General features: G+C 38.8%; 4 protein-coding genes and 2 pseudogenes across 7 annotated transcripts; 3 read left to right on the top strand and 3 right to left on the bottom strand.

Annotated features, from left to right (window-relative positions):
- Positions 1-65632: 65632 nt before the first annotated feature.
- Positions 65633-66589, bottom strand: LOC101413690 (olfactory receptor 5B21). Its single transcript, XM_004466837.4, has one exon. It carries the CDS (start codon positions 66587-66589, stop codon positions 65633-65635), a length of 957 nt encoding a protein of 318 aa, XP_004466894.3.
- A 31307-nt stretch (positions 66590-97896) lies between these two features.
- LPXN (leupaxin) lies at positions 97897-156047 on the bottom strand. Of its 4 annotated transcripts, XM_058305397.2 has the most exons (10): positions 151847-151931; positions 151338-151421; positions 138782-138939; positions 133796-133842; positions 129880-129979; positions 125909-126076; positions 124817-124990; positions 124613-124694; positions 98654-98802; positions 97897-98315 (listed from the first exon to the last, which is right to left on the bottom strand). In XM_058305397.2, exons 2-10 carry the CDS (start codon positions 151348-151350, stop codon positions 98046-98048), a joined length of 1161 nt encoding a protein of 386 aa, XP_058161380.1. In that variant the 5' UTR covers positions 151351-151421; positions 151847-151931; the 3' UTR covers positions 97897-98045. The 4 variants fall into 4 exon arrangements, with proteins under 4 accessions (XP_058161380.1, XP_071074102.1, XP_004466886.2 ...); XM_071218001.1 differs by lacking the exon at positions 151847-151931 and having other exon boundaries at positions 151338-151473; XM_004466829.5 differs by lacking the exons at positions 133796-133842; positions 151338-151421; positions 151847-151931 and adding an exon at positions 155925-156047.
- Positions 156048-156117: 70 nt separating this feature from the next.
- Positions 156118-212942, top strand: ZFP91 (ZFP91 zinc finger protein, atypical E3 ubiquitin ligase). The gene is made up of 11 exons (XM_004466833.4): positions 156118-157241; positions 161237-161265; positions 202123-202335; positions 202633-202669; positions 203335-203436; positions 203976-204110; positions 204621-204671; positions 205691-205769; positions 206554-206668; positions 208735-208834; positions 209156-212942. Exons 1-11 carry the CDS (start codon positions 156892-156894, stop codon positions 209664-209666), a joined length of 1722 nt encoding a protein of 573 aa, XP_004466890.2. The 5' UTR covers positions 156118-156891; the 3' UTR covers positions 209667-212942.
- Positions 196467-197177, bottom strand: LOC139439743 (uncharacterized protein C6orf62 homolog pseudogene; annotated as a pseudogene).
- Positions 212943-214525: 1583 nt separating the features above from the next.
- CNTF (ciliary neurotrophic factor) lies at positions 214526-220396 on the top strand. The gene is made up of 2 exons (XM_004466834.4): positions 214526-214784; positions 216038-220396. Exons 1-2 carry the CDS (start codon positions 214671-214673, stop codon positions 216524-216526), a joined length of 603 nt encoding a protein of 200 aa, XP_004466891.1. The 5' UTR covers positions 214526-214670; the 3' UTR covers positions 216527-220396.
- A 37194-nt stretch (positions 220397-257590) lies between these two features.
- LOC101414135 (transmembrane protein 268 pseudogene) lies at positions 257591-265971 on the top strand (annotated as a pseudogene).
- The last annotated feature ends 22387 nt before the right edge of the window (positions 265972-288358 follow it).

Genomic DNA, 288358 nt, shown 5'->3' with positions numbered 1-288358 from the left:
CCTTGAATAATATGATGAAAGAACTAGACCTAAAAGACATTTATAGAGCATTACATCCCCAAAGAGAAAGATACACATTCTTTTCAAGTACTCATGGATAATTTATGGATAGACCATATGTAAGATCACAAGACAGGCCTCAATATTTTTTAAAAGACTGAAATTATACCAAGCACTTTCTCTAATTACAATGGCACAAAGCTGGAAATCAATAACAGAGAAAAAGGGGAAATTCACAAATATATATGAGATTAAACAACACACTCAAATAATCAATGGATCAAAGAAGAAATTGCAAGAGAAATTAGTAAATATCTCGTGATGAATGTGAACAAGAAGACCTATTGGATTGAGTGAAAGCAGTTCTGAGAGGGAAATTTATAGCCCTCAATGTTTACATTAAAAAGAAGAAAGATGGAGCAGATATAGCTCAGAGTTGAGCACATGCTTCCCATGTACAAGGACATGGGTTCAATACCTGGAACCCCCTAAAAATAATAAATAGAAGAAGAAAGAGCTATAGTTGAAGACCTAATTGCACACTTGGAGGAACTACAAAAGCAACATCAACCTAATCCAAAACCAAGCCAAAGTGAAGAAATAATAAAGATCAGAGCATAAATAAATGGATTCCTCAACAAAATGTTTGCTAACAAAATCCAAAAACACGTTAAAAGAATTATACACCATGATCAAGTGGGTTTTATCCCAGGGATGCAAGGGTAGTTCAACAGAGAAAACAATTAGTGTAATAAATCATATTAATAAATTAAAGAAGAAAAACAATGTGATCATCCCAATTAACTCAGAAAAGGCATTTGACAAAATAGGCATCCTTTCTTGACAAAAACACACCAAAAACAGGAATAGAAGGAAAGATGCTTATGGAAAACACACATCTAACATTGTACTCAAGAGTGAAAGACTTAAAACCTTCCCACTAAGATAAGGAACAAATCAAGGGTGCCTACTATCACCAATGTTATTTAACATTGTGCTAGAAGTTCTAACTAGAACAATTAGGTTAGACAAAAGAATAAAAGGCACCCAAATAGGAAAGGAAGAAGTAAAACTTTAGCTATTTACTGAAGATATGATCCCATATCTAGTAAAACAAAAACACAAAAAACACAAGAAAGGTACTAGAGGAGGCATGGCAATATGGCATTGGAGTTAAGTCATCTACATCATCTCTCCTACAAAAAATGGCTGAGTGGGGACAAAATCCTGCCTGAGTGAGCTGTTTTGGGAACCCGCAAAACAGGTGGCTTCTAGACATCTATCTGGAGAGAGCATGACAAAAAGAGTGATTGCTCAAGGTAAAACCACAGATTTTTGATGCTTCTGCTCAAAGCTGTGGGAAGGCTAAGCCCTTGCCTTAGGGCAGAAAGCTATGGCATTCTACAAACCCTGCTGGACACATGGCAGTGTTCCCTGAACACTGTATTCCCCAAATCCATGTTCCCAGAACCCTGCATTCCCTGAATCCAGCACTCCCCAAACCCCAAACCCTGACATTCCCTGAGCCTGCTGGTCTTAGACAAACTCTGAGATTGGGAGGGTTCTGGTGAAGGAAGCAGACAGGTCTGAGGAGTGTGGGTTCAATTGTCTAAACCCCCCTCCATTTTGAGCTTTGAGGCGCATACCAGCTGGCTTGAGGATAAACTAGGAAGAAGTGAGAGGCAAATATGCTAAGGCAACCTAATTTACCTAAATGCCCTGGGATAGGGAAAATTGGTGTGGGAGAAGGTGGATTCAGGCAGTTAACTAGTCCTGTGGAGGGGAACAGTAGGAAGTGCTTGGTAGGCTTCCAAGATCATATTTATGGTTCCTAGCAAGGTGAGGGTGCTCTCTCAAAGAGACTGAGAGTCATTATTTTCTGTGGTAACTTAGTTCACCAGGGTCCCATTTGAATCTTGGAGGGGAACGCTCACACAGGCTTCTTGCTGCCCTGGGAGAGAGGGAAGTGAGGAATGGAGAAAAGGGGAAGTAGAGAATTCTAATCAGTTTATTCAATTGCAAAAAGAACACTTCCTTGAGGTCCTGTCTGGTTTCTGTGGGTTTTCTTTTTTTTTTGGTTTTGTTTTCTTGTCTTGCCTTCCACTTTATCCCCCATCCCCTTTTTTTCTTTTGTTCTATTGGGTACTGCTGGTAGTGTTTCTTATTGCTGTGCTTCTTTGTCCTCAATTTCTGCTTTTCTGTGTCTACTGATTTTGACTACCAATGCTATCTCCTTTCCTTCCTACATCTTTCTGTCTTCCACCTTCTGCTATTACTCTTATGTTCCACCTCTCTTTGTTTAGCCTGAATTTTTCTGGCTTTTTATTTCTAACACTTCTATTTGGCTCTCTATCATTCATTAACACTTTATATTATTGTCCTTTCTCTTCTATTTCCCTCTCTCCTGATCATGCTGGCCTTTTAATCCATACTATATTCTGCTTCATATTGTTTCCCATCTCATTACAGATACCCCACTTTTTTATTCCTGTAACTCTATGCAGCTTACATGAGTTTAATATTCATTCTCCTAGATCTTATAAGGTTCTTTTGCTAAGATTTACTATCAATACTACTATTATATTCTTTCTTTTCTTTCCCTGGCCCTAATCTTTTTCCTTCAAGGGAACTTAGACAACAACAAGGGAATAGAATAAGAAGAACAAAATGTCAAAGAGAAAACTTAACACACACAAAAATCAGCACCTAAATAAAATCCAAGACTAGAGGGAGAAGCTAATTTACTGAACAAACCCACCAAAATAAAATGATAACCGGACAGCAACAAAATATTACAAATCATACCAATAAACAGGAAGACATGGCCCAATCCAATGAAAAAACTGAAAACCAAGAGGAGGAACAGAACATCAAACAACTATTCAAAGCTCTCCAAACAAATATTGTGGGCCAATTTAATGAAGTGAAGGAAGAGATTAGGGATATTAAGAAAATGCTTGGAGAGTGTAGCAGTTTGATTTGGTTATGAATTCCAGAAATAGATATTGGATTATGTTTGTAATCTGGTCTGTACATGGGCATGATTAAGTTATGATTAGGGCTTTGATTGGGCCATGTCATTAGGGCATTGAGTTCCTGCCCTTTAGTGGGTGGGAACTTACATATAAAAGCCATGGCAAAGGACAGAGTTGAGGGGTATTGAATTTGGAGCTTTGATGTTGGAGTTTGATGCTGAAGCCTTAAACCAGAGCCCAGGGAAGTAAGCTCATAGAGGAAAAAGAAGCCAACCCCAGGAAGAGGGGAACCCTGAGCCCAGGAAGAAGCAAGCCCTGGGAAGAAAGGAACCTTGGACCCAGAGAGAAGCAAGACCCTGGAAGGGAGGAAAACAGGAAGCCTGAGCCCTTGCAGCTGTTGGAAGCCATCTTGCTCCAACACATGGCAAAAGACTTTGGTGGGAGAAATAACTTATGCTTTATGGCCTGGTAACTGTGAGCTTCTATCCCAAATAAATACCCTTTATGAAAACCAGCCAATTTCTGGTATTTTGCATTAGCACCCCTTTGGCTAACTAATACAGAGAGCATACAGAAGAAATTGTAAACATACACAAAAAGATAACAGATGCAATGGTGATGAATGGCACAATTCAAGAAATCAAAAATATACTCTCTGCAAATAACAGCAGATTTGATAAGGCAGAGGAAAGAATTAATGATGTGGAAGACAGTAAATCTGAAATCAAACAGATCATAGAATTGACAAATCCCAAAAGTCCTACCCCAAGACATATAATTGTCAAATTATTCATTGCTCAAGACAAGGAGAAAATACTGAAGGCAGCAAAAGAAAAGAGAATAAGATAAAGCGCAGATTTCTCATCTGAAACCATGGAGGCAAGAAGGCAGTCATATGACATAGTCAAGATATTAATAGAAAAATTTTCCAGCCAAGAATACTCTATCCAGCAACGCTGGCATTCAAAAATGATGGAGAGTTCAACATATTCACAGATAAACAGAAACTAAGAGAGTAAGCCAATAAGAAAACTACCCTTCAAGAAATACTAAAGGGAGTTCTGAAGGAGGAAAGAAAAAAACAGGAGAGACAGTTGGAGGAGAGGGTAAGAACAACAAAAAGACAAAAAGAGAAATAAAAACAACACATGACATACACAAATCCAAAGAAAATATGGCTAATATAAGTAATTCCTTGAGAGGAATAACACTGAATGTCAATGGATGAAACTCACCTGTCAAGAGACACAGATTAGCAGAATGGATAAAGAAATATGACCCATCTATATGCTGTCTACTAGAAGCCCACCTTAGACCCAGGGATTCAAGGAGGTTGAAAGTGAATGGAAGGAAAACAATCTTGCAAGCAAACAACAAACAAAAAATGGGCAGAAGTACTAATACTAATATCAGACAAAAGAGACTTTAAATGCAAAACTATTGTGAGAGACAAAGATGGACACTACATATTAGTAAAAGGGACACTATTTCAAGAAGAAAGAACAATCATGAACATTTATGTACCTAATCAAGGTATATCAAAATGTCTGAAGCAAACACTGGAAAAACTGAGTGGGGAAATAGATGCCTCTACAATTATACTGGGATACTATAATACACCTTTATCATCATTACACAGAGAATCTCAACAGAGAATCAAAAAAGAAACAAAGACTTTGAATAATATATTAGAGGATCTAGACCTAATAGACATATACAGAAAAATACACCCAAATACAGCAGAAATGTCCATTCTTTGCAAGTGCACATGGATCATTCTCCAAGATAGACCACATGCAAGGCCACACAGAAAGTTTCAATGAATTCAGAAAGATTGAAATCATACAAAATAATTTATCTGACCACAGTGAAATGAAGCTGGAAATCTGCAAGGGCCAGAAAACCATATTAGGCATGAATACAGGGAGGTTAAGAAACACATTCTTAGACAAACAGTGGGTCAAGGAGGAAATATCAAAAGATCAGTAACTACCTTGAAACTAATGAAAACAACAACACAACATATCAAAACTTATGGGACACAGCAAAAGCTGCACTGAGAGGGAAATTCATACAATATAAAATGAGAAAAGAGCTAAAACCGAACACCTAACTGCACACTTGGAGGAATTACTGAAAATACAACAAACTAATCCCAAAGAAAGAAGAAAGAAAGAAATAAAAAGATCAGAGCAGAACTAAATGAAATAGAAAATAAGAGCACACTTTGAAAAAATAAAACAAAGAGCTGGTTCTTTGAGAAGAAAATAAAATTGACAAACCCTTAGCTAGACTAAGAAAAAAAGAGAGAAGATGCAAATACACAAAGTAAGAAATAAGAAAGCAGATATCACCACAGACCTAAGAAAATAGAGACTATCAGAAGAGGATACTTTGAAAAACTATATGCCAACAGAAGGACAATTTAGAAGAAACGGACAAATTCCTAGAAACACATAAGCAGCCAACATTGATGAAAGAAGAAATTAATGATCTCAACAAACCAAACATAAGTAAAGAGGTAGAGTCAGTATTTTACAACTTCCCAAATGAAGCGGACTTGGCCCAGTGGATAGGGTGTCCGTCTACCACATGGGAGGTCCACGGTTCAAACCTTGGGCCTCCTTGACCCATGTGGAGCTGACCCACATGCAGTGCTGATGCACGCAAGGAGTGCCATGCCATGCAGGGGTGCCCTGCATAGGGGAGCCCCATGTGCAAGGAGTGCACCCCATAAGGAGAGCCACCCAGCGCAAAAGAAATTTCAGCCTGCCCAAGAATGATGCCGCACACATGGAGAGCTGATGCAGTAAGATGATGCAACAAAAAGAGACACAGTTTCCCATGTTGTTGACAACAGCAGAAGCGGACAAAAAAAACCATGCAGCAAATGGACACAGAGAACAGACAACTGGGGTGGGGGGAGGAAGGGGAGAGAAATAAAATAAATCTTTAAAAAAAACAACCAACTAACAAGAGCCCCAGGCCACATGGCTTCACAGGTGAATTATACCAAACATTCCAGAAAGAACTAACACCAATCTTGCATAAACTCTTTCAAAAAAATTGAAATAGAAGGAATATTGCCTAACTTATTCTATGATGCCAGCATTACCCTAATACCAAAGACAAACAAAAACACCACAAGAAAGCAAAATTACAGACCAATCTCTCCAATGAAACTAGAAGCTAAATTCCTCAACAAAATACTTGCTAATCATATTAAACAATACATCAAATAAATTATGCACCATGATGAACTGGGTGTCAACCCTGTTATTCAAGGATGGTTTAAACTGAAAAAATCAATCAATGTAATACACCACCACAACGGATCAATGGAAAAGAAGCACATGATCATGTCCATAGATGCAGAAAAAACATGTGACATATTACAGCACCCTTTCCTGATAAAAATACTGCAAAAGATAGGAATAGAAGGAAACTTTCTGAACATGATAAAGGGTATAATAAAAAACCCATAGCTAACATTATTTACAATGGTGAAATTCTAAAATCTTTCCTTCTAAGATCAGGAACAAGACAAAATGCCCACTATCACCCCTCCTATGTAACATTCTGTTAGAATTACTTGCTCAAGCACTGAAACAAGAACCAGATATAAAAGGCATCCAAACTGGAAAGGAAGAAGTCAAAAACTTCACTACTTGCAAATGACATGATCCTATACATAAAAAGTCCTGAGAAACCTACAACAAAGCTTCTAGCACTTATAAACGAGTTCAGTAAAGTTGCATGTTATAAAATCAATGCACAAAAGTCAGTAGCATTTCTGTACAACAATAATGAGCAATCTGAGGAGGAAATCAAGGGAAAAAAACACATACCTAGTAATAAATTAAACTAAAGATGTAAAAGACTTATACACAGAAAACTACACAGCAGTGTTAAAGGAAATCAAAGAAAACTTAAATAAATGGAAGAATATTCTCTGTTCATGGATAGGAAGAATAAATATCATCAAAAGGTCTATCCCACTGAAAGTGATTTTTTACAGATTTATTGCAAACCCAATAAAAATCAACACAGCATATTTTAATGTCCTAGAACAACTAACTATGAAATTTATTTGGAAGGGGAAGAGGCCCCGAAAAGCCAAAGACATATTGAAAAAGAAAAATGAAATTGGAATCAACACAGCATATTTTAATGTCCTAGAACAACTAACTATGAAATTTATTTGGAAGGGGAAGAGGCCCCGAAAAGCCAAAGACATATTGAAAAAGAAAAATGAAATTGGAGTAATCACACTCCCTGACTTTAAAACAGACTACAACACTATAGCGGTTAAACATCATGGTATTGACACAAGGATAGACTACTGATGACCAAAAGAACCAAATTGAGCATTTGGATATAGATCTTTGCATATACAGTCATGTGATATTTGACAAGGCCAACAAGCCCACTCAACTGGGAGAGAATGGCCTCCCCAATAAATGGTGCTTGGAGAATTGGATATCCATGTGCAAAAGAATGAGAGAGGATTATCATCTCTCTCACACCTTCTACAAAAATCAACTCAAGATGGATCAAAAAGCTAAATATAAAATCCAAGACCATAAAGACCTTGGAAGACAGTGTAGGGAAGCATCTACAGGACTTTGTAGTAGGAAATGGCTTCATGAATTTTACACCCAAAGCATGAGCAGTGAAAGAAAAAATAGATAAATGTGACCTCCTCAAATTAAAGTCTTTTGTACCTCAAAGGAGTTTATCAAGAAAGTGAAAAGAGTGTATACAATTGGAGAAAATATTTGGTAACCATATATTTGATAGGAGTCTAATACCCAATATATATAAAGAAATCCTATATCTCCAAAATAAAAAGACAAACAAAACATTCAAAAAATGGGCAAGAGATTTGAACACACACTTCTCCAAAGAAGAAATACAAAAAAGTCGACGACGAGCTCCTGGGCCGCATCGTTCTCAAGCTGTTTGCAAACAAAGTTCCAAAGACAGCAGAAAATTTCTGTACCCTGAGCACTGGGGAGAAAGGATTTGGTTATAAGTGTTCCTGCTTTCACAGAATTATTCTGGGGTTTATGTGCTGGGGTGGTGACTTCACACGCCATAATGGCACTGGTGGCAAGTCCATATACGGGGAGAAGTTTGATGATGTGAATTTCATCCTGAAGCACACAGGACCTGGCATCTTGTCCATGGCCAATGCTGGACCCAACACAAATGGTTCCCAGTTTTTCATCTGACTGCTAAGACTGAGTGGTTGGATGGCAAGCACGTAGTCTTCAGCAAGGTGAAAGAGGGCATGAATGTTGTGGAAGCCATGGAGTGCCTTGGGTCCAGGAATGGCAAGACCAGCAAGATCACCATTGCTGACTGTGGACAAGTCCAATTTGATTTGGCTATCTCTGAGATCCTGCTGAGATGTGTATAAGTGTGACTCCTCTGACGACCTCCTGACAAATTTTGAAGTCTTTTAGTCATATAAACTCATTGTCTTTTATTTAAGGTCCTTTTCTAGTTGCATGACCAGCTGGTGCTTGGTAGTAATCCCTCAGCAACAGGAATCATGTCCCACACTGGGGGGAAGGTAATGCATTTACGTGCTGAGTTTGGCTTAGAGAGTGGCCACATTTAAGCAACACAGAAGTTCTCAGGAGATAACTACTAGGCACCCTGCATCTCTAGGCAAAGTAGAAACTTCAAACTCACAGGCTCATAAGCATAGTCATCAGTACCAAGGACTCATCATTTGACCATTCTTCTTTGGTCTTTGCCCTTGTACCTGGGGGATTGTTGCTGCTCCATTGGGGAGTGCAACAGAGTTTCCTGGAATGGGAACACAGCACACCCTCTGTGATACTCTACCCTCTATGTCAATACTCAATGAACATCTAAACATATCTATATAACTTGTATGCATGCCCTGGAGAACTCTCTCCCACCCATGCATACCCTATCAATGACATCTCCCATCAGTGCTCCTCCCCTGCCACAGTTGAACCCCTCTGTGATGCAAAACTTCTTCAAAATTAAGTCTGATATATTGCCAAATTCAATTAATAAGAAAATGAAATAGTAATGATGGGTTTAAAGATTAGAAATAGAATACATAATAATTTAGAAAAACTAAAATAAAGTTAAAATAAATTGGGGCATTAAAAATGAAAAGTATAAATTATTTTGACATTTTGTGTTTCATCACTGCAATCAGTGTTGCCCTATATGTACAGTGGCAAGGCAATCTCTTCCATTTCTTCCTCAGTGTCTACAATATCTTTTTTTTTTTTTATTATGTCTTCAAAAAAGTTTTAGGTCACAGTAAAGTCCTATATAGAATATAGGGAACTCCCATATACTCAACATCAAACCCTTTCCCTCCTTCCCCAGCAATGATCTGTTTACATGTGGATGTTATATTTGCTGCAATTGATGGACAGATATTGAAATAAATCTACCAACCATGGTTCCATTATGGTTTACATTATGGTTTACATTTTAGACTTACAATTTTATAAATTTTGGTTGCATTATGATTTACATTATGGTTTACATTTAAGACTATACACCTTTATAAATTTTGTTGATATTTAAAATGGCCTGTATCTGTCATTGCAGGATCATGCAGAACTCTTCCATTGACCCACAGTTACCCCCTCTTCCAACTACTCTATTCCTCTCTCCCCCTTCCCCTTAGGGCCCACAGTGACAATCAAGCTTCACTGCTTGAAGGACAAGATTCATAGATACTTGGAACAATGCTGAGGGCTTGACACATTAGTCTGACACCCCCCATTGGGAGCCACCCATGCTCTTGAGAGATAAACACCCCTCTGTTTGAGAACACCAGACTTTTTCAGTTCGGGGGCATAACACCTTCCTGCTCATTGCATGGGTCTCCATTCATTGATACAACACACTATGACATGTTGATCACTCACACACTCCTGAAGAGCCTGCCCCAGGTGCATCCTGTGCCAGATGCCACCCATCAAACTCTTTAAACCAGCAACCCTTCTTTATTACTTTTCTAAAGAGTTTTCTCAACATTATAGTTTCAACCACATACCCAACAAGCTCCTGTGTTCCCTTGCTCCCTCCCAAAACAACCACCACTCCTTTGACCATCTGACCCATCCTCCTAACCCAGGCTGCACTCAAGCATGCAATACCCAGCCCAATAGTGTCCCCATGCCCCCGTCTTATCCCTTTACTGCACAACTACTTATCTCCACTTTATCATAGATTTTGCCTATGTGGGCATTGGCTCACAACCTTCCTCTCCACCCCTATTTCCTGTAAGCCTCTCTTCCAATCTCTAGCTCTCTGAGACAGCTTGATTTGCTTAATTCATATTAGAGAGGTCCTTCAATACCTGGCTTGCTTCACTCAACCTAAAGTCCTCAAGATTCATCCACGTTATCCCATGTGTTAGTACGGTATTCCTTCTTACAGCTGAGTAGTATTCCACTGTATGTATATACCATATTTTTTTATCCATTCATCTGTTGATGGGCATTTGGGTTGATTCCCACTTTTGGTAATCATGAATAATGCTGCTATGACCATTGGTGTGTATATATTGGTGTGTGTCCCTGTTTTCAGTTCTTCTGGGTATATAACCCAGCAGTGGAATTGCTGGGTCATATGGCAAATCTATAGGTAGTTTTTTAAGGAACTGCAAAACTGTCCTCCACAATGGCTGGATCCTTCTACATTCCCACCAGCAGTGGATGAGGGTTCCCATTCCTTCACATCCTCTCCAATACTTGTAGTCCTCTGTTGTTGTTTTTTTAATAGCCATCAGTCTAATGGGTGTAAGAAGGTGTATCATAATCTTTAAACCTATCATTACAATTTCATTTTCCTATTAATTGAATTTGGCAATATATTAGTCTTCATTTTTAAGAAGTTTTGAGCCACTGAGGCAGGGAGAGAACACTGGTGTCAGGTGTTATTGATGGGGCACACATGGTTAGAAGGGGGTTCTCCAGGGCATGTATATAAGGTATATAAAATTGTTCAAATATTCATTGGTTATTTTCATAGTAGTTAGAATTATAAATGACAAATGAGGGAGTGCTGAGTTCCTAAGGGGAGCTCTGTCACATTCCACAATGGGACAGCAACAATTCCCCAAGTGCAAGAGCAAAGACCAGTGAAGACAGATGGTCCAATAATGAGCCCTTGACACTAATGACTATGTTTATGAGGCTGTGTGCCTGAAATTTCAATCAACTAGGCCTGGAGTTCCAGGGTGCCTAAGAGTTACCTCCTGAGAGCCTCCATGTTGCTCAAATGTGTCCACTCTCTAAGCCAAACTCAGCATGTAAATGCATTACTTTCCCCCCAGTGTGGGACATGACTCCCAGGGATGAACCTCTATGGCACCAAGGGATTACTAGCAATCACTAACTGGTAATGCAACTAGAAAAGAACCTTGAATAAAAGGGGGAAATGGTAAAGACAAATGAGTTCATATGGCTGAGAGTCTTTAAAAAGAGTTGGGAGGTCATCAGAGGGGTCACGCTTATGTGCATCTCAGCTGGATCTGAGAGAGAGCCAAACTAGATACAACCCCAGGGAGTGGTGTTCCTGAAGGCAATGGAGACTACCAGGCCCTATGGTCCTAACAGATGACTCTGGAGTTCAGTGCCTTGTCATTGAGCCCTACTTTGGAATTTGTGTTCCTGTGTGTGATGGGGTTGGACTCACATGTGATCTTTCTACACATGTCTCTTCCATCACTTTTACTGAACCTGTGGTTGGTGCTCTGGTTGGTGCATACTCAGGAGACTTGAATCTCTGGATGGCCATGTGCCAGCTGGGCCCTGAGCCTCAGCATAATTGCAACTTGTACTCTCCAGTTCATTGGACATACACAGGTCAGCTAACAAGAAGGTGAAGATGGTCAACCACCACACCTGGGAACTGAGAGTGCCTACAACTGCAAGTTGGAGAATCACATCCATCAACCATGTCAGATCTAACTCCCTTCTTGCTATAAAGGTGGAGTGGACATCACCATCCAGGGTCCACAGGATGGAGGAATAAAATATAGATTAGAGTAGACCAACTGGTATTCTACTATAGAACTATTATGACTAGTAATGGAAGAAACTGTAGCATTGATGTGGAGAAAGTGGCCATGGTAGTTACTTCCAGCAGGGAGAGGGAAGAAGAGATGTGATCTGGGGGCATTTTTGGGACTTGGAGTTGTCCCAAATGATATTGCAGAGACAGATTCTGGACATTATATATCCTACCATAACCCACTGAATGCACTGGGGAAGAGTGTAAACTACAATGTAAACTGTTATGCATGTGGTGCAGCAGTGCTCCAAAATGTATTCACCAATGGCAATGAATGTGCCACAATGATGAAAGAGGTTGTTCATGTGGGAGAAGGGAGGGGTGGGGTGTATGGTATATGGAAGCCTCTTATATTTTTTCATGTAACATTTTTTGTGATCTGTGTATCTTCAACAAAATTCAGTTAAAATAAAGGTTTAAAAAAGGATGGTTTCTCATCATTTCTCTAATAGCTGGTGATATTGAGCATCTTTTCATGTGCTTTTTGTTGTTGTTGTTGTTGTTATTGTTGTTGTTTAAGTTATTTTTTTCATAATCATAAATTTAACTCTGCAATCCAGCTACACCTGGAAGGAAGGGGAGGATGACTGGAACCCAAAGAACTGCAGCAACAGCACAAAGATGATAGGATACTGAGAGCAGCCCAGGAGTGGTAGGCACTCTCCTGAGCTACAGAAGGAATGGTCTGGTGGTTAAAACAGGAAGAGGGAAAAAGAAGTGTGATATGGGGGCATTTTGGGGACTTGGATTTGTCCTGAATGATATTACAGGGACAGATGCAGGACATTTTATATCCTGCCATAACCCACTGAATGGACTGGGGGGAGAGTATAAACTACAACATAAACTATAATCCATTGTAGCTGTGCTCCAAGATGTACTCACCAAATGCAATGACTATACCACACTAATTAAAGATGTTGTCATTGTGGGAGGAGTGGGCAGTGTGGGGAGTGGGGTATATGCAAACCTCTTATATTTTTTATTGTAACATTTTGTGTGATTTATGTGTCTTTAAAAAAAGGCAATACAAAATAATTTTTAATCAAATTTCCATGCCAGGTTAAAACAAAAAGAGCACAATTGGAAATTATCAATAACAAGAAATTCCTGCATTGTTTCATAAATTTGCTTTGTTACTTAAATATTATAAATAACAGTCATAGAGCATTTTCTGTTTTGGAAATAGTAATTCTTAAGTCATAATATTTTCAAATCTGAATAAAATGTGTATTTATTGCCATAAATCTAACAGAATATTTGAGAACATTAAAAATATTAGAGAATTTAACTGATTCCTAAGAATAAATTTAATAAATATTATATACTCACTTCAAAAAGAAACAGGAAAGGTGCTAGAACTAATAGGTGAGTTCAGTAATGTAGCAGGATACAAGATTAATACACAAAAATCAGTAGCATTTTGGAAGCAGATGTAGCTCAAGCAGTTGAGTACCCACCTCCTCCATGGGAGGTCCCAGGTTTGGTTCCCAGGGCTTCCCATAGGAAAGAAAGCAGACAAAGAGCAAAAGCAATGAGCAAAAACAATGAGCAAGACAAAGAGCAGAAAACTAGCAAAAACAAACAACCAGGCAGTGGATGTGCCTCAAGCATTGAGGGAAGGAGTGGGGGGAGGTGGGGTGGACTGTCCATGGAACTGGGGGAGAGTTGGGGGAGCAAACAGGTGAACACTGGGGATTTGCAGGTACATAGTTGAAACTTCAACATTAGGAGTGTTCTTTTGACAATATGTCAGGGGAGGGTTACTGGTTTAGGGTGTTGAATGTGGGGTGCATTTGGGACAGGATGCACCTGGGGTAGACTTTTAGGGAGTGAGTGAATGTTCATCTTGTCAGTGTGTTGTATCAGTGAGTGGAGACCCACATAATGAGCCAGAAGGCATTAATTCCCATCCTGGGGAGTACTGCTGCATTCTCAGATTGAGTGGTAGGTGTCTCTTTAGAACATAAGCCGTACCCAATAGGGGAGGAAGATCAATAGGTCAAGCCCTCAGTGTTGTTGCAAGTAGTTATGAATCTAGTTCTTCAAGGAGTGAAGCTTGGTGGTTGCCACAGGTCCCAAGGAAATGGGGAAGAGATATAGAATAGATGGAACATGGGGCATTTTGGGGGTAATGGAAGTGTTCTACATGATCTTGCAATGATGCATACAGGCCAAGTTAAATTTCGTAAAATGTATGGTCCAAAAGGTAAACCATAATATAAATCATTGACCATGGTTAGTAGAAATGTTTTAATACATCTTTGTAATAAATGTACCATCCACTTGTACAATGTTTTTAATAGGAGAAAGGGGAAAAGGGGGAATATGTTGGGTATTTGAGAATCCCCTATATTCTTTACATGACTTTTCTGTAACTTAAAGCTTCTTTGAAGAGAAAATGAAAAAAAAAGATAAGACACTGGGGTAATAATCAGGAGAAAATGTCACTGTACATTCAAGAAAAAAGATCTTACAGTGATGAAAGACATAATGTCAAAAATTTTACTTTTATATTTTAAATTATTCTAATTTTTAAAATTTTTGTATTTTATTTGTTATTTTAAAAACTATCATTACCATTTCATTTTCTTACTAATTGTATTTGGTTATTTTCTTAGCTTCATTTTTTTAAGGAAATTTTAGATCACAGAAGGGTTACAACTGTGGCAGGGGAGGACCAATGAGTGGGGTGTCAGTGATGGGGTGATGGGGGGGTGCATGGGAGGAGGTCCACTTGGGACATACCTATAAGGCATATAAATGCTTTCAAGTGTTCATGGGGTATTGTCATGGTGGGTTGAGATTCATGCTATAACCAGAAGAATATTGAATTGCCATCCTGGGGTGCTCTGCCACATTCTCTAATGGAACAGCAAGAGTCCCCCGAGTAGAGAGGTAGTAACTAGTGAAGGAGGAAGGACTATTGATGAGCCCCTGATATTGATGACTGTACTTACAAACCTTTACTTTTGAAATTAACACAGCTTAGTATTACAGGGTGCCTAAGAGTTACTTCCTGAAAGCCTCCTTGTTGCTCAAATGTGGACTTTCTCTAAGCTGAACTCAGCATATAAATGCATTACCTTCCCCCCAGCATGGGACACGATTCCTGAGGATGAGCATCCTTGGCTCTGAGGGAATACTACCAAGCACCAATTAGCAATGCAACTGGAAAAAGACGTTGACCAAAAAGCAGAAAGTTTAAAGATAAATTTGTTTTTATGGCTAAGAGACCTCAAAGTGAGTTGGGAGATTATTCCAGAGGTTACACTCATGCATGTATCAGCAGGATCGCATTGACTGCCAAAGTAGCTATTGCCTCAAATAGCAGAGCCATCCAGATGCTATAGGCAGGGCATACAGATCAGGAGTTTGGTGCCCTGTCATTGGGCCCTACTTGGAAAATTATGCTCTCCTGTGTGACAGAGTTAGACTTGGTGTGGTTTCCCTACACATGGCTCTTCTGGCCCTTCTATTTGAACTTATAGTTAGTACTAGAGTTAATAGGTGTATGTTCAAGAGACTTAAATCTCTGAGCTGTCCATGTGCCAAATGGACCCCGAATCTCAACAGAGTTGCAACACCTATTTCCAGATCATTGGATTCACCCAGAACAACTAACAAGGAGATGATAATGGAGGATGACCATCCCAAGAAACAGAGAGAGTATGCAACTTCAAGCAAGAGAGTCCCATCCATTTACTCCATGGAATCTAAGCCCACCTTGCAATTAGAGGTGGAATGGGCATCACTGTCCCAGAATCTTCAGGAATGGTGAATGAATGACGGACTAGAGTAGACTTACTGGTACCCTAGTATAGACTTACCGTGACTCTAACAATAGAAGAACTTTTATCATGAATGTGGAGGTTCTGAGGGGAGGGAGAGGGAAAAACAAGTGTAATATGGGGACTTGGGACTTGGGACAGATACAAGCCATTATATAACTTGTCATAATTCACAAAATTGTTTGGAGTAGTGTCAATTACAATGTAAACTATAATCCACATTTAGTGACAATGCTCCAGAATGTTTTCACCAATTGTAACAAATGTACCACACTAATGAAGGATATTGTTAATGGGAGAAAATGTGAGAGAGGTAGAGAACATATATAACATTTATGTAATTTATGTATCCTTTAAAAAATATTTTTAAAAATTAGCAAGGAGATGATATAGCTTAAGCAGTTAAGTGCCTGCCTTGCACATGGGAAGTTCTTGGTACAGTTCCCAGAGCCACGTAAATGAACAAAAGGAAAAAAAAAAAAACCCAGACAAGAAGCAACAATGAGCAAAATCAACTAGCAGACAAGAGCACAAACACCAGGCAGAAAATATAAGGAGCAAAAACAAGGATCAAACAGAGGGAGCCATCACAGGGGTTAAAAACAGTAGCGTTTCTATACACTACTGATAAGCACTCTGAAGATGAAGTCAGAAAAAAAAAATCCATTTATAATAGAGACTAAAAGAATAAAATATTTAAGAATAAACTTAACCAAGGATATAAAGGACTTGTGTTCAGAAAACCACAAAACATTATTAAAAGAAGACCTAAATAAATGGAAGGACATTCCATGTTCATGGATTGGAATACTAAATATCTTTAAGATGTCATTTCTAGCCAAACTGATTGACAGATTCAAAGCAATCCCAATAAAAATTCCAACAGCCTTTTTTTGCAGGGAAAAAAAAAACAATTATCAAATTAATTTGTCAAGCAAATTTATTTCTTAGGGTAAGGATCCCCAAATAGCCAAAATTGTCTTAAAAAGAACAAAGCTGTAGGACTGTCACTTCCTGACTTTAAAGCATATTACTTAGCTACTATGGTAAACATATCATGGTACTGTCATAAAGATAGAGGTATTGATCAATAGAACACAGAAATAGACCTTTATATCTACACTCAAGTGATTTTTGACAAGGCAGTCAAGCCCACCCAACTGTGCCAGAACAGTCTGTTCAACAAATAGTACTGGGAGAACCAGATATCCATATTCAAAAGAAACAAAGAGGCCCTGTATCTCATATACAAAAATTAACTCAAAATGAATTGAGGACCTAAATATAAAATCTACAATCCTGAAACCCCTAGAAGAAAATGTAGGGAAACATCTTTAAGATCTTGTGATAGATGGTAGTTTCTTAAACCTTACATTAAAAGCATGAGAAATGAAAGACAAAAATAAATAAATGGGGCCTCCTCAAAATTGAATACTTCTGTTCTTCAAAAATCTTTGTCAAGAAAGTAAAAAGGCAGCCTACTCAATAGGAGAAAATATTTGGAAATCACATGTATCAGTCAGGGTTCTCTAGAGAAACAGAATCAACAAGATATATCTGTCAATAGTATGCCATTCTATTAGAGTCTCTCATGCAGCCATGAGGATGAACAAGTCCAGGATCCATAGGCAGGCTGCAACCAGAGGCTGCAATGAAAGTCTAATGAAGGTTCTTGATGAGGTCTGGGAGAGGCAGGCTGTCCAAAGACAAGCTGGGAAATTCTCTCTCAGTGCTGGAATCACTTCCCCTTTTAAGGGATTCAACTGATTGGGTTAAGCACCACTCATTGCTGATGGAAATCTCCCTGATAGATGTAATTATAAACATCTATCTCTGATTTACCACTGCAATAAAATCAATGGTGACTAAAGGCCATAAATGGCATTGTGTTACATTTAGCCCAGTGCTTGCTTGATTGAACAACTGGGCACAATTACCTGGCCGAGTTAATACAATAGGCTAACCATTACAGTCCACCTCTTGTCAACTTGGCAACCATACAAATAACCTTAAACCATACTTAGTCTGTAAGTAAAAACAATAACAGACATGCATATATAGATATTTCTGCCTAACAGTGTTCAACTCTCCTGTGTACAACTGGAAGCACATTAATTCCATACAGAATAGGGCACAAGTTTTTTGGTAGTAGTCACTCTCAAACTTGACATCCTCAAATATTATGGCCTGAAATGGACAAAACTTGTTATATGATAAGGAAAAAGTCTGGGGAAGAAGACAAAGAAACTCGTTTTTTGTACATATACAATCATCATCATAATGAAACAAGAAAGACAGATTCATAATATTATAGTCCTCATTTCTGTAACTGGTCATGTGGTCAAAGTTCACATTTATCACTACTTTCTTCCACTAGCCATTCCATGTTTCCATTACCCTCAACAAGCAATTCCATGGTTCTTTGCTGGGTGGGGTGACCCAAACTTTCATTACTGAAGATTCTGGGCCATTGTTAGTCTTGCATGGATTGGGTTGTTGCAATTTTAACAATTGACTTTAATCATAGGACATGGCAGTACTAGCAGGTGCCCTAGAGGATCTCCTGTACTCAAGGCAAACTCTTCTTTACCCCCATTATGTAGATGCAGTCCTATTTCCCTTGATAGTCAGGATGAATCACCCCAGCCAGTACAGCAATTCCCTTCTTCGACTGTTGGTTCAGAGGTAAGAGGAGTCCAAAGTAGCCAAGTGGCAGTTTTAGCTTCCAGTTCAATGGAATCATTGTTGTGCTCCCTGGTGAAAGCATGCCTCCTTTTGAGACTAAAACCTGTAGACAGCAGAGTTTGAAGTTGCAGGGACAGGAAGCAAAAATGTTACTAGGGGTAATAGTGAGTGGTACCACTCCCATTTCTACCCCTTGATTCCTGGACCCATGATCCTGGTTATGGGAGAAACAGCACCATAGAGAAGATGTTGATTTAGAGCATACACAGCCTCCTGGAGCACAGTGCTCCAGCCCTGCAAGGTATTGCCACTTAGTTGGCACCACAATTGAGTCCTCAAAAGGCCATTCCACCGTTCTATCAATCCAACTACTTCAGGGTGATGGGGAACATGGTAAGGCCAGTGAATTCCATGGGTATGTCCCCATTCCTGCACATCATTTGCTGTGAAATGGGTTCCTTGATTGGAAGCAATGCTGTGTGGAATGCCAAAGTGGTAGATAAGACATTCGATAAGCCTACAGATGGTAGTTTTGGAAGAAGCATTGCATGCAGGGAATGTAAATCCATAACCAGAGTGTGTCTATTCCAGTTAAAACAAATTGGCCCCTTCCATGGTACAAGTGGTCCAATACAGTCAACCTGCCACCAGCTAGCAGGCTGGTCACCTTGAGGTGGCTGAGTATGGGTCTCTGCTGTTGGCAGATTGGGCACTCAGCAGTGACTGTAGCCAAGTCAGCCTTGGTAAGGGGAAGTCCATGTTGCTGAGCCCATGCATAATCTCCATCCCTACTTCCATGGCTACTTTGTTCATGAGCCCGCTGGACAATGACAGGAGTGGCTGGGGAAAGAAGATGAGCATTAGGCACAGAGTGCATCATCCTATCCACTTGATTATTAACATCTTCCTCTGCTGAAATCACCCTCTGGTGATCATTCATTGGGACACAAATGTTTTATGTTTTTTTGACCACTCAAAAAGTCAATCCACACACCTCTTCCCCAGACCTCTTTGTAATGAATTTTCCAATCATGTTCTTTCCAAGTCCCTGACTATCCAGCCAAGCCATTAGCATGCCTATGAATCAGTGTACAAATGCACTTCTGGCCATTTCTTCTTCCAAGCAAAATGAACAACCAAGTGCACTTCTCAAAGTTCTGCCTCCTGGGAGGATTTGCACTTACTGTACTTCAGGGATGTCCCAGAAAGGGGCTGCAGTGCTGCAGCTTCAACTTTCAGGTGATACCTGCATATCATGCATAATCATCTGTAAACCAGGCCCAAATTTTCTCTTCATCTGTCAAATGATTGTAAGGGACTCCACAAGAGGCCAAAGCTGTGAGCTGGGAAAGAGAACATGGCAGGGGAGGTGACCATGTGCATTTGGGCATGTAATTTATTTGTGCCTTCAACCTGCTCAAGCCCTATCTTCTATATACCACTTCCACTTCATTATGGAGTGCTGCTGTGCATGCCCACCTTTATGGTTTGGTGGATCAGACAATACCCAGTTCCTGATAGGCAACTCAGGTCTCATGGTAACTTGATGGGCCGTGGTTAATCCTTCAGTCTCTACTAAGGCCCGGTAGCAGGTCAAAAGCTGTTTCTCAAAAAGAGGAGTAGTTTTCTAAAGAGGATGGCAGGACTTTGCTCCAAAACCCAAAGGGTCTGGGTTGTGATTCTCCTATAGGGGCCTACCGAAGCTCCAGACAGCATCTCTATTTGACACAAAAACTTCCACCATTGGATCTGCTGGTTCATAAGGCCCCAGTGGTAGTACACCTTGCACAGCAGCCTGGACCTGACACACAGCCTCTTCTGGTTCCAATCCCAATCAAAACTAGTAACTTTTCTGGTCACCCAAAAAAATGGGCTCAGTAGTACACCCAAATGAAGAATGTGTTGTCTCCAAAATCCAAAAAGATCAACTAAGAGCTGTGCCTCTTTTTTAGTCATAGGAGAAGCCAGATGCAACAGCTTATCCTTCACTTTAGAAGAGATAACTCAACATGCCCTGCACCACTGGACACTTAGAAATTTACTGGGGTGGAATGACCTTTTTTTTAGTTGGATTTAACTCCCATCCTCTCTCACACAAATGCCTTACTAATAAGTCTAGAGTTTTTGCTACTTATTGCTCACTAGATCCTATCAACATGATATCATCAACATAATGGACCAGTGTGATGTCTTGTGGGAGAGAGAGGTGATCAAGATCCCTGCAGACAATAATATGACATAGGGCTGGAGAGTTGTTTTACCCCTGAGGCAGGACAGTGAACGTTTACTCCTGGCCTTGCCAGCTGAAAGCAAACTGTTTCTGGTGATCCTTACTAAGAGCAATTGAGAAAAAAGCATTTGCCAAATCAAAAGCTGCATAGCAGGTACCAGGGGACGTGTTGATTTGCTCAAGCAATGATACTACATCTGGGACAGCAGCTGCAATTCGAGTCACCACCTGGTTAAGTTTATAATAATCTACTGTCATCCTCCAGGATCCATCTGTTTTCTGTACAGGCCAAGTAGGAGAGTTGAATGGGGATGTGGTAGGAATCACCACCCCTGCATCCTTCAAATTCTTGATGGTGGCACTAATTTTTGCAATTCCTCCCAGAATCCAGTATTACTTTTGGTTTACTATGTTGCTAGGTAGTGGCAGTTCTAATGGCTTCCACTTGGGCTTTCCAATCGTAAGAGAGTTACTCCACAAGTCAGTGATCCAATGTGGAGATTCTTCCAGTTACTGAGTATTTCTGTTCCAATTATGCATGGTGGAACTGGGGAAATAATCACAGAATGGGCCCGGGGACCCACAGGACTAACCGTGAGATGGACCTGAGCTAAAACTTCATTTATTACCTGACCTCCATGAGCCCCCACTCTGACTGGTAGGCCACAGTGACATTTTGGATCTCCTCAAATTAATGTCTTTTCTGAGCCAGTGTCTAATAATCTTTGAAATGTCTGATCATTTCCTTTTCCCCAATGCACAGTTACTCTGGTAAAGGCCATAGATGGGAGGAAGAATGACAGTATAAATTTTGGGCTATTTAATAGGATCCTTCCCCCAAGAGACCCAGCCTCCTCCTCATTCAAGAGGCTCTGGGTCTGTAAACTGCCTCAAATCTGGGAAATGATTAAGGGGCCGTAATTCTTTATGTCTGTAATTTGAGTTAGGGTTTCATTCCCTTGACCCAGAACTCTTTTTTTATACAGATCCAGAAGAAATTTAGTAGACTGCCCATCTAATTCACTTCTACATACCCCATGATGTATTAGCCAATGCAATAACTCTACATGACTCAGACTATTTTGAGTGCTTTTTTGAATCTGCCTTTCATTGCAGTAGGCATACCCACCTTGACTTTGATGATTAACTGCCCTACCTGACTTTTACCAGACTGACATCCAATCATCCTCAAAATGCTTAATAATTCTAATTTCATCATAGCCCTTCCTACAGTAATATTGGACTACAGAGAAGAGAAACCACAGAGCTCTTCAGGAAAGATGGAGGAGTTAGTCTTACAAATTAATTCCTGACAGTCCTGGTTAAAGGTGTGTTCTCTGGACATTCCTGGGGTGGGTGGGCAGCTCTCAAATGGTAAATCCATTCTAGCATTCCAATCTCCCTAAGCCTTTGAATTCCCTCTTCTACTGTATACAAGGGTAAATCAGGCATCTCAACCTCAGACATGCTAGGCCATCTTTTGGACCATGTTTCAATCAACCACCCAAACAAACTGTTAGAGCCCTCTCCAACCCCTCAAGCTACAGCATTGAATCCAGAATTTCTGCTTGGTGGGCGCATATCAATAAATTCAACCTAGTCCAACTTTATATTCCTTTCACCATTATCCCAAACCCTTAGTATCCATTTCCACACATATTCCCCTGATTTCTGTATATATAAGGTGGAAAACTAATGCAGTTCTTTCTGAGTACACCTTACTTCATGGGTCATACTTTGTATTTCATCTTTGGGGGCTTGTTGTGATTTTAGTCTAGTAATAGGTCTTCAAAACAAGAGAGATGGTGGGGTGGGTAAGGAGAAGGATTAGAAAGGCTTTGCAAGCTACTGTCCTCATGGCTTTCCCTTGCATTTTCTTCTGGTTAGACAGGGTTAATTTCTTCAGGCAGGGGTTGGGAGGCAGTTTCCTCAGGGCAGACTGGAGTCTTGGCTGTGCCTGCTGGAGTTTGGCTGGTATGTGCCTCAGGGCTGGGAGGAGTTCCAGACTCCCTGGGGCTGGCACCTGGCTGGGCAGAAAGGTTTCAATGTGACTGGTACCCTCATCAGCACTGGAAGTTGTTTCAGACTCCCTGAGTCAGGCTAGAAGCTGGATGATACAAGGTGGACAAGGTGTGGCTTGGACAGGGCAGGCCTTGGCAGGCTTATCTGGTAAAGTCTCAGCAGAATTCAGGATTCCAATGTCTCCTGCAATATCATCATCACTCATATGTCTGCATGCCTCTTCTCTGGATTCCACTCTTTTCCAATCAATGCCTTCACTTTAACTGCAGAAACCCTGTGAGGTTGAGATTTTAATTTCCTTTGTAACTCTGCTGCTTGTACAATGAGAGTATGAGTTTAGTTCTCAGATATTTTGAGCCTGTGGCTAAAGGAGATAAGATTTTCTTTAAGAGCACACACAGAAACTTTTGCATCATACATTCAGTGTTTAAATTTCAAATTCGAAGCCTTTAATTCATCTTTCTTTTGTAACAGTATTCAGAGTATCTAGGAGGAACGAGCCAACATCATTGTAACATTTGTCTCCACAAAATTCTGTTAAGGTGTTGAAAACACTCTCACCCAGATCCTTGCTTCTTATAAGCATGGAAGTAAGGGAATCCAGTGATGCTATTTTGTGTATCTCAATTGCCAACTCATGCCATGGATGGTTAGCAGCCTCTTCATTATTGGAAAGGTAGTCATCAGTACCCTTGAGAACAATTTGGGTAGAGAGACAACTATAAAACTCCCAGAACCACCTCAGGCACCCTATGTTTAATACTCTGTTCTTCAAGGACCACTCCTGGTACCAAGCTGTGTTAGTCAGTGTTCTCTAGGGAAACAGAATCAACAAGAGATATCTGTCAATAATATGCCATTCTATAACAGTCTCTCATGCAGCCATGAGGATGCACAAGTCCAGTTTCTGCAGGCAGACCACAACTAGGGGCTGTAATGAAATTCCAATGAAATTTCTTGACGAGTCCTGGGAGATGTTGGCTGTCCAAAACAAGCTGGGAAATTCTCTTTTAATGCTGGAATTACTTCCCCTCTTAAGGCGTTCAACTGATTAAGCATCACTCATTGCTGATGGCAATCTCCCTGATTGATGTAATTGTAATCAGCTATCTATGATTTACCACTGCAGTAAAGTCAATGGTGACTAAAGTCCATAAATGCCATTGTATTACAGTTAGCCCAGTGCATGCTTGACCAAACAACTGGGCACAATTACCTGGCCAAGTTGACACAATAGCCTAACCATCATGCCACATATCCAATAATGGCTTGATAGCCATGTTATACAAGGAGATCATACAACTCAGTGATAAGAAGAAAATCAACCCAACTTAAAAATGGGCAAAAGGCTTCATTCAGTAGGCAGTTTTTCAAAGAGGTCAAAAAGCACGTGACAAAATGTTCAATATCACAAGCTATTGTGGAAATGCAGATCAAAACTACAATTTGATATCATTTCACACCTTATAGAATGGCTTACATAAATTAAAAAAAAACAGAAAACTACAACTGCTGGAGAGGATGTGGAGAAATAGGAACACTCCAATGCTGGTGGGAATGTAGAATGGTACAGACTCTGTGAAAGAGCTGTTCTTTGGTACCTCAAGTAGCTGAATATAGAACTACTGTATGTTCCAGCAATCCCTTACTAGGAATATATTCAGAAGTACCGAAACAAAGGATGTGAACTTGCATTTGCACACACCAATGTTCACAGTGGCATTTTTCACAATTGCTAAAATTTGGAAATAACCAAATGTCCATTAACCAATGAATGGATAAACAAAATGTGGTATATACATACAATGGAATACAATTTAGCTGTAAGATAAAATGAAATCGAGATGGATGAACCTTAAGGACATATTGAGTGAAATAATTGACACAAAAAAAGACAAATATTGTACGGTCTCACTAATATGAACTAAATTTGGTGAGTAAACTCATAGTGGTAAACTCTAGAGCATAGGTTACTATAATATAGAATGTGGGTTGAGAATAGGAACTGATGCCAATGTATGTAGAAATTTTAAAAAGGTTTATTGTAAAAGTGTAGAAATGAATAGAGTTGATAGTAACACATTATGATGAGTATAACTAATGCTATTATTTATAAATGTGACTATGCCTTAAAGGAATTATCTGTGGATGTAAATGTCAATTAAAGGAAGATAGAGGATAATCTAGGGACTGTAACAGTGATTTCAGTGATGGATGAAGATTGTGGTTATTAGCATAAATATAAGAATATTCTTTTACAAATTGTTAAGAATATGATGAAAACTAGGAAAATTAAAACTAATGTAACTTAAGGACATTAGTGAACAGTAATATTATAATATTTTTGCAGCAATGGTAAAGAAGATATTATATCAATTATAAGGTCAACAATAGGGACCATTAGGGAGTGTGGGATTTTTCTTTCATAGTAATGAAAACCTTCTAAAATTGACTGAGGTGATGACTGCACTACTCTGTGATGAAAATGAGAGCCACTGAGTGTACAGTTTGAATGGATGGTACACAGCTGGGGACTGTATAACATAGTGAATCCTGTGGTAGAAGATGGACTGTGGTTGACAGAAGAAATATGAGAACATTCTCTCATGAACTATAACAAATATGTAATTCTAATAAGTTAATAATAAGTGTTAATAATAAGGTAGGTTGGGGAAAATACACCAAATGTAAGATATGAGTTATAGTTAGTAGTAATATTTTGACAACTCTTTCAGAGTTTGTAACAAATGCTTCACAACAATTCAATGTGGTGGTGGTAGATGATGTTTTGGTACCCTTTATGATGATATGCATATTTGTTTTGTTCACAATTTTCACTGTATACTCATTGTTTATGTATGTTCATATATGAATGATATACTTCAATAAAATATTTGTTAAAAGTCACTGGACAGGGAAAAGGATGTGACTCAACTGACTGGGCTCCTGTCTACCATATGGGAGGCCCTGGGTTCACATCCTGGGGCCTCCTTGTGAAGGCAAGATGGCCCACACCCACAGAGCTGATGCAGCAAAATGACACAACAAAGGGAGACAAGCAGACACAGAAGAATGTGCAGCAAATGAACACAGAGACCAGACAGCAAGCAAATGGCAAGGGAGGCATATATAAATAAAAAATAAATCTTAAAAAAAAAGTCACTGGACAGACTAAATAACTGCCCCAATGGAAAGATTTAATATGTAATCTAGAAAAGACAAATTACACAGTAAATACAATTGTGGTTATTCTTATTAAAAAGAGAAGAAGATTTAGTTACAGGATCTATATACAATGATCTTAGCTAGTTTATGAATACAAAGTATTCTAAGGCTAGAAATCTGACCCACAAGGTAGTAAAAAAAAAAAAAAATCAGTGATTATAATAGTGTAGTTGTAAACATGCTTACCCTGCCACTGCGTACAACTGTAGAAGCTAAATATATAATTTTTCAAACAGTGAACTATGACTTGAGGAGTCACAGCACTAATTAGAAGATAAAAGGGGGAAAAAGAAGATAAAAGGATTGATAGAAGAGAAAGCTCTTCATTTCATAAGCATATTATTTATTAATTATATTATTATTGAAAATGTGAATTCAATGCATGGCTTGAATAAACTAGTAAAGAGCTCTGTAGAAAAGAGCCAGGCTAAAATTGGAGAGAATCAGGGATAAAAAATAGAAAAGAGCATAAGAGACATACAGCATGTTGTAAAGGTCTTTCATACATGTGTTGGAGACTAACAAAGAAAACAGAGAAATAATATGGCAGGAAAAATATTTAAAGAGACACTTGCCAAGATTTTTCCAAAACAAACAAAATATGTCATTATTATGTGGGGTTTCTTCAAGAAACTCTATAAACACCATTTGAGATATCACAAGTAAAAACACAACCAAGGCCATCAAAGCAATACTAATGAAAACAAAAATCAAAAAGAGAATGTTAAATGCAGTGAGAATAAACATTATTTTCCAAAGAACAGCAATGAGATAGCTAATTTCTCAACAGAAGTGACAGAATTAAGAATAGAATTAAAAGATGATTTAAAGTATTAAAAACTAATACTAACAACCTAGGATTTTATAAAGAGATATTTCAATTTAAAACAGAAAGCAAAAATATTTCAAATAAAAATTGAGAAATAGATCTACACTGAAAGACAACATGAAGTGGCTCTGTCAGCAAAGTAAAAATGATACTGGAATGCAATAATGTAGAAAGGAAGGAAAAGGACTTGAGTTAACAAGAGGGTAAATATAATAGAATATTCTTTCTTAGGTCAATATTGCAAAACTTTGGGGATTTTAAATATATGTAGAAATAGAACAAAAATGAGAATACAATAAACATTTCAGAAATGGAGCTTTGCGTGTAGGCAAATTTAATTTGGATAAACCATTGATTATCAGTGAGGAAAAGAAATAATATTCATGAAATGGTGTTGAGAAAATTGTTTATCCTTGTGGAAGACAATTAAATTAGATCCCTACCTCACATAATTAACCAAAGACAATTCCAGGGGGTGTAAAAGCTTAAATGCAAAAACAACAACAATAAACAACTAAGCTTTAAAACCTTTAGAAGAAAATTTAGAAGAAAATCTTTATGTCCTAAGACAGGGAAGGCCTTCTTAAATGGACACCAAAAAAAAGCATTCAAGAAAAAAGAAAAAGAAAGTTTGATAAATTCACTTATATTCAATTTAGTGTTTTTTTGTTCCTCAAAGAATGAGCTAAAAAAAAAACAACCCTACATCCTAATAGGAAATATTTGCAACACACAATCATAATAGGATGGCATCCAGGAATATAAAGCACTACAAATTAATTAGAAAAATATAATGGAAAAAATAGCAAAGGAATATGAATAGCTGTCTCCTAAAAAAGAAAAGATAAATCATGATAAATCTGAAAAGATACTTATTAATAATAAGGAAAATGCAAAATGAAACTATTTTATACCTATTAGATTGGTGAAATATATGTCTGATGATATCAACTGCTGGTTTATGTACAAAGCAGCAATAACTTTTCATATACTGCTTATGGACATGTATATTTTTAAAAGCAATTGGAAAAACAAATAGGCATTATTTTAAGGTTGAACATGCTAACACTCTCTGACTCAGAAATTTCCTCCAAAGCATGTACCTTTGAAAAAAACTTACATGTGTATATACCAGGGACATGCAGAGTATTGTTATATGACCAAAAATTTTATAAGGAAACTCTCTTAAGAATTAAATTGCATCCCTCAAAAGAATATGCTGAAGTTCTACTTCCTGGTACCTCAGAATGTGACCTATTTAGAAATAGGGTCATTAAAAATGGAATTAGGCAAGTTAAAATAAGGCCATACTGGAGTAGAGTGGGCCCTTAATTCAATATAGCTGATGTCCTTATAAGAGGAATTTTGGATATAAATAGAAAGAGAAGGGTAGAATGCCATCTAATGGCTGAGGTTTAGATTGCCAACAAGCTTCTTCCCAGAAGCTGGGAAAGAGGCATGGAATCTCATCCCTGCAGATTTCAGAGGAAGCATAGCTATGCCAACACCTCGATTTCTGACTTCTAACCTTCAGAACTGTAAGACAATAAATTTCTGTTTTTCAGTCCATCTGGTATATGGTACTTTGTTGTAGCTGCCCTAGGAAACTAAAAGAAATCCAAACAATTCATTGTGTGATTTCACAATTCATTCACTCAATGGAATATTGCACAAAAGTATAAATGAATAAAAGATAGGGAGAAGCATCAACATATTTGACTCCAAATATATACTGTTATGTGGAAAAAGAAAAATTGTAGAATAATACATAGCATCAGACTCCATTTATATAAAATTTAGAAACAAATGAAACTAATAATTTCATTATGAAATACATGCACACGTGGCAAACATAATTAAAAACTAGGGACTACATTATCTTTTTTAATATAATACCTTTATTGAGATATAATTCACATACCATACAATTCACCCATTTGAAGGGTATAATAAAATAGTTTTTACTATATTCACAGATTCATGAAACCCTCAACCCAATCAGTTTTAGAACATTTTTTATCACCCCTATAAAACCCATATCCTTTACCAGTCATTGCCATACCCAGACCCCCAGCCAAATTCCAGACAACAACTGCTCTACTTTCTGTCTCTATAAATTTGCCTGTTCTGGACATTTTCTGTAAATGGAATTGTGCAATATGTGCCTTTGACCAGGTTTCCTTCGCTTAGTATGTTTTCAAGGTTCATACATGTTATAGCCTGAATCAGTATTCATTTATTTTCATTGCTGATTAATATTCTACTGTATGGTTACACCACATTTTATTCATCCATTCATTTGAGCATTTCAACTTTTGGATCATGAATAATGCTGCTATGATCATTCATGCATAAAGTTTTGCATGAATATATGGTTTTATTTTTCTTGGATGAAACTGCTCTATGACTGAGACAGTTGAATTATGTGGTAACTCCATGTTTAACTATTTGAAGAAATGCCATACTGTTTTCCAAATAAGCTGCACCATTTTATATTCTTACCAGGTGTATGAAAGTTTTCAAATTTCACCAAAACATGTCATCTGTTTTTTGATCATTACTAACCTAGTGGATGTAAACTGGTACCTCACAGTGATTTCAATTCCATGATGGCTAATGATTTTAAGCCTTTCTAAATGTGATAATTGGTCATTCTTATATCTTTCTTGGAGAAATAAATATCTATTTGAATCTTTTGCCTATTTTACTTTAGTTTATTTCTCTTTTAATTATCCAATTGTAAGAGTTTATTATACATTCTATATATCAGTCCCTTAAGGGATATATAATTTTCAAATAATTTTCCCTATTCTGTTGTTTATCTCTTCTACCTGAACTCTTGAAAACAATAAAAACAATATATATATATTTCACATGGAGAAGATATGGGAAAGATGAATTTAACTTTTTGTAGGTGCTTCATCATAAACCTAGGGAAAATTTTGCCTTCTCAACAACCTTCTTGAATTCATTTTTGACCTCCTTGTTCCTCAGGCTGTAGATCAGAGTTCTCAGCATGGGGATGACCATCGCATAGAAAATCAATGCCATTTTGTCCATCCATTTTGTTAGTTTGGAAGTTGGCTGTAAATACATGAAAATACCTGTTCCATAGAAGATGGAGACTGCAGTGAGGTGGAAAAGGCCTTCTGGCATCTTTTGTATGAGTGCATCCTCAGAATGGTGATAAATGTAAATGGGTAGGAGAGTAAAATAATAGAATTGAAAAAAGAGCATTGACATTCACTAAAAGTAATAAAATCATCCCACTGATACAGCATTCATAGCATGAGAGAGCCAGAAGAGGAGAAGCGTCACAGAAAAAGTAATTGACCACACTGAACCAATACAAAGAGGGACTGAACAAGTCCCAGGTGAGAATGGAAGTATTCAGGTAATCATAGGATTCTGTGGCCAGACAAGTACATACACCTCTAGTCATGGTGGTGATGTATAAAGGACTTTACTGCATAGTGGTAATAAACATTTAGCTGGAAATTTTCCACAATGATAAAGCTTACAAAGAAGAACTGGGTGGCATAAGAATTGAAGAAAATAATTTTGTCTGCTTTGAGGAACCCTGACATAATCTTGGGAGTGACATCATCATGCACTACCTTTGTGGGGGCAGAAAGACTATTTAATGTCTTTGATGGGGAAGTCCATATAAGCCTGAAAAAGTTCTGTGGGTAAGGGTTCTGATGAGTTAAAGTATTTAGGAGGCTACATCAAATAAAACCTCCAAAAACACTAACTGTTGCTCCAACAGATATAGTTGCCACTTGGTCTCCTATATCTTCATTTCAAATATTCCAGCGGTTTATTGATTGCCCTAAGGTGGTTAAATATCTTTGTTTTATTTGGTTGGAGCCATTCCTTTTTTAATGGCACCTAAAGAAATAATAATTCCTCTTAATGTTAACTCTTACTAAGCAGTGCATATCTATCCTGAAATATTTTTTATGTTCTGGGCATGGATCAAGAAACCCTAGGTTGAAAGCAGCAGAACAATTTTGTCTGCAATGGGGCTTTCCTGAACATCTTTTGTACAGTGGTTCTAATTTCCCAATGACTTCCCAAGACCTCTTTTGGGCTTAGAAAGCACTTTCCACAGGATCCTGCTATTCTCTATCTGAACTGTTAATGTTTTCTGTTCAAAAAGTTGAGATATGACAAACATCTACAAAATAAAGATATTTCACTTAAAGTTTTTACCATTAGAAACAACTTTTTCATGGTTTTCATATACAAAAATTATGCTGTTAAGTGCAACTATGCCATTCCTTAATCCAACATAAAATTATCACAAAACTTTTGGAGATGAAAATAAGGTTTTAGGACAAAAATTCAAGCAGCAAAAGTCTGATGACTCCCTGTCCCAAAATCATCTCTGGGATGCTAGAGAAATGATAGGGAGATTGATACAACTTAGAACCTAATATGGACACTCTATGGAACTCCTGGTGAGATAAAAGATAATTTGAAGAGAGAAGGGATGGGGAATGGTGGTCTAGAAAAGCTGAGATCCAAGTGACATGGTCAGACAATAAACACCTGTTCATCTTCAATGATCTACTGAGACATAACTTCAAATGCCTCATCACTATAGCCATGGACAAAACATAGCACCGGATCAGAACCAATGGGTGGCAACAAGGACTGAAAAAGGGTAGAGAGGTATATGTAGGTAGCACTGGAACCTTCTGAGAGTAAGTAACAGATAAAAATTAGTGAATCCCGGCTGGCTTGCCTTTGAGCATTTCCTCCATCCCAAGAAAAATAGATTAGGAAATTGCAAAAGAGAGAAACAAATACTAGAAAAGAGTTACTTAGAGTTTCTTTGAAAAGTCGAAACACCTGATGGAAGGGAAGAAGGGTAAGGTGAGTGCTTTAAATTGTGCCCTGAATAGTAGCATGGGGACCCCTCATTCTGACAACCATATATACAAAAGATACTTCCTAAGTTGGAGAAGGAGCTGGGACCCTGCTAGGTCTTAGAATGTGGTTCCTCATAGAGCTTGGATTATGATTCCTCTCTTGAGATATACAATATAAATTGTGGTAGCTGATAGTTGATAAGGGAAGATGAACTCAAAAGGGAACATAAAGATTTACCTGAGAGGTGCAAGTACTGTTTTTTAAAAGATAAAGAAAAAATTTCTTTTAAAAGGAATGAACATTTAATAGGCCAGAACAAAATAAAAATTTAAATTAGGCATAATAAATACCTAACAAGAGAAAGGCATAATATCGGAAACCAGAAATAACAAAAATATTTTTAAAAAATGAATCCCTTAAAGATATGTATGGAAATCAAAAGAGTTAAAATAAAGATCTCAACAAGAAGTGGATTAGAGGAATGAAAAACCAAAAAGTAAAGGAGTGAACAGAAATATCTGATAAAGTAAAGCTCCCAGGAGGGATCAGAAAAGGATAAATAATAGAACGTTTAAAAAAAAATGATCTTGGGAAGCAGACTTGGCCCAGTGGTTACGGCGTCCATCTACCATATGGGAGATCCGTGGTTCAAACCCTGGGCCTCCTTGACCCATGTGGAGATGGCCCATGCGTAGTGCTAATGCATGCAAGAAGTGCCGTGCCATGCAGGGGTGTCCCCCACATAGGGGAGCCCCACGCATAAGGAGTGCACCCCATAAGGAGAGCCGCCCAGCATGAAAGAAAGTGCAGCCTGCCTAAGAATGGTGCTGCCTACACAGAGAGGTGCCACAACAAGATGATGCAACAAAAAGAAACACAGATTCACATGTTGCTGACAACAACAGAAGTGGACAAAGAAGAAGATGCAGCAAATAGACACAGAGAACAGACAACCAGGGTGGTGGAGGGAGGGGAGAGAAATAAATAAATAAATAAATCTTAAAAAAATGATCTGTAGGATAGAATTAGAAATCTCAACTATAATTAAACTGTGGGTTTATGAGAATAGCAATGGTGTTTGGGCAAGAGGGAGATTAGAGTTGCTCAGAAAATCACATGCATGAGCAGGGCTGTGCCCATGATGAGGAAATACTTAAATAGACCTTAATCTCTTACCTTTGGCTGACCTTGAGGCTCTGCACAAGCAGAAAGTGGTATCTTAAGCAGACTTAAAAATACCAGAGTTTCACTGAAGACATGCCCTATCATACACACACAAAGCCCCTCCACAAAGGTTGGGGTACTTATTAGTTGATGGTCTTTAAGGATAACTGTCCAATCACTAGCTGGCCTTTAACCAAACAAAGCAGAAACTTCAGTGGCTGCTCATGACAAAGAAAACATCTTTTACATAATTAGTCCAGGAAAGTCACTAAATAAAGAGTAACAGCAAACTCTTGTCTTTTTTTCCAGAGTTATTGGAAATGTCCAGTTTCAAACAAAAATGTGTGATATGTGCAAAGATATGGGTAACTATAACCGATACTCAAGAAAAATATAATTCAATAGAAATTGACCCTGTGGAAGCTCAGATTAGGAACTTACTAGACAAATACTTTAAATCAAATATTCCAAATATGTTCAAATAACAAAGGCAATCATGTCTAAGAATTAAAGGAAAGTACAAGAATAAGAATAATGTATCACCAAATAGATGATGTTAATAAAAAGACATAAATTATTTAAAGAGACCAAATAGAAATTCTGGAGTAAAAAAGTACAACGATTGAAATGAAAATTTTACTACAGAGACTCAACAGTACATTTGAGCTAACAGAAGAATGAATCAGCAAATATGAATATAGGTCAATTGAGCTTATCCAGTATGAAGAGCAGAAAGAAAAAAAACGAAGAAAACTGAACAGAGTGTGAATGGTCTGCGACATACCACCAAGCATACCAGTACAAACAAAATTGGACTACTAGATGGAGAGGAAAGAAAGGAGCAGAAAGAATATTTTGAGAAATAATGGTGGAAATTTTTCTAAATTTGAAAAAAAACATTCCAAGAACTTAAAGCAGAGTATACTCAAATATGTTCACCACAAGACACAGGATATCCAAACTGTCAAAAGACAAAGGCAAAGAGATAATCTTAAAATAACAAGAGAAAAGCAATGCATGCTATACAAAGTATTCTCAAGTTTAGTAACTGATCTTTTCATCAGAAACCATTGTGGTCAGAAGGTAGTTGGATGACAAATTAAAAAGTAAGAGAAAAAGACTGCCAATAATGAATTCTACATCCAGTTTCTGCAAAACCATTTTTCAAAAACTAAAAATGAATTGACATCCCTAGATAAACACTGACTTATTCTAATACCACACAAGATGGACTTTGACACATTTTTTTTACAAGAAATAAAGAGGGGACGTTTATAAAAATAAAAGCTCAACCCCTCAAGAAGACATAACAGCTATAAACATATATGCACCTAACAACAACAACAAAAAAAGCCAAAATACAAGCAGTAAAATCTGTCAGAATTGAAGGTATGAATAGACAACTCAACAATAATAAATAGATTGTGACTTCAATACCCCACTTTCAATAATGAATAGAACAAGTAGGCAGAAGAGCAACAATTGAAGACTTGAACAACACTATATGTCAACATTAACTAAAATTTATGCTTGGAACACTCTAGCCTGCAAAAGAAAATTACATTTTCTTCTCAGGTGCACATGAAGCATTCTCTTGGATCAGTCATATGTTAAAACATAAAACAAGCTCAATAAATTTATATTAATACTATTAAAATCATACAAATCATGTTTTTCACCCATAATGTAATTAAATTAAAAGGAAAAAAAACTAAATGAATTTGGGAATAATACAAAAATGTAGAAATTAAACAATGCACTCCTAAATAACAAGTCTAAGAAGGTAACATAAGAAATATTAGAAAATACTTCGATATGAACAAAAAAAAAAAAAACCCAGCATGTCAAAAATTATGAGATGCAGCTAATGTAGTTCTTGGAGGGATATTTATAGCTGCAAACCACCTATATTTAAAAAGAAGATATTTCAGATCAAACCTAACCTTCTACCTTAAGATGCTGGAAAAACAGGAACAGACTAAACCTAAGAAAGGAAATGATAGGGAATGGTGAAAAGCAGAGTGAAAATTAATGAAATAGGGAATATAAAAGCAATTGAGAAAAACAACAAAACCACCAAATGGGACTTTGAAAACGTCAACACACAGACAAGCCATTAACCAAACTGACCAAGAAAAAAAAAAAAAAAAAAAAGAATATTCAAACTGGTAAAATCAGGAATGAAAGAAAGGACATTACTACCAAGCTTACAGAAATTAAACATGAGTACAAGGGAATTGTGTGAAATGTATTGATAACTTAGATAAACTGGGAAGATGCCTAAAAAGACATAAGCTACTGAAACTGACTCAATAAGCCAAGAATAGACCTATAACAAATCAAGAGATGGAATTATTAATTTTTTAAAGTTTCAAACAAAGAAAATCTTAGTACTAGATGACTTTGCTGGTGAATTCTACCAAACTTCTAAAAGAAGAACTATATTATAACTAAGCCTTACCAAACTCTTCCAAAAAATAGAAGAGGTAGGAACACTTCCCAACTCCTTCAGACACCAGTATTAGCCTAATATAAGTCAGACAAAAATATCAAAAGAAAATAAAATTAAAGACCAATATGCCTAATCAACATAGAGGCAAAAATTGTAAAAAATATATTAGCAAAATAAATCCATCGACATATAAAAAGAATTATACAGAGTGTTAAGTAGGATTTATCCCAAAGACACAATAATGGTTTGAAAACTGAAAATCAATCAGTGTAATTGATACACCATATTAGTAGAAAAAAATAACAAACCTCTATGATCATCTCAATAGATAGAGAAAACACATTTGAAAAGATCCAACATGCTTTTCTGGTTTTAAAGAAAAAGACTCAATAAACCAAAAATAGAAGGAAATTTCCTCAACCTGATAAATGCATCTATGAAAAACTCACAGGTAGCATGCTTAATGGTGAAAGAGTGAATGGTAGCCCCCCCAGGTTCATTAGTATGCTAGACAAAGTTATTCATTTTCACCACTTCTATTCAACATTATATGAGAAATTCTAGCTAAGATAATCAGACAAATAAAAGAAATAAAAGGCATCCAGAAGGGAAAGGAAGAAGTAGAACTATACAGGGCTGATTTGTCTTGTACATAGAAAATCCTAAGAATACACACACACACTCACATGCACGCAATATTAGAATGAATACAAAAATTCATATAGGTTTCAGGATACAAGATGACTATATAAAAAGCAAATGTATTTCTATAACCTAACAATTAACAATCTGAAAATAAAATTGATATTTCATTTATAATGACATCAGAATAATAAAATAATTAAGAATAAATTTAACAAAATAGTTATGAGATGTACCCTGAGGACTACATAGAATTGTTGAAAGAAACTTTAAAAGATACAAACAAATTGAAAATGTTGGATAATAGTGGATCCAAAACCTTAATACTTTTAAGAAGATAAGATTCCCTAAATTGATCTAGAGATCCAACACAATCCCTATTAAAATACAGCTGGTTTCTTGGCAGAAATTGACAAGCTACTCTTAAAATTCATACCAAATGCAAGGAACCCAGAATAGCTAAAACTACATTGAAAAAAAAGTGGAAAGTTGAGGACTCACACATTCTGATTTCAAAATTTAAAACAAAGCAATGGTATCAAGATAATGCAAAACTGGCACAAGATTAGACATACAGAACAATGGAATAAATATGAGAACCCAGAAAATAAGTCCATATTCAACAGATTTTTAAACACTTTTTAAAATTAAAGTTAATAGATCACAAAGAACATTACATTAAAAAACATAAGAGGTTCCCATATAACCCACTCCCCACCCCCACCCCATCATTTTTGTGAATTGTATTTTTTGAAGATATATACATCTCAAAAAATGTTACATTAAAAAACATAAGAGGTTCCCATACATCCTCCACCTCCCCACCCCACTCGTCCCACACCAACAACTTCCCCCAGCACTGTGGCACACTCATTGCACTCAGTGAATATATTTTGGAGCACTGCTGCACCACATGGATAATAGTTTACCCTGTAGTTCACACTCTCCCCCAGTACATTCAGTGGTTATGGCAGGATATATAAAGTCCAGCATCTGACCCTGTAATATCATTTAGGACAATTCAGAGTTCCAAAAATGCCCCCACATCACATATTGACATGGGTGCCAACACAATTCAATGAGGAAAAGAATAGTTTTATCAACAAATGGTGCTAGGAAAACTGGATATTCCCAATGCAAAAGAAAGAAATGGAACCCTATCTCATATCAAATTTTAAAATTAACTCAAAATGGACAGTTGAACTAAAATAAGAGCAAACTCTTAGAAGAAAATATAGGAGTATATCTTTGTGACCTCGGGTTAGACAAATATTTCTAAAATATAGCACCAAAGGCATAAATAAAAGAAAAATTGAGAAATTGGATCTTATAATAATTTAAAAGTTTTTTGCAACTTGCTGAGCAAACTATGAAAAAGAATGAAATCTATAGCATACCTTTTTGAAAATTTAAAGCACACACGTATTAGCCTGTGCACCTGAAATAAGAACCAGTCCTAGAGCTGCAGGGTACCTAAGAGTTACCTCCTGAGAGCCTCCGTGTTGCTCAAATGTGGCCAGTCTCAAAGCCAAACTCAGCATGTAAATGGTTGCCTTCCCCTCTGCGTGGGACATGACTCCCAGGGATGAGCCTCCCTGGTGCCAAGGGATTACTACCAAGTGCCAGCTGATGATGTAACTAGAAAATGACCTTGAATAAAAGGGTCAACTTGGACCAGCAGAATATCTCAATCTACATATAATACCAAGAATTAAAAATGCTTTTTGACCTGAATCAAGGGGGAAATGGAAAGGACAAAAGAGTTTATATGGCTATGAGTCTCCAAAAAGAGCCGGGAGGTTATCAGAGGGGTTGCCCTTATGCACACCTCAGCAGAGTCCCAGAGACAGATAAAGTAGATCAACCCCAGGTATTGGTTCTTCTGAGGGCTACAGAGACCCACAGGTTCTATGGTAATGGCAGATGGAGTTCAGTGCCATGTCAGATGGCCCTACTTTGGACTTTGTGTTTCTTTGTGATGGAGCTGGACTCAGATGTGATCTTTGTTCACAAGCATCTCCCGTTACTTTTACCAGAACTGTAGTTGGTGCTGGGGTTTAATATATACCCAGGGGACCTGAAACTCTGGACTGACCATGTGATAGCCAGACCCTGAGCCTCAACAGACTTCAGCTCCTACACTCTGGTTTATTAGGCTTATCCCACTCTGCTAACATGGAGTTGAAGAAGGTCAACCACCACACCAGGGAGCCAAGAGTGCCTACAACTGAAAACAGGAGGATTGCATCCAGCATCCATGTGGTATCTAAGGCCCCTCTTGATATAGATGTGGAGTGGACACAACCATTCCAAGGTCCACAGGATGGAGGAATAGAGTATGGATTAGAGTGGACTTACTGATATTCTATTCATGAACTATTGTGATTAGTAATCGAAGAAAATGTGGCATTGGTGTGGAGAAAGTGGCCATGGTGGCTGCTGGGGTAGGGAGTGGGAGGAAGAGATGAGATGTGGGGGCATTTTTGGGACTTGGAGTTGTCCTGGGTGATGCTGCAGGAATAGTTACCGGACATTGTATGTCCTCTCATGGCCCACTGAGTGGACTGTAGGAGAGTGTGGCTATGATGTGGACCACTGACCATGAGGTGCAGTGGTGCTCAGAGATGTATTCACCAAATGCAATGAATGTCTCATAATGATAGTGGAGATTGTAGTTATGGGGGGAGGAGTAGGGTGTGAGGGGTGGGGGGTATATGGGGACCTCATATTTTTTGAATGTAATATTAAAAAAATAAAGACCAAAAAAAGCACTAAATCTTTATCAAGGAAATTTTGTATATATCTAAGTATATTAGAGTTAATTCCTTTGTGGATAAGGAAATGGGAGTGAGTTGCAGGTTGAAATTAAGTGGATAAAGTAGTCAAACAATAGGAGAAAAAGCCTTGCAGAGACCAACAAAGAGAGAGTGCTATGAACTGAGGAATATGATTAGCTCATCTCTATGGACTTACATTCCCCATCCATGCAAAAGTGGAGGCCTCTTTTGAAGATTGCCTCCTGTTTTAGTTTGCCAGGTTATCAGAAATGGATTGGCTTTTCAAGTGGGATTTATCAGGTTGTAAGCTTATAGTTTTGAGGCTGAGAAAAATGTCCAAATGAAGGCATCATCAGGTGATGCTTTCTCCCCAAAGATCAGCTGCTGGGAATCCTGGACACCTCTCTCATATGGCAAGGCACATGGCAGTGTCTGCTGGTCCTCCTTTCTCTTCCAGGTTTTGTTACTTTCAGCTTCTGGCTTCCTCTGGTTTTCCCTCTACCACTGTGGCTTTCTTTCTCTCTGCATTCAGCCCATTGATAAAGGACTCCAGTAAGCAGATCAAGACCCACCCTGGGTCATGCACTACTGAGGTAATCTAATCAAAAGGTCACACCTACAATAGGTTCACATCCACAGAAATGCATTAGCTTTGAAGGCATGATTTTTCTGAGGTTCATAAAAGCCTCAAACACCCATACCTTCCCAATCCTTCTCAATCCTAGTGTTTCCTATTAGGAATTCTTCCCCTCTACTTCCTTAAGAGCAAATTGCTTGGTTTTCCATATATATGACTTTTTCCTATCATGGATAAGTACCGCAAGGGCAGGAACCATTTCTGCTTCATTGCTGAATTGTCATTACCTAGAACCCTGCCTATCATAAAAGGAAAACAAATTTCTGATATTTACCATCAGAAGTTGTCCACTGCATACTTTCATACAGCTGTGTTTGACATCCAGTACATTAGTACCCATACCACATAATTCTTTGATTAAAAAAAGTATTCTCTAAAAAAATATAGATGGGATGAATTATAGAATATAGTTCAGATAGGAGAAAATGACTTAGTCTCATTTTTCCTCCAATGAAACTGTCATCCCACAATTAATCAGATAGTATACATCAGAGAAATACCTCAACACAGCTTCCACCCAGACAGACAGCCATGAAATTCCACTGAATGAAGTGTTTCCCTGCCACTGAGATGAAAATCCAGTAGCAAATTCTGGTGGGGTTCCCTTCATCTCTCAAACTTTTTTTTTTAAATTTAGGGTTTGTTTCTAATCCAAAAATATGTCAACAGAAACAGCCAGAAATACATGTCTTGGAATACAATAGTCAAAAAAAGGGCAACAGGCAAAGTAAATGCTCCAAAAACTTTACCTAAGAATTGTTCGTGTCTTAACTGGCAGGTGGAAGCATTCATTCATCCCAATACTAACTGAACGTCTTCATCCAGGCTAGATGGTAGAGATGGAAAAATAAATTGGACAGATTCCTGACCTCAAGGAGCTTATACTCTTGACTGGCAACAACCATTCAGAAGAAATGGAATATAGTTTTCAAAGAATCCAAGCTTCAAAATCAGACAGACAAAAGTTTGAATGCTAGCTAGATCTGCCTATATAAGTTGTTTAACATTTAATTTAACCTCCTTTAAATTTTAGTTTCCACATTATATAAGAGTAATCACAGCATCAACTTTACAGGGCACTTGTGAAAGTTAAATAAACAAAAATCATGAAGCACCAAAACTGATGCCTGAGCAAAGTCAGTTCTTGGCATATGTGAGACCCTTTTTTACACCCCGTCTCCCATGCTCTATTACATTGCTTGCTGCAGATCTGGAAAATTAAAATAAATTGTATTTTGATTCCACTAACCTCAGTAAGCTCCATCTATATTCAAAATTTCACTTTATCGAGATCCTACCTAGCACTGTGGCTGGCCTATTCCTGCTCCTGTTCCTTAGGCTATGAATTAGAAGATATGGTATGGGGAAGACTAGGGAAGAGAGCATTGGCATAAGTTTGTCTGTATCCATGGACACGGCATCTGAGCTGTGAGGGCATAAAGAAGATAGTTCTACCAAAGATGGACACACTGTGAGAAAGTACACTGTAGCAGTTTGATATTATTGATGAATTCCAAAAAGAAATATTGGATTATGTTTGTAAACTGATCTTTTTCTCTGGGCATATTACATTATATTGGATTAATAGGTTTACTTGATTAAGTAATTATGTAAACCTCTTGTGCCAGTAGGGCATTGAGTCCCCACCATTTGATGGATGGGGACTGACAGATAAAAGGCAGGGCAAAGGACAGAGTTAGTGGCTTTTGATGTTGGAGTTTTGATGTTGGAGTCTGATGCTGAAACCTTCAGCTGGAGCACTAGGATGTAAGCACACAGAGAAAAGAGAAGCAAGCCCCAGGAAGGGCAGAACCCAGGAAGTCTGAACCATTGCAGACATTGGCAGCCATCTTGCACCAACACGTGAAAATAGATTTTGGTGAGGGAAATAACTTATGCTTTATGGCCTGCTATCTGTAAGCTCCTACCCCAAATAAATATGCTTTATAAAAACCAACCAATTTCTGGTATTTTGCATCAGCAACTCTTTGGCTGACTAAAACAGAGCTTAGTACCAGGAGTGGTTCTTGAGGAACAGTCTTAAACATAGGATGTCTGAGGTGGTTCTGGGAGTTTTGCAACTGGCTCTCTACTCTAATTGGACTTGAGAACTGATGACTCCCTTTCCAATAAGGAAGAGGCTGCTAACAGTACATGGTATTAGTTGGCAATCAAGATATGCAAAATATCATCACTGGATTCCCTTACTTCCATGCTTATAAGAAGCAAGGATCTGGGTGAGAGTGTTTTCAACATTTTAACAGAGTTTTGTGGAGTCAAATGGGATAATGATGTTGATTGGTTCCTCCTAGATACTCTGGATACTGTTACAAAAGAAAGAGATTAGTTAAAGCCTTTAAATTTGAAACTTTAACACTGCATGACTGATGCAAAAATTTCTATGTGTGCTCTGAAAGAAAATCTTATCTCCTATAGCCACAGGCTTGAAATATCTGAGAACCAAACTCAGACTTTCATTGTACAAGTAGCACAGTTACAAAGGAAACTAAAATCTCAACCCCGCAGGGTTTCTGCAGTTAAAGTGAAGGCATTGATTGGAAAAGAGTGGAATTCAGAGAAGTGGGATGGAGACATATGGGATGATGGTAATATTGGTGGTGACATTGGAACCCTGAATTCTGCTGAGATTTTACCAGATAAGCCTGCAATGAACTGCCCTGTCCATACCACATCTTGTCATCACTGTTTCATCCAGCCTCCAGCCTTTGCCAGGGAGTCTGAAACAACTTCCAGCTCTGAGGTGGGTACCAGCCAGACTGAAACCTGCCCTGCCCAGCCTCTGGCCTGCCCCAGGGAGTCTGGACCTCCTCCCAGTCCTGAGGCACATACCAGCCAAAATCCAGCATGCACTGCCAAGCCTCCAGCCTGCCCTGAAGAAACTGCCTTCCAACCCCTGCCTGAAGAGATTAACCCTGTCTCACCAGATGAAAAAGCAAGGAAATGCCTTGAGGTCAGTGGCTTGCAAGGCCTTTCTAATCCTTCTCCTTACTCACCCCCAGCACCTCTCCTGTCTTTGAGACCTATTACAAGACTAAAATCACAACACGCTCCCAAAGGTGAAATATAAAGTGTGACCCATGAGGAAGTAAGGTATACTTAGAAAGAACTGCATGAGTTTTTCACCTTATGTAGACAGAAATCAGGGGAATATGTGTAGGAATGGATACTAAGGGTATAGGATAATGGTTGAAAGAATATAAAGTGTGATCAGGATGAATTTATTGATATGGGCTCACTAAGCAGAAATTCTGGATTCAGCACTGCAGCTCAAGGGGTTGGAGAGGGCTCTAACACTTTGTTTGGGTGGTTGACTGAAACAAAGATCAAAAGATGGCTTAGCATGTCTGAGGTTGAGATGCCTGATCTGCCCTTGTATACAGTAGAAGAGGGAATTCAAAGGCTTAGGGAGATTGGAACGCTAGAATGGATTTACCACTTGAGAGCTGCCCACCCACCCCAGGAATGTCCAGAGGACACACCTTTAACCAGGACTATCAGGAATTAATTTGTAAGACTAACTCTGTCTTTCCTAAAGAGCTTTGAGTTTGCTCTTCTCTGTAGTCCAGACATTACTTTAGGGAGGGCTGTGAAGGAACTAGAATTCTTAAACATTATGGGGATGATTGGATGTCTGTCTGGTAAAAGTGAAGTATCTACAGTTAATCACCAACATCAAGGTGGGTGTGGCTGGCAATGAAAGGCAGATTCCAAAAAGCACTCAAAATAGTCTGAATCATGTAGAGTTATGGCATTCACTAATACATCATGGGGTACCTAGCAATGAAATAGATGAGCACTCACCTAATTTCTTCTGAATCTGTATTAACAGAAGAGGTCTAGGTTGAGTGAACAAAATCATAACAAAAGTTATAGATGCAGAGAATCACAGCACCTTATCAAGTCCCAGGCTTGAGACAGTTTACAGACCCAGAGCCCCTTGAGTGAGGAGGAGGCAAGGTCTCATTGGGGAAGGATCCTGTTAAACTGCAAAAATTATACTGTTAATCTTCCTCCCACCTTTCCCCAAGGATATTTATGGCCTTTTACCAGAGTAACAGCATTGGGGAAAAGGAAATGATCAGATATTTTGGAGATTATTAAACACGTCCTAAGAAGTGACATTAATTCCAAGAGACCTAAAACATTGCTGTGGCCCACCAGTCAGAGTAGGGGCTTAGGAACGTCAGGTGATTAATGGAATTTTAGATCAGGTCCATCTCACAGTTGGTTCAGTGGGTCCCCAGACCCATTCTGTGCTTATTTCCCAAGGTCCAGAATGCATTATTGGAATAGACATACTCGGTAACAGGCGGAATCCCCGCATTGGATCCCTGACTTGTGGAGAGGCTATTATGGTTTGAAAGACAAAGTGGAAGACACTAGATCTGTCCTTACCTAGCAAAATAGTAAACCAAGAACAATTTTGGAATTCTGGAGGGATTGCAGAAAATAGTACCACCATCAAGGATTTGAAGGATACAGGGGTGGTGATTCCTACCGCATCCCAATTCAACTCTCCATTTTTGGCCTGTACAGATAACAGATGGATCCTGGAGGATGACAGTAGATTATTGTAAACTTAACCAGGTGGTGACTCGAATTGCAGCTGCTGTCCCAGATGTAGTATCATTGCTTGAGCAAATCAACACGTCCCCTGGTACCTGCTATGCAGCTTTTGATTTGGCAAATGCTTTTTTCTCAATTGCTCTTAGTAAGGACCACCAGAAACAGTTTGCTTTCAGCTGGCAAGGCCAGGAGTAAACGTTCACTGTCCTGCCTCAGGGGTAAAACAACTCTCCAGCCCTATGTCATATTATTGTCTGCAGGGATCTTGATCACCTCTCCCTCCCACAAGGTATCACACCGGTCCATTATGTTGATGATATCATGTTGATAGGACCTAGTGAGCAATAAGTAGCAAAAACTCTAGACTTATTAGTAAGGCATTTGTGTGAGAGAGTATGGGAGATAAATCCAACTAAAATACAAGGTCATTACACTCCAGTAAATTTCTAGGTATCCAGTGGTGTGGAGCATGTCGAGATATCCCTTCTAAGGTGAAGGATTGCATCTGGCTTCTCCTATGACTAAAAAAGAGGCACAACACTTGGTTGATCTTTTTGGATTTTGGAGACAACACATTCCTCATTTGGGTGTACTACTGAGCCCATTTTTTGGGTGACCAGAAAAGTTACTAGTTTTGATTGGGATTGGAACCAGAAGAGGCTGTGTGTCAGGTCCAGGCTGCTGTGCAAGGTATACTACCACTGGGGCCTTATGAACCAGCAGATCCAATGGTGGAAGTTTTTGTGTCAAATAGAGATGCTGTCTGGAGCCTTTGGTAGGCCCCTGTAGGAGAATCACAACCCAGACCCTTTGGGTTTTGGAGCAAAGTCCTGCCATCCTCTTTAGAAAATGACTCCTCTTTCTGAGAAACAACTTTTGGCCTGCTACTGGGCCTTAGTAGAAACTGAAGGATTAACCATGGCCCATCAAGTTACCATGAGACCTGAGTTGCCTATCATAAGCTAGGTATTGTCTGACCCACCAAATCATAAAGTTGGACATGCACAGTAGCACTCCATAATGAAGTGGAAGTGGTATACATGAGACAGGGCTTGAGTGGGTCTTGAAGGCACAAGTTGGTTACATGAGGACATAACCCAAATGGCCATGGTCACCACTTTACCATGGTACCTTCTCTTTCCCAGCCCACAGCTTTGACCTCTTGGGGAGTCCCTTATAATCAGGTGGCTTAAGAAGAGAAAACTTTGGCCTGTTTTTTATATGGTTCTGCACGATATGCACGTACCACCAGAAAGTGGACAGCTGCAGAACTGCAACCCCTTTCTGGGACATCCCGGAAGGACAATGGTGAGAGTAAATCCTCCCAGTGGGCAGAACCTTGAGCAGTGCACCTGGTAGTTCATTTTGCTTGGAAGAAGAAATGACCAGAGGTGCATTTGTACACTGATTCATGGGCTGTTGCCATTGGTTTGGCTGGATGATCAAGGAATTAAAAGGAACATGATTGGAAAATTGGTGACAAACAGGTATGTGGATAGACCTTTCTGAGTGAGCAAAAAAAATGAAAATATTTGTGTCCCACATGAGTGCTCACCAGGGTGACTTCAGAGGAGAAAGATTTTAATTAAAAAGTGGATAAGATGACCCACTCTGTGGCTTAAGTCTGAGCCTCTTTCCCAAGCCTCTTTCCCAATGACTCCTGTCATTTCACAATGGGCTCATGAACAAAGTGGCCATGGATGTAGGGATGGAGGTTATGCATGGGCTCAGCAACATGGACTTCCCTTTACCAAAAGGCTGAGTGCCCAGTCTTCCAGCAGCAGAGACCCACACTCAGCCACTGATATGGCACCATTTCTTGAGGTGACCAGCCTGCCTCCTGGTGGCAAGTTGACTATATTGGAGGACTTCCAACATGGAAGAGGCAGTGATTTGTTTTAACTGGAATAGACACATACTCTGGATATGGGCTTGCATTTCTTGCAATGCTTCTTCCAAAACTGCCATTCCTGGACCTACCGAATGCTTATCTGCAGCCATGGCATTCTACAAAATATTGCTTCCAATCAAGGAACCCATTTCACAGCAAATGATGTGTGGGAATGGGCACATGCCCATGAAATTCACTGGCTTTACCATGTTCCCCATTACCCTGAAGCAGCTGGATTGACAGAACAGTGGAATGACCTTTTGAAGACTCAATTATGGTGCAATATCTGGCAGGGCTGGGGCAATGTTCTCCAGGAGGCTGTGTATGCTCTATATCAGCATCTTCTTATGGTGCTATTTCTCTCATAACCAGGATCCATGGGTCCAAAAATCAAGAGGTGGAAATTGGAGTGGCACCACTCACTATTACCCCTAGTGAGCCACTAGGAAAATTTTCGCTTCCTGTCCCTGCAACTTCAAACTCTGCTGGTCTACAGGTTTTAGTCCCAAAAGAAGAAGTGCTGTCACCAGGGACACAACAATAATTCCATTGAACTGGAAGCTAAAACTGCCACCTGGCCACTTTGGGCTCCTCTTACCTCTGAATCAACTGTCAAAGAAGGTAATTACTGTACTCTCTAGGGTGTTTGATCCTGACTATCAAGGGGAAATAGGACTGCATCTACGTAATGGGGGTAAAGAAGAGTGCCTGGAATACAGGAGAATCTCTAGGGCATCTTCTAATACTGCCATGCACTAAGATTAAAGCCAATGGAAAATTGCAACAACCCAATCCATGTAGGACTAACAATGGCCCAGAATCTTCAAGAATGAAAGTTTGGGTCACCCTACAGGCAAAAAACCATGGCCAGCTGAAGTGCAAACATGGAATGGGTAGTGATAGAGGGTAGTGTAAATATGTTCTTCAATAATGTGACCGGTTACAGAAATGAGTACTGTAATGGTCATGAGTCTTTCTTCATTGTTTCACTATGATTTTGATTGTATATGTACACAAAAGGAATTTCTTTGTCTTCTTCCCAAACTTTTCCCTTATCTTATAACAAGTTGTATCAGTTTCATGTCATAATATTTGAGAATGTCAAGTTTAAGAGTGAATATTACCCAAGAACTTGCACCCTATTCTGTATGGAAGTAATGTGTTTCCAGTTGTATGCAGGAGAGTTGAACATTGTTAGGCAGAAATATATGCATATGCATGTCTGTTTTTTTTTTTTACTTACAGACTAAGTATGGTTTAATGTGTATGGTTGCCAACAAGTGGTGGACTGTTCTGGTTAGGCTAATGTGTCAACTCAGTCAGGTAATTGTGCCCAGTTGTTTGGTCAAGGAAGCACTGGGCTATCTGTAATACAATGGCATTTATGGACTTTAGTTACCATTGACTTTACTGCAGTGGTAAATCATAGGTAGCTGATTACAATTACATCAATCAGGGAGATTGCCATCAGCAATGAGTGACACTTTATCCAATCAGTTGAATGCCTTAAAAGGGGAAGTGATTCCATCATTGAGAGAGAATTTCCCAGCTCATCTTTGGACAGCCAGCATCTCCCAGAACTCATCAAAAACCTTCATTGGGTTTTCGTTGGAGCCCCTAGTTGCAGGCCTACAGCCTGAAACCCAGACTTGTGCATCCCCATGGTCACATGAGTGACTCTTATAAATCTGCATACTATTGACAGTTATCTCTTGTTGATTCTGTTTCCCTAGAGAACCCTGACTAATACATATGCCCAGGTAGAATTGTCCTGATATTATTTTACCTGGGGGAATAATGAAGAGAGCAATGAATCTAAGCACGTACATGATCATGATACTCAGGATGCTAAGACAGCCATTAAAACCCACCAGAAAGATTATGACTAATTCATGAATACAGATGTCAGATCATAAGACAGGTAATTTGGAGAATGGGAGTGTTCTAGAAACATTATGAACCATATTGAACTTACAGAAGGAGAAGAGGCTAAAGTTATTTCCTGTGTGTAGTTTAGAAAACCATAGTTACATGACCCAACAAGCTTCAAGTGATAAAGTAATTAAGTGACTTCTACAGTTTCAGTTCATAGGTCATTTAGATCAAAAGAAAACAATTTAATAACAAATACCCTGTGTGGCAGTTTGGTATTGTTTATGCATTCCAAACATAGATACTGGATTGTGTTTGTAAACTGGTCTGTTCCTCTGGGCATGTTAGACTGTACTAAATTCAGAGTTTTAACTTTTACTTGATTAAATTATAATTAGGGCTTTGATTCAAGCATCTCAGTAGGATGTTGAATCTCTACCCACCTTGGTGGGTGGGGGCTCTCAAGGAAAATGATATGGCAGAGGGAGAATTTTAGTTTTGATGCTGGAGCCCTAGGAAGTAAATATACAGAAGCAGATATGCAGGAAGGGAGAGTGCTCTATTGACTCGAGAGGCTGTGAGAAGAGAGATGAGCTTGATAGTCTACAGCTGACCTTGTAGAGAAAACAGAGCAGTTGAGCCCAGAAAAAAATGGGCCTGAGGAGAAAGATGAGCCTTATGCCAGCCTACAGTTGAGATTGTAAGAAGCTGGGACCATAGACCCTTAAGAGGACAGAGGAAGGCTGAACCCTCATAGACATCACCTGCTATCTTGCATCAACACGTGGCAAATGAGTAAATACTACTTGTGGTACCTTGAGTGGGACTCTTTAGGGCCTTCTATCACAAATAAATGCCCTTTATAAGAGCTAAAAGATTTCTGGTACTTTGAATCAGCACCCTTTGGCTGATGAATACACCCTCTAAATAAAAATTTGAACAAAATGCTTTTGCCATTGTCTTCTAGGAGGAACCCAGTCACCATCTGAATATAAAAATGTTACTGAAGGAAAGTATATGGGCATGGCATGAAAAGATCCAAGAGGATCAACACAGTCACCCTTAGATTTTCAAACATGGTATTAAAATAAAGCATTTTCTGGAATCTGTTACTCCCCCAAAGAAGAGCTCAAGTCCTCTGTGCTGTTCTCCATGGAAGTCCTTTGGGAATTGTGTGACTGCTCTACAACTGAGTGCAAGGAACAAGAATTGTTAACAGATAGGAGATTGTGATGAGTTCCCTTGAGTATAAACAACCTGCATTTCCACACCCCATTTATGGTTGATAAAAGAGCAACACTTTCTTCAGTATTTCTAGTAATTAATATCTAAGCTTTCCCAAAATATAATAATACATGAATATTAATATATAAATTGATAAATGCACATTGACTCTAAACAAAGGCTTGACAGCACACTAAGCAGTGCCCTAGGACTGATATATATCAATTATTCAACAAAACAAGGTTAATCAACTGTAATACCAAAGCAACAGCAATGGCAGGAAATAAGAGTCTGTACTTCAAAGATCACCTTGGCATCTTATTTGAAATTTAGGCCTCTCCAGGATACAAAGATCATTAGTGCCTTCTTCAGAGGCAAAGTGAGAGTGTCCTCTATTTTGCCTCCATTTAGCAATCATAAATAGGGAATCCATATGTGTATAGAAAGGCTAGAAGGAAGAGAAAAATGAGTGAATGAAAGGGGAGAAATAATAGCTATGTTTACTCAGTAAATATGCCAGGCAGTGTTCCAAGCATTGTACATGCATTTCCTCACTGATTTCTCTCCATGTGCTGGTCTGGAAGAATCATTAATTATCCTCATTTTATGGAGGAAGATACAATTCAGAGTGGTTAAGATACTTGTTCAAGATTGCACAGTTGGTCTGGAATTGAACTCATAACTACAAAATGACTTAATCATCTCACTGTACAAAAGCAGCTTTAGAGAAGCTATTTTTGCAAACAAGTCTGCAATTCTTATACAACAAAATCAAATGATTGGGGATGAGGGCGATACACCAAAGGTAAGACATACACTATAATTAGCAGTAATACTTTGATGATGCTCTTTCATAATTTGTTAAAAATGTTCACTACAATACAAAGTATTTGTGGTTGGGTGATGTATGGGAGCACTGTATTAGTTATCCCTGTTTTGTTAAGTTCACAACTTTTACTATATACTTATTGTTTATGTATGTTCATGTATGAATGATATAATTCAATAAATTATTTTTTAAATGATGAGGTTGGTATTCAGAACTTCCAACTCCCTATAGGCAAACAAAAATATTAGTATTCTCCCTGTGCTCCAAGCAGACAAATGTTATTTACCTATGGCTCTTAATGATCCAAAGGGTGAGTGAGTCTTTTGAATAGTGAGCTATTTCTAAGTTTGACTCTACCACTTTTGAACTCTATTACTATGTACATGCAATTTAGCCTACCTGAACTTCAATTTTTCATTTGTGAATTTGGGATGATCAGCCCTACATCAAAGGATTTTTGGATGGATGAAGTGTGGAAACATATTTCATAGCACATGATAAATATATAATAAAAAACTGATCATTATTATTAAGTATGTAATGTATTTTGCCTTATTATTAATTTTACATGCCATCAGCTGCATCTAAAACCTTTAAAATTATAAAGTAAAAATTTTAAAAATAAGGAATTCACAAATGGATTTCCATTTCAGAGGTAATTTTCTCTTATGTTTTAAAAAACCATCAAATGATAAAAACATTTATCCTATGATATAAATCACATACCAATGAACAATCTTTTAGTTACCATCTGGGTAAATTACCTATGATATGAAGAACTTCAAATAGAGTTATTTGTCATGCAGCAATGATAATAGATCTCTTAATTAATTTGTGATTCCTCATGATTCCAGCTCTTTCACTGTTCTCAACCTTTACTTTTTTCCTAAGTGTTCTCATCCATTCCCAAGGCTCAATTATAATTTCCAACTCCCAAACTTAAATAGCTAGCTCTGACTCCCCTCTGGTCTCTACATTTGTATATCCCATTCTTCTTTAGCATCTCTAATTAGATGACTTTTATAATATATACATTTCAAACTTAAAATGATCAGAAGCAAAATACATTGCACCTCTGCCCCCCCAAATCTGGGTTTCCATGAATCTTCTTTTTCTTGGTATATAGTGCCATCCTAACTCAGCCATTTCACTAGATGAAAACTTGGGCACCATGATGGATTCTTCTTTTTTCTTCATCCTTCTCATTTAATCCACTGGCAAGTACTGTTAGTTTAAACTAAAAACACATATTCTGAATCTATCCACTTTCTCTTCATTTCTATTGCCATCTTTGTCCACTATCATCTTCTATCATTCCAACTATTTTAATAACCACCTAATTCATCTCCCCACTTCCCCATTTGTCCCCTCTAATTTATTCTCCACAATATCCAGAGTGATCTTTTTACAGTGTAAATCCAATGGCTGCCCCGCTGATTAGAAATACTCTATGTTAGTCAGAATCATGGCAGATAACAAATGAAACATTCACAGGATTATCTGAAAAGTTTAATGACGGGACTATATCTAGGAGGAGCGGGTAGGGTAAAGGGATGGGGAAGCACTCCCAAACTAGCAACAAGAAGCCTTTGCCACCCTACGCCTGAAGGGACAAGGAGAAAGTGTGTCATTATTGTAATCTGGGCCTAGCTGTATACATGGAATTGGAGGTTCATTGCCTCAGCTGTGACCTTTCATAGAGGAATACAGCTGCTACCACAACCTCCCAACAAGGAGAAATTGGTTTTGGGGGATAGGGAGATAAAATGCCCCAATTTTTTTCTCCCATACTCAGATCTCTGGATTATGCCTCTTAATACCTGAACACAATCAGAAGCAAGAAAACAAGGGAACCCAACTAATGCACTCCCTATAACTCAGACACCCTTTTCTTCTGCAGGGCAGAGAATGAATCTGAATGAAATAAAGAATAACCTGCACAGTCTGCCATTTGCTCCCTCAGCAATATATTTGTCTTCATTGAAGGAAAAACTTAAAAAAGCATGTCCCCAACATAAGAGAAACACAAAGTCCCATAAAACCACTTTATCCTCGTGAGTTGATGTCAGTTCAGTCACAGTCCCACCTAGAACTCAAAATCCAATGTTGGTGCTCTTCATATTTAGTAGCAATGGGGAAAAGGTGGGGAAAAAACTAACACACAAACCATTGCTGCTGTAGTAACTGTTTCTGCATCCAGTCACAAGGCCTGTGGAGATAAGCACAGCTTTCCTGCTGCACCCATTCCTTGTTGCCCTCACCCTCTACAAGCACCTTGAATGGTTGAGCTTTTTACCAGAGTGGGGGACTCAAACCTTCATTCTCACAGGATTCAAATCCTTCCCAGTCCTGTCTTTCTTGGATTGCTGCAGACTTCTATAAACTATTATTAATATACATGAAAGTGCTAAAAGACATTTAAGGAAATCCCCTAAGTTTTAGATATAGTTCAAACTATCTCATTTTGTAGCAGCAATTCAGTTTAATAATCAGAATTAATCATCCAGGCTAGTGTAGTGACCCCCTCATTTGCCTGTTGGGTCAATGGCATAAGGGGTCCAAAATTAACAGGAGGAAGTATCAGTTTCCAACTTAATGGAAATATGTATGTATTCCTTAGAGGAAGTATTCCTCCCTTGGGCACAAGGACCTCCAAATCCACATATCCTCAAATTGCAAGAACAGAAAGTGAAAAAAAAAATCCTTTCTCTGTCTCCCTCTCTCCCTTTCTCTCTCTGTCTCACTGTCTCTCTCATTTGGGTAGGCTGGAAAGAGGAGAGATGGGGAAGAAACTGAAACTTGTAAGAAAAGACTCCAGGAGCAGGTGACAGAACAGCAGAATGCCTCCTAAATCAGAAGAGAGTAACTTCAGGTTACACGGCTCTTGTTAAGACCACCTTTGGGTGTGCCCAAACTGTAGACACACCTTTAAGACACATCTGACCTAAGGAGATAATGCACACAAAGATGGGTATGATTCACGTAGCTAAATAGTGATTCAGATAAAAATAATTTAGAAAAAGACCAAGTAAATTACTTTGTTTTATTTCAGTATTTTTTCTAAGAAAAACATAAAACTAAAATAAATGGTATTGCTTTCCATTTGCTCCTCACCAATGACTCATGGTTATCTGTGAGATGAGTGTGGTTGAGAAGGTTTTTCTGCTATAGACTGCTCTTGTTCTCCATTGTCTCTTCTATGAAATGAAGATGATAATGATAATACAATATTCATAATTATAGCTAATGTTTACTGAGTTTTACTAAGAGGGAGGCACTAGACTGGAAGAATTATGCCATTTATCCTACAATCCCCACTTTACAGATGGGGGTTCTGATTCTTAGCCCAGTTTAGCAATTTCTCCAGAGTTGCATCACCAGTAAATGGTAAAACCAAGATTCAAAACTTGGCATTCTGATTTCAAAAGCTGCACCCTTTACTACCATTATAAAGTACCTCCTGAATAAATAAGATAATGCATATAATAGCAAGCACTCAATATATGAAAGCAATAATTATTACTTTGTCTAAATACTGCTTTTGTGCATTCCACACATTCTTATCCCATGCTAGTCTGCACTTGGATACTTCTTTCTTATGTCAGAATTTATTTCAGCCTTTGCAAACTTTTTTTTCCCACTTTGCTGATATGAAATCTCAAAATTCATTTAAAGAATAAGACTTTTCAATTCAGGAAACTTAACATCTTTCCATTTTGCTCCACAAAATTCAAGCCTCTGGATGGAGGTCTCTTATCCTCTATGCACTCATGTGTTCATCAAATTCTGAAAGGAAGTTCATGATGGGAAAAAAAAGGTTAAAAACCATGGTTCTGGTTATTATGACTCAAACATGGCTTTTCTATCTCGAGTTTGGCACCTTTCTCTCAATTCTGAGCTTTCTGAGTTCATTGCCAAATGCCACCTAGAGATTTTTTTTTCTGTCAAAGCCTGCAGAACACTAATGTGGAGCACCTTACTACAATAGCACAACATGGGAACACAGGTTCAAGGCATGACAGAAACTTCCAGCAATTGATCCCTTTATTACACAGAATAGAGTCCAGAAGGGGCACATCTCCTTGTCACTTACTGTGGTGGTTTGAGAACATACGTACCCCAGAAAATCATGTTCTTAAAGCTGGTCCGTTCCTGTGGATATGAACCTATTGTGAGCGGGACCTTTTGATTAGGTTCCTTCAGTTAAGGCATGGCCCAGGGTGGGTCTTAATCCTCTTACTAGAGTGCTTTATAAATGGGATGAATGTGGAGAAAAAGACAGGGAGAGAAAGACACAGAAGCTGAGAGGGAAAACTATGGAAGCCAGAAACAGAAAGCAATGAAACCTGGAAGAGAAGGGAAAGACCAGCAGAAGCTGCCATGTACCCTGCCATGTGACAGAGGAACCCAGGATCACCAGCAACTGGTCTTCAGAGAGAAAGTACCACCTGATGATGCTTTGATTTGGACATTTTCATGGCCTCAGGACTGTAAGCTTATAAGCTAATAAATCCCATAGTAAAAGTTAACTCATTTTTGGTATATTGCATTTTGACAGCCTAGTTTGGTACAGAGTCCAAAAGGGTAGAGGAATAAGTCCCATCACCACCAGTCTCCTGGGGAGGCTGAAAATTGCTCCAGGTATGTGCCTTAGATGGCATCTTTGTGTGCTGGAGAAGAGGGACTAATCTATTCTGTTTGAGTGTGGGTCTTTACTACCTAGGGGTGGGGGATGGCTACTGAGAATTCCTGTTCTGATAAGCATTTTTGGCTGCTTGTTTCTGGGTTTAAAGTCTGGCATTAGACTTAACATTTCCCCCAGATTGTGGAAGGGCATACAATAGAAAAGGAAGCACAGGTAGCAGAAGGCCAAAGGATAGCCACTTAGTATATGTTTGTGACTTCCCCAGAGAAGGATGTAGGGGTAGGTAAGGTCTTAGAGGTGGCCACTTAAGAAATGTCTACCTCTCTAGCAACTACTACTATTCTGTGAGTCCCAAATATGATTCTCTATTGTCAAAAAATTAAAAACATTTTGAAATAATACTTAAAACATCCCCATCCTGGAGAGTCAACAACTTATTAGCCTATTAAAGGCTCTGAGAAGTACTGCAGTAAAGAGAGCTGTTTAACTTCTCTGCTCATAGAAATTTTAAAAAGGTGTAGCCCTTTTAACTCTCCACAGAATTTGTTGGGAAAGAAATCCAAACAAACTTCAATTTGGACAGAAGCACATAATCCATAAAACTGCCTCCAAAGTGTCCCCTGGGAGCAATGTGTCTCAGAGTTCTACTCTTTTGAACATTTCTTGCCAACTTTCAGGAGTCTCTCTTTTATAATTTGTCCATTTGCATGATTCTCTTTTACTTATGGATATATTTTTATCTTATTTGCCTTTAGAAGGACAGAAAAATGCCTGAAATGTAATCATTATTAATAATTACTTGTTTTATAAATGAATGATTCTGAACTTTTTTGTTTGTTTCATTGATGGTGTTGACTGGAGAAATCAATCATCCCAGTTTGCCTGGAGAACTGAGGGGTTTCCTGCAATGTGGGGTTTTACATGCCAAAATCAGAAAGTCCTGGACAAATCAGGACAAGTTGTTCACCCTGGGTGCTGGTGCCTTTTGTTTGGTCAGTTTTTGGTTTTAGTTATCCTGTTTTATGCATTTTTTCTGTGTGTCTGGAACTGAGCTTAACATGTATCATGGATTAACTTATTAAAGTCTCATGATGACACCAGGAAATAGATATTATTTTATCTTCATTTCACAGAAGAGGAAATGAGGACTCACAGAATTTCCTGCACTGCCCAACAATACACAGCTTTACCCCAACTCTCTGACTCCAGTGGCTATACCCTTAAATATGTCACTCTGCTGACTTCCAAAATGAATTCTGCAGGTACAGCAAAGAGCATAAGATCATGAAATTCATCTTTGAAAATAAGAGCTCAGTAATTCATGTGGAAAATAACATGGACAAGGATAATCCACTCCCTGTAGGGTGAGATAGAGACAGGGAAAGAAAGAAACCTGGAAAGTCATCCTCTTGACATTAATCCAAGAGGCCAGTGGATTTGAATATGAATTTTTAATGTGTTATATGCAGGCCAAGCAAGCAGAAAGCTATTTTCAGCTCTGAGTTATAAAATATAATCACATGGGCAAGTGGCCTCTGTTTTTTTTTCTGTTTTATATTTGATGAGGAGTTTTCTGATCTAAGCGAGAATACCATTCCACTGACTATATCTGGAAAAGCAGCTGAAGTCCTGTGGATTCTGACCATGATGAGCAGGAGTGCTACCTGGTGTTCTGGAGGAGGGTCTGGGATCTAACCTCATCACTACCATTCTCTACTTATGTGACTTGAGATCCACTTAAGGGTTTTGCGCCTCAGTTTCCTCATCTGAAAAATAATAGAAGTTGGGGAGGTCAGAGTATAGGGGATGACTTGTAGAGCCAGCAAACAGAATGGGTTATAATCCTGACTCCAGCACTCAGCAACTGCATTTGGTCCTCAGTTTTACCAACTGCAAAATGGGACATTTATTTGCTATCTCACATTTTGGTTGTGAATCTTAAAATGAGTGTACATTAAAATGTAGAACATGTGGCATTCATTCACTTGGTAAGAATCATTGAGCACCTGCTATGTGTCAGGGATTAAGGTAGGTGTTGGAGACATAAAGATTTGGATGGTAAGAGTGCCCATCCTCAAAGAGTTTATGGTCTAGTAGAAAACAGTGACACTTCTCCAAATGTTTGACCTTACAAAAGTTGCTCCACATCTCTGAGCCTTGATTTTATCAACTATAAAGCTAGGGTAACAGCATTTAACTCCCAGGGCAGTTGTAAGAAACAAAAAAGGTGACAGTGCTAGTGGCAGTTCCAAGCACAAAGGAGACCCTCAGGAAATATTTGGTGGCAGGGATGGTCTCTAATGCTCTATATATCTCTAAGAAATGCAAATATCATGCTCACTAACCACATGACCACTGTACTCCAGGATTTTATTTGTTAGCCACACAAATCAAAATCCTGAAGAAGGTATAACAAGTTTATTTGGTCATCAGAAGTATTGTGGGTTTGACAGTGAATGGTTTCTGGGAAGCAGACTTTGACACTAAGATGAGCATGCAAGCAGTTCACAGGGGAGTGTTCTCAGGAAAAGCAACGAGGAAGAGATGGTAGCAGGACTGGACAGGCTGGAGAAGTTGGAGCCGAGGCAGCACTTAGGAGTTGTCTCAAGGGAACAAGAGAAGGGGCCAGGGCCAGTTTTGAATGCATTTTACCTGGGGGAGGAGCCATAACCTTGGGCAAGGTGGCTCCGTTCAGCTGAAGGTAATTCACAAGGAGAGCTCAAATGCAATCTCTTAGCAGTCAACCCTCCTGGAAGCTGGGGGATGAGCTCCTCCTGAGGGCACCCACTGTAGGAGACATTGTTAGTAACACAGGAGATGCTCAGAATTGAAGAAGAGAAATGTGAAGAGTGAACAAGCAGGGCTCTAAAGAAAAGTAGGCTGGCTAGCTCACAGGGAGGTGAAGAAGGTCAATCACCACACCAGGTAGCCAAGAGTGCCTACAACTGCAAGCAGGAGAATTGCATCCATCATCCATGTGGAATCTAAGCTCCCTCTTGATATAGAGGGGGAGTGGACATAACCATCCCAGGCACCAAAGGATGGAGGAATAGAGTATGGATTAAAGTGGACTTTTACTGATATTCTACTATGGAACTATTTTCATTAGTAATGGAAGAAATTGTAGCATTGATGTGAAGAAAGTGGCCACGATAGCTGCCGAGGGTAGGGAGAGGGAAGAAGAGATATGATGTGGAGGCATTTTCAGGACTTGGAGTTGTCCTGGAATGTACTGCAGGGACAGATGCTGGATGTTGTATGTCCTGCCATGGCCCACTGGGTGGACTGGGGGACAGTGTAAACTACAATGTAAACCACTATCCATGTGGTACAGCAGTGCTCCAAAATGTATTCACCAAATAAAATGAATATGCCACGAAGATGAAAGAGGTTGTTGATATGGGAGGAGTGGTGTGAGGGGTGGGGGGTATATGGGGACCTCATATTTTTTTAATGTAATATTTTAAAAAAAGGAGAAAAAATAAAAGAAAGAGAGAGAGAGAGAGAGGAAGGAAGAAAAGCGGTTGCTTTAATTAACTTGTAATGCAACACATTGGCTCCTGGACACAACTTTCTCTCCAGCTCTAGCCAGGCCCACGTTTCACCCAAATGGACTATTATCTAAGGAGAGAACCAGTAATTTGTTTGTAGGGACAGAAGATGGCTCTCTTCAGAAACCTCAAGAGAGAAGCAAACTAAGTAGGAACCCAGAAGCACAAAATGGGTTGTAGCTACAGGGCTGCGGGGTCTGCAGCAGTGGAATTTATCATGAAGTCTGGCACTGCTGCTTCCTGGACACCAGAGTCTGGACCTGAGACTTTCAGAGGCCATTTCCACTCCCCTGACCTCAATTTCCTGGACTATAACTTGCAGCAGTGGAACAAAAATAGCCCTCCAGACTCAGCCTTATGTACCAATCATTCCAAATCTTTATTACCATTGCTAGCAAGAAAAAATTATTAAAAATGGATAGTTTGGGGGAAGCTGCTGTGGCTTAAGCAATTAAGCTCCCGTTTGCCATACAGAAAACCCAGGTTTGATCCCTGGGACCTCCTGGTAAAAAAGAAAAATAAAGCCATCACAGTGCAGTGAAGTGCGGCACCAAAAAGACAATGATGCAACCAGATAGGGGGGAAAAAAAGGACAGCTTGGGGTTCAGGTTTTGTGGCAGTGCTTTTTCTGCATTTTTCATTTTCCTACCAATTTGCTGGTTGAAATGATATGGACATGTCTTGTATTATTGAGAGTTTCTCTTCTCTTTAACATGTTATATTTCTACTCTATTTCTCAAATTTCTTGAGGGTGGAGATTTGTCTCTTGCTTACTATACTGTCCCAGGCAGAGTATCTCTCGCAAGTTAGAGATATCAGTTGTTTTATCACAGAATTCAACTCTGACTAACTTAAGGAAAAAGAGGGAGAGTAGTTAAAAGATATCAAGGAGCTCTCAGAATTAGAGAAGTTTGGCAAAATCAGGAACTAGGGGGATTTTAGAGAATTAATGAACAATAGAAGCAGAAGCAAAGCAACCATCACTTAGCTGAATGGTTTGACCAGAATCACACCATGGGGGAAAATGAGCTCTACATCCTCATACTGCCCTTGCTTCATTTGCTTTAAATTCAAATTTGACAAAGTGATAATTTTTGATTGGAAAAACTTTGAAATCATGCAGCCCCTCTTTGTACCTGGAACAGGAAAGGAAAGTTTTCCTTGACTTGATTTCCATAAACCCGTCAGGCACAGGGAATTCTCCTCCCACCAACACAATGCGGATGAATAATTCTCCAAGGAAATCAGAATTCTGGACAGATGAAAATTGCCAATGTCTGATACAACAGGTACCTAAATAACTCTTTAAGTGGATATGTGCTGACATGTAAAATGCTGGACAATTTGCCTGATGTAAACAAATGATTTACCTTAACATATGGGCATGAGCAAAACTATACTGAATGCTCTCCTGCAGTAGCTGGGATTCTGTCTTTAACCTTGACATTTGCATGTCATCTATACTTCTCTTGGTAGAATTTGATTTTATAGTTCAAACCTTAAAGAAATGTTATCCACAAGTGGGCACCAATATACTACTCAAAGCTTATTTTTTCACTACTTTCCTTCATAAGCATTACACTTTGGCCAAACAGAACATTCTTTGCTGAACACATCAATATTCACTTCTTTCTGGTTTTATTTCATGTATCTTTCTTGCCCAGAACAAATGCTATCTTCTTCAATTCCCCTCTCTGGGATCTATACTTCCCCTATGCTATTATAGCATTTTAAATGTATCTTTCCTTATGGTCCTTATCATTTTCTACACAGAATCAGAGCTACTTATGTGTAGGCCTTAACTTCTCTTTTGTCTGTACTATAAACTTGAATTTATGAGCTCTGTTGGATATATCCTTCCCAAAATAGTTGTATTGCAAAATATAACATATATATAGAAAAGTATGTAAGAGAAGTTTATGTAAAATTTTTGAATATAGGAGCTATGTTTGATTTACTTCTTAAAAATATTTTTACTATGATGGGACTATAAATTGGCACAACTACTTTGGGAAACAGCATCACAGTACTTGGTAAACTTGAATATATATAAACTATGGCTTAGCAATTCAGTTCCAGGTATGTATACCTTAAAGAACTGAATGCATATGTGCACTGAGATACATGCACCAAAATATTTACAACAGCATTTTCCATCATTAACCCAAACTGGAGATAAGCCAAATAAATGTGAATAATTGGGTGGGTAATTAAATTTTGAAAATAATTAATTGGATGGATAACTAAATTTTGAATTTTTCTATTGAGTTGTCTATCTTTCATTGATTTGTAGGAGGCTTTTTAATATAAATGAATACACATAAACTTTTTGTTGATTAAATATGCTACAAATACACCCCGCCCCCCAACATGCACATATCTTGTGAAATAATCACAGACCAACACTTGATGAATCTTATATTATGAACAGGGTTCTTGGACTTACATCAAGATAGCTGAGTGGTGGGGGGATCATACAGAAATTTCTCTATAAAAAATGTGATTTCTATAGGGAACAATTGTTCTCAGAGACCCAAGCCATACAGTTTGATGGGAACAAGTCCTAATTGCCTACAGAAGTAATGGACTGCAGAGTTGGTGGTTCACCTAGCTCTAATCTGAGTAGTCTATTTTTCTTACAGGTTTCTGCTAACATGCCATATTCAGTCTCATCTCCATACCTGGTTCAGGAATATCCCTCTTGGTTTGGAACTCCCCATTTGGCTCTGTTTATATCATTACTGACACCAATAATATTGCAAGCAATCAGGTAGCAATTTTGAAAATGCTTTCCTACCTATTAACTCATTTGATTCTCCCAACACCCTTGAAAATAGCTGGTGCTATTATGTCCACTTTGATGATAATGAAATTGGCGTAGAGACAAATGGTTTGAACCAGTGATATAGCTGGTAAGTGGTAGAGTTTGGGCTAGAAGTTAAGTCTCCTACCTTGGAATTCAGAGTCTGGCTCAAGTCCTACCTATTCCATGGTATCCACCCTGTCCACAGATTTCTTTCTCATCCCTGAAGAATTCTAATAATTATGCTCTATACTAGTAACTAGACAATGGCCACAAATGCCTTGAATTATCAACCATCTGGAAGTGTGTGCCTTGTTCCTCTGCACTATTTGGGAGCTCATGAAAGGAACAACCATGTGGCCTACTATAGTCCTTACACTGCACCTTTTTGCATGTTGTGTCCAGTAAACAGTGGCTAGGTGCTTAGCTCTCTCTATGGACTGCAGCATCCAAAGGCAGCCAGCTCCAAATAAATGTACACTGATCCATCCATGCTCCTTGGAGTATAGGCAAAATTCCTACAAACAAAGTTATTAGGGAAATGGATGTGGCTCAAGTGATAAGGGTTCCACCTACCATATGGGAGGACCCAGGTTTGATCCCTGGGACCTCCTGGTGAAAAAGAAGAGAGAAAGCATGCCTGTGCAGTGAGCCAAGTGCCCACATGAATGTCCATGTGGTGAGCCAGTGCTTGTGCGGCAAGCCAGTGTTCATGCAAGTGAGTCACACAGCAAGATGATGATGCAACAAAAGAGAGACAAAGGGGAAAGTCACAATGAAGTGCAGCAGAAACCAGGAACTGAGGTGGCACAATTGACAAAATCTCTCTTCACATCAGAGGTCCCCAGGATCTAATCCCTCTGTATCCTAGAGGAGAAAGATGAGAAGACAAAAAAAAAGAGAAATAGATACAGAAGATCACACAGTGAATGGACATAGACAGGAAAACACAGCAGAGAGGGGGCAGGAGCAGGTTTGGGGAAAAAAAATCTTAAAAAAAGAAAAACAAACCCAAAATTATTGAATGCTGATTCATAAATTCACAATGCATGACTTCAGTCACTATATATGTAGGAGTCTTTGCTTTGTTGAACTAGGAACCACATCTTACAATCTTATGTTTGTTTGTATTTTCCAAGTATCTTCCACTTGGTGGGTGCACATCATGAAAGACTGTAAGTTATTCATATGTCAAATAAGTTCTTCATTGCAATTTACTAAAACATGAGGCTGATTTTATTTTCTCCAAGCATTGGGCAGGAAAATCAAAGATTCAGGTCCAAATCTAGGCTCCTCTTTTAAAAAGTAGGCAGGTAAATTAACCTGCCCAGGCTTCTATTTCCTCATCTGCAAGATTGAAGCACAGTAACTTCTCTCATGGTGCACAAATGAAGACAAAAATGTAAAAATGTCCTTTGGCATCTTGAGAACTTTATATAATGAATAAGATCCAAGATTTGGTTCTCTGGGAGTTTGAGCAAGTTAAACTGTGGGAATCAGAGCTTTTAACTGTAAAATGAGAGGGTGGGTTTAGATTATTTTTTAAGGGCTCTTCAAGGATTAAAGATTCCATGACTGCAATTCTAACTTCAGTTGTCAAGGACTCCTAATATTTTAATTTTCCTTTCCATAAACATAAAGCTAAACAAAATAATCTAATGCACAAAGGGGTGCATCCTAGTTAGAATAACTCAATCATGAATCCTTTGTCCAAAGAATAATCTAACTTGATATGAATAATTGCCCTAATTTATGTGTTCTCACATTCTAATTTGGACATTCCAGGTAGAAAGTCTTCCCATGCCTTTATTGCGCTGACATAAACTGCAGGCCTTACTCACAGTGTCTTTCATCTTTCAGAGCATTCCTGCATGGAGAGGGTGGGTGTTGATAATAACCAAATGAACATTAAATCTCTTTGATAAATTTCCCATGTGGAGGTGAAAAGCTCCCAGCAGTAATGTGTGCTCTGTAAATTGATATCTTGCTGGTGACAAGTTGTCTCCTTCTGAGTAGATTCTGTAAATGAATAGCTGTGTAATGTCAGCCTGTAGTGGGTCTGCTATACAGCCAGGAGCTTGGAGGACAAAGAAGCTAAACAATGGATGAAAATAAAGGTTTAGTCTTGGATGGGGTGGAGAGTGTGACGGAGCCAAAAGTGGCAAGTACAAGAATAGTGAAATGAAAGACTAGTTCAGGACTCCCAACTGTTTTCCATATGTATTCATTTTGATGGGCACCATCACATCCTTTATTTCACAGTTTATCCTCTACTTTAGGTTCAGAGAGATTATATGACTTTCCTGAGGTCATACAACTGATAAAAAAGAGTAAGGGCTGATTCAGCTCTTGATTACTAGAACTAACTAGTGCTCTGTTATACCCATTTGCAATCACATGTAGTAAGAGAGTTGACTTCATCAGAAAATAGAAATATATAGACATTAGAACTTTCACTCTTTGCAGATTCACACTTGTCTCCCTAAACTGGGGTATAAAGGCAGAAAGAGACACACCCAGAAACACATCTTACTATGTACTCTGGAAGTTATGATATACAAATATTAGACTTAATTTTTTATGGGGAACTTTGGCATAGTGATGAGGAAAATTCGTGCTTGGGCTGAGAATAGAAAGGGGTTGAGAAAAAAAGGAAAACAAAAAGGGAGAGGAGAAGGAAAAAAGAGGAAGTAGAGAGGAGAAGCAGAAAGAGGAGAAAAACAAGAAGTCAATTCATTATGCCAAATAGAAAAAAGGCTGAGCTAAGACTGGAATGCGCTCAATGTTTCCCAAACTCATCTCTGAATCTTAGTGCCCTGGAGTGCTATACTTCTTTAAGTCACTGAGAAGGACTCCTAGGTAGTGGATCTGGACCTTTGAAGGCTGTTGTTTTGTGTGTGTTGCTGGATGAACCTATCTGCTAAAGAGGGGGGAAGGCAGGAGGATAGATAAGGCAGGTTGCCAGGTCTTGGGTCTGGAAGAGCACCTGATCTCTTGAGGTAATGACAGCACATGTGTTAGAGAACGTGTTTCCTACGTTAAGCGTCATTCAGAAACTCCCGCTTTGCTCCTCTCTCCACAAGACTCATATCAACTCTTCTCAGAGACTGTCCTATACGTAACAGAGTTTCATAATCTCAAAACTAATTTGACCTTTTAAGCCACCTGATTTAGCCTACCAAGATTTCCAGTTTTCACATTTAATGTAAAAACTGATTTTTTTGAGACCTTGAAATCGTGAACTATTTGGTGACTTTTATTAATATAGCTATAAACACCATCAAGAAGTTGATACATGTGAAACAAACTTAATCACCACTCTCTTCCCACATGACACACACATCTGTTCACACCATCTAGCACATGAAACAAAGCCTAAAGGTGGACTTGCTTTGTGGATCATCATGCCATTCTTATCTTAAGAAGCAAATTTCCAGTCAGGCTTTTTATTCTTGTAGCATCTAATTACAGAATATCTGAATGCAATAAGGACTCAGAGTGAACTGAATTATTGAAAAAGAAAAAGCAAAGAGGACACAGAAAGCCATTTTGTATATTTATAATAGATTTACCAAACTTAAGGGTATTGAGAAATGCAAGCATTTAATTCAGAAGACAAATATCCCCTTTCATAACCCTTCGAAAAATTGTTTTCTGTTTTTCCTCCAAACCTTCTGAACTTTTGGTAATTGTGTTAAAGGCCAAAGGCATAGAATGGGGTGCAGGATCTCTAAAGAAGACATGTTTATTCAGGTTAAAGTTTAAGCAATTGACTTTCTGAAATTTCTACATACTTCTGTATACAAGGTGGTTTATTCTTTTCTAACAAAGTTGCCTGAGCAGTTGAGCAGAAGGAGGTCGAGAGTACAGAGGTGCATGACCAGTGAGTGAGGATGGGAGTGAGGCAGGGTGGGAAGGTTGGAAGGAATGAATGCCAGGATACCAGATTCTTGGTCCAGTTCTCTGTCCTTTAAATTATAGCCTTATCTGAGACATTATTAAAAATATTGAGGGAAGCGGACTTGGCCCAGTGGTTAGGGCGTCCATCTACCACATGGGAGGTCCATGGTTCAAACCTCCGGCTTCCTTGACCCATGTGGAGCTGGCCCACATGCAGTGCTAATGCATGCAAGGAGTGCCACACCACGAAGGGGTGTCCCCGCTTAGGGGAGCCCCATGTGTAAGGAGTGCCCCCCATAAGGAGAGCTACCCAGCACGAAAGAAAGTTCAGCCTGCCCAGGAATGGTGCCACACATGGAGAGTTGACACAAGATGATGCAACAAAAAGAAACACAGATTACCATGCCGCTGACAACAACAGAGACGGACAAAGAAGAACATGTAGCAAGTAGGCACAGAGAACAGATAACTGGGCAGGGGGGAAGGGGAGAAAATTGTTTTGATTTAATTAATTAATAAAAAAATAAAAATATTGAAACATCCTTTGTCAGCATTAGAAACTTTTAACTTGCAAGCCCATGAACCAAAGAAATGGAAAACGTAATATCTGTATAATCCAATTGAAAAATATTTTACAATGAATAATGTAATAATGAACAAATTTAATAGTGAATGGAAGTTTCTTACAATTGCAACTGGGAAGAAGGGAACACAGTATATTCAGTTATATACTTCAATCTTCTGTTTTAAACTGCATCATGAAACTAACGATGTACCATGTCCTTGATCACTATGTATCAAATTATCTTCCTGAGTGAGACATTTCTTTATATGACTTCTTCTTCTAGTAGGAGTAAGCACTGTTCTTGGGGAAGGTAGAGCTAAAATCTGCCAAGCCTCAAAGGTAACAATGGTATTTAGGGCTGAGAAAAGATCTATCCTTTAGTTACGTGCCCACTCCATACTTAAAGATGGGGGATGATATTTGTTGAATCTTTTCCAGACAGCACTTTTCACTTCTTTGTTCCTAAGGCTGTAGATCAAAGGATTTAGCATGGGAATCACCACAGTGTAAAACACAGATGTTATTTTGTCTGTATCCAGGGACTGGCTAGAACTGGGCTGTAGGTACATGAAGATGATTGTGCCATAGAAGATGGACACGGCAGTGAGATGGGAAGCACAAGTGGAGAAGGCTTTCTGCTGTCCTTTGGCAGAATGCATCCTTTGAATGGCGATGAATATGAAGAGGTAAGATATAAGGATGACCAGGAGGGTGGAAAGGACATTGAAGCCCACGACAAAGAAGACAACCAACCTGCTGATGCGTGTGTTGGAGCATGAGAGAGCCAGGAGTGGAGGTATGTCACAGAAAAAATGATGAATCTCATTAGAACCACAGAAGGATAGTCTGAAGGTGCCTGCTGTGTGGATAGAGGCATTGAGAAAGCCACAGACGTAGGAGCCAATGGTCAGGAGGGCACACACACCTGTTGTCATGGTGGTGGTGTAATGAAGAGGCCTACATACTGCTGCATGGCGGTCATAGGCCATGGAGGCCAGGAGGTAGCACTCGACAGTGGCAAAACCCACAAAGAAGAAGAACTGAGCAGCACATCCATTGTAGGAGATGACCTTGTTCCCTGACTGCAATGCAGCCACCATCTTGGGAGCTACAGCTGATGAGTAACCCAGATCTACAAAGGAGAGGTGACTGAGGAAGAAGTACATTGGGGTATGGAGGTGGGAGTCTGAGCGGATGATCAGCATCATGCCCCCATTCCCAGCCAGAGTTATGAGGTAGATGAACAAAATTGCCAGGAATAGGGGAACCTGAAGATTTGGGTCATCTGTTAATCCCAAAAGGATGAACTCTGTCACTTTTGTGCTGTTTTCCATTGAAGGCAACTTGAATTTGCCTGAAGTGATTAAAAAGAGGAGTGAATGAAAGTCAGGTGAACGCTCGAGGGGATAATGGGATGACATAAAAATAGAAAGTTAATATATGTTGAGAATGCACTTTTGTAAATCACATGCTAGAACCTTCTGTTACATTGTATCATTTAATCCTGTGAGGTAGATTTAATTTTTTTAATTAAAAAAAATCAGAATGGGAAAAATATTAATAAGAAGTATAAATCCCTCATTCTGTCCCTTCCCCATTCTACTGCCGAGAATTTTGCTTCAGTAGAGATTTCCTGACATTTTATGTGCACTATAATTAAGTAGCATTGAGAGAAATCATAATAATAAGTTACTATATGCCAGGCACTGCTCCAATGGCTTTACTTGTAGTAAACTCATTTAATCCTCGCACCAACTATATTGAGCTGATTCTATTATTTTGCTCATTTTACATAAGGAAAAACTATACATACATTATAAAAATATTTTATATGATTTAAAACACGAAAATAATGGCTTTTCATCTTTTACTTTAAGTTAGTTCCAATTAGCAGTGTATTTTACACCTGGTCTCCTTCTCATGGCTACTATCTTCTCCTAAAATCTAGTAGCTCTTACATGGGAACTGGAAAGCTATTATTATTTTAAAATAGTAACAGTTCAATGATTATTTCCCAAAGTCACATAACTGGTGAGTGTCGGAGGTAAAATTTAACCCTGGTCTGTCTGATGCTAATTCCAAAGATCTTAACTACAACTCTTAGTATCTTTATCAGTTTATCCTTCAACAGTGGTTCACCTGAAAGGGGCAGGACATATGTATATTAACCTCCTATCAGAAGCATTTGCTGTTGATCTTGGTTATAATTAAGTCTTCCTTTCTCTGTACTCTCAAAGCACTGGAGTGTTGATTACCACACAATTAGTTTGGCAACCACCCAGCTCCCTTACCAGCTCTAAGTCCCTTGGAACAATAAATGTCTTTATCCTCTGGCCCGCCCAGCCTACCGGGTCACCTTGCACACATAAATAAATATTTATTGTATTGAACAGAATATCAGTTGCAAACCTTAAAAAAAATTTTCTTGCCATTTAACTCCACAGCAAAACAACCTATTGTTCTCTTGTCTAACCGGATCCATACTTCCTGCAAAAATATTAGCTTAGACTTGTGGAATGAAAACTATTCAGAAACAACAGTGAATTTGGGGGCAGACAGGGCAAGAGAAAGGTTGGTATCTTAATTTTAGAGCACTTCTCTTCTGTTTGTTTTTCTCAGCCTGAGGTCTTCACAGATTTTGACTGTTCTTGGTAGTGGAATGGGTGAGACCAGGCTCAGAAAAGGGCAGCAAGAGAAAGTGTGGGGAGAAAAAGAAAAAGGAGAAACAAGGGACTAATTCAGTTCCACTTGACCTTGACTTACCCTGGAAAGCAAGTGCAGTGATCAGGTTAGTGAAGAGCCCTTTTTTGTTCACAAAAAGTAGGGAACAGCTCAGCTTCTCCTGCTTGGACAACCATTATCATGTAGCTAGCACAGTCAACTGGTAATACTCCAGTCCCTCATTTCCATTTTTTTCACCTTTTTGAACAATCAATAGAGAACATCTTTGTAGATGTCAAGGTTCTCTTTTTCCCTGGGATAAACCCTTAGAATTTCCTATTTTTCAGACTTTTATTTACTTATCAATAGACTCTCATCCAGTAATGCACTAATTATCTCACAACCAGCAGTGACATGTATTCTCTAATTTTCAGACATGGTATCCTGTAGTCTATAATGGGTAGTTTTCTGATTGTTATATATCAGAAAGCTGAGGCACATGATGGTCTTCAGAGTCACACAACTACTTAATTACAAAATCTGTACAATGCTTTTGAGTAGGGTTTTTTTTTAAATATAAAGATTTATTTATTTATTTCTACTCCCACCCCTGCCATTGTCTGCTCTCTGTCCATTTGCTGTGTGTTCTTCTGTATCCAGAAGAACATTCTCATCAGGTGGCACCAGGAATCTGTGTCTCTTTTGTTGCATCATATTGCTGCTTCAACTCTCCATGTGTGCAGCACCACTCCTGGGCAGACTGCTCTTTCATACAGGGTGGCTCTCCTTGCACAGGGGGCACCCCTGCATGGGATGGTACTCCTTGCACATGGCAGCACTGAGCATGGGCCAGCTCACCACACCTGGGTATGAACCCTGGACCTCCTATATGGTAGGCAGGAGCTTAATCAGTTGAACCACATCCACTTCCCAATGAGAAGGGTTTTTCAACCTTGGAATTATTGACATTATGGGTCATACTTCTCTTTTTTGCAGGGGACAGTTCTCTGAGAATGTTGGGCATTATCTCTAACCTCGGCCCATTAGATGCCAAAAACAAAACCCTTCCCCAGATGTGACCCTGACAAAAATGTTTCCAGATACTGCCAAATGTTCCCTGGGGAGGGAATAACATTGCCCCAGCTGACAAACACTGTTCCAGAGTTTGTAAAATTCTTTTTGCATGCATTTCTTCATTTAACTACCAATAATTCTGTTAGTTATATGGAGATATTATGTAAAATATACAGTCCTCATATTGAACCATTCCAGACTTCCATCTTCATCCATCAGCAATTAGTACTCAAGGTACTTTCTATATTTCTAGATGGGCAAATCTTTCCATTATACATTGCAGGCACAGTTTACAAATGTGAAGGGAAATATGAAGTCAGTGAGGAGAGAAAAGGCTTCTTTTACCCAACCATCCCTAAAGGTTTACAAGGTGCAAATCCAAATCCTACTGTATGTCCTTTCATCCAGGTCCTGAAAGACCAAGTTTTTCCTACAGAGTCTTGAGAAGGGAAAACTTTTTAAATACCTAAAGGTACTATTAATAGATTGTTTTTCTTAATAAAAATGAGAGTATGTTGAAAGTCAAAGCATTAAAATTTAAGGGATTATTGTTGCTATAAAGATTAAAAAGAGGAGTCCAAACCACTAAGACAGATAGTCTAAAAAGAAGTCTTATCAAAAATTGCTTCTAAAGGAGTTTGAAGAATCATCCTATCACACACCAAAGAAGACACTCAATACAAAAACAATTAGACTAAGTTCTGTGAAGAAAGAGAAAAAGTCTGTTTCGTTCACGTGTTTTGTGTATCTTTACCCATTACCTAGACCAGGGCCATGCACAGAGTAGACTCCTAAATAATTGTTGAACAAATAAATGGACTTGAAGATCAGCAGCTAAGTTGGAGTACTAGATTTAATGCTTACTAGCTTTGATACTGTAAGCAAGTCAACTTCCCTCTATCAACAGAAGACTAAATAAGAAAAAATATGGAAAATCCAGCCCCTGGGCAGGCTATGATAGGGGTCAATACAAGTTAATTTTTTTATCTTTGTTAGACTGTTGATCATTAGAAATTGGCACGGACCCAAAATTACCTGTGGAAGGCTCTTCTATCCCTCTACTTTTTATGAGATATGGCAGAGAGATTAGAAAAAGGAAATTAAGGAATTAAGAGTCATTTTTTATACTTACTTCTGAGTTCTTTTCTCCTAGACAAATCCATTATTTCTACCCACAGTGGGAAAAATGCTACTTTAAAGAAGGTCAGGAAAAACATACCTGTGTCATTGGGGATTATGAAATCTCAGTTCAGCCTCTCATACCAGACTTTTTGATGTCTTAAAAAGAAAAGGAAAGCTATTTAGTCTTGGAGAACCTCTGATTTCAAGTAGTAAAAGATTTCCTGAGGCTATGTAATAAAAGTATAAAAGCAGTTCAGCTGCTGTTCCCTTTTGCTTCAGACCCTAAGTGAATCATACTAAACTGTATGAGAGGGCTGGAATCAGGTAGGAGCTGGCATCTACGTAGATTTAGGATCCCCTGGAGAGAGGTTCCCTAAAGTCACAACCCCAATCCAAGCCTCAGCAACACAAGCAATCAAAACACCACATTCCTGAGGGAACCAAAACATTATTGTTGTATGGAGAAGACTTAATGTCTCTTTAGATTGCAAGTTCTTCGCATCACAAACTAAATTTATTGATGAGCAAGGTCCATCAAAAGTGTTTTAAAAGATGCTCAGGGGTTCAACTACTGAACCACTTCCTGCTCAGCCCAAGGAAGACCTCCCTTGATTATTGGGAATTATTGTCTTCTCTAAAACAAAGTGGAGAGGGAAGCGGATGGAGCTCAAATGATTGAGTGCTGTTTTCCTATGTAGGAGGTCCCCTATTAGATCCCCATGTACCTCCAAATAAAGGAAAGAAAGAAAAAAACCAACTCGGGTGAGCAGGTGTAGTTCAGTGATCATTGGTTGAGTTCTGGCTTCTCACAAGACCAGAACCATAAGTTCCAAGTGGCTTTCTGGACAAAAACACTTTTAAGAAATTTTTTCCAATTATTTTGGTTTACTTTTAGCATGAAGCCTACAGGAAGCAAAGGACTCTATCCAGTTCAGGCCCTACTGAATGGACACAAATATTGGGTGCTTCCTGTGTTTCAGGCCCCTTGTTATTTCAGTTAATAGTCACACAACTCTATGAGGATTTTAGAGGTATGAAAACTTCAGTATACACCTAAACTAAGCATATCTTAATTTCTAGTAATATTTTCAAAAAAAGGGAACTAGAGCTCCTTCGAAAATGGCTGATTCTAGAGGTCTGGGGCAGGAAATAAATAAGATGAGCCTGGAGCATTTTGTAGCATCATGGGGGGATATCAAAGGGACACAGGAACCAGCTAAAAGAGAGCCCAATGTCCAAAGCTGGAACAATTTGAGCAATAAAATAAATTAGGATTGGATTATAACCCATAGTATAAAATGAATATCCTTGAGTCTAAACTCATATAAATGAAGGATTGAATTTTTAAAAAATGAAGGAGAAAAGACAACTCTTCCATGCAAAATAATTTCCTATAATTTATGTAACTACTCCACCCACAAGGAGATAGAGCATAACACCCCTCCTTCAGTGTGGGCTGCTCACAGTCATGGTGACATTATTCTAAAGAGGACAATATGGAAAGCAAGAAAAGAGAGTAACTTTACAGGGAAGAAACCTGACAAACACTATCTCATCAATGATATATCACGTAGATAATATGTACCCTTGATATGATGTGATGAGAATGAACTTTACCTCTGTGAACTTCTTCCCCCAAACCCATAAACCCAGTCTAATCATGAAGAAAACATCAGGCAAATTCCAAATAAGAGACATTTTACAAAATAGCTGACAAGCACCCTTCAAAACCAAGGAAAGTCTAAGAAAGAAACTATAAGAGTCCAAAGAGGCCTAAGAAGACATGACAACTGAATGTGATGTGGTATCTTGGATGGAGTAGTGGAAGACAAAATGGGCATGAGGTGAAAAATAAGGAAATCCGAACTTAGTGTAGAAGTTAATTAATAATCATATATCAATATTGGTCCATCAATTTTGAAAAATGTACCATAGTAGTGTACAATATAGTGTGAGGTATACGGGAACTCTGTACTCTTTGCAATTTTTCTGTAAATCTAAAACTTTTCTAAAATTAAAAGCTTATTTTTAAAACTTTCATATAGAGACACTTGTCCAAGATCACACAGCTTATATGTAACAGAGCAAGAATTTGAACCAAGTCTGTCCTACCCAGAATCTATATACTTATACTTTGCCCTACTGCTCCTTTTTAGGAATCAATATGGAAGGGCAAGGATGCACTCAACATATAGAAAAAGGGTCCTGCTTCTTGCTTCTCAAAAGTGCTTGGTGGTGCTCCTAAGGGTGATGGAGACACCCAGCTCCTACCATCATGAGACATTGCTCTGGATTTCAGTGTTTTGCCAGTGGGCTCTACATTGGAATTTGTGCTTCTGAGTGTGATGGAACTGGACTCAGATGTGGCCTTTCTACACATTCCTCTTCTGTCACTTTTACGAACCTGTGGTTGGTGCTGGGGTTGGTGTAGGCTCAGGAGACTTGAATCGTTGGACCATCCATGTGCCAGCTGGGCCCTGAGCCTCAGCAGAGTTGCAACAACTACTCTTCAGTTCGTTGCACTTACCCAGGTCAGCTAACAGGGAGGTGAGGATGGTCAGCCACCACACAAGGAAACCAAGAGAATCTATAGCTGCAAGCAGGAGAATCCCATCCATCAGCCATGTGGTATCTAAGCCGCCTCTTGATTTAGATGTGGAGTGGACATCACCATCCCAGGGTCCTGAGGATGGAGGAATAAAATATGGAATAGAGTAGCCTTACTGGTATTCTACTATAGAATGATTGTGACTCTGGCAATGGAAGAAATTATATCATTGATGTGGAGACAGTGGCTACGGGAGTTGCCAAAGGCAGGGAGAGGGGAAAAAGAGGTATGATATGTAGAAATTTTTGGAACTTGGATTTGTCCTCAATGATATTGCAGGGACAGATGCAGGACATTATATATCCTGCCATAACCCACTGAATGGACTGGGAGAGAGGATAAATTATAACATAAGCTAAAATCCATGTTGTGTAGCAATGCTCCAAAATGTACTCATCAAATGCAATGAATGTACCACACTAATGAAAGAAGTTGTCGATGTGGGAGGAGTGGGGGATATGGGGAATTAAGTATATGGAAACCTCTTATAAGTTTAAATGAACATTTTATGTGATTCATGTATCTTTTTTAAAAAAGTTGTAAATAAATAAATAAATACATAATTTTTAAAAAATGCTTGGTGAATAAATATTTATGTTCCTGAATCAGCAGTATTAAAGGTGAAGCATATTTACCTATTGTTTCTTTTCTCTCATGAAAATATTTTCATGGAAAAATTCCCTGTTTAAATAAATTAAATTTTTTTATAAAGCAGGAATAAGAACTTGTAGGTTCAACACTCCAACAACTGAGACCATCTAACCTAAATAGCTGGTTCCATAAAGTAATTTAATACTCTACTTTATCAATATTCAATATTCTTAAAGATGAAACAGTTTAAAATAAAGTCCTTTAGCATGGTAAAGTAAATGGGCCTGGGTTTTGGCAAGTGACAAGCCCAGAATCTGCTGCTAACTGAATGAATAATTTAGATAAATTATCAATCTCGCAAATCTTATCAGTTCCTTATGGTACTGATGGTATATATTCTCTTTCTTTTCTCTCTCAAAGACCCTTAATTCCTGGGAAAATGCTTCCTCTTTTGATCCCTATGGTTCCTTCACTGGTCTCCTCACAATTGCAGTTCAGGTCCTCGCCGCCAAATAGTTACACCTTGCAGTTTTAGAAAAATAAAGGCTAACAAAAAGGCTTATTCTGACTTTCAGATTAGTTCAAGGATTAGTACAAGTTGCTGTCCATTCATCCTCTAGTTAATGCTGCCACCTGGAGGACATTTCACGTTTTTCCTATGATGAGCCACGTGTTCCAGAAAGGCGCTGAGGTATTAAAAATTCCCAGTGGACTTCTGCAGCACTGACCAGTAAATTCTAGAAGAAAAATGATTTGGAATTACAGGAAGAATCAAGAAATTATCAGTCTGTCTGAAAATTTAATTTCATGGACACATTGGCTGTTCACATCTTTTAGGAATTTAGAAAGACCCCTGACATACACGAGGCATCATACCCCAGAGATGAAGGGTATTAGAGCCAGCTGCCTCTGCTGAAATTTCAACTCTCTCTCCTAGTGCCTGGAAGGTTCATACATGTCGCTTTGCCCTCTCTGTTCCCCTCTTTCTCACCATGGGATTGTTGTTAATTAAATATAGATCTGGAACACTTACAGTAGTACTTAATATACAAAACTCTGAATAAACATTAGCTATTGTAAACTTCTAATGGGTCAAGGATTAAACTGAGAGCATGGAAGAGAGGTGACCTGCCTAAAGCCACGAAACTGATTAGTAGCATAATTGAAACACATGTCTTCAAGTTTCCTGAAGTTTTTTCTATCCATCAATTTCTGCAGGATTTCTTGAACCTCTCTCTGTTGACTCCTCAGCCTCACCCAGGCATTTGCACTCTCTGTGGATGACGTCTGCAACTCCTTGCCTATGACCTGGTTCATATCATGCTAACCTCTTCATTTTCCTTGCCTGAGTCTCTCCATTTCATCCATCCTATCTTCTGCCTTCTTTTCTCACAACCCTTTATTCCCAGACTGTCCCCTCCATCTTACTGTTGATACTTCCTCTGCTTACTTTTGTGAGTCCTTAAATAGCAATTGTTCTCTCTCCCTTATACCCTGGAATTCACCATCTTCAAAACTCTTATACCATTTATTTACAAGCATGCCCCCAAATTCTCTAAAATCTTTCCCCCAGCTTACTGCTGTGCTGTACCAATATCTCTTCTTCCTTCTACCACCAAAATTATCAAGAGTGAGCTACATCATCTCACATTCTCTCCTCAGTCTGCTGCACTCTAACTTCAACTATGTCTACCTCATTCTATAGAAACAGTATTCATATAGGTTGCTCCAGGCCCAGCTTCACAAAATGTGCCACCAGTCACACAGGGCCCTGCACTCAGATTGATCTCATGCTCTGTGGTCATCTTCAAATTCTTTTTTATTTTTTTTTTATTTTTTATTTTTTATACTTTTTTATTGACTTTGTAATAATATTACATTAAAAATATATATGTGAGGTCCCATTCAACCCCACCCCCCCCACCCCCCTCTCCCCCCCCAACAACACTCGTTCCCATCGTCATGACATATCCATCGGATTTGGTAAGTACATCTTTGGGCACCTCTGCACCTCATAGACAATGGTCCACATCATGGTCCATACTCGCCTCCATTCCATCCAGTGGGCCCTGTGAGGATTTACAATGTCTGGTGATTACCTCTGAGGCACCATCCAGGGCAGCTCCATGTCCCAAACACGCCTCCACCTCTCATCTCTTCCTGCCTTTCCCCACACCCATCGTCCACCATGTCCACTTTTCCCAATCCAATGCCACCTCTTCTTTGTGGACATTGGATTGGTAGTGTCCATTGCACCTCTATGTCAAGAGGAGGCTCAGATTCCACATGGATGCTGGATGCAATCCTCCCATTTTCGGTTGTAATCACTCTAGGCTCCATGGTGTGGTGATTGTCCTTCTTCAACTCCATCTTAGCTGAGTGTGGTAAGTCCAATAAATCAGATTGTAGGTGCTGGAGTCTGTTGAGGCTCAGGACCTGGTTATCACATTGTCGGTCCAGAGATTCAAATCCCCTAAATCTATCTTAAACCCTAACGTTAACTGCACCTCTAGCACATTAGCATGAAAGTCTTATGAAGGGAGATCCCAGCTGAGTCCAGATTCCTCACACATAAACACCATTTCCAAAGAGGGGCCATCTGCCCTGGTAGTGAACCCCATCGGCCATGACCATAACTCTCATGGGTCTCTTTAGCCTTCATAGGAACCAATATCTGGGGGTTGTATCTGCTTTATCTGTCTCTCTGACTCTGCTCAGTTGTGCATGAGGGCAATCCTTCTGCCAGCCTCCAGACTCTTTTTTAGAAACTCGTAGCCATATAAACTCATTTCTCCTTTCCATTTCCCCCTTACTTTAGGTCAAACAGCATTTTAAAGTCATGTTATTTTATGTAGACATGGATATTCTGCTGATCCGCATTGAATCTTCCATATAAGGTCCTTTTCCAGTTGCATCATCAGTTGGTATTTGATAGTGGTCCCTCGTTGCCAGGGAGGCTTATCCCCGGGTGTCATGTCCCACGCTGGAGGGAAGGCATTGCATTTACATGCTGAGTTTGGCTTCGAGACTGGCCACATTTGAGTAACATGAAGGCTGACAGGAGGAAATTCCCAGGCACAATGTTGCTCTATGCCTTGTTCTTATTTTAGGTTTATCAGCTCACAAACATAATCATTAGCATCAGGGGCTCACTGTTGAACCCTCACTCCCTCCCGGTCCCCTCCGCTGTACCTGGGAGACTGTCGCTGTTCCCCTGGGGACCACGACAGAGCACCACTGGCCAGAAACCCAGTACCCCCCCTGCTGTGGTTTTTAATTGTTGCCACTATGAGTATATCCAATCATTGCCATGCACCCTGGACATATGTTCTTTACAGCTCCCTGTCAGCCATATATCACTTGTCATTGGTATCCCATACCAGTATCTCTCCATTGCCATTGTTGAAACACTCTGTGATCCAGAACTCCCCGAAATTTGAGGCCCAATATAATGTCGTGGTCCCTTACTAGGGAATGGCATATAGCGATGGGTTTAAAGGATAGATAAAGAACTTGGATAAAGTTAGATAAAGAACTTAAAGAATGTTGACTTGAAAAAATTCCACATCCTATCCTTTCCCCCCCCCCCCCAATTATTCAGCATTTCTTCATAGGAGTCCTAGACCACAGCAATGCATATATATAATATACAGCATTCCCATACATCCACCATATAACCTTTTTCCTTCCACATCGATACTCTTACACCCTATTCATATCATATTTACTTAAGGTGATGTACAGAGTCTGAGATATTCGATTTCTAACAAGGTAATATCTGTGCTTACATTATGGTGCATACTTTAGGATACACAGTTCTTTACATTTTTAGTTATCCTATGTTTTACATTATGGTTTACATTATCAGTCTGTCATCTCCTATATGTTATGGTGTAATATTACATGTTTTATATCCGTCCTTGTGTACTCTCAAGAAACTCCTCTCTTTCCCCCCATTTACTTTGGTTCCACACATTTAACGTCCATTTTCCCTTCCACCTTGGTGCCCACAGTGACAGCCAACCTCCGTTTCCTGAGGAGCCACTTCCAGAGATAGATGGAATAGTGTTCAGGGCCTAATTTGCTCAACTGCCCCAATGCCCCGGGAGCCACCCTTTCTCTCGAGGGATAGAGTTCCCTCTATTTGGTGGCATTAGTCCTCCCCAGGATGTGGGTCCACCCCAACTCTCACTACTTAGGATTCTACCCCATGGTGTCACCCACTCTGGCAGAATGAGCATTTAGACATTCCCCAGGAGCCCGTCCTGCATCAGACCCTCCTCTCCGCGCATTCTAAACAGGTAACCCTCTTTATTACATTTTGTTATGATTTCTCGGTATTTTACTCTCCACCACCTCCTGTCCCTCTCCTATGTTGGTATGCTACCCCTCCCTCCCCCCACTTTGGGCAACGTTACCCAACCGTCCCTCCCCAGCCACCCTCAAACCCGTAAAGCCCCAACCAAAGGCAACCCCTTGCCCCCATTTTATCTCTTCTTTGTGTTCATACTTACCACCATCTCATCTTAAATTCCACCCCTGTAGACATCGTCTCATATCCTTCCTCCATTCTCTGATTTCCTGTAAGCCTATCGTTCAGTCTCTTGCTATCTAGGGCAGCTTGTTTATTTCATATCATTGAGGTCATGTAGTATTTGTCCTTCAATGTCTGGGTTGCTTCACTCAACATAAGGTTCTCAAGATTCATCCATGTTATCACATGTGATTGTAGTGTGTTTGTTCTTACAGCCGAGTAGTATTCCATTGTGTGTATATACCACATTTTATTGATCCACTCATCTGTTGATGGGCATTTGGGTTGATTCCAACTTTTGGCAATAGTGAACAATGCTCCTATGAACATTGGTGTACATATATCGGTTTGTGTCCTTGTTTTCAGTTCTGCTGGGTATATACCCAGCAGTGGTATTGCTGGGTCATATGGCAAATCTATGGCTAGATTTTTGAGAAACCTCCATACTGTCCTCCAGAACGGTTGGATCCTTCTGCATTCCCACCAGCAGTGGATGAGTGTTCCCCTTCCTTCACATCCTCTCCAGCATTTGTATTCTTCTGTTTTTTTCATAGCTGCCAATCTTATGGGTGTAAGATGGTATCTCATTGTAGTTTTGATTTGCATTTCCCTGATAGCTAGAGATTTGGAACATTTTTTCATGTGCTTTCTTGCCATTTGTATTTCTTCTTCGGAGAAGTGTCTGTTTAAGTCTTTTTCCCATTTTTTAAATGGGTTGTTTATCTTTTTATTTTCAAGATATAGAAGTTCTTTATATATGCAAGTTATAAGTTTCTTATCAGATATATGATTGCCAAATATTTTCTCCCACTGTGTGGGCTCCCTTTTTACTTTCTTGACAAACTCCTTTGAGGTGCAGAAGGCTTTAATTTTGAGGAAGTCCCATTTATCTATTAGTTCTTTTGCTGCTCGTGCTTTTGGTGAGATGTTCATAAATCCATTTCCTATTACAAGGTCCTGTAGATGTTTCCCTACACTGCTTTCTAAGGTTTTTATGGTCTTGGCTCTTATATTTAGGTCTTTGATCCAGCTTGAGTTGATCTTTGTATAAGGTGTGAGATGGCAATCCTCTTTCATTCTTCTACATATGGCTATCCAGTTCTCCAGACACCATTTGTTGAATAGGCCACTCTCTCCCAGTTGAGAGGGTTTGGTGGCTTTATCAAATATTATGTGGCTGTATATGTGAGGTTCTATATCAGAGCTTTCAATTCGATTCCATTGGTCTATGTGTCTCTCCTTATGCCAATACCATGCTGTTTTCACCACCGTAGCTTTGTAGTATGTTTTGAAGTCAGGTAGTGTGATTCCTCCAATTTCGTTTTTCTTTTTCAGTATGTCTTTGGCTATTCGGGGTCTCTTTCCTGTCCAAATAAATTTCATAGTTAGTTTTTCTAGTTCCTTAAATAAGGCTGCGTTGATTTTTATTGGGATTGCATTGAATGTGTAGATCAGTTTTGGTAGGATAGACATCTTAATAATGTTCAGTCTTCCTATCCATGAACAAGGAATAGTCTTCCATTTATTTAGGTCTTCTTTGATTTCCTTGAACAATCTTGTATAGTTCTCGTTGTATAAGTTCTTTACCTCTTTAGTTAAATTTATTCCTAAGTATTTGATTTTTTTATTTACTATTGTGAATGGTATTTGTTTCTTGATTTCCTCCTGATCTTGCTCATTATTGGTGTACAGAAATGCTACTGATTTTTGCGCATTGATCTTATAACCTGCGACTTTACTAAACTCATTTATGAGTTCTAGAATCTTCGTTGTAGATCTCTCAGGGTTTTCTATGTATAGGATCATGTCATCTGCAAATAATGAAATTTTGACTTCTTCCTTTCCAATTTGAATGCCTTTTATTTATGGTTCTTGCCTCAGTGCTCGAGCAAGTACTTCTAAGACAATGTTAAATAGGAGCGGAGACAGTTGGCATCCTTGTCTTGTTCCTGAGTTTAGAGGGAAGGAGTCTAGGATTTCTCCATTGTAAACAATATTGGCTTTAGGTTTTTCATATATACTCTTTATCATGTTCAAAAAATTCCCTTGTATTCCAATCTTTTGGAGTGTTTTTATCAAGAAAGGGTGCTGTATTTTGTCAAATGCTTTTTCTGCATCAATAGATATAATCATGTGATTTTTTTCCTTCAATCTGTTTATATGGTGTATTACGTTGATTGATTTTCTTATGTTGAACCATCCTTGCCTACCTGGGATGAATCCCACTTGGTCATGGTGTATAATACGTTTAATGTGTTGTTGAATACGATTAGCAAGTATTTTGTTAAGTATTTTTGCGTCTAGGTTCATTAGAGAAATTGGTCTGTAATTTTCCTTTCTTTTGATGTCTTTGTTTGGCTTTGGTACTAGGGTAATGTTGGCATCATAGAAGGAGTTGGGTAATGTTCTTTCCGTTTCGATGTTTTGGAATAGTTTCAGCAGGATTGGTGTCAGTTCTTTCCGGAATGTTTTGTAGAATTCACCTGTGAAGCCATCTGGCCCTGGGCTCTTCTTAGTTGGGAGATTTTTGATAACTGATTCTATCTCTCTGCTTGTGATTGGTTTGTTAAGATCATCAATTTCTTCTTTCGTCAATATGGGCTGCTTATGTGTTTCTAGGAATTTGTCCATTTCCTCTAGATTGTCATTTTTGTTGGAATATAGTTTTTCAAAATATCCTCTTATGATAGTCTTTATTTCTGTGGGGTCAGTGGTGATATCGCCTTCCTCATTTCTTATTTTGTGTATTTGCATCTTCTCTCTTTTTTTCTTTGTTAGTGTTGCTAAAGGTTTGTCAATTTTGTTAATCTTCTCAAAAAACCAGCTCTTGGTCTTGTTTATCTGTTCAAGTGCTTTCTTATTTTCTATTTCATTTAGTTCTGCTCTTATCTTTGTTATTTCCTTCCTTCTTCTTCCTGTTGGGTTACTTTGTTGTTGTTTTTCTAATTCCTTCAAATGTGCAGTTAGTTCTTCAATTTTTGCTCTTTCTTCTTTTTTGATATATGAATTTATGGCTATAAACTTCCCTCTCAGTACTGCTTTTGCTGCATCCCATAAATTTTGGTATGTTGTGTTATCATTATCATTTGTTTCAAGGTAGTCATTGATTTCTTTTGAGATTTCCTCTTTGTCCCACTGTTTTTCTAAGAGTGTGCTGTTTAATTTCCAAATCGTGGTGTGAAATCTGGGCTTCTGTCCCTTGCAAATCTCCAGCTTGACTCCACTGTGGTCAGAGATAATGTTTTGTATGATTTCAATCTTTCTGAATTCGTTCAGCCTTTCTTTGTGGCCTAGCATATGATCTATCTTGGAGAATGATCCATGTGCGCTTGAGAAAAATGTATATCCTGCTGTGTTTGGGTGTAGCGATTTATATATGTCTATTAGATCCAGCTCCTCTAATATACTATTCAGATGTTTTGTTTCTTTGGTGATTCTCTTTTGAGATGTTCTGTCCAGAGTTGATAGTGGTGTATTAAAATCCCCCACTATAATTGTAGATGTATCTATTCTTTCACTTAGTTTTTCCAGCGTTTGCCTGACGTATTTAGAGGCACCCTTGTTAGGGGCATAGATATTTATGATTGTTCTATCTTCTTGACAGATTTTCCCTTTCACTAAAATGTAGTATCCTTCTTTGTCTCTCACAATTGTTTCACATTTAAAGTCTATTTTGTCTGATATTAATATAGCTACTCCTGCCTTTTTTTGGTTATTGTTAGCTTGTATGAATGTTTTCCAGCCATTCACTTTCAGTCTCCATGCGTCTCTGGGTCTAAGATGTGTCTCTTGTAGACAGCATATGGATGGGTCATATTTCCTTATCCAATGTCCCAGTCTGAATCTTTTGATAGGTGAGTTTAATCCGTTGACATTCAGTGTTATTACTATCAAGGAATTATTTGTGTTAGCCATATTTTGATTAGATTTGTGTTTGTCATATTTTGTTTGTATATATTTTTTTGTCTTTTTTGTTGTTGTTGTTGGTCTTATACTCTCCTCCAACTTTGCCTTTCCTGTTTTTTTCTTTCTTCCTGCAAAACTCCCTTTAGAATTTCTTGAAGGGGAGGTTTCTTGTTGGTATACTCTTTCAGTTTCTGTTTGTCTGTGAATATTTTGAACTCTCCCTCATATTTGAATGCTAGTTTAGCTGGATAAAGTATTCTTGGTTGGAAGTTTTTTTCCTTTAGTACCTTGACTATATCATACCACTGTCTTCTTGCCTCCATGGTTTCAGAAGAGAAATCAGCACTTAATCTAATTGAGCTTCCCTTGTATGTGATGGTTTTCTTTTCTCTTGCTGCTTTTAGGATTTTCTCTTTGTCTTGAGCCTTGGATAATTTGATAAGTATATGTCTTGGGGTGGGCCTGTTGGGGTTTATGACTTGTGGAGTGTGCTGTGCTTCTTGGATATGTACATCTGTCTCTTTCAGTAGATTTGGGAAGTTTTCAGCCATTATTTCCTGCAACACTCCTTCTGACCCCTTTCCGTTCTCTTCACCTTCTGGAATGCCTATAATACGTATGTTTGAACGTTTTGCATTGTCATTCAGGTCCCTAAATCCTGATTGGATTTTTTCTATCTTCTTATTGACCCCTTCTACTATCTGTTTGATTTCTGAGGTACTGTCTTCCACATCACTAATTCTCTGCTCTGTCTCTTCTAGTCTGCTGATATTTGCTGCAAGTGTATTTTTGATTTCTTGAACTGTGGTGTTCATTCCCATCATATCTGTTATGTTTTTGCGTATGTCTGCAATTTCCCCTCCAAGTGATGTCTTCATGTTGTTAACCTCTTTCATTACTGCATCAAATTTGTCGGTGATAAATGTTCTGAGTTCTTTCATTGCTTGTGCCAAGTTTTGCTCCCCTTCGTGATTATTGGTTTGTTGATTGGATTCAGCCATGTTTTCCTGATTATTGGTTTGGTTTGTAGATTTTTGTTGCTTTCTGGTCATCTCTTTATTTTGACGAATTTAATCAGTTCCTTAGCTTCTTTGTCTGCTTTTGGAGGTTAATTATTTGTTATTTTTGCATAGTAGTTATATCTTCTCTTTGTCACTTTTTTCTTCTTATTCAAGTTACTTGTTGATGGTTAGGTTCACTTTAGAAGAAAGTATTAGTGTTGGGGAAAGGCAATTGTGTCTGCAAGGGAAAAGTGTAGAGTAGTGTTAGTAATGTATGTTAACAAAGCAAGAATATGAGATCTGGGAGGATGGAGGTTAGATTCATGTAGATTGTATAGAGTTATAGCTGTAGGTAGAGTACCTTTTATGGAGTAGATGACTGAATATAGGCAGAATATGGTATGAACTACAAAGCTATTGTTTTCATGAGAGAGGGAAAAAGAAAAGAAAGGTAATAGTTTCAAGAGTGGATAACAGACAGAAAACAGAACAAAGGTATTAGAAATTAAGAGTTAGACAGTTTGTGGATCAAAGAATGGGAGTGGGGGGTGGAATATAGGAGATACAGTAGATGATAGTGGATATCAAGATGCAGGGGAAGGGGGATAGTGTAGGTAGCCTAAATCAGTTCACACAGAAATGAGGCAGTGTAGGAAGGGAAAACCCAGCAAATATGAGGAGTTCCCTGTAGCACCTATTGTGTACTTGAATTAAAATAAAATAAGTGGAAAATGAGGGACAAGAGGGAAAGAGAAAACCGAAAAAAAAAAAAACACTAATTATAATAAAGGAAAAAAGAAAGACAAGAAGAAAGGAAGAAAGAAAAAGAGAATAGGCAAACGGTGGGGAACAGATAGGGGGAAGAGAGATATAGGTATACATGTGTCACAATTGCAACACTATCTAAAACAACCAGCAAAAAAAAAAAACCCTAAATAACTGTATATAAAAAAAAAAAAAAGGACTTTGGGGGACACGCTAGGAGAAAAGACTAGGGGATAATGCAATATTAGCAATCAGGACGTCAAAAAGAGTAAAAAGTAAGATAAAGTGAAAATAAAACCAAAACAATATGAACCAATAAAGATAAAATGCAAACGTTAAGGTCCAGGGCACTCAAGGACCCCAGGTAGACCCCAGGGCGTGATGGATTCAGGGGTGGAAAGCCTGAGACACTGATGACTCAAGAGGTGTGAGTCTGGGGTGTGGACCGCCAGAGTCCAGGGGACCCAGACCTGGCAACCTCAAATCTGGTCCACAGAAAGCTGAGGAGCCCCGCAGTGCAACACGACCCTCAGGGATCCCCGTAGCTGGGTGCCAGCCCAGTGGGGGAAGCCTGATTCGTGAATTCTATATTGAATATCTAATCCCTGAAATTCACCTAACTCCTCAGGGTATCAGCCTTGGGACAGCTCCCTCCCTGTGCTCCCACGCAACTGCCACTTGAGGGCGCCTCTACACCACGGCCAGTTCAATGACCCAGATCCAAAGCCCCGCCCCGCCGGGTGGGGTGGGCTTCAGCTGGAAACGCCGAAAACAGACTCTAAGATCCGAAATCCCAAACTTCGCAAAATATTCCCCAATCAGCTTTCAGATGTGTCCTCCTCCCTCACTGCACCCTACAACAGTCTCTCAATTGTGTCCCCTTATTGTCCAAAATCCAATTCCATTGCAGATCGGCAGCCGGACCTGTGGGGATGGAGCTCCAGGCGGAAGCTCTATCCCCCCTGTCCGACGACTAAACCTTCCCCCGCTTCACCACAATACACCGTCTGTCTCCCCAAATCAATCTGCAAAGGAGTCTTGTCCCAACAATCCCTCAGCCAGCCCAGTATCCGCGAATTTCTCAGCACCGCAAAACCTCCAGAGAAAGGAAAAAAAAAACCAAAAACCCTGGCCGCTGCGGCTCCGGAGCCGCAGGAGCGCCTGCTACCGCGTCTCCGCCCACCCCAGGAGGGAACTTCCCGCGCCCAGCTGGGACCTCCGTTTATATGTTATAGACGTATCCTCTCTGTTACCTTCCCACCGAATTGACGTCCAGACACCTTCCAACCAGCCTTCAAATTCTTAATAATTTTTCTTTGAATTTGTGTTTTGTAAGTAAAGTCTGATAGGGGTCTTGGAGCCTCAACTCAACTCTAATTCTACAGTCTGTGGCCTCCCTTTTTCTCCTCAATCCACCGGATTCAAAACTGTTGATAGTCTGAATTTTAATTTCTGTAAACCCATCTGGAGTCTGCTTCAATTATATATGATGACTCATGATATAAGATTAAACAGCCTCATTTTTAAAAATTTCTGTAAACCTATTAAAAAAAAAACTGTTGACAATTGTTTTTTGTCTATAGTATAATGCCCAGTCTCTCCAGCCTGAAATTTAAAGCAATCTAGCCCAAACCAACACTTCTAGTTTTATTTCTCTTTATAACCACCAAGTATTCTACTTTGTCTCCACACATACCCCAAAGCACTTACCACAGTATTTATCACATAATAGAGCCTCAAAAAACCAGCTCCTTTCTCCATCTAACAAATCATGCACATTTCTCCCTGTGGCAGTTTGAGATCATTTTATGAATCCCCAAAAGAGAAAGATTGTATTTAAACCAATTTGTTCCTCTGGGTGTGTTACCCTTTGATTGCGTTAAATCCAGTTGAGGTGTCTTTGATTAGATTACCTGTTAAGACAAGCTTTTGATTTGACTATGTCAGAGGGTGTGACTGGGGACCGGAAGAGAAAGCTCAGTCATTATCTTGTCAGCCATGTGACAGAAAAAGTCACAAGCAGCTGAAGCTCTGGGGAGAGATGAATCATTTTGCCTGATAGCTTATATGTGAGATTGGGAAGAAGAACCAAGGCTGATTTAGGAAGCCCTTTGCCAGCCTGTAGCTGAAATCAGGAAGAAGCTGGTCCCTCAGAGCCTCAAGAGGAGGAGGAAGCCCAGAGGGGAAGGCAGAGATCAACTAGAGATTGGCGACTATCTTGTTTCAACAATTTGCAACTGATTTTGGTGGGAAAGCAAACTTGAGTTGGATTTTTTATAGCCTTGTAGCTGTAAGCTTTTACTCCCAAATAAATACCCTTTATAAAAGCCAACAAATTTCTGGTTTTTTGCATCAGCTGTCCTTTGGCTGACTAATACACACCACTGCCCTTAGTTCATGCTTTTTCGACGTGTTGCAATGCCCTGGCTTTATCTTTTTCTTTTCTTTTATTACTTGTAGGTTCAAATTAAAGCCATCTCTACTATGAAGTTTTTCTTTGAGCTTGTGCTTTGCTTATATGAGTTCTATTTATAATACTTTTCCTAACTGCCTTGTATTATTTAGTTCTGTACATTATCTGTCTCACTTCATATCCTTTCTCATGACCTAATACTTTAGCTTCTCCCACTCCCATATCCCAAACTACATCTTTCTCTACCCTCATCTCTGCTGCCAGAAAAGAAATCATCCCATATAGAAAAGCTCACCAAGGTATTAGGGACTGAATGTATGATCCTTCCTAAATGGTAAGCTGCTTGAAGGCAGAAACCATGTCTAACTCATCTTTTTCCTGGAACCTAGAACAGGGCCTATAGATGGTATGGGCCTACTGATTTGTGTAAATCCCATCTGAGTCTCTATTTAGCAAATTGGATTAGCACAGAGATGTCACTTGAGAAGCCTACTTAAGGAAAAATTATCTGTGTTTAACTCACCAAATCAGCATTTAGATCAACAGGCATGGTAGTTTAAAATAGCACTGTGTGCTTCTCACCAGGGATGAAAATGGAAAATAATCTATTTGTAGGTTGGTAAATCCTGAGGGCTTATTTGTTAGTGAAAAACAAAAAGGAACAGCTTAAATTTGTGCCTTGAAATACATCTTCCTCCCACCTTTGAAAAGGAAATCTGCCTCCATCTATTATTTCACAACATATTTCCATACGTAAACACAGAGAATGTGGGCCATTCTTGTTCCTAGGGATAGTACTTCCATCTGGGCTCTTGCTTCCATCTCATCTATCTCTTTCACAGCATGTTTTAATCAAGTTATTTCATCTTAAACCTGTAATATCTCCATCTTCATGAGCTCCTTCCTCTTTGCACACAAACGTCTTGGGCCTCCCCACCCCAAAAACACTTCTCAACCTCAATCATCCTCAGAGCTGCCTTCTAACTCATCTTTCTCTTACATAAAATGTCTCAAAAGAGATATTTATTTTCACTAGATATATAAACAAATGACTAAAAATCAAATGGTCCTGCAAAAAGTAAGCAAAATAATTAGTGGAGATGAGGTAGAAACCCACATCTGAAATCAAGGCCATGTTATGAAGTCCTATGCATCTTTCAAAATTGCCACTCAGGAGCAGATGTGGCTCAAGTAGTTGAGCACCCACCTCCTACATGGGAGGTCTGGGGTTCGATTACCAGTGCTTCCTGAAAAAGGAAAAACAAACAACAAGCAAAACAAATGATAAAACCAACTCAGGGAAGATGATGTGGCTCAGTGGTAGAGTGTCAGCCTCCCACATACAAGGTCCCAGGTTCAGTCCCCAGCCCCAGTATCTCAAAAAAAAGAAAAATTGCCACTCAAATGCATCAGCCCCAAATGAGTCATACACTAAATGCTAAGCTTCACCTATTAATGGCTAAGCAGAGTGATGCCATCTAGTTCATGATGAGAAGGCACATGGAATTGTATCTTTGCCACTGTATTATTTTAAGTAACACTGGTGACAAAAATTTTCCTGGGAATTTCCCTTGCATTACAGTTAGACCATTGGCAAGCAGTGAAAATCTTGGCATTGAAAGGTTCCTGAACTCCTTTCCTACAGCTATGCTTCCTTGACCTGGGTTAGGTATTTTCTATCTAGGGGAAACAGCTAACTGGATGCATTTCCTGTACTGTGAAAATCAGTCACTATTGAGCATTACTTTGTCAATATGTTGCTGCCAAGGAAGATTATGAACTCAAACTCACGTTCTTTTCCTAATCTAGCATTTTCAATTCTATCAGCTTTCATCCTGAGCTTTAAAAAATTTCTAAAATAAAAAAAAAACTAAAATACTATTACAGTTTCATAGTCTCCTTGGAAATGCTAGAGATGGATGCTATGTTGACTTCATGATATATGCCTTGGACTATTTTGTTAATGCCTTTTATGTATGGTACTTGATGGTTTACAAAGCCCTTCTCCACTTACCTTGGTTTATCCTTGCAGCAACCCATGTGAGAGGTATTATTTCCCACATTTAGCCAGTTATATAACGGAAGTTTGGAGAAAATAAGTGGCTTAGCCAGGGTTTACACAATTTGTAAGTGGTAGAATCAACATTGAATTTGGTTTGTCTGTTGCCACGGCTACTGTTCTTAACACTGTCTTAACATATCCTACATCTGTGGACCATATTGCTGCTCTAGAGCCCCCACTTATTCCTCAAAAATTCATCTCATGGCCATGTTTCTTAGATGCATTGTACATTACTGTTGCAGAGCTTAAGAGAAACCATCCCAGGCAAGGAACAAGCAAACATTGGTTCTGTTTTTAGCTTTTTAAACATTTTTGTGGCTTGACGTACAACTCAAAGGTTCCCATTTTAACCACTTTCAACATATAAATCTGGATGATCTTGTCCTATTCATGTAATTGATTGCTTTTCCCATAAGTAAAGTGGAAATAATATTCCCTGTCTACTCTCTCCTTTCCTTTATCCCCTCTACCATCACTACTGCTAGATGGAATGCATTAAGCTTCCTTCTAGAAGCTGGGAATATTTTAAAGCTTTGCAAATGAATGATTTATCATGAATTCAAAGTATTGTGATTATCAGCAATTTGAAAAGCTTCACAGTGAATTTTTGCTTATATGCTTACCCCTCTATAAATTTCCCCAACAGATGCCGTCATTTCCCCACACATATCTATAGGCATTCCCTGTCATATGCACATTGATGCTTCCCACAGCAAGTAGCTATGACTTTTATACTAAAAGCTTTCTTGGGCTACCTAAGCATGTTCAATTTGCAGGCAGGGCAGGCCAGAGAAGGCAGAGTGGGCAGTGAGTGGCAGTGGCTGCAATATCTCCCAAAGGTCCTCAAGAGTACTGAACTCCAATGGACCCTGAATTGGCCTCCTTCCCTTTACTGTCTCACTTTTCCTCTGCCCTCTCTCCTACCTAGAGATCACCTTCCACATTGACTATTGCACACGAATCTTAGTCTGAGGGTCCACCTCTAGGAGAAACACAAACACAAACACAAACCTAAGAGGCCACCTGGGATAAGTGATGTTTCCCGAGGCAGTCTGTGTAAGGTAACAGCCCCACTGCCTTTCTTTTCTCCACAGGCAGTGTGATATAGTTTCCATGTTTCCTCCTTTACTGGAAGCTCTGGGTAACTCATGAGCTCTCTTATATCCTACAATTTTCTCTCTTCTTATGCTCCCTCTGTTGGAGGTTGAATCATATCCCCCATAAAGACATGATAAAGTCCTAACCCCTGGTCCCATGGGTGTGAACTCATTTGTAAATACCATGAGGTCGAATTGAATCAGAGTGGGCCTTAATCCTATATGACTAGAGTCCTTATAATCAAAGGAAATTGGGCATTGGAAGGATAAGTCACAGGAAGAGAATGAAGGAGACAGATTGCCATGGACCAGAGACTGAGGATGATGGCTAGAATGCTACAGTCTTTAGAGAAAACTTATCCTGCAATACCTTGATTTTGGACTTCTAGCTTCCAAAACTGTGAGACAAAAAATTCTCGTTTGTTTTTGTCAGCCAGTCTGTGGTGCTTTGCAAACTAAGACATCCTCCCTTTCAATATTTTCCAGATTATGTTCAGGAAAATTGCTCTCCCTTTAAGCTTCTCACTTTATTTTACGTACTTTTAAAATATTTTATCTCATGTCTGAAAATGCAAGAACACCTAGAGATGGAAAGTCAAGTTTTCAAAGTGTCATTAGACGTAATGAAAATCATCACCCTCAAACTCCAAAGCTCTGAAAAATGTCCCAAATCACCTGTCAGACTCACTATAAATGTATTCTTTCTCTTCTACAACCTCTTATAAATGCAATTTTCCTTAAGTAGCAAATTTCAAGATAAATGTAGAGCCATTTCTCTTATAATATTCTAATTTTTCTTTTTTTTGTTTCCAAATATGATACCAAGATATTTTTAAACTATTTTTCATAACAAATACATAGCACTACAGTAACATTAATGATTTAATCATGGGAAAGCACTAGATGAAGCAGCATATATAACATGATTTCCATCTCCCCTTATTTTTCCTTGATGACATTGCACACATGACAACTTTACTGTCAAAATATACAGAACAAGAAGCTTGTATTCCAAATATATATATATATACACAATTCTAGATAATATATATCAACCTTAAAACACAATGTTTTATCACTGTGCCCTAGTGTAAAAAGCATTCAGAAATTATCAGATATTATTTTCATCTATTAGTTTTTCATGGAGATGTGCAAGGTACAATTTGTGCCTTCACTGAATATGTTTGTTCGTTTATTCATTGCTTTACCACATTTTAAATTTATAAAAAGAGGTACTGTGTATTTTCTGCTCACTTGGTTAATCAGTGACAGAATCCCAACAAAAATTAGTTTAAGCAAAAAAAAAAAAAAAAAAGGAGAGACAGAGGATTTACTTGTTAACTAGGAATTTTGAGGTAGAGATGCTGATTTGATAGGTTTGAGATGCTCATAAAAAGAGGACAGGGTTGTGCAGTAGGGCAGCTTCCCCATCCTGTCCTACCTCACCTGGCAGCCATCACACATGTTGAGCCACTAGGAAGTGTCTGTCGGCAAGCTCCTAGAAGCCAGAAATCGTCCTCACCTCTCCAACTCTGGGGGGGAAAGTATGCTTGAAGCGGAGTGTCCAGGAAAGGTCTTCATTGGTGGACTCAATACAGAAACAAATGAGAATGCCCTCGAAGCAGTATTTGGCAAAAATGGATGAATAGTGGAAGTACACTTGATGAAAGACCGTGAAACCAACAAATTGAGAGTTTTGCTTTTGTCACCTTTGAAAGTCCAGCAACTTTCCATGAATGGAAAGTCCTTGGATGAAAAAGTCATCAAAGTGGAACAAGTCACTGAACCATCATATGAAAATGGTAGATACAGGCCACCTCCACCTCTAAGAAGCAATGGCCCTCCTAGAGGTCTTAGAGGCAGAAACAGAGGAAGTGGAGGAACAAAGGGACCTCCCTCAATGTGGAAAGTACATGGATGATGGTGGCTAAATTCCATGAATTTAACAGTTCTTCTAGAGGACCACTTCCAGTAGAAAGAGGAATGCCCTATCAGTTGAGATACATCCACTTTCCCATTCACTGCATTTGGTGAATATATTTTGGAGCACTGCTGCACCACATGGATTATAGTTGACATAGTTTCCACTCTCCCCCAGTACATTCAGTGGGTTATGGCTTAGTAGTTATTATAAATGGATTTTTTTTCTGATTTCTTCCTCAGATTTCACATCAGTAGTGTATAGAAACACTATTGATTTTTGCATATTAATCTTATATCCACTACTTTGCTGAACTTGTCTATTAGTTCTAGTAACTTTTTTGTGAAATTTTCAGGATTTTCTAGATATAGGATCATATCATCAGCATATAGTGGAAGTTTTACTTCTTCCTTCCCTATTTGGGTACCTTTTATTTCTTTGTCTAGCCTAATTGTTCTAGCTAGAAATTTTAGCACAATATTGAGTAACAATGGTGACAGTGGGCATCCTTGTCTTGTTCCTGATCTAATCGGGAAAGCTTTCAGACTTTCACCATTGAGTAAAAAGTTAGCTGCAGGTTTTTCATATAGTATCCTTCCTTCTATTCCCATCATTCAGACAGTTTTTATCAAGGGAGGGTGCTGTATTTGTCAAATACCTTTTCTGCATCAATGGAAAGAATCTTGTGATTTTTCTTCTTTAACTTATCTATGTGGTTTATTACACTAATTGATTTTCTTATGTTGAATCACCCTTGCGTACCTGGGATAAAACCCACTTGATTGTGATGTATAATTCTTTAAATGTGCTTTTGAATTCAGTTTGCAAGCATTTTCTTGAGGATTTTTACATCTACATTCATGAAAGATATTGGTCCATAATCTTTTTTCTCACAGTATCTTTATCTGGTTTTGGTATTATGGTGCTGTTGGCTTCATAGAATGAATTTAGAAGAAATCTTTCCTCTTCAATTTTTTGGAAGAGCTTGAGCAAAATTGGTATTATATTATCTTTTAATGATTGGTATAATTCACCTGTGATGCCCTCTAGTCCTGGGATTTTCACCTTTGGGAGGCTTTTGGTGACTGTTTCAATCTCTTCATTCATGATTTGTTTGTTAAGATCTTCTATTTCTTCTAGGGTCAGTGTAGCTATTTCATGTGTTTCTAGGAGTTTGTCCATCTTAAGTACATTGTCTTGTTTTTTATATTCAATTGTTCATAGTATCTTCTTATGAGCTCTCTTATTTTTGCAAGGCCAAAGCCAATGAACCCCCTCTCATTTCTGATTTTATATATTTGTGTCTTCTTTTTCTCTCTATCAGTCTAGCTAAGGGCTTGTCAGTTTTGTTAATCTTCTCGAAGAACCAACTTTTGGTTTTGTTGATTCTATTGCTTTTTGTTCTCAGTTTCATTTATTTCTGCTCTTATTTTTACTTTCTTTCCTTCAACTTGGTTTGGGATTAGTTTTCTGTTTTTTTTCTAGTTCTCCCTGGTGTGTGTAGTTAGAGGTTTAATTTTAGTCTTTCTTCTTTTTCATTGCAAGCAATGAGTGCTAAATTTGCCTCTCTGCACTGCCTTTGTGGTTTCCCATACATTTTGATATGTTGTGTTCTCATTTTCATTTATCTCAAGATATTTGCTGAATTCTCTTGCAAATTCTTCTTTGAGTCATTGATTTTTAAAGGGCGTGTTGTTTAATTTCCATATATTTATGATTTCTTCCATTTTTCTGTCCATTATTGATTTCCAGCTTCATTCTGATATCATCAGAAAAAGTGTTTTATATAATTTCAATCTTTTTAAGTTTACTTAAACTTGTCTTGTGACTCAACATATGTTCTATCTTACAGAAGGATCCATGAGCACTTGAAAACAATGTTTATCTTTCTGTTTGCGGGTACAATACGCTATAAATGTCTGTTGGGTCTAGTTCATTTATCATATTATTCAAACTCTCTGTTTCTTTATCCTCTGACCAGATGTTTTATTCAATACTGAGAGTGGTATATATTGAAGTTTCCAACTATTATTGCAGAGACATCTACTTCTCCCTTCAGTTTTACCAGTGTGTTCCTCATGTACCTTGGGTCACTCAGGTTTGGTGCATAAATATTTAGTACAGTTATTTCTTCTTGCTGAATTGCCCCCTTTTAAATATATAATGACCTCCTTCATCCCTTATAACAGTTTTGCATTTTAAATCTATTTTGTCCAATATTAGTATTGCTACTCCAGCTCTATTTTGGTTATTATTTGCATGAAATATCTTTTTCCAACCTTTCACTTTCAGCCTGGTTGTGTCCTTCCATCTGAGGTGAGTCTCTTGTAGATAACATATAGATGTCTCATATTTTGTATCCATTCTATCAGTCTATGTCTTTTGATTGGGAAGATCAAGTCACTAACATTCAGTGTTATTACTGTAAAGGCATTATTTACTTCATTCATTTTTTTCCTTTGGCTTTCTGTTGTCATATTGTACTATTGTCTATTTACTCTTTAATTTCCCTGCCCTAATAACCTTCATTTCTTCTCCAAGTCTCTTGCCCTTGTTTTTCCTTTCAGGATGCAGCACTCCCTTTAGTATCTCTTGTAATTCATGCCTTTGGTAGTATATTCTATCAGTTTTTGTTTGTGAAAACTTTGAACTCATCCTCATTTTTGCAGAACAGTTTTGCCAGATAACAGAATTCTTGGCTGGCAGGTTTTCTCTTTCGGTATCTTAAATATATTATACTACTTTCTTCTCACCTTCATGGTTTCTGATGAGAGTTCAGCACTTAATCTTATCAAGGTTCCCTTGTATGTGATCCATAGCTTTTCTCTTGCTGCTTTCAGAATCTTCTATCTCTGATATTTGTCATTCTGAATAGTAGGTGTCTCAGGATAAGTCTATTTGGATTTCTCCTGATTGGTGTATGTAGTCCTTCTTGGATATTGATATTTATGTCTTTCATAAGGGTTGAGAAGTTTTCTGTCATTAGTTCCTCAAATATTCTTTCTGCCCCTTTTCCATTCTCTTCTCCCTCTGGGACATCAATAATGTGATGTTTGTGCATTTTGCATAATTCTCTAAGACCCTTTTCCATTTTTTTCCCCAAATCTCTTCTCTTTCTGTTCTCCTGTCTTTTCCAGTTCAGATGTTCTGTCATCAAAATCACTAATTCTATCTTTAAGCAATTCAAATCTTTAATGTGCCTTTGATGTATTTTTAATCTTATCCATCATATCTTTCATTCCCATAAGGTCTGTTACTTTTCTTTGCAGGCTTTCAAATTGTTCTTTTTGCTCACCCAGTGTCTTCTTAATATCCATTATCTCTTTAGTCTTATTTTCTTTCAATTCTGTTATTTAGGAGAGTGTGTGATGATCACTGATTGTCTACATTGTTCTCTCTTCAAGATATTTGGTTTGTTTCTTTGGATGGGCCTCTCTCTGTTTCCTAGTGTGACTTGTAATTTTTACTGATGTCTAGGCATTTAAATATATTGGTGAGTTTCCTCTGATGGCCAATTCTTCTTTCTCGCCTATTTTTTTCCACATCTCTTTTATATTTGCTTCAGTTTATTCTAAGTCTTTAAAAGTGTCCAGCTTAAATTATCAAAATTAGGCCAGGGACTCACTATTTGGATACAGATTTTCTCCCAGGAGTTAGGGTACAGAGACCCAAAAGCAGTTTTTGTCTGTGCAATTTTGAGACCAGCCAGAAGCTGGTACTGTCAGCATACCTCTTCATGGAGATGTTTCAGTCTCTGCTTTCCTGTGTTTTGGTCTGGCCAGAGTCATGATTCAAAGTGGGCTCTGCTGGCCAAATTTACTGAAGCTCCCCCCGACTCTCCCTTCATTTTCCCTTGTAACAGCTGATAGGGAGGAAGTTGTCTGATTTCCTCTCAGGCAGCTGCAGTGAGTCAGGGGCTTTTCCCTGGCTTAATACCCTGGGGGTCATGGAGGGGAGCCCTTGCTGCTTCCATGAAGGGTTGGTAACACATTTGCTGTTTCCAGTTCTTTGTTTCTCTGTCCCTCAACCTCCTAGGAGTTCTGTAGCACTGTCCTGGTCTGCTGACCCCTAAAGCAGATCCCTTGGGTAGCTTTTGTCTCTTTCTCTGTTGTTTTTGTGAAGGAGTTGACCCCTGGCTGCTACTCAAATGCTATCCCCCAAGAACTCCCTCGCCTCTCTTTTGAAGTTTGTATATGTTTCAAATCACTCGGGGACCAGGGAACATGTGCTTGCTTACCTTCTTTATCACCCCACTGAGATACTCTTTAATATTTTCACTCTTGAACGTATGAATTCAATATTCATTAACCTTCTTTCTTCTTACCAGTACTCTTTTTTTTTTTTTTTTTGATCATCCACACATCCTCCACAGAGCCCTTGTGTTTTCAGGAAACCTACTCCTGTCCCAACTCCAGGAATGGTCCCATTTGGTTTCAAGTAAGCTGTGCAATCCTTTCCTCCAGAAAAAAATCATTGGTGGGCATGTTATCTAACCTGGTCCAGTTTGTATGAATCTCAGGACTTTCACTCACAAAGTAAAAGAAAAGCACTTTTTCCCCTTACTAGTCATGGAAAAGGGAGCATGGGCTGCAGCCATCCTGCAACTATAAGAGGAGTACCTTGGGAAAATAATTGTTGTTGCTATAAAAGTATCATTGTGGGGGGGGGGGGGTTAATATTTATTTCAAAGATAGTCCTACTCCTGCCCAATCTGAGGGATTCATCTCTGAAAATAGAGTTCTGAGTCTACCATATATTATAAATATATATATATATATATTCACTGGGGAAAAACCCTTTTATTGAAGGTGGATTTTATTTTTTGAAACAGCTAAGCTATTCAGAACCAAGGAGGAGTGGGGTGAGGGGTGTGGGGGGTATATGGGGACCTCTTATATTTTTTGAATGTAACATTTAAAAAAATAGAGAAAAAGAAAAGGGAAAAAAGGTGAATAGGTAAATGATTCATTTGAGTAATGGTTTTTTTGGGGTTCAAAAAAAAAGAACTTTTTACATTTAAGTGGTTTCCTTGCTGCTTATACAATAATTCTGAAGGTAGCATCTTTGTTTTTTAAGAAATGTAACTACTTTCATTTGTGAAAATAGAACATTTTCACTTCTTAATTGTACTTTAGTGAGCTCTGACTTTTATGGCATTTAAAAATATTTAGATTCTAATGAAATTTCAAAGTAATAGCTAATCCTTAAAAATAAAAGTTTTAGCACCTGAACATTTCTTAAAAGCTAAAACTCCCAGTCAACTTTGTCAAGTTGCCAAAGCTACCATTAACACTGCCATTCTAACATCTGCATATGACATCATAGAGTGAAGACACTGTAAAGAAGATGTTTAGAATAGGTATTTTGCTTAGTCTGGTACTCAGTCAACCAGACAAGACAAGGCCAGATGGTTCCATACCTGTGTGGCTTCCCACATATCTCAGACACAAGTCAGATTGAATCACTTCTGGTGTTACCATTTGATAGAATTAACTATTACCATCTCCTTTTGACTTTCAAAAACCCCTTTTTAGCCATTCCAACACAAACAGTTGATAAAATAAAGCTCAGTGATAATCATTTAATCCATTATATTTTTCTAGGAAGTACCATTACCACACCAACCTATGACTCCAACTTCTGTCCTATTTTTAAAAATAAGTCCAGTGAAGGATTTTTCCTTAGTAACTTTTTTCAGAAATAGTGATCCTAAAATTCTGACTTTTGTTATACCAATCATCATACAATTATTTTGAGGACAGTGGCAAGAAAGATACTGGATAGATCTTATTAACATTACTTTGAGAAAAGGTGACTGTTTCTGAAGCTTACTTTTATAATCAAGTTAAACTGATAGTACATGAAAAAATCAGATTCTTTAATAACCTGCCAAGGTTTCCTACAAATTCACTTATAATATTTTTGAAGAGGAGCAAATAATTAAGTGTATATTTTTTTCTTGGGGGCTTGAATTTCCTAATGCAGAACTAGAAAGTCATCAAATAATCTTTTATAACACCTTTCTTCAGAGATGCTCTAAAAGCAGTCATCTTGTTTGTCTTCATGAGACAATCATGAAGTTGGGGGTTTCAATTTTTACGTTAGAAATGAATTTGAAAGGAGCCTACTGGTGAGCCAGTTTTTCTCCTTATATAAACAAAGTGATTACAACAATTTTAAGACACTCTGACATCCTTTTAGATATTTCAATTATCTAAATCCAAAAGATAAAATAAATCAATGTTATGGGCCCAAAAAAGAGAAAAGTTAGCAAATAGGAGTCCTTTGACTTCTGATAAATCAAAATGCCTATTGTGTAGAAGGAAACAAGAGGTATAAAACACATTTAATTTCCCATAGTACAAAGTATATGAGAAGCAGAAATTATCTACCAAACAAATATGATAATGAGTCATGAAAGCTGCAAGTCATTTTATTTATCCATGATGTCAGTTCTCAAAGTCACCCAGTTAAAATCCACCTCTCAGGAAAAAGAGAAATAATTTAAGAGTTAATTCAAAGGGTTTACAAGTATTATCATGATTCCTGCCAGGAAGGATAAAGATGGTGGAAAGTTAGCCACAGGGAAATAAGGGAAGCTTGAAAGGGGAGTTAAGAAACCCAAAGGGCCATCAGTAAGTGTGAAAATGGAGAAATCACAGAAATCAGTGGTGTGTGCATGTGGAAAACAGAGGAGCTAGATTAGCAGGACCCAGATCCAAATTCAGGTACCTGATTTAAAAAAAAAAAAAAAGACTGGAATTGATTAGCACTATTAGAATCTCAAGAGAACACTTAACTAGTGTTCTGTCTTACTTAATGCCTTAATGATACCACAGACTACTAGCCTGGAGGGTAATACCTGAGAATTTCAAGCCTAGTCAAGTAATGTCTAGAAGGTCTTTTATTTGCTCATCACCTTTACTTTCTCTATAAGCCTACTAAGCAGAAGGTCAGAAATAACAAATATATTCTTTTTCCTCTCTTGGTTTAAATTTTCTAAAGGATCTGGAGAGGCTGAAGGTTTGGTTAAGATTACAGAGGGAAGAGCTTATTGAAGCAGGGTTGACAATAGGTCTTGTCATTCTGCTCCCTGAAGATGCCCTTTGACAACTGTGTCAGGCAGAAAGCACACACAAAGTGCTCAGGATGGAACTTGTGACCCATGGCACTGATGCAGCGGCCAGTGATGGGCTGCCCACATCCATGGCAGAGGGTTCCTCGGCGCTGATGGTAGTGGAGCTCACAGAATGGACGTCCATCCAGCTCAAAGAAGGAACCAGTAGTAAAACTGCTGAAGCAGTCCTGGGGGAGGAGAGAAGAGAGAGAAAAAGAATACAATGTCAAGAAGTGAAACTCTTGAGCAAAGTAAAGCTTTCAGCCTTTGTAATTCCTGCCAGGTAACTGCCAGTTGCAGGAATTTCACTTGGACCCATGACAAATGGAGGTTAGAATGCTACACACTTAAAAAACAGACAAGCTAAAAACAAAACAATGGATTCTATGTTTTGTTTCTTCTTTAGGAAACCCAGATCAATACTTCAGCTAGGCTGTAAACCCTCTTACCAGTTACAACTCTCCCTCTCAGAGAGGAGAACTACTGGCTTTCCCTAAATCCAAAAGATAAGTGAGTGTATACAGACCCCACACACAAAGCACTCTGGGTGCCAGACGGTGTCCATAGCTGAAAGGTAGTTTTCCAACACAGGGCGGTTGCAGCCACCACATTTGGGTGAGAACATCTCTAAGAAATCCTTTCGGCAATATGGCTTCTTGTCCTTCTCATGAAAGCCTGGGGAGATTCAATCAGAGATTTATTGAAGTCCCTAAAGCCAACTTGGAACCTGAGAAGAGGACAATGATCTGACAGCTCCCAACATTAGTATCTTCTTCTTCAAAATAGGACTGATAATAAAGACCTACCTCAAAGGGTTGTAAGAGATGCATGAGGTAATTCAGCTAAAGGATTTTAGCATAGTACCTGATTCATAGTGAGCATTTAATAAGAGTGACTCTTCCTCCTTTGTACTAAGTATTCCCTTGGCCAGGACAGTTCTGCCTCAGACTTTGATATGGCAGTCCCTTCTTGCGATTCAGAAAATGGGTCAAGCCTTACTTATCAGAGACGCATCTCTTTACTCCTCTATCATTTCATCTTCTTTTATTGTCTTCGTAGCATTTACCACTATCTGAAATCATCTTGTTTATGGTCTTCCTTCCCTAACTGGAATATTAGCTCTGAGAGACATAGATATTGTTGGTCTTGTCACCATTACATCCCCAGTATCCAAAATATAACCTGGCAAAAAGTGCGTAATATTTTAAAATAAAATTAATAGTAATTAATAGTAATAAATTAATAGTAATAAAATTCCTTATTCACAAACTCAGTTTGTTCCATCAAGAATAGCTATGAACATTCTAAAAAAGAAAAGGTGATTTTGCATTAAAAACCTCTATAATTAAAAGTCAGTACTGGCATATAAGAAGACATACCAATGAAGCAGAAAATAAAATCTAGAAATTGACAAAAGTGCATATGGCATTTTAGTGTGCAATATAGGCAGCATCTCAAATCATTAAGGAAAGATGCAGTTTTTAATAAATGGTGTTGGGACAACTGTAGAACCATATGTGAGAGAAAAAGGGAGATAAGAGAAGGAGAGAAAAAGGGACAGAGACCAAGAGAATTGGATCCATTCCCTACATCATGTATCAGAATAATTTCCAAATGAATTCAAGATAGAAATGTTATCATTGAAACCATAAAAATACTTGAGTTAAAAATGGATGGATTCCTCTTTAATCTGGGAATGTGAAAACTGTCATAACTATGGCTAAAATTTTAGAGGCAATTTAAATATTGATAACCTTAACTACATAAGAAAACTTTTGCATCACCAAAAAAAAAAAAAAAATCAACACCATACACAAACACAAAAGTCAAAAACAAAGAAAAAACTGATAAAAACTGTTTGCTAATAATATCCCAGAAAAAAATGAGTTAACATTCCTAACATACAAAGAGATCATAAAAATTGTGAAACAAAAAACTAAAGTCCAAAAGAAAAATGGGCAAAATATGAAGAGACAGTGCTTAGAAACAATGGGCAAATGATCAATCAACATTGCACTTACAAAAGGAGAAATGCAATTTGAAAATTAATATATATAACTTCTTATCTACCAGATTGGCAAAAATCCAAAAGGTTGACAATTTACTCTTTTGGGGAGTCTGTGGAAAAACAGCCACTCTCATCCATTGCTAATGGTAATACAAAATGGTACAACCACACAACCATTCCAGGGTCCACAGGATGGAGGAATAGAGTATGGATTAGAGGGGACTTACTGATATTCTATTCATGAACTATTGTGATTAGTAATCAAAGAAAATGTAGCATTGATTTGGAGAAAGTGGCCATGGTAGCTGCTGAGGGTAGGGAGTGGGAAGAAGAGATATGATGTGGGGGCATTTTCAGGACTTGGAGCTGCCCTGGGTGGTACTGCAGGGACAGTTACCGGACATTGTGTGTCCTTTCATGGCCTACTGGGTGGACTGGGGGAGGGTGTAAACTATAATGTGGACCATTGACCATGTGATGCAACAGTGCTCAGAGATGTATTCACCAAGCGCAATGAATGTTCCATGATGATGGAGGAGGTTGTTGTTATGGGAGGAGTGGGGTCAGGGGGGTGGGGGATATATAGGGACCTCGTATTTTTTGAATGTAATATTAAAAAAAAAAGCCAAAAAAAAAAAAACCCAAAAAAAACACCAAAAAATGGTACAACCACTATGAAGGTATATTTGGAAATACCTAACAAAAATGAATATTTACCATTTGACCCATCAACCCAATATCTAGAAATCTATCTCACGCATATACTTGAAATTTTTTATAAGAAACATATGAACAAAGATGTGTATTTCAACAATATTTATAATAGCAAAAGACTGCATACTACTGTAATGTCCATCATTAAGATATTTGTCAAATAAACTATGGCACATCCTCACAAGGGAGTACTATGCAGGTATTAAAATGAAGGATGATGATATCTTTATGTGGACATTCAGTGATCTCCAGGATATGTTTTTAAGTATTGCAAGGTGTATAAGAGTGTGTCCAGTATGCTTTTTGTGTAAGAAAGGGGGCAGTATATGATTTTATATGCAATTCCTTATAGTTCCAAAAAAAAGAAACAATGAAGGGATAAAACTAATCCAAGTGGTTATCTACTAAGAAAGGATAGGATGGGGGATGCAGGAAAAAGAATCAAAACATTGCTGAATGGGAGAAGATGTGGCTCAAGCAGTTGGGCATCCACCTTCCACATGGAAGGTCCTGGGTTCAGTTCCCAGTGCCTCCTAAAGAAGATGAGCAAGACAGTGAGCTGACGTGAAGGGCTGGTGTGACAAGCTGTTGCAATGAGATTTCACAATGAGATGCTGCAACAAGATGTCGTGATGAGATGTCACAACGAGATGACCCAACAAGGAGACACAACAAGAAACACAATAAGCAGGTAGTGGATGTGGCACAAGTGATTGGGAACCTCCCAATCACATGGGAAGCCCCAGGTTTGGTTCCCGGTGCCTCCTAAAAGAAGACAAGCAGACATAGAGAGCACACAATGAACAGACACAGAGAGCAGACAGTGAGCACAAAACAATGAGGGAGGGGGCATAAATAAATAAATAAATAAATCTTTATTTTAAAAAAATCACTGAATGCACATTGTTACATAGTTTTTGGCAATGTATTTTATGAAATTAAAAACAAATATATTGAATAGGAAAACAGCATGAAGATATGCCTAAGTGAATAAAAAGGAATTTTAGATATACCATAACTTATCTATGCACAAATATGTATGAAAGTAGAAACGCATTGGAATGGAAATGTCTTAAAAGTTATATAACGGTAACTGGGTAATAGGGTTATAAGTAAAAATTTTTTCAAGGTCTTTACATTGTTTTTATACTAAAAAAGAAAAAATGTATATATAATAAACTAAATCATTTTCAAGCATGTATCCAAGTGATATGTTCCTTTTGCTTTGAAACTCTCTTTCCCCCAGACACCTACAAGTTCTGGTGCTTCGATTAATGCAGGTATCTGCTTAAGAGAACAACTGTTCTAACCACCTTGTCTCAAATAGCACTGCATCACTCTCTCTCCCCTAACATTTATGGTAAATTAGTAACTTAGTTTGTAAACTAATTTGAAACTGCCTACTTTTCCCACTAGATTATAAGAACTATGAGGGCACCAACTTTGTTTTTTGTCTGTATTCCCAATACTACTATAGTACCTGATACATTAATAGTAACTACTCAATTAATATTTGTTAAATAATAAATAAATGAGCAAACATGTGAACAATATTAAAATAGCAAAACTGAGACCATCAGCTTCAGAAGAACGTTTCAGTTTAGAGTCTCATTCTAAGATTAACTAGAATATATATAAAGTGGTGAAATTTTCTATAAGGAACTCTCCTTAGCATTTACTTGGACAGGTTTCCTATATGAAGTATATGAAGTAAATAAGTATATGAAGATGATATTATTAGCAATCCCACTTATACAGCACCTGCTTTGTACTGATTCCAACTGAGAACTTTACCTACACACCTGAATTGAAATTAGATTCTTCATGGCAGCCCTCTGAATTAAGTATTAGCCCCATTTTAAAAATGAGAAAAGGGCAGGTCAGAGAAGTCACAAATAACTAGTCAGTGGAAAAGCTGAGATTCAAACAGACCCCTAACTTCCAAGCCTAACTTCAGTGCCACGTCTCAAACTTAAATTCATTCTGACTTTAATCGCTCTGCAGGAACTGGTAATATCAGCTGAATCCAAATATCATAGCCCCAAAATTTCATGACTATGACAGTTCTACCTGTACCTATTAAAATAGTGCATAATCAAAGCATGCATAGTGGCCTGAAAAGTGTCCAATCCAAGAAACATGATTTCTAACAAATCACTTTGCTAATAGTAGCCAAATCAAAGAGCGCAATAGGAGTAGCCAGGGGTTGGGACCCAAATCATGCAGCTACTGTTTCTCCATTTTAGAAAATTTTGACATGTTTTGATGTCTTGCTTTGTTCAACTATGCTTTCTTTGAAAAGAGGACAATTTTGCAGACTTCTGCGTTCTACTAGAGTTCTAAGAACCTAAACTAGTAATTTTGTAAGTAGTCCTGTGTTCTTCTTCTAAACCTCTGAGACACAGAAGAGGTCCCTTTCCTTTTTACATTTTATCATAGGCTCTCTAGAATCTGATTAAGGGCAACTGAATACTGGGAAGGCTTACCATTTAAGCAAAACAAACATTCACAGTCACCTTTCTAACTTTTGTGTGACATAGTAATTCTCAAACTTTAGCGTGCATCAGTCACCTAGAGAACTTGTAAAAATGCAGATTGCTGGGCCCCACAATCATTGTTTCAGAGTCTGTAGGTCTGGAGCCCAAGAATTTGCATTTCTAATAAGTTCCCAGGTGATGCAGATACTGCATAAAGCAAATGACATAAAACTGAGTTTGCCTTCAAGTAGGTATTACTTGAGAAAGTTGTAAAACATGACAACTAACCAAGGAATGACCCTCATCTAGACATCTGCAGGGTGTCTGGTTTCAGGAGTGGGACAGCAAAGTAGCAATGGCTTCTGTTTCATCTCAGGTGGGTAGAGGGAGAGGACTTAAAAGCAATCAGCCAAACTGTGATACCCCTGCATTTAGTAATCCAATAAATTAAGAAAGTTTCAGCACTTACTTTCCTGGAGGCCCTCTTTGGGGCCAATTACCTCTGGAGGATGGATGAGAAACAATGACAATTAAAAGTTCCATAGAGAGGGGAGGGTTTTTTATTGTCTGGTGAGACTCAGCCTCAGGGGAATAAGGGAGCACCTGCATGGCCTGGATAATGAACAATTAAAAAGAAAGATATATAGGCACTGAGGACTTAGTCCCTGCAGGAGGATGCGAAGGTCTGATGTGCTTGGAAACTTAAGCCTTAAAGGGGAATTCTCTGAACAGAAAAATGCAGATGAATTTAATTTCCCAGGAGGTTCAGTGGTTAAGCCATCATTATAGAACTGTGTGTGTGACTATGTGGCTTGGAGTTGTAGAATTTGAGAGAGGTTCAATTATTTGCGTATAGAAAGGCCAGGACTCAGGAATGATTTTGAGAAGGACAAATGGTTTATTGATGGCCGGCAGGATTCGGGAGCTTCCAGTTGCAAACCCAAGCCCGGAACAAGATTTTCTAGTTTCTTTTATACAGAGATGAAAGGTTAAATGGTCCTTTTGTTTCAGTTCTCAATAGGCTTGAATTAGCATATATATCGTCCACTTCTTAGGTGAGCTTTTAGCATAGACTTCATACATTCTAGATAAGCCTTTAGCACATTTGGTTTGCATTTCCCCTGAATATTTAACATTTATAGACCTTGCATTGTTAAACTGTTTCCTGGGACTGGAGTCATTGCCATGGTCACCAAGGTCTGGACTGCAGTCTCTTATCGTCTCACATCCACAAGTCACAGACAGCTCAGGTTATCTCTGAAGAGACAAAGAGCCTCCCACCCATAGCCTACATCAGAGTAAGACAGGATGCCATGAGATTAATAGACTGACCATGTGGTATGAGACACATTTATAGAAAGCCAATGACAAAAATGGAAATACAACCCAAAAGGAGTTTCTGACTAAAAAGTAGACTTTTTTGTCAGGTGTCTCAATTTATAAATAAGTTTTAAATGTGGATTCATATTTATTTGAAGTCAAAAATGACCTAAAACATTTTCCAATTGGCCATGTCTATTTAGTAGGGACCCAAGTCAAGGACAATAACTAGCATCTCTGTAGTGCTTTATGGTCATCCTATCGATAGGATATTTTCCTTTTGTAGCTAACTTATGTTTCTTCTTAAAATGTGTCTGTATCTTGTTCTAAATTCAGGCAAATTTTACATCATAATCATCATGGGCGGCATTCACTTCTAATTGTTCTACTCAACTAATTTTCAAACCTCTATGACTATTTGTACACTATAAATTTACCATGACACATTTTAATAACATTTAGAATAAGTTTCAATGAAAAATGCTGCTTAACTAAAGTGCAACCTAGAAATGAAATAACTAATGATTTGTTAAAAGCACTGAGTAGGATACAGTGAATAAGAAAATTACTACAAAGCACTTTGCTCATGGATTATGTTAGCGCTACTGCATTTCTGTCTATTGCCACATAAAGTCTACCATGTTGGTACCAAGAAAGGTAGAGATCCACAAGCAGAAAGGAACTGAGCCTCAGCCAAGGGACAGCTGTACTGTAGAAAGAACATGAAACTTGGAGAAATTAGACCTGAGTTTAAATCCCAATTCTTTGACTTTCTAGTTGGATGACTTTAAGCAAATCACTTTGCCTCCCCGAAGCTCAATGTAATCATCTATAATAAGGTAAAATGTGGAGTAAAGTTGCTCTCACAAGGTTATGATGAGGATTAATTGAATAATAGTTAGCAATATACATAATAACATGCCTGATATTTAGGAAAGTCTCCATGTTGGTGAAGGACCTAAATATATGGGATTTTATCTTCACTTTCTCCTGAAACATCATAGATGTAATAGAGAATTTTTTAAAATGTAAAGACTCATAATGAAAAAGAGAGAAGGAAAGGAGATGTCAACAGATGATATATTAGTAACACATTCCAAACTTTAAAGTAGGTATAGGAATGAGTGGCAACTGGTTTGACAGAAACAACAAAAGCAAAAAAAAAACCCCAAAAAAGAACAAACCTATGCCTCTATAGAGGGGAGGTGCCAAAAAAAAATTAAGCCATCTTATATTTCACAGCATCAAAGGAACTCAGAAACTGAATGATAAAGTTTTCTTTAAAATGAGGGCTAGGAGAAGGCTGAAACCAGAATTGGTTGGAAGTCTGAGAAGCCGTTAGATCAGATCTCCCTTGCTATCATAAGATGCAGTGATTATTTTTGGAAATATTGAACACTTAGAGACTACGGGCACCTTGAGGAAGGAAGTCTAGCATTCAACTGAAAATGTGAATGGTGACAATCTCATTCCCCTATTCCTTTTTCATTCTCAGAATGCTGACAAAAAGAAAGTCTCTGGTGAAACTGACTCAAGAATAAAAGACCTATGTTATGAATACCCAACAAAATGGCCAGAGCATCCTAGCTGAGTATCAAACAGTCCAGTATATCAGTCAAAAAATTCTGCCTATGTCGAGAGATTCCAAACAATATTTTAGAGTTTCATTCTTAAATATTAATGGACGACTAAGGTTTAGCAGCATTTGATAAAGACCAGTGTAACAAGATATAAGGCACCAAGATGTAATAGATAAGAAATTAGCCAAGTTGAGCTCTAAGACACACCTCAAAATAGACAGCCAAGGACAGTTTGTACAGTTCTTGAACTTGTCACCCATATTGAGGACATAAACAGGTAAAGAAAAACAAAAACTGAGAGGGATTTATTTGGAGAAAAATGTGCTATGAGTACACTACCACCACCACAAAGAGGGATGGTATATGGTTCCCCTTTCACCTTAGGTCAAGAAAGGGGCTTCAAAGGACTCATTCAAAGAGCTGAATATGTGTCCCATGCCATTAATGGTATGCAGTTGATGGTATCTGACTCAACTCTGGAGAAAATTCATAGGTGAGAGTCTGGCTGAAGTGGTCTGTGGCAGCAGAACAGAGACATGCAGCTGAAAATTAACTGTAACTCCAGGGATTGTGAGGGAGAGGGGCAAGTTTTCCATGACACACATTTGGAAATGTCGAAGAAAGATGGCCTGGAACCATTTCAATTATTTCTAAGTGATCAACTCAAGGAAACAATGAGAATACCCCCAAAAAGAATCTCTTGCAGAGAAGACTGTCAAAAAAAAGTGTGCCAAGGGGGGGTGGGGGATGGGGAAGGCGACACATATAAAAAAGGTAATCAAGAGACATCATAGGGCCTATACTGAATCCATGAAAGCATCCAAGAAAAAAAGTCAGAGTATCTACCAGGCCCAGAAAGCACAAAGCTAGCAAATAATAATAATAGACAAGTTAGGACCTTCCTATCCTACATTCCATTGTCATCCTTCCCATCCTACTCCCAGCCCCACCAATACCTCAAATTCCCCACATCACTCCCACTCCTGTTTCAACCTTGGAGGGGTCAGAAATCAAGATTAGGGATAGGGGTGAGGGTGGTGGATGCCAAAGGCAGGTAAGGAGAGATGAAAGGCATACCTCCCTCCCCTGGCCTCCTGTAGTTTGAAATCTTTGCCAGTGGATTTCAGCTTAAATAAGTTGTCACTTTAAATAAGTTAGAAGGTTTAGCTGTTGCATAGACTGAATTACCTAAGGACTTAGTTTCTGTATTTTGTGACTTAAATTGATTTTCCATTTAGAATATTTTATTAAGAGTAAGCAGAAAGACATGTAACTGCCCAAGATTTTATTTAGGAAAAAAGAAAACTTTCCCTGCTAAGTTAATTTTAAAATGACAGGAAAGACAAAATAAAGAAGCTTTTCTGATTTTATACAGGAGTTATAATGGTTCAAAATAAGCAAAAAAAGAAGAAATCAGAAAAAATCAAGACAATATGAAATACAGAAAAAAATTGCTAAGGAGGGAAAACAAAGTCACAAAGAAAGGATCAAAAATAAGAATAAAATAAAAACTTTCAATCACAGAGACTAGAAGACAGTGAAGAAATATTTACAGAATTATAAGGAAAAATATTTTCCATCTGGAATTCTATGTCCAGGGAACATAATGAAGGATAACAATAGACTAAAAATATTTTCAGGCATTCAAAGTCTCAGGAAGGTTATGCCCTATTCATTTTCTCACAGGAAACTACTGAAGGATGTGCTGCACCAAAATGAAGGGAGTAACATGGATTAAAAGATATGGGATCCAAGACAATCAGCAAGATGGTGGCAGAGTAAGGAACTCCTAGAGTAAGCTCATGCTACAGGGCCATTAGTAATCACACAGAGCTATCTAAAGCACCTGTTAGGGGCCTCCAGGAGACCAGAAGAGCATGCTGCAACATCCTTGAAGGAATGGAAGAAGACTGCCCATCTGCAGAGAAGCGCCATAAGTAGAGTACTCCACTCCACAGAGGCTGGTGCCCATCCTTCACTGGTGGCATAAGCCACTTTGGGAGCTATTCTGCCAACTGGAATTGGAAGCTCCACTTCCCAAAAATGAGGGAGGAAGAGATGGTTGGGCACCAACTTCAGCTACTGATTAGTAAATTCAGTGGGCTAAAGTATAATCCTAAGAACAGCTAAAATTTGAAATTGTCCCAGTCAGAAAGAGGCCAGTAGCCTCCATCTTAACTGTCTCTGGCACAAGGGGAAGCAGGGTGGACTGAAAATCACAATGCTGGTAGGAACTGGTCTTTTTTTCATCCAGATCACATTACAGCTCTAGCAGAAACCCCAGCCCCACCTCTGTCACGGAGGAAGCTGGGGAACCTGAGCCAGCCTCTCTGGGAAAACATAGGCCATGTCTGAGAGGCTGGTAACCATCCTATTCTGGTGGCGAAAGCCACTCCGGGAGCTTTTCTGTGGCTGGAAGTGGAAGTTCCATTTCCTAAGAACAGGGGAGGGAGAGATGGTTGGCCACCAACCTCAGCTACTGATTAGTAAATTTGGCTAGCTAAAGTATAACCCTAAGAACAGCTAAAGTTTGAACCTGTCCAAGTCAGAAAGAGGCCAGTAGTCACCATTTTTACTCCACACTGACCATGAGGGGAAGCCCGGCTTACTGAAAATCACATTGAAGGGAGAGACCTATTTCTTTCATCCAGAACAGACTGCGGCCCTAGCCTAGGCTTCAGTCCCACCTCTATCAGGGAGGAAGCTGGTGAATCCTGCACCAGCATCTCTGGGTAACTGCAGGAACATTTGGCTGGCACAGACTGAATAGTAGAAATCTACCAGGGTAACTGAAGTCATTTTGTACCTGCATGGCATAGATTGCTGCCCACACCTGCAGCTATCACAGCACCAGGTAGAGGAGAAGGGGGGATGAGGCTTTATCAGTCTCTCTCAGCAACTACAGTTTAGGCCTACACAACTTGGATTATGACACACAACTGTGGCTCTGTCCCTACCTCTGGCAAAAAAGAAAGGTGGGAGAAACTTCATCAGTCCCTGGAGCAATGAGGACAGCTCGAGTCTCCACAGCTTGCAGCACCACCCATATCCTTGACTCCTACTACACAACCAGCAAGAGAGAAAGGGCAAGAAAGCCCTAAATTAAAGAGAGAAACTTTACCTGGAATAAATACATCTAGTAAGCCAGATACCAAGACACTGACAAAAATTACAATCCATACCAAGAAAGAGGAAGATATGGCCCAGTTAAGGGAACAAGATAAGCCCACAGATGACACAAAGGAGTTAACTAATTTTAGATGTTCAAACGAATCTCCTTAATAAATTCAATAAGATGGCTAAAAAGGTTAAGGGTATTAAGAAGACACTGGATGAGCACAAAGAAGAATTTGAAAGCATACAGAGAAAAATAGCAGATCTCATGGGAAAGAAAGGTGCAATAAAGGGAATTAAAAATACACTGGAGTCATATAATAGCAGATTTTAGGAGGCAGAAGAAAGGATTGGTGAGCTTGAAGATATTATGGCCTCTGAAAGTGAACATACAAAAGAACAGATGAAGAAAAGAATGCAAAAAATTGAACAAGTTCTCAGGGAACTAAATGACAGCAAGAGATGTGCAAATGTATGTGCCATGGGTGTTCCAGAAGGAGAAGAGAAGGGAAAAGGGGCAGAAGGAATAATTGAAAGAATGGTAGAAAATTTCCCAACCCTATTAAAGGACAAAGATATCCATGTCCAAGCACCACAACTTACTCTCTTATGAATAAATCCGAATAGACCAACTCTGAGACACATACTAATAAGAATGTCAAATGCCAAAGACAAAGAATTCTTATAGTAGCAAGAGAAAAGTAATGCATAACATATAAGGGATACCCAATAAGACTTAGTGCCAATTTCTCATCAGAAACCATGGAGGCAAGAAGACAATGGTGTGATATATTTAAGATACTACAAGAGAAAAACTTCCAGCCAAGAATCTAATATCCAGCAAGATTGTCTTTCAAAAATGAGGGCAAGATTAGAATATTAACAGATAAACAGAAACTAAGAGAGTTTGTAGCCAAGAGACCAGCATTGCAGGAAATGTTAAAGGGTGTGTTACAGTCTGAAAAGAAAAGACAGGAAAGAGAGGCTTGGAAGAGAGTCTAGAAATGAAGATTATATCAATAAAAGTAGCTAAAAGTCTCAAAAAAGTTTTGAAAATAAAATATGAAGGAGAAGCTTGGAGAAGATGGTGGCTGAGTGAGCTTGCCTGGTAATGTCTCTGCAGGGGGCGGCTGGGCAGCGTTGAAGGCTCTTTGGGACCGCGCTGTTTCGGGGATTTTTGCTGGTTGGAAGGTGTCTGGACGTCAATTTGGTGGGAAGGTAACAGAGAGGATACGTCTATAATATATAAACGGAGGTCCCAGCTGGGCGCGGGAAGTTCCCTCCTTGGGTGGGCAGAGCCGCGGTATCGGGTGCTGCTGCAGCTCGGGGAGCCTCCACGGCCAGGGTTTTTTTTTTTTTTTTTTCCTTTTTCTGGAGGCTTTGCGGTGCTGAGGAATTCACGGATACTGGGCCGGCTGGTGAGGGGTTGAAGGGACAAGACACCTTTGCAGATCGATTTGGGGAGACAGACGGTGTTTTGTTGTGAAGCGGGGGACGTTTTGGTTGCCGGACAGGGGGGGTTGCGCTTCCGCCTGGAGCTCCATCCCCACAGGTCCAGCTGCCGATCAGCAACGGAACTGGATTTTTGGCAATAAGGGGGCACAATTGGGAGACTGTTGTAGGGTGCAGTGAGGGAGGGGGACACGTCTGGAAGCTGATTGGGGAATATTTTGCAAAGTTTGGGGTTTCTGGTCTCGGAGTCTGTTTTCGGCGTTTCCAGCTGAAGCCCAGCCCACCCGGCGGGGCTTGGGATCTGGGTCATTGAACTGGCTGTGGTGTAGAGGCGCCCTCAAGTGGCCGTTTTGTGGGAGCACAGGGAGGGAGCTGTCCAAAGGCTGAAACCCTGAGGAGTAGGTGAATTGCAGGGATCAGACATTTAATATAGAGTTTGCGGACCTGGCTTCCCCCACGGGGCTGGCACCCAGCTACGGGGATCCCTGAGGGCTGTGTTGCACTGCGGGGCTCCTAAGCTTCCTGTGGACCAAATTTGAGGTTGCCAGGTCTGGGTCCCCTGGACTCTGGCAGTCCACACCCCAGACTCACACCTCTTGAGTCTTCAGTGTCTCAGACTTTCCACCCCTGAATCCATCACGCCCGGGGGTCTACCTGGGGTCCTTGAGTGCCCCGGACCTTAACGTTTGCGTTTTATCTTTATTGGTTCATATTGTTTCATTTTTATTTTCACTTTATCTTATTTTTTACTCTTTTTGACGCCCTGAATGCTAATATTGCATTATCCCCTAGTCTTTTCTCCTAGCGTGTCCCCCAAAGTCCTTTTTTTTATACAGTTATTTAGGGTTTTTTTTCGTTGTTGTTTTAGATAGTGTTGCAATTGTGACACGTGTATACCTGTATCTCTCTTCCCCCTATCTGTTCCCCACCATTTGCCGATCCTCTTTTTCTTTCTTCCTTTCTTCTTGTCTTTCTTTTTTTCTTTATTATAATTAGTTTTCCTTTTTCGGTTTTCTCTTTCCCTCTTGTCCCTCATTTTCCACTTATTTTATTTTAATTCAAGTATACAATAGGTGCTACAGGGAACACCTCACATTTGCTGGGTTTTCCGATCCTCCACTGCCTCATTTCTGTGTGAACTGATTTAGGCTACCTACACTATCCCCTTTCCCCTGCATCTTGATATCCACTATCATCTACTGTCTCTCCTATATTCCACCCCCCACCTCCCGTTCTTTGATCCACAAAGTGTCTAACTCTTAATTTATAATACCTTTGTTCTGTTTTCTGTCTATTATCCACTCTTGAAACTATTACCTCTCCTTTCTTTCTCCCTCTCTCATGAAAACAATAGCTTTGTAGTTCATACCATATTCCTCCCAAATTCAGTCATCTACCTCATAAAAGGTACTCTACCTACAGCTATAACTCAACACAATCTACATGAATCTAACCTCCATCCTCCCAGATTTCATATTCTTGCTTTGTTAACATATATCACCAATACAATTCTACACTTTTTCCTTGCTTACACAATTGCCTTTCCCTGGCACTAATACTTTCCTTTAAAGTGAACTTAACCAGCAACAAGAAATTAGAATAAGAAGAACAAAGTGACAAAAAGAAGATATAACACTCACACAAAAATAACAGCTAATTAATCTCCAAGACTAGACAAAGAAGCTAAGGAACTGATTAAACGGGTCAAGATAAAAGGATGACCAGAAAGCAACAAAAATTGACAAACCAAATCAGTAATCAGGAAAACATGGCTGAATCCAATCAACAAACTAAAAATCAGGAAGGGGAGCAGAACTTCGCACAAGCAATGAAAGATCTCACAACATTTATCACCAACAAATTTGATGAAGTAATGAAAGAGGTTAACAACATGAAGACAACACTGGGAGGGGGAATTGCAGACATAAGCAAAAACATAACAGACATGATGGGAATGAACACCACAGTTCAAGAAATCAAAAATACACTTGCAGCAAATATCAACAGACTAGAAGAGGCAGAGCAGAGAATTAGTGATGTGGAAGACAGTACATCAGAAATCAAACAGATAGTAGAAGGGGTCGATAAAAAGATAGAAAAAATCCAGCTAGGATTTAGGGAACTGAATGACAATGCAAAACGCTCAAATATACGTATTATAGGTATTCCAGAAGGAGAAGAGAAGGGAAAGGGGTCAGAAGGAGTGTTGCAGGAAATAATGGCTGAAAACTTCCCAAATCTACTGAAAGAGACAGACGTACATATCCAAGAAGCACAGTGCACTCCACTGGTCATAAACCCCAACAGGCCCACCCCAAGACATATACTCGTCAAATTATCCAATGCTCAACACAAAGAGAAAATCCTAAAAGCAGCAAGAGAAAAGAAAACCATCACATACAAGGGAAGCTCCATAAGATTAAGTGCTGATTTCTCTTCTGAAACCATAGAGGCAAGGAGGCAGTGGTATGATATAGTCAAGGTACTAAAGGAAAAAAATTTCCAACCAAGAATACTCTATCCAGATAAACTAGCATTCAAACATGATGGAGAGTTCAAAATATTCGCAGACAAACAGAAACTGAAAGAGTATACCAACAAGAAACCTCCCCTTCAAGAAATTCTAAAGGGAGTTCTGCAGGAAGAAAGGAAAAAACAGGAAAGGCAGAGTTGGAGGAGAGTATAAGACCAACAACAACAACAAAAAAGACAAAAAAATATATATACAAACAAAATATGACAAACACAAATCCAATCAAAATATGGCTAACACAAATAATTCCTTGATAGTAATAACACTGAATGTCAACGGATTAAACTCACCTATCAAAAGATTCAGACTGGGACATTGGATAAGGAAATATGACCCATTCGTATGCTGTCTACAAGAGACACATCTTAGACCCAGAGACGCATGGAGATTGAAAGTGAATGGCTGGAAAACAATCATACAAGCTAACAATAACCAAAAAAAGGCAGGAGTAGCTATATTAATATCAGACAAAATAGACTTTAAATGTGAAACAATTGTGAGAGACAAAGAAGGATACTACATTTTAGTGAAAGGGAAAATCTGTCAAGAAGATCGAACAATCATAAATATTTATGCCCCTAACAAGGGTGCCTCTAAATATGTCAGGCAAACACTGGAAAAACTAAGTGAAACAATAGATACATCTACAATTATAGTGGGGGATTTTAATACACCACTATCAACTCTGGACAGAACATCTCAAAAGAGAATCACCAAAGAAACAAAACATCTGAACAGTATATTAGAGGAGCTGGATCTAATAGATATATATAGATTGCTACACCCAAACACAGCAGGATATACATTTTTCTCAAGCGCACATGGATCATTCTCCAAGATAGGTCATATGCTAGGCCACAAAGAAAGGCTGAACGAATTCAGAAAGATTGAAATCATACAAAACATTATATCTGACCACAGTGGAGTCAAGCTGGAGATTTGCAAGGGACAGAAGCCCAGATTTCACACCACGATTTGGAAATTAAACAGCACACTCTTAGAAAAACAGTGGGTCAAAGAGGAAATCTCAAAAGAAATCAATGACTACCTTGAAACAAATGATAATGATAATACAACATACCAAAATCTATGGGATGCAGCAAAAGCAGTACTGAGAGGGAAGTTATAGCCATAAATTCATATATCAAAAAAGAAGAAAGAGCAAACAGTGAACTAACAGCACATTTGAAGGAATTAGAAAAACAACAACAAAGTAACCCAACAGGAAGAAGAAGGAAGGAAATAACAAAGATAAGAGCAGAACTAAATGAAATAGAAAATAAGAAAGCACTTGAACAGATAAACAAGACCAAGAGCTGGTTTTTTGAGAAGATTAACAAAATTGACAAACCTTTAGCGATACTAACAAAGAAAAAAAGAGAGAAGATGCAAATACACAAAATAAGAAATGAGAAAGGCGATATCACCACTGACCCCACAGAAATAAAGACTATCATAAGAGGATATTTTGAAAAACTATATTCCAACAAAAATGACAATCTAGAGGAAATGGACAAATTCCTAGAAACACATAAGCAGCCCATATTGACAAAAGAAGAAATTGATGATCTTAACAAACCAATCACAAGCAGAGAGATAGAATCAATTATTAAAAATCTCCCAACTAAGAAGAGCCCAGGGCCAGATGGCTTCACAGGTGAATTCTACAAAACATTCCGGAAAGAACTGACACCAATCCTGCTGAAACTATTCCAAAAAATCGAAACAGAAAGAACATTACCCAACTCCTTCTACGATGCCAACATTACCCTAGTACCAAAGCCAAACAAAGACATCACAAGAAAGGAAAATTACAGACCAATTTCTCTAATGAACCTAGACGCAAAAATACTTAACAAAATACTTGCTAATCGTATTCAACAACACATTAAACGAATTATACACCACGACCAAGTGGGATTCATCCCAGGTATGCAAGGATGGTTCAACATAAGAAAATCAATCAACGTAATACACCATATAAACAGATTGAAGGAAAAAAATCACATGATTATATCTATTGATGCAGAAAAAGCATTTGACAAAATACAGCACCCTTTCTTGATAAAAACACTCCAAAAGATTGGAATACAAGGAAATTTTTTGAACATGATAAAGAGTATATATGAAAAACCTAAAGCCAATATTGTGTACAATGGAGAAATTCTAGACTACTTCCCTCTAAACTCAGGAACAAGACAAGGATGCCCACTGTCTCCACTCCTATTTAACATTGTCTTAGAAGTACTTGCTCGAGCACTGAGGCAAGAGCCAGAAATAAAAGGCATTCAAATTGGAAAGGAAGAAGTCAAAATGTCATTATTTGCAGATGACATGATCCTATACATAGAAAACCCGGAGAGATCTACAACAAATATTCTAGAACTCATAAATGAGTTTAGTAAAGTTGCAGGTTATAAGATCAATGCGCAAAAATCAGTAGCATTTCTGTACACCAATAATGAGCAAGATCAGGAGGAAATCAAGAAACAAATACCATTCACAATAGTAAATAAAAAAATCAAATACTTAGGAATAAATTTAACTAAAGAAGTAAAGAACTTATACAACGAGAACTATACAAGATTGTTCAAGGAAATCAAAGAAGACCTAAATAAATGGAAGACTATTCCTTGTTCATGGATAGGAAGGCTGAACATTATTAAGATGTCTATCCTACCAAAACTGATCTACACATTCAATGCAATCCCAATAAAAATCAACACAGCCTTCTTTAAGGAACTAGAAAAACTAACTATGAAATTTATTTGGACAGGAAAGAGACCCCGAATAGCCAAAGACATACTGAAAAAGAAAAACGAAATTGGAGGAATCACACTACCTGACTTCAAAACATACTACAAAGCTACGGTGGTGAAAACAGCATGGTATTGGCATAAGGAGAGACACATAGACCAATGGAATCGAATTGAAAGCTCTGATATAGAACCTCACATATATAGCCACATAATATTCGATAAAGCCACCAAACCCTCTCAACTGGGAGAGAGTGGCCTATTCAACAAATGGTGTCTGGAGAACTGGATAGCCATATGTAGAAGAATGAAAGAGGATTACCATCTCACACCTTATACAAAGATCAACTCAAGATGGATCAAAGACCTAAATATAAGAGCCAAGACCATAAAAACCTTAGAAAGCAGTGTAGGGAAACATCTACAGGACCTTGTAATAGGAAATGGATTTATGAATATCTCACCAAAAGCACTGATAGATAAATGGGACTTCCTCAAAATTAAAGCCTTTTGCACCTCAAAGGAATTTGTCAAGAAAGTAAAAAGGGAGCCCACATAGCGGGAGAAAATATTTGGCAACCATATATCTGATAAGAAACATAACTTGCATATATAAAGAACTCCTATATCTTGAAAATAAAAAGATAAACAACTCATTTAAAAAATGGGAAAAAGACTTAAACAGACACTTCTCCAAAGAAGAAATACAAATGGCAAAAAAGCACATGAAAAAATGTTCCAAATCTCTAGCTATCAGGGAAATGCAAATCAAAACCACAATGAGATACCATCTTACACCCATAAGATTGGCAGCTATGAAAAAAACAGAAGAATACAAGTGCTGGAGAGGATGTGAAGAAAGGGGAACACTCATCCACTGCTGGTGGGAATGCAGAAGGATCCAACCATTCTGGAGGACAGTATGGCGGTTTCTCAAAAAAGTAGCCATAGATTTGCCATATGACCCAGCAATACCACTGCTGGGTATATACCCAGCAGAACTGAAAACAAGGACGCAAACCGATATATGTACACCAATGTTCATAGCAGCATTGTTCACTATTGCCAAAAGTTGGAATCAACCCAAATGCCCATCAACAGATGAGTGGATCAATAAAATGTGGTATATACACACAATGGAATACTACTCGGCTGTAAGAACAAACACACTACAAACACATGTGATAACATGGATGAATCTTGAGAACCTTATGTTGAGTGAAGCAACCCAGACATTAAAGGACAAATACTACATGACCTCAATGATTTGAAATAACCAAGCTGCCCTAGATAGCAAGAGACTGAACGATAGGCTTACAGGAAATTGGAGGGGGGAGGAAGGATGTGAGCCGATGTCTACAGGGGTGGAATTTAAGACGAGATGGTGGTAAGTATGAACACAAAGAAGAGATAAAAGGGGGGCAGGGGTTGCCTTTGGTTGGGGCTTTGCGGGTTTGAGGGAGGCTGGGGATGGGCGGATGGGTAAATTGCCCAAAAGTGGGGGGAGGGAGGGGTAGCATACGAACACAGGAGAGGGTCAGGTGATGGTGGAGAGTAAAATGCCAAGAAAATCATATCAAAATATAATAAAGAGGGTTACCTGTTTAGAATGCTCGGAGGGGAGGGTCTGATGCAGGACGGGCTCCTGGGGAATGTCTAAATGCTCATTCTGCCAGAGTGGGTGACACCATGGGGTAGAAACCCAAGTAGTGAGAGTGGGGGTGGACCCACATCCTGGGGAGGACTAATGCCATCAAATAGAGGGAACTGTATCCCTCGAGAGAAAGGGTGGCTCCCAGGGCATTGGGGCAGTTGAGCAAGTTAGACCCTGAACACTATTCCATCTATATCTGGAAGCGGCTCCTTGGGAAACGGAGGCTGGCTGTCACTGTGGGCACCAAGGTGGAAGGGAAAATGGACGTTAAATGTGTGTAACCAAGGTAAATGGGGGGTAAGAGAGGAGTTTCGTGAGAGTACACAAGGATGGATATAAAACATGTAATATTACAGCATAACATATAGGAGATGACAGACTGATAATGTAAACCATAATGTAAAACATAGGATAGCTAAGAATGTAAAAAACTGTGTATCCTAAAGTATGCACCACAATGTAAGCACAAATGTCACCTTGTTTGAAAGCTATTGTCTCAGACTCTGTACATTACGTTAAGTAAATATGATGTGAATAGGGTGTAAGAGTATCGCTGTGGAAGGGAAAGGTTTTGTGGTGGATGTATGGGAGTGCTGTATACTATATATATGCATTGCTGTGGTCTAGGGCTCCTGTGAAGAGAAGCTCAATAATTTGGGGGGGGGGGGAAGATAGGATGTAGAATTTTTTCCAAGTCAACATGTATTCTTTATATAACCTTTAAACCCATAGCTATATGCCATTTCCTAGTAAGGGACCCTGACATTATATTGGGCTTCAAATTTCAGGGAGTTCTGGACCACAGAGTGGTTCAACAAAGGCAATGGAGGAATACTGGTATGGGATACCATTGACAGGGGATATATGGCTGACAGGGAGCTGTACAGAATATATGTCCAGGGTGCATGGCAATGTTTGGATATACTCATAGTGGCAACAATTAAAAACCACAGCAGGGGGGGTACTGGGTTCCTGGCCAGTGGTGCTCTGTCGTGGTCCCTAGGGGAGCAGCGACAGTCTCCCAGGTGCAGCGGCGGGGACCGGGAGGGAGTGAGGGTTCAACAGTGAGCCCATAATGCTAATGACTATGCTTGGGAGCTGATAAGCCTAAAGTAAGAACAAGGCCTAGAGCAGCATTGTGCCTGGGAATTTCCTCCTGTCAGCCTTCATGTTACTCAAATTTGGCCAGTCTCGAAGCCAAACTCAGCATGTAAATGCAATGCCTTCCCCCCAGCGTGGGACATGACACCCGGGGATGAGTCTCCCTGGCACCGAGGGACCACTATCAACTACCAACTGATGATGCAACTGGAAAATGACCTCATACGGATGGTTCAACGCGGATCAGCGGAATATCCCTGTCTACATAAAATAACATGACTTTAAAATGCTGTTTGACCTAATGTAAGGGGGAAATGGAAAGGAGAAATGAGTTTATATGGCTACGAGTCTCTAAAAAAGAGTCTGGAGGCTGTCAGAAGGATTGCCCTTATGCACAACTGAGCAGAGTCAGAGAGACAGATAAAGCAGATACAACCCCCAGATATCGGTTCCTTCGAGGGCTAAAGAGACCCATGGGAGTTATGGTCATGGCCGATGGGGTTAACTACCAGGTCAGATGGCCCCTCTTTGGAACTGGTGTTTATGTGTGACGAATCTGGACTCAGATGGGATCTCTCTTCATAAGACTTTCATGCTAATGTGCTGGAGGTGCAGTTAGTGTCGGGGTTTAAGATATATTTAGGGGATTTGAATCTCTGGACTGACAATGTGATAGCCAGGTCCTGAGCCTCAACAGACTCCAGCACCTACAATCTGACTTATTGGGCTCACCACACTCAGCTAAGATGGAGTTGAAGAAGGACAACCACCACACCATGGAGCCTAGAGTGATTACAACTGAAAGTGGGAGGATTGCATCCAGCATCCAGGTGGAATCTGAGCCTCCTCTTGACATAGAGGTGCAATGGACACAACCAATCCAATGTCCACATAGAAAAGGTAGCATTGGATTGAGAAAAGTGGACATGATGGCTGATGGGTATGGGGAAAGGCAGGAAGAGATGAGAGGTGGAGGCGTCTTTGGGACATGGAGCTGCCCTGGATGGTGCTTCAGGGGCAATCTCCGGACATTGTAAATCCTCACAGGGTCCACTGGATGGAATGGGGGAGAGTGTGGGCCATGGTGTGAACCGTTGACCATGGGGTGCGGGGGTGCCCAAAGATATACTTGCCAAATGCAATGGCTGTGTCATGATGATGGGAGGGAGTGTTGCTGAGGGGGGGGAGAGGTGGGGTGGGAGAGGTAGGGTTCAATGGGACCTCATATATATATATATTTTAATGTAATATTATTACAAAGTAAATAAAATAAAATAAAATAAAATAAAAAAACCCTAAAACCTCAAAAAAATAAAATAAAATATGAAAGATAAAACTGAATTGATGGTATAGATGCAAGAGTGTCCTTTGTGAGCTACAGCAGATATGCATCACTATTGCAGGGTGGTGTGAATGTGGAGAAGCATGGGAAAATTCATCTGGGGTGATCTATGGACTGTAATGTAATACTTATGGATCTATGTCAAAGATGTACTGTGTTGATAATGGGGTGGTATGGAAAAAGTGTGCCAAATGTATGCTATGGACCTGGTAATAGCCTGTTGATATTATCTCATAATCTGTAACAAATGTTCTACCATGGTGTGGTGTGTTGATAGAAGGGTGTTGTATGGAAATCCTGCACATGCACTTGATTGTTTTGCAAGTTTACAACTTCTGTCATAAAAATATATTTAAAAAAGAATCACAGGGTGGGTTAGGGGAAAATACACCAAATGTAAGGAAAGGGCTATAGTTAATAGTTAGATTTTGACATTCTTCTTTCATAATTTGTAACAAATGTCTCACAACAATGTAAGGTGTTGGTGGTGGGCTGATGTACGGGACCGCTGTATTATGTTATGCATGTCTGCTTTGTAAGCTCACAACTTTTACTACATACTTATTGTTTATTCATGTTCATGTATAAATGATATAGTTGTAGTAGTAGTAGTAATAATAATTATTATAATAGGTTGTGTTGGGGGAAAAATACACCAAATGTAAGATACTTTGGTTAGTAGTAATATTTTGAGGATTCTCTTTAATCATTAATTAAAAATGTTTCACGACAATGCAAGGTATTGGAGGTAGGGTGAGGGATGAGAGCCCTGAGTGATGTTATATTTGTTTGTTTTGTAAGCTCACAACTATTACTATACACTTATTGTTTATGTATGTCTATGTATGACTGATATACTTCAATAAGTTTTTAAAAATTTGAAATAAAAAAAAGACATGGGCTCCAAATAGGAAATAATGGAAGGAAGTTCCAGGATAATGGTTCAGAATATCTGCTTCTCAGCAGGCCTGGGGAAAAACCATTTGTGTTAGAGCAGGTGTGATGCAAGGATGTTTCCAAGGGAAAAAAAAATGGAACTGACATATTACCAGATGTGGTTGAGCATTTTGAAACAGACTTCACAGTTCTGTTAAATAAATCAGTAATAAGTACAAAGAAAACTATGCTAATGAAAAGGGATCCAAATACTAACTTCAGGAAAAAAACAAACTTATACATACAGGACATTGTAACAATTATCATCATCATCATTATATCTCCATGTGCCAGGCACTGTTCTAAACACCACATTGGTATTTTCTCTTAAAATCTTCATAATAACATTCCTTGCATAAACTACAATTGTTTCAGTTTTATTTAGCTTAGGTGTTAAATCCCTAAATGTGTAGAAAGAATACCAAGTAAATAGATTAATATTATATGTATTAGGTCTTTAAGATGATGAAAGTTGTAAGTTCATGTCTAATAAAATTAAATTAAAGAAGGAAACATAGATCTGTCCTCTCATAAACATATAAATTAAATTTCATCAGTTGCTAATTGTAATTTAAAAAGCTTTTTTAAAGGTAAAGTAACTTCCAGTTTGTTTGTAAAAGCACCTTCTAAAACTGAAGTATTTGAATGGCTAATTCCAGGAAGCCATTATTAATCAGAAACCTAAATTGATATTAATAACAAAAAGTAACTTCATAACAGGAAAACTGTCAGAGGCCACCTCAGTTTGCATATTAAAGTGGTGGTAAGGAAAGATAATCTTGGCTCCATTGGGAATTTCAGATGTTCATAAAATAATTGAGAAAGTAGTTTTCCTGTGCTGCTAAAGTAAAATACTTGTTAATTAATGTAATTGTGGTAATGGTGTAAACATAAAAAGCAAAGAACCAAAATAGTTAAGGTCATTTAAGGTCATTTATACATTGCATTGGAAGTGTTTAGAAAGTGTATAAAAATCAAAAGAGATAGAATGCATTATCAGACTCTTTTGTATGATCAAATCAGGCCTTCAGTACACTGCATGTTGCCTCTCCATTTGAGTTATTGGCTAAGTTGGTCATTGACCCCTAAAACAATAAAGGTATCTACTACTACTCTGGTTATCTCCTGAAGTGGATGGAGAGTACATTGCCGTTTCAGACTCCTGCGGCAGCTGGCAATGACTTGATATGGCCAGATGTATGAGGGACATTGCCTCCAGACTGCCTTTGTTTCATAGTGCTGAAGGGTGCTATGCATCAGGCCAGTGAAACACGAGAGTCTTACCTTCCTAGTCTCTTTCTAGGATCAACTGTGCTGCCGCATGCTGGCTGTGTAAAGGACATACCATGTGGAGTAAAAATTACCAGAGTATTGTGAGTAGAATTTTAAAAAACACAATTGGCATTATAGCTTGCTTCCATGGAAAAATAACATTTACGGTATTGTAAACCTGGAGCTTAGATCTATTAATTGAAACTCGAAGAGGAACTTGTGAATTGATTAGTATTAACTACTGTACCTATATGCCTGATGATATGATATTTCTTCTACATCATATGAAGAGGGATACTGAACATGTTAAAAATCTTGGTAAATTTAATTCATTTTCTAAGCTATTAATGAGCATGCCTATAAGATAAAGGAATGGTTCTCTTAAGTACTGTCTTTATTTTCCTTGCCATATGCTTGTCTTGTTGTTGTCTATACTGTCTTTGTGAGTTTATATCTAGGACAGTGGCCTCGCCATACCTTTCCTAGTTCTCCTAAGCATAATCACTGCTATGGGAACTGGGTTGGCAGTTTATACCCAAACCCAGCAGGTCCACCATAATCTCTCCCTAGAGTTAACCACAGCATAAAATAACTCAAGGAATAATGATGTTTCCCATCAACTTTGGGAAGATGCAGCCTGTAAAGGGACTTGGCCCTTCCCACTCTCATGATCTAGGATGTCTTGGCTGGCCCCCTTTTTGGGCCCAATTACCACCATCTTCTTTATCCTTTTAGTGGGACCATGTATCTTCAAAATTCTAATTAAGCTTATTTCTTACATAATTGGTGCCTTATAAGTCATGTAGGGATTGCATCCAGGACCAACCAAGATGCTGGACCTGTTTTCTCTCAACCTGAATAGAATAGTCCAAGAGGTCTATGCTGTGTCAGGCAGGAACTACTGCTCTAACCAACAGAAAGTAATTACAGAAGAATGACCATTGCCCTCAGCACCCCCTTAAAAATAAGAGCCTGAACTCTCTGAGTGGGGAGCTGAGGCAGGTTAGTATAGGGATATGAAGAGAAGATGAGCCACAACATGGCCAACAGACAAGATGGCTGGGAGACCCCACCAAGACCTTGACCTTGAAGTCCCAGTTGGAATTATCTAGGGTCAGATAGTTCCAAATAGGTCTCCCCGTTGGTCTCAGATAACCCCAAACAAAAGGCCTCACCATTGGCCCTCACCACTGATGGGGTAACCAATAACACTAGGGCTCCTCCACTTAGCATTAGCAAGGGGAGGAATAATTAATAGTTTAAAATGTGATTACACAAGCCAAAATCTGTTCTCTCTGCCTAGAGGAACCTACATCAAATTTTGGTGCTTATTTCCCTCCTTCTCTTCCATTTCCTAGGAAGCTCTGTTCTTTTACCCCATTTCCCAATAAATTCTTTTTACTGGCCTAATTTTTTAAAAAAAAATCCTAATAATGATTTTATAAATTAAGTACTCTTACTATGCCCATTTTACTGATGAAGGAAGTGAGGCACAGATGGTGAATGGCTTGAACAATACCACGCAGCTAATAAATGAAGCAGCCTAGATTTGAATCAGGTAATCTGACTCCAAAATCCATGTTCTACTATAATTGTTTGCTACACAGCTCAACTGTGAGAAATACTTATATGATTGTCACTATGTACATACTGAATCCTGATCTAATCTGAAATTTTGACCTAATTATAGATTGAGAATGGGGGGTAGGGTGGAGGGAGGAAGGGAATATGTTGAGGGTGAGCTAAAGTATAAAGTAATAATATTTCTAAATTCTCAAGTTCCCTAGTAGAAAGTCAATATACAATAGTTAAAATTGGTAAGAGAAAAAAAATCAACCGATAGTAATATAAGCATATTATTTAAAACATACAAGTAAATGACAGAAGAATCTGCTGAAAAAAATTGGAGGGAAGAAATGGATTAAGGGGTGGAGAAGGAAAAAGCAAGGGACTGATCCTTTTCATTATTAGCCTTGAAGAATATTTGAGTTTTTAAATTATGCATGTGTATTTCTTTGATAAAAATATTCAATTTAATAAAAAATTATAAGTGTTGGGGGAAAGGTGAGGTGGGTTGACATAAATATATAAAGGTGTGATGGGTTCATATACCACTTGAATGATGGTGTCAAAGCAGGACTACTGATGACATATGGAAAAGCAAAGCTCTACCAATCTTCTATTAACTGTTCCCTGGGCTGTGGGATACAGCATCCTCAGACATACCTTCTGCACCAAAAACCTCTCCACAGTGAGAGCAGAAGAAGTGCTCTGGGTGCCAAGTCTGGTTCATTGCCGTCAGCACTTTCTGGAAAAGGAATATGCAGGAAGATATTAGAATGCCATGGAGCTTTAAATATGAGTCTGGTTCTAAATGAGTTAAAGAGGCATGAATGCTGAAGGGTAGGTTGGAAGTGGGAGTTTACTTACATCCACAATGGGAGCAGCACAGTAGGCACACCGTGGAGAAAAAAGGTGGTGGTAGTCCTTGGGACAGTAGGCCAAGCTATTCCTCTCAAAGAAGGGACTGGTGCCAATCTCTTCTTTGCAGTGAGTACAGACAAAGTGTTCTGGATGCCATGCTTGCCCTAAAGCGTGGATCACCTGGGGGATGAAATAAAGCCTGACACAGGAGCCCAATTGGGTGCTCCAGATTCTGCAGGTTGCTGACTCTAGACAGCATTCTTCACCATATATTCCACATAACTGACACCACTAGAGTTGCACAACATTGAGATCTAGACCTAGGTTCTGCCTAAGACAGTCTGTTGTCGGTGCTCTAGGGATGGGAAAGGGTGGCCACTTCCTGACTGATCATACCAATAAAAGCCTTGAATGTTCACTCCCACTCTACTGCCCCAGAAGGTGGTAGAAATAACATACAGCAAAGTGGCAACAGACAAGAGATAACCACAGCCCTGGTGTAGAAGGCATCCTTGGAAAAGGAAAAGGCCAAATGATAGTTTCTATTCCTCAGGTCAGAATACCTCAGCTCAAACCTCAAGCTCAGTCACCACTCAAGGCCCTTTCTCATGGTTTGGTGAAGGATGAGCAGGAGTTTGTAGCTAAAATTAAGAACAAAATTAAGTTGAAAGTTGTAGTCAATTAATTTAGATAGGGGCTATGTAAACAGAAGAAGCATTGAGGAAGTTCATCTCAGTAAAGACAATTCAGAAACATAATTGAGAGTTCAAACTCAAGAGTCAGACTCTCCTGGGATCAAATCCCACCTTTATCTCTTATTAGACCTTGGACAAGTCATTTAATGTCTCTGAACCCTCAGTTTCTTCATCTTTATCAAGGGAACAAAAATAGAGTCTCCCTTGAATTGATGATATGACCATTAAATGGAGTAATGTTTTTATAGCACTTAGTTGAGAGCCTCGAGTACTGTAAGTGGTCAGTACTTATTAGCTATTACTAAAATGTCTTAGAATATGTGGAGAAAGAGCAATCCTGGTGGAACACAGATAGACATACAAACACAAATGCCTAGAGGACCAATATCTTGGCCTGTCCTACCTTTCCAGCAATTGGTTTCTGGCAGGAAGCACAATGACCCTTGGGCACTGTGGCAATCCCAAGGTCCTGCAATTCCTGCTGCAAACCTCCCAGCATTGAGTCCAGGGAGGTCTTATGATCCTGCTTGTCTGGTGAGTGCTTCTTGCTTACATCTGCTTTCACTGCAACCTGGGACCAAGGAAACAATCATGGAGAGAAGCAGCCTCATGTAAGTTTACCCTTATTGGAATCTTTACCTGAACCAACAAACTCACCTCTATCACTGATCTTAGTCTTTCCCTAATCGTTCTCTAAGGCATTGGGAGAACCCAACATTTTAACTCTACTATAAATATTTTCATTTTCCTTTCATTCTAAGCTCCTTTGGCTGAATTAAATCAACTAATCTTCCTTCATTTGTAAAACTTTCCCAACTGTAGAAAATTGAATGTATGAACATGGTACTGTTTCTGACTCTTATCATTACCCAGGTCAACAATTAACCTTTTTTTCCCTTTATTACATTGTTCTGCTATATTTATTCACCATCTAGTCTGTGCCAATCACTGTTATAGATGCTTGGTATAAAGCAATGTAAAGCAAAGTCAGACCAAGTGTCTGACCCAAAGGTAACATTCTATTGGATGATAGACAATAAACAAAAACTAAATATATGATGCAATAATGTTTGGTAGAGATAAGTTATATATGGAGATAGAAGTGACAGAGGGTGGGATGGAGAAGTATTGATTTAGTTGGGAGTGATCAGATAAAGCCTTTCTGTGATACTTAAACAAATATTTGAGTGATGTACTTAAGATCCCAGGAAATGACTGATATTTGCAGGAAGAGCATTCTAGGAGGAGGGAAGGCCCTGAGGAAGGAAACAATTTGACACATTAGAAGAGAAGTAAAAAAGTCAGTGGGCTAGAGCAAACAGAGTAAAGTTAATCATGGTAGGAGAAGATGATGTAGAGAGAGAGATAAAGAACCCACAGGGTTCTCATGGTCACAGCTTGGATTTTATTCCAAGTGTGATGGTAGGTAGCCATTGGTGGAATTCAAGCATGAGAGTGAAGATAGTTGATGTAGAAAATTTCAGTGGTAACTGAATGGAGAGAATTAAGTGCAGACAAGCAAGAGTGTAAGCCCAGATAACAGTTAGGATTCCCTCCACAACAGTTCAAACCAAAATTGATTTAGACCAGTATTAGGGGAGAAGGTGGTAAGAAGTGGTCAGATCAGACTTGCTGATAGATTGGGTTTACTTAAGCAAAACTCCAAAACAATTATAAACCATTCAAAGGAAAAGGTTCAAATTGCAACTTATCCATCATCACCTCCTGTCCTGCTCTCTCCAATCTTTCCAGCTGGGCTACAGGTACCCTCTACCTAATTCTTCTCTGATCAGAAAATTACAATGGCTCTCCATTGTCTCCAGCATCAAATTCTCACCCATCAGACAGGAATTCAAAGTTTCCTATCCACTGCCCTCGCTTTACTTTTCCAATCTCATAATTTATTGCTCAGTAAAAGGCCTTCACTGTTTAAGACCAGCCAGGCTCCCAACAGTCTCCTAAATATGATCTACTACTTGTCTGACTTGAGTTCTTTTGTTACCCTAATTTTACTATTTTACTATTTTTACTCCATTCTCTTATTAATCCAAAATGTTCATTTCCCTTCAAGAAACTTTCATCATTTGACAGAGTTCCCTCCTCCTCTCTTATACAATGTTAATGTTCAAAAGGTTAATATCAGGGGAAGCAGACTTGGTCCAGTGGTTAGGGCGTCCGTCTACCACATGGGAGGTCCACAGTTCAAACCCCGGGTCTCCTTGACCCATGAGGAGCTGGCCCATGCGCAGTGCTCATGCGTACAAGGAGTGCCGTGACACACAGGGGTGTCCCCCGCGTGGGGGAGCCCCACACTCAAGGAGTGAACCCCAGTAAGGAGAGTTGCCCAGCACGAAAGAAAGTGCAGCCTGCCTAAGAATGTCACCGCCCACACAGAGAGCTGACACAACAAGATGATGCAACAAAAAGAAACACAGATCCTGTGCCGCTGACAACAACAGAAGTGCACAAAGAAGACACAGCAAATAGACACAGAGAACAGACAACTGGGGTGGGAAGGGGAGAGAAATAAATAAATAAATAAATCTTTAAAAAAAAAAAGGTTAATATCAGAAAGGACTAAAATGGTGGACAATCTTGAAAAACAAACTAAGTAAAAACATGTCTGTATTTATGTCTACATCTGTATCTATAACTAGATCTCTTTGTATATATATTTCAGAAATCTTCTAGCTGGATATGTAATAGGAAACACTGTTAGCTCCATGGGGCAGAACTGGATGGATGGGGAATGGAGTTAATAGGCAAATAGTTCACTGTATACTTTTTGCACTTTTGGTTTTTGTACAATGTGAATATATGGCCAGTTAAAAAAAACTAAATAGATACATTAATTTAAAAATTAAATAAATATAAATGCTAAATCAATTACAAAATACAATATCATTAAAACTCTCGTAGATTTTTCTCAGTATTTTCAGATGTACAATGAACCAATCTACCCAGCTTTAATGCAGACATTAACCTATCAAATTACATTAGCCATTCATGAAAACTTGTTCACCATGTTTGTTTATTTGTCCCTTTAATAAATATATATTACTTACCATGTGCCAGGCACTACAATGAGAACTGGGAGTTCAAAAGCGAGCTGCAAAAATAAAACCCTGCCTGCTAAATGACATGTATGTTTAGATACTGCCTTGAAATTATTTCATAGTAATTTCATGTGTGTATATCAAACCCTACAACCAGATTTAGAACTTCTTTAGCTCAAGAATTCTAGATTATATTCCCCTTCATTTAAGTCCTTAAGCCCACTTATCTGATTTACATTCCCTGCCAGGCCATGTGAGCTTGCCATCCATGTTCTGTGTTTTGGAGGCTAGAATCAGGAGGCATATTTTATCTCAATATGGAGCAGAGGACTCCTCATCCTTCCTACTTTCAGAGTCTTACTCTGTCTCAGGGTTTCTTCTGTCCTGCTTAGGCAGGTCTCTTTAGCAATTCTTTCACACTTCTTTCAGTCTTAGATTCCGGTCCTATTAGCACTTATGCCAACTGAAAGGGTCTCTTCTCTCATCTCGCATCTAAACTATACCCTTCTTCAGAGTCCATCCCATGTCACATCTCTACCTCTCTGATGAAATCTCCATGACCTCACCACATTTCTAATGTTTGTGACACATATTTTTGGCAAGCTACTCATCTTTTAGTCAATAAATGTTAAGGGGGGAGGCAGACTCAGCCCAGTGGTTAGGGTATCCGTCTACCACATGGGAGGTCCGCGGTTCAAACCCCGGGCCTCCTTGACCCATGTGGAGCTGGCCCATGCGCAGTGCTGATGCGTGCAAGGAGTGCTGTGCCACGCAGGGGTGCCCCCCCCCCCGCATAGGGGAGCCCCACGTGCAAGGAGTGCGCCCCGTAAGGAAAGCCGCCCAGCACGAAAGAAAGTGCAGCCTGCCCAGGAATGGTGCTGCACACATGGAGAGCTGACACAACAAGATGACGCAACAAAAAGAAACACAGATTCCTGTGCCGTTAACAACAAGAGAAGCGGACAAAGACGACGCAGCAAATAGACACAGAGAACAGACAACCAGGGTGGGGGGGAGGGGAGAGAAATAAATAAATAAATCTTTAAAAAAATAATAAATAAATAAATGTTAAGGGGCTTATACCTCATTTTACCAAGTACACTCCAAGTTCCTTCAGATCAGGGCCTGTATCATATTAACTTTTGTGTCCAGATAATATATAACACAAAGTTGCGCTCATCCATTGAATTAAATTTAGTCTGGGAAAAAGAATAACAACTTGGAAGAGTATCTAAAAGGGGAATGCAGAGTCAAGTTCCACAAAGATAAACCTATGATGCTGTAGACCCTGGAGATTCCATCAGAAGACTGTACTCACCTTGGCCTGCATGTCACACAGGTGGGCCATGAGTTCATCCAACTGAGCAGCTGCTGAAGTTTTAGGAGGTGGTGGTGATTCCTTTGGTTCTTGGACCTCACTTTAGGGGAAAAATATCTTACTAACACATAAAAACTCTAATAAAAGCCAATCTACACATAAAATACAAGAAAACACAGTTTTAACTATTGCCCCCTTAGATGTGAGCCTAAAATCAGTAATAGAATATTTTAAAAATGGGTACTAGACTAAAAATTTGAACAATGTCTCCCTGCTTTTTGTCTCTTCTTCTGGCCACCTCAAAAACCGACCATTGTTCTCTCTAGGGCATGAAGGAAAAGGGATGGATAGTTACTGGCATACCATTCTCTCCCCACAGTTAGGTACAAAGAGGCCTATGCCCCTGTATTTTTTTATTTTAATTGCATTTTTATAAAATTTATAAAACATTATATGTCCTCTCAGTTATTGTCAGGCCAAAGACAAAAGATAAGTAAGCATATAGAGCAGGTAACTGCAAACTAAGGCTTATAGATCAACTACGCTTCCCTGCAGAACTGAGTTGTTGCACCAGGCACCTGGTGGCCCATAAACCCTAAAATATTTCCTATCATCTGGCTTATTACAGAAGATATAGAGGTTTTAGATAATATATGTTGATGTTGGTTTTATATCCACATAATTGCAAATAAATTATTGATAAATAAAACTTTGACCCAACAACAGGTTATACTCAAATACCTGTGCAATCATTAGACAGACAAACCATGTCTGAGGACACAAAATAAAGCTCAATAAATGACAAACATAAATCATATAGGCCATACCTTATACTGCAGCAAACAGAAGTGAAAATAACCTAAAATAGCAATCTATCCAACCGAGAAAAAAAAAAGCACAAAGCAAAAATAAAACTAAATATTCTCAGTCTTTCACTAAATGTATTTTTAAAAATGAAAACATAGACTTATATTCTATGTATTTTTATGTTTTTATGAACCTGGAAAATTGTGGGAGGAAAAATGTATATCTTCCTTTCTTAAGAATCAAAAGAGTTTTGGGAATAATATTTCCTATTGCTGACTTTCTTATTTTTCAGTAATTAACAACCAGAAATAATGTAGGAGGAAAAACGCTGTCTTTCCTTCTCAACATAAAAGCCATGGCCCTCAGTGAGATGCAAGATTCTTTATTTTTGTCTTAATCTGGGGAAAAAAATGGTTAGACATGCAAGTGATTGATTCAGTCTCTTTTCAAAGTTTCCAAGGAAATACAGAAGGTGGCTCTCTCACAACTCTCTGCAGTCATAATCCCTTAGTAATTGCTGTCACAGGCATGTGCCTTAGAAACACAAAAGGAAACAGGACTGTGGGCCATCCCGCTGCTTGTGCCCCACTATGGAATGAATGTAGTTTCCCATAAGGACCTGTATAATCCTAAAAATCTATCCCTATCACAGCTGGGACATACTTGTACTTATTCAAAGAATTCTCGTTGGTTTTTGTTTTATTTTCTCTCACTGGTTTTTAACTAGAGTTCTAGTACAGTCATATTTGAGAAGTAGATTACTGTCATAATTCCCAATAGTAATTCAGTCAATAACATAATATTCTAAATCAGACCTAAGGGTATTAAGGAGCCCAATTTAGGGAATTTTCCTGAAAAGAGAACTTCAAATCAGAAGTCTTTTGATTTGTCCTCTGACCTTCTAAAAATGGTATAGGTGCTTTACCTTGTCAGCAACAATTGACTTCATTACTCAGAAATTTTAGTAATATAAATCACAAGAGAAGAATTTAAAAGAATACAGACTTTTCAAGTATGGAGCTTCATTTTGTAACTTTGCTACATATTTTCTCCAATCATTTCTCTGTAACATATTTTTTATGAATTAATCCTTCCTGTTATTACCAAAATAATTTTTTCAAGTAAAGGATACATTTCTAAATTACTGTTCATATTGTGATCGATACATAACTATGTTAGAAATAGTATTACATTGCTAAATTCATGACTGCTATAGAATATACATTCAAAGTTGAAAGCATTATTTAGTTCATTTAAGCAAGCCAGAATAAATGGTAGAAACACAATGCAGGAATCCAGTTTCTGAATCTAATGTTCCAGCTATTCCCACTAGCCTTGCTGGCTCTGAATTATACTATCCTTAGGGATTTGTATCGGTCAATGACATATTTACTAAGTCACTTGGATTTCATAGCCCTTTCCCACACAGATCTACACAGCAAGTACCATTCAGTAATGAGAAGTGTATTAGTTGAGGTTCAACAACAAAAAAAATACAAACCACTGGGATTAAACAGGATAAATTTAGTCCAAGAGGAATCTTAATCCAGAAACTTGATTACACAGGTGATTGGAAAGCAAAGAAGCAAAGCAGAAGATAGTGAGGCAACTCAGAGATTAGCCATAGCAGGAAACTATTACTGCCCCTAGGTCAAAGGAGCAAATAGAAGAAGCAGAGTTACCAGAGCCCAGGAAGCCAGGAGCCCAGGTTATTGAGTACAAGCTGGAACCATACCAGGCCTGTATCACTCCAGCTAAAGCCATAAAGGAGATATAGCTCCTGCCAGAGACACTGCTGGAGGAAGAGAGATGGGGAGTAGGGAGGGATTTCCCTGCCTGTTGCCCTCTGGTCTCTCCACAGTATTTCCTACTGGCTGAAGTCAGTGAGAGCTAGTTGACCCTGGAGCCTGGAAAACCCAACCTGCACAGGTTGGCTCTTCTGGAACACAGAGCAGACAAGAGGGAACAATGAGTCTGAATGGAAATAGACCAAAGACTTATAGTATGTATAGTGGTGGAGTGGGAAAAAGGCAGAGATCAATTAGTAATACTGGTGTGCCATCAATTGATCACACTGACAGATAATGGTTATCTGTTGTGCTGGTTTGCAGGTTATATGTTCATGTATTCATTTGTAGTTCAGTATTTCTATTAAAGTCTTAATAGACTCTTAACTAGTTTTAAGAAACCAAATATTTACTGAGTGTCCATTGTGTACGAGGCTATATTGTTCTTCTTTGTTTTGATTTCTAGTTGGGGAGGAGCCCTAGGCAGCATGCCCACAAGGCAGCTACCTGGACATGGAATCAACTGGTAGTACATATTTATTAATAAATTGGTCTCACTCCCACCAGAATAGAAAGCACCCTCAAGTGGAAAATTTTAAAAAGACTTCTTGATAGGACATATATATGCACTCTTGGCTGCAATTCTGAAACCAAATAAGGTGTGGTGCAGTACCCTTTACCAACCACAAGTCTGCTAACTAAATTTTAAGTCCTTTAGTCTGTTTCCAGAAAGTTATCTGATATTAAAAATTGCAAGTTATAACATTTGATTCTGCTTTGGACAGTAGAAATGGCTTAATAAGTGAACCTGTTCTAAAATACAACTTTCATGAATAGGAAACCTTTCCAAACACTAAATAAATTTGGGGCAAATATGGAAAGATTGTAAATTTGAAGCTCATGCCCATTAATCTATGATGGGGACCCACTGACTTAGTTTAATCCCTGACCCTACTTCTGATATTGTTGGAATCTTGCTTAAGTTTTTTCAGGTATGTGCTTTCCTTTATGAAATGGAGCATGGTACCTGGAATAGTAGAGTCAGACCATCTGTGGTAACTCTGGGACTATTTACATTTTTTCAGGTGGTGAAGGAAATGCAGAGCCCATCAACCTGGACAACTCATCCAGAAGCCAAGCATCTTGAGAAGTTGACCAGTGAGTTTGTCAGAGCTCCAGCTCTGCTCATAGACTATGGAAAGAGGAGAAGGGTAGTGGGAGTTCTAATAATAAGCAGTTTAAGGCAAGTTATTGTCCAAACATGGACTGATAACAAGTATCGAATAACTTTAACTTTTATGAAGTATTTAATTTTAAAATACCTGTAGACATTGGGCTCCTGGATGTTGGTAGTATACACAAGATGCACCTAAAATATATAATACATAACAGGGAAGAGAAAAGAATAAATTTCTGTTATTAAAACGTTGGTGCTTTACTATGCCCTAAGTTAGGGAATGTTTTCAGCTTCTTAAGGGGACTGACAACTAGCATATCCCTGAGATCTCAACATCAGGCAGAGGAATACGAGTCATTCTGCAGAGAGAAACCAATTTCTAAACAAGGTAGTTGGCACGTGCCCTAAAAGCACTGAAATGGAGCAGTAGACCATCCTTGGAGAGGAACCATAGAAACAAACACAATGGGTCAGCGCAAAGTCCCTTTAACTACACAGGATGGTGCCTTGTCTAAGACTATGACAGGATTAAATTTAACTTAGCAAAAGAAATACTGTGTGAATCTAAAGGGTGATTGGACAGCAATTCATTTATTCATTGAAGTAATATTTTATTTATTGAGTGCCTGTCATGTGCTACACTGGAGATATAGCAGATGAAAAGGAAAACAAAACAAACAAAAACTTTCTACCCTGGAACTTACATTCTGTTGTTGAAAGACAGATAACAAATTAATATGTAAGATTAAGGGGGAGATAGGAAGTGGTGCATGAGAGACAGGAAGGGGTAGGAGGAGAGAGGCAATTATAAATATATTGATCAGGGAAGTCCTCATTGGGAAGCAGACCCATGAGCAAGAATATCTGCATACTGGGGGTAATGTGATCCAGGAGAAGGACCAAAAAGTCTCCTGGAGTGTCTGAACAAGGAGGCCAGTGTGACTACAGCAGAGTAAACCAGTGAGAATGGGGTGAGAAAGTAATGCAGGTAGAGTGACTATATAATGTATTATCTAAACTGGGCTACTTTTGAAGGTGAAATGGAATGTTAATAATTAAAACTATATAATTTTTGAAATATAATTTTACTAACCAAAAATGTGGCTTAATTATATTAGTGGTCCTATAAAATAATTACATTTAAAATTTATTTTCAAAGTAAATTTTTCTAAAATATTAGCTGTGAGGATTAAAACAAATTAAAATAAAAATTTTATGTTGATTATCTGAACATTAAAAAGTAGCATAAGTTTAAAAAGTGTTCTTGCTATATATTCACACACCTTAGTTGGGTATTTAGCCATTGCTCTTTCTAACACTGTGTTGCAAAATATTTTCTGAAAAATGGCCTTTTTTTAATACGGTCTTATTATTTTCATGTTCTTCATAAAATTGCAATCTTCTTCAAGCTACATTTTTGTAGTTAAGATATTTGAAATTGTTCATTATAATTAAATTTTAATTGATGTTTTCCTGTAGACCGTAATATTTTTATTTGAGAAAATATTCTTTCTCTAGGTGCTGATGAACACTCTAAGTTCAGAGCAAACTATACTAAATGGAGGATATTCTCAATTCTATTTTTTTATTAAAATGTATAAATATTTCAGCCACAATATTTTCACAGATGCTGTCTTTCAGCATCCATTCAGAGCACATTTCTTCAATAAATATTTTTATAAGACAAATCTTTTGTCTCTATTTGTGGTTCTTTCTAAAATCTCACCAAATGCAGATGCTGCAGAATCAGAGGAGTCCTCAATTTCATTCCATTCTTGTGTAGAATATAAATTTATCCAAGTAAAATTAGGAGTCCCATCAAAGTTAAGATTTTTCCAAAGCACAAGTTTTAAATTAGGTAATTACACTTTTTGAGATCTCATCTTCTGATTTGTTCAATTCCTCCCTGGCTTTGGTAGGTAAAAATTTGAGCTCCTTTCCTTTTTAATAAGCTTTGGTTTACACAATGCAATTGGCTGAAAGTTCATGCTACATTCATTGTGTAATTTGATTAAATATTTCCAACTGATTTTGCATGTAATGCCACCTATATTCAGGCTGGTTTACAAAGCGGTTTTTCAAAGGCTCAGGCATTTCTACAACTTGATGGTGATGGACAACACAGACAGAAAACACATACAGCTATGTTAAACTGTTTCTTTGTGTTCAACATCAGCTTCTGTTACAAAAGTTTTATAGATGAGTTAAATACAATCCGATTGTATATATAAACTATTTGTAAATTTTGACAGTTACAGTTTCTGTTTTGATTAGTAGACTGCTACAGTTTGTTTGGATGCAGTCATGAATTTTGTGTACCTTACAACCAATTTTAAGTACATTTCTCCTCCACAGTTTTTTTTAAAAGACAATAAGAACACTTTTTACCACAATTATATACTCCAAGCAAAGTTTATATTTATATTATCACCACAACAAAACATTTTCTCTTCAATGTTTACTATTTTACCTAAATTTATACTGGTATTAACAATGTCAGATGTTTCATTTTTGACAAAATGACATTCCAAATGCTCTATTTTAATCCTTTGAATGGGATGAAAAAAAAATTGCTCCATTTTGGAATTAACAGATTTTCTAATTGAGGTCTCAGATAACACTGATATAAAAAAGTGATATAATTTAACTGGTTGCAAAGGTGATTAATCATTACCAATTCCCTTTATTTACAAGCACAAGAAAACCTGGAGTTAGAAATGGACAAACTTAATCTAGAAGAGTCATGTGATCCAAATGAAAAGGAACACAATGACATATAAACACATTTTCTACAGTTGTACACATTAAATCATCATCTTCAGGCACATTCTTCTTAAATTAAGTAGTAACTTTTAAAGAAGATGCTGATACTTCTTCACCATATTTGTGTCTTCTGGTTGTCAAAGGGAGAACACTATGGCTACTTGTTCCCATGGTGGATAGTAAATGTTTGAAAAAATTTTGTGCAAGTTACATATTCATCATCACCTTTCTTGAGAAAATTAAATGTGAATTTGGTTTTGATCCAATTACTACTGAAAGGGTTTATTGTAAAATTATAAAGCATTACCAAATAATAAAATAAATCTCAATTGTTACAACCTTATACATGCAATTAATTACAAAACTACTTTAACAAGAACATTTAGACTATACTCTATGGCAAGAAAGTTCAGTCTCTTATTTCCTAAGCATAATTTGTATGACACTAACCTTGTAATTCCTCACTTCTTACTGATCCTGAGGAGGCATCATGTACCTCACAGGTCACCATGTGGGCCATGGCACAAGCTGTGGGACACCAAGTAGCTAGCAAGGAAAGCAATATCAACAATTTTCCTTCCACTACCTAAGACCAGAAGGAGTTTGATGTCCATAGCTGGTTGTGTTTGAGCACTTAGCTTTAACAGCCAGCCTTTTGAATATTATCCTCAAAAGCATGCGGACAGTTAGGTTTTATCTGACGAGAACCAGTAAAAGAGAGACTAGTTTCCATTAGTTATCTTTTAGATTTAACCATAAAAAAGTGAGAACTTTGTTCATTGCACATGTGTTCTATACACTACTAGCTGAGATCATGGGAAAAGCCAGAAAAACCAAATGGAAGACAACTAAATCATGCAGAATTATTTTAATGCAAATTTGAATAATGAAACTTCATAAAAATTGAAAATCTGGGGTAAATGCTAAATTCAGTAGGGTGCTCGGAAAACAGGCATGTACCAAGGGCTGTTCCAGGCAAACTGGGACATATGGTCACCCCGCTAAGATCAGCACAAGGACTGTTGCTTTTACTCCAAATGAGATGAGAAGTCATTCCAAGGTTCTGAGTAGAAGAATGACTTGATTTGACTTAAGTTTTAAAGGATCACACTGGCTGTTAAGTTGAAAACAGACTGCAGTGGGGCAAGGGCAGGGAGATCAGAGAGCCTATTACTATAAATCAGCAATGAGAACAAAGACAATAGCTTCTAAGAAAAAAAATAAACGTGTGTCCTTAAAACTATGTGTATGCAGCAGGAAGGAACAGTTAGAGAATGATTCTTGCTGTGAGTTCAAATTTCATGTCTGTGCTGCTGGTTGTCCCACAGAATGTACATGGATGCATTAGAATATCATAGTTCAAAAATTCCCTATATGAAGAACATCTATTTAATTCCTTTTGCACCAATTCCATTCTCATTAAGCAACCCTCAAAATACCATGTAGGGAAAGCGGCTGTGGCTCAATTAGTTGGGCTCTCATCTACCATATGGGAAGCCCTGGGTTTGCATTCCAGGGCCTCCTTGTGAAGGCAAGCTGGCCTGTGCGCCATGGAGAGCTGACTGTCCATGCACAGTGGAGAGCTGGAGCAGCAAGATGATGCAGCAAGGGGAGACAAGCAGATACAGAAAAAGAAGGGGAAAAAAAGCACACAGTGAAATGGACACAGAAAAGAGACAGCAAAGAATGGAACAAGCTGCAGTGGGGAGGATAAATAAATAAATAAATTCTTTAAAAAAAATACCATGTAGGTTCATAGAGACTAATCAATAGGAGGAGAATATATTTATCAGCAAATACTAGTATCTGTTCTACTTGATAGTTTTAACTCTAACCATAAATTAATAAATTGGGTTTTTCTGGTTTTTTTAACGAAACATCTAGGGTTTTTTAGAGCTTTATCATCTCTGGGTTTACTAATTACATTTCTTAATCTATTCAGCAGAAAATAAGACATTGAAAGTGGTGACCCTTGAAAGTCACCCTGAGAAGACTTGTCTAAGCTGCCACCTGGACTTCTTTGAAATGTTACTGAATGCTATGGCAGTCAAACTACAACATGTATCTCTGATGCACAGATAGTAATATCAGAATATCCCAAATGAATGAGGAAATAATTCTACCCTTACCATGCCCTCCATTTAATTTAATTTAAATTTAAATTCTCAAAGTCTTATTCATATGACAATTTTTTTCAATTTTCTTCCTCTTTACAAAAAAAAAACCTTCTTTAACTTACCATTGAGGGATTTTTTTCCTCTTCTTGAATATATGATTCTCCTTTCATAACATTTTATGTGAGATATAATTAGTTTTAAGAAATACACTCAGGCATCTATGTTCAAGATACTACAATAAAGGAAGTTACCTGCAAAGGACTTGTGTCATCAGGAACTGAAAGGACACCTGAAGTCTCTGCAAGGTTACTCTCTGTTGTGGAATGATGATCCAGGGGAAGAGGAACTGGGCTGGAATATTCATCACTGTCCTGGAGGGTTGAGAATTCCAGTTCCTCCAATAAAGCATCTATATCATTAAAAAACAAAAGAATCATAATATAGAATATGTAAGTTTCTGGAATCATTTTTCCCTATTCAACACCCTCTTCTCTTGTGTTAAGGCTATTTTCAAACAACTTTCTTTTCTACTAGGCGATCTTTAATGCTTTTGCAAATTGTGGCCTGTTTCTTCTTTCCTATGGTTATACTCATTTTCATAATCTCATTCTATATTTTGACTTCTTATATTGGAAGGTATTAATTTTTACCATTCATTTAGGGCAGATCTCCCACAAATACCTACAGTTAGAAAAATAAATCCTGAATATGTTTCCTAACAGAAAAAATAATAAGCAATTATATTACAGCTTTTCAGAATGTACCAGGGCAAACCAAGGTAGCATAGTGAGATGCTCCAATGTAGTATGCCCCCACTGTGGTTTTAAACAAAAGGAAAAACAGGCAGAACCATCTCCCTCAGAGCTCTAAAAACAGCTAAAGGGTTGTAGTAACTAGGCAAGCACCAAATCTAGAAAAAAGACAGCTTAATATCTATAGGAACACCTCATAGCACCATTCTTGCCCCTTCTCCCACCTTTTCCCTAGACCAGTGCAGAGCCAGCCTGTACTACCAGTGTTAGGCCTACTGTGCTGTTTACCTGTACCTGGTAATAGTACAGAAGACTGAATCAAGGCACCTCTTGCAAATTTACCATCCCAAATTTACCCAGCAAGCAGAAGCAGTCTGCAGGGAAATTAAAACATTATACAGAAGCAGTAAAATCATAGCTGAAAAGGGCAAAGAATTACCAAGTTTAAGACATAGAATATAGAATCCAGAATCAGAAGGAAAGTCTCTTTCCTGGAGAGAAAAGGGAGGAATTCCTGAAGTCATGCACGCATGCCCAGGACACTAGCTGGATACAGGCAAAAGGAAAAAACAAGACAGTGACTAAATTCCAGAAGCATCACTCTAAAATATTAAAATTTACAGCATGCAACAAAAGAGTGAAAGGGGTAGAAAGAAACAGGAAATGATGATCCATACAAAGGAGGAAGATAAAGCATTAGAAACCATCAATGAGGAAGACTAGATCTTGGGCATTTCCAACAAATACTTTAAAAAAACTGTTTTAAGTATGCTCAAAGAGCTAAAGGAATATAATGAAAATGTAAACAAAAAGAGAATTTCAATAAAGAAATGAAAAATTATAAATAGGAAACAAAAGAAATACTGGAGCTGAAGAACACAGTAACTAAAATAGAAAATTCCCTAGAGGAATTCAAGAGCAGATTAGAACTGACAGAAAAAAGAATCAGTGAACTTGATAATAAAAACTACTGAGATCTTTCTGAGGATCAGAAAGAAAAAATATTGAAGAAAAGTAAACAGAGCCTAAGAGATCTATAAACACCATCAAGCATACTAATATACACATATGGGAGTCCCAGAAGGAGAACAAGGGAAAAGAGGAAGAAAGAATATTCTAAAAATAATTGCTAAAAAACTTCCAAAATTTAACAAAAGACACGAATATACACATCCAAACATACATAGAAGAATTAACAACAATTCTTATTAAACCCTTCCAAAGAACTGAAGAGGAAGAAACATTTCATAACTCATTCTAATATAAGTTAATATGAAAGAAAGCTAAAGATATCACAAGAATAGAAAAATTACAGACCAATATCCTTTATAAATACATACGCAAAAAATCCCAACGAAATACTAGCAAATTGATTCCAACAGCAAATTAAAAGGATCATAACAAAGCAGGATTTATGCCAGGAATGCAAGAGTGGTTCAACATAAGAAAATGTAATCAATGTAATGCACCACATTAATAGAATGAAGGGGGAAAACTCACATGACCCACTTCCTGATTTTCAAGCTTAATACAAAGCTACAGTCGTCAATACAGCATGGTATTGCACAAGGATAGATATAGACAAATGGAATCAAATTGAGAATTCAGAATTAGACCCTCACATCTATAGCCAATTGATTTTTTACAAAGCTGCCAAGTCCACTCAGCTGGGAAACAATAGTCTCTTCAACAAATGGTGCTGGGAGAACTGGATATTCATATGCAAAAGAATGAACATAGACCCCTGTCTCCCACCATATACAAAAATTAACTCAAAATGGTTCAAAGACCTAAATATAACAGCAAGGACTATAAAACTCCTAGAAGAAAATGTAGGGAAGCATCTTCAGGATTCTGTGTTAGGTAGTGACTTTATACCCAAAGCACAAGTAGCAAAAGAAAAAATAGATAAACAGGACTGCATCAAAATTAAAAGCTTTTCTGCATCAAAGGTATTTATCATGAAAATGAAAAGACAAATCTAGTCAATGGAAGAAAATATTTGGAAACAACATATATGATAACAGTTTAATATCCAGGATATATAAAGAAATCCTGTAACTCAACAATAAAAAGGAAAACCACCCAATTTTTAAAAATGGGAAAAAGATTTGAATAAACATTTCTCAAAAAAATATATACAAATGGCTAAAAAGCTCATAGAAAGATGCTCAACATCAGTAACTACTAGGGAAATGCACATCAAAACCACAATGAACACCATTTCACACCCACTAGAATGACTACTATTTTTAAAAAACCATTAAATTACAAGAGTTGGAGAGGAGGTGGAGAAATAGGAAAACACATTCATTGCTGGCGGGAATGTAAAATGGTGCAGCTACTGTGGAAGATAGTTTGGTGGTTCTGCAGGAAGCTAAGTATAAAATTGTCAAATGACTTGGCAAACTGCTATAAGGTATATACCCAGAAAAACTGAAAGCAGTGTTTATAGCAGTATTATTCACAATTGTCAAAGGATGGAAGCAGAGTTCCATCAACTGATGAATGAATAAACAAAATGTGGTATAAACATATAATGGAATATTATTCAGCCACGACAAGGAATGAAGTCCTCAGGTACAACAACATGGATGACCCTTGAAGATATCGAGTTGAGTGATGTATGCGAGACACAAAAGTACAGAAACTTTATGATCTCATTGATATGAAATAATTAGAATAAGCAAACTCATACAGCTAGAATATAGGTTACCAGGGACTGGGTTGGCAGTAGAGAACGGGGACTTATGCTTACTTTGTAAAGAATTTATATCTAGTTACATTATAAAGTTTCAGAAATGGATGGTGGTGATGGTAGCACAATATTGTGAATGTAATTAAAGGCACTGAATTATGCATATGAATGTGGTTAAAAGGGGGAAATTTTAGGTTGTATTTATGTTACTAGAATAAAAATTAAAAGATAAAACATAAGGGTGTATGACACAGTGAACTTTATTTTAAATGACAGACTATAGTTAATAGTTCAAGTATAAAAGTGTTCTTTCATGAATTATGACATACGTACCATACTAATGCAAGGGGTTAATAATAGGGTGGTATATGGGAAAAAAATACACCTACTATAAGCTACGGGTTATAGTTACTAGTACAATTTTAATATTTTTATGTAAATCATAACAAAGGTACCACACTAATGTAAAGTATCAACAATATAGGGGTGTATTAGTCAGCCAAAGGGGTGCTGATGCAAAATACCAGAAATTGGTTGGTTTTTTATAAAGGGTATTTATTTTGGATAGGAGCTTACAGTTACCAAGCCATAAAGCATAAGTTACTTCCCTCAGCAAAGTTTATTTCCACGTGTTGGAGCAAGATGGCTGCTGAATGCTATGAGGGTTCAAGCTTTCTGGGTTCCTCTGGACTCAGCTCCTCTGTTTCTTCCAAAGGTCAGCTGTAGACTATGAGCTCTCTAGGTTTTGCCTCTCTCCACAAGATCAGCTATAGACTATCAGGTGAATGGCTCTGTCTCCTTCCCTGTGGCTCCAGCTTCAGCATCAAACTCCAACATCAAAACTCCAACATCAGAAACCCTCAGCTCTGTTCTTTGCCATGCCTTTTATCTGTGAGGCCCCACCCACCAAGGGGTGGGGACTCAATGTCCTAATCATAACTCAACCATGCGAAGATACAGATCAGATTACAAGCATAATCCAATATTTCTTTTTGGAATTCATCAATTATATCAAACTGCTACTAGGGGTACATGGAAATGCTGTTCTGATACATCTTTTAAATGATTTATCTGTAAACCTACAACATCCATAAAAATTTTTAAATCATATGTGATCATCTCAATTGACACAGAAAAGGCATTTGACAAAATTCAGCACCATTTCTTGATAAAAACATTGATGAAACTAGGACTAAAAGGAAACTTCCTCAGCAAAAATACAGGGCATGTATGAAAAACCTATAGCTAACATCACACTCAGTGGTGAAATACTGAAAGGTTTCTCCCTATGTTTTAGTTTCTTAGGCTACTTAAAGCAGATACCATCAAATGGGTTGTGTTTAAACAACACATGTTTATTATCTTACAGTTTGAGGCCATGAGAACGTATAAATCAAGTCATCATCAAAGTGATGTTTTCTTCCTAAAGACCAGTTCCCAGTTATCTTTGGCTTTTCTGTCACATGGCAAGGCACATTGTAGTGTCTGCTGATCTCTTCCTTTTCTTCTGGGTTTCCTTACTTTCAGTTTCTACCTTCCATGGTTTTCTTTCTCTTTCTTTGTATTCATTCTGCTTACAAAGGACTCCCATAAGACGTAGGAACCTCTTATGGGATGAATGAGGTGGGCCATATCTTTACTTAGTCCCATCAAAAGGGCTTCCATGCGGTTGGGTCCACACTCACAGGAAAAGACTGGATTTAAGAATATGTTTTTCACTCAGCATGTAAATGTATTATGTCCAACCCCCCTCCCCCTCCCCCGCCAGCATGAGACATGACTCCTGGGGATGAGCCTCCGTGGTGTAGAGGGATTACTACCAAGCACCAGCCGGTCATGCAATTAGAAAAACACCTTGAATAAAAGGGGGAAATGGTAAAGACAAATGAGTTTATATGCCAAGTGACTTCAAAATGAATTGGGAGGTCATTAGAGGGGTCACGCTTACGCACATATCAGCAGGATCTCAGACATAGCTAAAGTAGATATAACCCAGGGTAGTGGTGCTCCTGAAGTCCTATGGTCATGGCAGATAACTCTGGGGTTCAGTGTATTGCCAATAGGCCCTACTTGGGAATTTGTGCTCCTGAGTGTGATGGAGTTGGACTCAGATGTGACCTCTCTACACATGCCTCTTCTGTCACTTTTACTGTGGTTGGAGCTGGAGTTGGTGTATGCTCAGGAGACTTGAATCTCTGGACTGTCCATGTGCCAGCTAGGCCCTGAGCCTCAGCAGAGTTGCAACACCTACTCTCCAGTTTGTTGGACTTACCCAGGTCAGTTAACAGGGAGGTGAGGATGATCAACCACCACACCAGGGAACCGAGAGATTCTACAACTGCAAGTAGGAGAATCCCATCCATCAGCCACATAAGATCTAAGTCCCCTCTTGATTTAGAGGTGGAGTGGACATTGCCATCCCAGGGTCCTCAGGATGGAAGAATAAAATATGGATTAGAGTAGCCTTACTGGTATTCTACTACAGAATGATTGTGACTCCAGCAATGGAAGAAACTGTTATCACTGATGTGGAGACAGTGGCCTCAGTAGTTGCTGAGGGCAGGGAGAGGGAAGAAGAGGTGTGATAGGGGGGCATTTTCAGGACTTGGAGCTGTCCTGAATGATATTGCAGGTAACATGCAGGACATTATATATCCTGCCATAATCCATTAACTGGATTGGCAGAGAGTGAAAACTAAAATGTAAACTATAATTCATGCTGTGTAGCAGTGCTCCAAAATGTATTCATCAAATGCAATGAATGAGCCACAGTGATCAAAGAAGTTGTTGATGTGCGAGGATTGGGGGTGGCAGGGTGGGCAGTGGGGTATATGGGAACCTCATATTTTTTAATGTAACATTTTATATGATCTATGTATCTTTAAAAAAAAGGAGAGATAATAAAAGATAAAAAAATAAAGACAGTATTGAAAATATAAAAAAAAAGAATATGTTTTTCTCGGGTACATAAAGCTTGAAACTACCACATCCTAAGACAAGAAACAAGACTAGGATGTCTCTGCTTTCACCACTGCTATTCAACACTGTATAGGAAGCTCTAATGAGAGCAATTAACTAGAAAAAGAAATATAAAGCATCAAAATTGGAAAGGAAGAACTAAAACTATCCCTATTTGCACATAACATGATCATATGTATAGAAAATACCAAAGAATCTACAAAAATACTAGTAAAATTAAGTGAATTCAGCAATGTGGTTGGGTACAAGTTTAAAACGTAAAATACAGGGAAACGGACTTGGCCCAGTGGTTAGGGTGTCCGTCTACCACATGGGAGGTCCGCGGTTTAAGCCCCGGGCCTCCTTGACCCGTGTGGAGCTGGCCCATGCGCAGTGCTGATGCGCACAGGGAGTGCCCTGCCACGCAGGGGTGTCCCCCGTGTAGGGGAGCCCCACGCGGGGAGTGCGCCTGTAGGGAGAGCCGCCCAGCGTGAAAGAAAGTGCAGCCTGCCCAGGAATGGCACCGCCCACACTTCCCTCGTGGCTGACAACAGAAACGGACAAAGAAACAAGACACAGCAAATAGACACAGAGAACAGACAACCGGGGGGGGGGGGGGGGGATTAAATAAATCTTAAAAAAAAGAAGTAAAATACAGTGGCATCTCTATACACCATCAATGAACAATCTGAAAAGGAAATCAAGAAAACAATTACATTTACAATAGCAACTAAAAAAATCAAATATCTAGAAATAAATTTAACTGAAGATGTAAAAGGCTTGTACATGGAAAACTACAAATCATTGTTAATAAAAATTAAGGAAGACCTAAATAAATAGAAAGCTATCCCATGCTCATTGGAAGACATGATATTGTTAAGATGTCAATACAACTCAAAGCAATTTACAGATTTAATATAATCCCAATCAAAATTCCAATAGCCATAGCTTTGCCAAATGGAAAGGCTAATCCCAAATTTATATGGAAGGGTAACAGACCCTGAATAATAAAAGCCATCTTGAAAAAGAAGAACGAAGCTGGAGAACTTATGCTTCCTCATTCTAAAACTCATTACAACACTACGGTAATCAAAACACTGTTGTATTGACTCAAGGACAGACATGTGAACCAATGGAATAAAATTGAGATTTAGGAAAGATATCCTCACATCTATGGCTAACTGATTTTTGACAGGGGTGCTAATTTCACTCAATGGGGAAAGAATAATCCCTTCAACAAATGTTGCTAGGAAATCTAGATTTCTACATGAAAAAGAATGAAAGTGAATTATTCCTCATACCATATACAAAAATCAACTAAAAAATGTATCAATGGCCTAAATATAAATAAAATCCTTAGAGTAAAACATTGGTAAATATCAATAAGACCTTGTATTAGATTGTATTCTTAGATTTTACACCAAAAGCAGGAGCAACAAAAGAAAAAACAGATAAATTGGACGTCATCAAAATTAAAAAGTTTTATGCAAAGGATATTACCAAGTAAGAGAAAAGACAACCACCAGAATGGGAGAAAATATTTGGAAACCATACCGATTATATACAGAATATATATAGAACTCCTACAACTCAAAAACAAAAAGAAAAACAACCCAATTTAAAAATTCTCCAAACATAAACAAATGGACATTTAGCATATGAAAAGATTCTCAATATCATTAGCCATTAGGGAAACACAAATCAAAGCCATAATGAAATAACTTCTCACAACACCAAAATGACTATTTTTCCCAAAAATAGAAATTAACGAATGCTGGTGAAAATGAAGAGAAATAAAAACCAATCCAAGCATCCATCAACAGATGAATGGATAAACAAAATATGGTACATACATACAATGGAATATTATGAAAAGGAATGAAGTTCTTATACATTGTACAAAATGGATGACCTTTAAAGATACCATGTTGCATGAAATATGCCAGACACAAAAGAACATATAATGTATGATTCAACTTAAATGAAATTACTAAAATATGCAAATTCACAGAGATAGTAGAGTACATTTACCAGGGGAATTGTGAGTTAATGAGTAGTGGAGGGATGGTCTCTGTTTCCAGTGACGGAAAAGTTTGATAATGCTTGTGGGTGATGGCTGTACAACACCATGAATATGATCAATGCCATTGAATTATATGCTTGGAAGTAGTTGAGATAAAAAAATTTACATTGTATATATGCTACCTGAATTTTAAAAAACTAAAGAAACAATTACAATTAAATGCAATACATGATTTTGCCCCAAAGGATGTTATTGGTATAATTGAAAAAATTGGAATATAGACTGTAAGTTTGATATCAATGTTAACCTTCTTGAACTTGATAATTGTATTTAATGTGTTTATATAAGTGAATATCCTTTTCTTAGGAGATATACATGGTAAAGGAGCATGAAATATGAAACCTACATTCAAATGGAGAGAATGAGAGAATGGCATAACAAATATGGGAAAATGTTAAATATTAGTCTATATTAGTATATTATAGAGGGTATAATGTAGTTATCAGTATTTTTTTGTGTCTTTTCTGTAAGTTTGAAATTATTGTAAAATAAAATATTTACACACACACACATATACCAGGGCAGTAACACTTATTCTTAACCCCAGTTGTTTTGTATTAAATATCAAGAATTATTGCAAGCAAATGACAAAATTCTTAAAATTAATATTAGTACTCTTTTAGTATGTGGAGAGAAAAAAGGGTTGAGGGGAAGGCAGCAATTGCAAAATCTAGCTATGATCTGTTTCTTTTGCTGCTTTCTTGGGAAAAGCTAATGAACTTTATAAATATTACACTACTATACTTCTGTTATGATGAAATTCATCGCGATAAAAATTACACATGCCAGGAACTGTGCTCAGGAATTTACATGTTACATTTAACTATCCTTATGCTTTGAGGCAGGTAATATTATTTGCCTCCTTTTTTAAATGGAGAAATGAAGGCAAAGAGACAGAACTTCTTTATGGTCATACTGCTACTAAGAGCAGAACCAGGACTTGAACTTGGACTATATGACCTCTAGCCCAGGCACTAACTTTAAGTCAGAAGTTTCATTTCCCATTCTCTTATGAATTGTCTTGCATCATCTTAAAATGGCCTTTTCTGAAGTCATTTCCCTATTTATATATGAAGTAATTGGATTAGAACAGTATTTTTCAAATTGTGTGTTAACACCCATTAGTGGATTTCTATAGTATTTATCACAGGTTGTAGTTTTTAAAAGTTTGAAAACACTGCATGAGATTATTTCTACGGACCTGCCTAGCTCTGAAGTTCTTAGATGAGGAAAATGAACTTTTATGGATCATTGGAAAGCCAATTTTCATTTATTTCATATGGGGGGTATTTCTTAAACAATTATTAAGTACATTAAATAATGTATTTATTAATTAAGTACATTAATACTTAGTGTATTAAGGATCTTATCATTTCCTAAATTTGTAATCCTCAGATTCTTCTCATCCATCTCAAAAATGGTGAATTTTATATCAAATTGTAGAGATAAACTGAACTAAATACTTCAGAACAAATGACATTTCAACAAATAAACTGTAATGGAAAATGATTTATAAATAATAGCAATGTATGATCTTATGTAGATCCTTAAATAAATAAACTGGAAAAAAAAAGAAACAAAAAGGGACTATTGAACACCAACTGAATATTCAATAATATTAAGAAATTTCTTTCAATATTTTTAGGTATGATAATGATATCTCACAGTATTAAGGAATTACTGTCAAGGATTTTTGGGGGTGTGATAATGGTATTATGGTTATTTATAAGTATATGTATATATATTTTAGAAATTAATGCTGAAATATTTACAAATGAAATGATATACTTTCTGAAATTGCTTTAAAATAATAATCCAGGGGTGGAAAAAATGAGACAGTAAATAATGAAATAAGATTGGCCAAGAGTTGATTTTTTAAGCTGGTTGAAGGGTACATCAGACTTCGTTAAACTATTTTCTTTATACACTTAATATTCTCTATAACGAAAGTCTTAAAAAAGGAAAGAGAGAAGATAAAAAGAACTTTAAGATAGAAAGAGAAAGTAAAAGTATTATCTCAGAACTTTGCTAGCCAGTCTGAGAAAATTTGGGAATTACAAATTTTTATTTCTCTATTAAGAGATAGTCTCTATTTTTCCCTTCTAATTTCTAAGCTTTGCTCCTGTCAGAAGTTAAAAGTTCTCCTGCATTTCGAATTAAAAAGTCATTTATCATAAAGACCGGGGAGTGGGGGTTACCCTCTGGAAGAGAAGTTCCCTCCATAAGAGAAGTAAATCATATTATTAGGAGTTCCCCTTCCAAGCACCAGCTAACCGAAGTTATTAAAACTCTCCCTTGTGGGTCATGAGTTACACCTTTCTCTTCATGTTTACTGTGAGTGCTCATATCACTAAGACACTAAGATCATCTTGCTTTGGGCCAGATTTTGTAATTCAAAGACAACTAATTTTAGCATGACAAATATGGGATTATAGATGGGGGTGGAGAGTGAGAACTAGACTGAAAACTTTATAATCCTTCCTTCTAGGCCTGTACCTCACTTACTGCTCAAATTCCCCTCTAGAAATCAAACAATATCAACATTAACAGGAGAAGAGTAAAATAAGGTCTCTTCAGAGTCCTTACAGCTTGTAATGATTTCATTCCTAGTCAGAATATGCTACTGCTGCCCCTTTATCTAGAATCTCCATGTAATGAAGGTTTAGGTAAAACCTTCTGGATAGATAGAAGCTACTATCTATCATTCAGGGAAGTACTGCAGAAAGGGAACATCTGCTCTCCTGTGCCTGCCTATCACTGATGCTATTTTCTCACTCCAAGTCTTGTAGGTAGCTTTGGGCTGTTGAGGCATACCCATCTGGTAATCTTAAGTCAATGTCAGCTTCCAGGCTACTTGATAATTTTTACATTTCTGGACCAGATTTCTCTACCATCCATTCTGCTCAAGAAATACAAACTGTACAAATCTACTAAATTTTTTTATTATCTGAGTTGGTCCATTAATGGGAACACTTGAATCAATACACATCTCGTAGACGAAAACACCTTGTAGCTTAATTGGTTTTGGTGTTAGATACTCCTGAGTGACCTTAAACAAGTTACTTCATATTTCTTAGTTTCCTTACCTTAAAGAAAAATGGAAAATACATATTTCAGAGGGTTACTGTGGATGCTAAAATGACATATGTGGCCTACATCCCTGAATAAATAATAGTTTCCTTTTAAACCACCAGCATGAAAACCATTAGCTATCTGTGAAATGAAAAAAAGCAGAGTTAGACCCTAGTGCAAGTCAAATAGAAATGCAGATTTCCCCAATCCTCACAGTATCCTAGGTCCGAAAAGGATTCTACCTCATGCATCAAAACAGACTTTACATCAAAAGCACTTCAATATTTGTTGAACACCAACATTTGTCCTCTTCATTCAACATCACTTTCCACGTCATTTGCCTTTCTTCCTTCCTCTGTTCCTCCAGCCCTCAAATCACACCCCAAACAAAAAATGATAATGTGCAAGATGTTTTGTTGTTATTGTTTATACTTTTGACATACCCCAAACACAAAAAAACCCAGCACACTACGGAATTAATATAGCTGGGAAATTGGGTAAAAGTTAGCAAGCGGCTCAGTGTTAGTAAGGATGTCAGCAACAAAAGTTGGTTAATGCTATGGAATGAGTCCCAAGAATCTACTCCAAAGGTTTGAAATCAGGGATTTCTCTGGTAATGTGGCCAGTAGTTTCACTGCAGGTTTTAATGGTCTTGGAGTTGGAGGAGGTATCATACTGAAGGCCACTGTAATCTGTTCCTTCAGAATTCCTCTGAATAAAAAGCTTAGCAACAAAATAACTAGAGTTACAGTGCTGCCTTCTTAATACTAAACCATGGAACAAATGAAACCACCCTGGCCTTTCTTCAACCTCTGCAGATCTCATTTTAGTACTTCTATTCCATTTTTCTTCCTCATAATATCCTTCTCCCCTCTTTCTTTCCCCAAATCACACCTGTGTTGTTGCCCAGCTGTGTTACCATTATATGATCTCCAAGAGCTCCAAAGGTACAAAATGCCCATTTTATAAAAAAGACCATTTTAATCACAGTTCAGTCCAAAAGTATTTATGGGAAGCTTACTTTATGCTTAGCACCAAGGTTTCTTCTGCCTATTGTGAACTTATAGTTCCTCAAAACAATCATAGCTCAAGCTTCACTGTTCGTTGGGCTGAGTATAGGAGAGAAGTGAAAAGAAAATCTTCCAGTAATGCCTTCAGTCTGCCTAGAACACCCCACCCACACATGGAAACATCAGCCAACTCTTTATTCTCTTAGTTTCTCCTGAAAGAAACTCCTCACTCACCCAATTCTTCCATTGCCACACACCCAAGATGCTCTGGTCCAACAGGTTGTAAGGAATTGCTTTGGCATGTGCTGCAGAAGAGAACTGCAAATGAACTGAATAAGACAGCGTGAAGCAGCCTCTATAACCTCTTTTGGTTCCTGTATTTGCTTAGCACTTCCTCTCTTTTGATTTGATGGTTTTTTTTTTTTTTTTTTGGTAAGTTAGTTTTAAAAATGAAATGGGACTGCCAAAGAAAGGCAGGTACTAGGATTTGAGTTCTGACAGTGCATTGGCAAGGGTGATAAAAGATTCAAAACCAAACAAAATTTTAGTACCTGCTAGATGCCAGGATACATTGTGAATTCATGGGAATGGCAGATTTGCAGTAGTGTTTTTTTCCCACTATCCCACCCTGTGCATCAGGAAGCCTTTTTTTGCTGTGAAGCCAGGGGGGGCATGGAGGCACAATCTCCATAAAATCTATTGGAGTTAACCAGCATCCAGTTCATTTTGCTAGCTTTGCTTACCTAATTATTAAGACAGACTTGTCTGGTTTCCTGAAATGACTGCACATCCTTTAAAGGCAGGACAGAGGCTTAGGCATATTTGGATTCTCAGAGCCTGGCTTATTTCAGGGGTCCAAAATATAAATATTTATAGGGGTCATGAAGAATGAAAGTGGAAAGTTTAGACATTAGTCATGTTTGGATTCTCAAGGCCTGGCTTATTTCAGGGGTCCTAAAATGCAAACATTTATAGGGTCATGAAGAACAAAGCTGGAAAGTTTAAATCACCAGGTGCTAAGCTGCTGACATTCCAATTAGGCATAATTCCCACCTAGTTCCATTACCGTGTAACAGTTTCTCTAAAAGGGACACCAAGGTTAACTTTCATCTTTTATACCACTGTGATTTTATTCACCTTGAATGAAAAAAAAATTATCAAATACCTATTATGAGAAGGCAGTATGTAAAGAACTAGTGTTATGGCCCTGTGGCATAGATATTATTCCTATTATATTTAGGACAGTAATTTGCTAAAGATAACAGAATAGGGTGGCCTTGCTACCTACTAAAATTCGGATTAGAATTCAAAGTCTGTGATCATTCCTCAACAACACAATAGTTTTTTTTTCACATTGACCTAAAGGACTCAACCATTCTCCAGTCCAATGTGTCTCTACTTTTTTTTTTTTTTTTTTTTGTGATAAATATCTTTATCATCATTGTTGTGAAAAACAGCATAAAAATATGTATTCTATGTACTGAATGTATTAAATTACAAAGAAAAGAGGAAACAAGGCACATTTTACAATGAATTGTGATTATATTCTTAAAGATATTAACATGTTCATGATGCTATTTAGTAGTATCACAATTGTTTTCTTTTTTTTTTTTTAATTTTTTTATTTTTTATTGACTTTGTAATAATATTACATTAAAAATATATATGTGAGGTCCCATTCAACCCCACCCCCCCACCCCCCCTCTCCCCCCCCCCAACAACACTCGTTCCCATCATCATGACACATCCATTGGATTTGGTAAGTACATCTTTGGGCACCTCTGCACCTCATATACATTGGTTCACATCATGGCCCATACTCTCCTCTATTCCATCATGTAGGCCCTGTGAGGATTTACAATGTCCGCTGAAGCACCATCCAGGGCAGCTCCATGTCCCGAAGACGCCTCCACCTCTCATCTCTTCCTGCCTTTCCCCATACCCTTTGTCCATTATGTCCACTTTTCCCAATCCAATGCCACCTCTTCTATGTGGACACTGGATTGGTTGTGTCCATTGCACCTTTATGTCAAGAGGAGGCTCAGATTCCACCTGGATGCTGGATGCAATCCTCCCATTTTCAGTTGTAATCACTCTAGGCTCCATGGTGTGGTGGTTGTCCTTCTTCACCTCCATCTTAGCTGAGTGTGGTAAGTCCAATAAATCAGATTGTAGGTGCTGGAGTCTGTTGAGGCTCAGGATCTGGCTATCACATTGTCAGTCCAGAGATTCAAATCCCCTAAATATATCTTAAACCCCAACATTAACTGCACCTCCAGCACATTAGCATGAAAGTCTTATGAAGGGAGATCCCATCTGAGTCCAGATTCATCACACATACACACCATTTCCAAAGAGGGGCCATCTGCCCTGGTAGTTAACCCCATCGGCCATGACCATAACTCCCATGGGTCTCTTTAGCCCTCAAAGGAACCAATATCTGGGGGTTGTATCTGCTTTATCTGTCTCTCTGACTCTGCTCAGTTGTGCATGAGGGCAAACCTTCTGCCAGCCTCCAGACTCTTTTTTAGAAACTCGTAGCCATATAAACTCATTTCTCCTTTCCATTTCCCCCTTACTTTAGGTCAAACAGCATTTTAAAGTCATGGTATTTTATGTAGACATGGATATTCTGCTGATCCGCATTGAACCTTCCATATAAGGTCATTTTCCAGTTGCATCATCAGTTGGTAGTTGATAGTGGTCCCTCGTTGCCAGGGAGGCTCATCCCCGGGTGTCATGTCCCACGCTGGGGGGAAGGCATTGCATTTACATGCTGAGTTTGGCTTCGAGACTGGCCACATTTGAGTAACATGAAGGCTGACAGAAGGAAATTCCCAGGCACAAAGTTGCTCTAGGCCTTGTTATTATTTTGGGTTTATCAGCTCACAAGCATAGTCATTAGTATCAGGGGCTCACTGTTGAACCCTCACTCCCTCCCGGTCCCTACCACTGTACCTGGGAGACTGTCGCTGCTCCCCTAGGGACCACGACAGAGCACCACTGGCCAGGAACCCAGTACCCCCCCTACTGTGGTTTTTAATTGTTGCCACTGTGAGTATATCCAAACATTACCATGCACCCTGGACATATGTTCTGTACAGCTCCCTGTCAGTCATATATCACCTGTCATTGGTATCCCATACCAGTATCCCTCCATTGCCATTGTTGAAACACTCTGTGATCCAGAACTCCCCGAAATTTGAAGCCCAATATAATGTCATGGTCCCTTACTAGGGAATGGCATATAGCGATGAGTTTAAAGGATAGATAAAGAACTTGGATAAAGTTAGATAAAGAACTTAGATAAAGAATGTTGACTTGAAAAAATTCCACATCCTATTTTTTTCTTTTTTTTCTTTCCCCCCCCCCCCCCCCCCCCCCTAATTATTCAGCTTTTCTTCACAGGAGTCCTAGACCACAGCAATGTATATATATAATATACAGCACTCCCACACATCCACCAGAAAACCTTTTCCCTTCCACAGTGATACTCTTACGCCCTATTCATATCATATTTACTTAAAGTGATGTACAGAGTCTGAGACATTAGCTTTCTAACAAGGTGACATCTGTGTTTACATTATGGTGCATACTTTAGGATACACAGTTCTTTACATTTTTAGTTATCCTATGTTTTACATTATGGTTTTACTTTTTTTTTTTTTAATGGAAAGGAAATTCACACTCTGCATTACTTTGAGTAGCCATTGGATGTCAGTGCTGTTTTAAGTCTGTTCACTGCAAGCAAAGGTTTGAAAAAATTCCCATCCAGACTGCCAAACGATTTTTACAACTAAAACTGACATTAGCCCTATGAAAATGCAAAACACTCAGGAAGAATATAAAACATTTGCCTATTTGAAGTGGTAACTGTGCCAAAATACTGGAAAGAAAAAATGTACTTCATCATTTGGTTTGCGAATGTTGGACTCTACCTAAAATTTAACTGAATGATTAATATGAAATTTCGAATTGGATCCCCAGATCTTGTTTCCATCCTTTTCCTTCTGGGGCTTTTATCCCCGGATGCTTTATTTTCCAGGGTTAAAGGACTGTTCTCAAAATCTTTCCTTGATTATAATGGTAGAAAGGATGAGAGGAAGGGATGTAAGAAACCCACTGCATCTCAGACTGCAACTTAAAGATGAGCGAATGGAAACTCCCTTTTGAAGCACCAGGAAGACAACTTGGATGCACACAGACAAGCAACATCTGACAAGGCTACTATTCTGACCAAGCTTCCTGTGCAGAACCATTTATAAACCGCAGAAGCAGATGGTTTAGGGGCGGGAACATGAGGGAGACCTTCAGCTTCTCAGGGTAGGTCATTGAAGTCACGCTAACAAAACCCTCACCCTTCTTTCCAGCTCAGGAACCAGAAGTTAAGCAGCCGACACCGACTGCGTGATGCCCCAACAACGTTTGGTAGGAAAGCAAATATACAAGTCGTTCCAATTATTAGGAGCCAAATGAATGATGGGCATTGCGCTAGGCACCCAAAGACAAAGAACCAGATTCAGTCCCCGCTCTCCAGGAGCTCATAGGTTAGCGCTAAGATGACACGACGAATAAATTCAGACTTGAACGCTGGTCGGTCCCAGTGGAGGTACCGTCTGACCAAACCAAGGTAAGGGGTATTACGTGGTCACCCAATAAATACTATACTAAGGCTAAGTAAAAAGTAGGAAAAGGAGAAAATACCCTCCAACCCACTCTGGCTCAACATTTGGGCCCGGATCTGCGCAGGCGCCACGGCCCATTCCGGAAACCCTGCCACCCTACAAAAGTAAACTCCGGCTGCAAAAATAAAGTAACTACCTTTCCCGTCGTGCACCAGTCCAAAACTCCCAGCATCCTCCCCGCACCCGGTTTCTCATCTTTTTCCTTCAGCACCAAAAGACTAGGACTTCATCTCCCAGAATGCCTTTGGGAAAGTTAAGCATGCGCCTGCGCTACGAGGCGGGTCCTCTTTGCCCCCACAACCCCGCCTCTGTCCTACTACCGCCATTTTGTCAGAGACTTTCATCCGGCAGCCGACGGGGCTTTTTTTCTTAAAGGAGAAGCGACAGCTCAAAAAATTGACCCCGTTTCCCTGCGAGACCTGGAGGCGCTGGGGACAAAAAAGCCAGAGACAGGAAAGTGGGACTTGGGTGGAGGCAGAAGAAAGCCCAGGCTGTTTCCTCGGCCTGAGGAAAACAGAGCCCTTGTGGCATTAGTGGCGCCTTAGGGAGGCAGGTGCGCGCGCAGCCAGTTTAGGGTGCGCGCGAGAAGGGGAAAGAGGTGGTTTTCTTCCCACCGATCTCCCTCGCGAGACCTGCCCTTCCCACTGCCCCTGGTGCGCGCTGAGCTCCGGAGGGGGGAAAAAAGGTCACTTTGAGATTGTCGCGAGACGCAGCCGTTTAACGGTGAGAGCGGGTGCGCAGGGAAGGAAACCTCGCGCGCTCCCTTGGAGCCGCTTCCTGATTGGTCGAAGAAAGGGGTGAGGGGAGGGAACCCGGGACGCTGCTGCGCGAGGGGCGAGGTCAGGAGGCTGCTCCTCCACCCCGATTGGCCCGCTGAGTGTCCGTGGCGAGCGCGTGCGCGCCGCCAGCAGCAGCGGGTTCTGAGTGGCAGGGGAGGGGGGGGCACTCGCGGAGCTTGGTGGAGGGGAGGGGGGAAAGAAGAGCAAAGGGAGCGAGTAAACCCGACGCTCCAGGACGCGAGGGGGGCGGGGGGAGCAGCGCCGCGGCCGCCGCCGCCGCCGCCTCCGCCGCCTGGGACGAGGGGGTGGGGTCGGACGAGCCCGATGCCGGGGGAGACAGAAGAGCCGCCGAGACCCCCAGAGCAGCAGGACCAGGAAGGGGGAGAGGCCGCGGCAACTAAGGCGGCTCCAGAGGAGCCTCAGCTACGGCCTCCTGAGGCGGCCGCGGCGGGGCCTGCGGGGACCACTAGCAGCCGCGTGCTGAGGGGAGGTCGGGACCGGGGACGGGCCGCTGCGGCCGCCGCCGCCGCCGCTGTGTCCCGCCGGAGGAAGGCCGAGTATCCCCGCCGGCGGAGGAGCAGCCCCAGCGCCAGGCCTCCCGAAGCCTCAGGGCAGCAATCCCAGGCCGTGAAGCCCCCATCTCCAGCTCAGGGCAAGAAGAGTCCGCGAGTCTTGTGAGTAACGCAGTCTTTCAGGCGGTGGGTAAGACCCCCCCCCTCCGTCCGCACGTAACCCTCCCGGCTTCCGTAGCGCCCACTCCACGTGACGTTCTGCCTGTTCTGCCCCCTGCTGTCGCGGCTCTCTTGATGTCAGACTGTTTCCCTTACAGGTCTTATCGCTCCTCTGGGCTGTCCCAGCCCCCACCCCTGGTCCCCTCTGCTTGTCAGGCCACTCCCCACTCCCTGAAGTCATTCTTTGTAGAATACATTCCCTGTATCCCATTAGTGGCCCACCTCTGTCTTACGTTCCGCAGGCTTATCCCTCAACTCTGGCATCTGCACCCCCTTTGTCAGCTTGTCCTTTTCCCTCTTATTGCGGCTCTCCAGTATTACATCACCACCTCATTAAATTAACTGCAAGATATTAGCCCCCGTCTTCCCCTTAATTAACTCGAGCCAGTTATACTAGTCCTAGTATCTTTATGTAGCTTTTTTTTTTTTTTCATATCATTTTTCCCTCTTTTTACTGGTAGGTGTAAAAACGGGACTTGCCAATTTTAAATGTAGATAGTCTTTCTTATAACAAAATTGGTGGATTTTCTTTTAACTTACTAAGTAGCATATGTTTTTTGTTTGGTTGAGGTTTTTTTGCATATATTTTAATGTAGGAACTTCATCTTTAAAGTTAGACTGATCTCAGAAATTCCTTATTGTCTAGAGGTAATAAAGGAACCATGAACTAGGGGCCATGAACATAAAGATTTTGAATTTTTATTAAAATTATGCTCATGTGTAAAGAATTCGGAAGCATAGGGGTTTGTAAATTCTAGAAATTAATCCCATTAGCGATTTAATTTATTACTGAAAACATGTCTCATTCGACTTTGTAGTGGAAAAATTTTAGGGAAAACAGGAAAACTGAAGGTGGGGAAAACATCATGATTTTAAGTATCTAAACCTCTCCTCCCTGTAGGGTTAGGGGCAAAATTTGGCTTATATCAGACCTAGTAGATTTAAATCTTGTAGCAGTCCTGTTCCAAAATTAAGAGTTAAGACTGACTTGGCATGCTTGCCAAAGAAGCCTCTCAAAAAAAGAAAAGGATAAAATTCAAAGGCATTGTATGGTATTAGATGTGCTTTCAAACATTTTAGTGACATTTAGCAGTTTGTTGTGTCCGATTTTCTATGGGCAACAAAAATCTGTACTTAAAATCATTCAGCTGCAATTAGAATTCTGTGTAATCAAGCTGCATTTCATGGTTCACAAAAACTTTAAACTACTTTATTTACTCATAAATTTGAAAAGATAAATCAGCCTTGTGTAAATTCCTTGAGCAAATTCCTTAACCTATCTGTACCTCAGTTTCCTTATGTATAAAATGGGCATAAGGTTAATGCTGACCAGATAAATTCGTGAGAATTAAATGTGGTGTGTGAAGTGCTTAAAACAATGCCTAGTAATAGTAATACGATTAAATACCAATACTTGGTAACTTGGTATTTAATCATATTACTATAGTATTACTATTAAATACCAAGATACCAAGTATTTAATAGTAATACTTGGTACCAAGTATTTAATAGTAAATACCAAGTAAATACCAAGTATTTAATAGTATTTAGTAAAATGTCCCTGTTCTGAGTGATGGTGTTGTGTTTTCATGTAAATTCTACATATTCTACAAAATTGAAATTTTCACTTTTTTCCTTTATCATGGATAGGAAAATTAATACTTAAAATAATCTTTAAAATTCCCTTCCCTTTTCACCTACCACGTGAGAGTTAAATATCTTCTTCCCACATTCCCCCTCTTCCCCTCCACTTCCCCCCACTGTTCTACCAGTTTTACTTATAAAAACTATGTCTTAAGATAATTATGCCCAGGTTGGTAGTTTTGCCCACTGTCAGGGTTTACTTTTTCCGAGTCTTGGTAAAAAAGTACTTACGAGTCTTTGCACTTCCACAATATAAAGATTGTAACAATTCAGCTTATTGAAAGGGTCTTGAAGATGTCTTAATTAAATACCTTCAGTTTCTCCACAATATTCCTTGAGGGGAGAAAGGAATAGTCTTAATTCTCAGTGTCCCTCCCTTTCTCATCCAGTATCATTAAAGACAGTAGTGACATTACTGTTTTCATTTTCTTTCAGAACTGTCTCTTCATTGTGTGTTTAAAATAATTAAGTTTTGATCAGATTGTTAAAATTTCATCATTGTAATGTGTTTGTTTTACATTTTCAATTTATTGCATGGTCTGGAATTCCTGAGTCCTCAAGCAATTAAGCTTGGCAAACCTTGACTAAACAGTAACTGGATCTGGTATAGTGCTGAGCCTAAGGGATATACAGATAAATAAGACATGAGCTGGAGAAGGAAAAGACACATTGATTAGTGGAGATGTATCAAATGTGTACATGGTTTACAAGTTTTCAGTTTGATAAAACACATTTTGGCACTGTAAATTTTCCTACTTTTAAGTTTTTCATATCAATAAGACATTTCAAGAAGTTTTTAACATCAGTTACTGAACCATGGTCAGGTGTCTTCACATCATCTCTATTTTCCAAATAATATTTTGACAATTAAAAAAGGAAGTAAGAAATGTAATCTCTCTATGAATTGTTCCATTCAGGTTCTTTTCCATATCCATACTTGTTCCACTACAAAATCCCAGTTCTCATCTGTTTAACATCTACTTTTATATGAAATTCCATTTTTGGTATAATTTCTTGCTAAAAGCAAAATGGTAAGGAACTTATGGGTAATGATTTCATCAGGAAGAGATAAAGCTCTTGGATAGTGCGTTGTTCAAGACAAATACTAAGCTTTCCTTCTAGGAATAGCAGTATGGTAATAGAAACATTGAAACATTCCAGAAAGCTTTCAGGAAGTTTATTCAATGTTTTAAAAATTAAGCAAATTTCTGTAGTTTTCATTTAGAGTAAGGAAGATTAGCAGTAATTAAAAATTATAACACCAAACCTTTTAAAAAAATTTGGAACAAAAAAATGGTAGCCCTTTCTTAAAAAGAACAAGGTTTGTTTTATGCTGTGGCCTCTGTATTTGCCTGAGTATTCTTTTGTAACATAAAACGGTCTTCATTTTTATTAAACTTTCTACACACACACACACGTTGAACTGCTTGGAGATACTGTGTGGCATCTTTATGGAAAAGATCCAGGGATGTTGGTATTTGAATTTGGGTAATAAGAGAGTCATCTGTACTAGCATTTATGTATGATAGAAAATTTCCATTAAAAACATGGAAATAACATCTTTAAGGTCTGTAAGCTATAAAACTTTAAGCTCTTTACTGTTGCTGTCTAATTTATAAAAGGGCAAGTTATATTTAGAAATAGATTTTGAAGTGGGTTTAATAAATGAACAGTTTTATGTTTTTAGGTTCTTTACATTTTTATTATGAATATTATCAAATATTCACAAAAAAGTGTAATGAAATCCCAGTATCTACCACTAGATTCTATAGTTACTGAGATTTTGCCATGTTTGTTTCATCTAACCACTTCTTTTTTGCCCACTCTTTTTATTTTTTTGCCATATTTTAGAACAAATCCGAAACATGTTATTTCAACTGAAGTTACAGCATTTGTATAAAATCTTATATAAATACTTAAGGAATCACAGCTTACAAAATCAGCTGTATCAGTGTTAATATATTTTGATAGTAAAAAGTGACTGTTTTACATGAAATTCTAGCTCTGTCAGATAAGATAGTCTGTTCTGTCAGATACTCTAGCCACATGTGGCTATTCAAATTTACATTAATCAAAATAAAAAGTTCAGTCCCTTATACTAGCGGTTGCAAGTGCTAGTGGCCATGTGCAGTTACTGTATTCAGCAGTGCAGATAAAGAACATTTCCATCATTGTAGAAAGTTCTGTCAGCCCTGCTCTAGGTGCTTTCTGCTTATCTGAAAGAGGTAAATAAAATACATTTTAAGAAACTGTTCAAGATTGTCCATTTAATATTTGATTCTCATTTCTTTCAGATGCATAGAAAAAGTAACAACTGATAAAGGTAAGATGTGGTCACCTTACCTCTCTTGTGTACCTTACCCTGATAATCTTATAATCTGATAGAAAATAGACTAAGCTTCAGCACCATAATCAGTTTAGTCACCATTAAAAATGACTTTTCATTCAATAATGAATTACTGGAGTAAATAGAGCCTCTTTAGATGGCAGTAGGTTTAGACAGAAGAATATCTTAGTTATTTGAAAGCTTAATAATGGGGAAATCAGGTTATTTGGTGTTAGTTTATCATAATTTTTAAGCTATTTTAAGTAATGAAAAGAAATGATACACAATGTTTAGATTAAAGTGTAGATAAAATCATGATGCTGTGACAGACTCAAATTATAAATGCAGTTTGAAGAATTATTCAGTTTGTTGAGTAATTAAATGAGGTCATTTAAAGAAACTAAACGTACATTGAATGTAGTCTGCTTATCAGCAGTTATGAAGGGAAACTAATGTTCACTTTTTTCTCTCTCAAACACTTCAGTTTTAGCTTTGCTCCTCGGGTTATTAAAATTGCCCCATCATGTCGCACTTGTTGCTCATTCATTATGTTTTTTTCCTAGTTGTTGACTGTGTTCCTTGATGCTAAGTTCAGGCACAAAGCATCCTTAAAACTGGAACAAATTTGCTTTTAAGCATATCTCATGTATTATATCTAATTTTGACCCAGTCCTGACTCAGTCAGTTTCCAACTGCTAGAATCTGCTTAATAATAACTGATAGTTGACCATAGTTTTCAAGGTCCACTTAAAGTCTGCTACTATGTGTGTGTTCACAGTGTGTTAATGAAGATTTTGCTCTATATAATAAATACTTTGAGAATATACATATGGCAAGTTTAAAACCTGGGTTTCATGTTGTTTAAAAGAATGACAGTATGGTTAGGAACAAGTAACTTGAATTTGTGGCTGCTCTATTAATAATTAGGTACCAAGGTTCAAGTTTTGGAATTCGATGCCAATACTTAAGTATACCAGGCAGAAGTATTTTATGCCTGGCATTTTTTTTTTTTCAGTAGAAAGCTTTGCATAACTATTTAACTAAAGGTTTTTGGTTTTGTTGCTGCTTTTGTTACTTGGAAAATAGAACATGTCTGCCAAGAATGGAAGGTCTTACTTTCTTTATTCAGTGATAATTTTGGAGATTTTATGATTCAGGGGAAAATGTAGAGGTAGGGGACAATCAAGTACCAGAGCTGTTTGTTTTAAAATCCAAGCCTGCTTTTATTGGATATAAAATTACCTCATGTGTCCAAAGGGTATGTCTAAAGAAATGACTCTAGGACATCATGAAGAGAACTTTTGGGGGATTGTGGTGAGATCTTCAAACTTCTCTTGGTGATAACTTAAATGATCTTTGCATATTGGTTTTTTTTTTTCTTTTATGCATATTGTTTAAAATCAGAATTTGGCATACAATATAGTTGTATAGCTGTAAGGAGATTAAAATTGCTTTCTGGGTAATTCATCCTCGAAATCAGTCTTTAATCTCCTGGTTAGAGCTCAGGGTGTGGATCCAAGTTCTGCCTTTTCTTACAAATAATTTAATTCATGGAATCCAGTAAACACATAATAAAAGTTACCTGTTATATTCTCAAACTCCCACCTCTATCTTTTTATTAGTTTACCTATTAGAGTAACTGTTCAACTCAGAACAGTAATGAAAACTGGAACATACATTTATGCAAAGCCAGTGAGTAAAGAAATGGAAGCTTTAGTAGTCACCTTTTCCTATGCTGTTTAATGTTTAGAATCTACCTCAGTTCTTTATCTTGTTTAACCTTAAAAAATTTTGTTGCTCTGAAATAGGTTTCATTTTAATTTGAATTTTAACTAAGGTAATTAATATTTATTCTAGAAGTTGAGATTTTTCAAAATTTTAGACAGGTTTTGCTTTCCTTAGAGATTTGATTTATATGTCCATTTTATTAACATTGAAAAGCTATTTTCAGGGTTATTTTTACTCCTATATGCTCCAAACTACTTGAAATTATATGTATTAAAGATAAGAACCAATGCCATGTTTAAACAAATAGACAATGTTGCTCACACAAAGGAAGCAGCTTTCTATTATTTTTAAATTATTTAATTGCAATGTGTCATTCATTTTTCAAACTGAAATAATAAAGAAACGTATTACTATTGGTCTGTCTTCCTGCCACATTTATGTAACCCTGATAAGTATAAACTAAAACAAATGGAAAACTGCTTTATGAAAGCAAATGTTTATTAATTAATTTTTAATAAGTTTTGGGCATCCACTATATGTCTAGTACCATTCTAGGTGCTGGATTCTCGACTGTATTGATAAAATAAGTGGAAAGAAAATATTAAAACAGGGTAATATGATACTGTTTGAAGTGCAGAGGTAATTTCTCAGTTTAGATCTAAAGTTAGCAAGGGAAGAGGCAATACTTGAGATTGGACATGAATAATCAGTACATCATAACTTTGTTTCTTTACAGATGTATATAATTTCCAGTATCTTTAAATAATATGTTTTTGTTTCTAAGAATATATATTAGGCATTACCACCTTCCCCCCACCACCACTTAAGTAAGAAAAAAATCTAACTTTTACAGCCTTCATTATTCAAGTTACTGTAGAATAGACGATGGAGAAAGCATTCAAGACATTGTTTTCATTAAGTCACTCTAGAAAAATTCTGAATCTCCTTGCTGATGACCTAGTTAAAACAAAATTCTCTAGATTTTTAATAGAAAAACTTGGTAAGGAAAATCTCAGAGTGAAAAATGGGCATATGAAAGCCCAATTTGAACTCTCAGATTTGCTATCATTTTTCAGCTGAAATGATTTCCACAAAATCAACTTCCTTTCTCTGGCTTTTTCTAATTCTTAGATGGGCTAATATTTCAAAACTACTAATTACTTACAGGCGGAAAATAGTGGTGCTTATTATAGATATACGAACAGCATAGTTGGTCAGGTTTCAGAAACACAACTATTCAGAGGGCTGACTATACATTAGATAGGCATTTTATCTGACCTTCTTCCTTCCTAGCCCCTTGTCTTAAGGTAGCAGGAACGATATTGGTTCCCTCAGTATGAGAGTGATCTCTCTCTGTTGGGAATGCCCCCAGATCCTTGAAATCATTTTCCTAATTCAGATATCCAGACCTCCTACGGTTCTTCCTCTCTGTTCTAGTGTCCTGGTAGGAGGACAGAGATACCTCATTATGATATATGTGGATTTTGACATAGACTTAGAAATACACTTGATTATCAGCTCATAAAAGTTAAGGAGCATTTCCTGAATCAGGTGACTCTCTTCCAGTCCCTTATATACAAAGAAAGAACTATAAGAGTTTGTTCACTACAGTTCAACTTATATATAATAACCATCTCTGACAGTTATAGGTTTATTCTGTCATATATAGAATTTACTTTGCATTGAGATCATTTTCCCTGCCAGAACCACTTGAAAGTTGCAGGAGAATGCCCTGATAGAAGAAAACTGAGGCAGAGGAAACCTGAAGTCCTGAGGGGGGAAACCCACATTAAGCCAGTAAGAATTTAAAACCCCTGAGAGCCCAATCTCTACATGAGGGCAAAACATTATCACACTAACATCAGACAAGAACCTTTGACAAAAAGGAATTGGCCCTGATTTAATGCCCCCTGGCCCTTTACGTCTAAGAACCAAGCTCCTCTGAATAAAAACTAAATGGATTGATTTCACTACATCCAAGGAAAGGCCCATTTAGCGTCAGTGAAATTAATTCCCTTAGAGTTACTGTGTTCCTCCCTTCTACCTTCTACCTCATTAAACCTGCCTTGCTTCTTTGATCCTAATTAAACTCTCACCTTATATCCTAGTTTCTTACTTCTGTTTCAGATTTTACCTCTGGCAATTTCCAGACCCTATTGTTTTCTTTATGGTGACCCTTCTTAGACTCTTATATCATTTATCTATTGCTGTATAACAAACCATGTGAAAATTTAGGGACTTATAATGCAAAAATTTTTTGTTTCTCTGTTAGGCCTTCTCTCTCCTCATTGGTCTTTCAATCCAGATTTCATGTCATTAATAGTCTCAGAGCAGCAGTGAAAAAGGCTGAGAAGGTAAAAAGGTGCAAGGCATCTTGAAGCCTCGAACTGGAACTGTCGCTTCAGCTTTCTATTAGTCAAAGCAAGTCACACAGTCTCCTCTACAGATTGGGGAAATAGACTGTCTCTTAAAGGGAGGAGCTGCAAAATATTGAATCCATGTTTTTCAGTCTGTGCAACTGTAAGTCAACATGGCTACTTCACCTAAATCCAAGTGTTTAGAAGTGTTCTGGTGGCAGGGCAACAAAGCATAAAGGTCTTAGTGTTTAATATTTATTTCTTTCTGCTCCTTAGCATGCTTAAGAGTAGAAAGATATACTTGTCGCATGATTATCAGTAATCATGATTACTGTATTGAGCATTATATGGTATAAAATCTATCTAGTTTGACTTGTAGGGAAGAGTACAAAGCAAAGAGAAGAAAGTATAATTTATGTTAATTACTTTCTTGTGGTAGCCGTTTTAACAAACAGTCTCATGTTATGTATGGGATGCTTCCTGCTATACTAGAAATTGTAAATGAAGATAATGCAGTCTTTTCCCGCAGGAAGTCAGCAGTCATTACAGGTTGTCAGGTACTAAGAAACACCTAAAGGTTTTGTAAATTATTTAAGAGGTAAAGATAAAAGTTCTTTGAAAATCTACAGAGATACCGGGAGGGTTTTTGAAGAAGGTATTTATAAAGAAACACTTCTTTTTATAGTGATAATTTATAATACAGTTTCTATAGTTATTCCTTTCTCAAACAGATCTACAAATACATTATTGTTGGAGTTGGCAGCTTCCCCCCCTCCCCTTTGTAAAGAGCATAAAGATGTTAGGAACATTGCCCTGGAGCAGGGTTTTTCAACCTAGATACTTTTGCCGCTTTCTTTGTTGTAGGGGACATTAGCATCCTGGCATCTGCCACTAGATGCCGGAAATACCCTCACATTCCCCCCTGCCAAGCTGAGACCAATAGAACATAGATATTGTCAGCTGTTCCCTAGAATGCAAACGTGACCCAGGTTGAAAGTCACTGACCTAGAGCAGTATTCTAAAACTTCAGCTCACCATTACCACCTAGAGGTCTTACTAAAACAGATTTCAGTCCCACCCCCAGGGTTTCTAGCCCTGGTGTCTGAGGGTAGAGCCTGAGTGTTTGCATTTCTAGCAAGTTCACAGGAGATGCTGATTCCACTGGTCTGGGGATACCCAAAAACAAACAGGGTAAGGCTGGGGAAAAGGTTGCTCCAGTTTATAGTAGGTGTAAATGCCTTACAAAAGAGTTTGAAATTTATTTCATCATAGTGCAAAGCCATTGATTAGTTTTGATTTGAGAATTAGCCTCTTGATAGTGAGTATTGATGGCTTAAGATAGGGATTCTTAACCTTTTTATTCCCACATACCCCTTTGCCAGTCTGGTGAAAACCACAGACACCTTACTAAGTCCACATTATACTGTGTATTATTTAATAAATATATCATACCTGCACCAACATGTCCCCACAAGAATAATGTTTTTTTGAATTTATTTTTTTCAGATTTTCTATGTATTTTTATTTTTATTTTCCTTCTTTATTTTTTTTAATTTACATTAAAAAAATATGAGGTCCCCATACACCCCCTCCCCCCACTCCACCCTCATCAACAATCTCTTTCATCATTGTGGGATATTCATTGCATTTGGTGAATACATTTTGGAGCACTGCTGCACCACATAGGTAGTGGTTTACATTGTAGTTTACACTGTCCCCCAGTCTATCCATTGGCCCATGGCAGGACATACAGTGTCCAGCATCTGTCCCTGCAGTACTACCCAGGAAAACTCCAAGTCCTGAAAATGCCCCTACATCGTATCTCTTCTTCCCTCTGCCTACCTTGGCAACTTTGGCCAAGCTACCTTGGCCACTTTCTCCACATCAGTGCTATAATTTCTTCCATTACTAATCATGGTAGTTCTATAGTAGAATATCAGTAAGTCCACTCTAATCCATACTACTCTATTCCTCCATCCTGTGTACCCTGGGATGGTTATGTCCACTCCCCCAAAGTATCAAGAGGGGGCTTAGATTCCACACGGATGATGGATGCAATTCTCCTGCTTGCAGTTGTAGGCACTCTTGCTGTGTGTGGTTCACCTTCTTCACCTCCCTGTTAGCTGGCCAGGGTAAGTCCAGTAAATCAGAGGAGTTGCAAGTCTGCTGAGCCTCAGGACCTGGCTGTCACATGAACAGTCCAGAAATTCAGGTCTCCTGAGTATACACCAACCCCAAAGCCAACCGCAGGTCTGGTAAAAGTAACAGAAGAGGCATGTGTAGAAAGGTCATATCTGAGTCCAACTCAATCACACTCAGGAACACAAACTCCAAAAGTAGGACAACTGACATGGCACTGAACTCCAGAGCCATCTGCCATGACCATAGACCCTGTGGGTCTCTGTAGCCCTCAGGAGAACCAGTACCTGGGCTTCTGTCTACTTTGGCTTTTTCTGGGACCCTGCCGAGGCGTGCGTAAGCATTACCCCTCTGATGACCTCCCAACTCTTTTGGAGACTCATAGCCATATAAACTCATTTGTCTTTTCCATTTTGTCCCTTTTATCCAAAGTCATAAGGCAGCTTTTAACTCCTGATATTACATGAAGGCTGAGATAAATTTGCTGATCTGAGTTGACCCTTTTATTCAAGGGCTTTTTCTGGTTACATCATCAGTTGGTGCTTGGTACTAATCCCTTGGCACCAGGGAAGCTCATCCCTGGGAGTCATCTCCCACACTGGTGGGGAGGTAATGCATTTACATGCTGAGTCTGGCTTAAGAGAGTGGCCACATTTGAGCAACATGGAGGCTCTCAGGAGGTAACTCTTAGGCACCCTGCAGCTCTAGGCCTAGTTCATATATTTCAGGTGCACAGGCTCATAAGCATAGCCATCAGTATCAGGGACTCGTTGCTGGATCATCCTTTTTTATTGGTCTTTGCAATTACACTTGGCGGGGGAGGAGGGTTTGCTGTTCCATTGGGGAATATGATTGAGCTCCCCTGGCTAGGATCTCAGTACCCCCTCAGCTGTCGTTCATTAACTGAAACCACTGTGAAAATATCCAAACATTTTTATGTACCCTGTATACATGCCCTGGAGAACTTCCTCCCAACCATGTGTCCCCTATCAATAACACCCCACACCCATATTCCTCCCCTGACCTGGTTGAACCTCTCTCTGGTTCGCAACTTCTTTAAAAATGAAGCCTAATATATTGCCAGGTTCCATTAAGAGTAAAATGGAATATAGTGATGGGTTTAAAGGTTAGATGTAGAATACATACTAATGTAGAAAAATAAAATAAAAATAAAAATAAATTGGGGTATCAAAGTGTGAAAAATGAAAAAACTTTGTTTTTGACGTTTTGCCTTTCATCACTGCTATAGCTGTTTTCCTGTATGTACAGTGGCAAGGCAGTTTCTTCCATTTATTCCTCTGTCTACATCCTTTTTTTATTTTTCTACTTATTAAGTGTGTCTTCATAAAAGTTTTAGATCACAGTAATTCACATATACAATATATTATACTCCCACATATCCAACGTCAAGCCCTTTGTCCTTTCCCTAGCAATGATCTTTTTACATGTTCATATTATATTTGCTGTAGTTGATGTACAAATATTGAAACAATAGCTTTCAAACATAGTTCCATTTGGGTTTACATTATGGTTTATATTTTAGACTATACAATATTCTAAAATTTTAGTTATCTTATGTTTTATATTATGGTTTACATTTTAGCCTATAGACTTTTATACATTTTTGGTGTAATTTAACATGTCCTATATCCATCATTGCATGATCTTGTAGAACACTTCCATTGCCCCAAATTTACACTGATTCCATCTATTCAATACCTCTTTACTCCTCCCCTCAGGGCCCACAGTGACAATCAATCTTCATTATTGGAAGGACCATATTCAGAGATACTTGCAACAATGTTAAGGGCTTGACATACTCGACTGCCCTAACCCATTGGGAGCCACCAATTCTCTCAAGAGATACGATTCCCTCTGTTTGAGAACATCAGTCCTCCCCAGGATGTGGATATACCTTCACTCTCATTGTATGGGCCTGCACCCAGTGATAAAACACACTATGATATAATGAGCACTCACACACTCCCTAGAAGCCTGCCCTGTGTCAGTTGCCCCTCCTTAAGCATCTTAAACAGGTTACTTTCCTTAATACATTTTCTAAAGAGTTTTCTTTACATTATAATTTCTACCACATACCTGAAAATCTCCTATGTTCAAATGTCCCCCCTACCCTACCCCCAATTTCTTGGGCCATCTGACCCTTCATCCCATCCTAGCCCCCCTCAAGCCCCTTAGCCCCACCCAGAGTATCCCTATGGCATTTTATCCCTTCCCTGTGCAAATGCTTACCTCCAGCTTATCATAGATTTCACACATGTAGGTATCAGCTCTCAACCTTCCTTTACCCTCTAACTTCCTTTGAGCCTATCATCCATTCTCCAGCTTTCTGAGACAGCTTGGTTTACTTATTTCATATCAGAGGTCATGTAGCGTTTGTCCTTCAGTGCCTCGGATGCTTCACTCAACATAAGATTCTCAAGATTCATCCATGTTATCACATGTGTTTGTACTGTATTTTTATAGCTGGAGTAGTATTCCCTTGTATGTATATCCCACATCTTATTTATCCACTCATCTGTCAATGGGCATTTGGGTTGATTCCAAGTTTTGGCAATAGTGAATAGTGATGCTGTGAACATTGGTGTGCATATATCGATTTGTGTCCCTGTTTTCAGTTCTACTGGGTAGATAACCAGCAGTGGAATTGCTGGGTCATACGGAAATCTATAGCTAGTTTTTTGAGAAACTGCCAAACTGTCCTCCAGAATGGCTGGATCCTTCTCCATTCCCACCAGCAGTAGATGAGTGTTCCCATTCCTCCACAACCTCTCCAGCACTTGTAGTCTTCTATTTTTTTATAGCTTCCACTCTCATGGGAGTAAGATGGTATCTCATTGTTTTGATTGCATTTCCCTAATAGCGAGTGATTTTGAGCTTTTTTCCATGTGCTTTTCAGTCATTCGTATAGCTTCTTTGGAGAAGTGCCTGTTCAAATCTTTTTCCCATTTTTTAAATGGCTTGTCTTTTTATTTTCGAGATATAGGATTTCTTTATATAGGCGGGATATAAGTCTCCTGTTAGATATATGGTTACCAAATATTGTCTCCCATTGTGTAGGCTTTCTTTTCACTATCTTGACAAACTCCTCTGAGGTGCAGAAGGCTTTAATTTTGTGGAAGTCCCATTTATCTCTGGTTTTTTTGCTGTTAATGTTTTTGGTGTGAAGTTCATGAAGTCATTTCCTATTACAAGGTCTTGTAGATGGCTTCCCTACACTGCTTTCGAAGATCTTTATGGTCTTGGCTCTTATAGTTAGGTCTTTGATCCATCTTGAGTTGATTTTTGTATAAGGTGTAAGTTGGTAATCATCTTTCATTCTTTTACATATGGATATCCAGTTCTCCAGGCACCATTTGTTGAAGAGGCAATTCTCTTCCATTTTGAGAGGGTTTGGTGGCCTTGTCAAATGCCATATGGTTGTATATATGAGGCTATATATCAGAACTCTCAATTCATTTCCATTGGTCATTATGTCTGTCCTTGTGCCAATACTATGCCGTTTTCACTACTGTATCTTTGTAGTATGTTTTGAAGTCAGGTTGTGTGATTCCTCCAATTTCATTTTTCGTGAACCTCATGTTAAGAACTAGCTTAAGAGATGACACATGAACTTGTAGAAAGCTAAGTTCTTTTAAAAATTCTTTTTAGGGAAGAGCTCAGTGGCATCATTTAATATCTAGAAATACTTTGCTACTGTAAATAAAATTTTCAAGTGTTTAGAATAAATTGGGAACAAAGTAAAAAACTGTGTATAGTATATGAAGCAATGTTTTTTTAAAGACACTGACCGTTGGGAATGAAAGTGATTCCTGAAAGATGGTGATAAATGATTTAAGTTCTGTAATTTCTTGGAGAGAGTTTCCGGGCTACCTGCAGGGAGAGGGAATCTAGACAGAGACAGAAGGTCTTTCTAACAAGAGGAGATGGAGCTGAGTTGAAGTCAGGGTTGAGTCCAGGGAGACTTAGGCAGCTCCAGAGTGCAAAGTACTAGGGCACAGAAAGCTGAACAGGAAGAGAGAGAGAGAAAGACATTGTGTGCTCTGGAGATTTGCAGAGGATCTCCCTCAAGTCTTCACCTAATCACCAGCACATGTGTGTGAAAAACTACCCAAGGCAGGACAGCGAACTACCAAAACATTGATATTATATTAGAAGGTAACACAGCATTGGAACAGTCCTTTTCCTGTGAGCCAGAGTGGAAAACCTCTTTAATTATGGCCCAAAAGGTAAATTAGGTCAGAAGGTTTGAACTTAATGGTGGGGAAAATTTTACCATACACCAAGTTTCTTTGGTACTACATAAAAAATCTTTAGAGCAATCCATGAAAGAATCACATTGTTCCAGCAGCTTAACTGCATCCCAAAATTTAAGAACATGCATAAGAATATAAAACTATTTTGTCCCCCAGCAAAGGAAAATACACAATATCTGGCATCCAGTCAAAGATTACCAGGCTTTCAATGAGGCAGTGTTCTGGTTTGAGTCTTTTTGAAAATTATATTTTTAAGCTAACCCATTCCTGTGCATGGAAGCCTATTGTGTGGGAGACATTTTGGTTAGATTCACTTGAGACCTTTTGATTCCTGGTCATGCGAGAGAGGGCTCTAGGTTCATCTACAGTTGCAGAAAGACGGAGAAGCCCTGAGAAATCAGGCAGAGATGCCTGATTGCCCACAGATGGCAAGACTTCAGGATCTATTAGCAGTATACCTTTGGTGAGAAAGCATCTCTGGTGGTGCCTTGATTTGGACATTTTTGCAGCCTTGTAACTGTAAGCTTTTACCCTGAATAAATTCCCTTTTTAAAAGCCAACCCATTTCTGTTATTTTTGCCTAGGCAGCCTCTGGCAAACTAAGACAGGCAGGAATATGGGACTCAAAATGAGGGGAAAAGTCAAATCAGTGGAAACATATACAGAAATGATGCAGATGAAAGAATTAATAGTACAAAAGTTTATATCTATGTATATATCCATATGTATATTCCTTTTGTTCAGCAAGCTATAGTAAAGATTGAACATGAAGTAGAGACATGGAAGATAGAAAGAAGACCCAAATTGAACTTTAAAAGATGAAAACTAGATTTGATAAGAATAGCTGGATGAGAGTAACAATGGATTATAGACATTTCAGAAAGATTTTGAATGAACTTGAACAATTATAACAATAGAAGTGATTCAAAATGAAGCCCAAAGAGAAAATTGGGGGAAAAAAATAGCTATCAATGAGCTGTAGGAGGCTTGAGGTTTGTGTAACTGGAGTCCTTGGAAAAGAGGAGAAAGAAGTGGGGAAATTTGAAAGAATAATGGCTAAAGTTTTTCCAAATTTGAAAAATATGAAACCACAAGTGCAAGGTCAACTAAATCTAATCACAAGAAACTTGGAAACTTGGAGAGAACTATACAAAATCATGTAATGAAGCAAATTGCTTACAACCAATATGTGATGGATTAATTTGCATCCTTCCAAAAGGTATGTTCAAATCCTAAAAACTAGTCCTGTGAATATGATACTATTTGGAAATAGGAACTTTGAAAATGTTAAAATAAGACTAAACTAGATTAGGGTGGGTCTTAATCCAATATGACCAGTATCCTGTACAGAGATGAAATTTGACCACGCAGTAGGAGAGAGAAAGAAGATGGCCATGTAATAGAGGCAGAAATTGAATTATGCCACACGTTGGCAAGTGTGCCAGAATCCTACAGACTTCAGATGAAGCATGGCCCTGCCAATACCTTGATTTCAGTCTTCTAGCTTCCAAAACTGAGCAATTGCTGTTGTTTAGAGCCCCCTAGTATGTAGTACTTTGTTATAGCAGCCCCAGTAAACTAAGAGACAGTGATAGAGAAAGGTCTTAAAATCAGACCTATGTATAGAGAAATATATGTTAAGAGTTACAGCAGAACTCATTGGAAATTTTGAAAACCAGAAAACAGTATTGAGCAGCAACGTATTTAAGTGTACTAGGAGGTAAAAACTCACCTAGAATTCTCTACCCAGCAGAAATATCTTTAAAAGACAAAGACTGAATAAAGGCTTTTCAGCCATGTGAATACTTATAGAATTTCTTACTGTCACATATTCACTGTAAAAAAACATTAAAGCAAGTCCTTCAGGTAGAAGGAGAGTAATACCAGAGGGAAATGTGAATATAAGCAAAGGTATAAAGATCATTTGAAATGGTTAACTATGCATATAAATGTAAAAGACTTTACTTACTATTTTGCAGATAATCTTTTAAGACGAGTAATACATTGTGGAGTTTATAATATATGTAAAATAAATGGCAACAATAGTATAGTACAAAGGCCAGGAGGAGAGAAATTTAAGTATACTATTGTAAGGGTCTTTGTGGTGGTTTGAAGTTGTATATTCTTCAACCATACAATTTAGGTTGTAATCCATTCTTAGATATGATCCATTCCTGTGGTTGTCAACCCCTTGTAAGTAGGACCTTTTGATGAAGTTACTTTAGTTAAGGTGTGTCCCACCTCAATCAGGATGGGTCTTAATCCTCTTATTGCAGTCTTTTATAAGAGAATGAAAATCAGGCAGAGAGCTTCAGGAAGCAGAAAGCTGAAATTGAACCCTGAAGAGCAGAAAGAGACCAAATGACACCACCATGTGCCTTGCCATGTGGCAGAGGAACCAAGGATCACTGGCAGCCAGCCCCAGAATGCCACAGTCTTTGGGGAGAAAGCACCATCTTGATGCTGCTTTGATTTGGATATTTTCTTGGCCTTAAAATTGCGAATATCTATTGTTTAAGCCAGTCCATTTCATGTTTTCTGTTTTGAGCAGTTTAGGAAATGAAAATAGATTTTGGTGCTGTAACAGCACCACTGCCAGCCTGGACTAAAAGGAACAGAGAAGGGATAAATTGAAGGAAAAAATCACCTCAAGGGCATTACATGGAAGCAAAGGTCTGGATGAAAGACATCCTCTGGGCCAAGAGAGTGGGCCCACCCACGTGTGTGAGGGTGGGGCCTGTGCTTTGCATTCATGGAGAGTCTGGCAGCCATCCTGATGATATTAGTGGGTTGAGCCTTCACCTCAACTGTACGAGGAGAGTACACTAGGCAATGCCTAGGCAATGAAAGGGGTGAGGAAGCGGCTTCATCAGCCCAGAGGACAAAACATGCCATAAATGACTCTCGGGCCTTGAAATATAATGGGTTTCAGAATTGTTTGTGAACCCTGACGTCTGTTTTCTGACTAATTTCTCTCTTCTGGAATGGGAATATTTATCCTGTGACTGTTCCTCCATTGTATATCAGAAGCAGATAATTTCTCTAGATTTCACAGGTCCACAAATAGAGGGGAATTATGCCCAGGACAGACCACATCCGTAACATCTATGGTGAGATTTTGTACTAAGCATTGTATTTTTAAATATTTTTTTTGAGGAACTTGGGCTAGGGATTGAACCCCAGACCTCATATGTGGGAAAGCAGTGTTCAACCTCTGAGCCACATCAGCTCCCTGATTTGTTTTTTTCATGTGTTGGCTTTTTGTTTTTGCTTTCTGCTCTTTTGTAGGCACAGGGACTGAACCCAGGTGCTCCCATATGGGAACCAGGCGCTCAGCTGTTTAAGCACATCCATTTCTCTAAGTATTGTTTTTGAGATGACTTAAGGCTTTGGGGATGTTGTAATGGAATTAATGAGTTTTACATGTAGAAAGACCATGTCTTTTTGGGGTCCAGTTGGAATGTGGTGCTTTGAAGTAGAATATATTGCAGAAAAACGTGTTCTTAAATTTAACCCATTCCTGTTGTGTAAACCCATTGTTTTGATGTGGTTATGTCAGTTAAGTTGTGTCCCACCTCAATCAAGATGGGTCTTAATCCACTTACTGGAGTCCTTTATGAGAGAATGAAATTCAAACAAAGAAAGAACCATAGGAAGCAAGAAATCGAAACAGAATCCAGAAGAGAAGGAAGAGACCAGGAGGTGCCACCATGTGCCTTACCATGTGACAGAGTAACCAAGAATCACTGACAGCCAGTCCCAGAACAGCACCATAGTCTTCAGAGAAAATCTGGTGGTGTCTGAGTTTTCTAAAGGCTGCCAATGCAATATATCAGAAATGGGCTGGCTTTTATAATGAGAATTTATTAGGGTAGAAGCTTACAGTTATAAGGCTATGAAAATGCCAAAATCAGAGATAGCTGTCTCACCAAAGATGGCTGTTGGTGATCCTGAACTCCTGGCATGTGGTAAGGCAAAATGTTTGCCTGTCTCTGCCTTCTCCAGGCTTATTTTCTTCCCAAGTTCAGCTGTGGGTGATCACACATATCATTCATCTCCCTTCTTGTGGCTTCAGCTTTGGCTGCTCCACTGATTCCAGCATTGGGCTTCTCTCTCAGCCTGTCAGAGTTTCTCTTTCTACAGCTGCCGGCAATCCTGGAGTCCTTTCTCACATGGCAGGATAAAATGGCAGCTTTCCTCTCCCCTCTCCCATTTATATAGGACTTGAGTGAAGGATTAAGACCCACCCTGGGTCCCACAGTTTAATCAAAGGCCCTTAACTGAAGTGATCTAATCAAAATGCCCCATTGACAATGGGATCACTTAACTGAAGTGATCTAATCAAAATGCCCCATTGACAATGGGTTTACAGGCACAGGAGTGTGTTTACCTGAAGAGCAGGATTTTCTGGGTCCACAGAGTAAAACCAAAGCATGTGGAATCTACCAAAAAAGTTACTAAGTTATTCGAGTAGCTTTGGGATACAGAATTAAGATACAAGTCAATATTATTTCTATGTGTTAGCAATGAACAATAATAGAAAATTGAAATAAAAATACTATTGACAGTAATATTTAAAATATGAAATAATTATGGATGTATCTGACAAGGCATGTGAAAGAAAGGCCTATACACCGAAAAGTACAAAATATTAGTGAGTGCAGTTGAAGAGCCCAGATAAATAGAGCTGTGTATCTTGTTCATGGGTTGGAAGATTATGTATTGTTATTGTGTCAATTCACCCCAGATTGATTTATAGATGTAATGCAATCCCAATCAAGACCCCAACAGATTTTCTTTTGAGTTTTGACCTTTAAAACTTCTTGAAAGGGTCTCGAGGACTCCTAAGGGTTTATAAACTTTGAAACCTCTTAAGTTAGACTGGTCAGGATTCCTTATCTAAGGACAGGATTTATTCTTTAAGGAAATGAGGTGAGTAGATACTTGGTGAGAATCCAACTGTGACTACTACACAGGTACTATAATTTCTTTAACTATTGCTCAATTGAAAGACATTTGAAATATACCAATTTTTATGGGATTACAGGTTGCAAGTGACTCTTATTTATAAAACAGCAACTCCAGTGCAAGTTTGACTCTTTTCTACTCCAACTAGTGCTACTAGTAGTATAGTGGCACTACTGTGCACCTCAAGATTGCCCTTCAAATACCAGCTGCAATTTTGGGGATCCCAGGCCCCTCACACTTTTGACCAACTGGTTGTAAATTCATGGATTCTCATTATCCTCCAGGGTTTGGTAATTTACTAGAATGTCTCACAGAACTCAGGAAGCCATTCTAGGTAATGATTTTAATTTTATAACATAAAAAGGATACAAATCAGAAGAAGCCAAAAGAAAATGTGTAGCATGAGATCTGGGAGGGTCACAAATGCAAAGTTTCTGTGCCCTTTCGAAGAAGAGTCAGAATATGTCACCCTTGCCTTCCCAGCACATTGGTGTGTATTATCAGTCAGGAAGCTCTGTGTTCAGAGCTTGTATTGGGGTTTCATTACATTGGCATGATTGATGGAATCTCTGCAGAATTGTACATTCAGTCTTCAGCTTCTCTCTGTTCCCTGGAAGTCAGAGGTCAGGGATGTTGGACTGATATGCTATAGCTCAAATTCCCAATCTGCTTATCACATGGTTGGTCTTGCTAGCATTGCCAGCCCCACATGTTAGTCATCTCATTAGCACAATCTCTGGTTTGATCTGGAGCCCACCTCATGAACGCTCCTATCGGGAAATTCCAGTGATTTAGAGGATATCTCCCAGGAACTGGGGACAAAAACCAGCCAACTTAATTGTATACTAGCCATCCCCTGGTCTTTGGCTGTAGTTTCCTTATATGATCATACCAATTTGAGTATGCAGCATGCATATGCTTAACATTTGGAGTAGCCAGTGTGGGTTCAGGATAGGAGGCTTTTAACTCAGTTTCCTGATACATTTGACCACTGTGACAGTTGGAAAGTATGGTACCCCAGAAAATCATGTTCTTCATGAGTCTAAACATTTTGTAAGGAGGACCTTGGTTTCTTAAAATGTGGCCCAGGATGCGTCTTAATCTTGTTACTGGAGTCCTTTATAAATGGGGTGAATAAGGAGAGAGAGAGAGTCAAAGAAGCAAGAAGCTGAAAGCAGTTAATCCTGAAAAAGAAGGACAAGACCATCAGAGGCATCCAGGGTTGCCAGCAGTTAGTCTTTAGGAGAAAAGCATCACCTTAGATTTGGGCATTTTTACAGCTTCAAAAACTAAGTTTGTAAGCTAATAATTCCCAGTTAAAGCCAACACATTTTATGGTGTCTGCTTTCAGCAGTTTAGCTAAGTAAAACAACGATCAAGATCAATTTTATAATCTTAGAAAATATGCTAGTGTTATACCATATAAAAATGAGTGCATGAATGTCCTGATTATCATAAAGCCAGCCCAGCATGGCTTGCATAGGAAGCATACCAGCCACTTCATCTGAGTGATGTTCCCCTTGACATCTTTAGGAGGTACAGGACAATCCCTCTTCTTAGGGTAACAGACTTTACATTGTCTTTTAGTAAGTCCATAATGCTAGCTGTTCCCTCAGGAATAACCTGCTGTGTGTCTGGTTCATATAATGCCATCTGTGATTGTTCATTAGTAAGCTGTAGATTCTGCATCAATCCAAACATTCTTTTCCTCACTGCTGCATACAAAACCAGTTATTGCCCCTAAATTAGTCCTTCACAATCCGTTTTAGTAAAGGTTCTTCAAGGCAGCTCATGATACTGATCCACAAAATGAGACTCCTTCACACTTTATCATACCCTTAGTTTTCAGTAATTTCTTGGTTCTGTCCTTCCAACCTGAACCACTTTTTCAAAGTGGCCAGAGGTCATAAAGGCGCTGTCTTCCCAGCATAGTTTATCGCTTTGGGATTGACCCTGAAACTAACTAGTAGTTTTAGCTCAGATTTACCAAATTCTGATCTTGCCCCTGCTTCAGGAAGAAGGATGTAAATCAGAAGAAGTAAAAAGAAAATGTATATTGTGAGATCTGGGAGAATCTCAAACGCAAAGTTTCTCTATACCCTCCAAGTGGAGTCAGAATGTGTCACCCTCCCTCTTCCAGAACATTAGTGTGCATTCGGTCAGGGAAGCTTACTGACGTTCTGTGTTCAGAGCTTGTATTGGGGTTTCATTATATAGGCATACTGATGGAATCTGCACAGTTGATACATTCAATCTCCAGCCTCTCCTTGCCCCCTTCCTGGAGGTAGGAGATCAGAGAGGTTGGGCTGATACAAAGCTTAAAATCCCAGTCCCCTGTTTTAAGAAACCTACTAAAACATATCACTTATAAATATATAGCTTCATGAATTGTCACAAGTGAGCCAATTATATAACTTAGATCAGGAAAAAGAACATGATCAGGATCCTGGAAAGACCCTTGTTTCTCCTTCAAGTCCGCTACCCAAAATGTGTAACCATATTTCTTTGAACAGCACAAATTAATGTTGCCAGGTTTTGATCTTTATATGAATGGAATAATACAATATGTACTCTTTATCAGGCTTCATTTGCTCACTATTGTGTGAGGTTTCTGTGTTGTATAAAGTTGTACATCATTTTCATTACTGTTTAGTGTTCCATTATGTGAATAAATCACAGTTTATCTACTTTACTGTTGATGGACATTTGGGTAGTTTTCAGTTATTGGCCTTTATGAGAAGTGCTGTAGTGAACATTCTTAGTGAGATTTATTGAGATATAATTTACATAGCATGAATTGCACCATCTTAAATGTACAGTTCAGTAATCTTAATTTGCTTGTCCAACCATCATCACAATCAAATTTTGGAACTTTTTTTTTTTTATTCACAGTTATATCCCTTATTCCCATTTACAGTTCATCCCCATTCTCATTCCCAGCCCCAGGCAACCGTCAACGGTCTTCTTCGTATAGATTTGTCTTTTCTGGACAATTTATTTAAATGTACTAAACAATAGTTTTGTTTGTATCTGTCTTTCATTTAGCATAATAAATTTGGAGTTCATCTACGTTGTAGCATTTATACATATTTTCATTCCTTTTTATTGATGAATACTATTCTATTTTATGGAAATAACTCCATTTCCATTTCCAGTTGATAGGTTGTTTCTGTTTTTTAGCTGGCATGAAAATGATTCTGTGAACACACATGGTCACTTTGTGTGGACGTATGTGTTCATTTCTCTGGAGTAGATATCTAGGAGTGAAATTGTTGGATTGTGTAATAATATGTACAACTTTAAGAATCTGGCAAACTTTTCCCAAGTGGCTTTGACATTTTATGTTCCCACAAGTCATGAATGAGGGTTTCTCCACAACCTTACTGTGTTTGTTATTATCTGTTTTGTCTTGTATTATTTTTGGTTTTGTTCTTTTTTTGTTTTGTTTTTTCAAAGAAGCTTTAGGTTATATAAATGTTAAATAAAAAATAGCGCGATTTCCCATGTGCTTCACCCCCTTCCCCTTCCACGCTTTTCCCCATTAACAACATCTTTCATTAGTGTGGTACATTTATTACAGTTGATGAACATGTGTTGAAGCATTGTTACTAATCATGTACTGTAGCTTACATTATAGTTTACAGTTGGCACCACACAATTTTATAGGTTTTTGTCAAAACCTATAAAATGGCCTGTGTTTGTCATTGCAGTGTCATGCAAAACAGTTCTCCTGTCTCAAAAATGCCCCATGTTATACCTATTCTTCCCTCTCCCTCCCCTCAGAACCTCTGGTGACCACTGTGTTTATATTAATGTTACAAGTTCTTCCAGTGCTAGAATAATAATGTCTACTTTAATCCATAGTCACATCCCATCTTTATGTTTGTTCATTCTTCAGTCTGGAGGATTTGGGGATGGAAATGCCCACTCTGCTTCCGATTGAGAGGGGGCATATATCCCATGGGGAAGATGAATGAAACTGTCTTGGCTTGCAGTTGTAGATTCTCTGTTTTTTTGGATGGGCATCGTCCATCATCATTCTTCTGTTAGCTGTCCTGGGTGAGTCCGATGAACTGGAGAGTTGGTGTTGTCTGCGACTCTGCTGAGATTCAAGGCTCAGTCAGCATATGAACACATTTAAAGGGTATAGTTCTAAGTATAGGTTCAAATAAAAGGGACCTAAGAGCCATGTGTAGGACAATTATAAGTGAGTCTAACTCCAATATATCGGGGTGCTAGGTTATATATTCCAAGGTAAGACCCACTGACAGGATGCAGAATTCCTGGAATCATCTGACTGTGGTGTCTAGATATCTTTAGAGCCTCCAGGAGACCCCTGCTTGAGGCAGTGTTTACTGTGGCAGCCAGTGAGATCCTCCTAAGATAAGCATAAGCATAACCTCCGAATGATCTTCCGACTCGCTTTGAAATCTCTTAGCTATAAAAACTTGTTTGAATTTAGTATTTCCTCCTCTTAGTCAAGATCTTTTTCCACATGCTTCACTATTTGGCACTTGGTAATAATCACTTGGTGCCAGGGAGGCTCATCTCCAGGAGTCATGTCCCACACCAGAGGGTAAGGTAGTGCATCTACATTCTGAGTTTGGCTCAGAGAGGCCACATTTGAGCAACAAGGAGGCTTTCAGGAGGTAATTTTTGGACAATATATAATCCTAGGCTACACTTCAGTTTCGTAAGAATGAGACTCATAAGTATGAGCATTAATTAAAGGACTTGGCATATTGGTCTGTACTCCTTCGCTAGGCTCTGCCCACATACTCTGTGGATTCTTGCTACTCTATTAGAGAATGAAGCAGAACTCCCCAAGATGGGAATTCAGTATTTTTTCAGTTACTGTGTAGGTCTCCACTCACTGAGACAACACCCCATGACCACGTGAGTGCATTTGTATGCCACAGAGGCATATAAAAAGTAACTGAATATTTTTAAAAAAAAATTTTAGATTTCTTTAAAAGTTATTTGATTGTTCAAAGGAAAAATAATAACTTATGCAATTATTGTAGATACAACAATATGTTAATACTACCATCTTTAGTTTGTTGTATGGTTTTTTTTTTAAGTAGTTTATTTATTTAGTTTAATCTCCCTTCCCCCTCGATGGCTTCCTCATTTGTCTGCTTATTGTTTCTACTTGCTGTTTGTGCTCACTGTCCAATCATTGTGTCTGCTCATCTTCATATGGGAGGTGGGTACCCAGCCTCTTGAGCCACATCCACTCCCTACTCATTGTGTCTGCTTATTGTCTACTCATTGTGTCCACTCATTGTGTCTGCACATTTTCTTTAGGAGGCACCAGGAACAAAACCAAGGACCTCCCATATGGGAGGCAGGCACCCAAGTGCTTGAGTCACATCTTCTCCCTGTTGTATGGTTTCTTACAGTATATGTGAAGTGATAATAGTAGCAAAACTTGACGGTAGGCTCTGACAAGTTAAGAGTAAAAATGGATTAAAATGGTGGTTCTAATTAGCTTATAATTTACTTTACATAAATTAGTTCCATGTAGAAGATACCCAAGCAATCTAAATCTTCACCAAATATTGTTCTCGACCTTCTAAAGGGACAAACAAAATTATTTGCTCCTTAATACTTAATGATACTCATTTTAGGAATATTTATAACTCAGCTTGTAACTTTTAAGTGCATTTTGGCACTTCATAGTCCCATTGAACCCTGTATAATTGCTGTGGATATTGTGATTATATGTCTTATAAGAATTGGAGCATAAATAAGCTCTGATGTAAGTTATTTAACTTCATTTGTTTTATACTTCTGGTCATATTTCTGATCTGATATTTGGAGAATGAGGCCCCTGATTAGGTCATTGTCCCTATGGGAAAATACTGTTAGTTTTATGATAGATTTAATGGCATAGTTTCAGTAATACATTCCTTCAAAAAGTTGGGAATACTTGGGCTTGTTCCAGAACAACTGTAGTTCACCACATTTTAGGATATCCTCTTCGTTAAATTCTGGAGTTCTGTTTCCCAGTATCTTTTATTATGTAATTAAGTGTAAGCATCTGGTGGTTTGAAAAATCTGTCCATTCAGGCTAAAGCATGCTTAAAAGTCAGGACAAATCTTTATGTTTTTCACCTATGGTTTAGATGATTATGCTAAAATCCCCAAACTCCAGGAAACTCAGTATATATTGGGGAGGATAATAAAAGGTACTGTTGGAAAGCAGACTTGGCCCAATGGATTGGGTGCCCGCCTACCACATGGGAGGTCCGCGGTTAAAACAAATAATTTTGTGCGTGTGGAGCTGGCCCATGTGCAGTGCTGATGTGCACAAGGAGTGCTGTGCCAAGCAGGGGTGCCCCCTCATAGGGGAGCCCCACGTGCAAAGAACGTGCCCTGTAAGGAGAGCCGCCCAGCATGAAAGAAAGTGCAGCCTGCCCAAGAATGACGCCGCACACACGGAGACCTGACACAGCAAGATGACCAACAAAAAGAAACAGAGATTCCTGGTGCCGCTGATTAAGGATAGAAGCGGTCACAGAAGAACACACAGCGAATGGACACGGGGTGGGGAGGGAAGAGAAATTTTTAAAAATCTTTAAAAAAAAAAAAAGGTATTGTGATTGCCATAGGTGATAGTATGATACTTCTTTTTTGGAGGGGCAAGGTTTGTGACAGGACAGTCAGTTAACAGTATCTGCCTCATCTTTTGAGTACTTGTCTTGCACCTTAGGCTTCATTACCAAGAAATGCATTTAATTCCAGTTGTCTCTTCTAGACTAACTACTTAGAAATCTTCTGTTATCAAAGCTCTGTCCATATTTTCATGTAATTTTATTTTTTAGTCCCCTGAGTAGTTTTTCTTTATCAATTCATTTTTATTTTGTCAGAGGAAGGTATGTACATAAAAGTCAGTATTACTAGGTTTATAACTAAATAATAACAGTAGTTTTCCTGACCTGTTTCTTTTTACTCCTGTTTCCTGATTGAATGTATGTCCCTTTATAAAAATGTAGTTCTCCTCTTTGTATATTTAGATGCAATACTTAAGTACTCTGATGAGTTTTACTTTTTTCTTTGTTCTTAGAAACATCTCTCCTAGAGCCTTCTTGGTTGTTTTCTCTGCACTACTGTCAAATTGTGGCATACCTTCACCTCTCTCCTGAATTGATTTCTCTTTTTTTCCAGGTCTCATGTCTTCACTTTCTTGCTTTATCCTTTCACTGGAGCATATCTACTTGTTTTTCCTTAGAAAGGGTTAATGGGGAGGAGTAAAATTTGAATTCTTGCATTCCAAGAAATAATCTTTATTCTGTTCTCAAACACAGTTCCAAATTGCAAGTCATCTTTATTTTAAAAGAATTTTTTTTTAGCAAATTAGTTTTATTGATACATATAATTGTAAAGCATACATCCATCCAAAGTGTACCATCAGTAGTTTTTGGTATTAAATATAATCACATAGTTGTACATTCATCACTTCAACCATTTTTAGAGCATTTTCATTATTCCAGTAATAATTAAAACAAAATGCATCACCTTTCAATCTTTTTGCTTCCCCTGCCATACATAACATTGTTTCCTCTTCTTTAGTATATTTCTATTTATATTTTGTATATGAGTATGCAGTATCACCCATATTCATATTTTATATGAGGTTTCGCTTTGAAGATATTGCTTCCTTGTCTTATTTCTGATGTTACTTTTGAAAATGATGCCATTCGACTGTTTTTGTTTTTTTTCTCTCAGGAAGTTTTAAAAATATTCTCTACCCTCATGTAATGAAACTTCATAGTGATGTGTGTGTATAGGTTTTTTCATTCACCTGAGACTTTCATTCTGAAAACCTGTGTCCTTAATTTAGGATCAAGTTTTATGCTTTTTTATTTTCTTTTCATGACTGTCACTTTTGCTTTGTCCTTTAAGTTTTTCTTTTTTCTTTTAGACCATTTCTTAACCCTTTCTATTTGTTAATATTTTCTCAGTCATTTCCTCAGTTTATCTTCAACCCTTCCGTCAAAGTTTTAATTTTTGCTATCGTAATTTTATATATATTTGTGGGTTTTTTTTCTGTTCCCTGAATTGCTTGTTCCCTTTAAGCTGTTTTTCCCATTTTGTTTAGTCTTCTTTGGTAGAGATTTTCTTCAGGTTTCTGAAGTTCCCTAATTGTCTTTTGATTTTGAAGTGAAGTATTGAAATACTGTTTGGAAGCTTTGTGTGAATGAATTAAACTCTGTTTCTCATGTAATGATTAGGTTGGAATAGTCTTTCTATGGGCCAGGTCATTTTGTTTAGAGAGAAATTTTTAAATTTCTTGCTACATGGGGGGTGGGGTGGTGGAAGTTGGGTGAGGAGGCTCCTCAACATTAATGTTTTTGCTTATATTTAATTACCCCCGTTCTCTGGCCTCTGCCATCATAAACTTGTTGACTCCAGAGCCTGTCTAGTTCCTCTCCTAAATGGTAAACCTCCGCTGTAATGGAGGTATTGTTATGAGAAGTAGTTGCTGGCAGCATTGGGTGAAGCAGTCTGGATGTTCAAACTTCTCCTTTTAAAAACTTGTACCTGTTCTCCCTCTTTTCAGTCATACCCTACACCCCCACTTTCAGAGTTCCCTTGTGACCGTGACCTTTTCTGGAGTAATGTGGTTTAAAAAAAAAAATCATATTTTTCATGTTTCTTGTTTGCTTCCCCTCCTTCAAGTTTACATTTAAACTTTATTTGATGTCCAAAGTCACTTTCCAGGTTTTGGTCTTCTAAAATTTCATTGAAATCATGTCTACTCTTCTTTATTACGTTTGTTTGACTTTGTGAGTCTTAGGCATTTTTATTCCTTTTCAGTTATTTTACTGAAGTTTTAGGAGGAAACAGCTGGGGAAAATGTATTCAGTCTGCTATCCTTAACTAGAAGTCTCCAGGACACTCTTTTAACCTAAAACCTTGATTAATTTTAATATTATTTTTATTCTGTCTAATCTGCATGAATAACATTCATTCCCATCCAGATCTGTCCTGTTGTTGTTTTGTTCTTTACACTTAGGAATGTGAAGAGTGAATCATAATGTTTAAATCGGAAATAATTTCATTTTTCTCTTACAATCCCTTCATTTTATAGATGAGGAAATTGAGGCATAAGAAAAGTTAAGATTTGGTTAATGTCAGTCATCTTTTGCTGCCTAACATATACCCCAAACTTAGTGTGTTGAAACAATGATATATTGTTTCTCATGATTCTCTGGGTTGGCTGCATGGTTCTTCTGCTGCTCTCTCCCGAGTTAATAGCTGAAACCACTCTATGGGCCAAGGTGGCCTCGCTTGTTTGCAGTAGTTAATGTTGACTGTGAGTCAACATGCCAGGGTTTTCTTCCTCATGGTCTCTGACAGTTTGAAGTTCTTTAATGAATCCCCAAAAAAGAAGCATTATGTTTTTTAACTAATCCATTCCTCTGGGTGTGAGACCCTTTTGACTGGACTACACTAGTTAGGCCTGACTGAAGTTTCTGCCCTCTTGCTGGATCTGATAAAAACACACACAGAGAAAGGAGGCTGCCATATTTGCTCTGGCCACATGAGAGGACGGGCTCCGGATTTACCCACAGCTGAGCTCAAGGAAAGAAACCCTGAGACCAAGGAGCCAAAATTCAAGGAGAAATGACTGATTGGTCCCAACTGAGTTCAGGGAGAGACAAGCTAGAGACTGGCAGAGCCACAGAATTGCCTTATTGCCACATGGAAGAACACTAAGATAACAGTAGGTGACTTTTGTGAGAAAGCATCTTTGATAGTGGTTTGATTTGGATATTTCATATAAGCTTTTACCATAATAAAGTTCCCATTATAAAAGCCAGCCCATTTCTGGTACTTTGCATTGACAGTCCTTTGACATACTGAGATAGGCTCTCATCCCCCAGTAAATCAGACCAGCATCCTTATAACATGGCAGCCTTGGGACAGCTTTCCAGGAAGGCAGGCCCTCCTGTACAAGTGCCTGTCAGACATCTGCTTGTGTCATATTTGCATCTTATATTTCTTCACCGGGGTTTTATATGCAATCTCTCATGGACTTTTTTATTGTTCCTAAACACAAACCCTGTGCTTTGCCATGAAACTAAATGATTAAAGGTTGCTTGGTGGACTTATATGAGGAGAATTATATAAGTCCAACATTTCATAGCATCATGCATCCTTTTCTATAGGTATAGCAGGACCTCCCAAGTTGACTTACAGTACTAGGTTTCTTTTACTGTGTAACACATCACAATATAGCAGCTTAAAACATACCTGTTTATTATGTGTTTCCATGGATCAGGAATCTGGGCAAAGCTTAACTGGATCCTCTGCTCAGTCTCATAAAACTCTCGGTAGGCTATGGGCTGGGGCTGCTGAGTTTCAGGGACCTCTTCAGTGCTCATGTGGCAGAATTCATTTCCTTGTAGCTGTAGAACTTACGGCCTCAGCGACCAGAGAATTCTCCATTCCATAGGTAGCTTTCTTCCAGACCAGTGGGAGATTGTCAGTTGCTCTTTCTTGTCTCTCTTAACTGCTCATTGATTAAGTCAGGCCCACCCGGGATCATATATCTTTTGAATAAGTTAATTGATTAAGGACCTTACTGATATCTGCAAAATCCCGTTGGATGCACATATAACCTGTCGTAATCGTGTGAATGATATCCTTTCACGTTCACAGGGTCTGCTCCTACTTAAGAGATTATATAAAGCATATATATCAGGGACTGGAATTTGGATTCCATCTTAGATTTTGCCTACCAAAACCATTTATTCAAATCAGCTTGATTCAGCAAACTATCCAGAATTTTACTTGGAATGGGCATACTATATACGTGTTTGTCTCTGATTTCTTCTTTTTGTGGTTCTACTGCCTTTTTCATTCTTCATATTTGAGTACCTACCAGGTGTCAGCCACTGTGAATAAAAAAGGTCACCGTGTAGCTTGTCCTTACTTACGGCTAGTAGGTGATTTAGAAAATTATTCAGGAAGTTTTAATAGATTTTCAAGATTGAGAGAATGGAGAATATTCCAGGCAATAATAGCATATGCATAGGCCTGGTGGTGAAACAATGTGTGATATGGTGTTAAAGATTATCAGTGAGCTAGTAGTATAGAGACAGATATGGAGACTACACTGGAGGCTGTTGGAGAGATTTAGACAAGAGATTATGTAGCCTAAATAAAGGGGCAATGTTGTGTGTAAAAATATAAACTTTCAACACAGCTGTTAAGGGTAGAATTGACAGATCTCATGATTGTACTTGAGAGGGAGAGAAAGGTCGAGTGACTTTGAAGTGTCGATTACACTCTGACTTTGGGGAAGTCCTTTTACCTCTGTGAGCCTCTGTACATACTTCTCAAGTTTGTTGAGGAGGTTAACTTGAGACAGTGTGTTTAAAGCACTTAATGCCTGAGGTGTTAAGAACTTAATGAGCCATATCTGTTCCATTACAGAGAACAGTGGAACATATGCAGGTCTGAGGATAAAGGTGATGAGGTCTGTCTTGTGAAGTACCTGCCTCTTAAGTGGCAATGGCCAGTAGACAATTGCTTATAAAGATCTGGACTTTAGATGTCCTCACTGCAGTTGTGTGTTTAAGAATCATCAGCATTTAGATAGTAACTACATCCTGAGAGTGAATGAGATTAAGAATAGTGTTTTCAGTGAGAAGAGAAACAGGCCTGTGAGCACCAACATTTAAAGTCATGATAGTGTAGAGCAAGAAGAGAGCCCAAGTGAAACTGAGACATGTCTTAAGAAGAAAAATTGTAACTGAAGTTAAATGCAGAGAGTTTTCAGAAGGTAGTAGCTAGGTCAGTAATTTCAAATACTGCCAAAAGATTAAATATGATTAGGACTGGAAAAATAGCCATTAGCTTTAGTTCAAAGAGTCTGGATTTAACTATATTGCACAATAATGTTTCCTTTGTGATCTTATTTCCTTTAAAATCCTATTTTATTTTATACACTTAGAAGTATTTTTCGGAGAAGGGGTTTAAAGACTTTACCATACCCCCAGATAGGTCCATGCACAGAAAGGTAAGAGCCCCTGATCAACATTGGTCGCCTTGGCAAGAACAGTAAAGAGGGTAGTATAGCATAACAACCAAAGTGCAGACTTCATATAGACTATGTGTATTTGAATTTTGCACTGTTATATGTTAACCATGTGGTTTGCTGAGATTTCCTTAATTTTTCCATGTGTGAGTTGCCCATCTATAAATTGTAGGATTAATTACCTCATGGGGTATTTTGAGAATGAAATGTGAGAATAATACATGTTAACTATTTAGAACAGTGACCGTCACATGACAGTGTTAGGATTATTAGTCTTTAGGTTAGATCATGTGCTAGATCCATTTTTTAAGTGAATTACCATAAGTGCTATTTTTTTCATTATGTATTGATTTCAAATTGAATTATTAAAAAGCAACTCATCTTTTCCCATTCTTGGGGCATACCTCACTGTTATAGCACTACCACCATCCTCACCTAATATGTTAATTGCATATTGAAACACTGAAGGTGGCCTCTATTGTGATGAATACTATTTGATGGGCAGAAGTAGATGAGATTACAGATGGAGTAAGTGTAGAATACAAAGAGGGGGCAGTAGGAGTGAGCTTTGGCATTTAGATGTAAAGGATAGTCCAAAAGAGAAACTTATCTATGAAGGCTGAGAAGGGGCATCCAGGAATGTGGGAGAAATACTGAGAACGTGTGACATCATAGAAGCCAACTTCTGTCAAAAGCTAGTGAGAAGTCAAGTAAGATGGGAACTGAAAAATGTCCACTGGATTTAACAACATGAAAGGCATTAGGGACCTTAACAAGAGATATTTTAGTGGAATAGTGGGGACAGAAGCCAAATAACCCATGACTCCTGTTTCTTAACCTCTACATATCAACAAGGTCAAGGTCTGCCCATTTTATTATCACACCCCACCCCCCCACCCCAAAATCCTGCACTTATTTTCTTGAATTGACTTTTGCTTGCTGCCTCAACTGCATTACAAGTGATGACAATTTCTGTGATGCTTTCTTTGTGCCAATCATATTGGTCCTTCTTCCTTTCAGTTCTTTCAGTTCTCATACCAGGACTTTTTAATGTGTTCTTCCTTCCTGCTTCCTTTATGGTCATCCTTAAAGAGTCCAGCCATAGTTTTGCAAGCTTAGTTGTTAAATATTGGGCTAATTTTTAGCTACAGATACTATTAAGTTAATGAACACTAGTTTTCAGACCTGCAGTTTCAAGGAGATGGCATCCTTTTACATTCTCAAATCTATGAGCAAAATTTTAATGTTTTTATATACCTCTCCTTCCTTTCCATTAATGCTCAGATGGCTCATGTCTTCTTTTTAATAAGTAAGAAAGGAAATAGATAGTAAACAGGAAAATGCCTAGAAAAAGAAATAAAAATCTAATTTAAGTATCAACACATATACACACACTCTTGTTGATTTAAAATGAGTCAGTAGGATTGGAATATGAAACTCACATTCAGCATTTTTTCTGGTTTTCAGTGGCAAGAAAATTCTTCTAGTTCCTTTTTATGAAACAAGAAAATATATGTGGTTTTACATTAAAAATTTACTTTCATGGAATAATCCTTGTGATCTTTTAGGTCGGTACATTACATATAAAGTGGCCTTCTCTAGTCACTTGTGCCCAAGGCTGGATGGAAATGAGCCAAATCTGGATTAAGGCCTTAGACTTAATGTAAAAGACATCTTCTTTTACATTAGATGTGGTAATAATGAAAGGAATACAGACTTTAGACTTAGATAAATTTGAGTTCAGATCCACCACAACCACACCATTTTATCCAACAACCAAATATTAGCTTCATAATCTTGAACAAGTCATTTCACTTCTTTAAGCTTCCTTAGAAAGATGGGGCATCCTGAAGGTCAGGACCAGATAATATTAAGATGATCCTCTTAATTTAAAGTACTTTATCATGACAGAGTATCTTTATCTTCTGGAATTTGATGTTAGCATGTTTTGAAGGAATTATATCTTGCTATAAAATTGAGAAAAATCACTCTACATTATGCCAGCAGTACCAGTACCTTTTTGTCTCAGTTAATAGTACCAAACTCTTTGTCCCTTCTTGCCCCTTGAAGAATGTGGTTGTATTCTCTGTGCCTGTGTGGTGCTCAAGTAGTGGCTTACCTGAAGTCTTCCTCCACCCAGGATATTATGGCTTTTTATTCTTCTTTCTTGCTATTTGTATATCAGGGAGCACCTTCAAAGTCAACTGCCATTATAAGAAGCAACTAAAAATTTTCTTTTATGTAGAAACACAGAAAAAGCTTTGCATATCTAGTCTCAATTGTCCTATTGTATGGGCTGTCTTTCTGTTAATTTCTAACACTTAATGATGTTTTTGGTTTTGTTTTGTTTTTTGTTTGTTTGTTTTAGGTGAAATTCACAGAACAAAATTAACAGTGTTGTGTATCCATTGCCTTTTTCTAGTTTTAAAGTGTCACCCCAAAGGAGACCCTATACATAATAAGCACTTTACTCCTATTCTTGATATTTCCTTTTGACTGTTGTGAAATAGTGTTATTCTGAACATTCCCGACAAGTTTTTGTTGAATACCTATTTTCACTACTTTTGCAAATATATCTAGAAGTGGAATTCCTGGATCATAGGGTAATTGTATGTTTAACTTCTTGAGGAACCACGGAACTTTTCCACAGTGGTGGTACCATTTTTTTTTAGCATTTTTTTTAATTATCCCCCCCACCGCAGCTTTTTGCATGCTCTTCGCTGTGTCCATTTGCTGTGTTCTTCTGTGTCTGTGTTTATTTTTATTTATTCCCCCCCATCCCCCCGTGGCTTGCTTGCTCTCTGTTCTCTGTGTCTGTTCACTGCGCACTCTTCTGCGTTTTTTTTGCTCGTCTCCCTTTTTGTTGTGTCACCTTCCTGAGTCAGCTCTCTATGGTGCTTGTGGGCTGGGTGGCTCTCTGCAGCGTTTGTGGGCTCGGTGGTACTCCGCGGTGCCCGGGCCAGCGGCTCCCCGCAGCATGCGGGCGAGGGTGCCTTCACAAGGAAGCCCCAGGAGACACGAATCCAGGGCCTTGCATATGATAGACTGGAGCCCAACTGATTGAGCCATAGCTGCTGCCCAGTGGTGGTACCATTTTATCTTGTCATCAGCAACTTAAAAGCGTTCCAGTTTCTTGACATCCTGGTCATTTTCTCTTTTTTTTTCCTCCACACACTAGTGCTGTGAGATGTAGTATCTAATTATGATTTTTATTTGCTTTTCCTTAATGATAATTACTATCTTTTCAAGAGAATTAGTATCTTTTGATCATTTGTAAAGCTTTTTTGGACAAAGGCCTATTTAAGACCTTTGCCAGTTTTTTAAATTGGGTTGTCTTTTTGTTGTTGAATTGTAAGAGTTTGTATATTTTGGATACTGGACCCTTATCAGATACATGATTTGCAAATATTTCCTCCCATTCTGTAGTTTGCCTTCTTACTCTCTTAGCACAAAGATTTTTAGTTTTGCTGATGTTGTTTATTTTTTCTTTTATTGGTTGTGCATTTGGTATCATCAGAATTCAATGCCAAACCAAGGTCACGAGGATTTACCCCTATGTTTTCTAAGTTTTAACTCTTACATTTAGGTGGGGTAAGCCCTATATATGGTGTGAGGTGTAGGAATCTAACTTCATTCTTTTGTGTGTGGCAATCCAGTTGTGCTGGCACCATATATTGAAGAGACTATTGAATAATCTTTATCCCCTTGTTGAAAATCAGTTGCCCATAAATATATGGATTTATTTCTGGGCTCTCAATTCTTTTCCACTGCTTTATGTGTTTAACCTTAGTCTGACCTTGTGCCTGTACCACACTGTCTTCATTACTATATATAGCTTTGTAGTAAATTTTGAGATCAGAAAGAACAAAGTGATTTCTCCAACTTGGTTCTTTTCCTAAATTGTTTTGGTGAATCTGGGTTCTTTGTGAATTTGGGGATCAACTTGTCAATTTCTGCTAAAAGGGTGATTGGAATTTTGACAGAATTGAATTGAATCTGTAGATCACTTTGGGTTCTTTTGCCATCTTAACAATATTGTCTTTCATTCTGTGAACATAGGATATCTTTCCATTTAATATAGCTGTTCATTCATTTTTTTTTTAGCAATGTTTTGTAGTTTTTATATCTTGCACCTCCTTGGTTAAATTTATTCATATATAATTTATTCTTATTGATGCTTTTATAATGCATTTGTTTTCTTAATTTCTTTCTTGAATTGTTCATTGCTAATATTTGGAAATAAACTGATTTTTGTTTGTAGATCTTATAACTTAGAATTTTCCTGAATTTCTTTTTTAGCTGTGATAACTTTTTGTGGAAATTCTTTATGATTTTCTACATATAAGATCGTGTATTCTGCAAATAGAGGTAGTTTTACTTCTTCTTTTCCAATTTGGATGCCTTTTATTTCTTTTTCTTGCCAAATGAGTCTGGCCAGGACATCTAGTACAACATCCAATTGTAGTTGTACTACAATTTGTAGTACAAGATAAATATATGTCTTGTTCCTGATCTTAGGGGAAATCTTTTAGTTTTCCATCTTTGAATATGCTGTTAGCTGTGGGGTTATTTTTTATCCTTTTTTCTAGTTTTACTTATTTTTAAATTAACAGCTTTATTTCAAATTCACAAAAATAAAAGAACAGAAAAAGACAGCTTAACAAGTTATGGAAACATTACTCTTAAAAAGTTTTTTTTTTCCCCAGGCACTTTTATTTCATCTAATTCTAACTGCTAACTCATTTGTTCCTCTAGTGTTCAGAACGATACACAGATGGGCACAGATTAATTAAATGACTTAGTCATTATCTCCTTACTAATGAAAAAAAAGAAAAATATGCCTGTTGCACCCTAACCTAAAATCTGCCCACTTCCCTAGTAACAGCTAACGGCACAAAACCACAAGTCCGCCCACAAGCTTCTGCCTATCCCCAGCCGCCCTGTAGCCCTCACTCCTCCTGCTCTACCCCGCCCTCCTCATTCTCTATATAACCCACTGCACTTCCTTAATAAAACGGACTTGCGCACAGACCTAGTCTCCGCGGCATTCTTCCTCCCATCGCCGTGCGTCCTCCACGCCTGAGAGCCCCTCTGATGCTGTCTGCCGTAGCATTAGACGCCACTGCGGTCTAGTCTGACCCCTCCAAACCCCCCCGTCAGCATCGGGGTGCTGCCCCAGCCGCCCCAGCCGCATATGCCTAATCATATTCATACTTTATAAGCCCAAACCCCATATTCTGTTTTTACCTTAGAATTATATAGTACCAACTTTGCTTTTGCTACAAAAAATTACAATATTGTTCTTAACTATAGTCCATACGTTATATTTCCCCCATGTATCACCACATTCTTAACACCTTGTATTAGGACATTCTTATATTATATTATTAACCACAATCCTCATCTACTTCAAAAATCATTGTTATTCATTCCCAATATTATCCTCCAGCTGTCCTCCAATTAACATTAATCTTTCTAGACTACCCTTTCAACTAACACATCCATAAATCATCAGTGTTTAATACATTCATGATAATGTGTTATCATCAAGCCCAACCATTAAATGTGGAATGAGAAGGGGGAGAAGATGCTAGAGTATATAGAATGTTCAATAAAGTCTAATGTAAATATGTGGTAATAGTTGGTCTTGATGGTAACATGCTGTGGGTTTTTTTTGAAGATACATAGATCACCAAAAAAATGTTACATTAAAAAATATAAGAGGTTCTCACACACCCCACACCTCCCTCCTCCCACAACCACCACCACCTCCATCATCGTGGCATATCCATTGCATTTGGTGAATACATCCTTGGAGCACTGCTGCATCACATGGGTTGTAGTTAACATTGTAGTTTACACTCTTCCCCAGTACATTCAGTGGGTTATAGCCATGTGCCAGATGGGCCCTAAGCCTCAGCAGAGTTGCAACTCCTGCTTTGGTTTTTTAATAAATGCCCTTTCCCAGGTTTAGGAAGTTCCTTTCTACTCCTAGTTCATTGAGTGTTCTTATGAAAGTTGAATTTTGTCATATGCTTTTTCTGCATCAATTAAAATGATCTTGTGTTGTTGTTTTTCATTCTACCAATGTGGTATATTACATTGGCTGATTTCATTTTGAACTACCCTTAGAATCCTATTGTTTTGCTAGTATTTTGTTAAAGATTTCCACATCTGTATTCATTGTGGATATTGGTCTATAGGTTTCTTTGTGGGTTTTTTTATTTGGCTTTTGGTGTCAGTGTAATGCTGGCCTCATAGAATTAGTTACGAAGTGTTTTATTTTTTATAGTGTGACATTTTTATTCCCTTCTCATTTCCTTTTCTTTGCATTTTTTATTTTCTTAGTTGGTTACTCTGGGGAATACACTCATCATCCTAAATTCATAACAATCTAGGTTGAATTAATATCAACTTAGCTTCAATAGTATATAGAAAGTGTGTTTCTCTACAGCTACATCTCCCCCTTTATGTTGTTATTGTCACAGTATCTTTCTATATTGTGTACTTATTAACATAGATTATTGTTGTATACATTTGTCTTTCCAATCATAAAGGAAAAAAAAAGGAGTTTCATGCCAAGAGTACAATAATATATTTATTTGTGTAATTACCTTTACCAGTGTTTTTATTTCTTCGTAAAACTTTCCATCACTGTCTAGTGCTCTTTCATTTTAACCTAAAGAACTCTCTTTAGCTTTTCCTGTGGGGCAGGTTAACTGCCTATCAGCTATCTGCTTTTGTTTATCTAGGAATGTCTTAACTTCTGCATATTTTTAGTGGAATAGTTTAGATATAAAATTCCTGGGTGACAGTTTTTTCTTTTATACTTCAAATATGTCACCCCCTTGCCTGCTGGCCTCCATTTCTCCATTTCTGAAGAGAAATCAGCTGTTAATCTTATACGTGAGACACTTTTCTCTCGCTACTTTCAAGATTCTCCATCTAGTTTTGATGGTTTGATTATAGTGCATCGCAGCATTGATTTCTTTTATCGTACTTGGAGTTCATTGAGCATATTGGTTGTGTAGGTTCATGTCTTTTATCAAATTTGGAAGGTTTGGGGCCATCATGTGCTCTGATATTTTTTCTTGGTCTTCTCTCTCCTTTTCACCGGGATGTCCTTATGTGTATGTTTGTACACTGGATGTCATTCCATAGATCTCATAGGCTCTATTCATTTTTCTGCATTCTTTTTTCTTTTCTCCTGCTCGTACTATATAATTTCAATTGACCTGTCTTCAAATTTGGTGATTCTTCTGCCTCCAGATATACTCTACTTTTGCAACCCTCTAGTGCAATGGTTTTTAACCTCTTTGTTCCATGGACCCCTTTACCAGTAGGATGAAAACCACAGGCCCCTTCTCAGAATGTAGTGGAAGATAGTTTTTTGACACACAATATCAGCATGTCTTTAAATTAAGTTTTAGGATTATTTAAAATTATGTTTTACAACTTTACCATAATTTCAATACCTGATAACCTAACATGGTTCAACTTCTGTTCAAGAGGTCATTTTCAGCAGACATTTAGAAATTCAGGTTTTTCCACAGTGTCAAAACCAGCTCTGCCATCCTTACCAGTCTTTTTGTAGGCAGTTATCCACTGTACTCTGAACACACTACATCACAAAAAAACATACTAAGTCCATACTATACTATGTATTATTTAATATTTATTTCACACCAACACATCCCCATAAGAATAATGTTTTTTTGAATCTTTCAATTCAGGTTCACAGACCCCCTGAAATCTTCCCACAGACCCCTTGGAGGTCCATGGACCTCTGGTTAAGAAACCCTGTTCTAGTGAAACTTTTTTCTCTTTTTGAGTCTGCAACTGTCTGTCAGTGAAGAGAACACTGGTTGGTTAGATTTGTTGACATTGATTCCAGTCTTGTCCTTGTAGCTCAGTACATGAAGAAACTGTTTTTCATAGTCATTGTGATGAAACTCAAATTTCACCTCAACAAGCTTTAAAGGCCCATCAGATTCCTTCTGCCTAGAAAACAGGAGATAGTCAGTTTTTTCAATATCACTCTGAGGCCAAAGAATGAAATCCATCTCCTGAGTACAGCCAGTTACATCCCTTCTCATAGACTGGTATTGAGGAACGTGATGCTGTACCACATTCTTCTGTAAAAAAATCTCTATGGAACTTTCCAGGGAATAGCTAGAATCTTGCACACCTTTCGGGATATTTTCTTCGTAATTATTTGTTATGACTGGTATAATCCCAGATACTTCAAAAAGTGCCAATTTTTTCTACTTCTCCTTGAATACAATATATATCTTGGAAGTCAAACTGGTCAGCTAGAGATTCCTTTTTCTTTTTAAGCTGAGTGCATAGTCTGTCCAGAGCTTGTTTCTTCCAGGAGTTTGGGTCTGCCATTTTAAAATACAGGTGATAGTAAAGGCTTTGTAAATTGTCACCAAACTATGGCTCCTTTTTCTTAAGACTCAAGTACAGCAGAAACAAGCCATTTTTTTTCCCTGCTGATATGACTGAATAGCTAACATTATGGCTGTAACCCAAAAATTGCACCTTCTGGCAATATTAGCAGACCCACATTATACGGTGAAGAAACAAAAGCTGCTATCCAGTCATGTTTGGACAATAACATTTGGGGTTGGATGGGAAAAGGGAATGGGAGAGATCCAGGGTTTTCCTGCAATCAACTACAGTGTGTAATGGGAGTGGGCAGCTGTTGCCCAAAGGAGCCATGAGAATAAACAGCAGTCATTACCCTTTTCCTCATCACTCATCTATTCACCCTCAGGTGGCTGCTAATGCTGCTGCCAAGGAGAATCGGGATGACAGAGGGAAAGGGGGTATATAATAAGATATAATAATTATTCCATTTCTGGTTAGACCTGATTAATGCCTGGGACCCCAACACCCCCAATTCTGCAGCAAGTCCTTCATTCCCCAAGTCACCCTTCTCTATGAATTTGCCCCCATTCAAGATGGTGGGGAGTGTGATTTATCTTCTTTTGAAAGGTGCTGAGGCAGAGGTGACAGGTTCTCCCAAATCCCAGGCAATGCCCAGGGACCACCTGCCTTCCACCCCTCCGGGTCCTGCCCCCACCCATTGCCTTCAGTGGCAGTAACTTGTCACAGAAGGCATAGGATCACTCAGGTTTTTACTCATTTCATTGTGGAAACAGTTCCTGCCTGGATAGAGTAGGTGGGAGAGGGTAAATGAGAGGGAGTAATGGGGGAAAAAAGAAAATAATTGTGTTAATATGAATTACTTTTTAAAGTAAGTCCACCCATGGAAAAAAAGATTTTCCTAGATTCCAGATTCCCTCTCTCTCCCATTGAACAATGTTTGCAGAGTTCGGATTGTTTAGGGTGGAGTCACTAGTTTCCTGAAGAGAAATGGAGTGGAATTGAGGCATCTGGGGCAAGGTGGATGACAGGGAAATCTTCTCCCTGTCCCACAGAGACTGGTACTCACTGACTGGCCCTTAGGGTACAGGCCCTTTAGCTGCAGCTTGCAGGCAGAGCAGTGCTGGCATTGGTAGCAGAAGAGGCAGTCCTGCTTGCAGCACAGGCAGGAGCCATGTCAAGATAAAATCACTAGCCACCTGAGCTCCTCCATCCCTTCTGCAGTGTGCACTATGACCAGATCACCTGTGCTGCTGCTGCTCAGCTCCCACTTGGGACCCATAGTCTGGCTCAGTGCCCTGAGCATTGGCAAGGAGGAAGGACACAGAGGCAGTGGTGAAGGGGAGAGAGAGGAAAAGGGGCAGGAAAAAGAGGAGAAAGGGGTTTGGAGGTCTGATTGATACTGGCAGTAGATGGGGAGGGGAACCCTACACTAAAGGGTCTGTCAGCAAAGTAGATGACCAAAATAAAGTTATTTCAGTTCAAGCATCTGCTCTTGAGTCTTCCCCATACAGTCAGGCTTCTGCTTTCAGGAAAGAAGATCTAGGAAACCCAGAGGTAGGGAAAGCTGAGGCAGATGGTAAGAGTCTATGGTGGTACAACCTCATTCCCCCCACACCAGTGGCTGTGGAAGCAGTGGCAGTCTCGGATGCCTTCCAGATCTGGGGCAGAGTCGCACCTCCAGTGAGATTTTTATTTCAGTTATTGTATTTTTCAGGTCCAGAATTTGTTTATTTTCTATAATTGCTGCCTCTGCATTATGTATTTGTTCAGACATCATTCCTCTGATTTCCTTTCATTCTTTGCCCATGGTTTAACTCTTGAGCATATTTAAGACAGTTGATTTAAATTTTTTGTTTAATATCCCTAATGCCCGGGCTTCCTAAGATAGAGTTTCTCCACCCTCCCCCCACCATACAGGCCATACTTTCTTGTTTCTTTGTATGTATCAGTTTTTTTCTAGAAAATTGGCTGTGTGGAATCTTCTAATTTGGTAACTCTGGAAATCAGCTGTTCACCCTCCTCAGAGCTTGTCATTATTGCTTGCTGTGGGTTGTAATTGTGTTTTTTGAGTGACTTTTTAAATATTATTCTTTGTTCCTGTGTGGTTTCTAAAGGTTGTGTTCCTTTAATATGTGGTCAGCTAGTGACTTGACAGATTGCCTAAACTCTTATGTTTATATTTTCTTTTTCTTGATTCATCATTTGCATGGTTTTAATAAACCTTTGCCTATTTTCCAGAGTTTCTACAAAATTTATTCTGACAGTTTTTGCTCATTTTTCTGGTGTTTCTGTGGAGGGGTGGGGTCTAAGACTTCCCTGTTGACAATTTTGTTGATTTCATTCCCCAACAATGCTTTTTATTGAGTAGTAAAGATTGGGGGGTCTGGGTGGTAATCAGTGTGATAGGTTATTATGCATTATTCATAAGGATAAAATTTTTTGTCAAATTGATGTCATTTGTCAAATGCACAAAGTCTTAAGTGTGGGAAGATTTGGGCATACAAACCATTCATCATGAAGAAGAAAAGAGCTTTATTCACTAGGAGAGGTTATGGAATAGATTTACAATCTAAACTAATGGAGTTGGGTTGGATGGAAGAAAGATTTTCCTCTCTATTACTAAGTGTTGTAATACTTTATGAAGGGTGTTTTTTGAATTCCCATCTTTGAAGACATCTTGAAAGTAGCCATGACCTAGATATAAAAAATCCTTGATTACTAGTCTTAGGGCATGATTTCTAGATCCAGGTAGGCCTTGCGATCTTGAACAAATTGTCTTCTTTGGCTTTGCAATTATTTTATGAATAAAAATCATTGTATTGTTTGTTGATTAGGTAGATAGTCTTTGAGGAATTTTTCAACTCTTAACACCACCTCCTTTTTTCTGCTACTTAAAAAATAGCTCAGATAGGATGAGGGCGAGGAGGGCAGTGATGAGTAGAAAGAATAATTGAAAAGAAATGCACAACTGATTTAATAATAAATGTCAGGTTTTCAGGTGTCTTCACTGCTGTTTGATTCTACATTTCAAACTAATTTTATTTCATTATCTTGATACAGTCTCATAAAATTTTCAAATAGTATAGCTAAAACTATGGTATAGTAGCTTTACTCCCCACGTTACATAGTGAAGTAAACTGTTTTAGTGATATCTTTTAAACATAAATGTTAACCAAAAACTTGACCGTATATTTTGTCTTTTTTTCCCATTTAACAATTCTTTTGCAGATGATAACACACCATTCTTTATAGTGCTCCATCATAGTAACAGAACTTGGTTTATTTAACCACTTTATCATTGATGGAGGGTTAGGTTGTTTCTTTTTTTTGCTTCTGTAAACATGCTGCAGTGATCTTCTGTGTGCCAGTTTATTTTCCTAGGTAGATAGAGGTGGAGTTGATGGATATAAGTAGTTTTTAAATTATATCTGTTTTGAATAGGTAATATATTCAGGTAATTCCAAATTCAAAAAGTATGGAAGAGTATATAGTTCTGCTTGTATCCTTCAGCTACCCATTTCCCTTCCCTAGAGATAACCAGTATTTATCAATTTCTTACGTATCCTTCTAGAAGCATTGTTATAGTTAAGATATATATGTATATCTTTTTGTTGTTTTTTTCACTTTAAAGTATCTTGTTCTCACTGAATAGATGTACCATATAACCAGTCCTCTGATATTTAGGTCTCTAATTTCTGGTAGTTAAAAACAATGTTGTAAAAATTAGCAGGTATATAAGTCATTTTGCAAATATGATAGTAATTTTGTAGGGTAAATTCTTAATAGCTAAACTTCAAGGAATAAGTATGTGAACTTGTAATTTTGATACATATTGCCAAATTATCCTCTGTAGAGTTTTGCCAGTGCACACACTGTCGACAGTGTATTAGAGTGCCTATTTTCCCGCAGCCTTGCCAGTATGATACGTTGTTATACATGTGGATCATTGCCAGTATAACTGGTGAAAAATTTATAATTTTCAGTTGAGTTTCTCTTGTTTTGAGTGGGTTGAACATTTTTTGTTTTGTGTTCGTATGTCTGAAAGCTATAATATAATTTTGCTTTCACTGAATTGCCATTTTTCTATTGGTCTGTTAGATTTTGCTTGTGGTGGTTTTTGCTGTATAGAAAATGTTTTTATATTTATAAAGTCGGATGTGCCAGTCTTAGGATCTCTTTAAGTTTTGTACTATTCTTGGGAAGGCCTGTCTCATTCTGAAATAAAAGAATCTTCCACTTTCAAAATGGTGTCACTTAATTATATAAGGTTTAAACAATGAACTAATGTAGATATAAAAGCTATTTTCTAATACCTAACTTATTTTATTATTTATTGTGCAGAAAAGGGTGGCCCTGCCTTACTTTGCTCACCCTTAAAGCACAGGAAATGCCATGTAACAATATCAGATTGTGCATGATTGTATATTGTCTCATAGAACTGAAATGAAACAACACTGGAGCTGTACTTTGCCCTGTGGGTGAATTAAAATTTTTTGTGTAGTTCTAAGCAAAACTGTTGAATAGAATTAAGGGAAGGCATTCCTTAAGGGAATGCAGTACCTTGTAGCTATAGGATTGTTTAGTTGTTAAAACATCTAGAGCTGTTATTCTTTCCTTTTTACCTGCTTCTGTACTTCTGATCATCTTTCTTGCACCTAATGTAGTTTCTGTTATCTTCGATTTAAAGATTAGAATTCCAAGAATTGAATTGCTAGGTGTATTTTGCATACTTCTCTTAGGGTTGCTTTTTTAGTAAATGGGGTGATACATAATTACTACTTTGAAATGTGAATTATTTTCACTTCTACAATTTTGCTAGAAATTTGGGTATTTTTTTCTCTTAAAAAAAAATTCAATGTATCCTGTTGTCAATTGAGTAGATTTACAATAGTAGGTATACAGGAAAGGTTAACTCAAAATAATGCTGTATGTTTCCACCTAGATCCCAAGGAAGAGAAAGAAGAAGAAAACGATTCTGCCCAGTCCCGGGAAGTTTCTGTTGCTGCAACTAGACCTAGCCGAGGCTGGCGTAGTAGTAGCAGGACGTCTGTCTCTCGCCATCGTGACACAGAGAACACCCGAAGCTCTAGGTCCAAGACTGGTTCGTTGCAGCTCATCTGCAAGTCAGAACCAAATACAGATCAGCTTGATTATGGTACAGTATAAGTATAGCATGGTTACTTAATAACTAATTGCCTATTGGTTTGAAATATAATGTTCAGTATTTACCAAAACAGCTTAGCTTTCAGGGTCAGGATGTGGTGATAATAGCGAATATTCTTTTTAGACAATTGGCAGATATTCTCCTTTTGTATAATTACTTAAGCAGTAATTTGATTAGAGTCTTCGGGCCATAGAGAGGAAGTTCATCTGTATCTACACATATAGGAAGTTCATCTGTATCTACATATAGATTTTCTTTTTTAACTTTTTTTGCTTTATTTTTCCCCAGATATTGCAGAAGAGCGTCAGTCTCCAGGTGGCATTAGGTAAGAAACCTTTCACATTTCATATTTAAACTCCTGGGGTATAGAGCACAATTATATTAAATGAATCAGATGTTTGTTTTCTGTTTGAAAGATCTTGAGCCAAAATATGAATCAACTTGCTCTTAGATAATTCAGTTTTGGTATTTAATTTAGATTCAACCTTGTCCTTGATTAGAGCTTTAACCATGCACTCTTTACTTACTGGTTCGAAAAGTATGTCTTGAGTGACTTTTTTGTATGGCTTCGTCTGTGATGAGCACTAATGTGAAATATGGGTGTTTTGGCCAGTGGTGTGGGTTTTTTTGTTTTTTAAATCAGTGTCTTCTGCGATAAGTCATGTAATTTGGTCTGTTGATAGGTCTTTTTTGATATAGCACATTACTAGACATGGGATTATAAAGTTTTTTTAACTCCCACTGCTACTGAGCAGTCATCCACCCTACTTTAATGAAGTGACAGCATATCTAGGATTTATATATTGTTTGTTCCAGTTACTCTTTAGGATAAAACAGCAAGATTGCAGTGCAATTAGATCATAAGAATGAAAATTCTAAATAACGTAATGTCAGTCTTTGGTTGCCTCTAAATAAATTGCCAAATAATATCTAGTCAGACATAATCCTTACAACTTGAATTTCTCTTTATCTATTTGCTTCTTTTGGTAGTGATGAAGAAGAAGAGGAGGAGGAGGAGATGTTAATCAGTGAAGAGGAAATACCATTCAAAGATGACCCAAGAGATGAGACTTACAAACCCCACTTAGAAAGGCATTTTTCAGATTTTTTTTCCAGACACATAGTGAAAAATAAGCAGGAAAGCATTATTACATGCTTTCATTTTTGTCTTGTGCCTAAGTAATGGTTATAGACTAAATTTCTAAAGAGTAATTAATTATGCACTTGTTTTATAAGTCTACATGGTACTCACTATCATCCACTTAAGTAATCTTGCTTTCCATTTACAGAACCTTATTTTGATCATGTCCAAACTACTCTGATGTTTGCATGTTTTATTTTAACAAATCATGAATTGCCTGCATTCTTAAAGTTGTCTTTGTTTGTTTGTTTGTTCTGTTTCTCTTCAGCATTGTAGTTAGATTTGATTCTGAGCATCTTTAGCTTGGGGGCATCCCATATATCATTACTGTTTATAGCAGGAACAGTTAGTTGGTGGAAAATCACATCTCTTGAGCTGAAGATAGTTTATAATAAATCAGTAATTACCCTAAGATCTGCCCTGTTACTGTAGTTTTCCTTTGAGAAGATCCTTTGCTGAATACCAAGTTGAAGTGTATTTGTGTTTTTAGGGAAACCCCAAAGCCACGAAGAAAATCGGGGAAGGTGAAAGAAGAGAAAGAGAAGAAAGAAATTAAAGTGGAAGTAGAAGTAGAGGTGAAAGAAGAAGAGAACGATATTAAGGAAGATGAGGAACCACCTAGGAAGTGAGTAGGCAATTACCACTAAAAATGGAAATCTAACAGATTGTGAAGCCACTGGGGGCAAAAATGGAGGGAGTATAGCGAGGATGTTGACAGTTGGCTGCAAGCAGCTAACAGTTTAAGTGTTTAGGCTTTTTGGTTCTTTCGTAAGGAGAGTATAGTTTATGTTTTTAGGTAAAGGATTTTTTTATTCTACTTTTTAATTGTGACTAAAATTTTTCAGTATAACATCTCTTCGAATACTAGCTAGCCTTTGAGGTTTATCTAGATCTTCCATAATTTATGAAAGGTATATATTTAATTTTTGATGGAGGCTGACTTGAAAGTGAAATTATTTCAGAGTGCAATCTTTCCCTGATTTGCCAGATGCTTCTTTTGGTTTTATGTATTCTGGGATTATCCTTTGTGTCCACCAGCTGCTCTTTGACCTTGAATATATGTCTTCTACCATCCTTCACTCTTCAAGCATCATTCTGGAATATGTGGATAGTTACTCTGTTCTTTAAATTATAGGAGAGGAAGAAGGCGAAAAGATGACAAAAGTCCACGGTTACCCAAAAGGAGGTGAGTATCTTATACTCCTATTCTGTACTTTAATTTTGGTTCTAGGCACTTTACCCACCTGTTTGTTTGCTAAAGGTTGCCAAGGCAATATGCCAGAAATGGGTTGGCTTTTACAATGGCAGTTTATTAACTTCTAAGCTTAGAGTTCCAAGGCTGAGAAAAATGTCCAAATCAAGGATTCAGGTGAAGCTCTCTATCTGAAGACACAGCTGCTGGCAATCCTGGACTCTTGTCACTTGGCAGGGCACAATGGTGGCATTAGCTGTCTCTTCCTTCTCTGTATCTTACAGCTTCTGGCTTTCTTCAGTTTTCTCTCTGCTCCTGTTGCTTTCTCTTTCTCAGGTTCTGTTGATTTCAACTTCTGGCTTCCAGGACTTTCTCACCTTCTGGGGGTTTCTCTCTGTGCTCCTGGGTCTTTTCTATCTTTCTAAATTCATCCTGTTTATTAATGACTCCAGTAAGAGGATTAAGACCCACCCTGGGTCACACCTCACCAAAGTAATCTAATCACAGATCCTTAACTGAAGTGATCTAATTAAAGGGTCCCACCTATAGTAGGTTCACCACCCCTATAGGGTTGGATTATCTCTAAAGACATAATCCTTTCTGGGGTCCACAAAAGCCTAAACCTCTACCACACTATATATTTAGCCCATTATAATCCTGCAAAGTATGGCTATTAAAAATTCCACAAAATCAACTTGATTAATGTCTTGAGGCCAAGTTACTGTACTTTCATATACATTATAGAATATTGACTATTCCAAAAATCTTAATACTACTTATTTACCATTTTGGGGCTTGTTAGTTCATTTGTGCTATTTTTTAAAACTCCATTAGACATTTGTCATTTTTCTGTTAATTCTAACATAAATTCTATGCAGAATGTATACAAGTAAGAGTCTTTAATTCTTCATAGTATAGAAATAGCTCTTCCCTATAGTGCAATTGGAGTTAAAAGCTACTATGCACACTGCCACTTTTCTGTCGCTGACTTTTCTCCTCCATTTTGTTAATAGAAAAAAGCCTCCAATTCAGTATGTCCGTTGTGAAATGGAAGGATGTGGAACTGTTCTTGCTCACCCTCGTTATCTGCAGGTCAGTGAAATTGTTATATAGGGCAGCCTTTCAGGTATATTCCATTACTGGTTCTCCCACTTCATCAGGTTTTATTATTTGTGGGTTTAGTGTAGGCTTTATAATTTTTCTTATAAGAACACCTACAATGTCAAAAAACATCTTTAAAGATAAAATTACTTTAATCATTGTGTTATAAAAGTGACTTAAGAGACTGAGGTTCAAATCGATGATTTCCGTGGAATCTTGGAGTATTCCAGTTTCCCAATGTGGTGCATATACTTCTGATGTCAGAGATGAATGTAACAACACACCAAGACACAGCAGACTTTATTTTAAAATATATTAGAAAAAATTAGCAAATCAAGACAATCATTCATAGGATCTTATTCAGGATGAATAAAAAATGTTTAGGTTTTTTGCATGTGTGATACTAAGGCCTTGCTTTTGGATTCTCCTTCTGTTATAATGGCAATACCCACTATTCTTTTGCTCTTATATGTGCCAGTTAATGCACTATACTATATGTAATCTTTGCTTCCCACACACTGTGAAGTTATCCCTTTTTTATAAATATCAACCAAAGCTTTCAGTGTCTCTCCGTAGATTGCACTGCTAGTGAATGACAGATCCAGATTGGAACCCAGATCTATTATTTCCATAGTCTATCTTAGCAGTTTATTAAACTACTTTCTTACCCATATGAAAAAGTATTTGATTTTCCCTCAGCACATTTGACTTAGCAATGGAAAGAGTTTTTAGGAAGCCTTAATTTTAATATTTTCACTTCCTTTTGTTGTTATAGCACCACATTAAATACCAGCATTTGCTGAAGAAGAAATACGTATGCCCCCATCCCTCCTGTGGACGACTCTTCAGGCTCCAGAAGCAACTTCTGCGACATGCCAAACATCATACAGGTAGTTTTTTTTAAAAAAAGATCATTCATCTAATAGGACTAAAAGTATGGGGAGAAAGCCTAAATGTTAAAAGAGGCTTGCTTTTTAGTTTATGTTAACTACATAGCTCCTGGGACTAGCCATCATAAAGTCAAATCATAAAGACTAGCCATAAAATTGTCATGTAGGCTTCTGTAGGAGCTACTGGCTCAAAAAGAGAAACTGTCTTCATAATACAGATTGTAGATTTAAATTCCATTCATTTATAGTCACTGTATTCTCCATCCAGTGAGGCTAATAGAAGCAAATTGGACTGGACAAGAGAGCTACCAGTAACTATGTGCCAGACCAGACACTTTTTTAGTTTATTATCTTCACAACAATACCAAAGGCTAAGATGAGGGCAAGGTCCCACTCTTTCTATCATTTGCTATATTTGTGACTCAGGCAAGTTGCTTAATTTTTCCTCTGTTCACTTTTACTTACCTGTAAAGTTAAGGATAATAATGATTCCAATATGACAGAGTTACTGTAAGAATGAAATGCAATTAACATACACAGTGCTTATTTTATTGCCCAGGGCCTGGCACATGGTAGACTTTCAGAAGACCAAGATTTTAACTCAGGTCACTTTGAAGTCTATAGTCTTTGCATTATACCATTTTTGTGTGTGTGTGTGAGAAAAATACCATCTTTCCTCTGTTTCTTGAGAGATACTGCCATATCTCCCATTTCTTTTCCCTGTTAATATTGTATTATCACATAGAAAAGTAGTTTCTGGCAACCACTTTTAGACTGTTTGAGCTAAATATCACAAGCCCTAAGAGTCTCAGGTTGACTCCTAAGTACATTCAATTTTGAGAACACCATGGCTGTTTTCTCACACTTGGTTTTAGAGCTGTTTTTTTTTTAATAGATGTTATTTATTCCCCGCCCTGTTGTCTGCTTTCTGTGTCCATTTGCTATGTGTTCTTGTGTCTGCCTGTATTTTCATTAGGCGGCTCCAGGAACCCATCCTGGGACCTTCTGGAGTGGGAGAGAAGCAGTCATTCTTTTGCTCCCTGGTCTGCTGCATCTCTTACTGTCTCTCCTCTGTGTCTCTTTTTGTTGCATCATCTTGCTACGCCACCTCTCCGCATGGGCCAGCACTCCTGTGCAGGGGAGCACTCTGCACAGTGCACTCCATGTGGGCCAGCTCACCACATGGCCGGCTTGCTTTCACCAGGAGTCCCTGGCAATCGAACCTTGGACCTCCTGTATGGTAGATGGGAGCTCAATTGCTTGAGCCATATCCACTTTCATAGAACTGTTTTTGAAGGCTTATAGAATTAAATTGAGTATTATTCACCTTTTAGCTTGTAGTCATGTTTTCACTTTGATTATTTCTAGCAATTTTAAATGAAAAGCATAGAAAAATGGAGGGATTATTCCTTCAGCCGATATATATTCGGTACTAAGTACAGTGTCATTTTGTCCCATGGATTCCACACCATGTTACCACATTCATCAAAAAGTCTTGTGGAATTTGGGGATATTGTGTGGAGAGAGGGGGACGTAGCTGAATGATTCAAAAGATGTGGGTAGGAGAATAAGGGAAAGAAATACAGGTACTGGTTTTTTTATATACAGTTTTCATGTATTTGATAGCAGCTAGAATTTTCTGAGAGAAGTTTGGATTTTCTTGGGAAACATTTTATTAAACCTGAAATAGTACATAATTACCACTTTAGATATGGAACAGTTTTCTTCTAGTGAATGCTAAATTCTTTATATGTAAGCATTCAGTTTCACAGTCTGAAAAATACGGTTTTAAAGAATAAAATCTTTAGAACATTTAGTTGTTTGTTTGCCAAACAATTTATACAAGACCTGGATTAATGGTAAAATCAAGATTAGGATTCCATTTATATTATCTAGTTTTTTTACAGGCCCATATGCTACTGAATGTGAGGACTGAAAAGTAAAAATGGCATTTCTTTTTAAAAATTGTGTTCAGTATTGCCTGTTCATCTACTTATTGTAAGCTATTAGAAAAACATTTAACGGGATTCTAAATGGAAGGCTACTAATGTTATATTTCCTCTTAGATCAGAGGGACTATATTTGTGAATATTGTGCTCGGGCTTTCAAGAGTTCCCACAATCTGGCAGTGCACCGGATGATTCACACTGGCGAGAAGCCATTGCAGTAAGTATTTATTTACTGATGAACATTTGAATGAGAAGTGCATAAATCCCACTTGAGGTTAGCCCTTTTTCAAACATCTCAGCTGCCACTGCTCTTTACTTTTATCGAATTAAAGGATGGGTATTGATTGAGGGGGAGATATTCATCACCTTATTTTTCTGTTTCTTATGTTTTTCAAGCAAAGAAAAGGAAAAATCAGATTGATTTTTCATCTAGTAACTTTCCCTAATCCTTCACAAGAAGTATATATGAGCTTTTACTCCAAATAAGAGCTCTTCATTTCTCTATTTAATCAGCCATTTCCTCTTCCACTCTTTTTAGATGTGAGATCTGTGGATTTACTTGTCGACAAAAGGCATCCCTTAACTGGCACATGAAGAAGCATGATGCAGACTCCTTCTACCAGTTCTCTTGCAATATCTGTGGCAAAAAATTTGAGAAGAAGGACAGTGTAGTGGCACACAAAGCAAAAAGTCACCCCGAGGTGCTGATTGCAGAAGCTCTGGCTGCCAATGCAGGCGCCCTCATCACCAGCACAGATATCCTGGGCACTAACCCAGAGTCCCTGACACAACCTGCAGATGGTCAGGGTCTTCCTCTTCTTCCTGAACCTTTGGGAAACTCAACCTCTGGAGAATGCCTACTGCTTGAAGCTGAAGGGATGTCAAAGTCATACTGCAGTGGGACAGAACGGGTGAGCCTGATGGCTGATGGGAAGATCTTTGTGGGAAGCAGCAGCAGTGGGGGCACTGAAGGGCTGGTCATGAACTCGGATATCCTCGGTGCTACCACAGAGGTTCTCATTGAAGATTCAGACTCTACTGGACCTTAGTAGGAGAAAGACTGGGCACTGGGGTAGCTCAGACTTTGTATTTAAAAGATAAAAGGACAAAAAAAAAAAAAATTTAAAGCATTTAAAATCTAGTAAAATAACTGAAGGGCCTGCTCTTTCCATTGTGGAATACAGCGTACACACACACGCATACACACACACACACCTATTCCCTGTTCTCCCTCTGTTGTCCCCTGTATAAAAATGATGCCTCCTTTAACAGAAAGGTGGACCAAAAAAAAAGAAGCTCTTAATGTGAGAAGAAGCTCTCAAACTCACTTCCAGCCAGGCAGACTTCCTGCTAATCGACAGATTCCCTTTGCCAACCTATAACTCTGATGTACTCTGGATCAGCTTCTAATTCTTATAGTACATAACCATCCTCTAAGTCCCTTCTCCTTTACTGCTGCCCTATAGTTCTTGCTTCTACCCACCACAGCACACTTATCCTCGAAGTATCATATACAGTTCTAATCTCCAGAGGCTGGCAGCTTGACTTGGCACTTTAGGGCCCCTTAATAGTGTGAGCTGTTAAAACAGCACACGTCTCTCACCCCCTTTTCCTCCATTCCCCATTGGGCTTCAGAAGGGAAGGATACATGGGGACCACCTCCCTCCTCTTTGACCCCAGTACCTCAGTCCCCCTCACCTTCATATGGCTCTCAATGGTGCTCACTTGCTTGGAAGCAGGCTCCCAAGAGAGAGGGGGCTGCCCTTTACATGGTCTCTTACTGTAAGACAGAGCTCTGTACCAGTGAGATGAGAAAAGTCCCAGGCTAATGGCAGAAATTTGCACTTTGAACATGTGTGTTTTGTGTTGTGGAACTGAGATTCCTTATTTATTAACGGAAAGTCTGATTTTTTTTTTTTTTTTTGTCTTCGTTGCTATATTTTGTGGGGCTGGGAGAAATTAGATTATTCTGATATGGGGTCCTATCCACAAGAAGTACTTTTGAAGGCAAGACATAGGGTTAAAGAAGCACAGCCAGCCTCTAAAATCATAGCTTTCCAGTGGCCTTTTTAAAAAAGCTGGTCCGCAGCACTAATAAAATCACTACAATATCCTAGCGCTTGTTTGGAAGCCTTTTTAAAGAAGAATGTGAGGTTCATGGTAACCAGCGGTCTTTGAGGTTTTTAGAGCATTGAGATTTAAGAGTTTTTGAGGGGATAAGGAGGGTTGTTAAGGGTCTAAATTACAGGTGAAGATTTTCTCTTGTGAATCTTTCTTTTTTGTCCCCTCCATTTCCTTATACATACTCCCGCTATTACTCTCTGACCCTTGCTTTGCTTTTGTTTTTTTTATTGCTTTATCATTGGTTCATTCCAGATCCCTATTAGTGAAAGACACTGCCATGAGTGAAGAAACAGAAGTCTGCAACCAAACGTTCTAGGTCAAAGGAAACAGCTCTGTTCTGTTTCCCTTTTAATAGTAATACTTCAGAAGAGGAAAGGCTTCAATAGACAGAGTTAATAATCTGTATAATAATGGCTCTGACTTTTATCTAAAATTCTGAGAATTGCCACTTCCCTTGGGATGGGGATTTTCATGGTGTGGATCACTTATTGCTGTCCATGGGAGAGACAGGTAATGTTTTTATATAAGTTCATCTGTTTTGGCTTATTTTTAGAGAATTAGAAGGGCAATTTCAATCCTTCTGTATACTTTAGAAGCTGGAATTGAAGCCTTGCCCTATTCATTCTTCGTTGTCAGAAATGTTTGATGGCTATTGGAAAGAATGAAGTTTTGCTGAGTACAATATAAGAAACAGCTCATTTTTCACAAACACTGAAATTTTTAAAAAATTATTAATTTTCTCTGATTTGTTTTTTGTTTTTGTTTTTGTTTTTTTTCCAAAAAAGAGGGGTAACAAAATGTCATCTCTGAAAGAGGCTTACTTTACACCTACTCCTGACACTGTTTGGGGTGCCAGGGAATGGAGAGTGAGACACCTACAGTGAATAGTCTAAAATGTACCATTGTTTTATTTTCAGAGTGTTGCAGATTTGCCTTCCCTCCAATATGGGGGTAGAAAATGGAATGAGGATAGAAGGGATGCTTTTGGAATTGACTTTGTTTGGTATGTCGAATAGATTTGAAAATGTTACAGGATGGATTGGATGGGTCTACAACTAAAAGTTGTTCTACTCCAGTATAAGTCCACATTGTTACCAATTCACTAGCTAGCATCTCTACCCCACACTTTTCTTCTCCTTTGTCTCCATAAATTTCATTTGCAGGGGGTTAGTCATCAGATACCAAAGTCATCACAGAAACAAACTGCATTTTTAAAAAATGTTTTCTTTCTGAGATAGAGGTAAAATTTGTTCTTCCCTATACCATTCTCCCCTCCCCTCCCCTCCCAAAAGAACTATTTCTTTCTAATAATTAGGAAACTCCTGTTTTTTCTCCTATGGTCCTCTTCATAGCTACCATTTGCCTGCAGTTTGCTTCAGTAAATTATTGTAGCAGTTTGCAATTTTAAAATATTTTTCAAGGGCTTTATTTTTCCTTTTGTGTAGTAAAGAGTATAAGTCGACTTTATTAATATTAAGCCCTCTTCGTTTTCCTTTCTGCTTCCCATGTTGTTTACTTCATTGTCCTTCCAAGGAGCTCTTTTCATCTTAAAAATCTGTATTTCATATGTCTAATTCTGTTTCCTTTTAAATAACTTCCTATGCATGTTCTCCATCTTGAATTGGCAGTTCTAAATTCTGATAATGTAGTCAAGTTACAAATACTCAATATTTTAAGAGATGTGCTTTCCTCTAGTTTGTGTTTGCCTAGGGTTATTTTCTCTAACTGTAACTCTTTAATATACTTCAGAGGGTTTGGATAAACACTGGCTGTGATTAATAAGAGTAAACAAAATTTTTAAGGTATGGAAAAGCATCCACATGAGCACTTGAACCTGCTTTGAAGAGTGTGTTACCAACTAAGGTTATTACAGTCTGGTTGCTTGAAATACATATTTTCTTCTGTCTTTTTCCCACTTTCTAATGTAGTGCTAAAGAAAACTGAAAAATTGTAATGGATCAATTTAAAATATTTCCTAAAAGCCTTTTTTGCCTATTGTAATGTGCAGGACCCTTCTCCTTTGATGGGAGAGACAGGTAGTTACTGAAACTAGGTTGAAAAGGTTATGTAAAAAAAAAATATATATATATATATAATAAAAGGGATACTCTGCTTTTCAAATCCTTGTTTTCTCTTAATCTAGGTAAGACATATCCAAAATAAATATGTAAAGAAGAAAAATAAAGGTTGTCTTCATGGAAGCAATTTGTCTTCCTTGGTTGTACTGGGTTGCAGTTATCCTAGTAGTAAATATTTAAAGCTGCTAAATTAGAAGACCTGGTGCCATTAGAGTTTTTTACATGGGGGATACTATTTGTTGTCATTCAGAATCAGGTTGTTCAATTTTGACCCAGTTTAGTTCTTGATTTCTAGTGCCAAAATGCTTTGTGATTCTTTAATCATTTGGCAAACTATTAGAAATCCCTTTGATGTTTCAACATCCTTCTATTAAAAAAAATTTTAATCTAGTAGAGGTAACACTAAGAATGTCATCAGATCATTTTCACTCTCATAATGACAAAGCCTTGAAAATGTTTAATATGAATGCTTCTTCACAAAACATTGTCCATATCAGGTACTAACACACGCACAAAACTAAAATTCTGCCTGCCTAAAAGCCTGTGACAGCTGCCCAGGCCTGATTTCTTTCACCCTTACATCCCTCATTTATTGTTTACCTAGGAAATGGGCCCCTGAGAAGACATATGTTTCGATTAGAGACAACATCTATGGCATGAAATAGTGAAAGTTAATTGATTCATTTGGCCATGAAACTTATAACCCTTACACAATTACCATCCTCCTCTTAACCTACTGAATTAAATTGCATTAGAATGAAAACCCTGCAAACATCTTTAACTCTTGCCCACATTTAAAAGCCCAGCTCATTCTCTTATTTTAAAAGTGTGGGTTATGGCTGGGATAGGGAAGAAAAAAAGAGCATATTGTCACTTGAGTGAGACTGCTTTAGAAATGTTATCAAGTCAGGGTTGGTTGTTTCCTGCCCTTTGGAGAACAGGTCTAAACAGTTCTTCCTCATTCTCTAGCTACCAGGAAGACATTGTCATTGAAATTAATGATGCTTCCTTGGTTTTGACTTTTAATCAAATATAAATTAAACCAACTTAAAAAAAAAATAGAAGAATGAGAATTAGAAGAGACTGTAATTTTAAAATAAAGGACCTTTTTCTTACAAGTTTTGTTTCTTGAATGAAAAGTGAATACCTAAAAGAATGAATGAAATTGGAAAGTCAGTGGGTGAAACCGGTAGAATCAAAGACCTATATTTAAGTCTTGAGTCTAGCTACAGTATTTCGTGCATATTATTTAATCTTTTTAAGTCTCCATTTCTACTTCTGTTAAAATAGGGAAATGCTTCATAGAATTATTTTAAGGACCAAATGAGGTTAGCTTTAAAGCCTTCAGCACCATGTTTGGGCTATGGTAGTAAATGGCAGCTGTATCAATAATATTAACTTACTGATGGACACTTAACCAGGCCTCCAGAAAAGAAAATGACATGGCAAGCACAAGGGAGAGTGATAAAATGAACTGATTCTATGCGTATATAGAATAGATTAACATTAGGCAGTGGTGTCATGAGGATTAGTGTGACCTTGTTGCTAAGTGCAAAAGCAAAACAATGACAACAAGTATGCTAAGCACTGAGTGGAGGAGAGAGATGGAAGCACAGGCTGCGGGGGAAAAAAGCTGATTAAAAAGGGGCCTTTGATTCCACAGCCACAAAAATCCACAGCCAGGAATTTGCTGCCACCTCTGAGTCAGACGGGATGGGGGTGGGGTGCACAATCCCATTAGTAGTGACTGCTCAGTGGAATTAGTCTGTGATAGTCACATTTCTTATTTGGACCAGTGTAGACAGAAGCAAACCCAGCTCACTTGTTTTCCTGGGACAGTTGATTCAGGGGATGGCTTTTGCAGGACATTCACCACTGACCCCTCACCGCCGAGACCTCTGCAGCCGCTCTATCTGGCTGGCAAGGAAGATTCGTTCAGACCTGACAGCTCTTATGGAATCTTATGTAAGTTGCCTATTTTTCACTTTATCTCTTCTGATGCAGGTCCTTATCATCATCCTCCAGCACCACTATCAATTATGAAAACGGTAACCATACAGTCATTCATATTATTACACACCTATCTGACGTGGCTCTTTCCCTTAAGGAAACTCGTGATCAAATTTTAATCCTCCAGGACTGTTTGGGAGACATGTTCTTTCAATAAGATAATATATATGGGGTTGTAGGCAGGATTGGCTATATGAATAGGAGGCAATTCCTAATTTGATAGCTTACATTCTGAATTTTACCTCAGTAGATTAAACCATGGCTTCCATACGTTTAAATCATTGTTCTGAATTTTTGAGCTACGTAAGTGAAAACCAGAGTGAGGTTTAAAGGATTGAGTGGAAGAGCAGTATGACCTTAAGAGAAATTTGTAAACCCAACCAATTTTTCCTATACAGTGTTAATCACCTACTTTTTAATCGTATATATCAAAAGTGCCCATGTGTCTAAATAGAAAGATCACTGAAGTATCAAAAGGGTCCTCTAGAAGATTCATCTAGGACCTGTGGAAGTGCCAAATTCTCAAAAAGCTAACCAACCATGTAGTTCCAGATTGGTTTTCTCATAGAGGAGTCCCCATCATTCTTCCCCCAAAGCCTGCTGTGAAAATATTCCAGGCCCCTGTGGAGAGTTCTGGATGTAAGTTATCTGAGAGTTCATCTTCATACAGCTCTCCAAGTCATAAATCAGACCCTTTGAAGTATCAGTTTTTCATGGTTACCCACTGCATTCCCTAAAAGATGGTCCTTATCATTGAGAATGGGCAGTGAGGAGAAAGGTCAGAAAATTTCAAGAGCTTCCTAGGAGTCACCAGTGACTACAAGTATGTTTAAAATACTTAAAACTCCGGTATGATTGAAATACCCCAATTTTCAGAAGAGATTTTGAAACGACAAAAATTTATTATGAATCAATGCTTTTTTAACACCTCTAGAACCTAATGAAATAGCTGCAGGCACACTCCCCCATGTCGTCGTCCCCCCACCACCACCAGCGGGGCCCCTAAAATGCATAGATATTCAAAATGGCATGTAATTTCAGGGAGGTCATGTCTTTCCCAAATGAAGAGTTGATGTTGCAGACATTTTTATTTTAATTTGGATCCTTGTATGAGGTGAATGAGATTTTATATGAGACTTAGGGGTGATTTAAATGAGGGTATTGGGATGATTACAAAAGACATCATGCTTTCCTGTGTCTGTGGTCAGGTTAAACACCAAGACCTGAACAAGAACATCAACCTGGACTCTGTGGATGGCGTGCCAATGGCAAGCACTGATCGGTGGAGTGAGCTGACTGAGGCAGAGCGACTCCAAGAGAACCTCCAAGCTTATCGCACCTTCCATGTTATGCTGACCAAGCTTTTAGAAGACCAGCGGGTGCATTTTACCCCAACAGAAGGTGACTTCCATGAGGCTATACATACCCTTCTACTTCAAGTTGCTGCCTTTGCTTACCAACTGGAAGAGCTCATGGTTCTTCTAGAACACAAGATTCCCCCCAACGAGGCTGACAAGATGCCTTTTATTGTTGGAGATGGTGGTCTCTTTGAGAAAAAGCTCTGGGGCCTGAAGGTACTGCAAGAGCTTTCACAGTGGACAGTGAGGTCCATACATGATCTTCGTGTCATTTCTTCTCATCAAACTGGGATCCTGGCACATGGGAGCCATTATTTTGCTAAGGACCAGAAAATGTAGAAGTTATCCCTCTCTCTTGCTCTCGCTCACGTTCTCTCTCTCTCTCTTGTTCTCGCTCTCTTGTTCTCTCTGCCTTGCTTTCTTTTCTAATGGACTATACATAGTTCTCAGCCTCACTTTCCCATCTTACCTTTGAAAGTCTTTAAGACCTCAGGCTGGGAAGTGGACTTGGCTCAATGGATATGGCATTGGCCTACCACATGGGAGGTCCGCGGTTCAAACCCCGGGCCTCCTTGACCCATGTGGAGCTGGCCCATGCTCAGTGCTGATGCGCGCAAGGACTGCCCTGCCACACAGGGTGTCCCCCGCGTAGGAGTGCGCCCCGTAAGGAGAGCCGCCCAGTGTGAAAGAAAGTGCAGCCTGCCCAAGGATGGCGCCACACACATGGAGACCTGACACAGCAAGATGACGCAACAAAAAGAAAGACCTCAGGCATTTTCATCAAGTAGGGTTGGAGACATGGACAAATGGGCACATAGGTTTGGTATGGTTGTGTGTGTGTATTGGGTGTGAGAGAGTGGGGGTAGAGGCACCACCTTTCCACCTAAGTGCTCTAAACTTTTTTACTCAGTAGGCATTTTAACAGTCTCACAGAAAGATTATATTCTTAACTATAGTTCTGAATGACTCCTGAAAAGATGAGTCAACGAATTAAAAATTATGGACTCTCTAGCCAATTAAAACTCTTGGATAATAAAAATTTTAAAAAAAGCATTTGTTGAGTATCCGCGTTTTGAAGGACTATGCCAGGATCTTTATGTAAATTATGTATCATTTTCACAACAGTCCTGTGAGGGAGGTAGTGCTATTCCCAGTTGGCAGGTGAGAAAACAAGTTCACAGAGATTTATAACTTGGTCAAGGTCACACAGCTGACAAATGGCACACCTAAGTTTGAACCTGTATCTTGCCATTCTAAAGCCTGTGTGCCGTTTCCTTTAGAGGTCTGACTATGAACCTGTATCACTGGACCTTTTTGCCAAAGAGATTTGAAAGATGTATCCATGGAATCCATCCTGGGCACTGCAAAAGCAAACCCCATTACATGCCCTGATAGGTCAATGGCACAACTACAGTATGTGTTGCCCCTGCTTGGCAAAAAAAGAAAAAGTGCAACAAGTTCCAATTCCATTTGAGAAAAGGATTAAAACCACCAAATTTCCAATTTTAAGAAGCTGGGGATTATGTTGTAGTACAATCTGGTTTAAAGTCTCTGCCACAGTTCTTGAGTATTGGGTTGGGTAGCTTATACCAGGGTACCTCACATTGACCATAACTAGTGATGTGGGCATTGTAACCCAAGCTTTCATGTACAGTGGGTAGAATACTGCTCGGGTTAAAAAGTCACAGAACTCCTTTACCATACTTCCTCTGGGCTTAGTCATGAGAAGAGAGAGGGTGAAGTTCACTCGTCCCACAAGGAATGCCAGAGATTCTGAAACAATTTACAGCAAAGCTTTCCTACTGTACAAGAAAAGGACAGGGCTTTGTTCATTTAATATTTCAGCAAAAACTGTACATAGTATGAAAGGCACTAGCTAGTCAATGAGGGTCTCAATGGAATAGGTCATGCAAGGGGAAATAGGTGACAGCTTATGTCTTTTCCCAAATGGATTCATGTCCAAAACTCCATCAAGGCAGTATTAGATGAGGACTGTGTACTTAGCTCCGGGCTAGGCATTGTGGCAAAACCAGGGAATTAAGGCCTTACTCTTTAATATGCCTTTGGGGAAAATGGGATGTAAACATAAAACAAGGGTAATAATAGACTTGAATTGTAAGGTGCAGGTTTAAATGTTTTGGAGTTCAAAGGAAGATCAACGAAGGCCAAAAAATAGCTTCCTTTTGGAGGAGGTAGTTCAGTTGTAATCAGAGGATGAATGAGTACAAAAGAGAAGAAAATGGGGAGAGAAACAGGAAAGAGTTACCTGGTTGGAAGAGACAATAATAAATATTTGGGTACAGCTTCCACTAGTGGTCTATAGTTTAATTTTGTTTGTAACTTTCGCACAAGTATATAGTTCCCTACTGAATGCATAGAGGCTAATTTCTTTCAAGCTTGTCCTTATTTCAATTGTTTCTTCTGCTTAAGAACAGCATTTTATATTGATCTGCTTCTTTGGATTTATCTGGTAGTATTTTAGACTCTTTACCCTTTGTTTAATGAAGAGTGATGTAACTAACATTTCTTAATGGGGGAGTAGCCGATTATGAATCTGAAAGGAGTGACCCCTCCTAGTGCTTTGTTTTTATATCCAGCAGATGTAGCCAGTCAGATATCTACAAAGTTTCAGAAATCAATGCAGCCTTATTTAAACTCTGCGGAGTTGCATATGAAGGAATATTTGTGTGTAAAGGGCAGACCTGATGTGGCAGATGCTCCAGAAAAGGTGCAAGTACTAACTATTGACTGGAAGGAAGTAGGAAGATGTGCCATTCACAAAAGCAGCAAATCTGAGAGTAATCCCAGCACTGTGCTAAGGACTGTATATCAGTTTCTACTTCAAGAAACTTGATGTGGGGAAACCCTTAGAAAAAGGTAGATAAAGTAAAAAGGAAATGAGCACTTAGCCATATTAACAAAGGCATAAACATATATGAGATCTCTGTGCATGTAGGCATAGCCTCATGTTTATCTGAAATGTATAAAGCAAATTAAATAAAGGACTGACATTAAATAGGGCAGTGCTCTAGGCATAGGTCTTATAATATAGATAGGGATAATGAAGACACTGTGGAAGCATATATATTTTTAAGGCTCCATAATCCGAAAGGGCATTTTGACGTAAATTTTAGTGCCATTGTTTCTTAGATAGGTATATGGACAGGAAAGTTTGTTGTTGTTTTCATACACACACACACATGCTTACATATGAGATAGTTATTTATAAGGCACAGAAATTTAATTTCTAGCTCCTGTGCAAAGAGAATTCCTTCCATTCCACTGGCCCCCAAAAAAGTCCTTTATGTGAGGAGAGAAATTGAATTTTCCTGAATCCATCAAAGAGTTGCATGGATAAGAGTTGATAATACTATCTTGCATTGGTTTAAGAGGGTGATTTGGAAAAGGCTTGCAAATTAGCACAAATGCAAAGGTCAAGCATAGAATAAAATTAGCTTTAAGAGAATCAGATCTGGAGAAGTAAAAGTTTTAATGGAAAGTGGAAAGTGGAAAGTCATAACCTTGGTATCACTGTTATTTCAAGCTGCTGTGAATTGAAGCCCAGTGGATGACTCACTGTTATGACCACTGGTCAAATAGGGACAGGACAAGTAAACATTTCAGGGCCAAGTCTGAAAAAGTTGTTTAGAAGGACTTTTTTTGTGTGTGAATCCTCAGCCCTTGATGAAGGAACTAAGTACATCTCCCTCTCTAAATGGATGAAACATAGATGCAGAAAGCTGAGGGGCCTCCACTAGCATGGGAAGGATTGGGAAGAGGAAAGAAAGAAAAAAGCAGAATTTGGATACCACATAATTGATTTATCCTGTATATTGTCAATAGAAGATACTAACATAGTTTAGGCCAGGGCATTCTTTTAAAAGAATGATTTGGCCTCCTGTCTCACCCCACCTCCACTTCCAGTATCAAACCCAATTATGAGCTCTCTGAATGTTAGTACATTCAAAAAGTAGAAGTGGTAAAAACTTCATCTCTTAGCTCAAATGTTTCTATAGAGCCCTGAGGTCTACAAATATCGATGGAGAAAAAAAAATTTTTTTTTAATCTTTTGGTGAAATATATATGGGATGTGAGGTAAGAAAATCTACACACATGTGTTTCTTAACATAAAATGTTACTCAGATCTGTTTTTGGCACATAAAAAAAAGGGTGCTAGAATGGCTAACAATAAAGATCTCACCACAGCAAGTTCATGAGTTGCTTCTTTTATTTCTGTATCTTTGGATGAGCAAGGGGAATTTCAAGTGATTTCAACACTGGATGACATGTAATCCTCCCAGCCAGGGCCAGGCTCAGTAAAGCATGCTGGGTAAATCTCCATGTCAGGCCATTGGGCAAAACTCCCAGAGACAGTCGGCCTAGAAAGGTAGATTGCCCCTACACCACCAGGCCAATATCCTCTGGTTATGCTGTCCTATGATTTCAGCTGGCCTGCTAATGAGGATGATTTCCTTTTACATGGTTTAGTTTCAAGTATTTGACCCCAAACAAGTCATGAAAAATATAGAACCCTGACTAGGCCATGTCTAGTCAGTTTAGAGATAGAAACTAAATTGTAGAAAATCACACCATGGAAAATTTTGAGAAACTGCTGGGGGAGTCCATATTTCTATTCACATGTTCAAGGCAGTATGGAAGGGAATGATGTATTTACTTATTTACTGTATCAGGCAGCACTGCATTATTAATGAATCCTCTGAGATTTATATTCATTCTCTTTTACAGAAAAGGGAAATGAAAATGAGCATTAGGTTGACCAAATTCCCTCAGCTAAAATATGACAGAGCTAGAGTTTTAATTCTGCTCCAGTGTTCACTCCACTCCACCTCACTGCCATGGGACACCTGGTAACTAAGCTTGTCCTATACTGAAATCCATTCTCCCTCTCTGTAATTCACTTTCCTTGAATAAAACCAGTATAGACTTGTGTCAAATCATGCTCTATGACAAAACCTAAGTTTCCAAACTTTGGGACAAGTTGCTTTTTACTGAGCTTCATTATGCTTATTTAGGAAATGGAAATGATGACAAATAACTAATTTCACAGATTGTTAATGGGAATTAGACAAGATTGATCAATCTGCAAGTACTGGTAAATGTCATGTAGACATCACTGAGTGTATTTTATCTAATATGTCAAAAAGCTTGGATTCAGGTTAGATTTTTGGTTTAGGAAAGAACTCTGCAAATATTTCAGGGAAATACCAGTTGCTTCCCAGGAGCCTTATTGTGCCTACAGGCCTTTGGCCACTAGAGGACAACCCAGTCTTACATATAGCCTCCAGGAAGCAACCACTCTCTGGAGGGTTGAGGCCCAGACTGGTCACTGCACCCAGATGAGGACTTTCACAATAGGAGGGGTCAGACAAGTCCTGAGGTAGCCTGACAGGCTCTAGAAGGAGCCAAGGAAACATGTAAACAAACCAAGGCACCGCCCCAGGATGTGTTTAAGCTTATACTTTGACTTAGAACCATCCTCCTCTTACCCACTGTCCTCCTCTTAATACAGGAAGGAACTCAAACTTCATTTAGTTCAATCTCTTCATTAAACACATCAGCTTGAGAGAGCCAAAGAGGTTCAGCTGTCTATCCTGGTACACATCACAGGGGACTATGGGGTATCTCAATAGGAAGGAGTTAGAAGACCCTATTACAGAATTTGGGTTATGGTTGGGTAATTTGGAGGAGCATCTAATGAAAGGGACATTTATGTTAGATGCTGTCAGTGGAGGCAACTCTCTGGGTATTTTGTGGGTGGCAGCGCGGTGACTTTGTTTTCGCCTTTGTTTTGACAAACTTGTGAAGTGGTCTTGTTTCATTTTATCATGGTCTTAAAGTAACTTTGGTACAGTTTTTGTCATTCAAGTTAGTTCTGTTCTATAAAGTCACCAGGAACACTAATTAGTGAACACTGAATCATTGCCCCAAGAAGAACTATCAGGTTAGATTCCTGCAAGCCTTTGGTCACAACATTCCCTCAAGCAATCAATACATAACCTTGGGAGTGGACTTGGCCCAGTGGTTAGGGCATCCACCTACCACATGGGAGGTGTGTGGTTCAAACCCCGGGCCTCCTTGACCCGTGTGGAGCTGGCCCATGTGCAGCACTGATGCACGCAAGGAGTGCCCTGCCATGCAGGCGTGTCCGCGCGTAGGGGAGCCCCACGCACAAGGAGTGCACCCAGTAAGGAGAGCCACCCAGAGCAAAAGAAAGTGCAGCCTGCCCAGGAATGGCGCTGCACACATGGAGAGCTGACACAACAAGATGATGCAACAAAAAGAAACACAGATTCCCGTGCCACTGACAACAGAAGCAGACAAAGAAGAACATGCAGCAAACAGACATAGAGAACAGACAACTCGGGGGGGAGGGGAGGGGAGAGAAATAAAATAATAATAATAATAAGTAAATAAATAAAATACATAACCTTGTTTTATGTGCATTTCTGTTTACAGACACCTTATCTTTTGCTTCCTCCTTAAGTGTGCATACAGTAATTCCTTAGGAAGTTCTTTGTTTCACCAGCTTTTTGGAGACTGCTCCCATTTAACTCCATCCAAAAACTCTATCATTGCCTTCAGAACAATTTAGAGCAACATTTAAACAAAGCCTCTGAACAAAACTTTAAGCAAGTTAAATCAATCACACTGGAGGGCTGGTAATTAGAGCCCATTAAGGTGTTGATTCATTAATATTGAACCAACAGCACTATAAGTCATGCCTGAACAAGGCTTATCTAACACTTTTTTTTTTTTTTGGTGAAGCACCTATCAGGTATCTTGTGTTTAGGAACTGTAAAGATCACTGTACACTAAGCTTAGGGGCTATTTTAAATAGTGAAATCACCAACTAAAAGCACAAAAATGTGAAAAATGTGGCATTAAAAATACCATGAAAAGGACATTTGTTTACAGTATGAGAACTGAAATAAAAGCAAAATGCCACCTTGTTCGACCTCAGCTCAATGTGCAAGTCAGGCAACTTGAATTTTTTGCCAACCTTAACATATCTGGGAATAACCATGAAAGTGCATGATTGTGATTTGGGGTTTACAAATAAATTTTAGCAAGTAGGTGAACTTGTAAATAGGGAATTTTTGAATAATGAGGATCAACTGAATTCTGTGAAAATGTTTGTACTTAACAGAATAAAATAATCCAACAGTGAGTATAAGAAGAGTTTGTATTATTAAGTCTAATTGTTGTAGAAGTCGAGAGAGGTTCAATTATTTGCATATAGAAAGGCCAGAACTCAGGAATAATTTTGAGAAGGAAAAAAAGATTTATTTACAGCCAGCTGGACTCGGGAGCTTTCTGTCCAAAACCCAAGCCCCAAACAAGATTTTTGAGTTCTTTTTATACACAAGAAGGGCCAAATGGTTCTTTGTTTCAGGGCTCAATAAGCTTGAATTAACATATATCTTCCACATCCTAGGTAAGCTTTTAGCATGGACTTTATACATTCTACGTAAACTTTTAGCACATTTGGTTTGCATTTTCCCTGAATATTTAAAGTTTATAGAATTTGCATTGCTAAATTGTTTTTCCAGGACTGGAGTTGTCTTGGAAGGGCAGGGCTGCTGGTCTCACTGTCCCACACGCACAGCTCAGGACACATACGTCTCAGGCTATCTACAAAGAGATGAACAGCCCCCCCACCCACCCACCCATAGCCTACATCATTTCCCCTCTTTATACCAGCTTATCTTGCTAAGCTTTGGCATAATTATTGTTGGAGTTACGAGGTGGGTGACTGTTTGTTGTTTTGATCGATTATCCCACTTATTAATTTCCAGTGAGGACCCAAAGACAAAATTCCTGGGTAACATCTGGGGTTTATCCTGTTTTCAGAAGAAGTTCTCATCCTGGACAGTAGAGTCCTGGGGGTGGGGCCCCCCAGCAGTCACCCTGGGGGATATGGGTGCTTATGTGGATTCCTTGCTAAGCTCTAGATTCATCTATTAATTTTATTTTACCCTTAGAGAGTTTACATATTTAGTCTTGAAGGGATGCTGAAGGGAGATGATCTCTTTCCTGTAACTACTTCCTGCTGGCCATGGGTTGTAGTCCTTACCTAACAAGGTGTAAAAACTTAATTTTATTTTGACTAGAAGAAAATGGATCTGGCATTCTGTATGAAGCTGGATGAAGTTTTCATGTGGTTGATAAGATGTTCATTCTGAAAGAAAAAAACTTAATGAAAATTTTGGAATACCTGTTTTTTAAAAGAGGACATTGGATTACAGTGGTAGACAAGGTTAGGTACCTATAAAGATGGCACCCTTTTTAAATGTTGGTGGGGAACAGTATATATATATTTAAAGTTATTTATTTTTAAAGAGAAATTGTAATAGATAATAGTATTAGGCACTTAGCTTTGTTTTGAAGATGCATTCCAGGCTGTTTAATGATTGGCACTCACGTGCTTCATTAGGTGCTTCTGGTGACTTGGCACCTTTTGGGCACTTGGTTTCATTCAGGATTAGTACACCAAGTTGGAAATTCCCTTAGTTTTAGTGATGGGAGTGATCAGAACTACAGAATAATTTTTCACATTTTGGTTTTAATTGAATAATTCCCAGTAATTTTGACTGTTTAATAGGTGACCCATCACTAAGCAAGCAAGCCTCATTTTGCTACACAGTACAGTATGGTAGAGCAGTAGGGAGGCTGAGCCTGTCACCAATTAACTGGCTACCTACAAGCTACTGGTGGCCCCACTGGTTTTTTAACTAAGACCACCACCTTATTTTATAGACATATTTATTAACTATTTAGAAAATGAAGTTCCCAGGAATTTAACATGTCTAATGTACTTTTGTACCTGATTCAGAATAGAAAAGATAACATTATAATTATTAGGCATACATTTAGAACAGGATAAAAGTACAGCACTTAATTAATGTATTACTTAATGCATAAGGATTCTGAGTTACAATTAATAGTTTTAAGTTTCAGGTTTGTAATACTTTACATGTTATTTCTCCATGGGAGCAAGCCGTAATACCAATTATGTTTAAGTTTTACTTACAGCATCCTGGTAATCATGGCTCCACTTAGTATGCTCTTCACACAGTGAGCAAGTCACAGCATTGTCAATTCTAGAGAGAAGCCAAGAAGGTAGGTTCCAGTATTTCACTGGCCTGTGCATAGTGCTCTCTGGTACTATGGAACAGTGCCAGACTGGAGGCAATATATACTGTATGCTTGGCTTTACCAAGCCATCATTGGCTGCTGCAGGAGCTTGAAACTGCAACGTAGTTTCCGTCAACTTCAGAATAACCAGAGGTTGATGTAGCAAATATAACTCACATGGAGAGGCAACCCATAATGTATTCAAGGCCTGTTTTGAATGCACAAGAGAGTTTGACAATGTTGAAGTTATCCCTTGATTTTATATATATTTTTAAGCATTTTTAATGAAACACATTATATATCAAGTGACTTTATTTTTTTATACTTTTACCATGAAGATATTAGCAGGCATTTTACCTTAGTAGTAGAAGAAAAAAACTATTTTCTATTATTAAAATGAAAATGGAAGATTCCCAATAGAATTAAGGTAATTTTCATTACCATTTACTTAAATATGCACCTTGTGGTGACCTTCAGACAGGTTTTATTATCATGAAGTTATTCTTTGCCCTCAATACCAATCCAGGTTTTTAGTTAACAATGACTTTTAGAACTAGAACCATTTAAATGCTTCAGTTTGGAAGATGTTTTTTTACAAACTTTTTTACAATTGACCACAATTATAGACTGGTAAATTTACTCCAGATTACAATTGGCAACCAATGGAATCTATCTCATGCATTTAAGAGAGAGCAGTTTTACACTTAATTTCTTTAAACATGAGCTTACAGTTCCCATTATTTTAAAGATTTAGCACATACAATGTTAACTTATTAACCTGGTATCTTATAAACCTAAGAGATACAGTGTTAACTCATTAACCTGGTATTTTATAAACCTAAGAGATAATACTTAAGCTAAACAAGTTGAAATTGTTATTGATTAAACAAAGAATGTTGTTTTCTTTTTTTTTTTACAGGGGCTTAAAACCTTTTGATAATTCTAAAACTGAATAATTTCAAAAGTATACTAACTTTTAGGTTTTGAAATATAAAGCAATTATTTAACCTGTTTAATTATAATTTAATAAGGATTTCATAGCTTTTTAACAGTTCTGTATTTATTTTACAGGACTTTTTATACCATTTAGTTTAATTTGAATTTTAGAAATATATATTTTACTTATATAACTGCATATTTAACTTTAGCAAATAGTCAGACATGAACAGTTTGATACAGAAATACTATTTAGTTACTTAAAACCTTTTTCCCCTGCTGGTTAATTCAAAATATAGTTTCCTCACTGATTCCTAGTTACATTGTTGTTTGGAGGGAACCTGACAAGCATTTCTGCTTTTGTTTAGACTGGAAAGAAACTGGGTAGCTTTTACTCATTTTTTTTCTTCGAGACAGCCCGAACAATGGGGCGGTTGTTTAGTAAGTCCTGGTACCCTAGGAAGAGTATTGCTTATTTGTGGAAAACTTGGAAACTGTTATTTCTGATTTCTGATGGAAATGGCCAATCAGAATTAATTTATATTATTTTAAAGGTCAAGGGAAAAAGACAGTTTTTCCTTTAAAAGGGTAAAGAGGAAATGAAAAGACCAAAAAATATTTAGAAGGGCACAAAAGTGATGTGCATACACCCCCCTTTTTTTCTAATTTAACTAAAAGGTTTTTTTTTTTTTTTTAAGATTTATTTTTTTATTTATTTCTCTCCCCTTCCCCGCCCTCTCCCCCTCGCCCAGTCATCTGCTCTGTGTCCATTCGCTGTGCGTTCTTCTGTGTCCGCTTGTATTCTTGTCAGTGGCACCCGGAATCTGTATCTCTCTTTGTTGTGTCATTTTGCTGCGCCAGCTCTCTGTGTGTGCAGTGCCATTCCTGGGCAGGCTGCACTTTTTCTCATGCTGGGCAGCTCTTTTTACAGGGTGCACTCCTTGTACGTGGGACTCCCCTATGCGTGGGACACCTCTGCGTGGCACAGCACCCCTTGCGTGCATTAGCACTGCACGTGGGCCAGCTCATCACATGGGTCATGAGACCCTGGGTTTGAACCTTGAGCCTCCCATGTGGTAGGCAGGCACCCTATCTGTTGGGCCAAATCCGCTTCCCTAACTATAAGTTTTTAAAGTTTAATTATTAAGTTGAATTGTTAAGGGGTGGGCCAGATTTCCAAGAATCACAAGTAATTGCTGTCTACAATTACTATCACAATAGCTGAAATCTAGGCTGCATTTACTCCGTTGCAATAGCCCCAGCTACCAACTTATATATATATATATCTCCACACATAAGGGTACTTATACAATGATTTTAATTCTTAGCTGCAGTTCTTAATATGTTTTACTTTAATGCTGAGACCAGCTCAGCAACAGGTTTGCATGAAGGAAAGGCGATGCAGAACTGAAGAAATAAAAGGACAGAAAGAAAGACACAAGAGAGAAATTAAAGATAGGACCAAGGGGCTCAACAGCTTCTGGAACTGAGAACCTCGACCCTAGTTTCCACATTGTATTTATTAAAAATTACAAAGCAGTAGTTATCTATGCTAATTTTCAAGGCTGCTTGTTATTAAAGCTGTAGCCCCTGCAATGCTAGGGAGCAGGCCATAACAAAGTTCAAACAAAAAGTCTCCACATGCAAACAATTTTTGTGCTGACCAGACAGTGTTCCGTCTAGTCAAGGCTGGTGTTCCTAAGCCCACACCTCTTATCTGCGTTATGGAAACATTTCAACTTCAAGCCAGATTCCCACATTCAAATTCAAGCTATTTTCCCACAATCTTGCTCAGTCACATTTCCACAAAATGAGTAATTTATATTTTGTGTGTATCTACCCTGATTGTATATCTTTGTGTTCTTGGTACCTAGTGAGTGCTCTTGTGCTCGCCTCCACATACCATCAGAATGATTATCATGGTCAGCCTTGCATCAAGACAGCTAACAGTGACACAGCAGACACTGTACTAAGGGATTTCATTGAATTATCTTGTTTAATCCTCACAACAATCTTATGACACCAGTTTTACAATCATCCCCATTTTATAGATGAAGAGATTAGTTCTCAGAGAAGTGAGGTAACTTGTCCATGGTTACAGAGCTGGGACTTGCATCCAGGTCTGTCTGACTTGACTCTAGGATCTCATCGTAAATGGCAGCACATTGGACCCCACAGTGTTATTAGAATCACAACTTGAATTTTCAGATCTAGAAAGGTTAGATTCTATTCCAAAGTGTTTTACATCCATTAGCTCATTTAATCTTCTCAATAAAAACTATGAATTTGACATGCTAATTCCATTTTATAGATGGCCAAACTGAGGCACAAGAAATTACCAGAAAAAAGTATTTGGCCCAGATCAAGCCCTATAGCTTTACTTTTTTGCTAAGCTTCTTAAATTCTCTAAGCCTCTCTTTCCTCCCTGGTAAATGGCTAATCTCAGTGACCAACTAATGGGATTTTTCAAAGAATTAAATGAAGTAATCTTTGCAAAAAAAAATTACTAAATACTCAGTAAGTATTAGCCATTGCTTTTCTTAACATTCAAGTCAGACAAGTTTCAGTTTAGTGTTACTTTAGGCAAGTTACTACACTACTCTGAGCCTCAGTTCTCTCATTCCTTAAATAAGATTTGCCTACCTGAAGTGTGGTGGTTTGGAGCTGGATATACCCCAGAAAAACATGTTCTTAAAACTTAATCCACTCTGTGGGTATGAAACCATTGTAAGAATGATCTTTTGGTGAGGTTACTTAAGGTGTGGCCTACCTCAATCAGTATGGGTCTTAATCTATTAGTGGAGTCCTTTATAAGCAGAATGAAATTTAGACAGAGGGAGAGAAAGTCAAGGGAAGCAAGAAGCTAAAGTCCAACAGAACCCAGAAGAGAAGGGAGAGGTCAGGAAAGGCCACCATGTACATTGCCACGTGAGAGAAGAGCCCAGGATCAAGAATCACTAGCAGCCAGGGCCAGAACACCCAGTCATTATCTTGATGATACCTGGATTTAGACTTTTTCCTAGTCTTAAAACCATGAGCTAATAAATGCCCACTATTTAAGCCAACCCATTGCATGGTATTTGCTTGAGCATCCAGGGAACCTTAAACATGAAGACTAAGAGAAATGTTATTAGAAAGGTATTTTTCACATTGAAAAAAATGTCTATAGTTGGTAGTGACCTATGTTAGGAACAGTGAGTCAGGAGAAGACATAGAAGAGACACTAGTCAGACTGGCCTTCACTGAGAGTCCACTGTAATGTGCTCATGTCAGACAGCGGGAGCAATGATCCTAAATGTGCAGTGTTATTTGTGATTGTGATTTCAATCACCTCTTCCTCTTAGGGCTCCCAGAGTTTGAACCAATATCATGTCACCAGTGTCCTGTGGAAGTACTCTAATATATTCCAATTTGTACCGACAGTAGCTGAAATACCCAGAAGTGAAAAGACTTTCTGAGGGTTACTTGTAAGTTCAGGGAAGTGGGGTATCATCAACCCTATGGGGCCATCCTTCCTGACCACCAGCACCCATGGTCTCTCCACAGGCATCCACAATTGGCTTTAAAAATTCACACCCATAGGGCCCATTTGGACCAGGTCCTCCATGCTCTGTGGTCCTCAACTTAGAGTTTAATAGGACATCCTCAGTTTGTTCTTGTCACCAAAGGAAACTCTGGGATAAACTATGATCTGATAACATCCCCCAAACTGAGCCCCCTTGACCAAAAGACTCCTGCCCACAGTTAAAGAAGGGAACTGTGCTCTGGTTTACTTTAGCCAAACAGGACCTCCAAGGGGCATCTGTTTGCTGCAGAGGTGATGGTGGTAGGGAGTGGAGATGGAGGTGGTAGGGAAAAATCATGACCAAGCCTTCCAAATCTAAATATTATGGTACATCCACCAAAAATAGTGAGTTTCAAATGTTTTAACTGTGACCCTAGGTTGAAATATATTTTATATTGTGACACAGGATATATATATATACATATATACATATATATATGTTTAAATCATAGGACAATGCAATTTTTATAGTTCAAAATGATTAAATACAGGCAATGTTATATAACTGAACTTAACATATAACCAAAACAAATAATTAATGCATTATATTTTCTTTTGTATGTCATTAAAAAATACTGATTACCACCCTAAGAAGTCAGGCCCTGTTTGAAAAACCCTGACTTAGACCAAGCACATAAGACTTTCTGAGTACCTAATTTGGGGACAAAGCACTGATTCTAGGAACACAGGTTGATGTCATATATTATAACAGTTATCAAAAATAATTGCAATATCCTGGGGAATGCCAATTCAATTTTCCTTGTTGACATCCCCCTGCCAAAGACTGCCAGGAATACACCCATATTAAAGTTGACTTATTGGCTACTTGCAACAAGAGAGGCAGAAACCATGGGAACATGCTGCAGGGAATTATGGGTTTTCACAGAGAGCAAGGCTAGGGATTTGTTCCAGGATTTAAGCTTGCGTTAGTGATTTGAGGGAGGGTTTAAGGAAGCATAGCTTTGCTCCACATTGAGGCTATCAGAAATGGGGCTAATCCAATGATTGAGCATCTTAGTTTTTATTTAGGCAGGGAAAGGAAAGCACTGGGGCTTTAATTAGTATGATGCAAGTCATGTTTGATTATTTTTGAAGTTTGAATAGAATTCTGTGCTCAGACATGATTATGAATGGGTTTTATTTTTGTCTCCTTCCATCATGGTCACAGATTGGCTTTATCGACATTGGTGAAACAATGGCCTTCCAGTTAAAGCCAGACCAGCTGCCAAAAGATAGGTGTCAGGGTTGGTTTGTTTTTCTCTTTCTCAGCCCTGTATTTTTACCTGTAGGATCTTCACTTAGCAAATATTCCACCTCAAACCCTCTACAACCTTTACATTAAAAAAAATTATGCATAGATTTTAAAAATTTGGCTAATCTGCTTTAGGAACATTTTCAATGTGAAAGGAAATCAAAAAGGGGAAAAAGATATAAGTGCGTTAGAGTCATCCAGACAGAATCTCCACGACCTTGGCACCTTTATTGAGAATAGAAGTCAGAGACAAAACGCTGCCTGATGGAAACAAATGGTCAGACCGTTGAATTACCTCCACTGGGATTAAGTAGCTCAGATTACTGACAGGATGCAATCACACCCATCACCCTTTTTCATGAGATTCCATCAATTTTACCAATTCTCTGTTCATAACACAATTCATCTTGCATAATGATTTTTTATACTTTCTAGTATAAACCTGAGGAATCCTATTCTAAGGCATCATGAGCATGGCAGTCAGGAATTTCTAAAGGAAGTTGTGTAAAAATACCCTAGGCTCCTGGTTCTCTCTACAACATCTGAGGAACCCAGGCCCTGTAAACTTAATTTACTAAACAAATCACTAAAAGCAGCAATAAGGTTTTGAGATAAGTGCCAGGGACTTTTCAAACATGCAATTCAGTGGTGTTGATCACATTCAAAGTGGTGCTCCCATCACTACCAACCATTACCAAAACTTTCTCACCAACCCAGCTCTTGAAACTTAAAGTTACAATGGGGAATATCATGTTACATATATGTCATCAAAATAAAAACTAAAGACAAAATGAAGAACCAACTTCTAAAAAAGGTATTTTTAAAAAAAGATGCAGGGACCTCAGATACTAGCCAATTCTTCCCCTTCATTTTTCAGATGAGAAAAGGTTGGGCCAGGATTGGGACTCAAATCCTCAGTCCCCAGGCCACTCTGGGAGGCAGCCTTCTCAGGCATCCTCACAGCTGACTCAGTGCGGAGCTCTTGCACCCCAACTTGCAGGCAGGACTTAGACACAGGAAGTACTTACCTCTTCCCCAGGCCCTGCTGGGGATGGAACAGAGCACTCAGACAAAACTGGGTTCTGCAGTTCTTTCAGTGGCCCGTAGCCCACCTGATCCCCTGTCAAGATGTCCCCTGCAGCCTCTTGGAGCATCCTTCCTTGTAGTATCTGAAGCCATAGCATATCCCCAGGGCCACCACCAGCAATGGCTCCATTGTTGGGCCCTGATGGAGCCTGGTTCAAGAGCTGCACCAGAAAGGACAGGTCATCGATGCTGGCCTGCTGCCTCACCCAGACCTGCTGACCACCAGGGCTCACCAAGACAGAGCCCATGGGAGCTGCTACTGTTCAGCAAAGGTGGCTGGGAGAGCAAAGGGGGAATCGGGACGGCTGTCTGCTGCTGGTCAAGGAGGTCTACTCTGAGGCAGTGAAGGACTTGGCAGCCATCACTGAAGTAAAAAGAAGTTGCTGGACCGGGCTTAGCACTTCGTGTGGTGGTCTCGGGCACTGTCCCGGTAGAACACATCCTTCAGGAGCCCAGGGCTCTGGCCCTTTAGGTGGCCCACCGAAGGACTGTCCACCTGGCACAGGAAGGAGAAGGCCTGGGAGGCATCTAGCTTATGGTTCTGCTAAACCATGCCTTGAAGTCTCCAAAGAGTGCCAGGGGGTAGAAGTAGGAGGGGCAGGCTTGGGTCCTGGTGAGAGGGTTCCTGCTGTCAGGGCTATAAAGGCCTCCAAAGAGGAAGTCCGAAGTGGCTCTCAGGGAGGCCGGTGAGGGGCTTCACCCGGAGGTAGCCAGGCACAGGCACCATGCTGCACTGCTCGTGGGTGGTACACACGCTTCAGCAGCTCTGGAAGAAAAGCCAGCACTGTGGCACAGCCGCTGGCACTCAGAGCCGGGCACACTCAGGGTCTTCAGCTCCCTGTGCAGCACGCTGGCCATGTAGGTGGCCAGGCAAGACGTGTTCCCCGTGACCCGGAGCATGGTGCCGGGCATCTGGCCCCGACTCAGCCTCACGTTCTTGTAGGACGCCTCGGAAGCCACGGTTGGCGCTGCCACAAGAGCGGTGGTCCTCACTGGCCTGAGGGTTGATGGGAGTGATGCGCTGCAGGCAGCCCGGATGTTCACTGACCGCATAGTAGCAATGGATGGTGCGACGCACGGTGGCCAGAAAGTACCGCACAGCGGGCGCCTGAAGCTCCGGTGGCGCCTCGGACTCTGGCAGCGCCAGCAAGGGCAGCCCCTGGCAAGGGCAGCACCGACCTGCTGATGGCCATCAGCCGGTTGCCTGTGCTCTCTTGCCACTTCTGTAGGGCAATGCCAGGGTAGGAAGGCAGGCTACTGTGGCTGAGCGTCTTGGAGGCTGCCATGTTCCACAGTCGTCCTGGGCAAGCTGGCTCTGTGTCTGTCAGGTGGTCCCCGCCCTGGCATTGACCAAGTGAAGGAACATGGCCTAGGCAGCAGCCGTGACCTTACTAGTCTGTGTCTTGGTCGTCCTCCAGCTCCTGCCTCATCTGATCCTCCTGCACCAAGGGGGCCCTGGCCTCCATACTGGGGAGAGGTGTGTGCCATATCAGAGCACCAGCATCTCCACCAGGTACTTGGCCTTGAGGGTCTGGTTTTTCTCCTGGTAGTTTCTAAGGGTCAGCAGATGCTGCAGAAAGATGGGCTGGAAGTTGGGAGCCTTCACAGAGTAGACGCTGTGGTGGATCTGCACTTTGGCCGTGAATGTTGGGTACGCATTGACCTCCTGATGGTGGAAAATACGCCATTGAGAAAGTCAATCTGGAGGAAGGAGAGCTCAGAATTGATGGAAGGTGTCCAGGTGTCAGTGTACTTGAGCCAGTCATTGGTGAGCTCTGAGTGGATCTGAACAAAGCTCTCCAGTTGCAGCACCACATGCACATGGTACAGAATTAGGTACTGACATGCCTCAGGGCTGAGGCATTGCAAGTATTCCCAGAGCAACACCAACACCAGTTCCACATAGCGCAGGTCATCGCAGGAGCTGCTTGGGATGCCCCAGCACCAAGTTCAGTGTCTACATGCAGCCTTGGAAGCTGGATGCCCCCATCCTGCTGCATCCAACCCAGAGCATGGCCAGCAGAGGCACAAGGCCCAGGGCCATGGCTGGAGGAGAGCTAAGCCTTGGCACTCATCTGTCCTTCAGCAGCACTGTGCCTCAGGTTTCTGGGGTCACAGCCCAAGGAAGTCTGCAGGTCCAGGAGCTAAAAGTTGGGTCACTGGACAGTGACACAGCCTGAGGCAGGTCCCTCCTCTACGGCCAGGCCCCTCCCATGCAGCCCTTCCTGAAGTCAGTTTTTTTTTTAAGATTTATTTTTTATTTATTTCTCTCCACTTCCCTCCCCCCACAGTTGTCTGCTTTCTGTGTCCATTCGCTGTGTATTCTTCTGTGTCTGCTTATATTCTTGTCAGCGGCACTGGGAATCTGTGTTTCTTTTTGTTGTGTCATCTTGCTGCATCAGCTCTTTGTGTGTGTGGTGCCACTCCTGGGCAGGTTGCAATTTTTTCGTGCTGGGTGGCTCTCCTTATGGGGTGCACTCCTTGCACGTGGGGCTCCCTTACACAGGGGACACCCCTGCATGGCATGGCACTCCTTGTGCACATCAGCACTGAGCATGGGCCAGCTCCACATGGGTCAGGAGGCCCTGGGTTTGAACCCTGGACCTCCCATGTGGTAGGCAGATGGTCTATCAGTTGAGCCAATTCCACTTCCCATTCCTGAAGTCTTGAGAGGAAAAACTAACAAGCAAATTTCTTAGAAGTGATGCAGGGGAGTGAAAAATGGGACAGATTTGAGGTTTTAGGTTAGGTAAAGGAGAGATAATTACTCTGGTGAAGGGATCATGCCTGAAGCCTGTCTGGACTCAGCTCTAAGAAAATTAAAACCTTCACATTTATTGAGCACCTAATATTTTAGTCTCTCACTCATCCTTGCCCCAGTCTGCATATAGGGTCCTGCTATTGCAATTTACAAGTTTAAAACTTAAACTGGGCAAGGAATGTGCCCAGGGGTGGGGGTGGGGGGGTTGGAGGGGCAAGAAAGGACACTGCCAGGGGCAGAGGAGGTTCTAACCAGGGCCTGGAGAGCTGGGCTCCTCTCCTCACTGGAACCCCCTGTTAGAGAGGCATGTGGCTCAGGTCACACTTGCTCTGGGGTGATTTCTTGTGGGTCTTCAGATGAGAGGGACTGGGGCAGCTTGGAGCAGCTATGAGAGGTAAGGGGCATGGAAGCTGCGACAGAACTCCAGAACCCTGGCACATGGGCAGGTCAGAACTTCTGAAGGGGACTCAGTATGCCCCACAAGCAGGCCCAGGGCCCAAGGACTTACCCTGTCCTATTCCTTCTGCTTGGAGCCCTCTAGGGGCCCTACTTCCCCTGAGACAGGCGGCTGCTCTAAATGAGCTAGAGGCTTTATAATCCCTTTTTAACCTCTCGCCATTCTCATTTTCCATGTTAGGAAACTGAGGCCCAAGAAAAGTCAAGTAAAGTGCTCATGTTACAGTTAGAAAATAGTGGAGCCAGCATTTGACTTCAGGAAAGTTTTTCTTGCCCTCAACCTACTGGCATCTATTCCACATTAGCAAACCCTTTGCCACCATCCAGCCAAAAACATGTTTATTTTTTCTTATATTTCCTGCTGTAAAATACCTACAAACCTGCCCTGGGTCTGGGGAAAGACCTATAAACAAACATGATGAATTTCCAGACTCCTTTGAATTTATAATGATACATGACACTTGTTCCTAGAACACACCGATAGACTAAGTAAGAAGTAAGGAAGTAGGATGATTACTTGTCTCTGTCATAGGAAGGAAAACCAAGAAGGAATATTCTTTATTATTTTCCCAGAGGATGAGCTTCCTTTCCACTACATAATCCATCTCAAATTACATATTGTTATAATTTTTTTCAATGTGTCTTTCAATCACTATAGGATCTGTTATCTTTTATGTATGGTGACAATTTCTTCTGTCTGTTCCCACGGTATCTTATTTTTTTCACTTTATCTCCAATGAAGCTTTAAGTTACAGAATAGTTATATAGAAAACATAGAGGATTCCTATGTTTAAATTGGGGAGCCAATGAAAAAGGAGGTGGCCCTGCTGAATAAGTACAGAAGTCTAGGGTTAGAGAGGGAAAGTTAGTTTGAGTTTGGCAGAACTGGATTTAGGATATAGCTCTGCACTTTGCAGCTGTGTGACCTGGAACAAGGGACCTAATCTCCTTGAACTTTTTTTTTTCTGGGAACATCTGTGAATGGGAAAGGGGGAAGAAGGGGAACAAAGAATAACTTAACCATGATTACACTGATTAAGTGTCATAAACTGAGGGATCTGGAGGACTTTAATGTCAGGCATCCCACATTCCGTGGGACCCTCGAGGCCTTTCTCACCCTGAATTCACACTGACGGGTATTCTGTACTTACACATCTAACTCCCATTCCCTCTGTCACCTACTGCCATGCACATCCTACCCTCCCATACACACCCAAGGGTCATCTGCTCAAGGAAACTGCAGGCTCAAAGAAATTTCCAGTTGCCACCCTCCTCTTTCCAAGGCCCACCGGGATCCCTACTTACTGCAGTCTCCCTGCCTTTCTTTTGACACTTCTCCCTAATGGTCTTCTGCACCTGGTAATGGACTTATGTGTTCTTTGTACGTTAGTTTTGAGAAGACCCAGAATCATCAAAGAGATGAGGAAAGCTGGGAGAGAGAAGACAAAGGAAAATCCCTGGCCGGGATCACTGAATCAACCTGCGGTGTTAACTCACAGCTCACACCACCGTTTTATCTTGCCTGGATTATTGCTTTTGCTTCCACACAAGTTTACCCACCTTCTGAAATACAGCTGGGATCCAGGCAGCCCACCTAGACAAAAACTGCTGTGATTCATTCCTTATAGTTTTAGATTCCCTATTCCTTAGATTCGCAACTAAGCCTGTTAAAAAATACCAGCTCTTAGGCTTCACCAAATCAGTGCAATGTAAAATTTAGGGAAAATGACTCCCCAAAAAGGATCAGAAGAATTTGTGATGTGCAATTACTTCCAACAGATCAAATGTACTGCTTATAGGTGAAATCACCATCCTGGAAGGAAATCATACTTTTTAAGCTTTAAAATTACCCAGCTTTTGATTTATCTAGCAGAGACTGGGATAACTATTAAGGGGATATGGAGTCGTAACCTCAGGTGCAAGTACAAGGGGAAAAAGCTGGGTGAGGGGATGGGATCTAATTGCTTTCAACTTTCATGGTCTGTGATGTGGACTTGACTAAGCTGTTAGCCAATGGTCATAATTTATGCTTGTTTTAAAAGCCAAGTGATAATAAAATAAAGACTTCACTAGTGGTGAATGGTTCATTTCATTCTGGAGGTGAGTGTATCTCACTGTGTTAGCATCACTGTCCTGCGGAGAGCAGTGCACATGGCAAGAGCTGCCTGCTGGAGAAGCACACAGGCACATCAGTTTGCAGGCTTTTGGGGATGCTGAATGACTACTTATTGCCTTTTGTACAATATGCACATGGCATTGATCTCCTCTTCCTTGATAAGAACACCTTCTGGAATATCATGCTTATTTTAGTCTTGAAAGCAAGTTACCAGAAATGGATTGGCTTTTACAATGGGGATTTATTGGCTTACAAGCTTACAGTTCCTAGGCTGAGAAGTATGTTCAAATCACAGCATTATTAGGTTACACTTTCTTCCCAAAGACCAGCTGCCAATGATCCTGGCCTCCTCTGTCATATGGCAAGGCACTTGGTGGCATCTGGGGGCCTCTCCCTTCTCTTCCAGGTTTTGTTGCTTTCAGCTTCTTGCTTCCATGGATTTCTGTCTCTCTCCATATTCATCCCATTTATAAAGGACTCTAGTAAGAGGATTAAGACCCACATGGGCCATGTCCTAACTGAAGTAACCTAATCAAAAGTTTCCACCTACACTAAATTCACATCCACAGGAATGGATTAACTTTAAAAACATACTTTTCTGGGGTCCATTCAACTTCAAACCATCACAATGTGTAGGGTTAGCATTTCCCTTCTGTTCCTGCCTGTGATAGTCTCACACACACACACCACACATACACACATGCATTTACTCTACAGGCTGATGCTCAATTCATGGGCTTCACTAAATGTTGGGAAAGGAACAGGAAAATGGGTCCAAAGATTCAGTGAGAAAGTCCCTGTGAAGGTATTCTGGCCATCTGAATATGAACTGTAACAATGTTCATATTTCCCCTTTAACTTAGTGTTTCCATATCTGGGAATCAATTTAAAAGAAATGATTAAAAAGAAGAAAAAATTCATATCCTAAACATTTAGAAGGACATTGATTGTGGTATACTGCTCATATCTCCCTTCAAAAGAAAACCTGCTGATAGGAGTATAGTTGGGTGACAGCCTCCAGCTGCTGCACATTTGGGATCAATTTTAGTATTTGGCTGCTCTTAGCAATAACTGAGCATGAAAGTGGTGCCAGAGCTGGGCCATCTCCTACTGAGACAGGACTCTTCTAGTAGGAATTCTTTGCTCTGGGGCTCTTCATCAGCTTAGCTGAGACTCTCCCTTAGCTGCACTGCAGGCTGAGCTTCTTCCTAACTAATTCTCCTTCCTTCTCTCTCCTTTCACAGGTATCAAACCTGCATTTTAGTTTGAAGGCTTTCCCAGCCTATACCCCTGTTCTCTCTCCCTTTTATCCTTCACAGGAGTTCCTCTCAATTAATGTCCTGTGTATATAATTCCATGTTTGTCTGCTTCCTAGAGTACCCAAACAGTACTAGGAACAACTGGAATGTCCCAAATTATAGAATGCTTAAGGAATCATGATTTCCTATTTTCCAATTACAGGTTTTATGGCCATTAACATGATACCTGTAGACACCTGGGAAGTATTCATATACATTTATATTTTTTATTTCAGCAACATGAAAATGTGGACAAAATGCTTACCTCACATGTGAGATTTCATTTTTCAACTTTGGACTTAAAGCTCACAATACTTTGTCTCCTTAATAAATGAAGAAGAATGCGACCTTAAGCTTAACAACCTCAAATCCTATGCACATAAGTATGCTAATGTAGAAACATTTATATGATTTTACAAAGTCTAGAACTGACCTAAATATACAAAAAAGATTTCTAATAATGAGGCATGATAGAACACACATGTATAACATTAATTAAAAGCATACATTTAGAGTGAGGCAGTTTTGCACTTAGATTCAAGTTAATCACTTTCTGAAATAATGTGTGAAAATTCATTGTAAGTGTGACAAATACAAACAGTATATATAAAAGGGGAGAAGCACAGTCACTAAAAAACCTCCCAAGAGTCCCTGGAACTTCCAAATCTTAGGTGACCCTTAATTATCTAGAAACAAAAGAGGGTGGTTCGGATCCTTAGTTCTAGAAGGAAACAGGCAAAGACTCAATTCTCTATGGTGTTTCATTTTTTCTGTAGGCAAAATCTCAAAAGGTTTATGAGGATGATATGAAATAATGTATGCACAGTGCAATGCCTGGGACCTTGAGTGTATTCATTAAGTGATTATGTTCAGTGATTATCAGTTGGATGGGGAAGTTGTTAGGTTTTAAGGAAAACCAGTGGGGAAATGGGATTATTTCTACAGTGAATCTCTATTGCCAACTGACTGGAACGCATATGATGTGTAAAATGCATGATGTATGTATGTGTGTGAGTGTCTATGAGTTTGAAGTAGACTTTATGCTATCCACATATTCTGGAGCTTGGCAATATTTGACATTATTTTCCTTTCATTGAGCAGGGAAAGAAACACTTTCTTTACTGTCTCCAAGGACATACAGGAAACTCCTGTGATGGTGACAGAGTTGTATGTTTCAACATTTCTAATCACTTCATTGAGGCTGGATTGAGAAGTTTCCAGGAAAAGCAAAAAAAGAAATATGAGGGCCTAGTAAGACCTCCAGGGGAGGCTGTGTGGCTTTTTCACTTATTCCCCCAAAATTTGTTGAGCACAGTGGCATACATTATACCTATGGAAGTGAAGTGGGATAAAAGCAGACACAATTCTTGTCCTTATGGAGCTCATAAACTATTAAGAGAGATAGAGCTAAACAAATAACCACATAAATAAATACACTTAGTTATCATGGTAAGTGCTAGCAAGGAAAAGAATAGAGAGCTATTATGAAATAGAATCTTTTTTTTCTTCTTTTTTCTTTGTATTATTTTTAGAGAAGCTTTAAATTTTTGGAAAAGTTACACAGAAAGTACAGAGTTCTCATAAACCCCATCCAAACACACAGTTGCCCTTATTATTAACATCTTACATTAATATGGTACATTTGTTACAATTGAACCAATACTGAAGCCTTGCCAGTAACCAAACTCTGTAGTTTACATTATGGTTTACACTTTGTGCTGTAATTATTATAGGCTTTGACAAATGTATAATGTCATGTTTCCATCATTACAGTATCTTATCGAACAGTTTCACTGCCCTAAAAATGTCCTTTGTTTCACCTATTCTTCCCTCCCCCTCCCTTGGCAATTACTATCTTATTTTTGTTTCTTTGTTTCAGTCTAATTTTTTTTGTGTGTGTGAAATGACACAAAATGAAGTTTAAGGCTTAACTTTTAAAGAATATTACTGTTATAAATTCTATTACCCCATCTAATTTATAGACAGAGGAAATGTACTACAACCTGTTAGAGTATCTTTAACCTGAAGACTGTTCACAAAGGAAGATAAATAAAAAAATAAAGATACAAATTTAAAAATCATTTTAAAGTATGAACACTCATGCTTTTCTATTTTTATTTTATTTTATTTCTTTATTTGGCTTAATATTTTTTAGGAACAATTTCTTAATTCTGCTTTGAAAGGATTGTAAAAAAACCTCTCTTACAACACTGATGTTTACACTGAAACTTGAAGGATAAATAGGAGTTACCCAAAGAGCAAATGGAAGAGTGTTCTGGCAGGAGTGGAATGTTCCCCCTCCATTGTGGTTACTAAGGGCACTGCTCCCACAGGGTCCATCTTATTCCTACAAATGGCCACAAACACCTTAATCTGCAAATGATGCTTCCAGTTGATGATGCCTGGCAAGCTAAGGACCTCTTGTAAATCTACTGGATCCTTAGAATAGACTTTGTAAGTATTGATGTAGCAATCAAAGCCTCCTGTCACCTCTTGGATTGGTAAAAGAAAAAGGAATAAAAATAATGGACTTTGGAATACTAGGAAATCCATGTGAATAGAAAACTTGTTCATGCCAACTCAGGCACAAATATCACAGAGGAATAAGCTCAAATCTCAATGAGAGAATGGTCATTACTACCTGCCTTGTGGCTGGATGATAATGGTCTTAAAATTAGGCTACCTGTCCACCAATACCTGGAGCTTGAATGGGTTCTTCTGGCTTACATGGAAGAGGGTACAGTAAACTGGTAGTAGCCCAAAGAATAGAGAAGTTCCCTTGGGAGAGGACATCAGAGGAATTATTAGTTGTGGATAAATCTTCTTGAAATTGTATAGATTCAGGATTGGCAGGGTTGATGTACAGAGTCTCTGTAGAGTATGTTGACCAAGAGGTGTCTACGTGAACAATTCGAGCAATAGGGAACTCACTACCTTCAAAAGCACCTGATCTTCCCACGTTCAGCTCTATCAGAAAGGTTTTCTTAGTAGAAATCTTTTTTCCCTCATGATTTCATGCTTTACCCTCAGTTCTGGTGCTATAGTGAAAAATTCTACATTTTATTTTCACATGAGGAAGTATCAGTGATTGATGACTATTCAATGAACTATATTAATTATATATTTTATATTTATAATATATCACAAGATATTTATATATTATATATTAATTAATCATTAATTTTATGCAATTATTATATTGTATGCTCCAAATATATGTCCAATATTATGCAAAACACAAATTATTATCCCATTTAAAATTTATAACAAACTGGCAAGGCAAGTCTTATTATCTCCATTTTAGAGGAAATGAAATGGAGGTTAAGAGTCATCAAGAAACTTGCTAGTAAATAATGGAGTCAGGTTTCCATCCCAGATTAGTGCAGGTACGGACTTCATACTCTCATTGTTCTGCTGTGCTCCACTCATCCGAGAGGATGAACGATGGGGAAAGGAGTTGTAGAGGAGAAAGAATGATGAAGAAAGAAAACATTCCAAGGTGTTTTATTTGTTGGGGAGGGTGTGATGTTTTTAAAAATGACTGTATTATGTTTATAATTGAGCTTGGTTTCCTTCAGGTCCAGAATGGAGAAGTCAGTGGATTTGAGGGGGTGGGGTGGGTGAGGTGGTAATATGGCCTTGCAGAGGCTGGGCTCCTAACCTTTATGTAGGAAGCAGCATGGTCACCAGTGCACGCCTGGAATCAGACTGCTGTGTTTGACTCCTGGCCCTGCCACCCACTCATTAGCTATGAGACCTTGGGTAGGTCACTTCCTTTTTCTTCAGTTTTCTGATCTATAAAATGGCAAATATAATACTGCTACCTGTTGTAAGCATTCAATGAAAAAGCACATTTAAAATTGTATCTGGCACCAGAAAGCATACTGTAAGTATTAATTATTACCATTGTGGTCTTCCCCCAAAAGGAACAGAGTTATTTGGGACTGGGAACAAAAGTCCGATGCATTCATCATCAAGCATGGTGCGTGGGGTTGGGTCATATAATAGTAGAAATAGCAACTTAAAATTCTGAAGTCCTTGGCAGGTTGCAAACTGCTTTTACCCACATTGAACATTTTAAATTTTAATGCAATTTTCAGTTCACAAATGAGAAAAGGATACTCAAGGAAATTGAGTGAGTTACTTGAAAATACCCAGGAAGAAAGTACTGGATAGAGCTTGGATTTAGGATCATTAAAGAATAATGGGGGAAGCAGATATGGCTCAAGTGATAGGGCTTCTGCCTACCATATGGGAGGATCTGGGTTCGATCTCTGGGGTCTCCTGGTGAAAAAGAAGAGAAAGCATGCCTGCGTGGCAAGCCAATGCCTGTGTGAGGGCCTGCATGGTGAGCTAGTGCCCACGTGAGTGCCAGTGTGGTGAGCCAGTGCCCCACGCAAGCAGAACCAGAGTCACGCAGCAAGATGATGATGCAACAAAAGAGAGACGAGAGACAAGGGGAGAGTCAAGATGAACTGCAGCAGAGACCAGGAACTGAGGTGGCACAATTGACAGGGAATGTCTCTCTCCATCAGAGGTCTCCAGGATTGAATCCTGGTTAATCCCAGGGGAGAGAAAATGAGAAGAAAATACAACACAGACAGCAAAAACAGGAGGGTGGGAGGAGGGGAAGGGGGGAAAATAAATAAATCTAAAAACAAATAAACCAACAGAAAGAATGATGGGCATAAATCCAATGTCAGAAGTTTCTCAATACCATACAGGAGTTTTGGGAGCTTCTTAAATCTGCAAATTAACAATAATGTAGAGTGATTCAGAAACACAAGTCCCTCCTGTGAGGAAACACACATACACCCTCACACACCCCTACACAGGGGTTGCAGATTATGAACCTGGCAGACTCAAATTGGTTTTCAACTCTTTGAGGTCCTCTTCAGGACCTGCAGTGTCTGGAAACTGGATAGTGAGCATCGTGGCAGACCTGTAACCTAGAGGAGACCCAGGAAAGCAAGGAATCCCTTCAGTGTCTGGTATTTTAAGAAACAGAAGGAGGTAGGTTAATTTATGGCCACTGGCCATAGGGGAAAGGTTAGGTTGTTCCTAAATATTTATTTACCTCTTGGTGGCTTCCAATCTGTATAGGGCAGGTGTGGATGTTCCTTCTTGACTCCAGGTGTGGGATCTTGTCAGATTACTTTGTAGTGGAGCAAATATACTTAAAGGGAAAATTCAAGGAGCCCAATAAATGAATATATCTTGAAAAATGTGTTGAAATAGAAAGTGTGATAGGAACCACATCCCATCTTTTCACCTGGCAGCCTGACGAACTGTTGTGGGCTTCCAGCTTCAATCATGTCCTTTGGGAGGGCTAGGAAGGGTTGGCAAAGGGAAGTCATGGTTTATAATCATTACTTAGGCTTGTGTCCTGTGTGATTTGCTTTTCTTCTCAGGACTAAATTGCTTGGTACAGGACCTGAAGTTTCAAAGATGCACAAACAGGGAGTCAGGTGATGCACCTAAATCTTCCCTGCCCTTCAAAGTCACCTCTCAGAGGCAGGTAGAGAGAGGGTTGCTCAACAGAGCCACACTTCAGAGCATTTACCTCTGGTCCTGTCAGAGTGGAAGAAATTTCCGTGGCATGTTGGAAAAGGACTGGGATCAAAGGAGAGCCCCGTGCTTCGCAGCAGCATACCCCTCTGTCTTCTGGGAGGTTAATCCCATGTGGTTCCCTATCAGGGCCAAGCTCAGAGTATATGACTCCACTCTGCATCACCCTTCCTGGTCCATGGCATTGCAACAGTCATCTTTGGCCTGAAATCCAGCCAGTGGACAAAGACTGGTCAGCGTGAATTGTGAGCAAATTTTTTCAAGCAGCTCTTTTCCAACTAGTCAAATGTGCCACCTACTGATGAAATGACTAAATGATCAAATGGGTGGGGATCAGGGAAGCATGTGCTTATGATTCCCTATGGTCCCCTAAGTTTCCTAAAATGGGCATTCTTTAGTGACCCATCTTTAATTAGGTTGGGAAATTTGGTGCAAGTCATCTACTCTCAGAAATAGTGTATAATAAGAAAGAGCCCATCTCTCTCTTTCTCCTTTTTATCCCCTTAATCTACACAATCTTTTTTTATTAGAGAAGTTGTAGGTTTTTAGAAACATCAAGTAGAAATATCAAGTTCCCAAATACAGCCCCTTCACACACAGTTTTCCCTATTATTAACATTTTGCATTAGTGTGGTAGCTTTGTTAAAATAGAGGAAAGAATATTCTTATGATTATACTAGTAACTATCGTCCATAGTTTGCATGAAGTTCATTGTTTGGGTTGTACTGTTCTAGGGGTTTTAAAAATTCTTATTCTGGTAACATATATACAACCAAAATATTCTCCTTTTAACCACATTCAAATATACAATTCAATGTGCTAATCACATCCATAATGTGCTACCTTCACCATCACCCATTACCAAAATTTTCCATCACCCCAAACAGAAACTCTGCTCTCTTTCTTTTTAAAACTTTATAATGTGAACTCTCTCTACTGTTTATAATCCCCTCCATTCATATTCTATCAACTACTGTAGCGACCGCTAACAAAAAGATGAAAAAGGACCAATAAACTAGAAAATACAAGAGAAAAAGTCAAGAAAGTTAAGGCAGATTTAGAACTAGAAATGGATATAAAACAGAGGAGAATAAAGGAAATAGGAGATATTATTTAAGATAGAAGGTATAAACTTCCAACAATAGGAGAAGCAAAAATATTTTTTTAAATTTTATTTTTAGAGAAGTTTTAGATTTACATTTATAGAAAACTTCCACCAAAAGTATAGGGAATACCCATATAATCCCCCTCCACACCCACACAGTTTCCCCTATTATTGACATTTTTAGATTAGTGTGGTACATTTGTTATAGTTCACGAACCAATATTGCTGTGCTCTAAATACCTCCGATATGCTACCAGTTTTGGATCTTTGCTGTTCTTCCCTCTATTTGGCAAACTCTTACCTCAAATGACAATCTGGCTTGCTCCCTCCCAAAACCTTTTAGGATTTTCTTCAAATGTCATTTTTTCAGTAAAACCTCATGATAACCTTATGCAAAATTGCCAAACTCTCCTCTGGCATACCTATTAACCCTTCCTGGCTTACTTTGCTAAATAGCACTTGTGAACCTCAATTATACCATATAACTTATAATTTACTTATTTATTTTGTTTATTGTCTCATTCTCTCCACTAGAATGTAAGCTCTAAGAGGATCCACTTTTTCACTATTGATTTCATAGTGCCTAGAACAGTGCCTGGCATATAGCTGGTGCTCAAAAAATATGTTTAATGTATGAATGAATGCATGCAACTCATGTGCATTATGCTTTGGGCTAGCTGACAAATTGGACATAGATATGGATCTGCTTGGTAAAGGAATAAAAAAAAAAACAGAGTTAAGAAATAGGCTCAGAAGAATAAACCCAGAGATAGCCTGCCATGACCCTAAAATGAATCTGTTTTTCAGCTAATAACGAGTACATTAGTCATGTGGGCTGGGCGATGCCTAGGTAACAAATAAAACCCAAAACCTCAGTGACTTAACAGAACTAAGGCTAATTCTCTTTCATGTAACTATGACATGCTGTTTGGAGGTTTCCTTTGGTAAATCTCTTCAAACAGTGAGCCAGGGATCTGGGAAGCTTCTGCCTTGCAACTCTGCCAGTTTAGAGTTCTTTTATTTCAGCCACATGGATGAGAGACAAAGTATGAAAAACTTCACATTTGCTCTAAATTGCTCTACACCTGAAGTGATACATCATTCATGCTAATATTCCTACTGGCAAGAACTTTAATAACTGGTTTCTAACCATAAGTGCTGCTGGGAAATATAGTCGCTTTCTGTCATACGTTCCCTAAGTGCAATTGATCTGGGAAATGTAATATGTCTGTGCTCAAAAGAGAAAATGGTACACTTGAAAGTTAAATTGGGAAATTCTGAGTTATATATATGTTACTACAATTATTATTTTTTTTAAAGAGAGAAAATGGTAATATGAACACAGAACATCACCTCTGCCATATCTTGCCATTTTGGTCACCAAATCATTTTATTGTTCTTTCCTTTCATAGATCACACCTACCCAGGAGAGATAACTTCAAGTTCCATCCATCCCTACTTCTTGGTCAAAGTCAAAGTTATCCAGAGGATACACAGTAAGGCCAGATGTGTCTACTGTTGTCCTCTTATGAATCCAAAGACAAGTTCTCCTCCCATTTATCTCTGATAAACAATGATGGAACATAATAAATACCACCATTCAAAGAAGGAAGGATAAACAAACAGTGGTCACTGGTCTGTAGCAACCCTGAAATTCTACGGGCAGATGCTGGGAAGGCTCTTACCCTAGGGATGGGGAATTACTTGATTAAGCCTTGATTCTGTCCTGTGGGAGGAACTCCATTTCCTGTCTTTTGATTTCTGTGACCAGTGGCTCCATCCTCTGGGACACTCTTTTGGTTCCATTTTTCTCTTCAGCCTTATTTTGCAGTAATTATTGGGAAAAATAATTGTCTCTGGGGGCTACACAGCTTAATCAATCTGTTTCCTATCTCTAAAAGTTTGAGGGACCAGGGTTCATTTAAGTGTCTAATAGAGGGATTCAAATATGGATTTGTAGTTTATTTGGCAATTATATTCCTTCACCCACTTAGTAAGCCATCTCTTTGCTTTCTGTTAATTATAAGTGCCACTAACCCTACCCAAAGTTCCTCTGAAGATCTAGAATTAAAATTTACGTAAAGTAATTTCTTGGTTCCTTGCTTTCATACCCACACCCCCTTGTCTCAGTTAGACACCTCTTCCCATATCTCCCAGTTTAATGGCAGCTACTTTGAGACCATATGCCTGAATGGAAAGGGCACATCTTTTACATGGGAATCATAGCTACATAATGCTAGTGACTTAAGGTTACCCACCTATATTAGTTTCTTGCTGAGTAACAAATTAACAAACATAATGGCTTAAACCAAAACAAGTTTACTATATCATGAGTCTAAGTATGGCATAGCTGGCTTCTCTGCTTAGGAGTTCATCAGGCTGAAATTAAGGTGTTGACCAGGCCTGCAATCTTAGATGAAGCTTGGGGTCCTCTTCTAAGCCCACCAGTTGTTGTCAGAATTCAGTTCCTTGCAGGCCTAAAACTGAGGTCCACACTTTCTCATTGGCTATTTTCAGGTCCTCGAGGTCACCCACTATTCCCTAGCATATGGCCTTCCCTACAACAGTCTTTCATACTTGACTTCTTTTAAGGGCTCACCTGATTAGGTCAGGCCAACACAGGGATAATCTTTCCCTTTTAGTTAATTCAGAATGCAGCACTTTGATGTGGTTTATGAATTCTAAAAATAGGTATTGGATTATATTTGAAAAGTAGTCTTTTCCTCTGGGCATGACTAAATTATGATTAGGGCTTTAATTGAGCACATCAGCAGGATGTTGAGTCCCCATGCCCATGGTGTTTGGGGACTCATAGAGAAAATGACATGGCAGAATTCATTGGAGTTTTGAGCTGGAGCCTGAGAAGTAAGTGCACAGAGGTGTAGAACAGCTGAGCCTGGAGACAATCCAGCCCTGGGGAGAGAGACAAGGCCTAGAGAACCTGATGACCTACAGCTGATATTGGAATAAGCTAGGACCACAGAGCCTGAAGAGGAAGAGGAAGGCTGAATGTCAGCAGCCATTTTGCTCCAACACATGGCGATAGACTTTGGTGAGGAAAGTAACTTATGCTTTATGGCCTGGTGGCTATAAGCTTCCAACCCAACCAATTTCTCGTATTTGGCATCAGCACCCCTTTGGCTAATACAAAAAGTCAACTGATTAGGGACCTTAATAACTCTGAAAAATCCCTTCTCCCATATACTGTGGCATAATCACCAGAGTGATATCATGTTCATAAGTTCAGGTCACCCTCAAAGGGAGGTGAGACTCTTGGAGGTCATCTTAGAATTTTTCCTTATCTACTACTTACTATCCCTTGTCCCAACTCCCCTATTTTTAGGCAGCCTTCTGATTTCAAGTGTGTGTGTGTGTGTGAGAGAGAGAGAGAGAGAGATCAACATTGTAGCTGTTTGATATTATTTATGAATTTCAAAAAAGATATTTGATTATGTTTGTAAATGGGTCTGTTCCTATGGGCATGATACCCTTTGATTGTATTAGATTCAGCTGAGAGATTCTTTGATTAAATTATGTTAAGATTAAGGCTTTGATTATACCATGTCATTAGGGCATGCAGGGTCGAGTCCCAACCCCTTGGTCGAATGATAAAACAGACTTTCACATGGAAGTAGACACACAGAGAAACAATACATGAGAAAAGAGAGAAGGTTCCATTAGAAACAGCAGAGGCCCCAAGAAGAAAGATGAGCCTGATAGTCCACAGCTGACCTTGTGAAGAGCGCAGAGCAGCTGAGCCTGGAAAGAAATGAGCCCTGGGATAGGAAGAAGCTGGGACCAAAAAGTCTTAAGAGTAAGAAGGAAGGCTGAACGCTTGCAGACATTGCCCGCCATCTCACGTGACAAAGGACGTTGGGTGAGGAAGTACCTCTAATGGTACCTTGAATTGGACTCTTTAGGGCCTTGTGACTATAAGTTTTTACCCCACATAAATATCCTTTATAAAAGCCAACAGCTTTCTGGTACTTTGCATCAGTACCCCTTTCACTGACTGTTACAGAAATGTTAATATATAATACTTTTGTCATGTAGATTTTCCTTCAGATGTGGAATGCACTTTTTTTTTTATTAAGATTTATTTATTTAATTCCTCACCTGCCCCCGGTTGTCTGTTCTCTGTGTCTGTTTGCTGCGTCTTGTTTCCTTGTCCGCTTCTGTTGTCGGCAGTGGCACGGGAAGTGTGTGCTGCGCCATTCCTGGGCAGGGTGCACTTTCTTTCGCACTGGGTGGCTCTCCTTACGGGGCGCACTCCTTGCGCATGGGGCTCCCCTATGCGGGGGACATCCCTGTGTGGCAGGGCACTCCCTGCGCACATCAGCACTGTGCATGGGCCAGCTCCACACGGGTCAAGGAGGTCCGGGGTTTGAACCGCGGACCTCCCACGTGGTAGACGGACGCCCTAACCACTGGGACAAGTCCGTTCCCTGCACTTTTCAATTAATCCTATTACTCTGGTTCAATATATTTTTCAAGAAAATTTAATAAATTGGTTTCTAGGTTATAAGGCAATTTGTTGTGAATTTTGTTAGTGCTAATAAATTATCAGCTTCTGGATACAGAAGCAACATGGATTTGGGAAATCTGGAAATTTCTGACCAACTGAAATATATCCATGCAGGTGTTCTATTTTAGGGTTCAGTTTCCACTGCAGGAATTCTTTGATCTCATCTTGACATACCTACAGAGTATACACCATCTTGTTCCCAAGATGTTATTTGTACAAGGAAATCAACATGTTTTCCTATGCATGCTGGTCTTCACACTAAATACAGTTTAGACCTGTCTTAAATTACAATAAAATATTTGTTTATTAAGGGAGCTTAATTTAAGGTGTAGGAAAAAAAGGGAAACCTGCACATTTGATTCTGCAATGTGTGAGAGAGAGAATTGGTTAAGCACAAAACCTCCAAGAGGCTGGGCCCATAGATCAACTCAAGAGGAGACCAGCCCTGCTATATGCCTGATAGATTACAGCTGAACTTAGGAAGACACCAGAACAACTGAGAATGATATAGGAGGCCCAGAAAGAGACAACCCCAAAACCTGGCTGCTCAAAGCTGAGCTCCAAGAGACTGAAGATTCTGAAGGCAAAGGCAAAGACCTGTGCAGAGATTGGTGGCCATCTTGTTTCACCATGTGGCAACATGCCAGGAGCAACAGTAGTTGACTTTTGTGAGAAAGCATCTCTGATGGTGCCTTAGTTTGGACTTTTCATAGTCTTGGAACTGTAAGATTTTACCCCATGTAAATACACTTTATAAAAGCTAAAAAATCTATGTGTCAAGAATTCTACCAGGCACCCTAAAAGCATAAGTAATCAAGAATCATATAGTGTCTCCCCTTACTTATCTCTATATCCATCAATTAAACTCCAGTCCATTGTTAAACATCATTTTTCCTTCTGGTATAACTTCTGAGGGGTGCATAACATCATTGGTGCCTTCCTCAGGGCATGGCAACCTGTTGTGGGAAACTGGCTTACCTCTTCCTTATTGTAAATGTTACACTTGTTCTACTGTAGATGTTGCAGTTGTTAGCTGTTGCAGTTGTTTCCTATTATAGATGATGTTGTAGTTCTAATAGCAAAGAGCTGCCCAGTAGTTTCCAATAAATACAAGGTGGAAACCAGGGTCGAGGCTCTCAAAGTTGGTGTAGTGGTGCAGAGCGTCGAGTGGTTTGGAAAGCATTCAAAATCCTCAAGTGTTTGTATTTCCCCAGGAGATGGAGAATGTCCTGTGTGGGTACCAGCTCATAGGATAAAGCCATACTATGAATGCCAAGAGACGACAAAAGTTCCTGTGGGACCCAGAACCTCCAGTCATGCAGATGGAGAGACAGACCCTGGAAAGTGTACGGCTTTGTCTTATTCTGAAGAATAGCTTTACATCAAAATATCTAAACTACAGAACTTGTTCAAGCAAGGTATCATAAAGTAAGTATGACTTGGGGACAGAAAAAGAGTAAGAAAGAAATTGAGAGAAGGAGAACTGGAAAAGAAATGTTGAATTATAAAAGGAAGCAATGAAGAAAGTCTAGATTAGTAGATTTGAAACTGCTTTTGTGTTTGTTTGTTCAATGTTGGTGTGTGTGTTGTAATTGTTTCAGTGTGTGTGAAAAAGAAAGAAGACACAGAATGAAAAAGGAAGGAAAAAAAGAGACAAAGAAGGAAAAAGAGAGAAAGAAAAAGGAAGGAAAAAGAGAAAAGGAAAGGAAAAAGAAAGAAAAGGGAAGGAAAAAAGAGACAGAAAAAGAAAGAAAAGGGAAGGAAAAAGAGACACAGAAAGACAAAGAAAAAGGAAGGAAAAAGGAGAAGAGAAAAAGAGAAAAAGGAAGGAAAAAGAAAAAGAAACAAAAAAAAGGAAGTAAAAAGAGAAAAGAAGGAAAGAGAAAAAGGAAGGAAAAGAGAAAGAAAGAGAAAAAGGAAGTAAAAAAGAGACAGAAAGAGAAAAAGAGAAAGAGAAAGAAAAAGAGCAGGGTGGGTGCCCAGAAAGATAGGAAAAGAGAAGGGCAAGTGCCCAGAAAGAAAGTGGAAGAAAGAGAAAGAAAGGAAGGAAAAAAGAAGGAAAGAAAAGTTAAGCAAATATTGAAAAGGGTAAAAAGTTTGTGGGAATGCTAACTGACATGTAATAAGGTGAATTTTGTCTTAAAATGGTTTTATAAAATCAGAAATGGCAGAACTAGTAAGGATAAAATGAAAGATATAAAAGTTAAGTGAATATTGGGAAAGTCAAAAGTTTGTGGGAATGTAAATGAAATGTTAGAAGGTGTATTTTGTCCTAAAATATGCAGAACAGAACTAGTATGCATACAGTAAGTTGTAAAAGTATTTTGATAATATTCAATAAGATAATGTTTTGTAAAAGCAAAACAAGCCTGAATAAATACAAAAAGTACAAAAACTGTGTGAAAAGGTCAGCAATGGACTTTTGCAATTCTTCAAGGTTTTCTGCCCTGGCCTGATGGCAATAAATCTGGCTGCACAGAAGAAACCTGTGGCAGTGACCCTACTAAGAAACATCAGAGACAATGGTATTTTAAGGGCCTAAAAGAGATAAACAATTGGGACAAGCTATAAGGTCCCTGCTGCTCAGTCAAATTCTTAAATGTCTGGGTAAGACAAAACTATATTCTCTGCTGTAATTGGTTAATACAATGTTTTCTCATGTTAATGGAGTTTGTATTGATTTAACCTGTGAATTGGATGTGGCCAGCACTAACATCGAGTACTGGCCTATATTGTTGTAGAATTTGAGAGAGGTTCAATTTTGAGAAGGAAAAATGGTTTATTGACAGCCAGCCGGACTCGGGAGCTTTCTGTTTCAATCCCACAAGATTTTTGAGTCCCTTTTATATAGAGAGGAAAGGCCAAATGGTCCTTTTGTTTCAGTTCTCAATAGGCTTGAATTAGCATATATCTTCCACGTCCTAGGTTAGCTTTTACATGGACTTCATACATTCAAGATAAGCTTTTAGCACATTTGGTTTGCATTTTCCCTGAATATTTAAAGTTTATAGACTTTGCATTGTTAAACTGTTTCCTGGGACTGGAGTCGTTGCCATGGTCACCAAGGGCAGGACTGCAGCCTCTTACCTTTCCACACCCACAAGTCAGGACAGTTTAGGTTAAGGTTTTCTCTGAAGAGACAAAGAGCCCACATCAATATAAGCCCATGAGAAATGAAAGTCTATTCATTAAATGTCTGCTAGTTGGAAGTCTTTTTTGTTGTTGTATAATCTACATAGTTATGGATTATGTATAAAAGCTTGAATATGAATCAATGTTAATAATGTAACATTGTGTACTTAAGTTATTTGATGAACTGTCAGTGATATATATATATAGATAGATAGATACTTTGTTGTTGAATATATAAATCTCTTAAGTTTGAGCAATCCTGGGACCAAATGTATTGAGAAAAAAATTTAATGAGTGTTGCTCAAACCTAAAAGTGAAAATACTATGCAGGAAGCTTTGTTAATCTGTGAAACATTATTTGCGTAGACTTTGCAAAAACAAAAAGGGGGAAATGTTGTGGGAAACATTGTAAATATTACACCTGTTCTGTAGATATTACAGTTGTTAGATGTTGCAGTTGTTCCCTATTATAGATGATGGTGCAGTTCTAATAGCAAACAGCTGCCCAGTAGTTTCCAATAAATACGAGGTGGAAACTAGGGTCAAGGCTCTCAGTTCCAGAAGCTGTGAGTTCCCTGGTCCCAGCTTTATTTCCTCTCTTGTGTGTCTCTCTCTGTCCCCTTTATCTTGTAAGTTCTGTGTTGCCTGCCTTTTGAACCAACCTATTGTGAGCTGGTTGCAGCAGCAACCTGTTGTAGACCTTTTACCACTTTTTGCATAATTGTGGGGTCTTGGTCTACATGGGGATACATGGGAAAGCTCAGTTTGTTCAGAGTCTGGATCTGAGAATAGGAGATACATGAGACTGGGTCCTGTCCCTGATACAGGTATAGTGCTTGCCATCCATAGCTCTCCAGTTTGGTCCATCAAGATCCAAGTCACAGGATTCCCATCAGGCCCCAGCAGGCAGAAGCTGGAGAATGTCCAGGTACAGCACTTGATAAACCCCAGGCTCCTCTTGTTACCACCAAAATGACAGAATTTATTGACCAAGGCAGCATGAGGTGATATTGAGAGCTATGAGTTTAAACATCTCTTGGTTGCTGTTGGATACAAGGGAAAAGCAAGGTATTTTATATGGTGCTGGGGTGTTTTCAAAGGGATTTCACTATGTCATTTGATCCCTAGAGAAACTATGAGTACTAGGCAGGGCAGTAGCAACTTGTCCTGAACTCTATATTTAATAAATGGCAGAATCACTCCTTATAAAAAACATGTATAGATTGTTAGAATTAAATGAGGCTTACAAGCCATGATCTATGGAAATAGAAGCCCAGAGAAAGGAAATAATTTGTCTGTGGTATCAGAGTTAGTTTTAGAGTTCTGTGTATAAGGGGAGGTAGAGTCCAATAGTTAGATGGCCTAAGCATCCTGGACACTTCTTTGCTATATCCAGAATGCCGTGACACAGTATAACTGCATTCAGCTTCCAGGGGATAAACTTAATCCTGACTGACCCATAGGCCATCTAATCAGTATATGTAACATAATAGGTATGCCATTGGAAGAGCCAATGATATATTCTAATAGTGGTAACATAAAAGCAACTCCCATGTAAAAAGTAGAGCAGAGAAAACAAAGAAAGCTTAAAGGAGCAGGATGAGGAAAGAGCAGAGAGAGAGCAGAGGAAAGGAAAAAGCATAGAATAAACTCAATATACATAAAACTCCCTGAGGCTCCATGTGTCTTTTTCTTTGCTAATGGCCCTGACTACCACTCTGGCTGAGAGTGGACCAGACTTTTGGTGTAGTTGGCAGGATGGTCTGAGCACAGTGAGGGGATCTTCAGCCAGGGGGACCTGGTGGTGAATGACAGTGGCCTCTTTTGGGTCTTTGGTATCCAGTGGCAGTGATTCTCCTGTAATGGGCCCCTTCAGAGAGCTGGGAGTTTATTGCAAAGGTGCTAGAATCTTGGGAAGTGCATTGACCCCTTCCCAGAAGAAATAGGCTGGGAAAGTGCCCTGGTTGTCCCTGACTGTGCTACAGGAACAGCACAAAGAAATTTTAGCTGTGCAAACCCATGTTCAGAGACTTGCAGGGTGGCAGGAGGGACTGGAGACCCATCTGAGTGCATTGGAGAAAGAGATGGCTCTTGGGGATGCCGATGGTAATGTGAGTACTCGGGATGAGCCCCAGGTAGTGTCCTACACCACCCCCAGGACTCTGAGTCAGATGATATGGCACAATGCTGGGGAGCTCCCCGAGACTGTTAGTAAATGGGCCACTTATTTGGACCTAGTTCAGATTGTGCATGAGATGGGAATGCACTGAATAATGTTCCAGGCAAATTATACGGGCCCAAACAGTGACTCTTTTCTACCCGTATAAAGGACATGATTCTGGCTACAGCTCCACTAGGTACTTTTGGTTCCTTAACAGCCTTCTTAGCCTTGTACATGAATAAAGCAGGACCATGGAGTCCAAAAGATCCCTCCCTCTTTTGGAACAGCACAAGGAGGGGGCCATATGGGGGAGCAAGGGACCAGCTCAACTCGGGCCCAGTGGAGCTCCCTGAAGCCACGTAAAGTGTCTCGACTGCAAACGTAGGTAAACCTCATTGCTACCAGTATAAATACAGACAAAATAAATGAGCAACCTAATAAAGTGCTACTAGCTCTCTGGAAGGAGCTGATGCTGGAACAGTAGTACACAGCGTTATAGGGAAAAAGACCCCCACAAATAGAATGTCCTCTCTCGTTACAAGATGTTTTACATGCAGAACCAGGAGACAGTGTGTATAAAAATTAACAAATGGACTGAGGGACCTGATTAGGGAAGTCAGAGGTTTGGAGGCTGCACATAGTCCCCCATGTGGCCTGTCCAGAAGCCTGACAGAATGTGGTGCATGATGATAAATTACCTTGAACTGAACAAAGTGACTCCACCTTTACATGCAACAATGCCATCAGTAACTGAGATCATAAGTCAGCTATCACATGTGTTAAGACAGTATCATTATGTAGTGGATTTGTCTAGCGTTTTTTTCTCTATAGATACTGTACCAGAGAGTCAAAAACAATTTGCCTTTACATGGGAAAGACACCAGTGGAACTTTTCAGTGCTTCCTCAAAGGTATATTCATAGTCCAACCATCTGTCATGGTTTGATTGCACAGGATCTCTTTACTTAAATGCATAAATCCTCTATTATGCTAATCTCTGATTCTCTTTCAGATTTAGGAAAAAGCAGCCAAGGACCTACGAAATAGGCTGACAACATAGATTTGGGCAGTCAATGAAACAAAACTCTAAGGACCTGGAGTATGTGTCAAATTCTTAGGAGTTGTTTGGTGGGGTAAGACAAAAGTTATCCCTGAAGCAGTAATAAATAAGGTATAAGTGTACCCCTGACCTACTACTGTAAAACAGTTACAGGCATTTACTGGTCTATTAGGACATTGGAGGGTATTTATACCTCATTTGGAACAGATACTCTGCCCTCTGTATGCCCTCCAGAAAAGAGGAATAGTTTGGGATTGAACTAATACCCATAAACATGCTTTTCAAGCTGCCAAGCTGGTAGTTAGTCAGGCTCAGGCCTTGCAAGTTATTGATCATTCCCTGCTTTTCCAACTTAATGTCGCTTGCCATAATGCTGGATCTGACTGGGGTCTCTGGCAAACACATCAGAAATGCAAAGCACCCATATAGTTCTGGTTTCAACTATAAAAAAGGGCAGACCCTGCTATTCTCTCATTGAGTGCCAGTTATCGTCAGTGTATGCTGCCCTTCAGGCATGTGAAGCACTTACAAAACCACAATGAATCCTAGTATGAACCTCCCTTCCTGTGGCAGGATTGGTACATTCATAGTTGAATGTCCCCAGGACTGGGGTGGCTCAGACACCCACATTAACCAAATGGGGTGCATATTTAAAACAGGCAATGTTGAGTACTAGCCCCCCTGCTGCACAGTTGCAGGAAGTGTTAAAACCAGTAGAAAAAATCAAGTTAACCCCTCAGCCAGAAACCTTCCTGGTCCCCAGGCTTTAGAGCCTAGCCCATACAAAGATAAAACAAACACTATACCAGCTAATGCTTGGTATACTGATAGGTCCAGCAAAGGCATAATAATGTCTTAAACCACTGTAGGTATCTGAGTGGATACAAAAGATATCTGGTTTGAAGCCAGATTTAGTCAAAGCAGCCAGGGGCTGGACTGAGAGCTGTGCAGCTCGTTATAATGAATGAACCTGGCCTCCTTACCGTACAAAAACTAACTTTATGGCTGCCCCAGTGGGAGCAGCAAGAACAGATAACTAGTAAAAAACCTCTCTAAAAACAAAATTTGTAGAAAAACTTGTAGTCCAAAAGGCAAGGATGCAGTGTAACTGTTTATCATGTTGCGAAACATAAACCTCTCATAAGCCCAAGAAATAACGCTACAGACAGTCTAACACAAGAGCTTTAAACCGTCGTATGAATACCTGGTTACACAGGCACATGGGACATGTGGGAGATCGAATCTTCCTGCAAGATAGCCAGGCGATATGGAATTCCATTAACAACTGCAGATGCAACAAACATGGTAACAGCCTGTGAACTGTGTGCTAAACAGTACCCACGTAAGTGTTGGGTGCCCATAAAAAAGAGTTGTAAAACAAGGAAATAAACCCCTACAGTTGTGGCAAGTATATTATAGTAGACCTCTGTCCTCTGATAAAAAATGTAAGTTCCTGTTCACAACAGTAAATACTAATACAAGTTTAGTTTTTACCCTTCCATTCCAAATAACCACCCCCCAAAAATGCCATTGTAGCATTGAATATTTTGACTGCCCAGTATAAGCATCCCCTTGAAATGTGGAATAACAAAAATACCCATTTCACAAGTTCCAAAGTACAAACCTAGGTAAAAAATGAAGACGTTAATTAGGATTTGCTTGTTCCATATCAACTGCAGGCTGTAGTCATGATTAAACAGTATAATAGTTTATTAAAAAACAAATTACGCATGATGTCTCCAAAGGAGCTGACCTTGTAAGAGTACACTACCCACCCACCAAGGGCAATACGCCTTCTAAATGAGCAGCCATGGAGAACAGGACAGTTGCCCCTAGACTTAGTTGTACAGGAACATGCTTTACCCTTACATGTAATAATTAATACCTCAATCTCTTGCATTTTCTAAAGTTTTAAATAGAACTTTGGTATTACCTGCTCCCACTACCTGAGGGTCAGAATAAACAGTGGTGTGAACATAGCCATAAACTGTTTTAACTGAAGTTCCCACTTAAAGAACTGTCCTGTTACCATATAGAAACAGCATAAAAACAAAATTAAGTGACACCATAAGTTTGTAAATGGCCATCTGAAATATGAGTTGCACTACTTGAAAACTCAGGAAAAACTCTTCTGAAAAAAACTTTTATCTTACAAATGTGACCCAAACCATTGCTCCCAATGGAGCCATCCCCTTTTAGTGCAGAAAAACAAAATATGGTATTCTAAACCAGAGCAGCCACCAGTGCCTGCCACCGTTCTGTCCCCAAATAAACAAGTCACATGTATATTATCTAAAAAACGTAATTTACCTCTCATAGTATCTTTAACCCTACTGCCTTTCCACTCAAATTAACAGCAGCCAATACTATACTGTCATGGGTTCATACCTATGCCTGTGTTCACAACATAACCCATTACTAGGTATGCACTAACCTGCCAACGAAAGAGCAAAAAGCCTTACGTAAACCATCGCCTTGACAACCGAGCCTAGTTGGACATGGCTTCAGACAACTAACAGGTCCACACCAAAATAAAAAACAATACAAAAACAAAAACACTGCTCTACAAAAATATAAACAATACCCGCCCCCCAGTGAGTTATGCTATCTATAATAAGTAGCTTCCAGCCAAACATTTAACGTTAAAAAATAATACCCAAGTATATTAAACAACTTGCCAATGATTTCCAAAAAATAACATAATGAACCCTCCAGTTCCTACGTAATTCTGCAATCAGTAGCCAAACCAGTTATCAACAAGAACATCTAAAATCCCCTTTAAAATAAGTTGCATTATTCAACATTAGTTTTGTAATTTTCTTAATCATGTTTTGTTATGCCTTATATTGTTGCTGTAGCCTTTAAGCCCAAAGTACAGCCTTATGGCAGTGAGCCCTTAAAATGCTGGCTATTTAAGGGGTAAAATGTAAGGGGAGCTAGAGCCCAATAGTTAAATGGCCTTAGTGTCCTGTATACTTCTTTGCTATATCTGAAATGCAGTAATGCAACATAACTGCACTCAACTTCCAAAAAATAAACTTTATCCCAACTAACCCATACATCAGCTAATCAATATATGTAATAAGTATGCCACTGCAAAAGCCAATCATATATTCTAATAATAGTAACATAAAAACAGTTCCCATGTGAACAAGAGCAGAAAAAAAAGCTTAAAAGAGCAAAAGCAAGAAAGAACAAAAAAAGAACAGAAAAAAAGAAAAAACATACACTCAATATGCATAAACTCCCCACAGTACCACGTGCCTTTTTCTTTACTAACAGCCCTGACCCCCATTCTAGCTAAAAAGCTCAAACCCAACACTGTACCATTAAGTAGCAGTGGGATTGTGGGCACATTTTATTTTATTTTTTTAAAGCCTCTCTTATTTACTTTTTAAAACATTTCTCCCGTCACCTTGTTGTTTGCGCTTACTGTCTACTCTCTGTGACTGTTGGTTGTGTGCTCTCTGTGTCTGCTCGTTTTCTTTTAGGAGGCACCAGGAACCAAACCCAGTACCACCCTTGTAGGAGAGAGGCTCCCAATCACTTGAGCCACATCTGTTCTCTGCTTGCTGTGTCTCTCATTATGTTTCCTTGTTGCAGAATCTCATTTTGTCATCTTGTTGTGTCGTCTTGTTGCATCAGCTCACCATGCTGGCCCATTGCATCAGCTCATTGTCTTGTCTTCTTTAGGAGGTACTGGGAATCAAACCAGGGATCTTACATATGGTAGGCGGACACCGAACTGCTTGAGCCACTTCCACTTCCTGTAGGCACATTTTATATTCAACACATCTGAGTGCCAGAATAGCAGGTACTTGACACACCTAAAATCTTTTGTGCTACCTCCCCACCCACTGTGGTGTTCTATGATTCCTTTCTTATAAACCAGCATTCTACTGTTCTCCTTTCCATACTGTTTTCATGGATCCTTCTGGAACAACCCTTTCATTGTAAACAAACTGCACCTTCCACTTCCTCTCTAAACTTTCCCTTCAATTCTACTTCTTCATTGAAATCTGTCTCATCTTTACTGTCTCTCACGCCTTCACCTAGTCATTTATCAAATTCTATCAAGTGAACTACTAATTATCTCTGGGATCCATTAAATTGTCTCTATTCCTACTGACATCACCATGGTCCAGGCTACCATTATCTCTTATTTAGGGAGCTGCATCAGGCTCAGTTTGTCTCCCGAGCTGCAGTCTTGCTCCTCTCTGATGCGTTCTTCACCATGAAACCAGATTGGTCTTTCAAGATTGAAAATGTGAACATGCTACTTTTGTTAGTTATTTGAAGTTAATCAGGTGTTTTGGGTTCTCCTCCTGGGTACATGGTACTGTCATACTTCCCTTTCCCCTTTGAAGTGAGGCATGACAATGTGGCTTACTTTGGTCAATTACATATGAGCAGAATTGAGAAATGTCACATTGTCAATGAACAATTTGCCATGCACTCTTTCCCTTTTCCTAACAGTAAAGTTCAGGATGGTGACTCTTCCATCAGCCTTGGTTCTGGAACGAGTAGACATGGAGAAGAGTCCCCAGCCACCTGCAATGTATTCATACATATAGCATAAGCAAGAAAAAATGTTTAGGACACTGAGACTTGGCCTTTATTATTTACTATAGCATCTAGCCTCACAAGACAGAAATTTTTACTTATGACAAAAATATGTGTCATTGACTTAGGGAAAGAGGTTGGAAACAGAATATTAGTAGTCTGTTGGCTGTGTGACTACATTTAATAAGGTTTAACATGAAAACTTTGTACTCAGACTAGAACTGGCCATTTTCCAAGGACAAATAAAGGGAAGAGAGTGGCTAGAATGTGAAGACTTAGAAAGTTGGAAGAAGTAGCTGCTTTTCATTTCTAAGCATTAAAATAAAAAAGTTTGAGAAGATTTTTGCGCTAGAAAAACCCTGCAACAGAAATGAAACAAGTAGAATAGCTGACATCCCCATTGTTAAAATATACAAATGAATTAAGGTGTCTCATAACAAAGAACTATTTAAAGTGTTTTTTAAAAAATATTTTTTCCTTTTTTTTTTTTAATAAAGAAGTTATGGGCTTATAGAACAATCATGCATAAAATATAGGATTCCCATATACCACCCTATTGTTACTACTTTGCAATGGAATATTACAAATGGTGAAAACACATTTTTATAATTTTACTATTAGCTATGGTACAGAAAAACTATTTTTATTCTCATAACACATATGCAACCTAAATTATCTCCTTTGAACTACATTAAATATATAATTAAGTTCATTAATTACATTCAGTGTTGTGTTACCCATCACCACCATCCATTACCAAAATTTTTCCATTATCCCAAGTAGAAGCGCCATACATTTTAAGCCTTAACTGCCTAGCCATGTAAGGTTGTGACATATAATAACTCTTTTATATTGAATAAAATAGCTCAGGGAAAAGAGACTAGGGATGTGACACAGATGCCTACAATTAAGTTGAAGGGCAAGAAAGAAAAAAAAGATGTACAGTCAAAATGATAACTACATCTGAAAAGAAACTGCATTTGGCTACTGGTATATATAACTAAATGGAATCAGCTAAGAAGGCCCCTAAACATTTAGAGATTTGTACTCTCATAAGAATCAACAGCCTGATTAAAAGATATGAGTACACAAAATTTAAAATGACCCTTATTGTCCACTTAAGATGTATTTAAGTAGAATAATGGAAAAAGAGAAATGGAGAACAGTGGACATTGAAGCTATTCTAAGGAGGTGACAGTGTCAAATCAAGGACATATTCCTTATTTCTAGATATGGGACCCATGCAATGTCTTCCCAGTAGTAGTTTAGAATTTAGGAACAATAATTTACATTTCTCAATTTTCCCATTTCTAACTGGAAGTTTTGATTGTGGTTATTTTGTTCTTTCATTATATCGCAGACTAGGGAGATGAGTTGTCTTTTGAGTTCAAGTCCAAAATGACCTGAAGAAGAAACTTCCAGGGATACCAGATTTTACTAGACTTTAAACCAGAGGCAGTGACTGGATGAGACCTCTGGATTGCCATTTCTTGGGAGAGATTTAGCATTTTCTGCCTGAAGGCAAGAACATGAAACAGTATATGGTGACCAGTAGAGCAGACTGTGGTATTCCCAACAAATAATTCCAGTTCTAGGCACATGATAGGATTACACTTCCCTGTCCCCTTTGAAGTTACATGTGGCTATGTCACTTGCCTTGGCTTATGAAATGTATGCACAGTGAACCATGTCATTTCTGTCTATAACCCTTAAGAATCAAAGCACAGTTCACCATGCTTTTGGTTTTCCCCTTCGTGGCCAGCTACATATGACTTACAAGGCCTTGTATGATTTTCCTTCTGCTTAACTAGCCAGGCTTACCCCTCACCATTTCTTCCTCCTTAGCTGTGCTCCCAGGTGTCTTATACTTTTTTGTTTACCTCATGTGTCAATTTCTCTTTTGCTTCAGCCAAGAAAAATACTTGTTGTTCCCTTTGCAGATATAATTCCCTTCCTATATCTTTTTCTGCCTGGCTCACTTATACTCATTCTTCAGGTATTCTTGGTACCACCATAGGCTTAGGAGCAAATGTATTGTGAAGTTCTCCCTATAGCAGCAGATATACTATTGTGGAATTGTCTCCTGGATTAGACAGTCACTGCCTATCTTGTTCGGTGTTTTTCCAGCATCTGAGCATATAATAGCTGCTCAGTAAAAATTGGTTGAATGGGAGAATAAATAAATGAATGCTACTCCTTTATTTTGGGACACACTTTAGCCTCTCTTCATCTTGTCAGCTCCTAAATGTCCACTCTCTTCTCTGCTTAGATATTATTGTAAGCTTTCGATTATTTATTTGAAAAATAATGCCTGCAAACAATGTTTTCAAAGTTTTAAAATATCCAAGGTCTTCCAAGAATATAACACCCAGGAAGTCTTTGACTTGTACATTCCTTTAATTCATTTCCCTTATGGGAAATTTCTCATTTTTAAAACATAAATCAGTGATATATCAGAACATACTTTACAGAAATTTTCTGTTTTGCTAACTAGACTGGACCATTGTCTACACTGTAAAAAGAAGGATGCATATGTCTATTTATCAACTTACAAGTCCTTGTAAGTTGTGGAAGTTATTAGCGGTTGTGGAAGGCGAATTCTTTGGATCCAGCAAGGAGGGAATCGATTTCTTCATTGTCTCAACAACTACATAGAGAACATGGTCTCTGTGCTTGACCTCAACTGATCTTGTATAGGCAACATTTCTCATCACCTCATCCAGATTAGATTGTGAATTTACAGGTGAAAGTTAAAGAAAAGTAAGGTTCTCAAGATGAGCCACTGTGTTGAAAGAATATTTTGGATCCCAAACACTGTGTTAAATTCTTAGTTCTGCCACCATATGGCTGTGTGACATTGACTAGGCCACCTCACTTTTCTGAGCTTCAGTTTTTCTCTGTGTACAATAGGGACAATACTACTTTGCCTGCGTACTTCCCAGGGAATTTGGTGAGGATCAAATGTTTTGAAACCTAATAGCAGTGTAAGTTTTTGTGCTAGGGGACATCCCTTATTTTTCTCTCTCATCTTATCTTCCCCTCTTGCTCTCTCAGGAACCCTGGATATAAATTTAAAAGAAATAATCAGATAGATAGGTAGATAGATATACAGATATAAAGAAATATAGATAAATATTTCCCTGTAAACTTCATACAATCTAATTTCTGTCTTTGCTTCTTTCTTAAAAAAATTTTTTTTTATTAGAGAAGTTGTAGATTTACAGAAAGATGATGCAGAAAATATAGTGTTCTCATATGCTTTGCTCCATTTTTTAACATTTTGCATTACTGTGGTAATTTTGTTACAATTGATGAAATAATATTATAATTGTACTATTTACTATTGTCTATAGATTGCATTAGGGTTTATCGTTTGTGTTGTACAGGCCTATGGTTATTTAAAAAAATTTTTGTTCTAACAACATATATACCACATAAAATTTCCCCTTTTAACAACATTCAGATATATAATTTAGTGGTGGTATTACATTTACAGTTGTGGTACAATCAGCACTCTACCAAAACTTTTCCAGGGCTCCAAATATAAACTCTGCATGAATTAAGAATTAACTTCTCATTCTCCATCCTCACTCTAGCCCTTGGTAACATGTATTCTAGTTTCTGACTCTATGAATTTGCTTATTCTAATTATCTCATATCAGTGAGATAATACAATATTTGTCTTTTGTATCTGATTTATTTTACTCAGCATGATGTCTTCAAGGTTCATCTATGCCATCGTATGTGTCAGAACTTCATTCTTATTCATGGTTAAATAACATTCCATTGCATGTATATTCCATATTTTGTTTATCCATTCGCCTCTTGATGAACACTTAGTTTGCTTCCATTTTGGGGGAATTGTGATAATGCCAAGTTGTGTCTTTGAATTTAAGGTGATTCTCTCATAAGCAGCATATAGTTAGGTCATTCTTTTTTATCCATTTTGCCAATCTCTGCCTTTTGACCTGAGAGTTTAACCCATTTAGATTTAAAGTAACTACTGGGGGCAGTAGGGCACCTAGAAACTGTGCCTGGAGGCTGCGGTATGTGGCCCAGAGAGGTGAGGGCTCCCTGCCCTTCTGTGTCCCTGGGTGGTGGTGGCAGTGGCGAGGGCAGAGCTCCACAATGGCCAGGTCCTCACAGTTCTTTGGATTGACAATACCTGTGCACCCACTTCATTTGATCTGGGAGCTGCAGAAGAACAACTACAGACCTGGGCAATTCAGCTTCTGGCTGACCCATACAGGAGCTTGGCCAAGAGTCCCCTCTTAGAGCCCCAGATGAGAAGATACATCACCTACAACTCAAGGCCTGTGTGGCTGGCCTTCGCTGTGGTGTTCTACGTGGTGGTGAAGGTGAATATCTACACCACCAGCCAGATGTTTGCCCTGGGGAACCACTGGGTGGGTGTGCTGCTCATCACCCTGGCTGCAGCAGCCCTCACACTGACTCTCATGCTCATCTTCAAGAAACACCAGAAGAAGGCCAACATCAACATGGACCTATAGCTGGAGGCTGCCAACAGAGCCCTCCTGCGACATCGGGTGCTCCTGGGGGTAACAGATATGGTGGAAGGCTGCCAGAGTATGATCCAGTTCTGGTTTGTCTACTTTGACCTGAAGAACTGTGTGCAGTTTCTGTCTGACAATGTTTAAGAAAGGAAGACTAGCCAAGAGTCCTTGCTGAGAAGCAAATTGACTTGCTTATGTGTGGTCATGGAGACTGGTGTGAGGTCCAGGACAGAGGAGAGGCCTGAGAATCTGGTAGAGGAAGCTCTTCTCCTGCCCAGAAGTCCTCATCCCAAGGAGAGGCTGCTCATGGAAACTCAGCTTCACCAGCTCGTCCCTGAGACTGAGCCAGAAGAAATGGCCCAGCAGCTGTTGGTGGTGTTTGGTGGCTACTACATCCAGTTCCTGGTGACCTCCCAACTCCCCCAGGCAGTGGAGACACGACTCACAGACTCCATGAGGTTCTTTTGCCCCTGCCAGTTCATAGAAGCACACATCCTGGGCACAGGGTGCTGCCCATTGCTGGCCAGGTGACCCTAAGGACAAAGGTTCTCATCTTCCAAGACTGATGGTCAGAAGTGGGGGAGCACCCAAGTCCCCAATGGCAAATGGCAAGCACTAGCTAAGGGGTTAAGCATCTGGAGGCACCCCAAAGGGCCATGTCATGTCAACAATGGAAGTGGCATGCTAAAGTCCAGGACCCTACACAAAATGGCTGGTTGATGTCCCATGCTAACACATGGTCTTTTCAGCAGCTGATGGTTGCTGAGCTGGTCCTACCTCAAGCTGCACCTTGTGCTTCTACAAACTGTGAATGTGGATTGAAGGGGCTTTCTCCCCTCCCTTTCATTGCTTTGAGGATCCTGGAGATGTGACAGTGCCAGTCTAGGGAGCTCAGTTGTCCAAAGTTTGGTCTCTGATGATGCCTCCAGCGCCAGCCCCTTCATGGCAGAATGGCACTGCTGTACCTCTAAATGAGAAGACTGCCTCTCCCCAATCTGAAGAAAATTCTAAGAATTTCTTCCATTTTTCTGCTCCAAAATTATAGCAAAAACACAGCCTTGCGGGAGACAGAAAAATAAACAAATGACAGATGACTGTTGATGGGAATATTTGGAAAAGGCTGACCTGTTTGTTTTGAGAGCTCATTTTGTTCAGAATACTTGTGGTTATGATTTTATCCTGCAGGCCTAGGGCACCAGTTGTGTTGGCTGACAGTGACACTGGGTGGAATGGGCATGGAATGTAGTATAATCAGGCACTCATGGAGTTTTGTGAAGTGTTCAGGGACTTCCATGTGCATTGTTCCCGAGCAAGTTGGAGGACCTCTTTCTCCATAGGCCCAAGTTCAGAAGCCCTGGTCTGGCATCTAAGGGTTCCCCAGCTTCTAAGACCTGACTTTCACCTGCCATTTTGGCTTCATCTCCCACAAAACCCTTCTATGAGTTAAAACTGTTTCCTGGACTGACATACCTATTGCTCACTACCTGTTGGAATCCTATGCATGCTTCAAAGCCCAGCTTTACTCACCCTCCTCCAGGAAGACTTCCAACACAACCAGTCTGCTGCTCTCTCCCTGCTTAAAATTCTTGATGCTCCTGCTGCCTATACTTATGTTTTGTGTTATTGATTCTATTTTCCTGTGTACATGCCTATATTTCTAACTAGACTGTGAGGTCCCCAAGGACAAAGTCCACTTCTTATACTTTTTGTTCATAGCCTAGAATTGCTAAGGAGGAAGAAAATCCTGTGGATTGATTGCCAGGTTCTCGCCATAGCAGCTTTCACAGACTTAGTTGAATGATGGTTGCCACAGACCTAGTTCTGACTCTGCTACTTGCTACCTGTGGAAGTTTTTATCAAGTTTCCTTTTGCTGGGCCTCAGTTTTACTTATCTGTAAAATGGGATGATGGATCAGATGGCTCTGAAGGGCCCTTTCAGGGCCAAAGTTCTAGAATCTCCAGGTTGCTCAGCTCTCTTCTGGTGCCAGACTGTCTGTGACACCTGCCTGCAGCTCAGCATGGCTGAGGAGTCCGGGACAAGACACTGGCCCAGTTGAAAGGAGACTTGGATTCTTGTTGCAGGTCTGCTACTTCCCAACTGTGTGACCTTGACCAGGTCATTTAACTTCTCTGAGTGTCAGTTTACTTCTCTATAAAATGCTTGGGTGACATGCCATTAAGAAGTGGGCCTGACTATTCACTTTCTCTGTGCTAGAGAAGAAAGCTGGTAGCCTTGGAAATGGCTATTTTAGGTGTTTATCTTTAGCTAGTTTTGCTAAATGAGAATTATTCATGAAACCGGTCAGTCTTTCCAACCTGATGTAGAGGAAAAGGAAATGTTAGCTGTGAAGGTGGTCACTAGAAGCCCATATTTATCATCCAATCATAAACCAGCAAGTTTAAAAAAGAGAAATATAAATGTGTTAAATGACAAAAAAATAAAGTAACTATTGATAATTTAGGACTTTCTACTGCCATTTTGCCACATGGTCTATGTAGATATTATACTTTTTTTTTTTTGCCTCTCAATTCTTCTGTTAATGCCTATGTTTATATTTATTTGATTTTTTTGTACTGTACCATTTTGAGTCCCTTATAATTTATTTCTTTATGTATTATGGCAGTTTGTGATTATTTATGAATCCCAAAAGAAAAGGATTATGTTTGTAAACTGGTCTGTTGCTCTAAATGTGGTGCTCTTGATCATATAAGATTTGGTGAGGGGCCTCTGATTAAGTTTACTTGATAAAATCAATTTAGGGCTTCTGATTGGGCTACCTCAGTAAGATATAACTCTGGTTAAATCCCCACCCCCTTTCAATAAGACACACAGAAGAAGACACAGGAAGAGAGAGATCTCTGTCATGTTTGATCCTGGGACCCTGGAGAGAGATGTACTTTTTGCCTGATAGTTTACAGCTGACCTTGTGAAGAGACCAGAACAGTTGAGCAGCTGAGAAGGCCCAGAAAGAAATAAGCCCTATGCCAGCTTGTAGCTAAGAGAGAGGAAGGCTGAACTGTCACAGAGATCAGCAGCCATCTTGTTTCAACATGTAGCAACTGACTAAGGTGAGAAAGGAAACTTGAGTTGAACTCTCTAGGGCCTTGTAACTGTAAGCTTTTACCCCAAATAAATACCCTTTGTAAAAGCCAACAGATTTCAGTTACTTTGCATCACCACCCTTTTGGCAGACTAATACATGTATTTTCATATATTTTTTTTTGTGAAAATACATGAAATATAACATTCTAAATCTATAAAAATCAACATTTGATTTGATACCAACTTAACTTCAATAGCATGCACAAACTAAGTTCCTATTCCCCCTGTCCCCTCACCTTTTTACTGTACTTGTAACAAATTATATATTAATACATTGTATTCCCCAAACCATGGATTTATCATTATTATTAATGCATTTGCATTTTCAAATCTGTAAGAAGTAAAAAGTGGAGTAACATTCCAAAAATTACAATACAATTGTATTGGCATTTATAGTTATCTATATGGTTATCTTTGCATGTAGTCTTTATTTCTTTCTGTCACTTTGGTCTACTGTCTAGAGCTTTTTCCTTTCAGTCTAAAGAACTCTATGATGGAAGCTATTTGGACCCTAGAAAATCACGTTCTTAAATTTAATACTTCTTGTGGGTATAAACCTATTGTAAGTAGGGCTATAGATTGTTTCTTCAGTTAAGGGCCTTTTGATGAGTTTACTTCAGTTAGGGTGTGGCCCAGATGGATCTTAATCCTCTTACTGCAGTCTTTAAAAACAAGATGTGGTGGCCGACTTGGCCCAGTGGTTAGGGCATCCGTCTACCACATGGGAGGTCCGCGGTTCAAACCCTGGGCCTCCTTGACCTGTGTGGAGCTGGCCCACGTGCAGTGCTGATGCGTGCAAGGAGAGCCGTGCCACGTAGGGGAGCCCCACGCGCAAGGAGTGCACCCCGTAAGGAGAGCCGCCTAGCACAGAAGAAAGTGCAGCCTGCCCAGGAATGGTGCCGCACACACGGAGAGCTGACACAAGATGACACAACAAAAAGAAACACAGATTCCTGTGCTGCTCACAACTCCGGAAGTGGACAAAGAAGACACAACAAAATAGACACAGAGAACAGACAACTGGGGTGGGGGTGGGGGAGAGAAATTAAAAAAAAACAAAACAAAACAAGATGAATACAGAGAGTGACAGAAAAGAGGCCCCAGAAGCTGAGAGAGAAAGCCACAGAAGGCAGAAGCTGAAAGCAGCAAAACCCAGAAGAGAAGGGAGAGACCAGCAGATGCCACCATGTGCCTTGCCATATTACTGAGGAGTTCAGGATCACTGGTAGTCAGTCTTCAGGAAGAAAGCATCACCTGATGATGCCAGGACTGATATTTTTCTTGGCTTTAAAACTGTAATCTTGTTAACTAATAAATCTCCATTGTTAAAAGCCAACCCACTTCTGTATGTTGCTGTTGGCAACTTAGCAGACTAATGCTAACTCCCTTTAGTATTTCTGTAGTGCAGATTTAGTAGTTACATACTCCTAAAACTTTTGTTTATTAGAGAATGTCTTAATCTTTCCCTTATTTTTGAAAGAAAATATCACTGGATGTAAAATTCTTTGTTGGAAATTATTTTGTTTCATTAGTTTAAAGTTTCATCCTACTACCTTCTTACCTTCATGATTTCTAATGATAAATCTGTATTTAATCTTTTTGGGACTCCCTTGTGCATAACACATTGCTTTTCTCTTGCAGTTTTCAAAACACTGCCCTTGCCATTTGTATCAATATTTGACAGTTTGATTACTATGTGTCTGGGCGTGCTTCTCCTTGAAAACTCAAGGAGTTTTCCCTTTTTGGGATTCATTGGAATTCTTGGACATGCCTATTCACATCTTTGCTAAGTTTGAATAGGCAAAGAATGTTATTTCTTTGACTATTCCTTCTGCTCCTTTATCTTTTTCTTCTCCTTCTGAGTCTCCCATAATGTTTTATTGGTGTATTTGATGGCATCCCACAGGTATCTTAGGCTATTTCATTTTTTTCTAATTCTTTTCATTTTCTGCTTCTTGACCTGACTTACTTCAATTGTCTTGTCTTCAAGTTCACTGATTCTTTCTTTTGCTGGCTCCCATCTATGATTGAAACCCTTTAGGGAATTTTTCATTTCAGTTATTGTGTTCTTCTACTCCAGTAGTTCTGTTTGGTTCCTTTAAAAAGTTCTACCTCTTTATCAAGATTCTGCTATTCATTATTTTTCTGATACCTTTTTTTATATTGATGATATGTTTTTTTCTTTAATAATGTTTATTTTTTTGTCTTTTATTTTTTTAATATTACATTCAAAAACTATGAGGTCCCCATATGCCCCCCAACCCCCTCATCCCACTCCTCCCCCCATAACAATAATCTCCTCCATCATCATGAGACATTCATTGCATTTGGCAAATACATCTCTGAGCACTGCTGCACCTCATGGTCAATGGTCCACATCATAGCCCTCATTCTCCCACAGTCCACCCAGTGGGCCATGGGAGGACATACAATGTCTGGTAACTGTCCCTGCAGCTCCACCCAGGACAACTCCAAGTCCCTGAAAATGCCCACACATCTCATCTCTCCCTCCCATTCCCTACCCCCAGCAGCCACCATGGTTACTTTCTCCACACCAATGCCACATTTTCTTCGATTACTAATCACAATAGTTCATGAATAGAATATCAGTAAGTCCACTCTAATCCATACTCTATTCCTCCATCCCGTGGACCTTGGAAGGGTTGTGTCCACTCCACATCTATATCAAGAGGGGGCTTAGATTCCACATGGATGCTGGTTGCAATCCTATTTTTCTGATATCTTTTAGTTCTTTCTCTGTATTTTTTAAAGTCTTTGCCCAATATGCCCACAGTTTTGTCTTCTTCATTGATAATTCCTGGATTTCTTTTGTGTGTGTGTGTGTATGAGAACTTTAAATTCTTTATTATTAATTATGTACATATTTCCAAGTTGTTCCATTTATGTTTAAGGACCTAATGATTATATTATCAATATATTTTCCCCTGAATGCATTCTTAGATAAAATGAATTAAATGAATCCTGTTGTTAATCACATACTTGTTATTATTTTCATCAGAAACAAACTTTTTGTGAAAACATAAATATTAGACATTTTTTCTTCACATAATGCTACTTTATTGATTTTTTTAATGTTACATTAAAAAAATATGAGACCCCCACATACCCCTCACCCCCCTCAGCACACTCCTCCCCCCATAAAAACAACCTCCTCCATCATCATGAGACATTCACTGCACTTGGTGAGTACATCTCTGAGCACCATTGCACCCCATGCTCAATGGTCCACACCACAGCCCACACTCTCCCACAGTCTACCCAGTGGGCCATGGGAGGATACACAATGTCTGGTAACCATCCCCACAGCACCACCCAGGAAAACCCCAAGTCCCAAAAATGCCCCTACATCACATCTCTTCCTCCCACTCCCTACCCCCAGCAGCCACCATGGCCACTTTCTCCGCACCAATGCTACATTTTCTTTGATTACTAATCACAATAGTTCATGAATAGAATATGAGTAAAGCTACTGTAATCCATACTCTATTGCTCCATCTTGTGGACCTTGGAATGGTTGTGTCCACTCCACATCTATATCAAGAGGGGCTCTTCTCAACCATTCCAGCAGAAGCCAGGAATAGAGATGTAGTTATCCAGGAAAGATCGGAACAGCCTTTGTCTTATAGCATGGGTCCCCTGGGAATCGCATTGGAGACTCAAAAGTGTTTTGAGAATTTTATATCAGCAGAAAGACTGCAAACTTAGATGGGGAGGGACAGAGAAGGGACAATAGGAAGAATGACTCTGGGGGCAGAGCAACAGATGCAGGAGCCTAGTCAATGGGACCTCCTGGGCTGAAAGGGCAGGGCTGCTGCCCCAGAGGGTGAGGGGGGCAAACATGCCACCCTCTTGGTTAGAGGGTGAGGCTGCCATCTTGTTCAGCCTGAAAGAGCATTTGGCCACAAGGACTATTCTTTTGTCTGAAATCTAATAGAATTTTTCCTGCTGGGTTTAAAACTTGCTTGGGACCCAAGGCCCATTTTCCCTTTGAATTTCACCCTTTTTGAATGGGAATGTCCATTGCATGCCTGTTTCATTACTGCCTTTTGAAAAAAGGTAGTTTTTTTCCTAGTTTCACAGGTCCACAGATAGCATGCAGTTTTGCTCCAGAATGGACCATATCCCATGTCTCACCCATACTGTATTAGGGGCAATTTCACTCTTACTCTTCTTAGAGTTGATGCTGTAATGTTACAACTTTTAAAGACAGTGGGATAGGATGAATGGATTTTGCCATTAGGAAATGAATAAATTTTGGGGAGCAGAGAATGTACATAATGGGTTGAATTGCAAAAAGAGAAAAAAATGTAATCAAAGTAAGAAGAGTTTAGGAAAATTAAAATGGCTATTGAAAGGAATAAAAAACAAATAATATCAAACACAAATATTTAAGAATCAATTTTTAAACCACCAATAAAATAAATGCAATTGTGCAGTATTTAAGTACAAATACACATTAATATTAGAGGGAAACAGCATAAAAGGATTGTTAAAAGCAAAAGTATAAATTTGAAAGCTTTTGACTGTCTCATATTAATAATTTTTAAATTCTTGAAAAAATGAAGTGTTTTTCTCATAAAGTCCTTTGAGATTTTCCGACAGTCTGAATTGACCACCAGCAATGAAGGAAATTTTTTTTCCCTTATGAAAGAATTAGACTTTTTACAATGATCCTAAGCAATTTGATAGCAGGCATTTCAAACACAGAATGAACAAATACTTTCTATGTTATTTATTTGCTGTGGGCTACAGATATAGAATTGTCCAACATTTTCCATGTTAAATCTGCTAATACCAAAACCTGAGAGATCTGTAACTAAATCTCACATTTGAACAGAGATGTGAAAAACTAAATACAAATTGAATTCAGCAGTGTATTAAAAACAATGTCAAGTATATTTCTTGCAAGAAAGTAAAAATGGTGTAAAATTAGGAAAAAGTAATATATTTCACCATATTAATTGTTCAAAGAGAAAACTCAAATGATCATATGGTAAGATTCCTCAAGTTGTTTAATCAAGTGCATCAAGACTCCTATTATAAATGAAGCAGGAAAAACATCCCTCTCATATCTGTCAAAAAATCAAATACAGAATTTTACTTTGAAATTATACATCTGAGTCCACTCCACCACACAGAAACACAAACTCCAAAGTAGGGCTAACTGGCATGGCACTGAACTCCATCTGCCATAACCATAGAACCTGTGGGTCTCTGTAGCCCTCAGCAGAACCAATAACTGGGGTTGTACCTACTTTATCTGTCTCTGGGACTCTGCTGAGGTGTGCATAAGGGTGACCCCTCTGATAACCTCCCAGCTCTTTTTGGAGACTCATAGCCATATAAACTCATTTGTCCTTTCCATTTCCCCCTTTGATTCAGGTCAAAAAGCTTTGTGTGTGTGTGTGTGTGTTTGTATTCTTTTTCTTTGTTTTAATTTTATTTTATTCATTTTTTAAAAAATATTACATCCAAAGAATACGAGGTCCCCATTCACCCCCCCCCACCCCCCCCCACAAAAACACTCTCCCCAATCATCATGACACATTCATTGCATCTGGTGAGTGCATCTCTGGGCATCGCTGCACCCCACGGCCTGTGGTCCACACCATAGCGCACACTTTCCCACATTCCATCCAGTGGGCATGGGAGGACATAAAGTGTCTGGCATTTGTCCCTGCAGCACCACTCAGGACATCTCCAAGTCCCGAAAATGCCTCCACATCTCATCTCTTCCTCCCATTCCTCATACCCAGAAGCCACCATGGCCACTTTCAAAAAGCATTTTTAACTCCTGGTATTATATGTAGACTGAGATATTCTGCTGGTCCGAGTTGACCCTTTTATTCAAAGTCATTTTCTAGTTACTTCATCAGCTGGAACTTGGTAGTAATCCTTCAGTGCCAGGGAGGCTCATCCCTGGGAGTCATGCCCCACACTGGGGGGAAGGCAACACATTTACATGCTGAGTTTGGCTTCAAGACTGGCCACATTTGAGCAACATGGAGGCTCTCAGGAGGTAACTCTTAGGCACCCTGCAGCTCTAGGCCTTGTTCTTATTTCAGGTGCTCAGGCTTACAAGCATAGTCATTAGTGTCAAGGGCTCATTGTTGGGCCTTCCTTCTTTTTTGGTCTTTGCAGTTGCACTATGGGGATTGTTGCTGTTCCTTTAGGGACTGTGATAGAGCTCCTCTGGCTAGGAACTCAGCACTCCCTCAGCTGTTGTTTTTAATTGTAACCACTATGAAAATATCCAAACATTTTTATGTACCCTAGATATATGCCCTGTAGGACTCCCTGCCAACCATGTGCCCCTGTCAATAACATCCCACACCAGTATTCCCCACTGCCATTTTTGAACTTCTCTGTGATCCAAAACTTCTTCAAAAATGAAGCCCAATATATTACCAGGTTCCATTAATAGTAAAATGGAATATAGTAATGACTTTAATGGTTAGATATAGAATACATATTAATTTAGAAAAATGTAAAAATAAATTGAAGTATCAAAAAATTAAAAAATGAAAAAGCTTTCTTTTTGATGTTTTGCCTTCCATCACTGCAATAAGTGTTGCCCTGAATGCACATTAACAAGGCAACTTTTTCCATCTTTTCCTTATTGTCTACATCCTTTCTTTTTCTTTTTTTCCCTACTTATTAAGATTGTCTTCACAAAAGTTTTAGATCACAGTAATTCATATATACAATGTACAGTACTCACACATATCCAACATAAAACCCTTTTCCCTTCCACAACAATAATCTTTTTATATATTCATACTATATTTACTGAAACTGATGTACAGATATTGAGACAATAGCTTTCAAACAAGGTAATATTTGGGTTTACAATGTGGTTTATATTATAAACTATACAATTTTCTAAATTTTTAGTTATCTTATATTTTACATTATGATTTACATTTTAGCCTATCGGTCCCTATACATTTTTGGTAAAATTTAACATGTCTTATATCCATCCTTGCATAATCTTGTGGAACACTTCTACTGCCCACACAGTTACATTGATTCCATCTATTCAATACCTCTTTCCCCCTCCCCTCAGGGCCCACAGTGACAGTCAATCTTCATTGCTTCAAGGGCCATGTTCAGAGATACTTGCAACAATGTTGAGGGCTTGACATGCTTGACTGCCCTAACGCATTGGGAGCCACCATTTCTCTTAAGAGATACAATTCCCTCTATTTGAGAACATTAGTCCACAGAATATGGGTATACCTTCACTCTCATTATATGGGTCTTGATCCAATATTATAACCCACTATCACAAAATGAGCACTCACACACTCCCTAGAAGCCTGTCCTGCATCAGATTATGCACTTTAAGCATCTTAAACAGGTAAACATCCTTATTATATTTTTGAAAAAGTTTTCTCTGCATTATACTCTCAACCAAATACTTGACAATCTCCTATGTTCATATGTTCCCCCACCCTCCCACCAATTTCTTCAGCAATATTACCCATCCTCCCATCCCTAGTCCCCTTCAGGCCCACAAAGCCCCACCCAAAGTTAAATCTATGCCCCCATTTTATCACTTCCTTGTACAAATACTTACCTCCAGCATATCATAGAGTTCACCCATGTAGGTGTCAGCTTATATCCTTCCTCCACCCCCCAATTTCCTTTAAGCCTATCATCCATTCTCTAGCTCCCTGAGGCAGCTTGGTTTATTTATTTCACATCACTGAGGTCATGTAGTATTTGTCCTTCAATGCCTGGCTTGCTTCACTCAACAAAGGTTCTCAAGATTCATTCATGTTATCACATGTGTTTGTAGTGTATTCAGTCTTAAAGCTGAGTAGTATTCCATTGTATATATATACCACATTTTATTTATCCACTCATCTGTTGATGGGCATTTGGAGTGATTCCAACTTTTGGCAATAGTGAACAATGCTACTATGAACATTAGTGTGCATATATCAGTTCCATTGGTCTGTGTCTCTCCTTGTGACAATACCATGCAGTTTTCACTACTGTAGCTTTGTAGTATGTTTTGATGTCAGGTAGTGTGATTCCTCCAATTTCATTTTTCTTTTTCCATATGTTTTCGGCTATTTGAGGCCTCTTTCCTTTCCAAATAAATTTCATAGCTAGTTTTTCTAGTTCATTAAAGAATGCTGTGTTGATTTTTATTGGGATTGCATTGAATGTGTAGATCAGTTTTGATAGGATAGACATCTTAATAATATTTAGTCTTCCTATCCATGAACAGGGAATATTCTTCCATTTATTTAAGTCTTGTTTGATTTCCTTGAACAGTGTTGTATAGTTCTCTATGTTTAAGTTTTTTTTATATCTTTAGTTAAATTTATTCCTAAATATTTGATTTTTAAATTTACTATTGTAAATGGTATTTGTTTCTTGATTTCCTCCTGAGCTGGCTCATTATTGGTGTACAGAAATGCTATTGATTTTTGCACATTGATCTTATAATCTGTGTCTTTACTGAACTCATTTATGAGTTCTAGAGCTTTATTGTAGACTTCTCAGGCTTTTCTATGTATAGGATCATGTCATCTGCAAATAATGAAATTTTGACTTCTTCCTTTCCAATGTGAATGCCTTTTATATCTGGCTCTTGCCTCAGTGGTCGAGCAAATACTTCTAAGATAATGTTAAATAGAAGAGGTGATAGTGGGCATCCTTGTCTTGTTCCTGATCTTAGAGGGAAAGATTTTAGGATCTCACCATTGTAAATGATGTTGGCTGTGGGTTTTTCATATATAGTCTTTATCATGTTCAGAAAATTTCCTTGTATTCTTATCTTTTGCAGTGTTTTTATCAAGAAAGGGTGCAGTATTTTGTCAAATGTTTTTTCTGCATCTATAGATATAATCATGTGATTTTTTTCCTTCAATCTGTTTATATGGTGTATTACATTTATTGATTTTTTTATGTTGAACCATCCTTGCATACCCTGAATAAATCCCACTTGGTCATGTTGTTTAATTTGTTTAATGTGTTGTTGAATGTGGTTAGCAAGTATTTTGTTGAGGACTTTTGTTTCTAGGTTCATTAGAGAAATTGGTCTGTAATTTTCCTTCCTTGTGGTGTCTTTGTTTGGCTTTGGTACTAAGGTAATGTTGGCATCATAGAATGAGTTAGGTAATGTTCCTTCTGTTTCAATTTTTTGGAAGAGTTTCAGCAAGATTGGCATTAGTTCTTTCCAGAATGTTTTGTAGAGTTCACCTGTGAAGTCATCTGGCCCAGGGCTCTTCTTAGTTAGGAGGTTTTTAATGACTAATTCCATCTCTTTACTTGTTTTTTTATTATTTTTTAAAATTCATTTTTAAAAAATATTACATTAAAAAAATATGAGGTCACCACTCACCCCCCACACCCCCCACCCCACCACTGTCCCCACAGCAACACTCTCCCCCATCATCATGACACATCCATTGCATTTGGTGAATACATCTCTGGGCATCACTGCACCTCATGGTCAATGGTCCACATCATAGCCCACACTCTCCTATGTTCCATTCAGTGGGCCATGGGAGGATCTACAATGTCTGGTAATTGTCCCTGCAGCACTACCCAGGAAAACTCCAAGCCCCGAAAATGCCTTCACATCTCATCTCTTCCTCCCATTTGCCGCACCCAGCAGGCACCATGGCTACTTTTTCCACACCAATGCCACCTTTTCTTCAATTACTAACCACAGTAGTTCATGAATAGAATATCAGTAAGTCCATTCTAATCCTTACTCTATTCCTCCATTCTGTGGACCTTGGATTGGTTGTGTCCATTCCATATCTATGTCAAGAGGGGGCTTAGATTCCACATGGATGCTGGGTGCAATCCTCCTGCTTTCAGTTGTAGGCACTCTTGGCTCCATGGTGTGGTGGTTGACATTCTTCAACTCCATGTTAGCTGAGTGCGTTAAGTCTAATAAACCAGAGTGTAGGAGCTGAAGTCTGTTGAGGCTCAGGCCTTGCTATCATATGGTCAGTCCAGAGATTCAGATCCCCTAGATATATCTTAAACCCCAGCACCAACTACAATTCTGGTAAAGTAACAGGAAAGGCTTGTGAAAAGAGATCGCATCTGAGTCCAGCTCCATCACGCAGAAACACCAACTCCAAAGAAGGGCCAACTGACATGGCAGTGAACTCCATCTGCCATGACCATAAAACCTGTGGGTCTCTTTAGGTCTCAGAAGAACCAATACCTGGGGTTGTATCTCCTTTATCTGTCTCTGAGACTCTGCTCAGGTGTGCATAAGGGCAACCCGTCTGATAACCTCCAGCCTCTTTTTTAGAGACTCATAGCCATATAAACTCATTTGTCCTTTCTATTTCCCCCTTGATTTAGGTCAAAAAGCATTTTTAACTCCTGTTATTATATGTAGACAGGGATATTCTGCTGGTCTGAGTTGAACCTTTTATTCAAGGTTATTTTCTATTTACATCATCAGCTGGTACTTGGTAGTGATCCCTCGGTGCCAGGGAGGCTCATCCCCGGGAGTCATGTCCCACGCTGCTATCTCTTTACTTGAGATTGGTTGTTGAGATCATCAGTTTCTTCTTTTGTCAATAGAGGCTGCTTATGTGTTTCTAGGAATTTGTCCATTTCCTCTGAATTGTCATTTTTGTTGGAATATAGTTTTTCAAAGTATCCTCTTATGATAGTCTTTATCTCTGTGGGGTCAGTGGTTATATCTCCTTCCTTATTTCTTATTTTGTGAATTTGCATCCTCTCTCTCTTTTTCTTTGTTAGTCTAGGTAAGGATTTGTCAACTTTATTGATCTTCTCTCAGAACCAGCTCTTGGTTTTGTTTATCTTTCAAGTGCTTTCTGATTTTCTATTTCATTTATTTCTGCTCTTATCTTTGTTCTTTCTTTCTTTCTTCTTCCTGAGGGGTTACTTTGTTGTTTTTTCACTAATTCCTCCAAATGATGCAGTTGTTCTTCAATTTTTGCTCTTTCTTCTTTTTTGATGTATGAATTTATGGCTATAAATTTCCCTCTCAGTACTGCTTTTGCTGCATCCCATAAGTTTTGTTATGTTGTGTTATCATTTTCATTAGTTTCAAGGTAGTTACTAATTTCTTTTGAGATTTACCCTTTGGCTCACTGTTTTTCTAAGAGTGTGCTGTTTAATTTCCATATATTGGTGTGAAATCTGGCCTTCTGGCCCTTGCAGATTTCCAACTTCACTCCACTGTGGTCAGAGAAATTATTTTATATGATTTTGATCTTTCTGAATTCATTGAGCCTTTCTTTGTGGCCTACCATATGGTCTATCTTGGAGAATGATCCTTGTGCACTTGAGAAAAATGTATATCTTGCTGTATTCAGGTGTAATGATCTGTATATGTCTATTAGGTCTGGCTCCTCTAATATACTATTCAAAGTTTTTATTTCTTTATTGATTCTCTTTTGAGATATTCTCCCAAAGTTGATAGTGGTGTATTAAAGTCCCCTAGTATAACTGTAGAGGCATCTATTCTTTTACTTAATTTTTTCAAGTGTTTGCCTCATGTATTTGGATGTGCCCTTGTTAGGAGTGTAAATATTTATGATTGTTCATTCTCCTTGAAAGATTATCCCTTTCAGTAATATGTAGTATCCATCTTTGTCTCTCACTCCTCTTTTACATTTAAAGTCTATTTTGTCTGATATTAATATAGCTACTCCTCTCTTTTTTTGATTATTGTTTGCTTGTAAGATTGCTTTCCAGTCATTCACTTTCAACCTCCTTGAATCCCTGGGTCTAAGATGTGTTTCTTGTAGACAGCATATAGGTGGGTCATATTTCCATATCCAATCTTCCAGTCTGAATCTTTTGAAAGGTGAGAGTAATCCATTGACATTCAGGGTTATTACTTTCAAGGAATTATTTATGTTAGCTATATTTTGTTTGGACTTTTGTTTGTCATATTTTGTTTGTTTTTTTTCCTTTTCTTTTTGTCTTTTTTGTTGTTGTTGTTGTTGCTCTTACTCTCTCCTCCAACTCTGCCTCTCCTGTTTTTTTCTTTCTTCCTGCAGAACTCCCTTTAGTATTTCTTGAAGGGCAGGATTCTTGTTGGCATACTCTTTTAATTTCGGTTTATTTGTGAATATTTTGAACTCCCCATCATTTTTGAATGCTAGCTTAGCTGGGTAGAGTATTCCTGGTTGGAAATTTTTTTCTTTTAGTACCTTGACTGTATCATACCACAGCCTTCTTGCTTCCATGGTTTTAGATGATAAATCAGCACTTAATCTTATGGAGCCTCCCTTGTATGTGTTGGTTCTCTTTTCTCTTGCTGTTTTTAGAATTTCCTCTTTGTCTTGTGCATTGGATAATTTGACAAGTATATGTCTTGGGGTATGCCTGTCGGGAATTATGATGTTTGGGGTGTGTTGTGCTTCCTGGACATGTACATCCATCTCCCTCAGTTGATTTGGGAAGTTTTCAGCCATTATTTCCTCCAACATCCCTTCTGTCCCCTTTCCCTTCTCTTCTCCTTCTGGAATATCTATAATATGTATGTTTATGCATTTTGCATTGTCATTCAGGTCCCTAAATCCCAGCTTGATTTTTTCTATCATTTTATTGATCAATTCTACTATCTCTTTGATTTCAGATATACTGTCTTCCACGTCACTAATTCTCTCCTCTGTCTCTTCTAATCTGCTATTAGCTGAGAGTGTATTTTTGAATTCTTGTACTGTGGTGTTCATCACCATCATATCTATTATCTTTTTGTGTATAACTGCAATTTCTTCTGTAATCTCTTCAAGTATTTTCTTCACATTGTTAATCTCTTCCTTTACTTCATTAAGTTGGTCTCTAATATATGTTTTGAGAGCTTTAATTACTTGTCCCATGTTCTGCTCTTCTTCCTGGTTTTTAGTTTGTTCATTGGATTTGGCCATGTTTTCCTGATTACTGTTTTGGTTTGTAGTTTTTTGTTGCTGTCTGGTCATCATTTTTTCTTGGTGGATTTAATCAGTTCCTTAGCTTCTTTGTCTAGTCTTGGGGATTAATTAGTTGTTGTTCATGCATAAGTGTTATGTCATCTCTTTGTCACTTTGTTCTTCTTACTCTATTTTCTTGTTTCTGGCTAAGTTCACTTTGAATGAAAATATTAGGGCCAGGGAAAGCAAAATGAGTAAGAAAAGAAAATGTATAAAGTAGTATTGCTAATAAATGTTTACAGAGCAACAATGTGAGATCTGGGAGAATGGATATTAGACTCATGTAATTTTTGTAGAGTTATAGCAGTAAGTAGAGTACCTATAATGAGACAGTCAACTGAATATGGGGAGGAATATAGTATGAATTAAATGGCCAGTGTTTTCATGAGAGAGGTAAAGAGAAAAGAAATACAATAATATCAAGAGTGGATAAAAGACAGAAAACAGAACAAAGGTATTAGAAATAAAAAGTCAGACAATTTGGGGGCCAAAGAAATGGAGGTGGAATGTAAGAGAAACATTAGATGATGGAGGATAGAACATTGTTGGGGAATGGGGATAGTGTAGGGGGCCAAAATCAATACACACAGAAAAGAGGTAATGGAGGATGAGGAAACACAGCAAATGTGAAGCACTCCCTGCAGCACCTATTATATAAAGAAAATAAAATAAAAAAGAGGAAAAAGAGAGAAAAAAAGAGAAAAAATTGTGGGGGCAAAGAAAAAGGGAGGAAACAAGCAAGAAAAAGAAAAAGAAAAAACTAAATAAATGAAAAAGGACCTTGGGGGATAAAATGGGAGAAAAGACCAGGAGCAATGCAATAGTAGCAACCATGACAAAAAAAAGAACCAATGTTTCAAGCTAGGAATCCTCTTTGCAGTTAAATAAAATGCTTAGGCATCTGACATCCCCCCTTTCTCCCTTCCTCACTACTGTCTCTCCCAGGGCAGCAGGAAAGCTGCCTGAGAGGTCCAGTAGGAGATTCAAGTGGGTCCTTGTTGAACCAACTCAATGCAGATGACAATAACTCTTCATTTCAAGTGTGAGAGCACCTACACCTCACCAGAAACCCCAAATATGCTACTGGAAGCTTGGCTAGCACCTCCTACAGTCCCTCCCCCTTATGTGTGCTACAGGAGGTCTAACTGATTTTCTCACTCCACCTTCTCCCAGACCAAGTTTCCTATCCCAGGATGCTTAGGTAAATTGGTCTTTCTCAGCAGATTCACCTCTCCTTTCTTCCCAGACTCTCCCTAAGTCAGCTGGTACACTCCTCCAAGCTCAAGGAGGAAAAACAACAATAATCATGAAGTGCTGGGGTAATCAAGGACTTCAGACAGACCTCAGGGCATGGTGGATTTGGGAATGGGAAGTCCATGATATTGCAGACTCAAGGTATGTGAGTCTCTGGAGCGTGGGTCACCAGCATTTAGGAGATGCAGACCTGGGAACCATGCATCCAGTTAACACGGGGTTTGGGGACACTTCAAAACAAAGTTTTCAGGGATCGCCGCAGCTGGGCTGCCAGCCCTATGGGGAGGGGTCCCACCCACAACTTCTTACTTCTATGTCAGAAACCCAGAATTCCACCTCTTGCAAGAATCTCTTCTGTCACTGTCTCATCAATTCAACATCCAGACACCTCCTGCCCTGCAAGCCCCTGAAACAGCCTGGTCCAGCAGGACTCTGACCCTACTCAGCCACTTCTTTGCAGGAGAGATTATGAGGTGCACTCACTCAGATGCCATCTTGCCCCACCCTATTTTCTGGATTTTTATTGTCATCCTTTGGATGGGCTATTTCTACCTCCTATTTCTTTGTCTTGTAATCTTCTGTGTACACTGTATATTTAATATTTTAAAATGTTAACTCTGGAATTTGTTCTGTGAAGTGTATATTTCTTGAATTTGTATCTACCTTGTGTCATGACAGAGAATTCCTTGAGTACTAGGAGCTAACTAACAAAACCAAAGAAACCAACATGCACACACACAAAAAACACATTTTACAGTAATACATGTATATTATAATTATCTTAGGGGAAGGATTGTGAACAAGAAATTAAAAGTATGATGTGACTGCCTTGAGCATGTAGGAGTAGGCATGTGAAAGAGTTAGATTGGGCATGCTTAGAGATCTCTCCTGTTTCAGGAATGTAACCTTATCTTAGTCTGTGAAAGGAGGATATGCTTGGGGACCTTTATCCCAAGCACATAACTCTGTCTTCACTGGTTTCTTATCTTAGCTATACATTAGCTCTATATCACTGCTCAGTGTTCCATGAATACCAATACCTTTTAGAACAGGCATTTCACAGACTTCATGTCTCTCCTCAGGGTATCTAGCCATTTCCCCATGGACTGGCACTGTTGTCTCAGAATGCTTTAATCACTCATGAGTTACAAAATTGGCAGGAGATCTGAAGTTTCAGAATTGCTTAAAAAGGGCAGCCCCTAGATTGGCAATTCAAGTCTCAATCAGGAGAGAACACTCTGCATGGGACTGTGATTCTGATTGTGACTCTGGCCAGCTGTCGAAAGGGACTTCCCAGCCTTGTGAAAAACCAGATGTTGAGTTTCCCCCCTGTTTGGTGAATGATTATAAATATATTCTCTCCCTCCCTCTCTCCCTCTGCACTATCTAACTGGCTTATTGCATTATATTGTGAACAATCAATAACTGTGATCAGTTAACTGTTTATTAGTATTGGATCATGTACACATCAATTATCAAATAAATTTCTAGTTTTGATTCCTGTTGTTGTAGAATTTGAGAGAGGTTCAATTATTTGTGTATTGAGAGGCCAGGACTCAGGAATGATTTTGAGAAGGAAAAATGGTTTATTGACGGCCGGCCGGACTCAGGAGCTTTCTATTTCAATCCTGAGCCCTGAACAAGGTTTTTTAATCCCTTTTATACAGAGAGGAAAGGCCAAATGATTCTTTTGTTTCAGTTCTCAATAGGCTTGAATTAGCATATATTTCCACATCTTAGGTAAGCTTTTAGCATGGACCTCAGGCATTCTAGATAAGCTTTTAGCATATTTGGTTTGCATTTCCCCTGAATACTTAAAGTTTATAGACCTTGCATTGTTAAACTGTTTCCTGGGACTGGAGTCCTTGCCATGGTCACCAAGCCCCACACCCACAAGTCACAGATAATTTAGGTTATCTCTGAAGAGACAAAGAGCCTCCCACCCATAGCCCACATCATTTCCCACCTTTGCCAAAGTTTAACTTGCTAAGCTTTGGCATAATTATTGTTGGAGCTATGAGGTGGATGGCTGTTTGTTGTTTTGATTATTTATCAATCTTTAGTGTAGCATCCAGGACTGTTTTTAGAAGTTTAGAAGTTTTTATTCTGAACAGCAGAATCCTGGGGCAGGGCACCCTTGCAGACATCCTGGGGCCACCAGTGCTCACGTGGATTTCCAGTCAGGTTCCAGATCCATCTATTAATTTTGTTTTACCCTTAAAGAGTTTACACCTTTAATCTAAAAGGGATGCTAAAGGGAGATGATCTCTTTTCTGTAACTGCTTCCTTCTGGCCATGGGCTGTATTCACTGCCTAATAAGGTGTAAACTTCTTATTTTATTTTAACTGGAGGAAGATGGATCCGGCATTTTGTATGAAGTTGGATGAAATTTTCATATGGTTAATAAGATATTCACTCTGAAAGAAACAAACTTAATTAAAAATTTGGAATACCCATTTTTAAAAGAGGACATTGGATTACAGAGGTAGACAAGGTTAGGTGCCTATAAAGATGGCACTCATTCTTAAAAGCTGGTGGGAACAGCATATATATTCTTTTTTAAGTTATTTAACTTTAGAGAGAAATTGCAACAGACACTTAGCTTTGTCTGAAGACACATTCCAAGCTGTTCAATGATTGGCACTCATTTGCCCTGTCAGATGCTCCTGGTGAACTGGCACTCCTTGGGCAACTGGCTTCATTCAGGATTAGAACACTAAGTTGGAAATTCTCTTAGTTTTCAGCTGTGGGAGTGATCAGAACTACAGAATAAAGGGTTTTTACACCTTGGTTTTAATTGTACAATTTCTAGCAATTTTGACTTGTTCAATAGGTGGCTTACCATCAGCAAGCAAGCCTCACCTTTGCTACACAGCAGAGTACAGTAGAATATAGTAAGTTGACTGAGACTGGCTGAGACTGCCACCTTATTCTATAGACATGTTTATTAACTGTTTAGAAAATGAATTTACTAGGAATTTAACATGTCCAAGATAACATTATAATTATTAGGCATACATTTAGCACAGGATCAGAGTAGAGCGCTGAATATTAATTAATGTATTATTACTTAATGCAAAGGATTTAGAGTTGCAATGAATAGTTTTAAGTTTCAGGTTTGTAATACTTTACATGTTATCTCTCCATGAGAGCAGGCCGTAATGCCAATTGTGTTTAAGTTTCACTTACAGTATATCCTGGTATCATGGCTCCACTTCGCATGTTCTTCAATGTGCTGAGCAAGTCGCAGCATCCTTGATCTTAGAGAGATTTTCCAGTATTCTACTAGCCTGGTGCATAGTGCTCTCTGGCATTATGGAACAGTGCCAGTCTGGAGGTGATATCCATTGTATACTTGGCTGTACCAAGTCATTATTGGCTGCTGCAGGAACTTGAAACTGGAACATAGTTTCCATCGACTTCAGGAGCAGAACCAGAGGCTGATATAGCAAATATTTTTAATTAAGGGGTCAGTGACCAGCCTAGCCAATAACTCACATGGAGAGACCACCTGTAATGTATTCAAGGCCTGGTTTGAATGCACAAGAGTTTGACAATGTTAAAGCTTATTCCTTGTTTTTATATATATTTTAAACAATTTAATGCAACACATATATCAAATGACTGTTTACTTACACAATTTTACTATGAAGATAACAGTAGGTACTTTAGTAATAGAGGAAAAAATTATTTTTCATTGTTAAAATGAAAACAGAAGATTTCCAATAGAATCAAGATAACTTTTTATTACCATTTACTTAAATATGTACTTTGTGGTGGCCTTCAGACAGGTTTTATTATCACGAAGTTATTTCTGCTACCACTACCAATCTAAGTTTTTAGTTAACAATGACTTCTAGAACTAAAACTATTTAAACATTTTCAGTTTGGAAGATGTTTTACAAACTCCTTATAATTGACTATAACCACATTGACTAGCCACCTCATGTTTAAATAAACTTATTAAATTACAATTACTAACCAAAGAAATTCTATTTATTTAAGAGAGCATATTTACAATCTTTTTCCTTTAGCCTAATTTCACCAATGTGAACTTATATTTTTCATTACTCTAAAGATTTTGTACATATGTTAATTTAGTTTATAAATTAACTATGGGAGATTACACTCAAGTTAAATAAAATTGAAACCATTATAGTTTATGCAAGGAATGTTCTCTTTTTCCCTTACAGGAAGCTAAAAACTTCTTTTCTTTGTTTAAGTTTTGAAAATGAATAATTTAAAAGCATACTGACTACCAGGTTTTAAAGCACATTACACAGTTACTTAATTTGTTTAATCATAACCCAGGAAAGATCTCTCTATAGTTTTTATGGACTTTCCTTTACTTACTGAAATGTGTTAATAGAGCCACTAATTACCTTTATTTTGTTGGAAAGAAATCTTCTGGAAGAAAATAAGGCTCACCAGATTGTGGAGAAGAAAAGAATTTATTCTCAATCTTGCAAGAAGGGGCAGAGAGCCAGATATGGCTAGCACTCTGAACAAAGAAAAATGACACAATTTATACCCCTAAACCTAGCACACAAGCTCTTCTGTTTTTCCATAGATTGGATACTTCAGAAGTTACAGCTTATCTGAGATTTAACTTTCCCACGCAAAAGTTTGTGATTTAACTGCTTCCTCTATCACATTCCAACCATTTTAGTTTTTACCTGCTCTCCTTTGTCAAATAAGGAAAAGAATTTAGTGCTGAAATGGCACCAAGTTAGCTCCTTCTTGGGCATCCTTCCACTGCTCATAGGACTGGCCTAAACTGGTCTCCTCCACTGATGTCCAACCCGGGAGTGGGAGACTGAGGCAGCAGGCCGCCAGGTTACACCAATCAACATTTTTTTTTCCTTTTATGTGAAAACTAACCTATTCTTTGTGTTTTTTTTTCTGTCCATTTTTATGGCTGACAAAAGGTTTAAACTGAGAAATTACTGGGCAAACTGATTCTTAATTCCCTAGCCTAGTAGATAGGTTTAATCTGCCACACCTAGTCTTGCCTTTAAAGCTCTTGCAAAGAGGAGGCCCTTTCCCTATTGTTTCTATAATCAGATTTCTATATGACCTTTTCATCCTGCTTAGTTTAATTTGGGCTTTAAGAATATTTATTTACATATACAACTGCATATTTAATTTTTAACAATTTGAATAGAGCTATTTTAAGAATTTTCATTTGTTAATTTGATACTATTATCCTGATGTATGAAGACATACACTGAGCAAATAAGCAGACACAAAGAGTTAGACACAGAAACACAACTCATTGATATTACTTAAAATTTGCATTATTTTATATACTGTTTAGCTTAATTTGGGGTCCCAAAATATATATTACTTATATAACTACATATTTAACCTCAACAATTTGAGCAAATATGCAAACATGAATAGTTTGACACGAAAACATAACCTTAGTTACTTTAAACTTCTAATTTTTACAAAACAAGTGTGACTACAAAACATTTCAAAGACTCCTGGAACTTCTTAATTTGCACTATGACTGTGCAGTTTTACACTATGACTATGCAGTTTTACACAAGAATTCTTTCTTAATTAATGGATTGTAACCAAAGTGTTCTCAATGGTTTAGCACTA

Source organism: Dasypus novemcinctus, chromosome 10 (assembly GCF_030445035.2).
Source record: "Dasypus novemcinctus isolate mDasNov1 chromosome 10, mDasNov1.1.hap2, whole genome shotgun sequence".
Taxonomy (NCBI): Eukaryota; Metazoa; Chordata; class Mammalia; order Cingulata; family Dasypodidae; genus Dasypus; species Dasypus novemcinctus.
This window is presented reverse-complemented; position numbering and strand designations above follow the sequence as displayed.

Excerpts from the sequence above, each read along its gene's own strand:
- LOC101413690 (XM_004466837.4), bottom strand. The coding sequence starts at position 66,589 with ATGGAAAACAGCACAAAAGTGACAGAGTTCATCCTTTTGGGATTAACA.
- LPXN (XM_058305397.2), bottom strand. Across the intron at positions 124,991-125,908 it reads AGAAACCAATTGCTGGAAAG|GTGATCCACGCTTTAGGGCA; the intron begins GTAGGACAGGCC and ends TTCATCCCCCAG. Across the intron at positions 98,803-124,612 it reads AGAGGTTTTTGGTGCAGAAG|GCTTTCATGAGAAGGACAAG; the intron begins GTATGTCTGAGG and ends GAATCTCCCCAG.
- ZFP91 (XM_004466833.4), top strand. The coding sequence starts at position 156,892 with ATGCCGGGGGAGACAGAAGAGCCGCCGAGACCCCCAGAGCAGCAGGAC. Across the intron at positions 202,670-203,334 it reads CAGTCTCCAGGTGGCATTAG|TGATGAAGAAGAAGAGGAGG; the intron begins GTAAGAAACCTT and ends TTCTTTTGGTAG. Across the intron at positions 204,111-204,620 it reads GATGAGGAACCACCTAGGAA|GAGAGGAAGAAGGCGAAAAG; the intron begins GTGAGTAGGCAA and ends TTTAAATTATAG.
- CNTF (XM_004466834.4), top strand. The coding sequence starts at position 214,671 with ATGGCTTTTGCAGGACATTCACCACTGACCCCTCACCGCCGAGACCTC. Across the intron at positions 214,785-216,037 it reads CAGCTCTTATGGAATCTTAT|GTTAAACACCAAGACCTGAA; the intron begins GTAAGTTGCCTA and ends GTCTGTGGTCAG.